This window comes from Neolamprologus brichardi, chromosome 7 (genome assembly GCF_056152115.1).
Source record: "Neolamprologus brichardi isolate AB-2024 chromosome 7, ASM5615211v1, whole genome shotgun sequence".
NCBI classification, from domain to species: Eukaryota; Metazoa; Chordata; class Actinopteri; order Cichliformes; family Cichlidae; genus Neolamprologus; species Neolamprologus brichardi.
The window spans coordinates 52,121,124-52,409,481 of NC_142110.1; the positions used below are offsets into that span (position 1 = coordinate 52,121,124).

The 288,358-nt window shown below is 39.2% G+C and overlaps 4 protein-coding genes across 4 annotated transcripts; all 4 read right to left on the minus strand.

The window, feature by feature from the left end:
- Positions 1-1,699: 1,699 nt before the first annotated feature.
- ttc33 (tetratricopeptide repeat domain 33) lies at positions 1,700-16,443 on the minus strand. The gene is made up of 5 exons (XM_006796806.3): positions 16,354-16,443; positions 15,660-15,887; positions 9,115-9,196; positions 5,378-5,509; positions 1,700-2,647 (listed from the first exon to the last, which is right to left on the minus strand). Coding segments are annotated over exons 1-5 (819 nt in total). The 5' UTR covers positions 16,356-16,443; the 3' UTR covers positions 1,700-2,272.
- A 443-nt stretch (positions 16,444-16,886) lies between these two features.
- Positions 16,887-32,183, minus strand: prkaa1 (protein kinase, AMP-activated, alpha 1 catalytic subunit). The gene is made up of 9 exons (XM_087843828.1): positions 31,984-32,183; positions 30,013-30,154; positions 28,312-28,405; positions 27,872-28,016; positions 25,123-25,210; positions 24,750-24,974; positions 24,052-24,565; positions 23,723-23,849; positions 16,887-19,732 (listed from the first exon to the last, which is right to left on the minus strand). The coding sequence occupies exons 1-9, from the start codon at positions 32,078-32,080 to the stop codon at positions 19,449-19,451; spliced, it is 1,716 nt and encodes a 571-aa protein (XP_087699954.1). The 5' UTR covers positions 32,081-32,183; the 3' UTR covers positions 16,887-19,448.
- Positions 32,184-39,214: 7,031 nt separating this feature from the next.
- aif1l (allograft inflammatory factor 1 like) lies at positions 39,215-53,662 on the minus strand. Its single transcript, XM_006796808.3, has 6 exons — positions 53,486-53,662; positions 53,230-53,291; positions 51,594-51,660; positions 46,078-46,119; positions 45,232-45,394; positions 39,215-40,733 (listed from the first exon to the last, which is right to left on the minus strand). The coding sequence occupies exons 1-6, from the start codon at positions 53,508-53,510 to the stop codon at positions 40,646-40,648; spliced, it is 447 nt and encodes a 148-aa protein (XP_006796871.1). The 5' UTR covers positions 53,511-53,662; the 3' UTR covers positions 39,215-40,645.
- Positions 53,663-87,536: 33,874 nt separating this feature from the next.
- Positions 87,537-222,057, minus strand: lamc3 (laminin, gamma 3). Its single transcript, XM_006796809.3, has 28 exons — positions 221,490-222,057; positions 214,330-214,634; positions 195,170-195,300; positions 190,768-190,934; positions 174,423-174,611; positions 173,436-173,553; positions 168,888-168,986; positions 167,952-168,088; positions 167,486-167,605; positions 148,022-148,220; positions 132,479-132,588; positions 130,021-130,248; positions 112,778-112,966; positions 112,290-112,535; positions 110,874-111,027; positions 110,623-110,765; positions 110,274-110,452; positions 106,048-106,228; positions 104,715-104,959; positions 99,180-99,256; positions 98,747-98,881; positions 94,592-94,814; positions 93,988-94,134; positions 93,103-93,205; positions 92,428-92,630; positions 91,149-91,289; positions 90,937-91,036; positions 87,537-90,491 (listed from the first exon to the last, which is right to left on the minus strand). The coding sequence occupies exons 1-28, from the start codon at positions 221,875-221,877 to the stop codon at positions 90,229-90,231; spliced, it is 4,920 nt and encodes a 1,639-aa protein (XP_006796872.2). The 5' UTR covers positions 221,878-222,057; the 3' UTR covers positions 87,537-90,228.
- Between the last annotated feature and the right edge of the window lie 66,301 nt (positions 222,058-288,358).

Below are 288,358 nucleotides of genomic sequence, written 5' to 3' on the forward strand. Positions count from 1 at the left end.
AAAAGAAATGTAAAAAACAATTACCAGAGATAATCAGGATAATAGTTCAAGAGATTATGCTTGTAATAGCTTCAAATAAACAAGTAAATCAAAAACAGAATGGATGAGGGGAGCCCAACCCCCCCACCAAAAAACAAAAACTCCCAAAACAAACATTTTTTGGAATGAACAAGTGAGAATCCTGACTTTAGCATGCTGGGATCCTGTGGTATCACATAAAGAAAATGGTTCACTTACAATAGGGCCAGCAACTCGCCAGCCGCGGTTCAGGATTAGGGTTAAAGCCTAACCCTCTTAATACATATACTATATGTATTAATTTATCCTCTGTCTGTCTGTACCTCTCACTTCACTCCCGTCACCTGCATTTACTGCTCTTTTTCAAAACTCCTGCCAAATCTTGAGGATTCACAAACATTTTCTTCCAACTTTATTTTCAACTTAGGCATATTTAGTCATATATGTTTATCACATGCACTACCAGTCAAATGTTTGGACACACCTTCTCATTTAATGTTTTTTTCTTTATTTTAATTACTATTTACATTGTAGATTCTCACTGAAGGCATCTAAACTATGAATCAACACATAAGGAGTAAACAAAAAAGTGTGAAATAACTCAAAACATGTTTTGTGTTTAAGATTCCTCAAAATAGCCACCCTTTGCTTTGATTACCTCTTTGCACACTCTTGGCATTCTCTCGATGAGCTTCATGAGGTCGTCACGCGAAATGGTTTTCTCAGAGATGCTGAGTACTTGTTGGCCCTTTTGCCTTCACTCTGCGGTCCATCTCATCCCAAACCATCTCGACTTGGTTTAGGTCAGGTGACTGTGGAGGCCAGACCATCTGTAGCAGCACTCCATTGATGCTCCTTCTTGGTCAAATAACCCTTACACAGACTGGAGATATGTTTGGGGTCAATGTCTTGTTAGAAAGATAAATGATGGTCCAACTAAATGCAAACTGGATGGGATGGCTGTGGGAGCCATGCTGGTTTATTATCCCCATCAGTGTCACCAGCAAAGCACCCCCACACCACCACAGCTCCACCTCCATGCTTTGTGGTGGAAACCATGCATATAGAGACCATCCGTTCACCTTTTCTGCATTGCACAAAGACAAGCAGGTGAAACCAAAGATCTCAAATTTGGACTCATCAGACCAAAGCGCAGATTTCTACTGGTCTAATGTCCATTCCTTGTGTTTCTTAATCCTAAACAAATCTCTTCTGCTTGCTGCTTTTCCTTAGCAGCTATTTGACCATAAAGGCTCGATTCTCCTCTGAACAGTTGATGTAGAGATATTTATATTGTACAGTAGATCGTACAATAATACATACAGAGAAAAACCCAACAATCATATGCTACTCATATGAGCAAGCACTTTGGCGACAGTGGGAAGGAAAAACTCCCTTTTAACAGGAAGAAACAAAGGGTGGCTACTTTGAGGAATGTAAAATATAACAGTTTTTATTTTGAGTTATTTATTGTTTTTTTCATTGCTACATAATTCCATATATCTTGCTTCATATAATTATTGTCTTCAGTATGTATCTACAATGTAGAAAGCAGTAAAAATAAAGAACCATTAAATGAGAAGGTGTGTCCAAATCTTTCACTGGTAGTGTACATAATAAATGTCTGCACAAGTCAATTCTTCTTCTCCGGTTAAAGTAAACTGCAGGAAACACAACTATGACGTTTTTTTTCATTGTTTATTTACTCACTGACAAGTTGCTGAGCATAAATCGTGTTTTAATCCACATCCTATTTCACAAACAATCATATTCACAGACACCTCAAGAGTAAAATGTAACCACAAGTCTCGTGAATTTTCTCTGTACTTTACAATCGCACATAAAGATTGTGGCTGTAGATTTTAACAAGCAAATGTTGTAATTTTCATGTAAATCAGGGAAGTTCAAGTCTCTCAATTCAAGTGTCCACATTATTTTGAAACACAACTAGAAGCAAATAAAGTTTATATTTCTACAAATATTAGGATGAATCCTCAGTAATTAATGAACGGACCTTCACAGATTGAAATCTGACCCTCAGCCTGTTTTTACTGTTGTCTGAAGCCACATTATGTTACAGCTTAATTATCACATGCACATTTACTACTATTTACATGAATGGGATTCAGACACACATGGGTAAAACTCAACTGTCTTAATTTGTATATATTAACATTCACAAGAATTGTGAATGTTAATATGTACAAAAAAGACAAAAACAAAAGCGGAACCTTGAAAGTCATTTATATTCTCTTCAAAGTCCTCTTGCTTTGACAAACTCTTCTTTTGATGGTGTGGCTGAGTCCGCTGATCCCTCCTCCCCTGTGAGTACATTTTTTACATTCCCCTCAGCATCTATGATTACAGCGGTCCTCTTTAGCTCCTCATACCGTGTCTGTCGCTCAGCGACGGCCACACAAGCAGCTAGCACTTCGTCAGACTCAAAATCATAGTCCTGATTGAGCTCAGGGGCATTAAGGATCTCTTTTTTAGTCTCCTCCTCTTGCCGAATCTTCTCCTTGGTTGCCGTTTGCTGCTTCTGTAACCTCCATGCCCAGGTAAGGTCTTCCTGCCACAGGGTGCGCTCTGATGGGCACTGGTGGATGGCAATCTGGAATGACCTCACAGCCTAGAGGGACAGTAATGACATGAGCTTAGGGACATATACAAGATTTCAGAAAATAGGACTACTGTCCTAAATGCCACAGGTGATTGCAGCATCAGCGTTGTAATGAGCACGACCACAAGCTTCATTGTGGACAGATCGTTCCATTAAAAGGAGCTCAATAACTTTTATATGACTGTGGGATGGGTTTGCACATTAGTTTGAATGTTAATAGTTATACTGAACAGAAAGATTCATGGTCTATAATTATCTATTTGACCACACATCACTCCTGAAATATGCTGCCTGGTTTCTTCTTCTTCTTGTTGCTCCCTTTAAGGGGTCGCCACAGCAGATAACCTGCCTCCAATCAATCTCTAGCATCTTCTTCTGTCACACCAACCTTCTGCATGTCCTCCTTCACTAATTCCATGATTCTTCTCTGTGGTCCTCCTCTTTTCAACATCCTTTGTCCTGTATACCCAATATCTGTTGTCTGCACATGTCCGAACCATCTCACCCTTGGCTCTCTAACTTTGTCTGCAAACAGCTCTGTATGAGCACTCTGATATACTCATTTCTAATCTTGTCCATCCTAATCTGTACCAATCCTGATCTCTGTCAGTGCCAGTGTCCCCACACAGTATACATCATAGCAAATGGGAAGGTTTACAATCATCTTGTAAACTTTACCTTTAACTCTTGCTCGTGTCACACCCGTCTCCACCCACACCACCTTGCCTCTACTCTTCTTCACCTCTCTTGTGCACTGTCGGTTGGCCCCAGGTGCTTAACTGTCACATCTATCTCTCCTTGCATTCCTCTTCTCTCCAGTGCATAACGCCACGTCTCCACGCTCTCTACCACCTGCTGCCTACTCTTACATTATTGCCTGGCAATGTCATAGTCCCCAGAGACTCCTGTCTGACCTCCCATTTTCCCATAAAAGTAAAAATTTGAAAAAAGAAAATCTGTTACTTGTTCATTAAAACACAATTCTTTAAAGGATAAGATAAATGGTGTTTCCTGTAATCTGAAGATTGCTTTCCATGCTTGAATTGCTAGCCTGCATTAATCTCCTGATGGGAATCTACCAAAACTACTTGATGTTAACGTTCCTCACCTGTAACATAAATAACATGCGCTGTCAAAGATGATGACAGGTTAATCATAATAAGACTTCTGAAAAAAAGTGCAACTGTCTGTGCCTAAAACAACACATCAAGTATAATCTTGAATCAACTAGAGCCAAATCAACCTTTTTAAATGAAAGTAATCCTTCAACTGCTACTGCAGAAAAAAATTTATCAGTCTTCTCTATAAAAGTCATGGCCAAACAAACTTTATGCTAAAATGCAAATCATGCATGGAGACTATGCATTTTTCTTGAATTGGATTGCAGGGGATAATAATTAAAGAAGGGAAGGACTAGAGCAGAGCCATGGAGAGGAAACATGGAAATCACTGTGTTCACATTTGCACAAACATGTGCTACTCAAACATGTCGGTGCATACAAAGCTTTGAAACTTGACTGAACAAGTCGAGCTAAAAATAGATGTGCCGTATTTTTCTTTTCCTTCCCAAAAGCTTCATTACACAGGGAGGTGTGTCTATATTTGGTTTAGTTTTAGCTGTAACTTTCAACACTTCCTATTGTTGTTGTTGGTACCATAGGACAGGTTTCCCGCTCTGGGGCGTGTAGGAGCAACATTAGCTGAAGGCGTTCTGAGTTCACCCCTGTTTGTTTGGCTTGAAAAGGGCTGAGCAGCAGAACTGTGATCTGCGAGTTTTTAACACCCACAGGTCCCGGCGTGTTCTGGGGCAATTTAAGCAATCGTCCAAGCCCCAGGCACCTGGGTGTGCTTTCATAGAGTCGCTTTGTCTCACAGAGTTCACAAAAAAAGTAATAGTAAACACAGTAAGTCATCCATCTTAACGGCGCTCCAAATTCGAGACAACTGACTTAGCATCTACATAAACAGGCGTAGTTTATTGCAAAATCAAATGCATAAATTAATCCTTTCAGTAAAGACCATTAGCGACTGCCTAAGAAAAAAAAAAGCCATCAACTGTTATGCAACACTACTGATACAGCATAACTACAGCATAACTAAACGTGGATTAAGGGTCACCTAATCCAGCCCTAACTGTAAACTTTATCAAAAAGGAAAGTTTTAATCCTAATCTTAAAAGTAGAGCAGGTGTCTTGTCTGTCTCCTGAATCCAAACTGGGAGCTGGTTCCTCAGAAGCAGGGACCTGAAAGCTGAAGGCTCGGACTATCATTCTACTTTTAAATACCCTAGAAACGCCTAGTGGCAGCAGAGAAGTATCACAAGGTATCACAGTTGTGTGGTGGGATCTGACAAAAGCATGAGGCCTTTCCATGCGAATTTGCATGTTAGTCGTCTCTTTGCACCTGTTCTTTCCAGGTACTCTGGCTTCCTCTCAGTCCAAAGATAAGGTTATTCGGTTGGGTGAAAGTAACCTAATAAAACTGCAAATAAGAGCCTGAATGATTGTCTGTCTTTCTGTGTTAGCCCTGTGATAGACTAGTGAACTGTTGAAGGTGTGCTCTGGCTCTCGTCCAATCAAAGCTGGGAGAGACTCCAGCCCCACCGTGACTCTGAATTGGATAAGCGGTTAAGGAGGTCAGTCTGCAGCAGTTGTGACTTAGAAATACCATTTATTATTTGCATTTTCTTGCAGCCCTGCCTTCACAGGACGTTTTTAACGCATTGCCAGATACACTCACTAGGTCCACCTCTCCCAAGTTGAGCTGTGCCCGACCCAAGGTCTGCCAGCCCTCCCACCACAATGGCCGGAACTTCACTGCCATCTCTGCTGCCTTCACAGCTGGAAAGACTTCCTGCAGAACGGTCAGCACCTGACAACAAAGAAGGTTAAAGATGATGTCGCAGTGCACCCACGCCATAAACAAAACAGCAACAAAATCACAGAGAGAGAAAAAGATAATCGAGATCAGAAAGTACACAGGCTTTAAACTGTCTTTGCTTACATTTTGTAGTGTGACTATTTATTTATTTATTGTTGCTTTATATATCTTTTCATATATCACACCATTTTATTTTCAGCTTGATACTGGTCAGTTACCATATTAAAAGTAAATAATTGATATCTCCTTCCCTGCAGACTGTTTTGTGGTGACTCACTGAACCACTAGTCCTGCAGTACAGTACAGTGCAGAGCACCTTCATGGTCACAAGATTTCTCTCTAAATCACTGACATTTTCTGTGATCGCATTTAACAGTGTAAAACTGAAGTTGTTAACATCTTTAACCTTGTAATAATAATAATAATAATAATAATAATGGATTGCATTTATATAGCGCTTTTCGAGAACCTCAAAGCGCTTTACAATACCACTATTCATTCACTCTCACATTCATACACTGGTGAAGGCAAGCTACAGTTGTAGCCACAGCTGCCCTGTATTATAAAGTCATCTATTATTCAGATGCTGGCCCTTTTTGATTTTGCTTTTGTCATGCCTGAAGTCAAGACCTGACAACTTTGTGCATGTATTTGCATAATAAACAAAAACTATTTTTGAAGAGGTTCTCTGACTTTTAGCAGTGGTGTTTCTGCATTTGCTGTGTAATGCTGTTAAAAATACCATTATTGTCTTTTATGATTTTTGTATATATGCAGAGCAAAGATAAGATAAGATAAAGATAAGAGCAAAAATAAAACTAAACTGAGTATTGTTGTTAGGACATTTATGCTCTTGCTATTGCTGGACACAGGTTTACTTTTACTTCCTCCTTTTTCAATCACATTTCAACATGAGACTTGAGAATAGCACCAGTGTACAGCAGGATGCACCAACACAACATGTTGAAGTCTAAAGACTGCTTTAATACCATAGCTTGATACCCACTGATACGCCAGGAATACCTACAATGTCTCTGTCAGAACACCGCAAACCAAAATGCCTTCAAAGCCATAACATTTTGAAGACATCTCATTATCAACAGGATCCACCATAGGTTGGAATCATTAATTTATAGCCAGTAAGACGCAGTAAAAGGTTTACAAACTGGACTGATTTCAGCCACACAGATATACAAGTGGCAGGACACAAGTGGCACAGATTAAATTAAACAGGAAGAAAGTGATGAGAGGAAGTAAAAGGCCAGCAGAGTCACTGTAACCAAACTCGTCATCTGGGCCAGTAATAGGCATTTGATGAGAACCAGCCCATTTTCAGTCTAACAACTGTGAACAACATCAGCAGTGCTAATGGATACTAATAGGTGAAGTGGGTGTACATGTGTGTCCAAACACATTGAAGCCCAATCCAAGTAGAAATGGTATAAGGCCAGTTTGAATTTATGCCATTGCTCATGTCATTCCTGGAATGAGGAAAAAAAATCATGCTGCGGTGTTTTCCCAATACCCTAATAAATGCTTCTCTAATGATTTCCTTCTCAAATTTCTTATAATGGATGATATTATATTAGGCTTGGAGTACTCTGTGAGATGTGAATGACTATGGAAATAATGGAGGAAATAATGGCGTTTGTGAGACTACACCCACGACTTCTTTACTTTTCTTGTGAAACAAGAAAAGAAGAACTGAGGCGCAGCCAAAATACCTAAAGAAAGAGTAACTATAAAAATAAAGAGGAAAAGAAAGTTGAGAAAAGTAAAAAAAAAAAAAAAAAAGATTAAAGATTATTTACATGGTATTGGAAATAAGCAACAGACGTTAATCTCAAAGTGGAAGCAGGAAAAATGGTCTATGTAGCCATGGCCACTGGCAGCTCTCATTAATTTATCAAAAAATATATTTTTTGAAATTTTATGCGACTAAACAAGAAAATTTTAACTATGGATTCCATGGACTGAATATAAAAGATTGATGTTTGTGGACTATTGCTTAAAGTCTCAAGATTAGCATTCGGTGAATTTTTTAAAAGGCAGAACTGGACCAGAAGGTGCAGTGTTAAGCTAGGTGTTAATAATAGAATTTAAATGCTACACTGGCAACACTGAAGGAGCTAGTTTAATGAGTCAGATTAAGGTAGGTAAGATAGGTAATGCCTGACATGCCCATCGTGATATGCAATTAACTGAATCAGTTGCTTGAAAAATATTGGCTATGGATTATATTATGAAAGCTAATGTTAACTGCGCATATTTACTTCTACTGCTGAGCTGGGCATTATAATGTAACGTTCTACAAGAACTGACCCACTTGTGGAGCTAGCCTCACGCAGTTACTGCCGTTTTTTTCGTAATTCTGCATTAGTTTTGTTTTCAGCTCTGACGTTGCAACCTGGTTTACTGGCATAACTGAATACAAAACTCCAAGTGTAAAACAGCATCTTTAAAGTTTTGAGGTTTCGCATCTCACAAAAATTCTACGGTGTATCAGGAAACAGCAGAACAAAATGCGGCGGTTGTTTCAACCATGTGGTTAAAGACAATGTTAACCACATATGCTTTTTAAAGTACATTTTCTCACAAATGAAATATGATACTGCACTCATGTCAGATTCGAGCCATACATACTGGAACCGTGATCCCTTTCAAATGCAATTTCAATGGAAGTGAAAATAAATTATCATTAAAATCGCACTAAGATCAAATTATTTTTTAGGGCTGCTACTAATAAGAATGAATTTTAAAAATCTATTATTTGATCACTAAGCAAAACTTGAGTAAGCACTTGGTGGAAAAACCCTTGTTGGCAAGCACAGCAGTAAGACATTTCTTGTAGTTGGTCACCACGTTTCACACATCTCAGGAAGGATTTTGGCCCACTGCTCTTTACAGAAACTCTCTAAATCCTTTAGGTTTCTTGACTACAGTTTGGCAACTTAAAGCTTTGGCTCCCTCCACATACTTTCTATCAGACTGAGGTCTGGAGACTGGCTAGGTCACTTAGCCACATGTGCTTCTTCTTTAGCCACTCCTTTGTTGCCTTGGTGGTTTGTTTTAGCTCATTGTCATGCTGGAAGATGCATCTGCGACCCATCTTCAGTGTTCTGGCTGAGGGAAGGAGGTTTTCATCCAAGATCTGACTGTGCATTGGCCTGTCCCCTTACATGAAGTCGCCCTGTAGTTGCCCTTTGCAGAAAAACAGTCCCAAAGCATAAGGTTTCTACCTGCGTGCTTGCCTGTAGGGATGTTGCTCTTTGGCTCATAATCAGCATTTTTCTTCCTCCAAACACGACGGGTCTGTTGGTCTGCTAGTATGTTACCAGTGGTACCAGTTGGTGACTGTGGTCCCAACTGTCTTCAGATCATTAACAAGCTCCTTTCATGCAGTTTTAGGGTGATCCAAAACTTTTCTCATGATCATCATCACCTCATAAGGCAAGATCTTGTTTACTTGCTATCATAAAATTTGAGATTGCTCACTTACAAAGATGTGAACAAACTTCAGTAGAGGATCGACTAATTATTTCCACCACTGTTTGTTGAGAAAATATGTCTGTTAGAGAATATAATTAATGATATACCTGGGACTTCATTTCATACAGTAGTGGGTTGTCTGGAGTCAACTGAATGGCCTCATCCCACTTCTTGATGGCCTCCCAGTGCCTGAAGAAAACACACACTGTGGTTCAAATCCAACTGAGAAAAGTGGGATTCAGGTATCTATAATCAGAGCTGTATAGGTAAAGCACATTCACTTCTTAATAGTCATGCATTTATGAACCACGAATGCTTGCTGTGTTCACTGTGAATTTACACAAAGCCAATCTAAACATTGCCAACCTACACAAAACCAAATATCCAGACGTGGCTCACAGCACCAAGTTAAACATTAAATTCTGCAGGTAATGCAGCACTGAAGCACAATCAATTCAAACAGTAAATAATATAAAGCAGTGAAATGAGACACCCAGTTTCCCCATCTCCACCCTGAGATTTGATATGTTATGCAAACTAACATGGGTCCATATGCTTGTGGACATCATAAAAGCACTTTCCCCTAATTATTTCTATTGTTGCGTGCTGTAGAAATGCCACCTAATTTGAAAGCTGCCTCTGCCCTACTTTTCTATTCTTTCAGGCAACTCCCTAAAAGATTAGAAAACTAGACTATTACTAACATGGCTGGATCATGTTTCATTTGTTTACTACAACCATAACCACATGGTTGGTTTTGTGCTTTTTTGTCTTGCCTGTTAAAAAACAAAGAAACCTAAAGTACATTTATTGTCTTTATAATAGAAAAAGTGGGGAAAAAAGGTTTCTAGAACAAAGAATTTCTTAAAACTATAAAGCTGCATGTGTACGCCACAACATCTGCCCACTTCCGGCAGCAGAGAGTGCACACAGGCTGCAGCAGGTTACATAAACAGAAAAAGGTTGGCTGAAGTGAACAGACAAACGGTAAACCAAAATCTCCCTTGGTGGTTTCTTAGCATGAGTTAATTACGTTGTCTACTTGTTCCTTCTCAGACATTAAAGCAGAACGATAGCAGAATTTGCATGAAGTCACATTAAGCTTCTCTAGAACCTCACTCCAAGCAGCTGTCACCACTATAGTTAACTACTTTGCATAGATTTGTATACCAGGATTCACAAGTCTTCAGGTATTTCACCACATATGCATACGCTCCAGGTGATTCTAGGAACTCTCTTCCTCTGGTCAATATTAACACAACACTGATTTCCTGATCAAGATAAAGACAAGAGGTGACGTTCTGGGTTTCACAATATATGTCAAATCTACACCTTTTATAGCTTTATGGAGATGGATATCCTGAGAAAATCAAAAGCAATTCAAATCACACAATGAGACAACTAGTGGTCATCACCTACAAAGTTCAGACTGCAGTCAGAAAACATGCCACTGCCATTCAAAAGGCAGAGAGAACAGTGAGGGAACGGAACTACAGGAGTGTGGAAATCTTTCCATTACATGAAGTAAAGAATACTGCAAAATCATATGAGGAAATTAAGCAATGAGCTATAAACCATGTGAAGCCTGCAAGCTAAAAATGGCTCTTCTAGTGGCATCATAACTGTTTATCAGTCAAATAAAAACTGCATGCACAGAATCATTATTCAAAACTATCTTTAAAAAACACACTTAAACAGTTTGCCAACTCTTATCCAATGGAAGTTATATTCCTCTGATTTTACTGTTGCAAAATTCTTCCACAGATTAAAACAAAGGTTTCCTTTAGTGTTTTATGTCTCTCTTATAATGCCTCTGCTCATAGCCTAATACCATTTGAATGATTTAAGTGCTTACTTGTTATTAGTTTAAAGAAAGAGTGGAAAATTATGAAATACAGTAGAGGATGGACCATTGAGATCATTTAACACGCTACTGTCCAAAAAAGGAGAAAAGCCCAGCATGCTCCTATCATAAGAAACCCTCATATCCTGACTACACAATAACATGTTGACCATTTCAAAGAGATTTCAAATATCATATTTGGCATTCTCTGCTTGTGAGAAAACACAACTTGCTGGACAAAATTTAAAAATAAAAAAAATAATAGACATACCTAAGATGAGCTATTACCTCGTATTTTACCTTATAAACGTCTTTAAACGTCACGTTTTGTTTGTTATGCAACCTCCTTGAAATGATGATTGTTTCACTGTGAGGCAGACATTTCGTTTTTTTTAAACACATATGCAGTTTGTGAATAAATGTGTCAGTGAGCCCAGTCATACATATACAACAACGACGAGGCAGCTAATCTCCTAAAGATGGCAACAACAGCCCAAATTACATAAAACTCTTTGGTAAGCATGACATTTAGTGTGTTAGTGGGAAGTTTATATTACTCTTAAATTAACTAATGTTTCAGTAACACTAGGGAAATCCATGGTGTTTCCCAAAATTAATCTGAGCGTGTGCAAAGAACTTGCAGCTGAGTTGGATTTGAAATGGTTGTTTCAAAAGCATTAAGCAGGTCTGCGATCACTGGCAGTTACTTGCTGCCTTCAAAGAAACTTTGGTGCATCAACATGATGATAAATAAGCAATAAGATGGAAGCTGCGGTCAGTTTGTGACAGAATAAGATATGCAACCGATTTGTGATAAAGCAGCAATTAACTGATATAAACCAGGAAAAACTGCAAATCCGTTACCATTAATTTTTACAATTCACATTAAAAACAAATTCATATTAACTATTTATGGAGTTAACCAATATTTAGAAATTGCTCAATAGAAATGTAGTTGCTGCAGAATGGCAACCTTGCTTTTATATAAGAATAGAGCCAAAATGCAACCAGTTGGATCGACTCCCCTACTGCAAAGAGTTGTACTCCAGATAAGGTGCTGCGCTCATCGGTGCACATGGACTCTAATTAATTCCAACATCATGGCAATCTGACTGCATTTATACAGCAGATGGTAATTATTTGTCTGCCACTTTATTTGTTACTCTGTGTGTGACTGAGCCATTGCTGAAGTATGGCAACACATTATGCACCATAGTATCACAATAGAGCAATTTTGATATTTACACTGCAAAGCTGTAAATTTTATATCAGTTCAGTGAATAAGCTCTGATGTAGTGATGGTAATGATGATGGTAAAGAAGTGTTTTAAGGCAGCTATGGAAGGGAATCCACTTAAAGCATCTTAATCATATATGGATATTTGGCAACAGGTAATAAAATTAGATAAATATCAAAACAAAATACATTTGTGGCAAATATAAATATTAACTGTGTACGGTAAAACCTTTAGGTAGCAAATAGATGTTAACATAAAGACATAATTGTAGAAAAACAGGCAAAACATAACCCCCCTAGTATTCTGCTCACAGAAAAAGCGGGTACTATAGGAGCTGTTCAGTTACATCACAAACATCTAAACCTTTGTAATATCAGGCCGACATCACAGGTCAATGTTATTAGAGGGAAAAGAAAAAAAAAAAAGACATGGCCGACATCCTCGACCAGACACCATTTCAAACCACTGAACTGCAATTATGGAGCAGTAAGACATAATTTCCTCAATAAAATCCACTTTCTTTTCACAAATATAATTACAGGCAGTCACTGTGGACAACAGCATTACGTCTTCTGGACTAGGAAGCTTTCACGATGTGATTGTTATTTGGTTAAAGAGGTTAAATTATCACAAAACAAACATAAAAACAGCTTCTGAAAGAGGCTTATTTTTTTGTAATGTCTGTATCTATTTAAAGAGAAAAAAAATAATGAGTTGAAATGGTGAGTATCCATTTAAAATAAAATAAAAAGCTCTCTTAAACTTACCACATTGCTTGTTATTAGTCAGTCTAACGTTAGTTCTAAAGTTTACTTCGGGAACTCTGACAGTAGAGCTTTGAGTAGATTTAAACCTTTAAATCCCTGCTCTGTTTGAAAAGCTTAAATAATGCTGCTGTGTTTTTATTTTCCCCTCCAATATTAAATAGAGATAATCTGACCAGATGATCTGAGAAGAACAAATGCTCTTTGACTTCTGAAACATGAGCTAGACCTTTCACAGAAAAGCCATTCAATTAAATACAAGGAAAACCTCAACCTTAGATGCCTTTCTAAGTTACACGTGCCCTTGGATTTAATATGTTTTTAATGTAAATCTTTATTAGAAAGCCAACAGAAGTATCTAAACTGTGTTCGATATGTCTTTATTGTCTGTACAATGCTGCCCTCCTCTGGAGAGGATCTGAAGTAACATGACTCTTACTAACAGCAAAGCTGAGGAGGGAAAAATGTTGAAACTGACAGTTCTCCCAGAACTTTTCACAAGGGAATCTAGCAGCACACTGACAGGATGCCCTTATTACCACAGAATACAAATATGATTCATGCTGTAATCCTACTTGGCAAACAGTGTGGAAAATTACTTTGAAAGAACGCGGCTTATGTATACAGCCTTTTTTTTTCACCACTGGCTGTTTTTGCCAAGGCAACAGCTGCACAAATATTGGATTTCTATTGTCTGATTTCATTAACAACTACAGCTTTATTGAATTGCAGTCCTGTGCAAAAGACTTGAGCCACCCCTCATTTCTTTATTATTTGCTTCCAGTGAATCAGGCTTTCTTGTAATTTTTTAAAGTGGTCTTGAAAAATAGTTGTCCCATCTTTCTGAGGGTCTTTCAAAGTTTTTCTCTGGACATTGGCAGCTTTTTCACTAATTTTCAGTCCAGTCCTTCTACCTGATTATTTTCAGAGGAATGATTTTTTTGTTTCTCAAACCTTTTAACACTGAAGTACAAATCATTCACACACTCAAAAGGCACCTAACTAAAGGGATTAACCAGTGTGTTTTGTCTACATATAACAGACAACTTAGCCAAGAACCAATTTTAAATTGTATCTTTAGAAACTTTGTTACTGGCAGCTTGTAACAAAAAACACAATTTGTATCCGTTTCTTTGTCTGAATCTATGAAAAGTGCCAAAGATAACACAGACTGACACGTATAAAATAATATATTTGTTCCAACAAGGTTGATTTCTAAAGAGATATTAACCTTCTATATCTTGGTATGGTGTGCAGTGCGTCCTTAAAAGAATTTGAGGAAAGTGGACAAGTGGAGGACAAATAAGAAGAGACAGGCCTAAGAAATATATATATAGCAGATGAATAGTATCTGGAAGTAATTTCCTTAAGAAACTGGAAAAAATTCCACCAGAAACCAGACACAGGACATCTGGCCCTTTAGTTTATCAATCTACTGTTCACTGAAGTCTCATCAAAAATAATCTCAGTAGAAGGCTGTCTTTCAAGTAGCCATTATTAAGGAAGGAAAATGAAGACAACACACTGAGGTATCCCAGACTACACAAGAACTGGACTGACAGTCAGTGACAATGGGCACTATCAGTTAGGGACTCGCCTCACCATAGCCCAGAGATGACAAACTAAATTTACATTGGAGGCCACATACAGTCCACTTTGATCTTCAGTGGGCCGGACAAGTGAAACGCCACATTCTGTCAGCGTAAAGACAGTTAACTGCACATTTAATGCCTGAGATATCTTAATATATAAAAGAAATGCAATTTCAGGAGCACAATTCAGAATTGTAGAATTGCAGAAAAGGTTCTGGTAGCTCATTTTCCCCTACTGTTCCATATTTATAAAACCTAAACGTTATAACAATAAGGTTAAGTCCAAAAATGTATCCCCTCCTACACATTTTCCAAAGCAATCAAGGGAGCTGGATTGGAGTCTTTGCTGGGCTGTGTTGAAAAATAAAGGCGATCATACCATATATTTACACTAATGATACAAACTGTTTCTGTCTATAATGCATTTCCATTTATGTTAGCACGTTCCAATAAATCGCCACAACCATTTCTAAGGCCACGTTCACACTGCAGGTCTTAATGCTCAATTCCAAATTTTTTTTTTTGATCAAATCCGATTTTTTTGTCTGCTTGTTCACACTACAAATAAAATGCGACACTCTCTAGTGTGAACGCTCAAAGCGGCCCGCATGCGCAAAAGAAGACGTCACACACAACGCTTCTCCGGCGCTGATAATTGGCATATGTCTTGTGTCAGTGACGTAAAAGACGGATTTAATGTGACATGACCATTCAAACAGCAGTCGCTTTCTAAAACATCCGATATGTATCGGATTCAGTAGCACATACAAATGTGACCCATATCGGATTTGTGCCGTTCACACTGTCATACCATGATCGGAATTGGTCGCATAGGGTCAAAAAAATCGGATTTGATGCGCTTTCGCCTGCAGTGTGAACGTAGCCTAATTTTCTAAGCTACGCGTAAGGAAATAATAAATGACAAAAAGTAAGAGGTGGATCAAAACATTTGCACAGTACTGTATGTTAGGGTGACTATATTTTGATTCCCAAAAAAGAGGACACTTGGCCCAGTCATGAAGAACTAATAATATTGTTTGCTTAAAGAAAACTTTACCATATTTAAAAGACACCTTCTCGGAGCAGTTAATGAATGGTGAAATAAAAAATGTCAACAAGTGCAAAAAACGAGGACGGTTAGTCACCCTACTGTATGTGTACTGTAATGAATGTTTCTGTGTGCCTGTCATAATGTGTTTGCGCCAAGCACTCTCACCTGCCATGCTCAGCCAACAGGGCACCCTCCTCCTCCAGTCTCTTGCTCTTGGCAGCACAGTCCTCCAGCAGGATCTCCCGCCGTCGTTTGATAGCGTGCAGCCAATCCACCTCGGGGTCCTGACTTGGCCCATCATCCACAGCTTTCTCCGCTTCTGCCTCAAACTGCTGCACCACTGACTTGGACACCTTCTCCCCAACTTTCCTCTTCCAGCCAAATGACGCCATCCTATATGGAAAAAAACGGAATACGACGCGTGGTGGCGGTGGTCACTTATCATATATATGCTCGATTTCAGCTTTAATTACGACTGAGAGTAGTACAAAAAATGTACATTATTATTAATACTATTATGAGCGCAAGTCAACAATACTGGCATGCTTTTGCCATCTAGATTCGTATACATGGCCGCTGAATGAGTTTCCAAAATACCGTAGCAGAAAGATTTATATTTTATTTTGGATATTTAACGTGGTATTATGGCACGTTATGGCAATAACATCCCCCAAAACTCGCTAGAAAAAAAAAATTTAACTTCGTCATACTGACGCCAGCTAACGTTAATTCGGGCAACTCAGCTATCAATTAAAACTTGACATGCCAGTAGGCTTGCCTACATGAAATTAACTTCTTTTAATTTTGAAGGTATGTTTTTATACTTCGTTATTTTAGAACAAAGTGGGGACATACGCACATTCATCCACGGCTTTCCACGAGCAACAGTGGATAAGCTGCAGTTAGCTAATCGTTAGCCACATTTGTTGACCTTCACGTTGCGTTCAGGTCTTATCGGTTTAAAGCCAACATCCCATCTTAAATACAGGAAAATTTGACAGCGGGGGGGGGGGATCAGCCCGTTTTTGCACAATTCATGCAGTTTCTTTTGGTAAGTAAATATCTCCAATTGAGACTACAGACGTGAGGGAACAAAAGTGTAAACTTTGCGTTAACACTGGTGAACTATTTCGGAATGAAACGTGTACGCCCCTTTTTCTTTTTTTCTTTTTTTTAAACTTTGCCTCGAACCAGTCCAAATCCCCTCCCATTCTGTGGAATGCGCGTGAATGCAGCATGACCCGGAAGTTGTGAGAATGTTTACAGTCTTTTAAAGAAACACGAACCGTGTTTTAAATCTATTAAAGCGCACGAAAATAAACGTGAAATCAAAATCTGTTAATGTAGATTTAATTTAAAGGACATATATTAAATTTTATTAAAATTACCGATGCCTGCGATCACATTCCAAAATACAAGTCCAATGCTATTGATTTAAACAGAAACGCTTAGTATGGTAGTGGTAGATTTAATGTTCTATATATATTCTTCACAGTATGTTTCAGGTAAAAAACAAACAAACAAAAACGTCAAACATAAATGTGCATTTTAGCAGTTTATTATGCAGTTGTGTATATAAATGATTCAATACTGTCCATTCAGATATACACTGATCAGTCTGGTTGGGTCCCCTTACACACCAAACAAAAACAGAACAATTATTCTTTGAAGCAGATGAAACGGATGCTGAACTCAGACCACTAGGACAATACTCCATCAGAGGCAAAAAGAAAAGAGAAAAAATGTTTTTTTGCGCACATTCTTTCAAAATGTATCAAGCAAGCCATGAAAAGTAGTTTATAACCAGAGGTTGCAACTCCTCCAAAAAACCAAAACAAAAAAAAAACAAACCATAGTGTGTGTGCCTTTACCATGATCCATATACTTTGTCTGTGAGACATGAAGGTCAAATGTGAATATGAACAACAGATAAAAGTTGGTCACAATTATCGTCACTCCTGAATTATCTCTGAAAAGTAAAATGCTCATACAACAGTTCAGATTGTTGACATTTGCTAATAAACATGTCAGATTATAAGATTCTGACTTTACAGCAAGGGCATACAAATACTTTAATTCAAATAAGAACCCCCCCCCCAAAAAATAAAAAATCTTAAAAGTTTGATTTAACTTGATCCTGTTGACATCGTTTTAAAGATGGCAGTAGTTACTGATGTCTATAAAACAAATGACGATCAGATCTTTTAGGTTTTTGCAGTTAGAATTTTTTCCCTTTTTGGTAATGCAAAACACCTAGAAAAATGAATAAACCAACCATAAAGATAGTGTAATTAGATTACTTTAATCCTCAAAACCGCAAAAACAGCACCAAGAATTCTGACCGGCACAATTTCCAACTTTTACTGACATAAAACTGATAAAACAGTACTGATAATGATAAGGCAGCCAAACAGGCATAACTTAAAACTTTAAGACCACGGAGAGGCAATGGATAATGAGATACATCACACTTATAATCAAAGACATATCTAACTCTACTTTGTGAGCTTGCAAGTCACCAGAAGTGCAATCTACCTCCCCGATCTATGTCATTCAAAGCTCGTAAGTCTGTTTCAGGTTTAAAAACATAAAACCTTTAACAAGGTCAAACTTCAAGGGAATGTATGGGAAATTAAAATATGTCCAAAAATGACATTGTGGATGTATTCACTTACCAACAGACATTGTCCACGCGCTGCATGTAATTGCTACTACTCACTGAGCCCTGAGGCCTATTCATGTGTGATGGCATTTACAAAACAAATGTAGGCAAAAGGCATTTCACTTAGTAATCATACTGAAATCGTATTCATTAATCTAAAACCAAAACCACTAAAGAAATAAGAGAAAATAAGTAAAAATCAACTTGTCATTCTAATGCGACATGGAAAGTTATAGTTCTAGATTTTGACTGTCGTGGCAAAAAGCTGTCTAAAGTTAAATACAAAGACAATCGTGTATCAGAATAACTGATTGAATGAAATAAAATTCATTATGATTACAAGCCAGACTGTAAAAAAAATATATACCATCCAGCAATAGATCTTATTGCAAGAAAGAAAAGAAAAAAATCAATTTCCTTTACAACCAACACTCCACCTACTTAATGCACTGATAAATATGTTTACGTCTTTATATATAAAAAGGTGGGGGACAGACAAATTCAAAAACACATTTTTACAACAGGACAAAACCATGAAATTTAGTCTGACAATTTCTTAAAAAGAATTAAAAAAATAATAATAACCCAACATAAATTTGATGAACGCATTCTTTAGTCCCTGACGCAAGACGGAAATACAGGAGTCACTGAACTTCTTCAGACTCCAATGAATGTGATGGGTATGCCCACCCTAGTTATATATAACGCTTCGGAACATGTGCACCAATTCTCAGATTCCTACTGAAAAGAACCAAACCCCCTCCCACAAAAAAAAAAACAAAACAAAAAAAAACAAAAAAAACAACAGCAGCAGGAAATAAAAGAAACTTGTGCAAAAGTGCTTCCTGCATCCCGTGACTGCCACCCAAACCCCCAACCTCCATGTGTGGCTTCCTTTTGTACAGGTAAGAATGTGATTTTGCTCTCTGTACTGAAAAGCAGTGCTCACCTGACTACAGTACAGAAAATTCAGTGTAATCACTTGCGCATATGTGTGTAGTTGGGATGTAGACGCTTGCTATTAAGTTGTTCAGGAAATTGTAAAACCCTCGTTCCTAAATGTTCTGTCCTAGCTAATTAATCAGCTAGTCATTTGTCTTTCCCCCAGTAACCCTTTGCATCCCCAGTCAGCTCAGTATACATTCCTTCAGCTTAGGGAACACCAACCTGCATCAGTGCCATGGAACAATCACTTCATCCTCAGCCGGGATGAACTGAGCCACGATTCAGTTGCATGCTTATTGCTATAAAGACACTCAGAGGGAGAAAAAGGCTAGCGATTGTTTTGCGAGCTATCGTGCAAGTAGTTTAATAAGATTTGCACACATCTCAAAGAACTCAATGGTGTGGCTTCCTGGTCGAGGGACAGATGCACTGTCCCCGCCTCCTGTGGAATCGATGGATGAGGTCAACGATGACGTCAAAGAGCCTTCTCCAGTCTTGGTGGGGTGCACGGTACTAGGTGTACCTGGAAGCTCTGCTCCATCTACATCGTTCTTAATAGCGGTCCGGTAGTTGCCCACAGAGCCAGAGCGCAGAGGGGTAGCACTTCCAGATTTTGTCTCCAACATATCATCTGAACAATAAGACAAACTGATTTTCAAACACAAGAAGTTCAATGGGTAACACTAGGGTATCTACAAGTCTTGGAAAATACTTAATTCAATTCCTGCCACAGAGACACTGCTGTAAACAGTGAAATTAATCACTAGTTTATACTTAGTCGATTGTTTAGGCTAGGTATAAAGTGTAAGATTTTTGTAGTCAAAAATAAAGATTCTTTTCTTCCTTTTAACCTAATAAACTGTAATATAGATATTGCACTGCGGACACCCAGATCATCCCGACACCCCGAGTTTGAACAATTTTGGGTTCAGTTCATGAAATATGCACAAGCCAAAGCAGTGTTCACCATTTCCTCTCAAAGCAGCTGTGGCTACATAGTCCATGGCTCTAACACCCACATACATCTCTGTTCACTGACTTCTTAGCCACCATTTACTGAGATAAAAAGCGTTTGGTTCATGAGGGGTTGACCAGTAAACAAATTTTAATATAAGCTATTCGGCTTTCTAAAATGAACCTATTCTAAATGTAGCTATATTTGCCGGTGCATGACCTGCCTCCTATGAATGTGGTTATGCATTTTGTTAATACCAGTTTTAATGCTGGAAACAGACTGCATACAACTGTATTTTAAATTTTCTTGATCAAAATAGTGCTGACCATGATAATTTTATGAGATTACTGCAGTCCCAATGTCCACTTTGCTTGGTCAAATTATTATAATCTGGGGCGTTAGACACACACTTGCAGTGACAGGAGGTGTCAAACAGTCAAGGTCTTGAGCCAGCCCTCATTTCTTTATAATTTGCCAGGAAAAATAGCTGGAGCTATTTGTTTATCTCTTGAGCTCGGTCCCTTTTCTGTGATTGAATGAGTCACAGGTTAGTGTTAAATGGCTTAACAAACAAAATGTTAAGACAGAGGGACTGGACTTCAAATGAGTAAAAAAGTAGCCAATGTCCAAAGAAAAACCCTCAGAAATCCTGGAGAACTATTGCTCAAGACCCCTTACAAAAAAAGCTCTCGCTGCTTGGAAGCAAAATATAAAGAAATGAGGTAAGTGCTGTATATATAGGTGAAAATCTTTCTTGTAATCCACATTCACACATCCCTTTACTTCCCATGCAGTGTCAGAGGATGCATCCAACTTTCCTGATCTGGTGCCCGATTTGTGCCCAATTTGGTTGTGCCTGAACTGCTGCTGCTACAGCAGTCAGCAGTCCTATTATGAACTTGGGCTAACAGCATTAGCACACAGGTTCCCAACAGGAGGCAGGACTGTTGCACTGATACAGCTGCTGATGGCTTATACTTTTTGCAACTTCTCTCATTGTCCTCCATGTTGTCCACCAGACGGACATTTAACAATGCCCAATCTTGCCTGATCAAACCATTTAATATGTATTAATATATTTGCAGTCTCTCAAACTTAGTTCCCAGATAATTTTGTTAAGACCTGCAACAAATATTACTGCAGGTAAATGATTAATTTAAGAAATGCTGCTGAAGTATCACGCAAAGAGTTTAAAACCTAAATTAACCTAAGCTATAAATTCATGCGATTCATTATGTGTAGTTATAGACAAATATTAACAATCAGCATAATATTTTCTATATTTCTGAGTCATCAGGTATAAGTTCAGATAAACATAAGCTTAATGATGGACTTTGCTGTAGCCCAAAGCCAAAGCTTCACATACTTTAAATGGAAAGCCTGTGATGTATCAGAAGCCCACAACAGCTCTTCAATCTCATGTTTTCCTTTGAGGTAATGCCAAACACCTACACAAACTTTCCAAACCATCATCCATGAGTTAATCATTTATAAATTCCACACTGAGGCAGCATACTAGAGGACAAAATCCAGATAAACACCGAAGATACAGAGAACTGAGTAAAGGGCTTACCTGACGATCTAGGTTAACTGGTCAAATGTTACAAAACTGAGTGTAAGTTGTATGAGACTAGTTTTAAAAATTAAATATATTACAATACAAGCAATCAAAACTTGATCCATCTGTAAAGTACAACGCATGCTGTACTGCTGCCATTGAGCTTCATGAGTCAAATAATTCCCAAACACTGACGTGTTATGACTGCCCTTTAACACACTTTCCTAATTTTGCACAGTACTGTGTTGAATCCCCACCTGTCCTTGTTTGCATTTGTTTTTGTATGCTGGTGTGCAATGTTCCCTCTAAGCTGCGCACGTGCACAATTGCGCACTGCTGGCATGGTCTCTGAAATTAAAATTAATACTTTAACAATTCTGTTTTGCAGTGTTAGTCAGTAAGTGACTGGCTGCTCCCATATGGGATTAGAACGATGCCACCTTATCCCATAGTCCAGCCAATAATGCAATTCACATTCGCACATACGCAGCTAATCAACGTCGTTGACAGGCTGTGACAGCGCCCTTATGTGCCGACACCGGTGTTTTAGCTAGCAAAGCGGCGTGGCTGATGTGGAGTGAAGCCACGTTAATGACGACGTGAACAACCATTGGAGCTGTGAGCAGGACAGACGGAACAATTGAGGGAAAAAGTGTTGACTTTATACCAGTTTTTAAATTGTGTTGATAGGCCACATAAAACCAGAGTTATGATAAAAATATCTGCAATGTTTGGTTTTCTTCCTGAATACTATCGTTGTTTATATTTACTGCAGGAAGAAACGGTAAAAACTGCGTTTTATAAGAAAAAAGGCTCAAAAGCACTCTCCGCCTAGGAGCAAAATCAAACCCTACCCCCTCTCACTTTCCTATTCGTCAAAAAAAAAAAAAAAAAAAAGTACCATGTCGACCAATCAAAAAATGATGGAATGGGAAGTTTTAGAAGTGACGGTGGTGTTTTGAGATGTGAGAGATTTGAGACATTTAGTGCAAATCCTGTGTAGTTAGTGTGTATATTAGTTTTATTGTGTGTGTCAGAACAATGAGGCGACTGCTGAATGTTACAGGTGTTACAGGAGTGATACATCTCCTGTTGTCAGGCCTGCAGGTATCAGGCTGTTGTTCTCCTTTATCTCATAGTGGACAGAAATTATTTTTTCGAGTGGCACAAATAATTTGTGTGGCATCAGATTTGATGCAGAACAGCTGATTGTTCTGTCAATAGTTTGAAATGTTTATTTAAAAAACGCCTTGGCTGCATTTAAAAAAAAAAAAAAAAGCTGCAAAAAACGTTGTTGTTTGCATAACTCAGTTACGTTTTTGAAGAAGTAACTATATAATTAATTGCCCAACATCGGTCATTATATACTATATTTTGCAGGCAGAGAGTTACAGGACTCTCTCCCAGACCACAGGCTCATACTCATAATAAGTCAGAGTTTTATAAAAAAATGTTAAAAACAAAACAAGCAAACAAAAAAAAACAAAAAAAAAAAAAAACACGTTTGCTGTTGCTCACAGTGGTCCAAGGGATCGCTTGGGAGTTCGCTCAGACACATGAAAAATTAGAGAGAACATTGCTGGTGTGTCTGCCATCATAACTGAAACCGAGCAGTTCATGGAACTAATAAATCTCGAACAACAGTTACTTTTATTGAAACACAGGAAGATAAGGGAAATTCACAACTGACCTTGAGTTTATGCACGTATCGCCAGAGCTAATAAAATGAGACACAAAGGCATCTACACTGGCAGAATATTAGCCTCTGCACAGAATGTAATTACATTCTATTACATCTTGTTTCCCTGTGGTATAATCCATGTGCTAATCAATAAACAGATATTGACATCTGCGTAATATGTAGTTACATTTCTGGGAATGTGCGGGTCAGGCTATGACACAGATTTAATGGAGCACTTTGAATCATAACAAATAACGGCCTCGTGTATGATCTTTCATGTGTTTTATTCTCTAATATTTGAGCCATACACGGGTTAGCTATGTAACCTTATCAGTGTATCCTGCCGGCTGCTTATGCAAATGAGTGGTGACCTAAATGCAGACTGTTTCCTCACCTACTGCTACAGACTAGTGAAGGTGAAACTTACCGTCTATGCTACGGAAGTCAAGGAGGTAGGTTCTGCTGTCCACTGTGTACAGTTGAAGGCTCATCTTGGCAAGCATCCCAGTAACAGGATTCTTCCTTCTCACACGCAGATAATATGGATTCACAACCTAGAAAATTATTGAAAAGATGAAAAATGTGTCTTTGTGATGCTTTAAAAGTACACCTGGAGCTTATTAAACTTTTAATGCAATCCAACTTCAATAACTAACTGAGATTATTTTTTACTACATTTTTTTTTTTTTTTTTTTTTTTTTTTTAATTGTAAATATTAAGCATTTCCACCTATATCGTGTCCCTCTTCTTCCTTACCTTCCACTCATAATCCAGCTGTTTCATTGCACGGCACACCTCGGTCATGATATCATTTGGTCTACTTTGACTGCGTATACCCAGGTGCCACTTGGCTCTCCTAACACCCTGGTGCTTGGACTTCTGAGGGTTCAGTTCATCCAGTGTGTGGCGGATACTCCTGGGAGGAGTCTCCGCCACGAGAAAAGGTACACGCTCAGGGTGAGGCTTCACTATCGCTGCACCTGATGAAGTCAGGTGTTGGTCATCTAGAAAAGAGTCAGGAGGGCTAGATGCCAAGTAGAAATCCTTGGCTTCGCTCATGATGCGACGATTGTCAATGATGAGATGGTAGGCAACAGCCAATGGATCCTGATGGTTGCGACTGTATATGCAGGCAAGCACCTCCTCCTCTGTGCACTCAAACTTCTCGCAAACCTCCTTCAGGGCCTCGTCGTCGATCATGTTGTTGCTGTAGGAGGGGTCCTCAGGGAACAAGTACTTTGGCAGATCTTTTTTGAACCACTCGTCCTCTCTGTGGCGAAGAATCATTTTGGTAGTTAAAAGATCATGAATGCAAACACCACCAACAGAACAAATTTTCTACGCAGACTGTCCCTTGCCATCATGAAATAATGTGATTTACAATCTAGACAACCAAAAACAAAACAAAAAAGACTATAGGATTTTTGACTTTGTAAATACTCCGCCAGGCTTACCGGATCTCTTTGATGGTGGCTCTTTTCATCGGGTCCACCTGCAACATGTGTTTCAGTAAGCTTATTACTGCAGGGTTCAGATACTGTGGGGTGAAGAAGATCCCATCACAGATCTTCTTAAAAAGTGTTGGCACATGATCATCATCAAAGGGAAGTGTTCCACACAACAAGGCGTAGAGAATCACCCCACTACTCCAAATATCCACCTCTGGTCCAGCATATAACCTGAGGAGGCGTAAAAAGAAAGAATCACAAAAACTATTTTTAACTAGGCTGTGTTTTCGAGTTGTGTTTCTGTCTCACTTTGAAATGTAAGTAAAGTATCATTAGAAGAAAAGAAAAAAACAAAACAGAATTTAAAATAAGCCATTACCTTCCTGAGATGACCTCAGGAGCAGCATAGTTTGGAGAACCACAACTTGTTCTGAGGAACTCTCCATCTGACATCATGTTTGACAAACCTGCAAAAGATTTTAACTATTATATAATATGCACACTTTTCAAAACATAACTTCAATTATTTACCTCATAAACATTTAATGTTTTTAATGCAGTTTCAAACCATTCTAGTTTGGTTTTAGCTTAAAGTGCTTTATTAAGTATATACCTAACGTGAAAAATACTAAAGCAGTAATGTTTCGTTTTCTGTCGACCCCCCAAAAAAGTTGATTTATAATTAGCTGTACCATTTATTTAAGATTCTCCACTTACTGCAGTTCATCCTCTCAGTAAGGAGACAATGTCTTTTTCACTGGTAGCAATGGTGAACATGAGTCATGAATTAACAGAAGAGTGACAAAAATACTTTACTAAAGATTCAAAATTATTTGGAATAACTGCAGGTTAAATAACAACCAATGCACACTAGAATAGTTTAATATTATCAAAGTCTTGAATGTAGTTCTGTATATTTGCTTAGACAAATTTAAGGAATGTATGAAGGATTTTCTGAAACATATTTTATGTTTCTGGCACACTACTGCCAGAAATGATTGATCGCTGAAATGACAAACTGTTATTAGAATATGTTTTCATGCTCACACTAAACAACCCTGGAATCTGCTCATGGATTATAAACCTATGTGGTGTGTGAGGTTTTGTAAAAATCTTTTGAGAAAGTAACTTATAACCAAGTTGTGAAATACTAGTTAATATATGATTTATTTGTCTGCCTTTCAAGTTAATGACTCTACAGAATCGGCACTTTTAACAGTGGTAAATGATGTGTTACTTGTGTTGGACTCTGACTCAACCTCTGTTCTCTTGTTATTAGACCTTAGCGCTGTAGTTGAAACAGTGGACCACAAAATACTTAAGAACAGGCTTATGAAACACTATGTCATCTCAGGTGTGTCAACAGTTGAGACCGTACTTTCCAGAAAGATCTCAATATATGCTTTAAATTATTTTCTGAGTCGTGCACTATTAAGTATGAAGTCTACAAGGGTCAGTCCCTGGCCCACTTTTATTTTCAATAATATGCAGCACCAGCGGGTTAAACTCAGCTAAAACTGAGATGTCAGTGACTGGAATGGCAAGAGTGAGTCATAAGTATGACCAGTTTTCTTTGTGTCTTGATGACTGTGTGAACCACTCTGAGGATTTGGTAAGCATCTTGTTGTTTTTTGATCAGAGCCTTTAATTTGACACTCATTAATTAGGTGAGAAAAATGGCTACAATCAGACATATGATGGCACTCAAGGACGCCAAGGTTCTAGTTCATGTCTTTGTGACATTGTGCATCATAGCAATGCTTTACTGTGAGGTTTGCCCAAGAAAATCTTTAGAGGTCTGCAGTTGGTTCATATTGCAGCACCATGGGTTTTGACTAGTTTATCTAATTATGATATTACTCCAGTGCTCAGCTCTCTTGAGGGGCTTCCTGTTCAGACAAGAGCAGATTTTAAAGTACTGCTTCTGTCTTATAAAATATTAACTAGCAGAGCACCAAGCTACCCGAGTGATCTTGTGAGACCATATGTACCTATAGGTCCGCTACACTCTCAGGGGAGTGGTCTTCTGAAGGTCCCAAAGGTTAAGAAAACAACATATTTTTATATCATGCCCTAACATTATGGAAAAGCCTTCTGTCTGACATTAGACTGTCAAGTTCAACTGAGGTCTTACCCACCTGTTTTCTATTGTATGTAGTTCTTGAGGTATTATTGTCTTTTTGTTCATTTATGCTTCAGTTTTCAGGATTATGGTGTTTTAATTATTTGTTACTGTGTTTGCTTTTAGCTTTGTTTATTCTTTGCTTTGGAAAGGACTTTCTATGAAAGTGCTCTACAAATAAATATTATCATTACTATTAGGGCTGTGCGATATGACACAAAATCTCATATCCCGATATAAGATACCTATCGTCCGAAACGATATAAATCACAAAAATATATATATATTAAAAAAAAGTAAATTCTGTGAATCTCGGGCAGCTCGACGTGTGTGAAGTGTTTCCAGCTGGGCGCCATGTAGCTGGAGTCAAGTGTTTTAACCGATGCATAAAACTATACCTTTTTAGACATAAGTTGTAACGGCCTCCGTTTTCTTTGTGAGTATTTATTACACGCTGTGCTGCGGGGAAAAGCCTGTCCTAACGTTTGAGTCTTAGGTTTATTTTTTAGCACCTGACTGCTCTTTTTTGCTTCTCATCCGAAAATACTCTGCATACTCTTTCACGTGATTCAGTTTATTTTGAAAAGTCTCAACAGGATCTTGAGCTTTATTGTGAAAGGTTTATGTGGAAAATAAACAAGCGGACACGTGACGCGATGGTTTTACCGTCATTGTTGCTAAAGACAACGCATAAAAACAGGCGCTTGTCCATCCGTAGTGTGGTTATATTAAATATAAGAGAAAGAGAGAACTTTAAGAAATTAATATAGCCACTACAGTGACCATCAAAACAATGAAAAAATATTGCCGTAAACAGTTTATTTTGCGACACCACGAAACAAATGATAGCGTAAAATTAAACAATAGACGTTTTTCTATATCGTCATCCGATATATATCGTTATATCGAACAGCCCTAATTACTATTACTACTGTGTGTATAATTAACAAATTAAAAACAGTGGTTCCTGCTGAGACTCCTCGATTTAAGTCCAAGAACTACTCACCAAAGTCTGCAATCTTAGCATTCATATGCGCATCAAGCAGCACATTTTCTGGCTTAAGGTCTCGATGTACCACCATGTGTCTGTGGCAGTAGTCTACTGCTGAAATGATCTGCTGGAACAGTCGTCGACTCTCCTTTTCATCCAACTGTCAAAGCAGAAATTATTCATTAGGTGCGATCTTTCCTTCCTCAGTCAGAACATCACTGATGACTAAGCAGCACCTCATGTTGTGTTTTGAATATCTTTTTCAGCCTTCACAGTTTACAAAGTTCAAAGATTACTTTATCTCCACTGTAGTCTGATGATGACAAGTGTATGATATTTATCTGTGTTATCTTTATCTCACTAATGATAAACTACACAACATCTGTGCAATATGAAATGATGGAAAGGGTTAAAGAAGTTTGGAATCAATATACAAGTTTCCTGTCCTAAAGTACCTTTCCATTTTTGCAGATGTAGTCAAAGAGCTCTCCCCCTGAGACATACTCCATCACCATGAAGATATCTGTAGGGGTGCTGATAACCTGATACCTACAGTCAAAACACAAGTCATGTGGGTTATTAGGAGTTGGAAGGTATTATACAAGAAAACATTTAGACATGTATGTTACCATTTGATAATTATTACAAAGAATAATTGGAATATGTGCTTAGTTTTGGACAGCTGACTCAAATAGACGTCTCTTATTTTTAGTTTTAATGTTACTTTATCAAAAGTCATCATAAATGGGCTAAAATAGACCATTGGCAAAGTAATTTAATCAACCAGCAGCTCAGTTCAACCCACAGGAGATTGTTAACACATCTAATTTTTGGTTTCCTGTAACAAAGAAAAACTATTCCTCACAAACAGGAAGAAACTTAGTTGCCATGGAAGAAGATTGGTGTGCTCAGTATTGAAAAAAAAAAGTGTATGAGAGCAGCAAATGTTGAATATTATAATATAATACAAAAACAATTGAGCATTTTTATGTTTCTGCTGCCAGACAGACAACAGACTGAGCTATGAGTTAGACTCCACTGCATACTTGCAGTCCATTAGTGGCATTCATCATACCTACATCTATTTGCATTAAAATGCTGTGTAGCTCTCTTTGCACATTAGCCACATCTGTTGCTGTTTTACATAACCATTACCAAGCTGTAGAATCAAACCAGGAGAAATTCTTGATAGCAAGTCCCAGAAACCACATTGTATGCAGCCTCTAAAGCTCAGATTTTACAAGTTTTAAATACAGACAACAACAAAAAATGCATTGACAATGTGACAGTGTTAAGATATTTTAAGAAAACATTCAGAGCTTTTGTAAATCCAATACTAACACGCACTACTATGCTGGATAAAACCAAAGGCAATAATGTCTGCCATGCAGTCTGTAGCTAAGCAGATGTTAGAGATGTTCACTAACTGTGAATCTGATGTGTTGCAATTGCAGAAAACATCCCATCAATAAAAATGAAGCAGTATTATGTTACATTACTCGATCTGTTATTATCCCCGCTAGACAGACAATGTTATGTGCTTTGCCCCAGTGGTGCGTGCACCCTGCCAAAGATGGAATCAGTCTCTCATGCGTAGACACACAGACATAGCTTACATTTTTTAACATGCTTGACATGGAACGGGTATTTCAGGCAATTCTACCCGCCCCCCCGTCAGTTTAATGACCCCGTAACTGTGGCCTTGAGTCTGTGAACATTCCCTTACCAAACAGGAAGTCCCCTGACAACTGTCAAATAGTAAGTTTAACTTAGAGCACCAGAACATTATGGCACAGTCAGCTCAGACTATGACGTTAAAAAATGACTCATTTGAAATGACACACTTATCTGCTTTAGCCTACCAGATGTTGACAATAATACCAGCAGAGCAAGCTACACAGCTACCCACAACAAAGGCAAAGCCAGGGCACTTTTGTACATTAAAATGAAAGACCAACTGAGGGAATAACTAAACAGTCAATACTGCACAATAGGGAGAGGTCAGAAGAGAGAGTGGACTGAGTCAGACGGATACTGTCCTAGATGGATGCATTCTAAAACAACACTATAAAAGCCTGAAAATAGCTCAATGGGTGGCATTGATGTGGTGGCAAGGGGATTAAGGAGCAGTGAGCAGGGTGTAATCTAGGACTTACAGTTTAATTATGTGAGGGTGCCTGAAAAGCTTGAGGTTCTGGATCTCCCGGCGAATCTTTCCCACCACGTCCAAACTGCGGATCTTCTGCCTGTTCAAGATCTTCACCGCCACTTGATGCTTGGTCAGCTCATGTTGGCCCACTGAAGGATAGAAAGAGAGTGGATGGAGCAATTCTATTACAACCAAGGCCATATAAAATAGGGAATGGTGAAGTATTATGCAAAACAAGGCATCTTCACGCAACTTAAGGAAAGGTGTAATTTGTTGTTTACACTATTAGGATAAAGGTTACCGGACATGCTACGAATCTTAGAGGTGAAACCTATTTTGGAAACAGAAGGCAGCATGGTGGATGAAGGACAGCAGCAATAGGACCAATATCCTGAAGTCAGTGTGAGGAATGGGAGATCTAAATCACCACCTCCTATCACAATTTTAAGAATATAAAAAAATAAAAACATTCAAATTAAAGAAAAAAAATGGAAGAAAGGAAAAAAAGTATTTTGTATTCAGTCAACCATATTCAATCACTCAAGCATATCAAAGCATAGCTTTGCCATTTGGTATTATGGAACGACTGTAAAACAATTCTCTTGTTTTTTGCTGAAACTGGCTGCCTACTGGGTGTGATAAATCTAATGCTGAAACAAAAGTCCTTCTAGAAGCAAATCTTGCCACGCACAATGTTGAAACACGTTCCAGCAACTATAGGGCACATACTTATGAAACATCAGTCAAAGCTAACCAAAACCTCTAACAAGTTTGCAAAATTTTACTTCTATCTGCTGTTTCAGCATTCTCTCAAATATATAAATTCAAGAGTCTTTGAACGCCACATCTCTACTTTATAAATTCTCCAGCTGAAAGTTATATTTAAAAAAAACAAAATAAAAAAATCCTAGCACATGCTAAATGATCTGTAAAGATGAGTGGGGATACACAGTCAATACATGAGCAAATAGGTCAAATACAGAGTCCTCATAACTGAAAGCGGTAAAAAGCCGCACAAGAAACAAAAAGATAACATCTCAATGGACGGTGGGAAGGCAGCGCATTTGTCCATGGGAGTTAGCAAACAGCTGGTTTTGATTTACCAGCTGTGTCGGTAGTAATCAAGACCATAATCACACAGCACCAACTCTAGCTCTTTTCCCTCAACATCAACAAATAGCTGAGAGCTGGGAGATGACTCATTGGGAATTAACCGATCACGCAGCTTGCGGTGGTTCCACTCCATTTCGATATATATTGTGGTTTCAGTGTTTCTACTGAACACAACAGCCTGTAAGGTAAACAAAACAAGTAACGCACAGACACGATCACTTTTAAGAAATAAAACAGGTTTTTAGTCCATTGCGTGTTGATACAACTCAAGTTGTATATTGACTTAAGCTTCTAAGCGTTCAGCCCTGTGCACTGACAAAGTGGGCGTAGATTCAGCAGAGTTTGTCCAACTCTCTCCATCTAAATTTCAGAAATAACATTGAATGCTTGAAACAGGCAACAAATACGACTCGTGGGGAAAGAAGTTGTGGATAAATGTAGTGCAGAGTTGGGTTTAAAGGCAAGAGAGAGGAAACCGTACTTTACCGATTAAAATGTACTCTTGCTTGCGGCAACATCAATGAAGAGGGCTGACTTCCCGGTGTATGTCTCAACAAGCGCTTCGCTAGCTAGCACGCAACGCAACCGACGCTAAATGGCAAACTATCTGACCAGCTACAGGCCAATTTCATAAAACTTGCAGTGTCTTCTTTATCTTAGAAACTACAACGACATGCTCTAAAACCTGCGTTTTGTCACACACAAAAAAGTTCGGAAAATAACGCGACAACAAGTGTGTTGCCTCCCCAGCACTGCGACAAGTTAGCTTTCCTAGTATGCTAGCTTAGCAGCTAAGCTAAAAGCTCCCTCTCCCACCGTCTCGCAGCTGGCAGGATGCACAAACGCCTGAGACAGTTATACATACCTTTAACCTTCCCAAACGTCCCCACTCCGAGAGTGTCTCCGAGAATATAATGTCCAATTTTAACTCTTCCTTCATGCTTCACTTTTTCCGTCGCCATCTTCCCGCAATGGCCTTGCTGCGGGGTTAGCTAGCTGCGGTAGAGATGGACCGGACTCCGCTATGTGTTTCTCCACTCTAGCGGCTCCGCTAAACACTGAGGGTGGGAGGCGTCCCGGCTCCTGTGCGATTCGTCAAACTCGTCAACGACGTAACATGTTGCATTTAAATGCTCTCAATAAACTCCGAAATTGTTAATCTGGGTGAAGTTCATGTTGTAAACTTGTTTTGGCCGGAAATTCTACCGTATAGGTTAATTCAGGGTCAGGAAGTGAAAGGAGAGAAAATGTGCTTTAGGAATATATGAGATAGATAAATTATGATGTGCCCAATCAAATACTATAGAAACTCTGGATAAAGTCAGCAGTTTTCTGCCTATATAAAAAGGATTTCTGGCTGCTCCCTTACTGGGGCCCTATTTTTATCTGTCTAAATACAACATAAAAAAAATATTTTAAAAACTGACAAAATACCATCAGGATTAAATACATTAGAAATACATGAATACAGTGAACTATGTTTCATAAGAATCCATTCTCATAATCGTCTCAAATATATTTCCAATGCCTTGTTAACTTCATAAAAAGTATATAAACAAAAGCTGCACTCCAGTCCAAACTATCCAAATTACATTAAATGCCGCTTCAGCACGGGAAAATTAGACAGGCTTATTGTATCCACAGATTTCTGTTGCCTGGTGACACAATCAGGTTTTGTGGGTTTATACTTAAGGCACACTGTACAAGTGAAGGAACAATTTAATGTAGATAGTGCACAGCACTGTTTGGAAGCAGAAAGCTCAATTTGGCGAATGAATCAGCAAACTCTGCTGAAATATGACTCCTGGTCCATAATTTATGCTGGAAAAATCACGTTGAAATGAGTCATAGCACGAAGATCAGTAAATATGGCTCGATTGTGTTGGAGGAAATATATAATGCACCACTCTTTCCCCTATACTATTCAGTTCTGCAACATGGCAAATCCAGTTCATAGTTGCGGTTTTAGGCTCTTGTTTATGAGGTGGATATATATTTTGCCATCATCCCACCCTGCAGTATTTGTTGCACTTATTGTTAACTGTTAAAAATATTGAAAAGTTTCAAAGGTAAACATGGTAGGTTACAAGAAGAAAGGACACTCAACTGTCTAGAAACAGAAAGATGTGCACAATATTTATGGGAACCAGATTTCACAACAATTGTAATTATTCATTTTATGGAGTAAAAAGTCTTTGAAATACTTGTTAAACTATGCTCCATTTAATATGCAAACATATCCAGCAAGAGAGGAAAAAAAGACAGTTTGACCTTGCTGTGTAGTCTGACTACAAAACTCCATAAACCTTGTAAAGAACCACTCCTACTGTATGTCAAGACCTGAAGCATGAAAAATCCTTACAGACATGCAGGGAATTTCAATGAACTGGTCAGGAGGAGAAAAACTCCTCACTGACAGTAATGCATGACCACACAGATTATGGTTCTAAGGAGTGTCAAGACTCATGTTTAAAGCATGGGACAATGAACCTGAAAGATCTTAAAAATCTTTCACTGCCCTTTTTTTAAATTATTATTATTTTTCTTAAGTACAAACTGAAAAATACAGGTTTTGTTCAGTCAGTGATTATTTAAAAAAAAAGAAAGGCTTGGTGAACAGTTACCATGACTCCCTTGAGAATTCTGGTAGGAATTAACAGTGAGTACCAAAAGTCCTGTCAGTGACACTTAGTGTATTTTTGCAAGTGTGAATGTTGTACTTTGTATGCAGTTTGAGTCTGAGTACGTAGGGATCTGGCTCACTGGAGTACACAAAACAGGTATTTGATTGAGCTTCTTAGCACACAGAGAACTCAGTATACATCCCAGAAGTACTGCACTCAAGATAATATTTATACCCAAAATGATGATTTAAGTAATTCAAGTAATTTGATTACATGTAAAAAAAAAAAAAAAAAAAAAAAAAAAAAAAAGAATTCAGTGTAATTTGGTTACATAATTACAAAGTAAAACATTATATTAAATGGATTATATTATATCTTTTTGATTGGTTCTTGCCGTAACATGAATGTTAACAGTTGTCAAATAGGGCTATGTACCAACACAACACAATTGATGATCCCAACCCCATTAAGAAGGCAAGAAATCCCACAAATGAACCCTGAGAAGGCACACCTGTGAAGTGAAATGTAATTCAGGTGACTGCATCATGAAGCTCATTGAGAGAAGGCTAAGGGTTTGCAGTGCTGTCAACAAGTGATAACATATCATATGATATATATGATATGTTATCACTTGAAGCTCACCAAAAATACAGAAGTATTTGAAGTTTTCTTTAAAAAAGTATCAAATATGTTATGGTGGCTGGTGTCAGCTATATAATCATGACAGCTATATACTACTGGTTGGCACTAAGAAGGGTAAACTGGCCACGTTTTGTTTGTTTGTTTTTTTAACCGTACAAATCTTTGCATGTGTGTGTCATCATATGAAAGTATGTTCTTGAAGACACCAACTGCAGGAACAGTATTGTATTGTTAGTACAATATTGTATTATAATACAATATTGTTGTCAGTTTTGTATATGTATTGCTTCATATCTTATTGCAGTATTTTTGTTTGTTTGCATCCACTAAGCAGGTCATGGGTTACAGTTAGAGCCTGACCCATATAAGATTTTTAAGACATCACTATTTGAGAATTTAAAAAAATATCCAATAGCTTGATATACCAGTCCATATTTGTTTTTCTTTCTGGCACATACATAAATAGATTGCCCAAATATTTGTTATGTCTAGGGATTTCTTTACTTCTTTAATCTAGGCCCACTCTACTCTGATCAGCTGGTTGTATCCAAAGGTAAGTTGTTAACAGAGAAGTTACAGAGTGGCCTCTGGTGGACAAAAAGTGTAAAACACCAACATCCATAACTTGGTTGAAGTGTTTCTCCCCTCTCTTCTTCACTTTTTTAATATTTCATTTTACAGTCATTATAAATACTAGATGATAATAGATAATATCGCCTGAAAATATCAGTCTGATGATAAATCGTTGGGGCTCTAGTTACATTTCACACCATAGCAAACTTAAATGTCATCCAGATGATTGTGGCAGCTTAATGAAAAAGACATATACACAATAAACACATTTAGTTGTATAGTTAGTTATGTCATATGCCAAAGTGGCTTACGTGTCCACGTGACAATTAAAGGCATCAACCAGAGACTGTAAGGATGCTAAGTGCAAAAAAAAGTTGTAAAGAGAAACAATGCATATTAAATTAATAATAATACTTGAACAACATGTCAGGTTTATAATGTGGTTCCAGCAGGAAAAGTACTAAGAAAGCAGAGCAGCTAGCCAAGTTTCCCCAAAGCTGAATGTTTCTATTTTCATAAGTGTATTTCTATGAATGTTTAACTGGTGACAGTCTATTGGTTAATTACAGCCTGTATGTGACTTTACTTTTATACCACCAGTTATCCCCTTTTTATTTTTCACGTTTCACTTTTACATTGCGTTTTTACCAACAAAGGATTGAAACCATGCCATAACTTGGACTGTCCAATAGATGGCGATGTCTGTGCAGGATCTGGTAAGGAGACAGATGATGAATATGCTGCTTTATGCTGCCCTGCAGTGCCCTAAATCTCATACACACATAGCTAAGGCAAAATGAATTATGGTGCGCAACAAAAAGTGGCAAAAAATAGTTTTGTTATTGAAGACCGAATACGGGCCTGCGGATCGGTGTCTTTAAAGAGAAACCCAGCAGTGCCAGCAAATTCATCTTCCTCCACTATGCTACCATAAGCTCCTGACAGTTTATTACATGCAACAGTGGTTATCATTTTAATTAGAGACAGGCTTATTATAATCCTACTGGGCCCGCCTGTTTGCATGCTTGTTAAAGTATTGCTCATTATCCTCTACTCTGTTCCACACACAGGCAGCTGCTCTCCCCCCTAACAAGGAAAGTGAATGGGCCTCGCATTTCATACAGAGAGCACAACACATTCAGACCAGTTTATGAGACTGTTAATGCTCACATTATTTTACCTGTTCGTGAAAACAAGCAAAACGAAAAGCTCGTGAGGACAAACAAGTAGCCTAATGTCCGAAAGTTGATTCTGTTCATCTGGACGTAGTGTTTTCTGTGGAGAAACGTTTCGTCACTCATCCAAGTGACTTCTTCAGTCTCAGCTGACTGCAGGTTTCCCCAATCTTATAAACAGTACATTTGCATAATGACTGAAACCAGCCCACTGAAGGAACAATGGGCTGTGAGGTCAGTTCCTTAATCATAATTATGCAAATTCTCATGACCATTGATCAACAACCACTGACCAAAACCCACTGATCAAAGACCACTGATCAATGGCCATGAGTACCATACACAGAGAGTTGGGGAATGGCTGCAATCACAGCATTGTAAGATGGTGAAAGATGTACCCTTAGGCCCCCTCCTCGATTCAGAGATGGTCTTTCCCTTTTCACGTAAATGGCCTCCTTGACTCCGCGCTCACACCAGCGTTCCTCCCTGTCCAGGATGTGTACATCCTCATCATTGAAAGAGTGTCCACTAGCATGTAGGTGTAAATAGACTGCAGAGTTCTGGCCTGACGAGGTAGCTCTTCTGTGTTGTGCCATCCGCTTCGCCAGAGGTTGTTTGGTTTCCCCGATGTATAAATCCTGGCAATCCTCCTGGCACTTAACAGCGTACAATATGTTACTCTGTTTGTGTCGGGGGACCTGATCCTTGGGGTGGACCAGTTTTTGGCGCAGCGTGTTTTGGGGTTTAAAAGCCACAGAGACCCGGTGTTTCGAAAAAATGCGTCTCAACTGTTCCGATACTCCTGACACATATGGGATCACTACAGGTTTTCGCTTGGGCAGCGGTTGTCCTTCTCTCCTGGATCGGCTGGAGCTTTCTTTGGGTGCCTTTTCAGCTTTGACAAAAGTCCAGCTGGGATGACCACATTTACTCAGGGCCTTTTTGATGTGCTGTTCTTCTGCCTCCTTGGCCGCTGTGTCAGTGGGGATGGTGTTCGCTCTGTGTTGTAGCGTGCTGATGACACTCAGTTTGTGCTCCAGTGGATGATGAGAGTCAAACCTTAGATACTGATCCGTATGTGTAGGTTTACGGTACACGTCAGCTTTTAGATGTCCCCCATTACTGATGGAAATCTCACAGTCTAAGAAGGCTAACCTGCCACTTTTCATATTCTCCCTGGTGAATTTGATGTGTCGGTCCACCGAGTTAATATTATCCGTGAATTGTGGTACGTCCTGAGATTTGATTTTCACCCAGGTGTCATCCACATATCTGTACCAATGGCTTGGTGGTGTTCCAGGGTAGGATAGCAAAGCCCTCTTTTCCACTTCTTCCATGTACAAATTGGCCACGAAACTGGGGAGCCCATGTACTCATGGCCATTGATCAGTGGTCTTTGGTCAGTGGTTGTTGATCAATGGTCATGAGAATTTGCATAATTATGATTAAGGAACTGACCTCCCAGCCCATTGTTCCTTCAGTGGGCTGGTTTCAGTCATTATGCAAATGTACTGTTTATAAGATTGGGGAAACCTGCAGTCAGCTGAGACTGAAGAAGTCACTTGGATGAGTGACGAAACGTTTCTCCACAGAAAACGCTACGTCCAGATGAACAGAATCAACTTTTGGAGATTTATTTTCCTGGATGATTGAGAATGCATCAAGAAGTAGCCTAATGCACTGAGACAATGACCCAACTTAGTGTGTACACCCAGATTCTCTTTTGGTAACACACATAACTTTTGTGTGTGTGTGTGTCCATGCAATACGGACACGGATGTCTCCAAATTAGATAATATATCACCTTTTTCTGCATTTGTCAGCACTAAGACAAAGGATGTGTTGTAATCTAGCATAAGGATTCCCACTTTAATGGTCTGCCGATCTTTATGACTGTGGTGCCATTCAAGGACACTCACCTTTGAATATACTGTAGCGAGATAAAATTACTATTTATCAAGTGAAATCTGTTGCTGTGTGGCTGCTGCTAGATTCCAATCCAAAGTGCAGACTTTTGTCTGTAATTCAAGCAGTTTCACAAAACTGTTTAGGAATTACAGCCATGTTTCTACATAGCATTCAATTTCCAGAGACTTAAAAGTAGTTGGACAATCTAAAATAATGTTTAATATTATAATAATGTCCCCATCCTCCCTCTGAATGCTGTTGAGGTGGGAGTTATGGGGATGGGGGCCTCTGCTACACCTTCCCAGCGCACAGCCAGGCTTCAACTTACAGGCAGCAAGCCAAAAGGATACAAGGACACCTTCCCCTGCCTGCCGCCTCTCACTGAGGGCAACTCCAGATTGGAGTCCAGCCTCTCTCCATAAGAGTCCAAGCCATGCATTGAGGTGAGGCGACTAGCAGGTGTCTCTCAACCTCATCCACTAGCTCAGATTCAGAAGACATGTCCCAAAAGCCAAACCTTGATAGCTGGAGAAAGTACTACCAGGGCCTCTGCCTGACTCACGTTTGCAGTCAATTATTGCTTATAGCCTTGCAACCACTGACATACTTAAATGATGGTTTCCTCTCTTGATATGTTACACCTTCAGTTTCTGCTCCTTTGGGGGTCTCCTCTGCCTTCCGTTTTATTTCAGTAAATGAAAAGCAAGCATATGTTGGGCTGACTTGACCCCTGAATATCTAATTTCATGGTGATGAGAAAGAAGCGTCGCTTTCTGATCTGCTTCGCAACATTAGGCTTAATCTGAGCAGATGTTATAGCCCAATACATTTCAGGTTTCAGCTTGCTGGTTTTATCAGCATTCACATCATTAGTAAACTCTAGTTACACCTACAGCCATACATGCATAACATTGCCTCCACTTTCTGACAAATGATGTGCTATGATTCAGATGTAAAAGTGGTTAATGCAGTACTTTTGAACCATTTTTATTAAAGCAAGAAGTCAGCACTTAAATCACTTTGTTTGATTTAAAAAGCCACTGGGCTCCTGTACAAAGGCCAAGTTACAAAAACTATATTACTGTTCAAATACTTAAACTAACCATCTGAAACTTGCTAACCCTAAAATCTTACCAGTTTAAGACAAGTTTTGCCACAGTGAACAACTCAACACTTGTGCCCAGTGTAAGAAGACTTTTAATTGCTTTGGTGTCGGCAAAACAATGTGTATCTTAACAACACTAAATATGTAAAATAACCACCAGACGAAAGACAAAGTATCCTAATGGTGTTAAAACATGTTATGTGTCAAAGTACCAATTTCACAGTAAATACTGTTTGTTAAAAGAACATTTATACTGGGGAGACAAACACAGTCATAAATTACTTAACATGTAGGAGAAGAAACCATGTTAGAGATAAATGGCTGGCTTATGGAACAATATGAGGAAGACAACTCGACAAAGACAAATAACCCAATATCAGGTTACATTTTTTCAGTGGCATACAAAATAATGGTTAAAAAAGGGGAAAAAATTAATCCACCATATGTGAACCTCACTCACTCAGAATATTGTGGAAACCAGTAACAAAAACTACAGACACTTCAACAAACATCATTAAAACTCTCACCAAACACTAAATGATAGCATCTCACGGTTTTCTTGAATTCATACACCATAAGGACTGCTTGAACTGAACACTAGTGTGCACTCCCTCCTCCAAACTGTGTAAGCTCTACAGTATCTGCATTTTGAGGCACTTGGAAATAATATGATTGTACGATGTGTAGTATAATATGTACATCTGTTCTGCTTGCGTGCCTGTATGTCAAACTTAGACTAGCGGTTCTAAATCGAGTCATATTTACTGCTTTTCAAGCCACATAAGGACACTGAAAGTCAACAACATGCCTTATCCTTTTACTAACATTGTGACTCACAAAGTACAGTAAGTACACACATGTACACCAGTGTTTTTTTTTTTTTATATCATAAAGTGGGAATGATAACTTGGTTACTCATTCCAGATCAGTACTTTGACTCAAAAGGGGCTTTAGACCCAGAGGAAGTGGGTAGGGCTTGAAATCTCTGGCATCTGATCTGAAGCGAAGATGTTGACCAAGATAAGCCTGGCAGGAATGCATGAAAGAATGCTAAGAAGAGTGCAAAAATGTGTTGGAATAAACTGTTCGTTTTCCTTGTGCTTTTCCAAAAGCATACTGCTCTAAATCATTAAAATCAATGTGTCAAAAAGAAAAAAGAAACAGACCGTGGAAGCAAAAGAGACCTCTGGAGAATTTTAAGTCTTCCCTTAAAATGCAACCATGAAACACACTACAAAATGTAATTTATCAAGTTGATTACAAGTTACCATTATCACTGCTACATTTTAATTAAAGGAGGGAAAAAAGAGGAATAAAATATTCACAGTCAAACAATTTTAGTGAGTTTTGGGCTCAGTCTTTCAAACAGAAAACTCACACATCATATATTCACAAAATGACGTTCTTGATCACTGGTCCCACATGAACACGACACTCCACATTATTCCACATAGCTATTGATGGTCCCTCAGTTCCTTTAGCAGCATGGAGGCCTGACACTTAAGGAAGGCTAGCGATGTCCCGCTTTGGAGGGGGTCCGGCCGGCTTGCAGGGAGAGCCACTGGCTTTGTCTTCAAAAACCAAAACTCTGTGGAGAGAGATGAGTCATGGGCGGTTAACACAAGATCTCCATTTAATGTTAATTTGAGCGTATCCCAGCAGGGAAGTTGCACCTTCTATAGGTCCATCACAGGACCAGCAGAGCAGTATTTACATCATTGTCACCATGCGTAATTGCAGCTCAATGCAATTATACATGTAAATATGATGAACATGGCTATCTGAAGTTCAAACCCAGCCTCAGAAGGGGAACAAAGGTGATTTGAGAGAGTGTGAACATGACAGGTTGTTGGTCCCAGATAGGCTGGTCTGGGTATTTCACTTTTAAAGGCTGATCTACTGGGATTTTCCCACACAACCAGTTGTAGGATTTACAAAGAAAGGTCTGAAAGAAAATATCCAATAAATGTTGATGAAAATCTGTTGTTAATATAAGAGGAATATGGCCAGATTGCATTAAGCTGATAGGAAGCCCAGAGCAACACGAATAACCACTTTAACAAAGAATAATAAAGAAGAACATCCCTGAATGCACAACAAGGCAAACCTTGAACCAGATGTGCTACAGCATCAGAAGACCACTCCTGTCAGCTAAGAACTGGAAAATGAGGCAACAATCGACACAGACTCACCAAAACCGGACAGAAGTTTGGATAAATGCTGCCTGGTCTGTTGGTTTCTGCAACATTTGCCCGTAAAAGCATAACTCTACCCTGTATCAACAGTTTAGGCTAGTGGTGACGCGAAGGTGTGGGAAAGGTGTTCATCACAACCTTTGGACCAATTAGCACCACATGAGCATCTTTTAAAACACCACAGTATTGTTGCTGACCAACTCCCTCCCTTTGTGACCACACATCTTCTGAAGACAAGATAATCTGTCATGTCAAAGCTCAAATCATATCAAACTGGGTTTTTGAACATGACAGCAAGTTCAATGTGACCACCAAAATCACCAGATCTCAATCCAATAGAGCACTGGAATGTGTTAAAATAAGAGTCACACCAAAGATGTGCAACTGGCAAATCTGCTGCAACTACGTGATGCTATCATGTCAATATGGAGCTAAATCTGAGGAATTATTTTGCACCTTGCTGAATCTGTGAAATGGAGAATTAGGACAATTCTCAAGGCAAAACAGTACTAGCAAGACCCTAATAAAGTGCCTTGGCATGTTCCCTTCAGCACCACGGAGAGAGGCATAAAGACTGTAAAATATTAATTTAGATGTAAATTTAAAAGACTGACAGTAGACACAGGATGTAGCAGTCAGGCAAGAAGCAGCTGAGCAATAAGTGAAAGGAATGGAATGAAAGGAAACCACAAAAGGACCAAGGGCAACAGTGGTTTAGACTGGACACAGCACAGTGAGTGATCTGACAAGAGCTATTCAGAGCAAATGCCTGCCTTTAACTTCCTTTTTTGGAAAACTCTGCAAAGCTCCAGTAAGCTCATAAGGAGTAATGATCCCAGTGACGAAACAGGCACTCAGCAACTCAAACTCTGGCACATTCCCCTGACCACTACTCTCACTCATTTTTCTTCACACTTAGGACTTGTCTGCCATTCTACCCGTCACCACTAATATTCATCAATGTAATGTTTGAACTGAAGAGTTTTCATGACCATTGTGACCATGTTCTGTCAGCATAAGGATTTGTGATTTTTACAGAGATGAGCACACATCTGTATTTTTTCCCAAAGTGCAAGCATAATTTAAAGGGGGTTGCGGTGGGAATTCTGGCATCTTAATAGCAGATGGTCAATAGTTTCAAAGGGAGCGACTCACGTGGACTTGGATGCCTGTGCATCCAGACCAGCTGCAATAACATTGAACAGACTCTGTTTAATGTTATGGCATCTATGTGTGTTGTTTAATCAATGTGACTTTATTATCTGATAAAGACTCCATTACACTTATCTCTTCAAAGAGCAAGGTCTCCTTTGCTGCTCTCCTGCAAGACCTTTAACAAATCCCTACACGGCTCATTTGTCAATCAAAATCTTGGTCTAAGAAATTATGACTTTTGTCTTTTGTACTTGTGGACTGCACTAACACTAACTGAGCCCAGTTGCGGAGCTTGGTGTCATTCATTGCCCTCTAATTACAAAAATCATTTGTTGTCCTGCCAAATGCTTTGAATAACACCATTCTAAAGCTGTTCTGTGGCCAGCTTCTCCCTCTCATATCCTCTCGAGACAAAAAAAAAAACAAAAAAAAACAAAAAAAAAAAAAAAAAAAAAAAAAAAGTAGGTTGCCATTTGAAGTTTGGAAAACAAAACAAAACAAAAAAAAAACAGTAGTAGGGGTGCAACGATACACAAAATTCACGGTTTGGTTCGGTTTGATACTTTGGTGTCACGGTTCGATATTTTTTCAATACAAAAAAAAATGTTCATGCCTTTTTAATTTGTCATTTATTAAAACGATAATATATATTTTAACACAAAAGTACAGTTTTTAAATTTAATGTTGCTGAAACAAGAACATAATTAAAAAAAAATAAATCTGATTGAGGAATCACTCATCTTTGGAAAAGAGAGTTTATTACAGAGAAATGGCTCTTTCCAAACTAAAAGCTATACTATACGCTTCTTCTGGGCTATATTCTCAGCAGCATATTAAACATATCAGGTCCCCATAAGGACAATCATGTGTTAACGGCTGTCTAAATGACTCGGGTAAAGTTTGTAGCATGCGTGCTTGTTGTTTTTGTCTGCTTCCACTTGTCTTTGCACAAGGATGATGTCGGCGTAAATGTGCAGTCATATTCATTGTGTTCCCACTAGTGCTGTCAGCGTAAATCTCGTTAAAATGACATTAACGCCATAACGCGGCAAATCTCCGTTAACAAGTTACCGCGGTTCGCCCCGTGCGTGGGGCTGGACGGCGTTAACAAGCTAACTGCGCTAACGCACTAGTTCCCACCAATTGAGCATTGCGTGGCACATCAGACATACTGTTACCATCAGGGTCATGCTTCACATGAAAACCAAGATAGTTCCAAATGCCAGATCTGAATGAGGGTGGGGGAGGCTCAGTTTCGGGTAGCGTTGCCGTTGAGAAAGTTGCCATGTTGCAACGAGCTTAGCTTCTGTCTTGCTAGCTTGCGCTGCGCTCAGTGGATCTGCACTCGACAGTGCAGCCTAGGCTGAGTAGTCAAACGCAGATCCACTGAGCGCTCAACACAGACAGCATCGTCAGAACAAAAGTTGATAAAATAAATAAAACATTTTGTATTGTTCGATACATATGCGCATGGAACCGAAAGCACTGTATCGAACGAACGGTTCAATATCGATATGAGTATTGTTGCACCCCTAGTTAGTAGTTAACCATACAGATAATTATTTCATTTTTCTGTAGAACAAGAAATATGATATGCATGTATTACATATATTAGTGATAAACGTTATTTCTGGATGCAACAACAGTCTTACTAGAATACCAGCAAGCAGACAAGAGAAGCAGGAAGGGATTTAAATCTTTATAAATAGCAGCTGTGGGATTATGGGATACACTTTTGAACAACATTTGAGTGTTGTTCAAAAGTGAGGAGGAAATGCTATGCAAATTCTCTGCTTGCTGTTTTTCAGGATTATAAGATTTGTCTGCTAAAGGGTCCAGCCAGCTTAGTCCAGCAGAGCTGACACGCAGCAGCCATTACAGGCTCTAGCTCCTGTAGGTTGACCTAGTGCAAGGCTGCTTTAAAAGGCTTACACTGGCTACATTAACACATTTAAAAACAGGTGCACCACTTTATCCACTGGGGAGCATGAAAAAATTATAATTACATATTCTATAGACACCATTTCTATTGTAAAGGGTACATTTTAATGACACAGTATGGTAAATTTTGGTGGCTTTGTCAGGCCTATGCAACCATAAGTGGTTAATCAGCCTATTCTCAGTACCCTAAGACCCACTACAGAGAGGGATGAGCTGACTATGGATAGGCTACAGAGATGGGTTTTGTTATCATGCTGATTAGCAGCCAATGCAGCATGTGGGCTGTGACATCATCCCTTGTCATCCCTGAACCCCCTGCTGTTTAAGGAAGCAATTGGCTGACACAGCACACAATACATATCCTCCCTATTAGACATGTGAACACAAGCAATGAACCAGCACACAGTCGTACATTAAACAAAATATCACTGTTAAAAAACAAACAAAAAACCCCCCAAGTTTATTGTGATGGTGCTGTATTTATTATGTTGCTCTTTTGTTTGCTTTCTCTTTCTCTCTGTTTTTCTTTCTCTCCCTCTCTTTCATTCTTTCTCCCTGTCCTATCCCCCAGTCATGTCCCGTTTGTAGCATCCGAAAATAAAATAAATACATAATTATAATAAAGGTCAATCAAATGGACCAATATGGCAAGGCCATGATGATCCACTTGGTAAAATAAATCCGCTTGGCATCTTTCTTGGCCTTAAGACAACAATTCTGATGGCTAAAGATCCAAACGAGACACAAAAAAAAAAAAAAAAAAAAAAAAAAAAAAAAAAAAAAGGGTTTACTTACAATTTGAGCACAGCTGAGCGCTTGCCAAGCATCATCTTGACAAAGTCCCTGTAGTTAATGGTGTTGCTACTGCCGCCTGTCACCTCCACGATCATTTTTTTCAACTCCAAGTGGGTCTTGGGCACTCCCAGTTTCTCCATCATCCGCTTGAGACCCATCAGATCTGAGACAAAGGGGAGTTGACAAATGGATCCACGATTAGCAGGAAAAGGTGAATTGCTTTCCTATTTATGTACAAGTCTTTCTTTTCCACAATAATATGAAGAAAAGAAAAAAAACTTTCAAAAACGCTAAATTACATCAACACCTACAATAGATTTTTGACTAATTTTACGCAGAAAGTTTCAAGTATTTATCACACAGAGATCGTTTCTGTCTAACAGTTTTATAATGTCTGCTTCTGACAGAAATACCATTTATTTCAGCTGTAATGAGTTTAAAATACATTTTAATGATTTGGTAAAAGTGCTTCTGAATCACAAAGATATCTGTGCAAAATTATGGAAATCCAATATTAATTGTGCAGAGACCAGAAAACTGAATAGGGGCTAATATTCAGAGATATTTTGCTGACTGGGGAAGTTTTATAGGACATACAGGAGCTTGTTTTAGGAACTGCAAACAGATCCTGACACTACAGTTGGCCCCACACCTGTTCAAAACCTTCCACAACAATGGACAGAACAGTCTCACTTCACATGCAGCGCACAGCAAAGTAACATGAGCCTGTTTAAATCCTGTGCCCACTGGGGGCAGACAACACACACACAGTATTAATTACTGTTGCCTCATGTCAACATGGGCTTGAGCGACAGTTGTTATCTGGGTTGTTTTTTTATTACTCACCAATCTCTCCTTGGTCGTTCAGGTCAAACTCAGCATATTTATCTGCAAAACAAGCACAGGAGATTATTACCGACAGTGGTAGTTCATTCACCATCCCCCACACACATACACACCTCGCAGTACAACACTAACAAGCACCAACCTCCAGAGAGCATATTACATGTCAGCAAAACAGTTAGCACACTCTGCCTAGTGATCTCAACATCTTACACTGTGCTGACAGCTGACCTAGCAAAGACACAAACAGCTGATAAGGACAGGTGGGTTTGTGTGTTTGTTTTCCCACATCTGAGCAGGAAGCAAGCAATCTGGCAGCTGCAGGGAGCCGTGGCAGCCAGATTAAGAGTCAGAAGGTCAGGAAGTTAAAACAGTACTTCAAGTTTAAACAGAGTGAAAAGAAAGATGTTTGGACCCTAAATCACCAAGCACAGCAGCATACAGAAAGTTCATGGGCTGTGAACAAACAGACTCTATACCAGGGGTGTGCAATCTCAGTCCACGAGGGCCGGTGTCCTGCAGGTTTTAGATCTCACCCTGGGTCAACACACCTGAATCACATGATTAGTTCGCTACCAGGCCTCTGGAGAACTTCAGGACATGTTGAGGAGCTAATTTAGCCATTTAAATCAGCTGTGTTGGTTCGAGGACACATCTAAAACCTGCAGGGACACCGGCCCTCGTGGACTGAGATTGCCCACCCCTGCTCTATACTCATTTCACTATAAGGAAACAAAAGTTGTAATTACTGAACGTTCGAGACACTAACACATTGTCATTGTTGAAAACACTCCCTTAACAACTCCTCATTAATTAGTGTTTTCAGCTAAAGGAGAAAAAACAACTTGTTATTTATGCGATAGAATAACTTGGATGTAGGAGACCAAATGTTAAATTTTTTTTTAAATTAGCATAGAACAACATTTACCATTAATACTTGGAGGGAAACTCTTATAATAGATGCAGTGAAAACTTTAGGAGAAATAAATCTAGTATCATCAATTTAGCATCCTTCTAAATGTCAGTTAGGGACACAATCTCTGCAGCTATGATGGTGAATAATGATCTGAAGAGTTGATGGTTTTGGCAACATTGTGACATCACGAGGTAGAGACCTGTGACCTCCTTGAATATAAAATGTTGAATTGAAATTTAATTGGTTTTTCTCAAGTCTAAGTAAACTATTGGGTCAAATCTGAAATCCCTGAGGAGATATCACAATTGTGAGAATGGGACAGATGGAGGGATAGCCTGAAAACATAACGCCTCCAGCCGCAGCTCTAACGGGAGCATGAAAATCTCATCTAGGACTAAAACAAGTCATGACTTTCATTACTGATAAATCAGACATTTCTTTTCTTCTTTTTTTCCTATTGAAAAAAAAAAAATCACTTTGCTGTATCACACCAAAAGAAAACAATTCACACATTTTAAAACATGGAATTGAAAAAGATTGCTTTTTTAAAGCTTTCATTTCTAAACTGGGATGGAATGAAATGGAATTGGCCTAAAGATTACTTTTGGTATATCGTCTAATCTAAGTGGTTTTAACCACAGACAGGCTTAAGAATAAATAGTAATTATTAACCATTGGATTTGCATTCACTTATAAAAGCACAACAGAAACATGTCAATGAACTGACTGCTTCTTTGGAAGTGGACATTTTTCCGCTTCTGCCTAAATTTTTCTGTTCCCTTTTCCCTGGAAGAGCACTTTAGTCAGATTACACTTGCTATTTCTGTACCACAATGGGAGCTCTGTGTGTGTGTGTGTGTGTGTGTGTGTGTGTGTTGGGAGGGACAGAGAGAGGGTACTGTGTTAACTGAGCGAACCCGTGGGGAGTGGGATGGGACAATGCCGACCCTGTTCGTAAACTCTGAGGAGTGGGCCTCCGCACACACATGCGCACACACACAGCAGTTTTTGAGTGGCCCACTTGTCGTAGTGCAGCCTGTTGATCATCTGCAGCCACAGAAAACGGCTCAACTGCACAAAACTCAAGTCTTCAGTTGCTCCTCCTGACCCAAATTCTTTTGGCAAGTGATGCTAGAAAATAAATGGCATCAAATTCTCAAGAAAGCCTTAAATATACTTTCTTTTTTACTTTTCTCTGACATTCATAAAGAGGTCTGAAGTGTAAGTTTGATTTAGACAAAGTTGTTTGTCTACCATCCACTTAGTCAGCTCATCCAAAGGGATTTTCCATTTTTAAAAAAGGAGGGTGACTTGCTGATAAAATAGCTGCAATGGACGGTGACCGCACTGACTTCCTCTGCCACTTTGGCCAACAGATAAACACAAAGATTTCCCATCACTTTAAAAGACCCTAACCCCCAGGGTGTGTGTGTGTGTGTGTGTTGGGAGGGACAGAGACATATATATATATATATATATATATATTTTTTTTTTCAGAATTAGTTTAGAAAGGGGAACTGCTAATGGCTAATTCTGAGCAAATGCAGGCTACATACTTTAGCTCAATCGGTAGTTGATTATTAGCACCATCTTTTCATTTTAGTCCCAGATTAGTCTGTGTTTACTTTGCCAAGTGGCCGCAATTACCGGGCAAGCTAACAGAATTTGTGGTTGCAGAAGTTTGTTTTATTTAAACTTTTTAACTGTAATCAAGTGAGTTAATGGGACTGAAAAACTCAGACACAGGTTGACGCGTTCTGTCCTCTTTGGGCTTCATTATGGGAAGCAGTGGTTCAGGGGGTAGAGATGGTATGACTGATGGGCTGATTCCCTAGCTACTCCAGTCTTCAAGATACTGAACTCCGAGTTTCCCTGGACACTTCTCCACAGCAGTGTGCTCACAAATGTTAGACAGGGTGCTTAGGTATGAATGTGTGTACTGATGATTCAACACTGATACTGGTATGTATTGGACATGGCAGGAGTTGCATCGGTAAATCCCTTGGGCTGAAGTAGCTAGGGCTGTACTCTCCAGGTTGATTAGTGGACTGGTGGACAGTCTCATTTGACCCAATACTCATTTGTTGGATAACTGCTGCTGTTAGAAGGAGAAAAGATCTGTACCGATGAGTACAATTTATGTATGTACAATGCTTGAGACTAAGGCTACGTTCACACTGCAGGTCTTAATGCTCAATTCCGATTTTTTGATCAAATCCGATTTTTGTCTGGTTGTTCACACTACAAATAAAATGTGACAGCAAACGCGCTCTAATGTGAACCGTTCACGGCCCTAAAGCGGCCCGCATGCGCAAAAGAAGACATCACACACAACACGCTCTGTTTAGACCCAGACCAAACAGTATTGTTTGACTGATGGCCCTTAATATAAAGACCTGTTTCGGACTTTACATTTTCCAATTTTGCTTGAAGTTTTTTTGTTATTTAAATATGGCCTAATAATTATCCTTATTGCTGTTTTAGAGAGGAGTAGTGCTTCAAAGGATAGTTGCAGATTTCTGTCAGAATCTGCAGATTAAACAGTACAAATAAAATGTTCACGTTTCTCCAACGTTGTCTTCCAAACAGTTTCACTAACATCTACACTGGATGGCCAGGAAGCGTTCACGATGTCGTCGGGCGCTTCTCCGGCGCTGATAATTGGCGTCTGTCTTGTGTCAGTGACGAAAAAGACATATTTAATGTGACATGACCATTCACACAACAGTCGCTTTGTAAAACATCAGATATGTATCGGATTCAGTACCACATACAAAAGTGACCCAGATCAGATTTGAAAGTATCGGATTTGTGCTGTTCACACTGTCATACCATGATCGGATATGGTCGCATAGTGTCCAAAAAGTCAGATTTGATGCGCTTTTGACTGCAGTGTGAACGTAGCCATAGAGCAGGGGTGTCAAACTCAAATACACAGTGGGCCAAAATTCAAAACTGGAACAAAGTCGCGGGCTAACATTAATATTTATTGGGGAAAAAAAAAAAAAAAAAAATCTTCCTCCAGATATAAGAATGAATCTTTTCTTATGGACTCAAACAAGTTTTGCTAAAGAACTGAATATGGAACAAGCAAAGCTTAATACTAAACAATATATATATTAGCTTTTTAATACCAGAAGGTCAGCTCTAATAGTAATTTGGTATGGCTTCGTGGGCCAAATATAATTAGGCTGCGGGCCAAATTTGGCCCGCGGGCCAGAGTTTGACACCTATGCCTTAGAGTGTGAGAATAATAGAATCAACACCTTTTGATATATTTGGTCTAAAAATGGTCCCCATCCAAAATCTGGGTGTAAAACTTAATTTTCCATTAAAACTGAAAGAAAATTCACAGTTGTAATTGCACAGAGCATGAGGCTTATTAGTGTTATTGCTCATTAGTTAGAGTGCTGAAATCACCAGCTGAAACAGCTCTATTTTAAGAAATCATATTAATATAGGAAAGCACACATTGGTCAGCTCCAAAACTTATTTCTGTAAAGTAACTTTGTTAATGTGATTTAATATGTTTCACACACTATATTGTCATGTTTTTGATATTTCATTTATGTTAATAAGGCCAGCAGCCTGAGTACCCTGTGGCTGGTTAATTTAATCTAGTGACTAACTGATAGGAATAACTACATTCAGCCATGAAAGTAGTAACAAGTGTCCAAAAACCAAACAAATCAAGGAAAACATCAATATAGTCATCTGAATATCCAAAATTAATTAAAAAAAACAAACAAACCTGCATTGGGTTTTTATGTAAATGTTAAAATAAAATATGACTACATTTTATCTTGTTTTTTTGTTCCATGTGCTGGGTTGGAATGAGTCGATCTGACTGGTAATTAAAAGCAGTGTGACCTTTAAGCCTCTGGGACAATGTGGAAAAGACGGGAGGGGGGGGGAGGGAAAAAAAACCCAGCAAACCTCCCAGGACCCTGGTGCTTGGTCCCATTTCTGTTTATATATTACTGCTCCATTTCCTCCAGCAAGCATGCAAAGTAAGTAGGACACTGGAGCATTTTTTCTTCTTCATTTCAATACTTACGCTGTTTTTTTTTTTTTTTTACAACAAACTGCTTTTTTTGATCTGATGTAAAACTGATTAAAACTCACACCGACTGTAAAAAGAAAAGAAAATCTACATGCCTTAAATGTAAAGGCAATATCTGTGGAATGGGGAAGGAGTTCTTTTCTAAATTGTGCAACCCTTATTCTTGTATTCAGCAAGTATCAATGTTTTTACTCCTGTTCCCAGGAGCTAGGAGTTTACCCAGGAAAGCTCCAAATATTGCAACAACAAGCAGTCACGCCCCGGCACATTCCTACCAGGCCACTAAGGACTTGGCCTTACAAATGTTTTAGAAATAACAGCATTCTGTCTTTCCCACAGAGAAAAACAAAATGCTGAAGATTAAAGGATTGTGTGTGTGTGTGTGTGTGTGTGTGTGTGTGTGTGTGTGTGTGTGTGTATGCATATATATATATCGCCTGCCAAATAAACAAATATTTAGGCTAAGACAAAAGCCAGGAAAAGCCCCAGCCACACCACCGCAGATAGCCATCAGCTAAAGGAAGGGCTGGATTTTCTTACTTTTGAAACCTTCCAACTTTTCAGCCAGGTCTTCTTCATCACTGTATTTCTGGTCTTCCAGGTACTCCTGAGAAAGAGGAAGGGGGTAAACCAAAAGTGAAGCTGGTCATAAAATACAGGTTTTACAAGTTTAATGAAACTGGGACTACTTTTTCATCTTCCTTGTTAGATTCCAGCGAATTCCCCACACATGAACAGAGAACTTTCAGCACACCAAATCTGACTGTGTCCTGTCCAAATTTTGAACTGGAGACCAATGACTCCCTTTACTGTCGTTACTTATCACTGCGTTCATTAAGTGGAACACCTCGCAAGGGTATAAAGCTGCCAGAAGGGAGCTAATGTAACAAAATTATAATGATGCAACATGGCGTGTGGGAGTCATCCACAATCCTTGCAGGACAGAGCGAGAGCCAGAATGACAGAGCGTGCCATTGTTCTTCGCGCTGACCTCTGTGTATTTATCGAACTTGCAATTACGTGTAAAGAGGATAAACACCACGACTGGACCTTTATCAGGGATGCCTGACTCAGCTGTGCTGAATCACACAGCAATTTCCCACACAGAAGTGTCCTGCTAGTCATTTTCATTATGTAAACAAAGGGAGTGCCAGTTTTATGAGTCGTGAAAATCTATAAGGAACGGTTAAACCGAAATACAGATATATGGATTACACTTTACATCTATGAGCAAATTATAGTCATTTTATATCGTTTTCGGTCATGAAAAACAAGAAGAATAGTGCCAAAATTTACTTGTCACGTTTACATGTCTTGCACATGTTATTAGTTCCTTATTATTGGAGCCTTAATAAGAAAAAAAAAATAGACTAGTGATGCCAGAATACAGAACACAGAAGCTGAGATTTGAGATCCGAAACTACAAGATGCAGTCATGATAATACAGCGGAATTAAATGGATGTCACTGTACAAAAGAAAATCCTGGATTTAATCACAAAATAACTGATATTTTTAGACAGAGCCGCTTAGGAACCAGGGGTCATTTCTCTAATGAACAAATAAATACAAGCAGTGCGTAGTGGCAACTGGGACTGCTGTGCAAATACATTACTGTCACTGGCTCCTTTCCAAGTGGCCTGCCTTTTTTAAAAAAAATTCATATATGTGTACATTTTGCCGCAGCAGTGAGCTGATGACATCCAAAGCAGAGGAGGAAAACAGAGATTATACAGATATCTCGTCAAACTACGGTTGACGAAGCGTGTTAAACAAAGAGCTCATTGTAACACCTGTTTCCCGTCGGCACGAAACGCGTTTTAAACGTTTCCCACATTGATATAATCGGGACAGAGGGAGACGTTCACGGTCCTTTAGCACGGAGCTGTGTGACAGCATGCAACCATTCAACAAGTGCACCCCAGACCCTGCAGTTGGTGACGGGGGGAAATCAATAAAAATGCATCATCAACAGCATGGTCACGGCCAGCTTCAAAACACGAGACAGTGGCGTTTTGATTTCTAATTCACCGCACTCCTGAGACAGTTACCCGGGAATGCACCGAATCCTCAAAAACGAGGCCAAGGCCAAGTCAAGTGTGCGCGAGCTCATTAAAATTCAAATTACCGTGGAGTGCCGTTAGAGAAGCTCGTGGCAAATAAAGAGAACACGCGTACCTGGTTTATTTCTTCCAGTTTTTGCCTTTGCTGGTCCTTTAACAGCCCGAAGGCTTTTCCACCTGCAAAACAAAAGAAAGTGAGGTTATTTTTATTAAATAGCTGGTTAATACTAACACAGGCTTAGCCTGGACGGTAGCCGGTCGGCCTAAGATGCTCTATTGTAAAGACTAACGTTAAGCTGTAGCTAGCTACAGACATAAGCAGATGCCCGCTAAAGGGGGGCATGGCAGTCCGTAACCATTTTATTTATTACCTTGGAGATTTTTACTTGAAGGCATCCCGGAATTTATCTGTGATGTAAAAATCCAGAAAATGAAAAAAAAAATTCCGAGCCAGAAGGCTGCCGCAACTGTCCGCCTGGGAGATACTCCTATTTAGAGAATGGGCTCAATAGGCCACTCACTGCACCGGTGTCAAAACATACACTATTATCAACGGAACATCCGATCAGTCCTTTCAAAACAAAACGTTGAAATCCCAGAAAGTTGATTCTGTTCTTCTGGAAGTAGTGTTTTCAGTGGGAGAAACGTCACGCACGCACTGAACTGGAGAGCGACTCCTTCAGTCTCAGCTGACTTTATAAACAGCACATTAGCATAATGACCGAAACTAGCACCAGTGACTAACAATGATGTCAGTTTCATGACTGACCGTGAGGTCAGTTTCATGATCAATTTGCCATGACTGCAATCGCACATTGTAAGATGGTAAAAGAGTTACCCTTATGCCCCCATCAGCGATTCAGAGATGGTCTTTCCCTTTTCACCTAAATTGCCTCCTTGACTCCCTGCACAAACCAGCATTCCTTCCTGTCCAGGATGTGTACATCTTCATCACTGAAAGGGTGACCACTGGCCTGTAAGTGTGACTGCAGAGCTCTTCTGTGTTGTTTCAGAGTTCTAGCGTGCGGTATGTTGATGTTCGGATGTTGATTACTTAATCGGTTGTTAAAATAATGAAACAGATATTAATCAATGACTTCCAGCTTTCCAAAGCCCAATGTGAGGTCGTGAAATACCTTACTTTGTATTATTTTGCCAAACGCAAACGCTTCCCACTGGGCACAATCTGCATCAATGTTACGAGTCTATTTAAAACTCCACGCATATTACATGGGACAGCCACATTTCTTCTACTTTATTAACAATCTGCTCTTATTTTGAAAGGTGAAATATCCACATTCCGGTATCACGACGCTCCTCTCGTCAATAAGTGATGCGCTGAGTAAACTGGAACGCCTTCGCCATCACGTGGCCTCTGAGGAATCTGCTCACAATAAATCAGTGACCAAGACAATACACGGGCAGTGAAGGGTAAATATCCATATCTGAGCAAACAAGCTGACTGGGATGAATTAAAAGGTGAAATAAATGTGCAGAAATATATTTGAGGTAAGGTATCTATACAAACATCTTTTTGAAACAATCGCTCTATAGTAAATAAAAAATTGCATTAACATATTATTCCGCAAAACTGGATTTTAGCACATCCAGTAAAATGTTAATTTACTCCCCTGATTTAATCTGACTCGCCGTCCTTTCATCAGATGAGGCTTTACACTCTTAGGCAGGATGTGTTAAAAACGATGCTGTGTTTTTGTTCCACGTGTAACACATTTTGTGTGAATTTTAACACGTTTAAAAAAAAAACCAAAAACCAAAAAAATTCTTTCAAAACCACACGTGTTGTGTTAGATCTGACACACCATGTTATTCAGGCACCAAATGTGCTAAAATCTAACACATAATACAATATTGAGGAAACACAACTTATGTTATATATGAAAGTACATGATGTACAGCATCAGTGTGGAGGAATTTTAAGGTCATGCCAAAGAATCTCAACCTGATTGAAGTCTAGATGTTAACTACGCCACTCCAACACCTTTATTTTATTTTATTTTATTTTAATATTATTTTGAGTCATTCAGAGGTGGACTTGCTGCTGTGTATTGTATCATTGTCCTGGTACATAACTCAGGTGCTCTTGAGCTTCAGGGTGTGAACTGATGGCCACACATTCTCCTTCAGGATTTTCTGGTAGAGAGCAGAATTCATGGTTCTATCAATCACAGGACTGACAATAAACTGGACTGGGCTAAAACACCACTGCAATCTACAGGAAGGGCCAGAGCTGTTTCTATTTTCTGAGGTGGCTGAAGTCTTTTAATACCTGTCAGATAATGCAGAGGCTCTTTTGCTAGTCTGTTGTGGCCAGTGCTACCCTCATGCTGTTGAATGCTGGGGCACACTGCATAGTGCACACCCTTAATATCAAATCCTCAATAGAGATAATCATTATGATAAGGACAATATGTGTAATATCCTGGATTATTTATAATGAGAGCTGTGTATTTATTAAAGCTTTTGTTATACTTTGTAATTTTGTAATTATTTTATTATTTAATTCAGTTAGTTACTGTTCTTACCGTCTTGGTAGTCATCAGTGCCCTTTTGATAGGTTCCTCAAAAGATTCTCAACTGTTCCCAGCTGTAGAAATGGCTTTGTGACGCTTTCCAGACCGATAGATGGCAATGACTTTGACCATCCTCTGTTTTTTAATTAATTAATTAATTGTTTCTTCACTTTGTCAGACAGGTTCGATTTAAGTAATTTTTTTATTCAACATGTTTGGCAGTGGTCAGGCCAGGGTGTGGCTAGTGAAACAGAACTGAGATTATCAGCAAATTATATTTACCTTCATCCAAATAGCCTTGATAAATGAGATCGTCATTTCTTTTTAATTTTTTTTTTAAACTGCATTGTCTTTAGTCAGGTTATTGCTAGCTAATATTCAGATTTGTATGATTAACACACTTAAGTGTGACAGATATAAAAAAACAAAAAAAATCAGGAAGGGGGCAAAATGTTTTTCACAGATCTGTATTCTCCGTCAATACTAATGCAATGCCATTATAATTTAATTAGATAACAGCCACATTAAAATGTCTGGTACATACATGGCATTAGGCCAGAAAATCAATAATCTTTACCAAGCTCAAAAACATTCAATAGCCCACGCTGACCTTATGCCAAATTTCATATTGCTTCCCAGGAGATATCCAAACTTAAAGAGTGATTGGTTGTGTTTTTATTGAGCTGTTCAAACAAAATGCTTTCCAGTTACACCGGTTCATGCCGATCAATTCAAATAAAACTCCATCGTCAGTAATATGGAAATTAATCTCTACTTTCAAATTCCTCCTCGAATTTTCGGTGTTGCTACTGAAACATTGGCCAGAGAAAATATAGTCGTTGCAATTTGTCGTCCCCTTGTGGTCAATTTCGCAAAGCCCTACAAATGAAATGTATGGGGTTTTTTTTTTTTCAGGTTACAGGTTCTTTTTTTTTTTTTTTTTCTTTTGGTTAGCTTTGGGTTGCATATGGTTAGAAACACTGTAGATATATGACAATGCCATAGCCATGTTATTTGTTTGTTTCGGTGTTATTCATGCATTTATGTATTCCCACTGAACATTATTTATGATATCAAGCCACTGAGGCATGCTTGATATACAGAGTATATGGAGAGCTATATAAATCACTTGCTCTGTAGCACATTTTCCATGCTCATGTGCTCTATTTCTGTTCTTGTAGGCCTGTCAGTACTATTTATTTAAAACCGACCGCTGCCTGTCATTGCAATGACTGAAACTAGACAACTAGATACAATTAATTATTGCGAACGATTATGGTGCAATTACTGTCCATCAAATGCTGACAAATTTGCATAAAAGTTGTAATATTAGTATGGTAATTTTATTTCAAGGTATAACACAAATGTCACCATAATCAGAAAAAAATCCCCCCATTAGCAATTAGAACAGTTCTTGTAACATATGATCAACAGCTGAACTGAAAAGAATCAATCTGCATTTAGATCATTTAGATAATTAGTGGTTATTTGTAGAAACAGAACAAGAGCAAGATATACTTCTATGGTGTTTTTTCATTTAAAGTAAAACATAAAAATAAACATAAATAAATAAAAGCAAATATAAGCTAATAAAAACCCAGTGTATTATTCAAAACAGCTGGTTTTGGATTGTGGTTGAAGAAACATGAAATTTTTTATGACGCTTCAGAAGTCCCTTTTTATAATGTTTTATTGTCTAAATGATTGATCAAAATTAAAATGACTGCTACAGGATTATATGATTTCATCAGATAATCAGCTTATAAATCTTGTTTTGTTTTTTTTTGTTGTCTTCTTGATTTAATGTGTTTTGATAATGTCAGAAGTGGTTTTGCCAAACATCATGATTTCACAGTAAGCTGACCTTTTTGGAGTGAAAGTGAATTTCATATCATTGCATTTGTTTCCTATTAGACCAGGTGTCAATCTCATTTGAGTTTATGAACCACAAACTATCCAAAATTCTCTCAAGTGGACCGGACCAGTAAAATCACTGCAAAATAAAAATAATATTTCTCTTTCTTTCATGTTAAGAGTTACATTTTGAAAGCATTCACTTGGGTCAGAACAACAATATTTACAGTCATATGCCAAAGTAATAAGAACCTTTTATACCATTACATTAAAACTTTGCCAGACAACAGAAACCATTATATCATTATATCTTGTTAAATTACTTTACTTACCTAATGAGATTTAGCAACCTGACATTGCCAGAATAACTGATAATAATAATCAGAATGCATGTTATTGAAAAATTAATTGCAATTAATTGCAATTTTCTCACATTGCCTTTGTGATCTAGTGGACCGAATTTGACTCTTTGCAAGACAGTTGCAAACATATTTGACACCACTGTACTAGTTAAGTATGGAACATTTTCGGCAAAGGTAACTTATGAAGCTTTGGGTTATGTCCAACAGTGTTTATGAGGTCAAAAAGACATTAAGTTTGATCACCAAATTCTAATAACTTCCAGTTCACGTTCACAAGACATTCCTGAGATATATTGCCTTCAAAGGAATGCAATCCAGAGACAATCCAGGAACATAATACCTTCAACCACAGCTGTTGCTGGCGCAGGGAGAGAAACATAACTCCCAGACTACTGACTGATAATGAAAATAAATGTTAGGTGCAACCCAAAATCAAAGTGTGACCACAAAGTTGCAACATGTAATGTAAAGCCTCACTAAACCAGTGGTGTCAAACATAAGGCTCAGGGGCCAGAATCAACCCAACAAAGACTCCAATGTGACCCGCTGAACTGCTTTGGAAAATGTAAAGGAGAGCATAAATTTTGGACTTTTCACTAAGTGTGACATCTTTTCCTACTAATAAAGACCTCTCTGGGCTATTCAGACTACACCAAAGTAAATAAATAATAGAGTAACAATGAAATGACAGAAGAGTTCCTGTTTTTCTTACATTTCTTTCTTCTGTTTTTCTAATTTTGACATCCCTGCACTAGACAAACAAACAGTCAGCTGATGTGGTGAGAGCACATGGAGGAAATAAAGTCAGATCACATCAGTTTTGCTTAGAAACCTGAGTAGCACAGATTTGCCTCAGTCAGCTTTGTAGTCTGTTTATTTTTTACTTTTATATTTTATATCAAAAATATAGATGTCAGTGTGGACAATCAGGGAAAGGAGACTGCAAAGAAGTTTTAATTGGCTAAGCTCCGTCAGTGGTGGCACCGGACGTTTGAAGAGTCTGGTAGTGTCAGTCCTTTTGTCTTAAGGGGTGTCATTTTCATTAACTGTGATATAGACATTGTTAAAACTTCTTAGAGTGTAACTGCGGGCCTTATTTTGCCCGATTAGCCCTTTTGATAAACTTGAATGTGTATGTGTTGCTTTTATTTTTTTCTTCTGCAAAACATTTTGAAGTGTCTCACTTAATTGATTGGATGGCACTTATTTGCACATGGAAATTCAGGGGTGATATTTGAAATCACATCACTACTTCTGTTAAGGGCCTTGCTGCAGTGAATACAAACACAGAACAAAAAGGCAGTTGTGGGCAAAGCCTTTATCAGAAGTTGGAGCATTTTGAAATGTATTTCTTTTGTCATTAAACAAAAAAAGGCTACACGGGAACACGACAGACCTGTTTAGCTAACAGAAAAAAATGTATATGTGTGCTTGTACATATATTCACACAAGTTTGCATTTTATAGGCTGTAAGAAAACAGGCATTGTATTATGTTTGGTTATGTGACTGTACACCGAGAACAACCTTCAGGAATTTATGGGCGCATGCTTTAAAATTCACGTTGTTCGGTTCACCACAGTGGTTTTAGTTTTATTAAAGGAGACGCTGTTAATACTCACCAAAAAAGCTTGATTGGTCTTCAGCTGGAAAGCCTAGACTGCATCGTATTAATCAGCAAGACTACACTGGGACCCCTTTTTTTTAAACATTCATTAATTCAGTGTTACATCACAGGGCTGCTTGGTTTTAAATAAATTATGGCCTTGGCAAGACCACAGTCTGGTACTAAATTGCACTTGCGATGCACTTTCATATCATAATGGGTTGCCCTCCCAGTGGTTTCCTAGCGCTCTCATATTTTTGTTGATGTTCAGAGATGGGAACCCTGCAGAAACGTAGCCTGTAGACGAGCCATTGAGATTCAGTCTTGATTCAAAGGTGACATTTTATGCTTTTCATAGCAAGGGCATAGCTTCAAATAATGAGGTCAGTGTATGTAAAAGTAATCTCTGTGAGGCAAAACCTCAGTCTAAACACTCGCTATTCGACATCTATTCTTGTGCCTCACTTTCTTTAATATAATGAAGGATTTTCTTTTACCTGTGAATCATGCAAAGGTACCCTAGAGGACTCCCAGAAAAAAAAGGAAAAAAAAAGAAATATGGAGGTGGAAATGAGCATAATCGGCCCCCCTTTGAGAACTGCTTTAATAGTTTTCTTTCCACCTCTGTGCAATAGATCTGCACAGCTGCCTGACTAGAATGAAATTTCATCCTACTGCAGAAATTTTAATCAGGTTTTGTAGTGTCTTTGTACTTCACTCACAATGTGACAAGATTAAGAATATCAGAAATTATGAATTCTAAATATGGTCTTTACCTGTTCCATTTCCTGTAAGTACACAAAAATATACTATAAATGCAGTTGGACAGAACTTCCATGCTGATGTTTGGTAACAGTATCCTCTGGGTTAACATCTTCAGATGGAACGGTTGTGCTTAGAGTAAGAGCAGTTAAGAGTCATACATAATACATTAAGAGTAGAGAATGAAGAAAAATAGGCATTAGTCTTACGTTTTAATATAGAATAAACATTTACTGGCCACTTCGTTAGCTAGAATTAAGTTTATCAACTTAATTCTTGTTGACAAACCCCTTCATCACCAGCATCAGCCTCAATGGTTATGGGATAGTTTCAAATTGTTTACGCCAAATTCTGACTCACATGTGACTGTATCACAAATGAAGACTCATCAGACCAGGCAACGTTTTTTTGGTGAGCCTTTTGTGACACGTAGCCTGAGTTTAATGTTCTTAGCTGACAGGAGAGTCACATAGTGCGGTCTTCTGCTGCTGTAGCCCATCTGCTGCAAGTGTCTTGATGCATGGTCATTCATCCAGGTAATGAAATTCCAGACAGTTGATTGCGTTCATCTGGATGTTGTGATTTCAGAGGGAGAAACATTTTATCACTCATCCAAGTGACTTCTTAGTTACAGCTAGAGAGTACAGGTGTCCTCAGCCTAATATCTTACAAACTCTTAATTGCAGCAATACCCCAAGTATACCTCCTGGGCGTCTCCTGAGTGAGGTGTTCTGAGCATGTCCCGCCGGGAGGAGGCCCCGGGGCAGACACAGGACACACTGGAGAGATTATCTCTCGCTGCTGGCCTGGGAATGCCTTGGTGTTTTCCCAGACAAGCTGGAGGAGGAGGCTGGGGAGAGGGAGGTCTGGGCTTCTCTGCTTAGGCTGCTGCCCCCTTGAACCGATAAGCAGAAGAAGATGGATGGATGGATGTTTTATTAAATTTCTTCTGTAATTTAGATCCAACAACTTAAGTGCTGAAACCGTACATGCGTACATTTCTGTGTATTCCATTTTCAATAAAGCAGCCAGCAGTTCCAAATTCACAGTGGGCTGTGGTCTGTTACTTCAGGTTACCAGTATAAACTGCTCTGGTCCTAGCTATCTGTAAATGTCTACAGTGCTACAATATGTAAACGTTTTTCTTTTTTTTAAAGAATATTTTTCAATTGTTCCTTCATCTATTTATTTTTTAAAATTTTTTTTAACCCAAATGTGAATAAAATCTGTGCTTTTCACCAGTCTAAATAGTGCATATTACACATGTGTTTCTCTTATGTTAAACATCTGCTGAAAATTTGTCCTCTTACATAAGAGAAACATAACTCCTTTGATTTCATCTTCAGCATTCTACTTCCATTCATTCTGTTGAAGTTGTATTGGTAACTCATTAAAGAGTATGCATAACCAGCCACTTTGTACGTACAATGAGTGAAAGAGTTGGGTGAACTAAATAAGGTTGAATTAAATTGAGCTATTAGTACTGAGTCAACTCATATTGATCAGAGTTAAAACAACAAGTAAAAGAAACTTAGATTAACCTGAAAGGAACGAATGAGGGTTATTTGGTTGTTGGTTTTTTCGTCTTCTTGTTTTATTTAAGCCAGGGCTGCTATTTCTCACCAATTCTGTTCATAATTTTTATGGACACATTTTCTAGGTATAGCCAAGTGGTGGAAGGCTTTTGGGTGGTCTCAGAATCTCATCTCTGCTTTTCGCGGATGATGTGGTTCTGTTGGCTTCATCGGGTGATGGCCTCCAGCTCGCACTGGAACGGTTCTCAGCCGAATGTGAAGCAGTGGGAATGAACATCAGCACCTCCAAATCGGAGGCCATGGTCCTCAACTGGAAAAGGGTGAAGTGCCCACTCTGGGTCAGGGACGAGTTCCTGCCCCAAGTGGAGCAGTTTAAGTATCTCGGAGTCTTGTTCACGAGTGATGGGAGAAGGGAGCGGGAGATCGACAGGATTGGTGCTGCGGCTGCAATGATGCGGATGCTGTACCGATCCGTCGTGGTGAAGAGAGGGCTGTGAGTAAAAGCAAAGTTCTCAATTTACCGGTTGATCTACGTCCCTACCGTCACCTATGGTCACGGGCTGTGGGTTGTGACGGAAAGAACAAGATCGCGGTTACACTGGCCTCTCCCTTAGAGATAGGGTGAGAAGTTCACCCATCAGGGAGGGGCTTAGAGTAGAGTCGCTGCTCCTCCACATCGGAAGGAGCCAGTTTAGGTGGTTTGAGCATCAAGGTTTGTAAACAGTACTCATAGCTATTGATCAATGGTCATGACAATGTGTATATTATTGATGAAAGTAAGCTCACAGTCCATTAATTAGTCAGCGGTGCTAATTTTGGCTTGTATGTATCAGTGATGAGGTTGGCAAAACCTGCAGCTGAGACTGAAGAAGTCAATTGGATGAGTGATGAAAAGTTTTTCCTGCTGGAAGCGCAGCATCTAGATAAACATAATGAAGTTTCTGCTACATGTCAAACCTTGAAGTTTCTCCTTCAAGGTTTGACATGTTGTGCATTCAGAGATGTGCTTCTTCATACCATGGCTGTTGGTTTGTTTGAATTACTATCTGGTCATTCTCCTCTGATGTCTGGCATCAACTGAGAACTGCACCTGAATCTATGTTTTCTCTTTTCAGGAAAGTTCCCCTAAAACCCTATAGATGGCTGTGTGGAAAAATGCCAGCAGATCAGCATTTTATGAGATACTCAGACCAGCCTCAGACCAGCCCCAACGAACATAATGCGCTCAAAGTCACTTAAATCACCTTTCTTCCCGATTCTGATGGGTAAAGAAAGGTGATTTAAACAGTTTGTCTTGTCTGCATGCCTACATGCATAGAGTTGTTGCCTCGTGACTAGATGATTATTAGAGATACACAAGTATCTCTAATAAAGTCGCCACCATGTGTAGGTTATGTTGCACTTATAGTGCACTTCTACAACTAGCAACTTTCACACGCCCCTTGTTGTTATTCTTTCCCTCGAGATCGATAGGTCCACAGTGAACATCTGGCAGGTCAAAGGTCAAAGGAGGTTGAAGCCAGTGCAGAATGAGAGAACTCCTGCAGCGTGAACACACAAAACATTCATGTGCGGCAGACATACTGAATCTGGAATGTATGTGTGTCAGGGGTGATGACAGAGTTGCAGTGTTGCATTCAAAGATGGAAAAGAAGCAGAAATGTAGCAAGGCCTCTGCAGTTTGATGTAGAACTGAGACGGATGTTATGACCTGACCGCAGGGTGAGCAGGAGGGAGAGAGTTAAAAGGTCAGGCAGCAGATATCACTTTGGAAATGAGTTTTTGGGCTCTTGTACAGAGAAATGGTAATTCAGAATCACTAGTCATACAGGAGGCAGTGAGAAAATTAGGTTAAGGTTTAAAGGTTAATTGTATCCTTGCAGGGCGTCCTTTTCTTTCTCTCCCCTTCTTTTTTTTTTTTTTAAATTCAGGAGGGAAAAAAAAGAGCAGTGAACCAAATATAACGGAGTGAGAAAATACAGACAGGTGCAACTATTTCAACAGTTTCTTCTCGGAAAGCTGTCGGATAACCCATCGCTGCTGACACCTTTTGTAAAAACTATATTTTGCTATGAACGACAGAAAAAAAAAACATGACCTGTACTTCACATATAACACAAAACATCCTACCCAACAGATGGAAACAATCTGAAACAAGGTAAAGAAGGTTTCGCTTTGCTTTTCTTTTTCTTGGGCGTACTCAACATCAAACCCACCACACGGGGGCAGCATTGATTCATGCTGGCATTGCCTCTAAACATGGCCGTCATTATTACTGCAGGCAGTATATAATTTCAAACACAGAAGGTGTGGGAAATCTGTAACAAAACATTCTAAAGAAATACTAACAATGAACTCAAACCCGATCCTTAAACTCATCACCGGGGAGAACCGGACGGATCGATGTGTAGTTATGCTGAATGCTGAATCGGAAGGAGGTCAGTGATACCGCTGGAAAAACTGATAAATCATCACAAAACATAAATGCTGCAGAGTGGTCAGTAAATATTCTTAGAAGAATATGTGCTTCACTGAATATCAGATTTTGTTTCATGCTGAGCTGTTGAGCTTCCAAAGACCAATGTGTATCAAAAAAAGGGAATTGATTGAAAACAGGAGTGAACATGGACTTAAATAGTGTGTTGTGTTAGTGTAAGCAGCCATGAAGACCCGACAGTAGATCCTGTATTTATTTAAACTATAAGTATTACATTCTTATAAAGATCTATTAATATTTGGGGTGAGTGAAACTGTTAACTGAAGCAAAACTAACAAAAACAGACAAGTGGGCAAAATGACTTGCATTAATGCCATAATGTTCATTAAATCATCTAATTTCTGTAAATAACTTTGGGAAAATATGTTGTGATTTGTTGTTATGTTGCAATTAGCTTCTAAATAATGACTAATGCACTGCTTTAAAATATTCATTAGTGTTACTGATATTCATTACCTTTATCTTTGATTACACCATGCAGTCGCATTAGAGCATGAATGGTGATCATCCATAATTACTCCTTACAGGAAGCTCATAAATGTAAGATCATGTTTGTAATATCCTTCCATCCATTCATCAAACCGTCTGTCCTGTTGCTCAAGTTAAAGCAACAATGGCAGCAGCAGACCAGCCCCGTGTGAGCTGGTAAATAATAATTGTTTATTCTGGTTCAGAATCATTTATTACGTCTCCATCTCCGCCTCGGAGAACCGATTTTTCTGCCTCTCTGACAGGATTTCCCATGTGGGAAATGTCTTTGCGGGTGTTTTCTGCACACCGGTGTGATGGAAACATCATCAAATATTTGACAAATATGAAGCTATTATCACTGCACCAGATTACACTTACACATTCATTATGCACGTTTATGAATGCATGGACAGATGAGGGCCAATCTGAAGAAGTGGCAGCTGGAGCCCAGGTTGAGGAGGGAAATTAGCCTTCATCTGGAACAATCTCATTGTTTTCCCCCGCCAAAGCTTGTTGCTAGTGTAGGTGAGTGTCGGAACTATAGCTGACCTCTAAATTAGGCGTTGTGCCTCAGTTCCAGGTGCAGCCAGGTCCAGTACAGTGCCTATATTTCTGCAAGCAACTAATGTCAACTAATGTCAGCCTTCTTCTCCTGTTTAGGAATAAACAGCCTTTTTTTTGTTGTGTTGCCGTCTTGAATTGCCTTTTTATTATGAAGTAGGTGTGTGTGTGTGTGCTGGTGATACTTGGAGGAACATGAGCTTCTTTTAGGGACATTTGAAGGAAAGCAGTCTGCACAGAGAATCGTGCCCAGACTAAACAAACCAAAAGCCAGGCATGGTTCATGGTGTTCTTACCCTAGGTAATAACCCCTGATCACGATGGACCACGTGAGCTAAATGAGCTTAAAAAGATTAAAGTGTTTGTCAAATTTGCCAACTTAAATATTGACTCTTTCCTGAGGTTACCACTGTAGCGGTCAATTCAGGACTGGTTTGGAAAAATTTAGCGTAATATGCAAGTGAAGTTAACCTTGTGTGTGTGTGTTTGTTTGAATTTGTTCTCATGGAAACTGCAGCATGTGATGCAGGGAATGCAGTGACAGTCTCACACTTGATAAAGAGAGAAAAGCAGACGATGAAAGGAAAGCCCGTGGCTTGTTTTCATTGCAGTTCTTTGGAGGATTGTACATGTGTAAATGTCTGTGTGTACGAGTACCGCACTTTGAAATGTCATTGTAGCAAGATCAACAAGCGCTGCATAAAAGGTCTGAATATGGATCTCTAGTGAGCTTCACTTTTGCTCTCTCCTGCGCCAGTATTTATTTATTCTTGAAGGAAAACTGCATTTATCTTTTTTTTTTCCATTATGTAGTTCTCTTGTCAACCAAATACATCTTAAACTAGCCATCTGTGAAACAAATAAGAAATAACTTTGAATGTTTCCCTGAGAGGTCTGAATTTGTCTCATCAATACTTCAATCTGCCAGCACATCTTCAATCTTTATTTCTTCACACTATCCCTTTGCATATTTGCAGATACACTGTATTGCCATAAGTATTCGCTCATCTGGCTTCACATGCATTTGAATTGGAGTGACATCCCATTCTTCAGGCATAGGGTTTAAAATGAGTGTGGCTAATCCTTTGCCGCTAAAACAGCTTCAACTATTTTTTTGTGAAGGCTTTCCACAAGGTTTAGGAGTGTTTATGGGAAATTTTGACAATACTTTATGAAGCACATTTGTGAGGTCAGACACAGATGCTGGATTAGAAGGTCTCCGCTCTCAGTCTCTGCTCTAATTCATCACAAAGGTGTTCTGTCGGGTTGAGGTCAGGACCTCCGTGCAGGCCAGTCAAGTTCTTTCACACCAAACTCACTCATTCATGTCTCTATGGACATTACTTTGCGCACTGGTGCACATTCATGTTGAATCATTAAGACTTCCTTTCACTGGAACATTACACTTGATGCAATGCCAAACACAGATTCATCCATTGGATTGTCCGGCGGAGACCCGTCATTCATCACTCTAGAGAACACGTCCATTACTCTAGAGTCCAGTGGTGGTATGCTTCACCCCAACTCCATCCAATGGTTTCCATTGTGCTTGGTGATGCAAGGCTTGGATACAGCTACTCGGTCATGGAAACCCATCCCAGGAAGCTCTATGCAGTGTTCTTGAGCTGAACTGAAGGTCACATGATGTTTGGAGGTCTGCAGCATTTGAAGCTGCAGAAAGTTGACAAGATCTGCGTGCACTAAGAGCCTCAGCATCCGCTGACCCCACTCTGAGATTTAATGCGACCTACCACTTTGTGGCTGAGTTGCTGTCATTTCCAATCACCTCCACTTTGTTGTAATACCACTACAATTTGACTGTTGAATATTTACTAGTGAACAAAATTCTCTGCCTGGACTTGTTGCACCGGTGTCTTCCTATCACAGTGCCATGCTGGAGATCCTGAGAGTGACCCATTCTGTCACAAATGTTTGCAGAAGCAGTCTGCATGCCTAGGTGATTTTACACACCTGTGGCCATGGAAGTGATTGGAACACATGAATTCAATGATTTAGATGGGTGAGTGAATAGTTTTTGCCTGATTCATCTCCTATTCCTGGCCAAAGATTTGTTATTCTGTTTCTGCCCATCCTCACTGTGCATGTTAGTTTACTTTTATATTTTTTTTAAATGATATTTTAAAGCTGAAAGACCAACTAGCAGTTTACTGGCAACACATTTAATATTTTATGAAGCATTTAAACAATCTTTATAGCAACATATCAAATATTCCATCTTATCAAATGTGAATATTGGCTAATATTCAATAACATTTGGCTCTCTTCCACACTGTGTCTTTTGTCCTGCCATCCTCCACTCACCTACAACTGGTCGTGGAAGATGGCTGCCCCTCCCTGAGCCTGGTTCTGATAAAGTCATGTTCTTGCTAAAAGGGAGTTTTTCCTTCCTGCTGTCACCAAGCATTTGTTCAAAGGGGGTTGTTTAATCGGTGAAGGTTTCTCTCTATCATTGTAGAGTCTTTACCTTACAACACAATGCACCTTGAAGTTACCTTTGTTGTGATTTGGCAATATATAAAATATAAATACTGAACATTTAAACTAAATTGAAATAATATTTGCTTTCTATGATGGTAAACTCTAAACATTTTTGAAAAAAAAATACAGTTTTCACCTAGAATTTAGTTTAGTTAGTTAATTTAGTTTAGGTACATTTTAAATGTTTCTGACCGTTTGGGTAACTGTATAAGATGAGAGACAGAGAGAGAGAGAGAGAGAGAGAGAGAGATTTAAATACAGTATGTTCAAATTACAACTACATATGTAACACGTGAGACAGATGAGAAGATGGATAATAAAAGCTCTCCTTTAGTAGTGGATACGTCAAACAAATCTACCCTTAATCAATTTAAGTAGACCAAAAAATATACTGTAAACCCGGAGCTATTAAACCTTCTTTGTCCAGTTGGTCTTGGATAAAATCCTATCAGAATCTGAAGGATACTAAAAAAAAAAGAGATTACTTTTTACTGGGAAAGCAGAAAAGGGTGGGTGGGGTGGGTTGTACAAGGCTGAATCTTTGTGTAGCTCATATTCAGCCGCTGATTACAGCAGGAAATGATGCTGTCCAATTGGATGGGAGCCTGATTGTTTGCCGCACTTGTATCTGCAGAGAGGGATATATGCTTTGCAAAAGGGCAGGCAGATTCTGTGTGTTTTCTTTTTTTTCCTTTTTTTTTCCTGAGTTTTCCTCTCTTTCCAGTCCCTTGCTACTCCTCGGAAGAGAAGTCTGTTCCGGAAAGGCTGGCTGAGTGGGTAGTGTCAGTATCCAGGTGTCAGCGGTATACTTTCGCTGTGTGAAGGTTGAGAGCATGTAGGGATTAGTGGGAAGTGGTGTTTGAAGTGGGTATTACCTTTTTTATTCACCTCGTGTGTATCTTTTCTTTATTTGCTGGTGTGCCCAAGCAGCTGGAGAGAGTGTCTTGTCAGGGCGCAGCGGAGGGGGAGAGAGGGGGAGGCCGAGCCAAACGTATTCATTCTGGTACCTTTGGCTGCATAAAGGGATGCACAAACAGGTCTGCTTGCATGATGTAGATGCACATGTTGTGGTATGTATGTAATTTGTAAATGCATTTGTAAGCCCGAATGACTTAAATTACTGACAATTCAAACTGTTTTATTTGCTTTCATCTGCAATTAAAGGTTTTAAGTTTATGGCAAATTTAAACGGAGGATGCCGCTCGGGAGCAATAGGAACGAGCTGTAAACACAGCAATATTACATTCGCACATTTAAGGATGACAAATTTGTTAGCAAACAGACGCTAGCATCCGGCAGATGCAGGGAGATGTTAGATGTTAACAGTTTAAAACCAGGAATAAAAAAGTCCACTCTCTGTTTTCATTTTTCCTCACCTGAGGTTTGCATCACCTGCCTCGGGAGATATATGGCACTTCATCTACTAAATGCTCAACAGGTTCACTTGGCGGCCACTAATATTTGCTTGCCTTTTGTTCCAGTGACAGGCAGCCAGTGCGCAATTGTTTTTTAGAGCCGTTCCTGCTGAAACAGCTACCCGCTGAGTCCATTACGTGCCCTTTAGCACCTTTCAATGAAAAATCATTCTCTGTATTGTGCTTGTCACATCAACAAAAGCTGTTGAGAGATTTGTTTCTGCTCTTATCCAAATGTTGAATGTTAAGCTTTCTCAGTATTTACAGAATCAAAATAAAGAAGGTTAAAAAGTCTTTAGTCACAAAACACCAGCAAAACATACCCATTTCCTTTGTAAAACATATAATTAACCAGCTTGGCTTTGCTCTTCTTAAGGCTCAGGCTTTCGGTGCTCTGCAGTAGGCTGTGTTTTTCAAGAGTGGAGTTGTTCAGGTCCTAGACGTTCCCCTGGCAGCAATAGTCCAGCTAATACATGCTGGATAATATAAACTGTACTTACCTGTCTAAGAGAAAAACAACTCTGCTTTAGTTTTTATTCCTCTCGTCTCTTTCACTTCCCTTCCTCTTCCAATAGAAATTCCAGTCGATTGTTGTCTATGAGCTAACTCTGTCGTTGCCAAATTGCAAGCCATGCTATATTTTTTGTTTTTTTGCAACTCGGGATTGAATGACCCCTCTATCATCTTTTGCATTACACACCTGTCATCGTGATGGTTTCTGAGTCCATGGAAGGAAGTGGAAATTTTACGACCTGAGGAAAGATGTTAAGCACAATATAGAAATCAAGCCATTGCTTCCGAGGGAAGAAGCAGTTGCAGTGAAGGCTGGTCAAGGTGAGGTCAGCGGATTATTCTTGCTTTCTTGAAGCCCAGAAAAATTCCCTTCATCTTTAGATAGAAAACTTTAGATAGATACCACGAAGAAAAGGTTAAAACAACAACAACAACAACAAGAAAAATAGATTATGGATACATTCCTGTCATGGCTCACCCTGCAGTGCATTGAGTCGGCTCTCCTCAGGGTGTCTAATGACCCTCAGATGGCTGTGGGTTCTGGTAATTGTGCAATGTTGTTTTGACTGACCTCTCTTGGCAGTTTTGACACACAGCAATATTTGTTTCTTGTGCATCGCCACTGGTATCTTCCACGAGTTTCACCTTAAGACGAATGATATTTCATTCTAAAGTCTTCTCACTCCTCCCTCTTCACGTCCCATGAAGCAACACTTCGTTTTTATGGCAGTGTTAATTATTTAAATGCTTGGTTTTATTCTCCAAAAACAAGAACTAAACAAGACAGATGCCCTTAATGAAGCCTCTCCATCTACATACTCATTGTCATAGTTTATCATTATTGTATTCGTTTGTATTATTGCTTTATTTAAAACATGAAAACTGTAAAATGCTGCTGTTTCTACTGGAAATGTATTACCTATAATAAACTATTTGCCCTGGTTAGAGGTCTCAAGGCTGTTCTGGAAGCTTCCATTTCTCCTGTTTTCAATTTGTGCAAATCTCTTTACACAGAAGTCCGTTTTTTTTTTTTTTTTTTGGGGGGGGGGGGGGGGGGTGTCAGCTCTGTTTCTTCCACTGTCAAATCAGACCTTCAGGCTCCTGACTGGGAAGGGAGCTCATGTCTGATACAGGTTTCCCTTCCCTACACCCGCTAACATATTTGACATCCCAATTAATTGCCCCCCCCATTTATTCAAAATAGAAAAAATGTATAAAATATACAAATTTCACAAAAGTATTGACTCATTTTTAATTTGATGGCAGCGGCTTGTCTCAAACAATATGGGACAAGGCCATATTTACCACCATGTAACTTCCCCTCTTTTAACAATAGTCTGTAAATGTCTGGAAAATGAGGCTGGGCTTTTGGGAGAGGAATCTTGTCCCATTCTTATCTTTTATAGGATTCCAGCTTCTCAACAGTTCTGGGCTCTTATTGGTTGTATATTTTATTTCACAATGTCCCAAATATTCTCACATGGTAAAAGGTCTGGACTGAAGGCAGGCCATTTCATTACCTTTACTCTTCTTCTACAAAATCATGATGTTTGCTAGATGTCTTTGTACCTTGTTTAAATCTCTGTACCATCAGAGATGTAGGCGATTGAATTAAATACTGGTAACATATAGAGGTTACAGTGTCAGTGTTTTTCAAATAAAATGTTCAAATTTTGATTTGTCTGCCCACACAGCACTTTGACACTTGCCTCAGCCCATTTTAAACGAGCTTTGACTCTGAGAAGGCAGTGACGATTGTGGACCATGTACACATGTGGCTTCTTCTTCGCATGATAGAGCTTTAACCTGTATTTGTGAATGATTTTGGAAGGTGCTGGCAGGTTGACGAGCAGATGAGCAACAGGTGTGCAGGGTGAAGCACAGGTGCTGGAAACTCCACCAAATAGACAAGGCTAGGTGGGGGCTGCCCTTCAGAAAGCAACAGGTGACTGAAAAAAATGCACTAAAAACATAGAAACCTTCAAACCAGCCCAGGAGCCATGACATTCTGAGAAACTCTGGCGCTCTAAGATGCTCTTTTTATACTCAATCATGTATTGGACCTGTTGCAAAATGTTCCCTATTTCTTTCCGGTAACACTTACTTTTCCAGCCCTTTCTTTTATCCCTGTCAAAGCCTTTTTGAGATATACTGCTGCCTACTTCAAAAGGAGCTCCTATTTTTTATGAAATGCTAAAATGTTGCAGTTTAAAAATTTGATATGTTTTCTCTGTCAAAAAAAAATAGGGTAGCTGTTTTGCTAGAATACTGGATATTTCCTCTTATTCAGAATATTCTTCCTAAACCCCAGAGTTGCTTGGTTATTATATATAAATTATATATATATATATATATGTATATATATATATATATATATATATATGTATATATGTGTGTGTGTGTGTATATATATATATGTATATATATATATATATATATATATATATATATATATATATATATATCTTCCAGACTGTGTCCACTGACTGTTTTGACAGGGTTGGCTACGTTCAGTCAAACAGAAGAACTCACCAAAACACATTTTGCTGAAGGAGAAAAAAGAGCCCTTTCAAGAGCAGACAGAGTGCTGGTAGTGCTATTAGTGAAAATTATTTTGTTGACCTGGAAATTCTACACACAAAAGCTTGGCAGGATAACATAAAAACCAATCAACGACACTTAGGATACAAATCTGAGCCTTTCTGTTGTAAAAAAAAAAGTACTTATTTTGACACGGGGCATTGCCTGGTGGGTTTACTTTGCAGCTATTTTGTAGTTCCTGTTTATAACCTTGTCCGTTCATTGTACTGGACTGGACCACTTCCATGCATTTTTGTCCTTATTGATTTTCTGAGAGATTTTGACAAAAGCAAACAACATGGATGTCCCGTTAGCAGCAATGATGAGCATTATTCACCTTGTGAGTTTGTCTCTGTGTGTTTGTGTGTCATCATGGAGATATATGGCCCTGAAGACAATTTACTAGCACGAAAATACTGCTCTGAGTACTTTGGCATCTGTTTATGCACTTCCCAGCTACGAGATTATAACCACTGACAGGTGAAGTTAATAACACTTGTCGTCTTCATACAATGTAATGTTTCGCTTGGAAACCTTGAGCCCTTGTGTGTGCATTTACGTTTTAATTTGACACATAACACTTCTCTTAACATTGTTGCTGATTGAGCACCCCTTTCTTTGCTCCCTGGTGGTACAGTGTGACAATGTGACGCACCAACCCACAAAATCTTCTCAAGAACTGCTCAGAGAACATCACACAGAGGCCTTGACCTTGCCTCCATCTCCAAAGTCCTAATCCGATTGAGCATTTACAAAAATATCTCTCCTGGATTCCAATTTACAGAAACCCTCCCAATCTTGCAGCTCGCATGTCCCAATCCCAGACTCCACGGGACATCCTCCAGAGGTCCCCTGTCCTTGCTCCAATTTGTCAGTTGTTTTGGGGTTTCAAAGGGGACTGTCACAATAATAAGACTGTAATATTTTATGATCAATATATAAATATTTCTCTGTTTGTGGACAAAACTTTTTTACTATCACAACTGTGCAAGAGACATTCACTAAACTTTACAAGTGTTTTAACACACTTGTAAAGTTTACTGGGTCTAGTCCGATCCAGGAGAACTGGAGTCTCATTTATCATGTGGTAATGATTATACTGACTGGTCACAACATGGTGAACTGTAACATCCAAACAAAAATAATCTCCACAAAAATGCTAAAATAAATTCAGTATCCTATATGTTTTAGTAAGCAACTTGTAGTGTTTTGTGGCGTTTGAGTGTATTTTGTTTGGCTGGAGACTATTAGCACAGCTGGAATGTCCAGCTGCAGACGGGAACCTGTTATCATGAGCTGTACAGTGATGTGAGTGTCCACAACTTGTAAACAGAAAGAACATTTTCCATCATTAGCTTCCCTCCATAATACTAAGACAGCATCATTTAAACTGGATCGTATGATCTGCTCAGGTGCTTCCACTTTGCTCTCCAGTGTGTGCTTCTCTGTTTTGTGCCTTTCTCTAGTTTGTATATATTTTTTCTTGACTGTATACATTTCTTCCATTTGCTATTTATTCCTGATGACTTTACTATTTATATCTTTTTTTTTTTTTACTTCTGCACAGTTGGGGTGAAACACTCATAATTTTGTTGTACATGTACAATGACAATAAAGGGTTATTCTGTTCTACTCTAAGCAGAGGGTGAGCTAAACAGATGTATGATTTTGCTGAATACACAAAATACAGCAAAGCAAAACATTGACTTCTGACGCAGACTAACTGATATAAACTGATATGACGTGCATACAACAGAGTGGCATCTAACCCGGATGTTTTACACTTTCTCCATCATCTGACAGAAGACAGTCATTGTCGTCTGTTATTTACCAGCCTGTTAAATTTGGTGATATAACGGACTGATACATTTACTAAAGCGCTGATTTGTCATCAAAATGACATCAAAAAGTATCGAACAACAATATAATGATTAACATCTGGGCAGTCGGGGAACACTTTCTAAATTAAAACTTAAAATCTCTGAGTTAGAAATCTAAATTAAGATTATTGTGTATGTGATGTGATATTAGGTTTCTGCAACAGGTGCTTTGAATTTATTTTATGGGTTGGGTTGAACCATCACTAAGAAAGCTGTGAGGTTTTTCTTCAAGACACTGTCACACGTTGCTCTTTCAATGCTGTTAGGAAACACATTACATAGCTTTTTAAGCATGACTAAACCATTTAAAAACATGTTTGTAAATGCCATACTAAGGAAGAGGATATAAGTATTAGCTAATACCTTACTAATACTTACTAATAAGTCTTACCAGCACTTTTTTTTTGACTGATTCTATAAAAAAGTAAAAGATGTTTTCTTTTTTTCCGGGCACCTTGCACACAGCCTATCAAGCTAAAAATAAAACGTGCTTGCATTGATTAAAAGTTCATGGTAAAATATCATCTTTTATATCCTATAAAAGCAATAAGGCACAATGATGATAATTATGTAATATAGGAAGGCACAGTTATGTCTATAATGGCTTTGCTCTACCACCTGCTTTTAAACCTAACTCTTCAGAGCGTGTCGTAATCAGAGATGGGCAGTAACGCGTTACTTGTAACATGTTACTGTAATCTGATTACTTTTTTTCATGTAACGAGTAAAGTAAGGGATTACTATTGCAAAAACGGTAATTAGATTACCGTTACTTTCCCGTAGGAACGCTGCGTTATTGCGTTACTAAAACCGTGATTTTTTTGCGAGAATGTCTCATGACAGTGACGTAAGCAAGTGTGACGTTCGTGGGAACAGCTGTGTGAAGATCAACAGTGGATCATATATCGAGTGCAGGAGACAGTATGAGCGTGCAGCGTTTAAAGCGTGGAAGTACTGACCTTACTTTGAGTTTGATTCCATAAAAAGTGACAAAAACATTAGCGTCCGCTGTTCACTGCGTGGGAAGAAAACTTCTTTTTACAGCAAAAAAACCCTAAACGTCCAAGCAAGCACCGAGTGCGCTACCACGTAATGTGAAATTCACAGAGAAACTCGCGGATTCTTCAACTTTCAATTCAATTCAATTTTATTTATATAGCGCCAAATCACAACAAATGTCGCCTCAAGGCGCTTCATAGATACAGAGAAAAGCCCAACAATCATATGACCCCCTATGAGCAAGCACTTTGGCGACAGTGGGAAGGAAAAACTCCCTTTTAACAGGAAGAAACCTCCGGCAGAACCAGGCTCAGGGAGGGGCGGCCATCTGCTGCGACCGGTTGGGGTGAGAGAAGGAAGACAGGATAAAAGACATGCTGTGGAAGAGAGACAGAGATTAATAACAGATATGATTCAATACAGAGAGGTCTATTAACACATAGTGAGTGAGAAAGGTGACTGGAAAGGAAAAACTCAATGCATCATGGGAATCCCCCGGCAGCCTACATCTATTGCAGCATAACTAAGGGAGGATTCAGGGTCACCTGGTCCAGCCCTAACTATATGCTTTAGCAAAAAGGAAAGTTTTAAGCCTAATCTTAAAAGTAGAGATAGTGTCTGTCTCCCGAATCCAAACTGGAAGCTGGTTCCACAGAAGAGGGGCCTGAAAACTGAAGGCTCTCCCTCCCATTCTACTTTTAAATACTCTAGGAACAACAAGTAGGCCTGCAGAGTGGGAGCGAAGTGCTGTAATAGGGTAATATGGTACTACAAGGTCATTAAGATAAGATGGGGCCTGATTATTTAAGACCTTGTATGTGAGGAGCAGGATTTTGAATTCAATTCTGGATTTAACAGGAAGCCAATGAAGGGAAGCCAAAACAGGAGAAATATGCTCTCTCTTTCTAGTCCCTGTCAGTACTCTTGCTGCAGCATTTTGGATTAACTGAAGGCTTTTCAGTGAGTTTTTTGGACATCCTGATAATAATGAATTGCAGTAGTCCAGCCTGGAAGTAATAAATGCATGAACTAGTTTTTCAGCATCACTCTGAGACAGGATATTTCTAATTTTAGAGATGTTGCGCAAATGGAAGAACGCAGTCTTACATATTTGTTTAATATGTGCGTTGAAGGACATATCCTGGTCAAAAATGACTCCAAGGTTCCTCACAGTGTTACTGGAGGCCAAGGTAATGCCATCCAGAGTAAGAATCTGGTTAGATACCATATTTCTAAGCTTTTCAGCGCCGAGTACAATGACCTCAGTTTTATCTGAGTTAAGAAGCAGAAAGTTAGTGGCCATCCAAGTCTTTATGTCTTTAAGACATTCCTGCAGTTTAACTAATTGGTGTGTGTTATCTGGCTTCATGGACAGATAGAGCTGGGTGTCATCTGCATAGCAGTGAAAATGTATGCTATGTCTTCTAATGATGCTGCCTAGGGGAAGCATGTATAATGTAAACAGAATTGGTCCTAGCACTGAACCCTGTGGAACTCCATAATTAACCTCAGTGTGTGAAGAGGACTCTCCATTTACGTGCACAAATTGGAGTCTATTAGATAGATATGATACAAACCACTGCAGTGCAATACCTGTAATACCTACAGCATGTTCTAATCGCTCTAACAGGATATTATGGTCAACAGTATCGAACGCTGCACTAAGGTCAAGAAGGACAAGCACAGAGATGAGTCCACTGTCAGAGGCCATAAGAAGATCATTTGTAACCTTCACTAAAGCTGTTTCTGTGCTGTGATGAGCTCTGAAACCTGACTGAAACTCTTCAAATAAACCATTCCTCTGCAGATGATCTGTTAGCTGTTTGACAACTACTCTTTCAAGGATTTTTGATATGAAAGGAAGGTTGGAGATTGGCCTATAATTAGCTAAGACTGCTGGGTCTAGAGATGGCTTTTTGAGTAAAGGTTTAACTGCAGCCACCTTGAAGGCCTGTGGTACATAGCCGATTATTAGAGATAGGTTGATCATATATAAGATCGAAGAATTAATCAATGGCAGGACTTCTTTGAGCAGTTTTGTAGGAATGGGGTCTAAAAGACACGTTGATGGTTTGGAGGAAGTAATTATTGAAGTTAACTCAGAAAGATCGATTGGAGAAAAAGAGTCTAACTTAACATCAATGGAACTAAGAGTAGCTGTAGATAATATTACATCTGTGGGATGATTATTGGTAATTTTTTCTCTAATGATAAAAATTTTATTTGTGAAGAAGTTCATGAAGTCATCACTAGTTAACGTTAAAGGGATGGTTGGCTCAAAAGAGCTCTGACTTTTTGTCAGCCTGGCTACAGTGCTGAAGAGAAACCTGGGGTTGTTCTTATTTTCTTCAATCAGTGATGAGTAGTAAGCTGTTCTGGCTTTGCGGAGGGCTTTCTTATAAAGCAACAAACTATTTCTCCAGGCTAAATGATGATCCTCTAAATTTGTGACACGCCATTTCCTCTCCAGATTACGAGTCATCTGCTTTAGGGTACGTGTTTGAGAATTATACCACGGGGTCAGGTACTTCTGATTAGAGACCTTAGTTTTCACCGGAGCTACAGTATCCAGAGTCGTACGTAGTGAGGAGGTGAAATTATTAACAAGATAATCGACCTCTGTTGGGGTAGCGTTCAGATAGCTGCTCTGCTCTGTGTTGGTACAGGGCATTGACGATGATAACAGTGGCTGGATTATATTCTTAAACTTAGTTACAGCGCTTTCAGAAAGACATCTACTTTGATAAAGTCCACTCTCCACTGCTGCGTAATCAATTATTGTAAATGTAAATGTTATCAAGAAATGATCAGACAGGAGAGGGTTTTCAGGAAACACTGTTAAATGTTCAGTTTCTATGCCATATGTTAAAACAAGATCTAGAGTGTGATTAAAGTGGTGGGTGGGTTCTTTTACATTTTGAGAGAAACCAATTGAGTCTAACAACAGATTAAATGCCATGTTGAGGCTGTCATTTTTAGCATCAACATGGATGTTAAAATCACCCACAATAATTATTTTATCTGAGCTCAGAACTAAATTAGATATAAAGTCTGAGAAATCAGACAGAAACTCTGTGTAAGGCCCAGGTGGACGATAGATGATAACAAGTAAGACTGGTTTCTGAGTTTCACAGCTGGGGTGGACAATGTTAAGCATCAGGCTTTCAAATGAATTAAAAGTCTGTCTTGGTCTTTCATTAATTAATAGACTGGTGTGAAAAATTGCTGCCAAACCGCCCCCTCGACCTGTGCTTCGAGATTTCTGGTAGTTAGAATGACTCGGGGGTGTTGATTCATTTAAACTAACATAATCATCCTGCTGCAACCAGGTTTCTGTAAGGCAGAGTAAATCAATTTGTTGATCAATTATTAAGTCATGTACTAACAGAGACTTGGAGGAGAGAGACCTAATATTTAATAATCCACATTTCACTGTTTTACTCTTTGGTTCAGATGTGGATACTGTATTGTTCTTTCTTTGTAAATGTTTAAGTTGTTTGTTGCTGGTTTTTAGTTTGTTTTTTGTCTTTTTGGAAGCAGACACAGTCTCTATGGAGATGGGTTTTTGGGGGGGTAGCAGGAGGAGAGAAGCTGCAGAGAGGCGTGTAAGACTGCAACTCTGCTTCCTGGTCCCAACTCTGGATAGTCATGTTTTGAGGGGTTTAATAAATTTGTCGATATTTCTAGAAATGAGAGCTGCTCCATCCAAAGTGGGATGGATGCCATCTCTCCTAACAAGACCAGGTTTCCTCCAGAAGGTTTGCCAATTATCTATGAAGCCCACATCATTTCTGGGACACCACTCAGACAGCCAGCAATTTAAGGAGAACATGCGGCTAAACATGTCACTCCTGGTCTGATTGGGGAGGGGACCAGAGAAAACTACAGAGTCCGACATTGTTTTGGCAAAGTTACACACCGATTCAATATTGATTTTAGTGACCTCCGATTGGCGTAACCGGGTGTCATTACTGTCGACGTGAATTATGATTTTACTGAATTTATGTTTACCCTTAGCCAGCAGTTTTAAATTTCCTTCAATGTCGCCTGCTCTGGCCCCTGGAAGACAATTGACTATGGTTGCCGGTGTCTCTAGCTTCACATGTCTGAGAACAGAATCACCAATTACCAGAGTTTGACCCCCAGCGGGTGTGTCGCAGAGTGGGGAAAAACGGTTAGACACATGAACGGGTTGGTGGTGTACCTGGGGCTTCTGTTTAGGACTACGCTTCCTCCTCACCGTTACCCAGCCGTCTTTCCCCAGCTGCTTGGGATTTGCCGGGGAACAGCTAGCGGGGCCTACGCTATCTTCGGCTGCACCAGCTACAAGGGCCTGGCTAGCTAAGGGTGAGAGAAGGGTGCAAAGCCGAGTCTCCAGATCAGTAATCCTGGCCTCCAGAGCTGCAAATATGCTACATTTGTTACAGATATCATTACTGCTAAAGGAGGCCGAGGAGTAACTAAACATCTGACACAATGAGCAAGAAAGTGTAGAAGGGACAGGTGAAGTAGCCATGGTGCTAACGGGTCGGCTACGAGCTAAGCTAGCGAAACAGTACAGAGACAGTGAGTGAATACTTTGGCTATAAATTAGGTAGTGAGTACACAGAAAGTGTGCTTCGGATGAAGCACGTGAAGATTATACTGTGGAAGAAAAAAAGCATGTATTTAAAAGTTGTTAATTAAACTGCTAAGCGAATAAGCTACTCAGAAACACCACTGTGTTTGAGCAGGAACAGGAAGCGATACTATACCACAGAGCGAGCGAACACCAAGTGACAGCGCCACCGACCAATCAATTATTGGACAGAAATCAATTATTATCAATTATTTAGGTGTGCCACAGCGGTCAACTGACCGCTGTGGCACACCTGCACCAGGGTAAACCTCCGCCTATGCCACTCCTGCTGTACAGGTAAAAATAGAGCAACAGGACCACTAGTCTTTGATGTTATTTATTTTCTGTTGTGTTTTACTTGCATCTATTTGAAAGAGTGAGTGTAAACACAAATATATATATATATTTTATGTGCTGGATTGTGCAGAAAATAAGTTTAAATGTTAAACAAATTTCTACCAGTCAGAGAATGTTGCATATAATTACATTTTTGCTTGATGCATAAAGTTAAAAGATTAAAACTAATAAAACAAGTTTTAAAAAGAGACTTTCCATTTGATTACATTTTGTATGATGGATTATGCAGAAAAAGTAGAATTGGGCTGAAAGATCCATCGCTTTATCACCTATTCAGGTTGTAAATCATGTTTTTAAAAAGTAACTAAGTAATTAATTACTTTTGAAAATAAGTAATCAGTAAAGTAATGGGATTACTTTTGGGGGGAAGTAATCGGTAATTAGTTACTGATTACTTTTTTCAAGTAACTTGACCAACACTGGTCGTGATGTTGCGCAATTAGACCATAAGTTGAACCCACTGGCACGTAGAGGTGGCTTGCAAGGAATTCAAAGGTGAGCCTCACACACAATATGTGTGTTCTTTCCACAATCACCATTTTGCTCTCAAACTGTGTTGTGGCTCTCAGAAGGCACCAAGGCAGAACCAGCTCCACACTATCACAGGCAGCAGCACTATTAGCACATAAAAAGGCAAGTAGAGAGAATTTACTGTAGGCGCACTGATTATTCATTCATCACCGCATAGATACACATTTTTATTCTCTCCAGTGCTTCATATTCAGGCTATTTTCTTATGGAAAAGCCTGAATCTGGAAGTTAGCAATGTTATTAGATTTTTTTTTCTTAAAATGACGTCTTCTTAAACATGCCTGGAATGCTATTATGAGCAGGTGAACATAATGGGGCATTTATGGGCTTTAGGGCCCAATCTTTCTTAAGGAAGTGATTCAGAGAGCAAAAACAAGTGTGCAGGATGAGCATGAATTTGCCATGAGGCCTGAAATGCAAGTCCACATGAATGATTAATGATTAATTAGCATGTCTTCTTGATGTGCAAACAGGTAACTGTATACCAGCAGGATTATATTTTTTATTGGGCCAGTTTTCATCTTGTTTCATCAGTGCACGAGATAAAGCAGACAATTGTTTTTGTATCCTATAGAAAGCGATTCCAAACCAACTTCTTCATTAGTCATTCTTGTGCACTTTAATTTTGTTTTCTGAATTTCCCTGTAGAGTCATTTGGGCAACATATGTAGCTTGTTTACCACAAAAAAAGCCTTTTAAAAAAAAATTTGCTTATTTTTTTTAATCAACCCACATAAGTTTGTTATTTCTATTATTCTCATATAATCTGTCAACAACGCTGTGGCGTTTATAATTTGCCTGGGAAGTTGTTACAGCTTAACAATTCCCTAAAGGAGCCACAGTATGCTTCAACAAGAAGAGCAGGATAAGTGCGAGAAGTGTGGTGATTTTAAATGAGGTTACAATTATTTCATCATGCAAATCCCCCTTCTTTACTGTTTTAACCTGAATGATATCACTTGTTGCAATGCAAGGAGCGGATCAGTTTTCAGTCTTGTCATGCTGCGGGCTGACTTCTTCCTTATTATAATGAGATGGGATTGCTTTAATACACAGAATTATTATATTAATAGCTTCTTAAAGATAGTCATATTTATGTCAACCTTTGGGTCAGTCAGCACGCTGAATACGAATGATTCACTGCAGGATGTGTGGATTGTAAGTGCGCTGCTGTGTAACAGAAAATTAGTGTTTTTTAGAGTATTTAGTAATTTTATAAAAGATACTTGACACTATGTTGAAATTTGTTGCATTTATATACAAATCACAACAGACAGCTGAAAAGCACGTATTTGCATATATTCACTTAATTTCAAAAGGTGTATCACAGATACAGCAAACAATCCCTCTTTATTTTTTATTTGTGCCTGTTTTTTGTGGTGTTGAGCCTGTGGCATTTGACATATCTGACATTTATTCTTCTCTTTGTTACGAGCCTGTTTAATCTATACACCCTACTTACAGCGCGCTCGCACTCAAAGCCATTGTGTGATCGCTTGACACCAAAGCAAATAAAAAGGGATGAGCAAAACGGTTCTTGGAATCTATTTTTCTGATATTACAAGCGCAGCAGGGTTCATGGTTTAAAAGTGAAGATGTTTTGGGTGGTGGCAGGGTGCACAAGCATATCAAGTGTCCTTGAAGCGACACAGTAGGGGGGGCGTGTCATGTCTATCTTTGATGTTAAGGATTTGCAGTTGTGTTGCCTACTCAGACCATGTCAGGCATGTTCTGCGCTTTTTTTTTTGTGATGTGGATTTACATTTTTGAATTTAAAACAGTTAATTTGACAGTGTGTGTTTTGTGTGTGGAGAGGGGGTATGTGTGTTTAAAAAAAAACACAAAAAAAACTACATTGTTTTCATTTTAGTAATCTATCCCCTGCACATGGTTGCTGTGTGAATGACATCCAAGATATGAGAGTAGGCATCTTGACACACAAAGAGAAACGTGTGGAGGTAGATGGATCCTATACGCATATGTCAAGGAGTGGCTGGCAATTACCAACTCACGAGTAGCTGAACATGGCCACTTTCTGTTTGGCTCTTAGCCTATTATGTTTGAACCAACTCCCACACTGAACACCACTCCTTTTGGATGAGAACTTTTTAATGACATGCATTACATCCTCTCCAACCAATTTAACATCGTCTACCTCCAGCACCTGCTCACGGTGAGTCCATTTTCATCGACATGGCTTGAATATATATATATATATATATATATATATATATATATATATATATATTGTAGCTTGTTTACAATAGAAGTATCAAGTGAAAAAGGAAAATAGCCACATGCTCACACTCTAAAACTCACGCTCATCAATGTTACCAATGTTAAGGCACAGAACTAAGAGATAAGAACTAAGAGATACAAACAACATGTGAAAGAAGCTTTGGGGTTAGTCATTAAGTGTGTGTGGAGAAAAAATGAGAGATTGGACTAAAGGGAATTAATTTTGTTCCTCTCATCCCTAAGAAAATACATCTAGGGAGCAATCTTAAAATATCTGGGGCACTGGAAGGGCCACAGAGATCCACAAAATGATGATCTTGAAAGAGATAACCACCAGCCCACTCAGCACAGCTTTTATTGCATAAGCTAATTTGCAGTGCTTAACCTTTGACGGGGTTTTAAAGAGACAAAACTGAGCAACATGCACACAAGCCATGATTAGACATAGAATCTACACAATAAATACATTAAACACAAAGCTCAGAACAAATTATGGACAGACAGAGGAGTGCAGAGTAGTGGAAGGAGCGGTAGATTGTTCATGACAGTATGCAAAAACTCATTCAAGTTCAAAATCACCCCAATTATTGTCCAGTTTGAGAAAAGAAGCTTTTTGTCCAAATGAGGATTCATAAATTGCCACTTTACAGCTCCCACTAGATGATGCACATGTTGCTGACTCAAGAGAGAGTGATTATGTAAGCATTTACAATCTGTTTAGGATTAGCAAATTTAATAAATTGTTTTTCTTGCAAACATGGCAGTGGTGTGATCTTATCGGCTCTCCTATCCAAAATTTAATTGCTCGATTAATCCTTTGTGAAATTATCCCCGGGGCCACTCCTGTGCAGCAGTATGTGGGATCATAAACAAAACTCTTTCAGAATCAAAAGTGTTTTTTTTGACATTTGATTCCTAAATAGATCTCCAGCCTGCACTCACTGCAGCTAATATCAACTGATACACAATATTTCCTACAATATGAATAATTGTATGAATATTGTAATGACTGTAATGACTCAGTGATATTCTTCGTCTCCCTGCTACCTCTCAGCAGTCATGAAATTTGTTTTCATTTTCATATGATAATGATAATCATCGCTGCTTAGCTGCTAAACTGAGTGGAATTGACTACCCTTAATTCCTAATCCAGAGCTGTGATCATCCCTATGATGGAGTTTTTGAGTCATATTCTTTTTAAAACTCGGATATTGATCTATAGTTTCACTGTTCTTCTCGTAATCCTAATTACAAAACTGATTGACTGTAGAGTGTTAAACACAAACACAGTTTTTGGAACTTTGACCTTGTAAACTAAAAAAAAAAGAAGCGTTACTTTAAAAACAAATTACATGACGATATACAGGATCTGCACTTTTCATTGCTGGTGTGCTGGGACCAAATTGCTGACTAGAATAGACTCTCCATTAGACTCTGTAATCTGTGGGCGACCCATTATCTTGCATTGCATAATGTTGAATTTAAAGTACTTAGATGTTCTACTGCAATTTTCCTGTCATGAAAGACATTACACATTACATCACCTTACATACTTACCTTACATAAAGACAATGGTGGCTTGACAACTGCACTGAGCACTTAAACCATACTTTTTGGAAGACCCTTTACTTTCCTGTTTATTCAGATGAAAACAATGAAACTATATATTATAAATTAGATTTTTTATTTTATTTTTTGCATCTGTAAACCACCACAGTGGATATACATATAGAGTTAATTCCAAGATTTGAAAATGGAGATGAGATGAGAGCATGAGGGTGGGGATGGATGTTTGTATCTGTGTGTGCCTGTATGTCTGTGTCTATATGTCAGGTTGAGTATCAGACGCCACCTCTCTGAGGACATCTCAGGCCCTCCAAGGTTTGGAGGCCTATCTCCCCCCACCACTTCCCCTGCCGGGGGCGAACTCCCTCAGACATCGGTGCGTTGGTGGTTCTTTGTGTCCGGGGATGGGCGTCCAGGTACACACCGGCTCACTCCTTGGCGACTGCTTGTCTGGGCCTGGAGCCTGGGGCTCGCTCGGGCCACTTCGGAGGTGGGGTGCCCCCGGCCTCTCGGCCTGGGGCTCGGTCACTCAGGTGCAGCTGGCTGCCGGCGAAGCTCACGGGCACGTCACTGCAACCCCCCCTGGCTTCTGCTCCGCGGCTGCTGGGTGAGCCCTCATCTGGGACTCTCCTCAGCTCTTTCTGGGATAGTGGCGCAGCTGCCCCTCTGTTGGTCTTCCTTGGTCTCTTGTGTTCTGAGGGCCTCTGGATGTCTGGAGTTTTGATCTCCTCCATACCTGCTTCATGCCCTGGAGGACGGGGCTGTGGCTCCCCACACCCTCTAGCAGATCATTACATGAAGGAACCTTTTAAAAAACAAGCACGTTCATGCTCACAGGTGTACACACGGGTGATCACACACACAAACTACACCCTTTTTGGCTCCTACCTCAAAGCACACTGTGTGCTGTCGATCTTACGTGCTGCACAATAATGTTTAATATTTAGTATTTACTGTCATATTCCCATAGATCATTGTGATGTTGTTTATTCTATTACTCTCGTTTTCTTCTGCTTGTTTTCTTTTTTCTTTCTCAACAGGTGATCCAGGTGATCGATAGATGTATTTTTTTTTCTCTGCTTATTCTGTTGGTTTTTGTTTTTTGCCCTTTATCCCCGTCCCTCTTCTCAGCTGTTTTTCTTTCCCTCTTTCTTTCTCCCTTTTCTTTCCCCCAGTCAAGTCTGTCCCGTATTCAGCAAGTGAAAATAAAATAAACAATAAAAGGTGAATCAAATGGACCATTACGGCAAAGCTGGGATGGTCAATTTGGTAAAGTAAATCCGTTGGGCATCTTTCTTCGCCTTTAGACAATAATTCTGATGGCAAAAGAGCCAAACGGGACAGGTAAAAAAAAAGAAAAAAAAAAAAAAAGATTTGAAAATGGATTGTGTAGAAATCGACCCCACGAGAATATGGTTTTATTACTGGGAAGCATTTATTGATGTGACGCTCATGTCTGTTCACATCATGCTCCTCGACTTTTCAGCCGGTCGACAGTTCCCTCTGGTCTCTGGCTTCACTGTATATAAAGGGAGAAGCCTCATTAGACCGATTGCTGCCACCTGTCCCTCCAGCCTCCTTGGTACTGCCCCCTTGAACTCACTGGCCCACTCCTCCCCTGCAGCTGAGCCAGGGACCACGCCTCCTGCACAGTAGCTTTCACTCTAACTTTAAATATGAGGTCCAAAGAAAAAGTTAAGGAGGTAAACATTAGGCTGAAAATCCCAAAGGAACGTTTTTCTTCAAAAGAAGGAGTGCACTGACCAGCTCAGCAGAGCCAAAAGGCACAGAAGACCACAGGAGACAACTAAAGTAGATGGCAGCAAAATTCCTTCCCCTTCAAGAAAACATGCCTTGATCGCTAATCTAGCCACATCAAGAACACTCTCGTCAAAGTGTAAATTCAAGAAAGGAATTGATGATTTGAATACTGCTTGGAATAGCAGGATGAAGTGTACAAGGCTACACTCTCTGCTCACATTCAGCCAAATGCTGCAAAAATGATCAGGCAGCCCTTCACGGTGCAAATGGATAATGACCCAAAACATTCTGAAAAACAACCCAAGAGTTTCTCAAGGCAAAGAAATGGGATATTCTTCAGTGACAAAGTCATTCACCTAATCTCTATTCAATAGAGCGTGTTTTTCAGTTAGAAAAGACAAAACTGAGAAGGACCCACAAATACACAATAACTGAGGATTGTCATACAAGATTTAAAAACAAGTCCATATGTTTAAATGAAATGAAATGAAATTTTAGTTATATAGCTCCAAATCACAACATGTGTAACCTCAAGGAGCTTTAAGGTAAAGACCCCACAATAATACAGAGAAAACCCCAACAATGAAATGACCTCCTTTGAGCAAGTACTTGGCAACAGTGAGAAGGAAAAACTCCCTTTTAACAGGAAAAAACCTCTTCAATTAACACTTCAGTTGGGCCTTGATTGTTTAAAATCTACTGTGGTGATGTAAGGAGTCATAATTAACAAAAATACTTGAGTGTCTATAAATGTGTAAACCTAACTGTAAATGTTTATTTTATTCAAGACAAAAGCTGATCTGTTGTTGGGGAAAAAACAAGCAAACAACAAGTAAAGAGTTGTAGATAGGTGAGGGTTAGTGTGGACTGGCAGGTGATTCCTCTCCCCTTGTGAAGAGTCAGACTAGGTAAGCTAAGCTAATCGACCACTGGCCTTTATGTTTAGTCCTGACACCCGAGAGTGATAGACTTTTTTGCTCACAAACAAAAACAGTAACACAACTTTGTACTAAGTGAAAATGCGTTTGTTTAAAGGGCTAAAGTTATCGTGTCATATATGAGTTTGTCTTTGATCCACTTTCTGCTGAACCTTTGGGCTTGTGGTAAATGGTTCTGGTTAAGGGAGCTAAGAACTTCAGCACTTTCATTGTTTTTCAGAAACCTTCTTCCTTCCAAGGCTGCTGGATTAGTGACTTCTCTTTGTTCACTTCTAGAGATCACACAAAACTCAGACAAAGGAAAGGAAGGAAGGAAAGTAAATTCACAAATAAAACAAACCCATTTTTATAATTTTATTGTGTTTATCAATATGTTACTCACCCATTTCCAGATATCCGCATCTACTCAGCTTTGAGCAGCCCTTTCATTTCCATTATGCTTTGTTGTACAATATTACACAAAAATGTCCACTAAGAATTCGATACATTATGCAAGACGGATGTATCATGTATATTTTATTGCATTATGGTTCAGGCCTTATACACTCGGGCATTGTTACAATTATTACAAGCAGACATGTGACTGGGGCACTTGCATGAAAAACAGGTATAACTTTTGATTAGATTAGACTGAGCATTCATAAAAGCAGAACAATGTAATTTTTAAATAATATCTTCGCTTCATCATTATCATCGCTTTACAAGTCTTGCACAGGGTTCCTGCACCATTTTAAAAAAATCCAAACCTGTATCTTTTGGGACTCTTTTAAGACCTCAATGTCCAAATTATGTGTCACAGTCAGGCTGTAAACAGGCCATAACCTGTAGCTGGGTATACAACTATGAAGGAGTACAATAATCCTTACACAGTGATATTTTTACGTGCCACAAATGAGAGTAAAGTGAATCTGTTTTTAATGATATCTTAGACAGAATCTACATATGTACCTTAGCTATCATACTTGTATGTAAAAGATGTTAACAGCTTTATTGCTTTAATCTCATTATATTTTTCAGTAACACACTAATATATGCATGATGCAAGATTCAGTGATTGCATTACAGTTACTATTGTCTTGTTAGGTTCTTCAGTTTTCTGCCTGGCAGATAGAAAGGAAAAGAAAAAATCAACATGCTACAATCAGCTGATTTCAGTTTCTGGTGCTGGGAGGTGAAAAATGGTGTAGTCTTCATTTTTGCAGATAACTGTTGTTTTTACTGCATGAAAGGACAAGCGATAATGAAACGCAAACTGAGTCCAGAATAGAAACACAACTTTGGCTCCTTGCAGCCATCTGCACAGACAGCAAGCTAACACAAAGCTAGCGAAGAACCCAGAGTGATGTTAAAGCTGAGTCAGCCCCAGCCCCGCAGCCAGACACTTCAAAAGTGTCTGGCTGCAAGACACTTTTGAAGTGTCTTGCAGCCAGACATTGTAGCCAAATGCATTGTAGCATTTGGCTACAATGCTACAAACTCAGGCTTGTAGCATTGTAGCCAACGTTTCTATCTTTCATTTCTATCGTTATGGCCATCACTTTAAAGTTTCTTTGGTCGGATTTTAAACTTTGCTTTGCGTTGTTGGTTTTGTGTTTATATTGTAAAAAGTAAAAGAAAGATTGCTCGTGTTTCTGTATTCAAATAGGGATTTATATTGGTGTGTGGGACTGTAGCCTCAGGCTTATATTTTTAACGAGTAATTATGTGACGATGCATTTCAGGTTATTTTATAGAGTAGCTCTATAATGAGTAGTGTACTTTCTCAATCAAGTAATTAGCTAACATAGTGCATTTCTTTTAAGTAAAGTAATGCGTAATGACCCAAGCATTGGCTGCGACTCTCTTGCAAAAGAGATTTTAAATCTCATCTCGAGTTATTGTAGTTAAATAAAAAGAAAAAAAATCTGAAATACTAAAAGCACAGTTCTCAACTGTTTTGTTAAATTATAAATGTCATGTGCAGCTACAGCTGGTACCAGTAGTGGCATTATTGAGCACTTCCATGAGTCAATCTGTAAAAGTGTGTGTTTAGACTCAGGCTCGAGTATGACAGTGCAATTTACAGTTTTCTTTCTTATTTTTGTCTGTACTCTGAAATGACACTTGAAGCTGTGAAAACATCTGAAATTGTTAATGAAATTAACCAACACTGGTTAACAGTAATTTGGTGATTATCGCTGCAAATGACATGAAAATTGCGATGTTACTAAAAAACTTGAAAAAACATGATGTATAATCTATGTTTTAAGACCAACAGCAAAACTATTATTACGTTTTCTAATGAACTTGCTGGAACCCTGTTGTAAGACTTGCGCAAAGACCCTTTGCTTTTATGTTTTAGTCATCAGGAGCCACGCAGTGTGACGAAGCGCGACTCCAAGCCAAGCAAAGTTTGTCCATTTGACAGAGGCACAGAAAGACAGAAATATTGAGAAACTGCAAAAACTGAGAGAGGCACTGTAATAATCCTGAAAACAGGTTCTGTGCTGTCGAAGCCTGACCTGAACTCCACTGAGGCCAAGGGGACTAATTGTTAATTAAGCAATGGTGATGAAAAAGAGCTCAAGTGTAAATGAATGTGTCAGTCTGAAGGAGCACTCAGACACACCTTTTAGCCCCACAAAGGAAAATCAGCATTATTTTAAACTTGACAGTGCACTCCAGCAGTTCAGAATGGCTGCTTATTATTCATGGTGAAATTGAAGTTCGGATGTTGTTACTCAAAGAGAGTTGAGTAAAAAAAAAAAGAAAACGATAAAAACAAGAAGGAGAAGGAAGATTGGTTATAAATCATGGGAGGCAGTGGAGAAGTCTTGGGCTTTTGGCTGTTGTGTGTGTGTGTGTGTGTGTGTGTGTGTGTGTGTGTCGGTCTGCTGTGGAGGTAAAATGAATTGCACCTTGGGGCAAAAAAGGAAAAATCTAAAAAGACTTTTTCTGAAGTTGAACACAAAATCACTGCAACTCCTTCTCTTAACAATATCATCCCAGACTTTTCTGATGTTCAGCTATCAATGATGTAATGCTCGTCATCTATAGCATCTATCCTTTGCCTGCTCCGGTTGCCTTGGGGCAGGACTGGGGCAGGTTTAAGGCAATGTCTCTGAGACTGTCTCTCTCCTCCGTGATCTCCTGTATGTCCTGTTCAATGAGGGACAGACGGCTCTGCTGCTCTTTAGCGGCCGATTGCAGCTTCTGGATCTTTGAGCCTAGCGTTGGGCTCTCTACACTCCCGCGAAGCATGCTCAGACGGCGCGCTGTCTCGTTCAAGATCCGGTGAAATTGCTCCAGTGGCACATCCCCATCTGGAGGGAGGACAGAAAAAGAAAACGCTGCATAACAGACTTGAAAAAGATCAGTTTTTTTAGACTGTGGTTTATTAATGGCTGTCCTACTTCACTTATTCAAACAGCACATAACCCAGCATCGTGACCTAATTGCAGTGATTGGATGATTATTCTCTCAAGCACAGTAGAACTGACCACAAAGTGCAAAACCTCACCTTTCTAATGAATTATACAAATGATTTGACCAAAGAGGACATACAGTAGGTCAGATATATATGTCAGACCTAAAGGAAATGCTGCTCGGACTTGTGCACAGCAGTTATTCGTGTTTTACGGTCTGAGGAGTATTTCCATGTTTAATGAGGCATTAAAAAGCACCGAGCTCTTTAGTGGGCTGATATTTAAGGTATAATGAAAATTTATGGGTTTTATAGACACAGAAGAGCAAAAAGTAGTGACTTACCAATCTTGCTGATTAGCTCAGTTAGTGTAACAGAATAGGCCTCTAGCTGGAGCTTGGCTGCTTCCATATCTTCCTTTACGCTGGCCAGAGACACCCCAGGCTGAGAATTATAAGACATGCTCTAGAAACAGTCTTTTAAGCTGCACACAGGATGAACAGATCGATATGCATAGATTTTTTCCTTCAAATATGTGTATGGCTGTGTTAAATACCTCTGAGGTAATCTGGGTGTTAGCTCTATCAGTCAGCAACTCCTGCACTGACAGTTGCTCTAAGGCAGAGTCTATATTAGAGCTAAGGTGAGCAGATGCAGTCCTGGTATGCTTAGCCTGGGTCAGAATGGTTTTGGATTCCTAAACACAAAAATGAGGGAAAGGTTAGCAAATGAGTACCGGAAATATTCTGGAATGTTTATGGAAAACCACTAAGAGATCTATGGATCTGTGGATTGTGAGTGCTACTTTAATGTTTGCTTAGCTTTTTATTTTGTATGTTAGCATGCTAACAATTGCCTAATCAGCATTTAAGTACTGCTGTGATCGGCAATATGTGACAGCATCACATATGGCCTTTTTTGATAGTGAGTAAAATTAAACGTCAAAACTGAGTGAAAACATAACAGTCAAACTCCCATCAGTAAAATGAACCTGGTGCCCTCGTAGACAAACTTAAGATTTATACCAGCACGGACTTGGCTAATCAAAAGAGCACCATTAGATGTTAGCCTTAAGGCACAGACACTTAGTATCAGCACTTGACAGAACAGCAGTATCATGTGATGAGAACTTGTAGTAGAGAGATGTGGCACTCAAGGAATCCTGATGAGATATTTTCTGGGGAATTCTGTAATGTCAGAGATGGCGATCGTTACATTTCTTCCTCCAAAGAATCAATAATCTGCAACTGATGCATGCACACAGCTTGGGCTTGGGTTTGTGTAGTGGCTGTAAAGTGCATTGGTGGTTGATCTTGGCTGTGTGTTTATCATGTGAATTAGCACAGTAGCTGGTCGGGTGTTGAAAGGAGCCAAATATGCTGATTGTACTAACACTTCGTATTGAGCTTAAATTAATCCTTGGTGTAAAACGTTGCACAAAAGAAGGAAAAAAACTTATTTCATAGTTTTTTTTTTTCATATTTGACTTGTGATATTATACATGCAGTTTTTATGCCTCAGTGACTATTGAAGTTAAGCTACGGCTCTCTATTAATTCATAGAGTGGGACTTTTAAAGTCAAAATAACTTCCCAGAGTTGTTACTCTAGAAGGCCTTTGGGTGAGATTAACTGGAACATTATTATTTGTGACATCATCTAATCAGAAGCTATACTTTTGAACAAATTAGGAATTTTGTTTTGTGTATCACACAAAAAATGATTGACTTACTGCAAAATTTTTGTCAATTCCACAAATTAGCAATTCTCCAATTAACATGCATCATTTATAATCCCATTTGTTCAGTGTTATGGTTGGAAAAACAAGTATTCACACCTTTACCACAGCATGCGCTTTTTGTTCGGCGTCCTTTGCCGTGCTACTTGAGATGTTGGAGTGTTCCAGAGCTGGTTTAAGCATCTTCTCGGTCTCTGCGACTTTCTTCCTGACATCAGGCAGGATCTTTTCCTCCAAGGGTCTTGCCTTCTTGATTGCAGCCTTGGTCTGCGCTTGTTGACGGGGCCACTGTGTAACCATGCCTGAATGGAGATTCAAGAGGATGGATGTTATTAGGATTAAGGCATAATCAAAGTTGTATTAGATTAAAAAAAATATTTGACTAAAAAGGTCACCGTGTACTGGGTGAATTTAATTTTTTATCCACTCTGTATTACTCTCTACTATTACTGACTGTCCGAGCAGACAAAATAACCTAAGACTCTCTTTATGTTTCATAAATGTCAATATTTAATTAATGAAGTTTAAGCTAGAACGACTCAAAACATTCTGGCTCTTTCTGTTTTTCTACAGAAGCCGCTATTGTGCTCAATACATGACAAATGGGTCAAGGCGTTACAACCGTGATGACATATCTATTATATTAATACACGACTCTCTGGGTCATACAGTGTTTTTTTTTCATCTCAGTACTTGACATTTCAATTTAAGCAAAATAATTTAGTTGTACATTCAACAAAAGCAATAATGTATGTCAAAAAGATAGAGGCTTACGTTCTAGTTGTCTGTGAAGAGAGATTGCTTCTGATTCCACCTCTTTGCCTGTCACAACTGATGACAAAGTCACAACTTTTGCTCCGTGAGCTTGAGTTAGCAGCTTTAGTACAAGAGAAGGAGGATAAAGCAAGAAGTCAGTAAAGTCAAGTGTAGTTTATTAAATCTTTGCAATAATGTTTATTGTGTTTCATGTTATATTTTGTTCAAATATTGTGTTTGTAACAAAATATTCTTCTGTAATTATCTATCCATCCATCCATCTATCCATCTCTTCCTCCCATAGATAGGTTAATTGGAAACACTAAATTGCCCATGTGAGTGCAAATGGTTGTCTGTGTCTATGTGTTAGCCCTGTGACAGACTGGTGACCTGTCCAGGGTGTACCCTGCCCCTCGCCCTAAGACAGCTGGGATAAGTTCCAGCAACCCTGAAAAGGATAAGCGGAAGAGAATGATGGATTGGTATTAGCTGATCTCAAAACGAACAGTGACGACGAACATTACGCATACGTTGTTGACATTGCACGTACCTTACGTCTACGTGCACATTGTTTCTTGTAAATACTTTTCGCTAAACTCTGGGGTCTGTGGAATGTGTTGTCATGCATATCTATAATTGATTACTTTGCCTTGTACAATGAAAATGTAGCTTGCAAAGAAGAAGAACAAAAAATATGTTTATATGACTCTTTTCTTTGGTGTTTAAGGTTTTGCTGTATCACTATACGTAGTGATAGAATGAACATAGAAAGAATAACAATAAATTAACATACATGTCTGTGTTTTAATAATTCACAGAACTGTGCTGTTAACATGGCTAATAACCATTGTTAAAATAAAAACATTCTGAAAATCAATACTAGCAAACACTTAGTGTAGTTACCTTGCTGACGTTGTTCACGCTTTCCATGCTGTTGTTGACTGTCTGTAGTAAAGGCTCCACCACTTCTCTGACCTTAGCAATGAGACCGTCTTGAGTCTGAACTTGCTGGTCCAGTTCTTTTGTCTGTTTTACCAGGGTCTCACCCCACTACACAAGAAAGGGGATAACAAGAAGCAACAGTTCTATTAGAATAAAGATCCTTTTTTTAAATTGCTTTCTCTACTTTTGTTAAACTACCACGTACACAAAGGGCACCTTAGCATATTTCTGGGTCATTTAACAGTGTATTCTGCTCAGACATGCTGCTGTGGTAATCACCCCCCCCCCTCCAGAACAACATGTGCCCTGTGAGCAACAGAAGCTGCCAGAATCTTCTCTCCTGTGCCTCAGTGTGCGTCTTTCCTTGCCAAATATTAAATGAGAAAAAAATGAAGTGACATTAACTTCCAATTCCCCATACCTCTGTCTCTATATGAGCCGAGTTAAACAAACCAGAGTGGTTTCTTATATAAGCAGCACCCACACTAATTAGAATAAAATGATTGATTTATTGGTTCAAAATGCAACAGAATATGCTTGAAATCACAGTGAAGATTAAACTGACCTCTGTTGTAAAGTTGGTTAGATGTTTGGTTTGGTTGAACTGAGTGTGATTAGCCTCCGGATATGGGCTGGCATCTGTCAGAGCCAGCTGATGTAAGGATGATGTGATGTTACCCAAGGCAAGCTTTAAACCAGCAGCTTCTTCCTCCAGGGCCAGCTGTTTGGCTACAGTATCGTTCACCTGCACCGTCAGGTTCTCCTTCTGCTGCTGCATCTGTGTGATTCTAAAATGAAAGAAGTACAGTAAGAATGTATCAAAACATATAATATATTCCCGATAGGTGGGAAACATATAGAAAAGTTTTTTTAAAAGTTCTTGTCTCTGTTCTACACAACCACCTACGTGCACATGCATGCTAAAATGTGCTAGTGCTAACTTCTAGCTTCACATTGGCTTTTAACCACACTTTCCAAGGTGAAAGTCCTCTTCTAAAGCCACTGCACATTCTGTCTCTTTCTTCATTCTCCTCTTACAAGTCTCATGTCATAAACTAGATTTTTCTACAGCCTGCAAACGGTTCCCAGATGCAGTACAGGAGTTCCCTCACTGAACATTTACATAAAAATATGGTGATACTGATATCAAAACATGATTGACTTACTGACTGACTGACTGAAGTCCAAAACATGTAGTCTATTTCAGCTTTAATGTAAAATATGCTGGGTCATTTATAAGTGTTCATATAGTGAGATACTATACTACAGGATCATTCGAATGTCACATATACTGTAAATCATTTTCCAAATAATAAGATGATCACAGCGTGCAATACTGAATGCAATAACAATCTTCAAACTAATTTAAAAAGTGCTTTTTTAATTAGTATGTGAGACAAATGTTTTTCTTTTGAATCGTGTGGACACAAAAGCTCATACAGCAAAATGTCAGCCTTCTGTATTATCCTGTTTAATAAAAAGCCAACTTAAAAAGACAAAAAGACAAAATAAAAAAATGGGTTCCTTATATACAACAGCAACTTTATACTGCTGAGGGATAGCTCAGTAGGTAAAGTGATCACCCCCATGATTGGAAGGGTTGGGGGTTCAAATCCACTGAACGGCTACCATGAGGTACCCCTGAGGAAGGTACCGTCCCTACACACTGCTCCCCAGGTGCTAGATTGGTGGCAGCCCACTGAGTTGATGGGTTAAATGCAGAGAGAAACATACATTATTATTTATTTTGCAACCTATCTGACCCAGACACATTATCATATAATGCTGTATATTATGATGTATCAGTTGCAGAAACTGATGCACCAGTGAAATTAGTGTTAAAGAGTTTCCTTGTGTTTTAGACTTTATTTGCAAGAATGTACAGGACGTATACAGAGGTCCTCGTTTCTAAATTTAAAAGAAAGACGACCCACGCAACAACTTGATGTCTCTCCCCTTCTCTCTGCTGTCTCAGAAACCCCCCTACTTCCTGTAGAGCTGACTTCACTTTGCACTCAGCAGTAGGAGGTACTTGGCAGAGGGAGAGGAAATGGTAGGTGACATCAGTGTTAAAGAGGTGTGTTTGACTTTGTGACTTATACTCTTTCTTTGACCAGCATGCAGGTTTGCTGCTTGCTGTGGCTCAGTCACACTAGAGCAAAAATAGGACTTCAATTGAGAATAAGAGAATAAGCAAACATTTGCTGTTTAATTTATAAAACTGGACAGTTTTCCAACAAATGTCAGTCAGTGTGAAGCAGTCTGGAGTTCGTTTTACTTGTCTCTTTGCAATAGAGGACTGAACTCAGTCGGTTACCAGCCAGTTGTATTCTGGTTATATTTCTGTTTATAGAGAGGTGTGCCTATGTCATTTTGCATTAAAGTATCTGTCCTGAAGCATCTATTTGTGGAGGAACTTCTGCTTCTGTCCATGAGGTTCTGACGGCAGTCCGAGTACATTTTAAATGTTAATTTCTGTGTCTGTAGATCGATTGATTCCCCTATTATTGCAAACAAATTGGAACTGATTACCAATGACTACATTCAACTGCAAACTCACAGTTGATGCGTGCAAGTCGTTTTAAAAAGTGCAAATAACTGCAGATGGTCACAGATCTAATCCCCATCTTCCAGGAAAACATTTCAGAGTGGTCTTAAGTTAAATGCAATAGTTTTGGTTGTGTCCAGTCTCCAACCATTGTTTATCCTGATGTGACTGTAGCATTAGAAATGGTTTGAGATGGTTCGAGCATCTCTGTAAAGCTGTTCATAAAATTCTTCCTTTGCTCATGGTTTCGCATCCCGTCCATGTTTATTGTTATTTCCCCAACATTAGAGAAAAGAGCTTGTATTGTTTACAGAGCTTTCACTCCCTTGCAGCACTGTGCACAATATCTTGAGAGTGACATGAACACATGAATTGCTTGTATGTAGTATAGTACATACAGCAATAGTATGAATGCGCTGTGTTATCAGAGCAGAGCTTTCAGAATGGCTTTATATATGTGTGTGTCACTACACTTTTATTCTCCTCAGTCAAGCCTTTTAGTGTGTGTGTGTGTGTGTGTGTGTGTGTGTGTGTGTGTGTGTGTGTGTGTGTGTGTAAGACATCTGAGTCTCCTGAAGTTCTCCATGAAAGAATAAACCTGGCCGCATAAGATATCCCCAACAACAAATACATTTGTACCACTGTAATTGGTCACTACGTTAAATACAGCAAGGCTCAAAGAGCCCCAACCTAATGCACAAATTTAATTTTTGTCCCTTCTGCCTTATCTCTTTCCCCACTCAGTGATTAATTTCATACTTTTATGTCTTCATTCAAAGATCCTCAAAGGCATGTTTTAAACCTATAGGGAGCCTTTCTCCATCAGAACAAGAAAACAGCCTGCTAGTGTGAAACTATGCAAATATATCACTCTGTGTTGTGAGAAAAAGAAAAGAAAAGGGAGGGGCAAAAAATGACTGCAGAATAAAAACTGCAACAGTAACTGTAACTGCTTTTATTAACAGATCTGAAACATGACTGGGGTTTCAACTAGACACTACATGTCTGCACAGATTTTACAAGAAAGCTGTGGTTTAAGCTTTCAACGGTGACCTAGCATTGGCTAAAAATCTTTTTTTGCTTATTTTCAGTGATTTAACTTTTCACTTTGCAATAAGGATGTACAAAATTGCCCCGAGACCTGGTGACATTTCTACTGGATGGTTCTGACTATGGTCAGAAGAGGCACAATGTTCAAAAAACCAGAGAGGGCAGCGAACTGTTCAGTTTGTTATTTAAATTATTCTTCAACATTCTTCTTTATGTAAAAGCTCAATCAGAAAGTAATAATATCTCCAAAAAACATGCAGGAAGGTAAAAACAAGTACGCAGTTTCCCACTAAAATGTAAAGTCCATTAATGTAGCTCAAAGTTGTGCTGAACAAGTGCTACTACCCCTTTGCTGTTGCTGATTACAAACACTGAGGTGAATTGTTTCTAACAGTTGCAGTGCTGCTGAGTACTAGTGATACAGACCTTTTGTTGGAGACAGGTTGAATACCTTTGTCATTTTCTGATTGGGTAGCTTCCTGCCTATAAAATGCCTCTGATCTGCTTAAGTGCCACCACATGGGGAAATATGTGTGGGAAATGCAATTTTATGCTGCCCATCTGTGCGTAAACTGCTCACTTTGCATCCTATAAAGCGACACACAAACGCACGCAGACACACACGCGCGAGCACGCACACAGACATACGGCAGTGCTCCGAAGATGAACACAACTCCTCTGAATCAAGCTGACTACTGGTAGAAGGGAGTAATCAATTTGGAGCTCCTCACTTCTTGCTCTCATCATGGCCACCGGAGGGCTTTTTGCATCATTCTGTCTAGCATCCAGGATAATCCTCAGAGCAATCACACGCTAGGAGATGCAGCAAGCGTGTGGCAAATCCAAGAAAGCAATAGGCTTACAGTAGAGAGAAGCTGTCTCCCTGTGGCTAAATGTCTTACTCCTTAACTCTAGTGTGCTTTAAGAGGCAGCAGCAAAGAAGAGGACCTTGAGCTATAATACAGTGATAGGTGCACTTTGTTATATACACACACACACACACACTGCAAAAGCGCAATAATCCAGGGAGTTGTAGAATGCTTTATGTGAATGTGAATTCATACAAAGCATTGTTTCTGCCTGTGCATGTCTACAAGAACATATGTTTGTCTTTGTGCTCACTGCTCCGTTAGGTTCCTGATGTACTCCTCTGTAGAGTTGTCCTGCAGTAGATCCATCAGTGAGCTATAGGTTTGCTTTGAGGCTCTTACTGCCCTGTCGGCTATAGCCTCGATGTGGTCCGCTGTTTCCCTGTGACTACCAGAAGAAGAAGAAGAAATAAAAAAAAGGTAAATAATGTAAAAGAGGAATAAAACGAGCATTACAGAATAGTAGAGTACTGCAGCTGCTGCAAGGAAAGAGAAAAATGGATTTCCACTCTGGATATTTTTAACTAGAACAAAGGTGTGACTCTGAAGCGCTGAGAGCATCGATTCACAGTAACCTAACCACAATGTATTTGACAAGCTAAAAGCCGGGAGTGATGAAGCTCCGTAAATTACTATTGCGGTCTTTGCTTTTAACTGACAACTCAAAGTCCATTGACCTAACTTACCTTTTCATTAGCACCTGTGAGTCATTGACCATAATGTTCCATTTGTTGGGTCGTGACACTGCCTCAAAAGGAATGAGCTGTGAAAAAGGTAGTGAGAGAAAGCGACATACTGAGCAAATGACAAAAAAAGTACAGCTCTGGTCTTGGAATGGGTCTAAGCTGTTTGGACGTGTTTAATTAAATCATATGAGGTCACGTAATTAAAGGATTTTTCACACTTCAGCTGATTATTTTTAAAAATGTTTTCGACACAGTGCTGTTTGCAGTCAGAGAAATTTTCATTTGTGTGAAAACTCTGTGTTTCTGAGAGTTATTCAGAAAAATACAGCATTGTGCTAAAATCTTGAACTACCTCTCATTTCTTTATATTTTGCTAGAAAACTAAAAATAGCTGCATTGATTTATTCAAATAGGGAAATCGTGGAAAAACAGCACATGAGGAAAAACCTGAGTTTGAATGAGTTTGAAAGTCAATATTTGGCATGGACACAAAACACAGCCTGAACTCTCTCTGGCAGCTTTCTTTAAGTCAGGGGTGTCCAACTCCAGGCCTCGAGGGCCGGTGTCCTGCAGCTTTAAATGTGTCCTTGATCCAACGCAGCTGATTTAAATGGCTAAATGACCTCCTCAACATGTCTTGAAGCTCTTCAGAGGCCTGGTAATGAATTAATCATTTGATTCAGGTGTGTTGACCCAGGGTGAGATCTAAAACCTGCAGGACACCGGCCCTCGAGGCCTGGAGTTGGACACCCTTGTAGTCTTCAGGAAAACTTCTCCAGGCTTCCCGAAGGACATTTCAAAGCTCTTCACTGGATGTGAGCTACCTTTTGTTCTGTTCTTTGTCTACCAGTTGCTTTCCACATTGTATTGCATGATGGCTCAAAATCCACACTTGTCCTCGTTCAAAGGTTTATCATTTCTGATAAGATCTGAACCACCTCTGAATTAAATGTAGCCATAAACCATGACAGTACCTCCGCCGTGTTTTACAGATGAAAACAGATGCTCTGTGGTGTACCTCCCCCTGAACCTGTCTGTATATATTGACTGTTAGATAATGATTTGAGCAAAAAGTTTTAATTTGGGTTCTCATATGAACATTAAAAAATTTAAAAGACTGTCTTGAAAATACAAATCCCAAAGTAGAAACTCAGTACATCAAAAATAAATGAACTTCTAATTATTGACATGTATAGTTCTGTCCTGTTTTTTTATTATTTTGCAATATTTGTCATATTTGACAAAGATTTAAATACAAAATGCAGATTTATTAGATCTACTTTTAAATACATTAATTCCTTTTTCACAGAGGATTAGATATGGTTGGATAGTTTAGACCTTTGTCTAATATTACATTATGTCTGATGATCTTAAACATGTAAGTGTAACAAATATTGCAAAAAGAAAAATGACAAAAGAAAGAAATCAAAAAGGGGGCATAAACTATTTTACAGCACTGCACGTTAGAAAAGTTGTGATCAGCGAAACAAACCAGAGATTTTCTGGGATTTTGAATGAGCCTAAATACACGATCAGCGTTACAAAATGACCTGTGAACATAAGAGCTTTGTCAGTTTGGGCTGTGACTGTCTGCATTCTTGCTCCACGTGGAAAAGAATTGCTGGTGAAGTTGAGAAATGTGATTGTGAGACTTCACAACACTGGAAACGAATACAGCAAGATTTATGGCCAACTTAAAAATCAGTCGAAACAGTTTCAACAGTAATCAGAGGTACAGTACATGCCCTAGTACTACAAATCAGGATCCTTCTAAATGAGGTAGTACTTACACAATCTAAAAAAAAAAACAGACAAATGAAACCTTCAGACTTGGCACATGGGTTATCAGTAAAAATGTGACTTTCTGTGACAGCTCAGAGAGCAATCAACTGTCTTGCTTTCTCTCTGGCACAACACCGCAAGATCAAATTTGACTTAATTAACAATAAACAGGGAAAAGAAAAAAAGTTTAATGAACATGGGGAGTGATGGTCAGATAAGACCAGGATCAATTTGTACAATGTATTTGGTAAGAACATGGCCAGGACTACCAAAATGAACACACAGAAGTAAACACATGATGATGATGATGATATGATTATATGAGTCCAAAAAGGTGTTGGGGGGGATTTGTTTTATAGCTGGAACCCCAAATGCCCATGGATATGCAAGATTATTAATAAAATAGCAGTAAAAAGTGTAATTATGGCCTCATTTGAGTCCAAAGATGGTCTTTTTAAAGATGTGGGTGGACACAGAAAGCATTATAAATAAGGCTTGAAGCTCAGTAATGGAATACTTAGAGCTTTGTTGCATTGAGTGCCTACTGTGTGGGATATATTTACAATGTAACGCCTGTAAGGTAATACAATTACGAATCAGCTGACATGAAAGTTATATTGCACTGGAGAGTACTCAATACTTTTGCATGTTTATATAATGAACCGCCTTCTCTAAATGTATGTAATCAAGCAGGTTCAAAGCAGGGGCATATTGTGGGGGGGGGGGGGGGGGGGGTGTCCTAAAAAGGTCTGAAATTGCCTGAAGTTTTGTCTTAATAAATGCAGTGTTTATACGGTTGAAACCAGAGTCCTTCCCAGAGTGGCATTTAATTTGACAAAATGCAAATAAAAAGGGCAAACTGAATCAACAATTGACACACTAGCATTTTTCTTTCTTCATTTTAGTGGAAGGGAGGTGGCCGCTGTGAAATATGTAATATGAAATTACATTGCTGTTGCTTCAGGCATACCCAAGTGATAAGCACAATGGACACACGCGCACGCACGCACGCACATGCACGCACACGCAATCAGAGCTATATATTGGCAAAACAAGCTCACTCATCTCTCCAAACCTAAATAACATGGCAGGAGTATCTATAATAAATTCCTGCAAGCGTCATGAAGAGACCGTAAAAAGCCTTGAGGCGGGTGAAGAACAAGTTGTTAATTTTAGCGTCCATCAACATCTTTGGTTTTTTGTTTCAGAGGGAGGAGTGTGCCACTCATACGGAGAAGGGTGAGGGTATGAGGGGGTGGAGTCATGGTTTTGCCTGGGGGGAGTCTTTGTGGATCTACACAAAAGAGCAGCATCTAGCAAGGTAAACTGCAACCTCCCACAGTAAAGACAATAAAAAAAACATGCTCAGCATGCTAGCACACAGTATATAATGCAATGGCATAAAAGACTGATTATTGCTTACAGTAATATTTATAGTACTTGATTTAATATAAGCATATGCTTGAGCTCCAAAGAGGTTAGTTTGATGTTAGGACTGCTTGTTTTTGTCAATCTTCCCTCCAAAAAGTTCTAAGGAGGGCTACTTTTGATCAATTTCAAATTCCCACTACTAAACTTTGCTACACATTTGATACACTGCAGTATTATTCTTGGTCTAGCTCGCCTTGTTAAATCATTGGTTATCTAACTGGGAGTGGGTTTTCACTGTGAGGCACAGAGGCACTCTACAGGGGTCGTGTATAACCGGTGGAAAACGTGCCGTGAGACTGAGTAGAACGAGTATGAATTATGCAAAGACAGTAAACAAGCAGGACTTTGCTGATGCTACTGTGTTGACCTTTGGTGAATCTGTTATTGTTAATATGTCATTCATGTAAGCTCGCATTTGGATTCACTGGCAAAGGGGACTTTCTTTTTCTCCCAATCATTCACTCATACTATTGATTTTGACATTTTTTCCTCCTTTGTGGTGTGAAGGCCACTACCGGTGCTGTGAAACCACTCAGCTTAGCAGTACCTTAACTAAATCTTGTTTAACTAATTTTGTTAAGTTTCTGCAATGCTGGTCTGCTGCTTGTGCTAAAGTTTCCACACAGAGTGCTATGAAGTACCCCTTTAAAACCAGTGGTATATCTATGATTTGGCACTAAGAAAGCCTAAGTCTTTACTTAACATATACCAATTTAAAATTTGACAATAGTGCATAGTTATGCTTAGGTCTGCTGTTCTGCTGGAAACCTGGGGCACGGCAATATTCATCACAGCTGAACAATGGCTGCAGGTTGATTTACTTCATGAAGTCTGTGATGGATAGCTCAGATCCACATGTCATCAGTTTTCTTCAGTGAAACTGTACAGAAACAACCGAAGGAAATTTGTACTGCCGAGTTAGCATAGTCAGTGCTACGAGCGGTTCCCACTTGAATACAAACCTTAGACATGATGGAGCACCATAAGCACCCCTTCACTTGTCAGAACCTGTGTTTTTTGTTAATGTTTCTAAATCTACAAACTCTATTTTTATCCTGGAAATAATCTGACTTTTGGAAGTCATGACACACTCACAGCCCACTCACAGGCCACTTTATTAGGTACAGGTGCAGATCTAATCAGCCAATCACATGGCTCACATGGTGCATTTAGACATATTGTCATAGTCAACACAATATCAAATGAAACATCAGAATGGGAAGAAAGGTGATTTAAGAGACTTTGAATGTGGTGTGGTTGTTGGTGCCAGATCAGCTGGTGTGAGTATTTTACAAACTCCTGATGTACTGGGATTTTTTCCTGAGCAATTGCCTCAAGGGTTTACAGAGAATACTCCAGTAAGACACAGCTCTCTGGTTTGAAAATGCCTTATTCATGCCAGAGGTCAGAGGCGAATGGTCACGCTGCTTCAAGGCAACAGAAAATCTAATAGCCTCTTATTACAAAAAGGTATGTAGCAGTGCTAATTCTGACAGCAAATGTTGGTTTAGTTTTTTAGTCAATCTTTGGACTACAATTTCATTTAGTTTCAGTCATAATTAAGGCATCTAAATTCTATTAGCTTTAGTCGACTAAAGATTAAGATTTTAGTAGACAAAATCTTAAGTTAGTTTCCTCCATGACTTCTATTCTTCTCTCTAACCTTACTGCACAAGGAGATTACTTCAGTTTAGATCACTTCCAAAACCCATTCTACCTTCCTACACAATTTAATTAGTTCTGATTGGATCTTGTCTCTCCAGAATCCTTTCAGGAAAATTGTCATCATCATCATTGTCATCATCGTTTTCTTCCTTGTGTGTTCGTTTTTATTTATTTATTGTCTTGTTTTTGTCAGGAAAAACAGGTCGGTGACAAAAATGAAATTATTTTATTAACACACAACATGCCAAGACTGGAAGCAGATGAGCTGCAGCAGCAGAAGACCACACTGGGTGAACTCTCTTCAATTAAAAAACAGGAAAACTGAGGCTACAGTTCACACAGGCTTGTCAGGCAGGAACTATATTTCCTGATCTGATGAGTCTCAATTTCTGCTGCAGCAACTGGATGGTGGGCTCAGAATTTGGAGTAGCCCACATAAAAGGATGGATCCATCCTGCCTCATACCAACAGAGGCTGGAGATTCACTTCATGGAACAAAATCCAAGGAACGTTTCCAGCACCTTGTTGAATCTATGCTATAAAGAAGGCAGTTTGGAAACCCAAAGGGTGTCCAAAGTGGTGCTAGCAAGTCATAACTAATAAAGTGTTTGAGGTGGCTACAATACTGAGGACAAAGTGTACATTTAGGTCACCTACCATATTGTCCAGGTCTTGTGTTGCCTGCTTCAGTTGTTTCTGAGACACTCTGATCATGTGTAGAGTGTCTGTGAAGGTCTGACACACAGCCCTGCTGCTTTCATCCTTCCTCCTCTCCTTCCCCTCTTCCTCTGTCATGCTGATGCTGCAGTTCAAAGAAGATGTAATGCCATGCAGCTGGGCTAAAAGTGTGCCTGTAGAAGCTTCCAGCAAGGAAAATTGTTTTATTAAGGCCTCCCGTGCCTCTGTAAGAACAAAGCAAATAAAACCACGTTAAGTCTTTCACGGATTGCTTCACCAAGAATACCATTCTTCCAACTCTTTGTAGCTGGAAAGCCGTATTTTGACACATCTCTCATTCTCGGCTCCCTCATTTACTGTGTTAATTCATGTGAGGACTCTCATCCATTCCGCATATCGGTAGTCAGAATAAGCAGAACCATATGGAAATTTATCCAGATGCTCGTATTTTTTTTTTTGGCAATTTCACTTTGTTTGCTGTCGTGTTTCTAATTTAACTGGCCGCAAAGGCATTTTACAGAACAATTAGTACAATCTGTCCGCTTTGTTGCTTCATTTTGGGACATGCTTTACTTGTCGCTTTGACTCCGTGTCTGATAAAATGAGAAGCAAGGAGCTTGTGTGTGCCCACACAGCGAGTCCGTTGATTCCACATACTCATTAAATCATTACCGGGCCATCCAGTGCCTTAAAGAGCACGACTGGTAACAATGTGTGTGTGTGTATATATAGTGTGGGTGATGGGAGGGCGATTGTTGGGCAACTGTTATCATGATTGCAACTATAATCATAATAAGCAGGGATTAGCGATGCCCTGGCTGTCATATAAACAGGGATTAAGTTGGTCACACGGCACCCTGTTCTATATTGTTATGATTTGTCTCCATTTGGCTTGTGCAGCTGAGCCTGTAAGCCTTTCCCCCTCCAAAGATAATGAGGATATATCAACATTGTGTTAAAGTAATTGGGAGAGGTTTGCATTGTCGCCTTGCTTCCTGATTTAATCGCTTTGTTGCGTTGTATATGTAGCCCAGTCACACTGGAGGAGACACAGACACAGAGCAACAGCAGCAGATTTTCGAAACGCCGGGAGCGGTTTCACATCACGTTTCTGCAGCTGGTCTTGTATGTACTGATATGGCATGTTATCATCTCATAGCCAAAGCGTGACACAGCGGTTACAATGGCACATTAAGCGAGCATCGTGTTTCACAAGGCAAAGGCTGCCAAGTGCCTCGCAAGATGTCACGACCACGGAGGAAACATTAAAAGGAGTGACAGCGGAATTATCTCGGCTCCTGGCTGCTGATACCTTGGAAGGCCAGAAAATCCTCCAGAGCATTGGGCAGAGTATCCTCCCTTTGGTGCTCATGCTCATAAAGCCTGGCCATGTGATACTTCAGCAGGTGGTGCCGCTTCCCGTATCTACCTCTGCAATCAAAGTGAGCCAGGAGCTTTTCCAAATCCTGCAGCCGAGTCCTGAGCTTTTCCGCCTGTAATAGCATCGAGATTTTTCACCGAAGGTGTGAATGAGAATACGGGTTTAAAAAAAACAACAAAAAAAGCAAGAAAAACCAAACAAAACACTTGAAAAAAACAAAACAAAACACCACAACAGAATATCTATGTACCTCCATCTGTATTTATTTATTCAGATGCAGGGATTGAGATAGGACTCAGATTCTTGGTACACCAAAACATCAAAATGTAGTATTTCACCAAAAGCAATGAATAAATGAATACCAAAAACAGGATAAGCACAGAACACGGTTTTCATATCCGCATCCACTCACTATTCCCTGCATAGCGTGCGGCCGAGGAAAGCATTTCTGCAGATAGCTAGATTAGACTTCTTAGAGAATGGAAGTCCAGGTCTGAAAATGGAATAAAAGTGCTGTGATTGGCAACAGTTTGCTGACCCCGGCAGTTAAAAAATAGTCCAGAGCTATATAAATAGAGCCTGCGATCTGGCTGTGATTACACCTTTTGTTAAGCTGGTAGCCGTAGGTTGTGCACGTGTGTTCTGTGTTAGCAGGAATTTCTTGCCGATCACTTTAGAGAGCAATCATCGGTGTATTAATAAGGCCTAGTCAGCTTAACACCACTCAGATAAAACAGTGAGTGCTTTTTCTGAGTTATTCATTCTTGCAGTTAATCAAGTCCCGTCCATTTAAAAAATATATAAAAAATAAAATAAAATTCTCTTCTAAATTCTGCTTTCATCCACGGGCTTTTTCACACCGTTCTTGATCATCCCTCGCACGTCTGTGTCTTTTCTCAACCTCTCTCTCTCTGTGCTCGTTAGTCTTTTTTCCCCCCCTTTCTATGTTTGAACCACAGGAAAAGTAGCAGCGGAAAGACAGAGAGCGCGAGCAGCAGAAAGGGAGAGCTGGGGGAGACTCAGGACAGTGAGAGTAATTGCAGGTGTTCGCAGCAGACAAGGGTTGGGATGTTCACTGAATCGCTAACACTGTGGAAATCACAGAATGCATTCACACAGGTACAAGCCGGCCCGGTGAGAACATGCAGCCACTTTAGCCGGAACAAGAAAATGCACAGAGAACAGACAGAACACATCAGCGCTATTGGATTGTCCTCAGAAGGCAAATCCAGAGACACGGCACCTTAGCATACAGACGTGGGCTGCTACAAATCTAAAGGGACAGAGAGGAGCAGTGCAGGAGATCATTTTTCTGTTTCACTGCACAGCCACTGTTTACTTGCAATCTACAAATACAAAGGAGCCATATGGCTGCCATGAGGGTCTACAGAGGCAGGATGTACTATGGGGACTGTGTTATTTCAGGATCAAATTGCCCCTCACGCATTAAAAGTGTGCCAAAAACACCTTGCGTAGGTGTGCAAAACAATAATATGGACTAGTGCACGGACCTGCAAGGAACATAGTCAGAATGTGGGAAGGTGCAGAAAATAAAGACCCAATGCAAGGTCAAGAAAGCTATAGTGTGAGACACTGACAGCTAAACTGAAGCGGTATTTTGTACAATGCTACACTTCACTTTTATTAGAGTGTTTTAAGACTGAATTGTAGGCTCCGGTCGGCACAGCAGTTACAGTGATTAGTAATATCGCTTCAGAGTAAGCCTGTGTGTGGCCTTTGCATGATCTCTTTTTGCCTGTGTAGCTTTTGCCCTGCTTCCACCTAAAGTCTGAAGACATGCATGTTAGGTTAATTGAACGTGAAGGAGATAAAGTGTTTTAGGTTTATAGAGCAAAGCGCTGCATGTATATAAGGTTAAGTGCTATAGAAATGCACACAAGTACATTCAATCTGATCAGAATTATCTCACATTTTGTAGAAGAAATTACTAATTGAATAGTTGCAGAGTTGACATAGATAAAAAGTTCCATTCCTAAACAAAAAAGAATTCATATTCAATTCATGATGTCTACTGCTTCCTAAGTAGGAAAAGCAGGACAGCGAGGACCAACTGCAGCTGGTTTTAATTTGTACTTCTTTATTAACCTTGCAATATATTAACACTCAACATTATTGTTTTTCATTAGGTCATTATTGCCAGATACTTTTAATAAAAAGTTAAAAATCTATCCAATAACCTGCCAAAGATCAAATTACACAGTTAAACCAACTATCTAGCATTAAATAGCAAGACATTTTCTTTTGTAGAGACCACAGAGAAATGAATATTGATGGACAAAAACACTATTGTGAGAAAGGACTCTGTGCTGTCCTTCGTACAGTCCAGATCCACCTTTAGCAGTAATAAATTGATGTGATTTTTTTTCTGTATGATTTTATCAGCCTCTCACATCCTTGTGGAGGAATTTTGGCTTGTCATTTGCAGGCATATGCACAGTTCTCTTAAGACAAATTGTACTATTTTGAACTTTAACATTTAACATACTAACTGAGATGTAGCTCTGGGGTTTTTTTGAAATTTCTCAGCACTGCACAGCTTGACCTTGGGTTGAATTTGCTGGGATGCTCTGAATGCTCCAGTAAACTCTCAAAACTCCTCCTTTTATAGAGGGGTTCACACCTGCTGATGATGTCTATCAAATGCATTTTATTAGCAGCACCTAGCTGCATGCAATCCTGTGAAAAATGTCTTCATAATGTAGCTTATTCATATATTAGGCCAGTGTTTCCCAACCACTGTGCCGCGGCACATAGGTCTGCCGTGAGAATTGATCAGGTGTGGAAGATTATCTGGTTCCACCTGACTAGCACTAGCATTCTCTTCCACTAGAGGGCAGTACAACTACCTGCTCTAATTAAATGGGTTGCCAACTGCCAGTAAAACAAAAAAAGACGATGAAGAAATTACATAATAGTCATGCTGTGAGAAGATGCAGGGCTTAATATCAATATATAAATATTTGAAAAGAAAAAGTAGTCAATCTGACCAGGGTCCTGCAGAAAATTCCGCCCCAGATGAAGGCCCAGCATGAGTAGTCGTCAGAGGAAACCAAAAAAGGTATACTTGGGACAAACTGAGACAATTACGCTATACCTGGTGCATGGGAGAAAATTATTAATATGCATTTTGTGACATGTTTCTTTGTGCCGTCTAATGTGAAATATGTGCCGTGGCGCCGAAAGGTTGGGAAACACTGTATTAGGCCATCCTAGCTGTCATGCTAACATTAGATACTTTCAGAGACATTATCTTGGCAGTTGAAGTGTATGTAAACGTGGGTTGCCAAAGGTCCCGTTTTAACCGGGACATCCCATATAATTTCTTCCTTATTCTAACTTGAATGTCTTGTATGGCGATCTTTACCTGCAATGATGCTTCCTGACCAACAGATGGCACTCTTACAAATACCAAGTGCTTGTGTCCAGTTACAGCCATCAGTGATGGCCAGCCACGCAAAGCAGATTTAAGAAGGAATACGTTTTGGTCTGCGTAGCATGATAATAACCTGGGTAATGTAAGCCCCTATTTACAGTATTTTATTTGAATATTTTTTTCTTTTCATGTGATTTCTGTCATTTTTTACTGTATTTTTCTTTATTGCTTTAGATGAGTAATTGAGTAAATACCAACATTACTGCATTTTTAATGTAAGAATATAAACACACATTGCATATTTACACTATACCCTGCTGGCTGTGCATTGTGCTTCTGGCACGCCAGAGTGGCCCTTGATAGTTAAAACGTTGGCAACCCTAAAGAAACCCCAGTAAATACCTAAAGCTAGGCTGGTTAAAACACAGTGTGACACTTTAAAACATTGCATTTTTTTTAAGTGGTAAGAAAATCCTCTAAATATGCTAAATTTGATCTTGGTTAATTAGAAGTGTTACTATGATTAATTGCTACGAGTGAGTGGTAATGTATAAATGATTACATTACAGGGTAAATTCCCAACAAAGTCAACTTGTGCAACTTTTTTGCTATCAAGTTTGCCATTTGACTGCAAAAGCTTATTTTTATATGCTGTGCCCTAATTTGCCATTCGAAGCAGTAAAAATGAAAAAAATCCCAATTTTTTTTTCTTCCAAATGCAAATATTAACGAACATAAACAATTTAACGAAACATAGACCCACCTGTTTCTTGACAAGGCCATAGCAAACTGGGCATTCCTCGCACTGGTGTGTGGCTCTGTTGTGGAAATAGTTTAACTCACATTTGTCACACTTGTAACCCACAAAGCCCTGGCGGCAGTGGCAGGTGCCGTTACTGCGACACTGCATAGAAACGGAGCCCATCGGGTCACAGTTACAGGCTTGATGAGGCAAGATGGGACCACAAGGGGATGGCAGAGCCAAGGAGCAACAGAGATAAACATTTATAGAGTTAGAAATGCCTTCATGTGTGATCTGTATTAGAGGAAGTATTAGAGGATTAGAGGATGGCACATAGTGCAGTTGTGATGCCTCGAGTAAAGTACTGTACCTCTGCAACCTCGTGATGAGAATCCAAAGAAGCCCAAACGGCAAGTATCACACAGTCTCCCCTCCACTCCTGTGCGACACACACACTGCCCTGTGATTGGATGGCATGCCAGTGACGATGAGCCAATTGGATTACATTTGCATCTGAGGAAGGCAGGAAAATGACACATTAATGATAGAGTCTTCTTCTAAGAATAGTTATTACTGCTTTTCATACAAATCAACTCTGAAGCGCACAGGAGATCTGTTTACATTTCACATCCAATGCCCGGTTGGAGGTTGAAGAAGCCAACTTCGCAATAACTGCAATCCCGTCCAGTCACATGACTGAGGCAATGACAATTTCCTGTCTGAGGATGGCATTCATTTACATGCCCAGATGTTCCAGCAGAGCTGCAGCTGCATGCTAAAGGAAATAAACACAAAACTTGAAACAAAAAAATCTGTTTGCAGCTTGCAAACAGCTTGCGGTACAAGATACGCCTACTTTGTATAATTTCAACTGGCACACTGGATTTCTTGTATTTGTCATCTATTTAAATAGGCTAGTATGACGAACAAAGATAAATAAAGTTTTGATTTTAAGAACAAGCCACAATGATCTAGGAGAAACATCTAGGGATGTGCATCTTTGTGTAGACCAATTTTAGTGCAGAGTTTGATACCTTTACATCGATCAAAAACGTGTGTTTTGGAATCTTTATTGTCTCAATAGGAGATGTAGGTTACTTGTTCATCGTGTTCCAAACACATGTTGCTAACAGGGAAGCTGCAGAGTGCCACTGGTGGCCAACCTGTGCAACAATCATAACATAACAGGGTTGAAGTGTTTTTTTTGTTTTTTTTTATTTTCATTTCTCATCCTTTATAAATGATTATAGTAATATATCAGCAAATAGCTAACACAACATCTTGTTTTCACATCTGCAGTTATGAGTGATTTGTTTATGTTATACAGCTTGATTTCAGTCACCAGCCAAACCAAATATTACATTTCCCAGTTTATCAATTCATTATGAAAACAATAAGAAAAGACAAAGAATAGAATAATAGATGTCCTATATCCCTCTGTGGTGTTGTTCTGTTCTGTAGAGGCTCAACTGTGGTAGAATGAAGCATAAGAAAAGGATAAGAAAATCAAAGGACAAACACGTCACAGCTATTACTGTTTCTGCTTTTGTAACTTCAGTTAGTTTTTTTTCCCGCTTTCCATTCTCCCAGCCCAGCGAGTCTCTTCTTTTTTTGTGTTATCTTTCTGACCCACAGCCATTTGTTCAAACCATTTTCAGCTTTTGCCTTTCATGACTCAAGAAAGCTATACCTGTCAAAATAGAACTCTTGAATTGAAGGCAATTTGAATGGACTATTTTTTCCTCTTTTTAAAAGTCCAACTCGAAGGTCAAGTAGCCTTTAGCAGAATATGTCCATTACTTTATTGTAGCTTTCTGGTTGTAAACAACAATATGACAGTATGAATTGTATGCTGATACAGTTTAAATGCAACACTGCCGGAAAAAAGGTTGAATGCAGTGGATGTTTCCAAGGGAAGTAAGCCAAACACATCTATAAGTGCAGGGGAACTCTTTCAGGAGACCCATCTTTCATTGCTCATCTTGCACTGACATCTTAGCATCATAATAAATTACCGGCACACTCTCGGTTACTCACACTTGCACTTCTGGCCCACTGTCTGGTCCAGGGCGTTGCCGTAAAAACCCTGCTGGCAGCGTTCACAGTGATCTCCCTCCGTGTGTCCCAGGCACTTCAGACAGCGCCCAGTGACGTGGTCACATATTCCCACCGCGTTGAAGTCCACATTACCATTGCAGTTGCATCTCACACATGGCTGAGCTGCCCCTGAGAGCCCTAGGGGGTCACCATAGTAGCCATCTTCACACCTCTGACAGCGCATTCCTACACAGGGAATGAGGTGAGAGAGAGACGGGCAGGCAATAGATGAATAAGTGAGAAAGAACACTGCTGGAGGTCACCGTCACCCGACCTTAGCTCAAATTAAGGTGGGGTGCGCTACAGCCACCTTCTTTTCAGTATCACGCTGTCGTGTGGAGACGCTCTGACTGCTCTGGTCTTGACATAAAGCTCGTTACTCAGTGTGCTTCCCATCCATATGAATTTGTTTAAATTGTTCACGTCACCTGTCTGTCCTGCAGGGCAGTTGGTACAGACCACCTGTCCTGTCTCTGCAATTTGGACACAGCTGGTCTGGCCTGGGCAAGGGCAAGGCTGACAATCACCAGGTGTGCCAATCAAAGAGTTGCCATAGTAACCATCCAGGCAGCGCTCACAGGTCGTCCCAGTGGTGAAGTCCGAGCATTCACATACACCTGAAAAACACACAAAAAAGACACAATGGTAATGCACATGCACACCTGCTTAGACAGTGTTGTTTATCTCACAAACAGGGGACAGAAAACAATGTTTCCCTCATCACCAGCAGAGGACGCTGTGTCTCTGACCATCACTGCACCTACTCCCCATAGATACTCCAGCTCTGTTAATAAAAGGGGAAAAAAAGAAAAAAAAAACATAGCGCTCTCCACAGCCCACCGTGGAGAGCGCAAGACAACTAAATTCACCCAGTCTATAATTGCTTTGGGAAAAATATAAGCCAAATGCGGTCCGAAAGACCTTCAAGAAGTAAAGCAATTCCCCCTCCAAGTGGGAGAGATTACCAATTCTATGATGTCCTAAAAAAAACAAAAAAAACAAACTGTTGTTTTGAAACCTCTTTTGAAGAACAACTTGCACCTTTAAGCCACTCTAAAGGATTTACTCACGTGCAAAATGTGTTGATATACATGCGCGTTCATAAAATCCCCGATGAATTCTGCTCGATTTACCGAGCTGCTTTTTCTGCCCTCGTGTCACATTTCAAATCCATTAAGCTACGGGTAGTGCTGACTGATATGACATGATAATCGTAGAAAATACCCACAGCAGTGGAGGCACTGATATAATTTATGGGTATATGGAGTGAATGTAAAGCAGCTTTCGGTGACCCGCCGTGGCTCTGAAGTCGCACGCTGAATCGAAGAGACCTACGTAGGCCTTTGAAACTCGTAGCGTTAAATCTGACATGATTTAAAGTGGCACATTAGTGTACCACAAAATAATAAGTGCTATTATTCTTGGAAGACATTAATAATAGGGTATAAAAATAGTATCTGCATTTGGGTTTCTGTGTGTGACTGCGCATATTTTTTTTTGGTGCACTCCAAGATTTTTTTTGTGTTTTAGTATTCATCAAATATTATATATATAATAATTAATTATATATATTATTTATATATTCGACAGAAAACCAGTAACATGGATCACAAATAATCTGCAGGCATGTAATTTTTTTTTTTACTGAGTCCTCATTAAAATTTCCCATCACTCCCCTCATAGCCTACGGTGTAATTCAGTGAAAAGCTCTCTGCTGTGCATTTTTAAATCAGCTCACACCACTGAATATTGGAGTATGGAGTAAAGAAATTCTTGCCTCTAGTTATTGGGGGGGGGGGGGGGGGGGGGGGATCACCGCAACCAGCGTCCCCCCCCCCCCCCCCCATCGTGAACCTGTGAGTATATGAGATGGAATAAAAGCTGCAAAGTCATTAGCGGTAACAATTATGCTGTTGCCTCATGAAGTGTAGACTTCTGGGGGAAAAAAAATAATTATTAGTTCTTCGATGATGTGAGGTGAATGATAGTAACTTTCAAGCATGTAATGCCAGTCATTTAAACAGAGCATTTAGCAATAATGATTGTTTCCAGCATGAAGAAGTGAGTCTTTCTTGAATTTCACAAGGCATTCCAATGACACTGATGTTGTGCAGTGTCAATCCCCAATGAGCCATAGTAAATTTAATGGCAGCAGAAATGTGCTGACTTTACTGAGTGTGAAGATGACTGAGCGTGATATGAGGCAGCGGAGCCACCGAGGGCCTCCTCGACGCTATTATCATTTTATCGGCTCCTCGGAAAAGCTAACGGCACGGATCGCAAAGTGGCGCTGAATGGCAGGAACACGTGACGCTCCTCATCGCCATGCCGACCGCATCCCTGGAGAATTATTTTATCAATGAATCAATGACCGCTCACTCGGCCTGTTAATGAACTGGGATTTCTGTGAGGCTAATGTTTGGAGCAGTGTGTTTTGAATCCTTTGACAAATCCACACAATCCTCCTATTCTGCTTTCACCTTCTCGCGCTCCTCCCCTTTCAGCTAAGGAGCCCTGCACTTCAGTGCTCTGCTCTCCTTGTCTCTTTTGTGATGGCAGAGCAATATTTCTCCTTGGTTTTTTTTCTTTTTCTTAAAGACGAGTCCTCCATCATATATATACATCACCCTCCAAAGAGCTCTTTTCTACCAGTGCTTATTCTACCTGCGCCCCATCCCTGCACTCATTCTCTCTGCAGGAGCGCATTCACACCCAGGACTAATGCGCTTCATTAATGGAGCCACTTGTGGCCAATAGAAATACAGTGGAATGCATCACTGAGAGATAGCTGCAGGGGCGCAGGCGGCCACTGTGGAACAAATGAAAGACAGGCGGCTTCACTCATTTCTCTCGTTCACATCTGAGCATCATTCACTGCTCCTCTCTCATACGGAGTCGTTCTTCCAAAGATAGTGGTTATCGCTGCTCGTGGTAGCTTGTAATAACTTTAGCACCAGATGGAGACAGAAAAGGAGGAAAGATATTCCAAGGAGAGATGGTTCTTAAATATTTTTGTGTGTGTTTGTTTTGAAAGAGATCGTAGACCAACTCTCCTCTGTTATTACATTTGCCTCTTAAGTCTCAAGATTTATTTTCTGACTAAATTGAGATTCTTAAGATCACTGCGTGTCACTCTGCACCATCTTGGGAGGTCTTTCTGAGAATGAAGGGCGACGTGTGGGGCCCTTGATGACGTGTGAAGCCAGACACACAAGGAAAACAAGCAACTCAGCTGTGCCACTTAAGTGTTTAGGCTACTCGTCACTTCACGACTCAGCACAAACACGCATGAAAATAATCGTGGACTATAACAGATTCCTACATTTTCTGCCCCCCCCCTCCCATGCACATTAAACAATAGTGCAGCACGGATGTGATTTCACAAACATGAGTTTTTCAAGAGCTCCACATTTTCCAGGAGGCTTGTCTCCTTAGCCCACTGGAACATTAAAATGCTTCTGGCCAAGGAAATTTATTTACTAATGCATGTGAACACACTGCTTTAATGAAGGGAAGGAGGAAATAAAAGCAGAAAGGCAGAGACAGAGAGAGAACTTTTTGGCCTGCCACTTTAAGGCCTCAAGGGTGGAAGCCGGGTTAAATCTGCTGCGCGACTGTTATGGCGATGTTGTTCTCTAATTTAACACAGATATGCTGCTAGTGACTGCTGCTGCAGATGTGGCTTGTCATGGGCTCTGAATAAGTGGACTGCTGCAGAGGAGAGAGGGAGGGGCAGTATATTGTGTCCAGCGCCATACATAATGTGTGCAGTACGGATGACTGGGGAAATACGTTCTGTCGTGCTGTGACTGTGGAAAATAAATGCATCAATTGCTGTTTTGTGTATAGACGCTGTCAGCCAAATTGTTACGGCCAAGGCCCCCTGGGTATCCCGGGGATGGAAACTCTAACAGCGGTGGCTGTAGCTCATGTTGTCTCACTCTGGCTCTGGGTTACCTAGATGTTAGGGAGGAGCTGAATAAGAGATTTATGATGTCTTATCAAATGCTAATTCCATAAAACTGCTTAAAAAAGCCAATCAATAATAATCTTAAACTGCTTATTCTTTTTTCATGTAATTAAAAGGTGAGACTGTTATCTGAGACTTAACTGTAAGATCCCCAGTGAGCCGTGTTATATGGCATGAAGAGACAAACTCAGGATTTTTGACTACTTCAGCCGTCCCCTAGACTAAAGTACCTCAACAACTAAACATTTATGTTTATAGGTTTGGAAGTTTATCCTTTTTTTTTTTCATCTTTGCACCTGTTAGATGGATTCCCATGCATTAAATTTGAAGCGCAGCACTCACACTGTATAGATGTTAACCTCAGGATGAACTGTAACAATGTTGGCAGTTGCGTATATAAAGTTTTATCATCAGGTTAAAGGTGTTTAGTCTTTGAGCAAATAGCCATCAAACTAATGACAAACAAGCTCAAGTGAAAAGGGGGACCTACTAAACATTATAAACCCAGACTGCATATAAATGATTGATGTAGCAACCAGGATATCACACGTGCTTTGAGATGAGCACTTTGACCTCCACCATCTTGGTTTTTTTGAAAGTGGACCTGCCGACCGAGCAGTGCACGCTCACACTTGGCAATCAGAAAGTGCTTGCTTTGGGTCAAATCATCAGTAAACACGATATCTCCTTTCACTGCTTTGCTGATGATATTCAACTATATTGTGTCCTCAATCCCAGGATGGATAAAATCATCATACGCTTTGAGGGCATCCAATTCTTAACAGAATTTCCTTAAGCTGTTGACAATAAAACAGTTTTTTTTCTGAGACATTGCAAAATTGAGATTCATTTGCTTAGACTAGTGCATTTCACTTTACTCTGGTCTCAGTCAGTCCTCTCTGTCCCGTCTACAGCCTGTCCATAATGCTGCTGCTGGGGTCCTCATAGACACACGAAAAAAGAGATCATATTGCACCTCTGGTAGCTTCTCTCCACTGGTTGCCAGTGAGGTTTGGAATCAATTTCAAGAGCTTCCTGCTTGTTTACAAAGCCTCTCATGGCTCGACTCCTTCTTACATCGCTGACCCCTACAACCCTATTCAGTTTCCAGGTCCCTCCGGTCAGATGCTTCTGGCTTTCCCCCACTTTAGATTTAAACTCAGAGGAGACCGTGTCCTCTCTGTGTTTACCCCCAAACTGTGCAACAGCATTCCCTTCAAAGTCAAATTTTCTCCTTTCCTTTGAGTCTTTTAAAATTATGCCCATGCCGCATTCCAGATACCTTGGAGCGCATTCCAGAAAAGGCGAGAAAAAAATTTTGGTTCATAGCATCACTAGCAAAACAGCACAAGACTGCATAAGACTTTGCACTTAAAAAACACATTAATGGACAGAGTCTGGTCAGTGCTCTACATATGGCTCATTTAGTGAGTCAATAATACATAAAAGTGGCAGTACAAATGAAATGTTTACAGTTTTACTACTGTTTATGTTCAGTGCTGCCATCTTGGATTGCTAACTGGACTACCACCTCAGGGTGTTATGGTAAGACTTTCCGAGAGGAAAATTGAAGTTAAGGGGGCATTCCACAAAAAGTTCTGACTGGGACTACCAACTTCTTCAGGAATGCACCATTAAACATATTTTTACTTACTAGCATTTGAGTCTGTCTGTACCTTTTTTGTCCATGACTGTGTATGTTTAGCACCTACTAAGGTATATTTCACTTATTTCTTATCTATTCTTTTTTTTCTAATCCTCCTTTTGTACAACACTCTGGTCTTCCTGAGAAGATACACTACATAGACAAAAGTAGTGGGCAACCTACAGATTACACCTACAGGAGCTACTTAGTCTTAGAAGCCCACTCAATGAAGTTCCTTGTGCTCATGTTAATACCAAAAATGGTTTGGAACTCAGCAGTCAGTGAATCAGTACAGCGTTGGTGACTGAGGACTAGACGACGCTGCCCTGTAACTTCACATGCTCTGTACCAATGAAGTTGATTGTGGAATATGTAGGAGAGAAGACATTTATGACTTGTTGCAGTGGCATCCTATTACAGTAGCATTGGTGATTTACCCATTCTCTCATAAATGTTTGTAAAGGCAGACTGAATGGCAAAAAACTTGATTTTATGGACCTGTGACAACGTGACTGAAAACACCAGAATTTGAAGATTACAAGGTACAGCCCAATACTTTTGTCCATACAGTGACGGTTCACCTATCATATCAGGACATATACACACCAATAAAGTCTTGGAAGAGGCCATAGAAAATTATAATTGAAAGGCTATTTTCTCACATAAGACTATACAATCTGATTTGCAACCAGAGGAGTTGGCTCTTGCTGGCTTTTACAAAATATGCATATAATTGGCTTCACTCAGAAGCTGCTTCATCTTTTGAATACAATCTGTGATTAATCTTAAAGAGTTAATTCATTTATTAGAACTAGGGATGGGTATCGAAAACCGGTTCTTGTTGAGAACCAGTTCCCACTGTTTCAATTCCTTGGAATTGTTTGCAATTTTTGCAAACGATTCCCTTATCGATTCCAGTCGCCCCGAATGACGTCACCACGTTGCGGAGCGTCATTTACCTGGCAGGAAACATGGCGCGTAAGCGGCTCAAACGCTCAAAACTTTGGTTATACTTTACGAGAACGGATGACAACAGGGCAACTTGCAATACTTGCAAAGTAGATATTTCATTTAAGGAAGGAAACACTACGAATATGCAAAAGCATTTGCTCACAAAACACGCGATAACCTTAAATGAATGTCGTGTTTTTAATTCCGCTCCGGACTCGTGAATCTCAACCCAGCAGCAGCGGTAACGTTTGCACGTCCTCTCCCATTAATGCGGCAGGTAAATAATCAACTAACAGTGCATATTATGGTAGCGCGATCTGCCTTATTACAAAACCTGCCATTACTGTGCGTTTAGGTGACCATGATGAGAGAGACAGACAGAGTCTGGCTCAGATGCTGGCAGTTCTCGCTGCAGTCTACCGGTAGCGTCTCCTTTCAGGCCAGGATAGACGAATGTCACCGAGCAGTGACTAAGTTTGTGGTCAAAGGTTTGCACCCATTTGCCACAGCAGATGATTTTCAGTAAGTGAATGTGTTTAATTGTAGGCAGGGACATTACTGGATATTCTTGTGTAATTGCTACAAAATAATTTATGTTATACTTTGTTATTGCTACAGAAGAATATTTATTTTATTATTTTACATTTACAATTTTTTTTTCCTGGGGACCCTGTGACACCCCATTGAAGAGCTGTAGGCTGTGGATCTCTTAAGATCTCACTGTTGGGTTTGTAAGGCCATGTTACTCCTAAATTTCTATCTTGTTCAAAGGGAAGATATAAAACAAAGTTCTAAGCTAATCGAACTTAATGTTCTCCCTTTTTAAAAAAAAAGAATCGATAAGAGAATCGATAAAGAATCGAATCGTTAAACAGAATCGAAAATGGAATCGGAATCGTGAAAATCTTATCAATACCCATCCCTAATTAGAACTGACATTAGCAATTAGTGCAAAGTCCAAAGCACCATCATGGCGGTAGATTTTTTCCCCTCTTGTTTTTATTCTTTAAATCTGTGGCCATCTGTAAGTGGTCAACCATTCTGAATCCAATTAGTACCTAATGTAAGGAGCGGTTTTAATGTTCAGATCCTCAGTATGATCCTTCTCAGGGCTTTTCCAATTGTTTCCAGCCGAAAGCATATTGCCACATCATTTTCATTATAAAATAATTAACATAAACAACGCAATAATGGGTTCATGTGGCACAAAGCTGCAATTTAATATTGTTATTTTAAAAGTCAGGCATGATTAAAAACAACACTGGGTCTGTTTTATTCAGTCATTTAATTATTCTCTCTTTCTTTGCACAAATAGAATATTATAAATGGGAAATCGCACACGAGGTAGGTATTTGTGCATTTTTATTAATGTGAAGTGATGGGTTTAAGTATTTAGTTTATAGGGATTTGAAGAGGAAGCTCAGTTTGATCTGAGCGATCGTTAGCTGTGTTTGTAAGTCCACGCTGTGCATCCACAAACTGGGATCATTGGGCCAGTTTATAAATGCAGACAAATCACGTGTTTTCAGCACTTGGCTTTAATATTCAGGGGATAAAGACGGCCAGCTTCATTCAGTCTATCACACGCACCTGAATACAGCATGTGCATCTCCTCCAAAGCCGCTGAATAAAAAGGTCTTTCTTTTCCTTGTTCTGTTTCATAACAGCATATGCTTGTTTCTCACTTTGACATTTGTGCAGGGCCAAATTTTTGAATAATGTGCACTGGTTTTGCATAACTAAATGTCACGCCCACTGCAGTCTAGTGGAGGAGGTCAGGGAACTGAAGCGATTTTTTTCTCCTGGTCTGGGCTTTTGAGCAGCAAAATACATTGAAATCAGGCTAATAAAGGCCATCACCCAGAGTACCTGTCTCCTTGCATCAATTAAGGTACAGATGAAGAAATGACCAAGTGTGCTGCTTACTGCATGCTCATTAGAATGCCAAGTTAAACTGGAGAATGCTGTGAGTCAGTGTTTACCAACAAAGGGGCACTTTAGAAGGAGATAGAGGAAGTCAGGGCGCGCATTTCCCAAATGCCTCCTTAAATGCCATCGTCAGCCTCTCTAAGGTCATTAGTTGGAAAAATCTTTCAGAGAAAGTTGAGGCAGAAGAACTGATACAGAGGGAAGCTCGCTCTAGTGGTGGTTTATTCAGCCCCTTAATCTCTCTGGTGGGTTGCATTTGTTGCAGGCTAAGCCCTGAAATGCCTGGCCTGTATCAGCATGATGGGATATGAGGAGCGACAGTGAGGGGAAAAGGAAGTGAAAAAGTGCAAAATAAGACAGATGTAGTCCGTTACAAAGCATCTTTCCATGTAATTTCTACTGCTGATCCTATTTGGCACGCTTTACTTATCTCCTCACGACCAGCACATTTATTCTACACAAAAATAAACAGAAAGATAAACAATGTGCACACTCTGTCTGCCTGTCTTAGCTTCTAGTCACACTGTCAGTGATTGCAGATTTGAAAAGGTTTCGACCTTTCCCCTGATGAAATCAGTTCAGACAAGGAAAACTCAGTGCAACGAACTAGATACATCCATAAAATTACACAGAAAAAAGGAATTTTACCGACCTGAACACAAACAAAAAATTTAAAAAAAGAAAAGAAAATTGAAGCAATGTCCTCAGAAACCCCCCACAAGTATTTATACTGGTTACTGAATTTGTAGGTTTGCACTCACTTTAAAAAAAATCCAGAAAACAACAGATTAGTAAAATGTAATAAATCAATTTGCATGTCACTGAATGAATTAAGTATTTGGTCCTCTACATCCCTGCCAGAATTCTGGCTCCCACAGACTGGCTGTGTGTCCATGAGGTACACAGATTACAAGCAAACAATCAATCAATCAATACACATTGTACACATAACACACTTGTTATGTGTACAAAGTACACCTGTCTGCATAAACAATTTCTTTAATTCCGACCTCTCCACCACCATGGGCAAGACCAAAGAGCAGCCAAATGATGTCAGGGACAAGATTGTAGACCTGCACAACACTGGCATGGGCTACAAGACAATCAGCAAGAGGCTTGGCGAGAAGTTGACAGCTATTGTTTGATTATTCAGAAATGGAAGAAGAAATGTAAAATGACCATCAGTTGCCATCTGTCTGTGTCTACATGCAAGAGCTTATCTCTTGGGGTAAGGATGATCATAAGAAAGGTCTATTGAACATGAAATTGCGACCCAAAACTAGAAAGGTGGAACTTGTTCATGATCTGAAGGCAGTTGGGAACACAGTCAGCAAGATCATTGGTAACACACTGCACTAGATTGAATTGAAATCTTGCAGCGCCAACAAGGTTCCCCTGCTTAAAGAAGCACATGTACAGACCTGTCTTAAAAAGTTTGCCAGTGAACATCTAAATGAGTCAGAGAAGGTTTGGGAGAAGGCGCTGTGGTCAGATGAAACCAAATCAAGCTCTTTGGCATCAACCCGACCCACCATGTTTGGGGGAAGAAAATGATGAGTATGACCCAAAGACACCATCCACACAATCAAGATGGAAACATTATGCTTTGTTCTAAGGGTTCAGGACGACTTCATTGCACTGAGGGCCAATGAAAGGGGTCTTGTATTGCAAAATCTTGGACCAGAACCTCCTTCCCTCAGTCAGAACACAGAAGATGGGTTTGAGTAGGTCTTCCGGCATGACAGTAACCCAAAACTTACCACCAAGGCAACAAAGGAGTGGCTAAAGAAGAAGCACATTAATGTCATGGAATGACCTAGCCAGTCTCCAGACCAAAGTCTGATAGAAAATCTGTGGAGGAAGCTGAAGCTTCAAGTTTCCAAGCAGCAGCCAAGAAACCTAAAGGATTTAAAGAGTTTCTGTAAAGAGGCTGACAAGGGTTCCTCCACCAAGTACTAAGTCAAGTTTTGCTGGAGGATCAAACACTTATTTCACTCAATGCCATGCAAATCAATGTATAACTTGAAAAAACAAGTCTTTTGCACAATGCTGTACATGAGGTGGATGTTGCAGCTTTTATATATGCCAACCACCTCCCAGTGATGGTAGCGTTTTCTTAAGACGTAAGTATAAATGTAATGCACCCTGTAAGAGAACACAGGTCTATTAGAAAGAGGCGCTAACAGGGGAACTCAGATAAAGCTCCCTAACACTCACTAACCAGCACAGTGTTGAGAGCATCGTGTGTTTCAGTTGTTTCTTTGATTAATGAGCGCTCTCCTGCAATATGGGGTGCATAGAAAATTGAGTGTTCCCATTTTATCTATACATTATAATTATGCCTCCATATCCCCCTTGAGATCATAAATTAGGGCCTCTGCCCAGTTTTATGGATGGTGTATATGCAATTACCACAGCCAACATGCTATAAAGAAATGCGTCCGGTCCTGTGGTGTAGTAAAGTAAAGGTCTGTGAAACTGTGGAAACCTATAGTGTACACATATGTTCTTTTTTTTTTTTTTTTTTGCATTCTAACAACATGTCTGACTTCATTGGCCCTGCAGCACAAGAGCTCGGCAGAGAGCGCAATTTGCTTGTTCCACCACAAATATTAACATTTCCAATCTGTTGTGCTGCTCTACAGCAAATAGGACCGACACGACTCAGGGAGTGTTAATAAATCATGATTATGAAGCACCATTGGCTGCAGCTTCCCTCGGCAGCCAGCGAATAAATTCCATCCCAGTTTTGTCTGTGGGCACACCCCGCATGATGATACAAGTCGTTAGGTAATTATACAGCAATTAAGATTCTGATAGAAGAAACAGCAGGTTGGTCCGCCCTCCTGGTGACACACGATGAACAGGATGTCTCTAATCAACTTACTTTGATAGTTCCCCTTGACCAGAACTTATAGATTCATGGAGCGCCTCTCTTGCCTGTTTGCTTGCTGTTATATAAAGGAAGCCGGCTTGTGTTCACAAGGCGACAAGCCATCATCATTCATTTCCAAAAAAAAGAAGAGGATAATTTTAACTAGCTTCCTTTTCTAATAAACAGCCAGCGCTATTGAAGTGTCAGTCCAGGGGACACATCATAAGAAACATTTATAATACATGACTCAGAGGACACATTGCTTTCCTCTCATTCATCATTTGCATAGTGTCTGAGCCAGGTATGTATTTTTAACGCATCCTGAAAAGCATGTGTGTGGGTGTGTATGTGTATGTGTGCGTGGGTGTGTATGTGTGTTTGTTCAGTGAAAGTTGTTCATAAATTGAGGAGACCTGACAGGGGAAAATGATAAAGATACGATTACGACACTCCAAAGTATCGCTTGCTGTGTATAAACCACTTTGATGCCAAAACGGTTAAGCACGTTCATGATTGAGTTAATAAAAATTGCATGGATTGTGTTCAAATGATGCTGAAAACACAAAACTGATTACCTCCCCACTTTCCCTCTTTCTGGTCCAAGTTGAAGTACTAATGCTACTACCTCCTGTTTAAAATAAAAGCATTTGTGCGCCTTGGTAAAAGCATAAAAGAACAGCATGGACTACTATGCCAATATAAAGGAAATACAACAATGAAAGACAGAAGGCCACATAGGGAGTAGAAACTGGAGAACGCTCCCCACAGAGGGGAGTAAAGGACGTAAAAAGGAGAAGAAAAAAAACATAACAAAGCCAAGGTGACTGGTGAGAGCAGGTGGAGTTTTTAGCTGACAGGAAGAAGGAAGCGGGAGAGAGCAAGAGACTGACAAGGGAGTCTGCCGAAAAAGAAGAGGCAGAGAGGGAGAGAGAAAGAGCGTGTGACAGAGAAGGAGACAACCAGATTGAGAAGAGACATAAGAGACAGGAAATCTGCAAGCAAATTAGACATCATTAGCCAAGAGGCGGTTAACAAGTCTAATTAGGGGAGAGGCAGGCAGGCAGTGATACTAGACTTGCTTCCGGACCTCAGTCATATGCACACAGAGTCAGTGTTATAACCCACACACACTCACACACACAAACATAATGCGCACTCTCAGCCAAAGCTCCAGGCATCTCTTAACTAGGTCATATCTCTGAGTCTTCAAGTTGTAGGGTAGGAAAGAAGACGGGTGAGGAGAGGAAGAGAGAGATTGAGGGAAGATAAAGGATGGAGGGTGGGACCTTGGATGGGATAGTTGTCTGCTCTTGGTGAGATGGAGTCGTTTAAAAGCTGTGCGAACGAGATAGCGTGGAAAAGGCTCAGGGAGGAAAATAAAGAGCGCACGCTGACAGACACGTAAGCATATCTAAATAAGCGCACACAGGTTGACTTGTTTACACACCCAACAGCTGCCGTTTTACTTCTGTCATTTATAGAACGTTACATTTGGGATGCGAATGTGAAAGCGTGCTCCGACTGCTGTTATTGTCGCCCACAAGAAAAAAAAGTCTGGTACTTTTATTACAGACTCTTAAATTAGCTGTTATTATAAAGATTAGTTGAAATGAGGATACTGCTGTATTAGTAGAGCCACCCAGTTTTTAAGTTTTGAGTGATAGCTTGCCAATGCTCCTGAGGGATGGCTGAGCTACATTCCCTTGAAGTGATGATGACTGAATGTCAGTTCTAGAAAGACTAAAAAAAAAAAAGAAATGTTTCAGTCAAAGAGCCTCCATCTTTCTGTTCTTCCCCTCTCTCACGGGCCCAGTGATAGAAAAATATTGTCTCAAGAACCCGTGATGATCCCTCATGTCATGTAACACTGGTTGAATACTTCAGACTTCATTTTATAACTAGAGACTTGAATCTGTATTTTATTGAATGGCATCATATTGAAATGCCCTTTTCCCAAATTCATTTGGAAAAAGGGCATTGCAGCTCCCTCCTCGCGGAATCAGATGCAACATCTCTTAAAACTTTAAGAGCTGGTCTCGCTAAATGGATTTAAGGTGTTTTTAGGTAACCTTGAGGCAGTTACTTCAGGCTACAAATGTTTTTCATGAATACTACGACTCCTGTTTTTTCACCCAAGACTATGCCTTTTACTCATGTTTTGGGCTTTATTTGGTGGTTTTTGCTTTTTTACTACTTGTACTACTTTTTTTATCACTTGTAGTAGATTTGCATACTTGCTTGTTCTGTGTGTATTTACTACTGTTGATTGTACTGGACATCATTTTGGGGTTGGAATACTAAATTTTGCTCTACAAGGGCCTGATATCCTCCTCTTAGAAACTATATCAGGTAAAAATAAAATTCTTTGTTTTTACATTCATCAGGTCACAATGAGCCCAAATAGCAAAGAGAAATGTAAAAATGCATGCCATGAAAGAGTTTGGGTCTTAGGAGGTTAATTTTAAATCCCATTACATTTTTCAGTAACACAGTAATGTAATGCATTACTGGGCTAAATACAGTAATGACATTATAGTTAGAATTATGATGTTACTTGCGTTACAAAGCTCCTTCAATTATCTGAGGAAGATTGAGCAAATAAACAAATAAATAAAACAAAAGAAAAAGCAAAAAAAAACAACCATGCTTTTTTTCATCCTGTGCCTTTGCGGTCTAATCAGCTGATTTCAGTTTGCGTGCAGGAAGGAAGAAAATAATGATCTATGTCTTTAACTGTGGAGATTATTTTTGTTTTTATTGCAAAAAAAGACAAGAGTTAGTGTGGTACTGTAAATATTGGTATCAATACAATACAAAGTAAATATAGGGTCAGTACTCCGGATACCAATACTGATACTTTAACCTAACCTAAGAGCAGTGTGTCATGATTTGTGAGATGAATCATCATCAATTTTGACATTCAGAACACATTTTAAATTGCAGCTAAATTGCTGTGATTTTTACTTTCCACAATAGCTAACGTAGCAAAACACACATTACAGTTTTTCATATATTTGGAAAATGGTTTTTGTAGAACCTAGAATGTCTCTAAAGCACTTTTGTTGTTTAAATGTGTTATAGGACACAAAAAAGTTTAGACATCTTTCGTCATGCATATTTGTGGTGTATTTTTTCATTTCCAAAAACAATTATTTATTTAACACCATTCAGAGGGCTGCATACAGTATGGAATAGAAACACAGTATTAACCTTTTGATGCTAGTGTCGATCCAATAGTAATGCCAGCATTGGCATCTATATCATTGATATTTGGATCAAGGAGTGAAATGGTATGTCCTGGACAGAAACAGCACACCTTTGACTCTTTGCAAGCATCTGCACAATCCCTGTGGTGACTACTTTGAAGTCTCTTTGGGCTGGCTTTTAACTCTTTGTGTTCTTGGTTTTGTGTTCATGTGCAAACACTAAAAGAAAGATCCTATTTGTCGTCATCAGGACAGGGATTTGTGTCAGTGTGTGGGACTGTAGCCTCAGGTTTATACTGTTAAGTGGCTTGGTAATGCGTAACTAATGTAGCAAACAGCGTAACTGATTACTTTATCTGGCAAGCAATTAAGTAATCTACTACATCACTTTTAAGGAAAGTAATGAGTAATGTGCAAAACTTTTTTTTAGTAATGCCTCCGACATTGAAAAAGAGACTCTATAAACAATAAACACTAATAGAAACTAATAGTGGCATTATTGAGCACTTCCACATGAGACTAACGGTAAAACTGTACTCGAATATGACACAATGAAATTGACACTTTTCTACGTTTTTTTTGTCTTGATTCTGAATTGACACTTGAAGCTGTCAAAACAATATGTGAAATTATTCACAGTGGTTTGTTACTCTTATTTATCAGAAAGAGCATTTCTCATTCTTTGTTTGCAAATAATGTTTTAGCACATTTAGGCAAATGACCAGACACAGCTGCTGGGAATTACGACAAATGTCAGTTGGATTTGTTTTTGTCAGCACAATGCATTTTACTGTTTTTCTATAAGATGAGTTTAACTCTCCAAAGTTATTTTTTTCAACGTGCAGGTCATCAAATGTAGAATAGTACAGAAATTTCATAAATTTTCATAAACTCTTGTTATGGAGTGGCTGATGTGATCAACCAGTAAATTTGTTTTCAGGTGAAACGCAAAGCTTCAAGGAAGGCATATATTGCCCAGCTAGCTTCGCTCCTTCAAGTCACACTACATAGAGACTGTTGCTGACTGGATGTTTGGTAAACTTAGTATTATTTAACTGATTTTGAGTGGTTGCTGGAAGTTTCTGGGTTTGCTGGCAAATTGCTGGCAAGATATGTAGTCCCGGACTAGTTAATTAACGGTTCTGGTAGCTTGCTTGCTATCGCTAGCTTAAATTGGACACAAAGAGATATACGGTGGTGCACCAAAAAACACCTTGCGGTTACTTTGGTTGCTAAGAGATTGCCGCGGTTATTACTTTACAGGTTTAAGTCATAAGTATTTTTTTTTTTTTACAGTTTTATGACACTTGAGAGACACAGAGTTACAATCATTTCTGATTCTGCTCAGAGAAAAACATTGAAGCTAAAGCGTGCCCTTGGAGAAGAAACAGGAGTAATAATGTGTGATATTACAGTATATGAAGGGGGAGACGACACAAAATAGGAAGATGTATTTTGATTTGTTTACCTTTTTGTCTCCTGTTACACTGCAATCGAAAGCATTTAGCATCAGTAGTTTACATGTATTTTTTTCTTTCCTATCCAGTGCTGTGTTATTGTTTTCCATTCTCAATTACATTACTATCCCTGCAAATTTACATGCAAATGAGAGTGCTCTTTTGCCTGACAATGTAAAACGTTGTGCTCCTGAAATCAGCATCTAAACAGTATTCAATTAGCAGTCAGTTATCATAATAATATTCTGGTACAGTGGGCATTCAGCAAGAGGACAAAAAAAAGCAAGACAAGAATTAGGACAAAAGGAGATGAGAAACACACTTCTAGGTTTTTCCAGGCTCATCCTGTTTCCTCCCACAGCCCAAATTCAGTATTTTTGGTTAATTAGTGATTCACAATTGGCTGTAGGTGTGGATGTGTGTGTTTCTCCATTATCCCTGTGATGGACTAGCATGGTGTACTCAACATTTCTCCACTGTATGCTGGGAAAGAATCCAGACCCCCCTGGCAACTCTAAGCTGGATAAGGCCCCAATCTCACAGGCTTAGAGACCAGTCGGTGACCCCCTTGCTACTGCTGATGATTTGGAAAAAATGTGGAAGGGTTGCTGGCTGGGTGAAATCAATTGCAAGAATACTTGCTGAATACTAGAATCCTGAGCCTCCTAGTAGATGCACCTATGATATCAATTTCAAAATCCTACGTTGCCTCGTTCTCAACTTATTGCATTCACAAGAGTTTCAGAAAGCCTGGCCTTTGACCTGAACCTTGAGATCGAGGTCACTGAGATTTGACCTCGCCCGGGATTTTTAGTAGAGACACTTGTGGTATCAATTTGAAATTCCTATGTCTCTTCATTCTTGAGATATTGGATTCACAAACATTACCAGATGCAATAAATAAGGAATCTGGAATACTGCATTATGCGAACCATTACTACTCCTTTATTGCATTTTTTCAGCTCTACACCTGCCCCCTAGGATGAGGAGGATGTGCGTGGACTCTTTTTTGCACTACTAAACCGGACGCCATTACCTCCCTGCCTGCTGCCATCGGCATAGCCCGCATTGGCTCTACATAGATTCACCACAGACCTCCAGTAAATGGACTCTGTGACGATGGACAGATGAACAAATAGATAGCCAGCTATAGGCTATTTACAGAAATCCACCTCTATTAAAAAGGATTATTCTGATATTATTTAGATCACTCTTGACTTCTGAATTCCATGTGAAGTTTGCCATATGTGTTTTCTTTTTTAAATTTATACTCTCCAAACTTTAGTTTACATTTCTGACCGATACTCACGATGTTTTCTCGTATACAACCGAGGCCCCCCAAAGACACAGAGAGATTAAAAAAAGCTGTTTTGACAGACTGTGGCACACTCTCTATAAGTAGTACGTTGACTGTGAAACTAGTGAAGTGCACCTTTAAAAATGAAATGCGCTTGATTTATGAATTCAACATTTTCATGCTTTTTTTTTCCCTACTTCAGCTGGAGTCGCTGAAACAGAAATACTGCTGACTGGCTGTCAGTGAAGTGACACCAAATTCATTATGAATTCCTGACATTTTTCTAATTTATCACATGAACACAGCTGTGTACAACGCAATGTCAATGTTTCACTTATTACCTGTCTCTGGATGGCACGTTCCATGCTGGTGGCAGTTGCATGGAACGCATGCCGAGAGAGGCCCTCTAGCAGGCTCTTCCCGGGTAAATCCGGGGGCACACTGTTCACAAAACTGGCCCGCAAAGCCCGGGGGACAGGAACAGGATTCCACCCACAGAGCAGGAGGAAAGGCTGGGTCAGCGGAGACGACTGCTGAGGTCATGGTTACTCCTGCGAGCTGTGATGTGTCTGGCAAGGAAGGAAAAGGAGGAATGTCAAAGATGTTAATACAAATCTTTCTCTGGAATAAGCGACAGGTGCAAGTATGTGTGTGTGTGTGGTGGTGACAGTGGGAGGTCTCTGCATCTTGTTAAGCAGTAGGTTATTAGCATTTGTTGCAGTGCCGTCCCTCTCTCCCTGTCTCATTATAGGTTTTGGCCCGTGTTTACATTTTACAGTCAGATACACACATGCACCCACACATACACACTAACACAATAACCGATTCATCCACCCACACGGCCATAAATGGCGCACTTAATGCTTGCTTACACACATGTGCCTGCACGTGCCCACACACGTACACTTGTGATCCAGGGACTCTTTGATATAGCAAATGAATAAATCACTGCAGCAGAGCAAGACAAGAAAAAAAAAAAACAGACAGGAGACTCTGTGGAGGTATGTCAAACGTGCAGTTCCTGTGGGGTTTTCAAGATCCCGCTCTCCTCTCATGAATAGTGATGGGGGCAGGCCATGCTGAACTGTATCCCTCTCACCCTTTACTGCCTGAGCCACAGCCGCAGAACACAAAATTACTTTTGGTGTACATTACCGTGTCCATTTTCAATAGCCAGACAGACGGACAGATTCTTTGCACGTATGACTATGTAGCAGTTGTCAGATAAGGAATAAACCAAGTGTGGATGAGCGACTGCATAATGACCTGAGTGGCAGAAACTGCGAGGGGCGAGACAGTGGAAGAACCAGAGGAGAGGATGGACCTTGACATCTAACAAGCCATGATTCAGAGATTCCTTGAGCGGTGATGAAAGACGGTTCATTTACACCTCTGAGGGATAATCAGTAGGCAAGCCGGTCCTCTTCCCTTTCCGCGACTTGCCTTAGCCTCTACCCTTTACTCTCCAGTAGCTCCTGAATTCTATTAGCTCGTTCAACGGGTGGAAATGTGCAATTAAAAGAGTTTTCAGATACTGAAGCCTATATTTCGGTTAATTAAAAGCCTTCCATTTTAAGTCGTGCTGTGCAAGTTCTCTCCATCAATCCTTTTTCTGCAGGAAACCTTGTCAGAGCAGTCGAGATTTTACTTGCAACGAATGACTTTACTGCAGCCTGGCAGACTCTGACAATTTAGGTCCCCTTAGGCGCCTGTACATTTAACCATTAAGCCATTGATTTCCCATAAACTTTAAATATGGCCACACTTGCTTTTCAAACCTAATTTTTTTTGTGGCGGGGAAAATAAAAGCTCTTTACTGCGACTGCCATCGCAGCCTTGCCTTAACAACCTAAAGACAATACTGTCACTTAAGTAATACAGTTCTGTTAATAACAGACTCTCTGTGGTGCAGGGAGAATTTTAAAGAATGAAGGAAAATGTGAGAGGCAGAGATGAGAATGATGAGAGGACAGCTTTATGGGGTTTGGATATTAAAGTTTGTTGCACTGCCTGCAGCGATAAAGCACTTCTAACACTGTTTGAGAATGAGTTTGAGACCTAACACAAGTCATTAACAGTTTCTCCCCCATAATGTGCAAAAGATGCGGTGTAAACTGTGTGCTTGACTTTGATACCACGTTCATGTGGGTAGGTAGGTGGGTGGGTACAGAAAACAGTTTGATGGAATATGCATGAGTGTGCCTGTGTGTGTGGGGTTTTTTTTCTTTTTTGTGCCTAAACGCCATGCATGTGGAACTACATAAGAGTCTGTGTGGTGACGCCTGCACCAAGCAGCTAATTAAAATGGTGTAAGTAAGTGTGAGGAAGCTGGTGATTTTGTCCAGCTGTTCTGTCTCCTCCACGCTTTAATCCACCGTAATGCCTCTCAGATCCCGCTGGTTCATTACAATACAAACTATCAAATTTCAAGAACTCATCCAAAACATCTGGGAATAAATGTCCCGTTCTGTTGCAGAGCCAGATAGGGGACAGTTGAACGATTCCTCGAGCACAAACACCAACACCAATTTACTAGCAAGTTCTGCTGCAGCTTGAATAATGTTTTCCTGTCTGGTTACAGAAAACGGTCATAAAAAATAATGATTTTAGTAATTTTGTAGGCCTCTAAATGTTGGCATTATTTGTAAATAGTGCTTTCAGAAAAATAGATTTGATAGATTTTATTTGCTCCTACAGCACATACACATGACCACCCATTTAAGGCTCCAGTGTAAGTCATGTAAAAATGCATTGGATATGCTTATTGGGACAAGTTCATAAACAATAACCAACACTTACAGTTGTGTCCCCCAGCATTGCTGATCTTGAGAGCCGTCAGGTTGTAAAGGAGGAGTTGGAAGTCAAAGGCCGAAAGCGCAGGTTTAAATCTCTTCTCGTTTTCATCAAGCCTGTCAAGAAGAAAAACAGCAAACGTGTCATTTATTTAATATTTGCTAAAAGGCCTGCAGGGCTTTATCAAGATTTTAATTTCGAATGTAGTAACCTGTCGAACTAATTTTAAAGACTGTTGGGTCAACATGACACATGAAACACATGCAAATGGAGAACATTGCATGGCATTTTTAGGGGGGAGATAATATTAACCTATTATATATGAAAATCCAAAGAATTGGGATTTATAATAAATGATTTCTAAAAACATATAGATGTTAAGATTTGCTGACAATGTTCATTCATTCAATCATACTGGCTCACCCAGACATATATACACAGAGACATATGTTACAAGTAAAAAGAGATTTGTGTCCTACACATACAAAATATGATTAATCTAAACAATTCGATCAACTGTCTTATTGCCTCTTGTGATAGATCATATCATCCTTGCATATGTCTTGACCGTCTATGTCAGTTTACATCATGGCAACCAACTCTTTCTTGAGGGTTTTCTTTCTCCAGAGATGCTGGTTTTTTTGCACAAGCTCTTCAGGTTTCTTACACTTGTTTTCACATTGTTTATGTGCTAAAAGAGAAATGATTTAAACCAGTTTTGAAATGTGATTTTACTAATTCATGAGCTCAAGGCACTTTGTCAAGATAGCCATGCAGTAGAGGTTACACTTTGACTTGGATTGTCAGCTTTGTTCTTCATATTTCAACTTGTAATCTTTTAAAAATATTACAACCTCAATCTTAATACTTTTAGCTCATTTTCCACATTTAACTTTGTTCCCTATGTTTCCCATAATGCGCCCCTAAAAGTTGGTATGAAACACAGAAAACAATTCAAAAAAGAAAACAACCGAATGTAAATATGCTGACTTCAACATATATTCAGGGTCTTCATCACAGAGATTTGCCATCTGTTGGAGGATGTTCTGCTAAGGCAGTCAGCACAGCTGACATCTGCCTGTTTTACTTCTGGCATCACGCGTACTTTCCATCTTGATGACAGGTGCTGTGTCAGCTCTGCGCCGTGTTGTTGTGTTGAAAATTTTTCACCCACTATTTCAAGGTCCCAAAGGTAAGGAACAGATGGATTAAGTGATATATTCATATACTCTCCATTAAGGAATGACTTACAGGTAACATTGTCTAATATGTGGGACTCAGCACTGCATCATTACCAAATGGTGTTTCCCATTAATAAAAAATATGCTCTATTAGTCAAGCTATCGAGTCTGCGGTTACCAATACATGGAATTTAATCCACTAAACATTTTTATAGTACAGAAAATACCAAGGATGAAATAGCAAGAATTACACCTATTTTAAAGCTATTGCTTTAAAATTTAATTTGAATGTCCAAAACTGATATTAGCTTTAAAACCATTAGATACCTGTTTTAGAATACGAGGGTTGCTTAATTCATCCAACACCATCACCAACCCTAAAAAGTTTAACTTGTCCAACACTTTAACTTATTCTGAAAATATCACCTTTGTATTAGCCTCAGCTTTAATTTGTGTACCAACCTAGGACTAAAGAATATAGTACACATTGAAGTGCCAAGAAGCGTAGTTCCTCAAATGGACAAATGAACAAATATGCAGTCTGTGGCCAAACAAGCTTGCTAGCATTAAGTGAAAACTTAGCTTTAACCATGTCCTAATATGGTCATTTCCAGCTCCAAAAATTAAACAGACAAATAAACAGGAAACATACATGGAAATACTGTGTTTAAAGCAAAAACAAAGTTTGTACAATTCTAATAAGCTTGTGAGTTAATATTTGGAATACTGAAATATAAGTAAAATAAAAGCCGACACACTGAATTTAATATTGTTTATTTTATGTTTGTTTATTTAATTGTAATTCTGAGCATTTTGTGGCTTTTGGTGTTTTGTGAAACTAAAAATAATAATCAAAATTCAATAATAATGATGATAATAATAGCCCTAAGGCCTTATGATTTCTTTCTAGCGACTCTTCCACTGAGAGCATTTGGGATGAAGCTTCACAAACAGTAGATGAATAATTTGAAGGACCAGGTGCATCTCTCAGGTTTTTTGCCAGGTCATTACTGAGTTGAAAATTGTTTCCCTTGTTAGCTAAATATAAAGAAATGGGGACTGATTCAAGACCTTTGCACAATACTCAATAAATAATTAAATAAATGAAAGAGCAATTGCAATAAAGCTAAAATATGGGCTTCATATTTGGAGTGAACAAACTAGTGGATGGCTTTTATCTTTTACAGTATGTGTTCAATGTTAAAAACAGCGCCATGCCTTTTCAAAGCTAGTGTCATTGTTCACGCTTGTTTTAAAAAAGAATAAACACGATGGTTGTGCCCCTTTCTGTCTTTTTTATTTGAAATTGGTAATACATTATAAAATCAAAACCTTGTCATCACAGACAAGAACCTTAAAAGAATGAGTTGCCAAACCTTTGGTTTGTTAACCATATCAGGCTAAGTCAGGCCTTTTATGTGCAAGTGTTTGAGGGCCTCTATTTTATTAGGTCAATTGTTCTCAGCATGACACTAGCTCACTTTGAAAATGCTTTGTTTTCTGCCTGGCCTGGGTTGTAGCATTCAGATTCACACTGTGCATGTTTATGCGTGTGTATGTGTGTGCGTGCGTGCATTCCTGGCTTGCCACACACTCTCGCCGGATGCGGCGGGTCCTTGTTCCCTGGCCTGACATGTAGGCACAGTAATAAAGAGAGGCAATTACAAACTGGGCCTCAAAGCCATGGTAATGGAGCTGGTCAGACAGCGATAAGCAGAGTGTGCATGAAAGTGAACAAACTCCCAGTCATGCTTTCCCCATGGAGCGTCAGTGTCCTTTTTAATCAGCACCAAGCAGAGCGCGAAGAGCCACACTGTAATTAAGGCTGCTCCATGGAGGATGAGAGGAGATCATCAGGAGAGAAAAGCCCAAAAGAATAGCGGGCACACACAAACACACACGAGCACACACAAATGCCCTTAGAGAGGACAGATAGAGATACAAGGTGAGCAAGATAGCAAGACACAAGCAGTGTATAAAAAACAGAGGAATGATGAAGTACATGACTGCAATGTAGATACCAAAAGATACAGGCATACATGTGGGAACATGTTATGAGCTATCCAATTGTGCCAATTTCTCGTTGTCTAATTAAAGTAACTAACTATGAGGTTCATTTTAATTACTAGGAATACAAATACATGACCCAAAAACTGGCATATTAAACCCAAGTTACTTGGAGTAAATGATGGTTTCAGACCAAGCTATGTTCTGCAAACACTCAAAGATATTTACAATATATGCTTGTAATGGAATAAAATAAAATATTTATGTATTTTGGAAGAGAGTGAGAGTGATGTTATAGACTATAAAAAATAGATGTAGCCATCATTTAGTTGCAAATTGGTTTGTGGACTTGCAGTTCTGATTTGAGCATTTAGGCCACTGAGGGCACTCAACTCTAACAACAGCGATCCCCTTGTTGCCATTAGAAAGGATGCCTGGAGGCTAACACCGTGTATATACTCAGTGTGGGTCTGTGACGCAGATTTGTTCTTTAATATTTCTTCTACGCCTTCTGCACACCAGAAACATTTCAGAAACACAGCATTTCGTTTACACAAGGTCTTTTATTTTGAAAATTTCCTGACCCATATGCCTTTCCAAACTATACGGTTGGTGCTGTGAGGTAGAGAGAGCCATGGATTTACAAGCATTGAAATATGATGCAGCTGGCCCCAGTGGAAATCACATATACGCCCATCTTTTATATACAGTCTATATGAAGTTTCTCAAACAGGACTGAAGAGGGTCATTGTATCATAAATAAGCCAAAACTACTTTTCACAAGCATTCATCTATGTAGTTTGTTGAAAGACTACTTTTAGCATTTAAAATGGGGAAGAGCTGATACTTTATGTTATGAATTGCAAGGGCTTGGCATCTTATCACATGAATATTAAGCTTACATGGTGAAGATGTACACAAAGCGCTACAGGCAAGTCAATAAAACCTCTCCGCCTACTAATTTCAAAGGAACAAAAAGTGAACATGGAGAACATCAGAGAGAAGAGTGAAAGCTACCTCATATAAGCCATTCACCCCCCTCCTCTCATCAATCCCCTCCGCTTGAATCCCTGAGCTTCCATATATTTCTTCTTCATCTGATTCCGAAATGATCTCTGCTATCAAGTGGGAACACAAAGCCACTTAACAGGTTAAGATATTTATCATTTCTGAATGCAGATGCTGTCACTCAGGAGAGATTTGGCGCGTGTGTTTATGCTCATGTTTATTTATGCTTTCGCCGAGCTTTGGCAAAAACACTTAGAAGCACATATATTTCCACTTTCTGAGCGCAATTATTTTTAATGCTTGTATTGCATCTAATTGTTGCACATAAAAAAATAAAAAGCTAAACTATTTGTGTATGTATGTGCGAAGAGAAATCGAGGGAATGATACAGCGAAGTGCAGTGAAGTGCATCTAAGCATGTACCTGACAAGAGTAATAAGTTCTGTGGAGAACTGTGGAGAAGAACATTTAATCACTGGCTCTTTCCCCAAGCTCCACTGCATTTCAGAGAGAGGATCAACAAGTCCCTTTAGCCAGGGCTTTTGGTGGTAAGAGAAGAGTCATTACTGGTGCACAGACACCAGTGATAGGCAGGGAAGAATTGGACAGAGAGTCACAAGCAGTGTGCCAGACGAAGGGCTGAATCCTTTTTTGATGGACTGGGCAAAGAAGACATGCTCTTCTCAGCTTAAAAAACAAGGGTAAACCTAAGCCACTGTTCCATAATAAGATTACACACAAGAACCAGAGTACAGATAAGAGCTCCCTTTCAAACCAAACAGATCTTAGATGTACCAATATTGTAGATCACTGTCAACTTATAAAGTCAAATGTTTGCAAGTTTATCATGTAACTGTAACTGCACTGTGAGTCAAAAAGAAGTCAAGAAAGAATAAAAACTGGAGCATCATGATTAGTAGAAACTGTAACTTTAATTCTGATTATTATTTTTGATCAAAAAGTACTGAGTGTTTCAGTTTTAGCTAAAAACGATTTCCCCCCTCCTATGAATTTAAAGTGAACCAAACAAAGAGCTAAAGGGAGGGCAGAATTGGACTTGGTATTCATGCACCAATCCATTTTCTTCCACTTATCCCATTCAGGGTGAAGGTTCAGAGTCAAAGAGCTGCTCCCAGTTGTCATGGAGTGAGAGGCAGTGTACCAATGGACAGGTTCCCAATCTGTAACAGGACTAACACATATAAACACACAATTCACATCTATGGACGATTTAGAGTCACCAATTAATCAGCTCTGCAAAACCTTCGGGGAGGAAGCAGAAATATCCAGAGAGAGCTGATGAAGATGTGGGGAGATGAATGCAAGCTGTAGTGGATTCAAACCCTGGACCATGTGGTGCTAACTACCACACCAATGCGCCATCATGTAGATCTCAGTCTTTTATGATGAGTTGAAGGGGCTCACTACAGGATACATTTCAAATTAAAAGCACAATTTTTAAGAAAAGTTAATATAGTGGCAGTTTACAGGTAGAAAAAAAGCGGCCTTCATTATTTAAAATATTATATTATACATATTATTGTTTACTGTGGTGTTACATTCTATAAACTGATTTTTATCCATCTGTGCTGTGTAGCTCACTCTGAAAATAAGCATATTAAAGCTGTGTCCACACTGGAAGCGATTTGCTCAGCGTGCACCATTTTGAAACTGACTACTAGTCGCTTGTGGACATTTCAGTCTCCGGTTCCCTGATATGTCAATCAGCGGTTTCCTGCACTGACACTGGTAGTCGCTTCAGTTGGTTGCCTAGAAGCTGAATTTGAAATTTGTCTCGCTTACCCACTTCATGTCGCCAGCAGTTATTTTGCCTGCAGTCGCTTGAAGTCGCCAAATGTTATTGGTGTATTATGGTCTCTGATGGCCACATCACTTCCAGTGTGGATGCAGCTTTAGAAGCTACTGCTGTAACAGCTCTGTGAGGCTGTAATTAAAGCAGTGCTTTGAGCTCAATGCTATTGCCAATAAGTTCACATGCTCTCAGAGGCGAGGCTGTTATTTAGATGTTAAGCAGTTTGACCACAGCAGCTTAACATGTTAGCATTTTAGCGAGTGATAAATAACAGTAAACACAAAGCACAGACACTAAATAATGCTGCTAAATGTAGTTATGCAAACTGACCGGAGGAAAAAATGAATGACCTACTTTGTAGAGCAGTGCTTCCAAAAGTGTGGGGTGGGACTTAGAGGTGAGCGGATCGATCAAATCATCAATAGTATTGATATTTGCTGGTGTTGGTATTGGATCGATACTAGCGTGGTAGGATTGATACTTTATGTGTATCCTCCAAGTTCAGTATAAAGCACACCGAACTGTGTCAAATTAAATATTTATTTGGAAATGAAAAAGTATACCTCAAACATGCACTATGAAAAATATCTGAAGCTTTTTGTGTTGACTGTCACGTCCTTTTATTCATAGCCTACAGCACATTTAAGCAACTGAAGCCGACCACAGTGCTTTAGAGACGGGCACATTTACATTCTAGGTCTCCAAAAACCCAGTTTCAAAAGACACGAAAATCTGAAAAAAGTGTTTTATTTTGTTAAAAAGTATTGTGGAAAGTAAAACTCTCAGTGATTTAGTGGTCATAAGTCACACTAATGCTCTCCCCTACATAAGCTGCCTGTATAAGATAAAAGTATCGGTATTACTATCAGCAATACCTACCCTATATGTACCCAGTATCGGATTGATACCAAAATTTGTATATGAATTATATGAATGTATTTATTTATATAAAAAGTGAAATAAAACTGGTAATAGGAGATGGTAAGTTTATGATAATAGTCATTACTCTGATCTAAATGTACTGCTCTTGTATTGATGTTTGTGTCAATGGCAGTGGCAGGTGGGTTTCATAGTTTGCATATGAATGGGAAGCTTTAACATTGGATGTTGTTTTTGAATACATTTTTGGAGGAAATAAATCGCTTTCTTTTGTATTTTGTATTCAAAAGTGAAACGCACCTAATTACCATCCTTACCAGCCTAACAACATAGAAATTAGAGTGGATACAGATTTTAGATGAAGCAAACAGCTGCAGAAACTATGTAATGAATGTAAATATGCAGTCAAAGCGACATGATTATACACACAGTACACTAATACAGATACCTGTTTTTCCTTTTATACTACCGTTGCCTTAGCAGAAATACATTCTCTCTGCTTTCCCCCTTACCTAAAACTTCAGTCTCTCTGTAATGGGTATCTCTACTTTTACCCACCACACCAATGCCAACAACACTGTTCTGTCCTTTGTCAGATTCAGTTTTCCACCATCACAGAGAACACTGCACAAGTACTGACTCCTGCGTAGACTGTCAACATCCATAGTGAGATTCTAGACAAGCACAAGCAACGTCTGCGCACAGCCTCAAATGCAACCACAGCCTAATACTCCAGGTTAACACTGCACAATATCCATCAAATCAGCCTTTTCCTCTCTGAGGATTCTGGACAGCTCTTTGCTCATGCTCTAATCATCTCCAATTTGAACCACTGCAACTTCCCTTCTAGCAAAGTACAGCTTACTCAGAATGTTGTAACCTACTGTAGCTTATTTCAGGTTCTTCAAAATGAAACCTTGCCTCTTTTGTATGTTTTTTTTCAATGGGTGTCAATACACAACTTAATATTGCTATTGATACTGTAAGAGTGTGATCCCGGTGGAGGCACTGCAGGACCGTTTTGAGCTAACAGAATAGAACATGGTCTGTGGAGTACAAACAGAGGACAAAGCAGAGTCCCCCGGGTACATAACATTGTATTTTTTTATGCAGACCCTTCAATTTCATTAAACGGTTAGCTGTTTTCTTTGCTTCACTTTAAACAAGCACTGGGAAACAAAGGAGATGAAATCCCGTCTTAGGGTAGAAAAGGGGTTTGAGGGCTGACAATAGGGAGGAAGTTAAGCTGGTCTGTTAGTGCTGAGAAGGAGAATAAAAGATTGATACAAAAGGACATAATTGAAGACAAACTACAACAAAACAGTGTGCAGGAGGTGTGGAGTGGGATGAGGATTACTTGGTACAAGATGGCAGGCCAAATGGGGAAAGTGAATAAAAATAGAGTGAATAACTTAAGCCCAGTATTGAAGAGGTTCATTGTGGAGACCAGGCTGCTTACACCTACTACCCCAGGTTGACAGGCCTAATTAGTACAACAATGTGACTGATTACAACGCTGCTTCCCTGCCAGGGTTCACCTTTACAGCCTCCGGTCATTCAGACTCCAGAGTTGCAGCTTTACTGTGAAGGGTAAGAATGAATCCGGGTAGAACTGCAGGAAGTCTAATGTTAGATAAAAGATCAGATTAAGGATTTCAGCCTGTGAATATATAGCTGAGGGTCAGTGTCATCAAAAAATGGGTTTTTTGGATGATACTAGAAGATGGAAAGGCAGCTCATGAGCGGTGACACGAGGCTGCTTTTTTAGGATGGAGTGACATATACTTTAAGAGTCTGCCTTTTTAGTATGCTGGACAGGCAGACACTGAACAGCCAGAGAATCCAGAGAATAGAGTTCAGGATATGTTCATATTTCTTTGTCTGCCTCATCATATAATATGCTATAATACTCATATACCCATAGTTTAAAAAACCCCAACAACATTTGTTCCTGCCCCTTGTTCCTGTCTGCAGTGGCTGTATCGAGGCCACTCCTTAACTTGATTTCAAGCTAAGTGATGAAGGACAAAATCTGCCGTCAGCTTCAAAGTGATGGCAGTGGTTTCTTGTGGATGTTTCGGGCTTTGGTTACCTTGATAAGCCTCTAATGTATTTATGTCAGTAAACAGTGTCCTGCACTCTCATTGGTTGTCTATTGAATCACATGCCTGCAAATTAAGAACATTTTTCCTGTCCAGCGTTTATTTTGCCCATAGCAGCTTGAATCAACAAATGTCATTCAGTTTGTCTGGTCTCTGATTGCACAGCGAATCACTTCCAGTGTGAACACAGCTGAATTATAAAGTTAATTCACTTTAATTAAATTTAAGAGTGCATTATTGCACAGAAAATGGACTTTATTAATTTATAGTGCATGGAAATTCTCTTATTGAGGGATCTGATCTTTTCTTCCAGTAGGTACAGGAGGAAAGATAGAGCAGGAGTATAACTTCTAATATATATTTATACTGACATAAACATACTGGACTCATTTAGAAGAAAGAAAAACCCTAAAAAGAAATCCTCTCATTATCATCATCGGGACTTGTTTACAAAAACAAAAACAGCTGAGGGTCTTAATGCAGTAAAGAGAAACTGCAGGCTGGCACAAGACAACTCAATCAGCGCGTAGTCTCAGTTTCCAAACAGAGATGCTAATCAACAACACAAATGATTACAACTGACATACACACAGAATATTATAATCTATTAGAGCAACACCAAGAAAACAAAACAGCAGACTGCTGCAATGTAAACACCATCAGCTCTGTGCGGCAGGAACTGCGAAGCAGCTTGATTTTGATTGCCGCCATCTTCATCACAACATCCAACCTGTGATTCCTGCAGTGTTCAAAAAGTTGCTGCTTCCCTCAAATTGCAATATGAATCACCTGCCTGCAAGATCTACACATCACAAAGATTTACCATAAGACGCATCAATGCATAAAACCGCTCTGTAAGTTTATGTTTATTTCTATATTTCTCTGCATGTAAATGTGATCTGATTGCTACAAGACATAATGTGGCTCCACATGTAGTTGTGGGAGGCTACAGTATGAATTATAGAGTAGCTTATTAAGTGAAACTACTCAAACATTAAAACTGCAGCTGTTAACAGCAAAGGGTTGCAGTGGGTCAGAGATGCATTAACTCACACAGTCATAGCGTCATGAAAAATATGGGAAAAGTATTTCATTCAAACCTAACTTTGCCATTAACTAAACTCTCTGCGCATGCAAACTCACACTTTCATTTCCCTCAGTAAACTGTCCAACCATCAAATCTTTACACTTCCGAATGATGAGAATAGAACTGTGACTTCACACTTGTCTGTACCTACACAGCACATTCTGGGCATGTTATCTACAGTTAAATTTAGCTCCATTTTGAGTTGATATACCAAGCATCCTCTAGTTTCACCAACAGCTTCAATATTTTTGTTAATCTGTATGACCTGCTGTGATTCTTTTCTGATTTTCTGTCACATTAGCTGTCACAATAGCGGCTGCTCGTATTAAACAAGATTTAATAATGAGGTCTGCATATGTGCATGAAATCTACGTGAGCCGAAAGCTTAGGCGTTACCCTGCTTTTAGTGCTCGATTTTTCCTTCTCTTTGGTTTGATTGATGTCAAATGGAGAGGAATGGATTTTCTTGCATGGTAAACACAGACACAGAAAGAGCTTTGGGTCTGAGAGCTTGAAACTTGAAAAATATTTTCCACTGCTGTGCTCTGGAGTACACTGCAAATAGGATTTCCACTTGTTTTGGTTGTTTAGAATAGCTATATTTGTTTGACTTTTTCAAAGAAAGTACTACAGAAATGACCAACAACAGCCAAAAGCCAACAGTTTTGTTTCTTCCACTTCACAGAGGACTCTTTCATCAACAGAGCCCATAATGAAGCTGTAGCTTTTTTTTTCTTTCTTTTTTTTTGTTTGAAATTTAAATGAGACATTTTAATCACAATACAGACAGTAAGAAAAGCTTAGTGTTACATTATGGTCTTGTGAATTTTTCCATAGTTTTCAGCTTCAAACACATGTGTGAGTGTGAGCATACTGTATGTTGACCTCACAGACCTGTTTATATTGCAGTGTGTGTGTATGTTGTTATATGGTTCTTGGAATCAGTGCTTTGTCAGTAAAGGGCTTTTGTATCTTTTAACAAAATATTAATATTCATTCATATTAAAAATTAATATTAACACTTGAAAAACAAACAAAATGAAGTTTTGGAAGACTGCCTGTGCCCATACACCCATTCCACTTCACACCTCTTCCTGGTCTCTGTCATCCAGCCGATATTGCAATTTGTTTGGCTATAACTGATAGGATACGTTACATCTTCACTCTCCCGCGGTCTTCTGTTCATCTGTAGATAGAATTTAGTGCTGGAATCATGTCTGGAGTAGAAGGTAAGACCCCCTGTAAACCAATCCTTTCCTGTCCCTTCTCAGGAGCCTGCCTGACCCAGACCATAGCGTAGCTGCTGAATGTGAATCCAGAGCCTATACAGTTTAATCTGTGTTCATGCCCACATGTCTTTGAATTGTGAGACAATTTTTTTTGTTTGCTGTCTGTATAGGCATTGAAACTAGTAAAGAAGAAAATGAAAATGAAGAGATTTTTATTTATTTTTTGTGCGTTTGTTTGTCTGTTGTGTCTCCTGCTAATTCACAATCAGATTGTTATGTCACTGCAAATGTACAATCAATTAATGTGTTAACTGATGTGTTTTATTTTTATTGTTATTAGGAAAGTCCACTGTCAGTTTTCACATCTGTCTTGAGCTGACAAAGTGCAGTATTTGGTAGTAATTGGCATGAATATTTTTGGTATTATGTGTAGTATTGCTAAAACAAATTTGTGGAACTATCAGTTTATTTTCCTTCTTTTTTTTTTTGCCTGTCCCGTTTGGATCTTTAGCCATCAGAATTGTTGTCTGAAGGCCAAGAAAGATGCCAAGCAGATTTACTTTACCAAGTGGATCATCATGGTCTTGCCATATTGGTGCATATGATTGACCTTTATTATAATTATGTATTTATTTGATTTGATCCCAGACCCCAGCACCTCCTCCCAGCCCCAACGGTTAACAGAACGGGGGTGAGTGAAGACCCCAAACCTCCCTCTGCCTGCTCATATGTAGTGTTACTGCCTGCTGTTCTAAAGTGCATTTAAAACACTTTAAAACACAGGAGGTGCTTCCTGCCAGAGAGCAGCACAGCCCCTCCTGAAAAAGCTGTAGCTTTAGATAGGCTCGTGCTAAAAGACAAAGCTGTTCCATCTATAAAGGGAAATGTTAAAGAGTTGGAACTGCAAGCTGCAAGTAACATTTCACTGAAATCTTTGTACTTCATTGGACAAAATGGTTTTCTGTGAAGGGAATGCTTGTAATGTGTTCTTTATAATTCTTTTAAGTATTTAAATTAGTTTATGTTTTTTACAAGACTATTTTAGAAGTCTGAAATTGATTAATGGTTGCAAGTAACCTCTGGTGGATGAGATCTTCCTTGACTTCATTAAGGCTTAACATGCTTTGGAGCTGAAAAAAAAGGAACCAGAGGATAGATTCCAGCTTCAGGAACATCGCACTCCTCAGCCACTCCTCAGAACATCACATGCTGGAAAGTCTATGCCAGCGTACTGGAGATAAGAGTGCTTCCAATAGTCAAACTTTGGATCCAGGAAAAACAATGCAATTTTCATTCTGGTCCTGGAATGCTGGACCAGCTCATTATCCCTTTAAGAATATTCAAGGATTTGTGATAGCTTGCCAGCTAGTCTACATGTGATTTATGGACCTGGAGTATGTTCCTTTGGGTGTGGTTGTGATTCTTTGGGTTCATTGAGCAATAACCTCCAGTTTGCACTGGATATATGCAACACTCCAGTGGCTGGGATGAGAATTAACATCTCTGAGTCCTGTTTTTCAGCTTGGAAAAAAGTGGAGTGCTCACTTTGGGTTGTGAACAATTTGCTGCTACAGGTGTTGGAGGTTAGGCATAGCACCTGAAGTCATGGGGATTCTGTACAAGTCTGCTGTGATGAAGAGACAGCTAAGTGTGAAAGCAAAGCTGCCAGTTTACCAGTAAGTAGTGGTGCAACAAAATCTCACGGTTCGGATAGGATCACGGTTTTAAGTCACGGATCGGATCAACTTTCGGATCAGCAAAAGACGAAAGAATTTTAACATTTACTTATTAACTTATTTAAGTATTTTTTGCCTATTAAAGACATTCAAGTCAAGACTCATTCCACGCAATTAAATAAAAAGAAATTAAGGGCAATATAGGGCAGTACAGGGCTTTGTATCTAACACTCCGCTGTGATATAATGAGCGGTCACGGTCACGTAGCTTTCCGTTGCCCTGGAGGTCCACCCATTTGTAGTTGGGCAACAGAAGATGCCTGGGACAGTTCAGCCACAACTTTTCCTGCTCATACATGCTTGGAACGATCTTGTCACTGAAGTGGACGTGCAACGGGATATCATAGCGTGGCTCAAGCACGTTCATCATAGTTTAAACCCCTTGTTTTGCACAACGGAATACGGCCTCCCGTCTGCAGCTAAACACCCCAGTAGCTTTTGTAATAGCTTTAGCCCGGTCGGACTGGGCAGCAAAGGGCTGCTTAAATGCCGCAAACTCCTCTGCTCCTCCACTTGGACCGCCAGCGCCAGCCATAACTATTGCTTGACAGACTGACCGCGCGCATCATACACATACTTTTTTCCTTCTTTTTCGAATCTTCGGATCACGTGCGTGCCAAACCGTGGAGTAGAATCGGTTCAGATTACGGATCAACCGTGAGCCGTTGCACCACTACCAGTAAGTCTACACTCTGACCCTCATCAAAGCCAGTTTAGCTGGTTCTGCATTTTACTGGGATGCCCCCTGAAAGGCAAAGTTTTCCAAGTACATTCTACCAAGAGGAGGCCACAGGACAATCCAGAGCACACTGGAGAGTCTACATCTCCGGCTGACTTGCAAACACCTTGGAGGTCTAGGTGTCTCTGCTGACCCATACCCAGATAAGTGATGGATGGATGGATGGATGGATGGATGGATGGATAAAAGTGACTAATAGTGATGTGAAATTTACTTCATTGGTGAAGTTTCAAGTGGAAAGAAGTGGAGTCCCAGGATAAATGTATATAGCTGGAAGAAAGCATAAGAGGCTCCCTTCAAAAAGGAGTCAAGACAGTACAATATAAATGCATGTATGAGTGGAGATAAATGCTTTAAACTACTTCCACACAATTTCAAGATGGTTTCTTACTTCAGTTTATGAGATTTACTTCTACTGTTAAGTCATTACGGTGGCAGGCTTCAGTATCATGACTCAAGCCTTACTTTACAGCTTGTGAAAATATACGTTTTTTCTGTTCTTGGATCATCACTTGCTCATATCCAAATACTGTGGAAATTGTAAATCATCTGATGCTTATATAATGCTTTTCTACTCAATTTGAGCACTCAAACTGCCTTCCATCACAAGTCTTTTTCATCCAATCGCACACATTCATACAGCACTTCTATTTTCTATTCAAACAGTATCAATATGTGGCAAAAAAAGGAAAAAAAGAAGGATGTATACCAGTATACCAGTCCTTCACATGAACGGAGGACTCAGGGATCAATCCAAGCACCTGAGCTACAGTGTTTAGGTTTCACTTAGGTTTACGTCTCTGATATTTATGTGACCATTTTCATATACTGTTTTTATTTGCTCTTTCAACAGACCAATTTTCTTCATGGAAATCAATAATGTTTTTCATCCACTAGCTGTGTGTGGAAGCCTGTATCTAATTTCAAGCCTTGGTGTTGGCACGTGAGGCTGCAAAGGGACCACTACTGTCTGCATACACGCTCTACCTCCAGGCTATAGACACACCCTACACTCCATCCAGTGCTCTGCAAGCTGTCGCTATAATCCACTTAGCTCTCCTTTCCATGCTACGACCTGGTCATCCTTCCAGCCCGACCCCCCTTCTCTGCCTCGTCGAGCTTAATAGTGGAGTGACCTCCCTACTCCAGCCAGAACATCCGACTTTTACAAGTTTCTTCTATTAAAGAAATACCTCATATGCCCTCTCTTTCCACTCGATAAATTCTCAAGGCTTTTCTATTTTTGTGGACTAACGTCCCCTTTTTCCACAAGATTCTGCCTTACTTTATAGTTTTTAATTGTTTAACTCTTTGATCTATTTCCAATGATTTTAGACCAAAATAACACTTTTGACCCCAATAGAATTACTATCAGTATCACTTTTGTGTATTTTGGATGCATTTTCTCTGCTCCACATATTACATGTCACTGCAGGTAAGACCATCTGCTATATGTATAAAATGTAAAAATGGAAATGCAACGTGTGCCAGATCTACATGACAGCCAGCGCATGAGGGAGCTGGCTCATCACTGCGTTCATATCCTGACACTCTGCTGGGACGGTGACAGCAAAGTCAACGTGGGTGAGCTGTAATCGGTACTGAATAGGATATACTCTTGTGACTCAGGCGACAGGGAGATGCACAGATTCAAAGCAAAACAAACATATCAACATATAAGCTAAGACTTTGATATTTTCTAGAGGGACAAAAACTAGAACACATTCAAACACTCAAAAATTATGAAACCTCTCAGTGCTGTCTTGTACCTGATGGTGAAAGAGTGCCGTGGTGTGAGGCCAGGGTGATAACCAAGCACTGGTTGGGATGAAAGGTCAGCAGACAGAGTGATTCCAGAGCCCTCGAGGACCAGGACGATGTGGTCGGGCAGCAGCTCGGGGGTCTCAGAGGCAAAGGTGATGAAGAGAAGCTGGCCATAGCTGTAGACTTTGTGACCCAGGAATTTCACTAGAGTGGTAAGGGCAGAAACTGGATGTTAGAAAGATGCATGGATGGAGTTTTATTACTGGAGTCTGAGTCAGCTCTGTGCCATCACTGTAGTAAATACAGAGCTAAACTTTTGTGTATAAGCATGGTGTTTTTGGAAGTAGGATTAATTGTTTTTGTGCTTTTCAAAGAATCTGCCAGTTCCTTTCACTTTGAGTTGATGTGTGTGTTCATGAGGGCAGTGGAGTACAAGCTTTTTGAGATCACGTGGAGCACTGCAGGAATCTGTGTGTAATTACCCACCCTCTAGGCTTTGGCTCCTCATATAACAGGACTTCAAAGCTTTTTAGCTACCACAAGATACCCCCCACTACCGCTACCACCCCAAACTGGCCAAAAGAACATCACACAAGAGTTATACGCTTCTGATGTATAAAAATAGGCAAAAATCTTCCACTTCCTCATTATGCAGATTTGAAAAATGTAAAAAGCCCAAGCCATTGTATAGATCCTGTACAGTTTTGCTCTAAAAATGCACAAATTATAACAATTTCTATTTAAAGAAATAAAAAAACAGAAATAAAGCAAGCTGCCGTTTTCTACAATACCTGGATGAGTGAGTGGGCAAAATTGACAGGTTGCACGCTTGGTTGCCATCTTGTTTTTGAGCGTAATGGTGTGTGAAGTACATCCTGAACTCTTTTGGGGGTTGAGAGGGCTGTGGACTTGAAAGAATTGTTTTGCTTGCGAGGGGCCTCTGGCGTCACTCAGAACAATTCACCTGTCTTATCATCTAATATCTGCTCAACCAGGAGCTGGCTTTTATTATCTGGGCTGTGCCCTTACATGTGCAGCTTACCCTCGCTGTGATGTCCACAAGCGTGTTAATCGATGGTTTTTACTTGACCTCTCTCTCACCTGCCTTTTTGCACTGTGACTTGAAGTGTTGCTTTTCACCAGTGCTGCTCGCAATTACCTGACGATTTGTTAAAGTGCCTTGGTTAAGTACTGTTATACACTATTGCTTTAATAAAATGAAGCTTAATTGTTATTTTGATTTGGTCTGGACCGTGCTTCTTCTTTTATCACAGTATGCAAATTATGATCAAGTAAATGATGTTTAATAAATGTATAACACAACAGAGACTTATATAGGTAGTCATGCTGTAGCTTCAGCAACTTTTCTAGTGAGACTTTTGTAACTCTAATCTAAGGATTATTTTTTTTCCAAGATGAAGTGACAGACTGTTATGTCTAAAAAGCTGCAAGCTTTCACACATAAGAAACCAAGCTCAAAAACCAAGCCAATGCATCACACTTCCATCACAGTTGCTAACATTTTTTTTTTCTTTTTTGCAACAATGCATGAACAAGGGATGGGCACTGTGTTATTGATATGTATTAATCCCTATCAGTAGGATTAGTATTTGTGGGAAATGAAAAACAGGCAGTATTAAAAGGGAGAAGGCTTCAATTGCACGACCAATCAATACCACTCGTCTAAGTCTAATAAGGCATCATTCATGTAAATGCAAGATCAAAATCAATTGAAACAGGCACAGCGAATCAGAACAAGGATAAGTGGTTTCACAAGCAGCTGCTGAGGACGAAACATTTGCTCATTTTGAAATGAGCTGTCGCAAGTCTTAGTGTAATTTCACAATCAATCGATGTTCCTAACTGTTAAAAAAACCCAAAATCAGTCAGGAAAGAAAAGAGGCTAAGCTAACTCATTGACCAATTAAAGACTAATTCCTTCATAGAGCACCTTCTAAACATCTAACCCATTAGAAAAAATGACCAATATTGCAAGGCCAAGATGTTTAACTAAAGTTTCTGAGCCTGACCACCATTTAAATCTGTCTAATTTAGACCCAAAGACTGAAACACCTCCACATGATGCGGTGATGCAAGGTAAATAATTCAAGTCTGCATTTCACAGCAGTTGATAAACACAATTCTGTTTAAAGCTTTAACACTGATTTATGGATCACATGGGGTAATAGCTAGTTTTATTAGTATTAGTTTGCTGCAGGCTAAAATGCTCCAGCTCTCATTTGGCAGATCATAAGACAACAAACGACTCCAAATTCAGGACTGTCTATGTGGACTGGAGGTTTGGCAGCAATAAAAATATAGATAGTCAAGCAAGATGTGTAGCTGTCTGGCTTGTCATAATGTGCTCTATATCATGGTGTTGCATTTACTTGGTTAGAACTTCTCTGCTGGTATAAATTAATATAGTTTTCTTTTCTAAATGTATTTTATTAAAGATGTAAACACAAAAGATTTTAGTAGAAAACACAAAGGTCATAAACGAAAGAAAGAAATTATCATCTACTAATACACAAAGAATGTATCCTAAGACATGCGGCCAAAGAAAGGAAACATTATTTTGTGTATTTGTTTGTATATGTTCAGATGTACAGTCAGTAATGTCTTACCTTTCTATAGGCTTCATGTTTTCAGCTATATTTCTAGTAAACGTTTGCTCATTTATATTTTTAATTAAATACAATAAAAAAAAAACTTCTACAGATTAAATCAGCATGGACGTGGGTGGGTTAGGACTAAATAAATAAATATATATATATAAATATATATTTAGTTACACATAAATCTGTAACAAAGCATTGTTTAATAGACAGAGGATGTTTATGCATTCAGTGTTGCTCATGTTATGCGGGCACCAAAGTTCAAAGTTACAATTTCCCTGTAGCTTATATTTTTTCTCATACAGGATGACATTTTCTACTATCTGAGCTGTTAGTAAAACTAAACAGAAAAAATGATCACAGCATAAACTAAAACTTTCAAAACTTGTTTTACTGTTTTAACAATTGCTTTGGCACTTTTTGTCTGACCACTTTTGTTAACCAGTGATGGGTTGTACCTCACCGAAAGCCTCTAATTCATGTGTCAAAATCAAGCTTTTATTTTGTGGAATAAATGGTGGCAATTACCAAAATGACAAGTTTTTTGACATTGTGTAAACCAGGGTGGGTGACTTTTTTTTATATTAACAATTTGACTAAATGAGAGTGTCTCTAACGCTGTAGTCCTATTAGTTTTCTACCAAGGAACCTTCTGCTATTGTACATCACTGTAAGGGAAAGGGTAAAAGAAAAAAAGGGAGACAGTTACACAAGGACTCTCAGTAAAAACAAATGACGTTGTTGTGTCAAAGTTGTGTCAGTTGTATACAGTTTGAACATTCTTGGTCATGTATATCCTCTTAGTCAAAATTAATTGCGTTTCTACAAATTAATTAATTAATGTTTTTACCTATCTGATCATTATTTCATTGTGTGAGTCATCACTTGCATAATAATTCATCTGTCAAAATCTGAGGAGATTGTAAAACATGCTTATAGAACATAGTGGTAACAGAGCTCTGACAATTTCTGAACATGGAGCAGACAAATTTGTCTATTATAGATTTTATTTGTAAAGCCTGTTCATAGAGGAGAGAGAAGTGTAACAATTGGATGGGACGGATGTCCCATTCACACCATTTTGACCCTTTTGCAGTGCAAAGGAGAGCATTGGGTGTGGGGTTGATGATAATCTAAGGACAAACTGAGTGGTAAGATTTTCTGTCATTCCTGACACTGTTTTGTTCTAACAGCAGTTTTATTTTTAGCTGTAACCATGACTGATGTTTTACAAATCTTTGACTTAGCTTCATGTGTTTTTGAACAATACCTGTGGATGCATTTCAATAAAATGGAACTTTATGTATTATCTCTGCCATCTTCTCTTTGAGATGACATAGATGAACTCTTTTATAAGGTATTGCCTCGACTGTCAGTCTCTCAAACACTACACAACAAGGACTCAAAAATGTATCACCACCAGCACCAGATCACTGTTGCACTGTAAAAACAGTCCAGGTAGAGCTAATATATTTTGGAATCAGACAAGTGTTTATTACCAACATTTGGCTAGTGATGCACTGTAATGAGTAATGTAAGAAACTTGTGCTCACCGAACTATTACTTTTGAAATGATTAATAGGAAATACATACTGAACATCCCTTGCATAACTGTGGTTAATGAGCCCAGTAATACTATTGTGTGACTAAGCTAATATTCTCTCCTAAAGTGCTCCCTTATGGTGGTGAGGGCTTCGTTTTCAGATGTAGCTTGTTGGCTATTATTCTGCTGGGGGTTTGATTTACGTCATGTGGTTCCCGGGAGTTCTCTCTCTGTCTGTAAGAAACTGAGGAACCAAGGGATAATTACTCACAATCCTAATAGACCATCGAAGAATAGCCCCACTTACAGGCCAATCTCCAAAGTAATGAATCACTATAGAAAAAACAATGAAAGGATTATTCATGCGTAAGTGTGATTTGCAGTCTGTGTATTTCCAAGGATTTATATTCATTCATCATCTCACATGAGAAATTGGGGAGGATTTAAAAATGTAACAAATAAGTAAATAGTGCAGCGTGCTGTATTCATGTGCAACTTGCTTTTCTACTTCATGAAAAATTGATTACTCAATCAACTTCAGTCCCAAATAAATCAGCAAGTTACCACTAAAAAAATAGGTAACAAAGTAAAAAGTTACTTCAGAAATAGATGGATAGATAGATAGATAGAAAATGGGACATGTAATTTCAAAAACCTAAGATAAGGATTGTAAAGTAATCAGTTTGTGGATTTGCCATCACAAATAACTGGATGATGTTGTGCTATTCTTTAGGTCAGGGGTCCCCAATCCCAGTCCACAAGGGCTGGTGTCCCTGCAGGTTTTAGATGTGTCCTTGATCCATCACAGCTGATTTAAATGGATAAATTATCTTCTCAACATGTCTTTAAGGGTTGTGTCCCAATTCAGGGTCTGCACGCTTGAAGTGCGCGCACTACGCGTACTACGTACGGTGCGTACTATAAGTATGAGAAGTGCGGAAGTGATAGGCTTATGAAATGGAACGGTCGTGCGCTGTTCAGGTTGCCTTGCAACCATGATACTAACCGCGAGAAACGTCTCATAAAGCATTGTGTGACATAAATGAAGGAGAAAAATGTTTTGTTGGTCATTCATTTTTGTCATGACATCACTTTGATTAGTTGAGTATCTGAGGTTGAGACCACAGGACTGTAAAACATGATTGTTGGGCTTCATTTCTGTACTGAACAGTCATTTCAAGATTAGTTAGTAAATAACAATTAGCTGATGTTGTTCATGAGACTAAAGTCATCTCACTGTGGTAATGTAATTATAATATGGCCAATATTATAGTATTGTCAGATTATTATGATATATATATAAAACACCCAGCACGCCTTTGCGGGCGGTTTATCCTTAAAGCTCGGGTCCTCTACCAGAGGCCAGGGAGCTTGAGGGTCCTGCGCAGTATCTTATCTGTTCCCAGAACTGCGCTCTTCTGGACAGAGATCTCCGATGTTATTCCCAGGATCTGCTGGAGCCACTCGCCTAGCTTGGGAGTCACCGCACCTAGTGCTCCGATTGCCACGGGGACCACCGTTACCTTCACCCTCCACATCCTCTCAAGCTCTTCTCTGAGCCCTTGGTATTTCTCCAGCTTCTCGTGTTCCTTCTTCCTGATATTGCTGTCATTCAGAACCGCTACATCGATCACTACGGCCGTCTTATTCTGTTTGTCTACCACCACTATGTCCGGTTGGTTAGCCACCACCATTTTGTCCGTCTGTATCTGGAAGTCCCACAGGATCTTAGCTCGGTCATTCTCCACCACCCTTGGGGGCATTTCCCATTTTGACCTCGGGACTTCCAGGTTATACTCGGCACAGATGTTCCTGTACACTATGCCGGCCACTTGGTTATGGCGTTCCATGTATGCCTTGCCTGCTAGCATCTTGCACCCTGCTGTTATGTGCTGGATTGTCTCTGGGGCATCTTTACACAGCCTGCACCTGGGGTCTTGCCTGGTGTGATAGACCCCAGCCTCTATGGATCTTGTACTCAGAGCTTGTTCTTGTGCTGCCATGATTAGTGCCTCTGTGCTATCTTTCAGTCCAGCTTTGTCCAGCCACTGGTAGGATTTCTGGATATCAGCCACCTCCTCTATCTGCCGGTGGTACATACCGTGCAGGGGCCTGTCCTTCCATGATGGTTCCTCGTCTCCCTCCTCTTTCTTGGGTTTCTGCTGCCTGAGGTATTCACTGAGCACGCTGTCAGTTGGGGCCATCTTCGTGATGTATTCTTGGATGTTCGTTGTCTCATCCTGGACTGTGGTGCTGACACTCACCAGTCCCCGGCCCCCTTCCTTCCGCTTAGCGTACAGCCTCAGGGTGCTGGACTTGGGGTGAAACCCTCCATGCATGGTAAGGAGCTTTCTTGTCTTTATGTCAGTGGCTTCTATCTCCTCCTTTGGCCAGCCTATTACCCCAGCAGGGTACCTGATCACGGGCAGGGCGTACGTGTTGATGGCCCGGATCTTGTTCTTACTGTTCAACTGACTCCTCAGGACTTGCCTGACCCTCTGCAGGTACTTGGTGGTTGCAGCTTTTCTAGCGGCCTCTTCATGGTTCCCATTCGCCTGCGGGATCCCCAGGTACTTGTAACTGTCCTCTATGTCTGCAATGTTGCCTTCTGGTAGTTCAATCCCCTCAGTTCTGACTACTTTCCCTCTGTTTGTTACCATCCGACTACACTTCTCCAGCCCGAACGACATTCCAATGTCATTGCTGTATAGCCTGGTAGTGTGGATCAGTGAATCGATGTCTCGTTCACTCTTGGCATACAGCTTGATGTCATCCATGTATAGGAGGTGGCTGACAACTGCTCCGTTCCGTAGTCGGTATCCGTAGCCAGTCTTGTTAATGATCTCACTGAGGGGGTACAGGCCTATGCAGAACAGCAGTGGGGACAGAGCATCTCCTTGGTAGATCCCGCACTTGATGGTGACTTGTGCTATGGGCTTGGAGTTGGCCTCTAGTGTTGTACGCCACATCCCCATTGAGTTTCTGATGAAGGCTCTTAGGGTCTCATTGATCTTGTACAATTCTAGGCATTCCAGTATCCAGCTGTGGGGCATTGAGTCATATGCCTTCTTGTAATCAATCCAGGCAGTGCACAGGTTGGTCAGTCTGGTCTTGCAGTCTCGGCTGACTGTTCTGTCTACCAGTAGCTGGTGTTTTGCGCCTCTGGTATTCTTGCCAATTCCTTTCTGTGTCCCGCTCATGTATTGACCCTTGTGCCTGTTCATCTTAGCCGATATGATGCCTGACAGGAGCTTCCATGTAGTACTGAGGCAGGTTATTGGTCGGTAGTTGGAGGGGACTGGTCCCTTCTTGGGGTCCTTGGGGATCAGGACCGTCTGACCTTCGGTTAGCCATTCTGGGTGTCCCTCGTTAACTAGCAGCTGGTTCATTTGTGCTGCCAGACGCTCGTGGAGTGCAGTCAGCTTCTTTAGCCAGTAGGCGTGAACCATGTCGGGCCCTGGTGCTGTCCAACTCTTCATACTGGAGACCGTTTCTGCCACTGTGATGGTTACTGGACCCTGTTCAGGGAGGTCGCTATGGTCTGCCCTCAGATTCACTAGCCACTGAGCATTGTCTCCAGCTTTGTCTCCGTCTCCAGCCTTGGTGGTGCTGTTCTCTTATTATTGTTCTCTTGCCACTGAGAGTACACCTTTGCTGGTTCTGTGGAGAACAGCTGGTTTATTCTCCTGCCTTCTATCTCTCTGGTGTACCTCCTCAAGCGGCTGGCCAAGGCTGTGAGTCTTTGCTTGGCAGTTTCCAAGCCCTCAGGTATGGACAGCTTGCTGTATTTCTTATGCACCTTCTTTGTCGCACCTTTCTGCAACTCCGTTAGTTGGCTAACCTCCCTCCGTGCTACTTTGATCTTGCCCTCTAGCCTCCTTCTCCATGGAGGGTACTGCCCCTTGTGGCTGTTCAACTTGTAGCCAAGCATCTCACTGATCACTGCTGCCGTATTGTAAATCAGCTTGTTTGTGTCGGTAATCGTGGTTGTAGGTATTGTCCGTAGTGCTGCATTAACATCCTCTAGCAGACCTTCTGAGGGTACTTCACGTAATCTTGGTAACCGGCTTCAGGGGATCCAGGTTTCAAGCTTGGCCATGATCCTATATTTCAGGTCAGTTCCTCTCGCACTCAACGATCCTTCTCCTGTCGCACTTGGCTATGTACCCAATCTCGGGTGGGGGTGATGATATCTCCCCCCTGACCTGGCGTCCTGACTCCTCCTTGCCGTAGCATTTATGTTGTACCTCGTCAATCTCTAGCTGTGAAAGCAGTCCCTTCTTTCGAATGTTGGAACACTGAGCTACTAGTTGTTTCGCCGTCATTGTGGATGTTGGGTATCAAAGAATCCATAGGTCCCTCATCCTATTCATGTAGCCCCTTCCGCCGGGGTTACTTGCGTAGTAGCATTCCAACAACGCCCTGTTTTCGTCTCTTGCCCACCGATGCCTTCTTGTTCCAGTAGCCCACTTCTCGTCAGTGTGCCCTGGTTCCTCAAAACCTGACACGGACCTTGTTGATCCGGGCGACGTCCGAGCCGGCATGCCTTCATATTTATCTGTCTTGCTCATGTCTGCGGTAGGCTCGCTTAGCATAGGGGGTCTAGCCTTAGGACCCTTACTAGATACAGACGCCCCAGGCAGCAACTCTTCGGTTGCTCCCTTCTGCCGTATTTTGCGGCAAAATTATCCACACCGCGGCGGTGGGTGTGGATAATTTCACACCCACGCTTGATATTCACGCTTGATATTCACGCTTGATATTCACGCTTGATATTCACGCTTGATATTCACGCTTGATATTCACGCTTGATATTCACGCTTGATATTTGGGGAAATTGACGGCGCATTTGGAGTATGCATTTGAAGTACACTTCGAATTGGGACAGCCGTCGTCGTGTGGCGGTGACGTAATCACACTTAAAATGCGTACTTCAAGCATGCAGACCCTGAATTGGGACACAGCCAAGATCTCCAGAGGCCTGGTAATGAACTAATCATATGATTCAGGTGTGTTGACCCAGGGTGAGATCTAAAACCTGCAGGGACACCGGCCCTCGTGGACTGGGATTGGGGACCCCTGCTTTAGGTACAGTTCATGATACAAAACATTACTGTATATACAAAAATAGATTTTACCCACTAGTTAGTGAAATCCAGTTTTAAAGCTTTAATTTAGCATTTTAGCTGCTGACATTTTGGGATGCTTTCAACAAATAAGTTATTAAGTAAAATAAGAATTTTAAGGCATAAGAAACTCAAGCAAGTTCAATTTTGTGTTCTGTAGCATAGGAGACCTTTTAGCTGCTCCCACAGAGACCATTAAGTCACCACATGGTTCCACCTACTGTTCGCATTTCATCCTTGTCATTCTCTCATAAAAATGTCAGTAAAGTTGTGATTGCAGTATTTCAGCATCTAGCAAGCTCTACTTATGAAGAGCTTTGAAAACAAATTAAATGATAGTAATTTTACATTCTTCAAAGGTCAGAAAGAGAAGGCTAATAATTTACAGTGATGGATTATGTTGCACTGGTACACAACAGACTGTTACATCCATGGTCACTGCTCAGTTTGGTACATATAAAAGTGAGAGATGCCATTCAAAGAATTAAAAACGTATTTTATGGGAACAATCAGCAAATTGAAGAAATTTCTATCAGATTACACCGGATACTCTATACATATAGAGTACATTATGTCTCACTGAAACTAAAGCTAATGTAGAGTATTTTTCTAAAAAACTGCCAAGGTTTCCAGTTATGCTAGGAATTTCTTCTAGAAAAACTCTGGCATTATATCTTTAGTAAAACTTGCCAAATTCCACCTTTACATTCGTTTTACATTGTCTGGAGTTCAGAAAGCAGCCACGATGTCTCATGTAACATCTGCCTGTATTGTAGAATGTATTTGGTTAAAAGACCAGAAAACCTCAAGGTGGCATCAGTACAGGTCAGCTGACAACAGCTGGTTTTCAAAGAATAAAAAATATAAATATACAGTCCACCACATAAATTATTAGTCTTTTATACCTCTTCCCAAATCCGACGTTCATCCTGGTGCTAAGTTATTAGCAAAAGCCAGCTTGATTAGCATGCTGCATAGTATATATTATAGTATTTTTTATATCACAAAAACAGATAGTTAGTGCAATGCAATGTAAAATGAAATATTATTATTTAACTCACTAAAACCAGGTAAAAGATTTCTTGGATGGGTTGCTAGTATAACTAACCATATGACTAGTTATAAAATTTTCTGGATAAGTGATAATTAGAAAAATAATAGAGGTCCAATTTAGTGGCCTAATAGCTGCTGGTATCCCACTATGCACCCACCTGACACTCAGCAGCAAATCTCTAATATCTTTATTAGTGATTTTCATACCTTTAAGTCTTATACAGCAGTGATTACAGAAATCACAGAAGTTCCCAACTGATAGAGGTGACCTGGAAGTATCCAAATACTAAGTAAAAGAAGCTTCAATGCTTCTTTTACTGCTTCCTTTAGCAGAGAAGACACTGGGACCATGCTTTATTAAAGGGGAGGAGAAAAGGCAGTTCCATAATTCATAACAAAGGACCACCTGACAATTCATGAAAACAATCAACATAATAAACAAAGTGTATGTAAATGTTAACTGTAACTACCTTTTCCATTTCATGCCATTACCTGCAGATATATTTTGAAGTTTTAACAACAGCCTCTTAACCTCCCAGCAGACGATTATGAGCTCTATTAAGTGATTAAAGTGTGTTTAAGGTTCTGTATAATCAGTTTGCATGAATGTCCTTTGCTGTACTGCAGCCTTTAGGATTATCATAATTTCGTTTTTATTTGAGGTCAGCTGCGATAAGTGATGGATAGAGAGAATTTTAATGCAGTCACAGAAATCCTAAACAGGGCGGTGAAAAAGAGTTACACTGGATAACAGCAGGCAAATATTAGAAAATGTATTGAATGTTATAGGCTATTGGACAGACGTACTAATCAGAGGAAATTACTGTGAGACAAATGAAGGTCGTTCACATTCTCAGTGCACCTCTCTTCTGTTTTGCTAATTTTTACCAGTTCTACTCACCTTTCCTTCACCTCAATGTTGTTTTCATCGAGGTCAAGGAAAAGAGGTTAGGAAAAAGAAAAGGAGGGACTTTTCAAGCACCCACACTTTACTTATGCACACATGATATTAGTTAACAGATTGTAGACGATAGACCTGCCCTTAAGTTATTTTTTAAAATAAAACTGCTTCATGACCATGGTATTTTTTCAACATTTGCTCATAAACATTAATGTACTGATACGTGTAGTAGCTTCTTTTTTTGTTTAAAGCAAAAAAGACGGTGAGTGAACCTCAAAGTCTCTTACACTAATGACTCACTCTAAATTAAAATAACTTATATCTTACTTGTTTTACTTTCAGATATAATGAGGTGTAAAAGCGAGTAGATTTAATTTGGTTTGTGTCAGAAAAACCAGGTGAATTCAGGAAAAAAAACAGTTTCAGGGCATGGGGACTTCCACATTAAACAAACAAAATATGCTATCTTAACTCATCGGTTTTCAAGGTGCAATTTTCATAACCTCTGAAGAGATGCCTGGTTGGAGTGAGACTCCCAGTGGTCCTTTTGTTAAGTTGAACCACTGACCGTCTATGAGCTGTTGGTGGCTTTGTAAAGACAAAACAATAGTACCATCAAATTTCTCATTCAAATCTTGGCAAGAAAATGATTAAATGCATTTCCTAAAATGTCAAAAAGTACTGCTCTAGGCAAAAAAAATACCAAGCATTCACTGAGCTTCTCCAATTGGTTAGTGTTCTCTGTTTATCATTGTGCAGCAAATATCACTGTGTTTCGGACTGTTAGTCAGACAAAACAAGATATTTTAAGATGTCATCTTGGACTCTGGAAGCTGAAGGACAAAACTATCAACAGTGAAATATATCAACAGAGAAATTGCTAATAAAAATAATAGCTGCAGCCCTGGGTCATTGCAAATAAATGATGCGTGCATTTGAATGAACAACAGCAAAAGCAGCAAAAAGAAACCAGAGCTGCAGTTTGAGCCACTTGATTTCCATTTTGTTTCAATGAGTCTGTCAGAATGATCTGAAGTCCGCTCACTGTGCCACCTTTGACACTGTGCCAGAAACACATAAAGCTGCCATCACAACAAGTGATAGATGCCCGTATAACTTTTGGGGAATGGAGAAGCAGCTCCCAATCAATCAGAGGGTTTAGACTTTGCTCCAACCAAATTAAATCAGCTCCCTTTCAATTAAATCACTGCTGCCTCACACAAACCGGAGTCCCACTGAGGCTCTAACATCGACCACCATGCAGGCAATCTGAGGGCAAAGGCTGGATGGACAAACCTTAAACTTTTAAACAGGTTCAATACTCTCAGGACTCTAAAAGTCTGACACTAAACTGCACCGCCTACAGGCACTCTATGGCCCCATGGTAGCTGCAGTATAAATGTGATTCCAGGAAAGGAAGCAAGATTTTATTCATATCCAAGCTGACTGATAAAGCAAAACACATCACAGAAAGTAAGCACATGCAGACTAGTGTACTACACATGAAATACAGAAGCACAAAGAGCAATTGTATATAAGAGAAATATACTAGGGCAGCGGTCCCCAACCCCTGGGCCACGGACCGATAGTCGTTTGATACCGGGCAGCGAGACCCATATGGAAAAGATATATATAAATCTTATAAAGTTTGTATCTGTCTTGTGTGAAACTTGTATGAAAAGCATACAAGAGTGAAAACAGATATAAGATCCCTTGAAAAATTATATAAATGAAACTTGTATGTTTTGGATACTTACTAAAACAATATATGAAAGTAATGAGAAAGTGGCCACTTTCATGAGTAAATCATGCAAGTTTTTACTATTTCTTTTCCATATGGGGAGTTAAGGCTCGGATGTGAAATATATGGTTTTCAGGGTTTTTATTGGTTTTTATCGTTATTTTTTTATCATTAACTTGGTTTCCCTGGGTCTTTTCTCGTGTGTTATGAATACATTTTCCTTTTTTTGTACCGGTACTGGTTTTATTTTGTTGTATTTATCTGCGAGACCTTAAAGGCCAGTCCGTGAAAATATTGTTGGTCATAAACTGGTCCGTGGTGCAAAAAAAAGGTTGGGGACTGCTGTACTAGGGGACTGTGGCTCAGGTGGTAGAGAGAGGTTTTGCAGTTTGGTTCTTGGTCTGCTATGTGGACCCACATAATCCCCACTTTGAAAAAACATTGACTGGTCTGCTAACTTTTTGGTGGGTTTCTATTGTATCCAGCGGATACCTCGCCTAAAAGTTCCTATTATGTCTTTTGGTCATTGTTAAAAAAAATTTTAGATTCATTCCTGCTATCCACATTGAGATATTTAACAACATGCAACCAAAGATGGCTTCCAGAACCAAAAGTCCCATGCCTAGAGATGATGTATATTCTAGAGATGGACCGAGCCGATATTACTGGATCGGATATCGGAGAGAAATAAAAAAAATGTAATCCGATCCATTAAATATCAAAAAAAGCACCTCACAAAACTTGCGACATGGCGTAACTCGGCTCATAACCGTAGCACGTCGGAGCAGTGTGCTCACGTGATAGAGCAGCTGTGTGTATTTGTAGCCTCCCTACCAATCTGGCATTTCATCTCGGAGGAAGTTATCCCAGAGAGAAGTAAAGCAAGTGTGTAAGTTCATCTCTGAATGTTTGTAAAGCATTCCCACGTTAAGCTTAACAACCGATATATTGAGCGACTGTCTATCTCTCTCCCTCCCTCTCCTGCTGCTACTTCAATCCTGAAACTGATTAATGATCAGCTGATCGGCTTTTCTGTTGCGAGTCCATCTCTCTTCTTTGTTTTTGGCCCACTTCACGCCAGAAAGAGGAAGCCAGCAGCTGAACAAAAGCAGCACGTTTAAGCTTGATAAGCTGTTGTTAGAATTTATTTAATATTACTTTCTACACCAGGATCCTTTTCTACGTAGCTGACGGCTGGTAACTGTGCAGGGGCAGATCTAGCAAAGTTTAGCCATGTCACGGCGAGTGAGATGAGCCGTGTGGAAAATAAAGGAGGATCCAAACGCAGGCACTTGTAAAGGTGTGATGGTGGTTTATTAAACACAAAATAAAAATGGACAAAAGGCGAACCGAACAAAGACTAAACTATACTGGGAACAAACTGAGTACAGAACACGAACCTGAACATGAACGAGAGCGAGCAGAAACAGATTGACAGCAGGGAAACACACAGATGAAGCAGGGTGGATACACAGACGGACCAGCAACTACAAACACAGAAGACACGACTTAAATACACTCAGAAAATCACAGGGAGATTACACACTGGTGGGAGACACAGCTGGGAGTCATTAACGAGACGAGAGGTAAAACTGAACACACTCACATGAGACGCAGATCTTCACAATAAAACAGGAACAAGAAACCATCACACTAAGACGCAGACTCGACATTGAGAGACAGACAGAAAATGACACATGGAACTAGACATATACTAAGCAGACACAACTGAAGAACAAATCCTAAACACAAATAAACAGAAACATGAAACTCTAATAATAAACATCATAATCATCATCATCAACACAACAAGAGAACAAGAAAACAATCCCTGATGGAAAATTAAACCAAAACATTATAAACTCAAAATACTGGGTAGAAACTGACCCAGAACCGTGACAAGCCAGGGGGGCCAATGGGGCATTAACAGGGAAAAGGGGGGCACAAAGACATACTTTTCTTTCTTATTGTCATTTCAAATAGCTAGCTTTTAATAAATAATTATCTGAATCTTACACCCAAAGTTTTAATCTGATGTAAAATGTATAGAAGTCCATTACTGTATATAGTAACTGTTAAGTATAATATATCCTAGTAAGCTATACTACTTTTTCCTTTGGGAAGGTACCATCTGTGCAGTCTGCAATTCTGTAGAAGAAAGATGATGAATCTATTTAATTATTCTTGAAAAATAATTGATTTCTGTGCATTTTTTTCACACTGCATCAAATTAAAGTTGATTACGTCGATTAAGCATCACGAGGTGGAGAGTGGGGGGTGGTTCCCTATTTTTTTTTTGCTGGGAGTTTGCAACCCTATTAGTTAGGTTGCTTAATATTTCTGCTTAGTACTCTTTAAAATACCAGAATAGGAAGGATGGAGTAGGTTTAAGTTTATTAGATTGATCAGTATTGCTGAACTATGAAATATTTTGGGTGCAGTGTATTTTTTACATACAGGTATAACAGAATAGCTTTAGTGTTGTTTATTTAAACTTGAGTATGAACTTATACAAAATGCAGCAAGATATTAAAAAAACAGTTTTATTGATTAAAAAACACACTATATCGGATTCATATCGTATCGGCAGATATCCAAATTTATGATATCGGTGTCGGACATAAAAAAGTGGTATCGTGCCATCTCTAGTATATTCATATGCAGATGTCCGTGTGTAATTAATGGCAGCTCTGCTGCCATTAGTGTGCATGTGAGTAAATGCAAAACACATGCAATACACTTTGTAAAAGTGATGAGGTTTAAAGATGCTATAAAGGCTAAGAGCAGACTATTTTCTGTTTTACAGTTTTTAAGAATTACAGCTGCTTCATATACTTCAGAGAAGAGGACACAGTGGAGTCTGAAGCAGCGTGAACCTGTGATCTACTCAGATTACTTGTGTTAGCTCTGAGGGCTCTTGTGAAACCCACACAGAACTTTTCTAAGAGGAATTCTGACATGCTGTTCTTTTATTAGAGTGTTTACACCAAAAGTATAACTGCAAGGCAATGTGTTTGTGTGGGCAGAACATTACAGGTACACTGCAAGTGAGAAGATCCAGGAAGTCCACAGTGAATGATATATGAGGTTTATGGGGAAAGCTTTGGAAAGTTATCAATGGTGTGTTAAAACCAATAAGAAGAGACTCACTTGTAATAATATTTTTCCCAAGATCAATCTCCAATTTTAAAGTGATGCCAACACCAAGTGCCAAAAACTGCAGTTGCTCAAATGGCCACTTGAGGCCGGCTGCAAAAGTGATTCAATTCCTGGCAGAAATACAGCAGAAATAAACACGTTTACAGCCTGGTATAAAAAACAGCTTGGGTCTTTATAGCTCTTTCCCTCCTTCATGACTGCACGGGGAAGTGACTTTCTAAAGAAATTGTCCATTTAAGGCATAAAGTTAGGAAAGGTAACCAGTCTGAGTGACAGATGGCTGTCATTTTGTGTAAGGAGCTGGCTGGTTAGTTTTCCCAGCAAGTACTTTTTATAAGCAGTTCTGATTTCTTCACGCCACAATTAGCATGGGATTTATTATCAGTGAATTAAGAATGTGCCCTACTAACAAAAGTACCTACCAGCACTAGCAAAGCTCAGCAGTGGTCATATCTGCTAGATTAAAACTAACCCCCCCCCCCCCCCCCCCCCCCCCCCCCCCCCCCACACACACACACACACACACCTAAAACCCCCCAGAAAACAACAAAAAACATTAAACCACCAGGTGATTGCTCAATGCTTACAACCGTCTTTTATTTACTGCCTGTGGTCAAGGCTAAAGGAACTCCAAGAGGGCACAGATTTTTTTGCAGAGCCTGAAATATTGCCTGTCAGGATGTCTTTAGACGTTATCAGTTTATTTCAAGCATATTGAACTGTCTCACTCAATCACCCAGTCTAAATTGGCTGACTTTTGCTTCTGCTCTGTTTTTCTTCACCTCAGTTTTATTTTTATTCTCATTCCTCCCTCTTCCATGTTTCCACTGCACTGCCCGATTTACATTTGCTGCATCTCCCTTCTGTTTTTGTATACCCTTCCAGATGATGAGGCCACTAGACTGAATTACATGCAGACTTAGTTGCAGGTAGTGCTCAGGCTGTGTGAGGCCCTTAGCTGCCACATGCAGCTTCAGTCAGACTGACAGGTAGCCTGGGGCTGATATCACGGATCTTCTTTCTCTCCCTTTCACTCCTCAACTATATGCTGCTCGCCTCCCTTCTGCTAGACATTATTGCATTAAAATTCACTCCCCCCCCCTTTCTCCCCTGCTTAAGGCTTAGCAGGTTGGCATGTGGTGCATATACTCAAATCCACACTGCAAGCTTCTCCAACTCATGGCTGCAAGGACTTATGTTAGATGATGTCCCCTTCAGCATGAAACAGTGCTCAGCCAAGAGAACCGCCGTTACTGTCCAGCAGATTCAAGTGGTGACCACAGTTGCTGGAGGCAGGTCAAAGCAACTGTTTAGGGTGGTACTTCATGTTTGTCTGTGATAGTTCCTGGCAGCCACACTCGAGCGTTCCGTCTGTTGAGTCACCGCGGGGACTTGAACTCAGCCTGTGTCAACTGTCAAGCAGATGTCCAGGATCGGAAGGAGGGGAAGTGGCAATGCTTCAGAGAAACAGCGTCCTCAAGTGCATACACAAATACTCGTTCGTAAATGCCCACGTATATTAATTTACTACTTGACAGACTAGCGCTGAAAGGAAAATAGAAGGGAGGACAATTTGAGATGCGAGCAAAAATGAAAAAGAAAAAAAAAATAGATCTTCACACAGCGCAGAAGAAGGAACAATTCTGACAGAAGAAGGAACAATTCTGACAGCCCGGCTGGTGTAAGTGATTGTTTGATTGTCATGGGGAATTCAGGAAACTCGAGGTTTTTTTTCGTTTCACATAGTGTCTAAAAAGGCTGCCTGCCTGGCCAGCAACTCCTTGTTAAACACTATTAAGGAAATATCTGTGACGCCTTGTCCTTCTCCTAGCTGTGGCTGATATTTCTGGAGCAGAATGAGCCATGAAGATCCCCCAAAACGTGCCACTCCCTTGCATTACCAGTTCAATAAAATAACAGATGATTGAATCCCGTCCCTCAAGTGACAGCTCAAGGCGAAAGCAAACTACGGTGACAAATACATTTGCGGCAATCACAGAAATTGTGTTTTGCATGATGTTCGAGGAGGAGTTGTCACTCAGAATTATCTCTTTCTTTGGTGACGAACACTGGAGAGGGATTTCAGCACAAAATACAAATTAAAAAAAATAAAAGAAGAGGAGAGACAGTGTGAGAGAAAATTCCTCAGTGTGTGAGAAAAAAAAAGCTGCTTCCGAAGCTGCTGCTCTGGTCTAATCTTAAAAAAAAAAAAAAAAAACTGTACACATGCACAAATATGAAAAAAAGAGGGGAGAAATTAGATCATTAATGGGGATGGTAAAGCAATAGATGTGTGCATTTATTATGTGGAGAGACAACATAAACAAGTACTGCACAAAGTAGATAAGCAGGCTGTCACAAAGCTGCTGTTGGCCAGTCGGGGCCACTAATCTGAGTGCTGTGGACTACAGAGGCGTCAATATAGAGTGTGTGAACAAGAAATGAACTTTTCAAAACATTATTAACTATGTTAATTTCTAATTACACACACACACACATATATATATGCATATGCTTGGGCATATAAGCAATCATAATGCATGTGTCAGGACATGTCACCACACGTGCGCACATTTGAGCATCCATAACTTACTAATGCATTTATAATGACATTATATAAATTATGCCCGACCACTAGGCCTTGTCACATCCTCTTTCAGCTGTGAGTTTTTCATCTTCCTAAAAAAAGACGCCTCCAAATGGAGTCGTTCCCTGTGATCGCCCGTTTTGGGCATTAAACCTCCAGGATGCAGAGTTAATGGGATTGCTCCTGTTTTGCCTCGGGCTGCGGACGGCACAGTGGCTAGAGGCTGGTGGGGATGGGGGGGTGGGGGGGTGAGTTGATGCTTAGAAGCGACTTAGTGGAGACAAGAAGAAACCAAGCCAATTTTCACTTTGTTGCTTCTCCAGCATGGCCAAGACATCCAATTCCATCAGGCCTTTGCTCCTGGCGCGGCTGATAGAAATGGGCCCTAAGTCCTGTGGCAGGGCCAGCTTATTCCCTTATCTTCTAATGGCTCTGATAAGGGATTGGAAAAAGCGGTGACAGAATAACCACCGCGTGACCCGCTGCCAAAAAAATCCTGATTAATCTCACTTACGAACAATAGGAACAAGCTATGGATATTACAGATGCTTTACTAATATCATTTACATATTTGTTTTGAAGAACAACAGCTGGGGCTGTTTTATCACTAATAACGAATAAAATCTATTTCAGCAAAGCGTAAATATCTCCCTGGGGGATGCAGCCCACCTGTTGAGACTGCGGTAACAATCTGACCTTGTGGATTCATTCAAATCTCTATTATTTTTCTTGCCGACTCACCGGGGGCTTTGTAGAAGCCAGTGTCCTCTTCTGTAAGAGGCAGCAGGTAGACTTCACCTTCCTTCCACAGCAGGGGGTAGTCCAGCCCTCCAGAAAACTCTCCCAACCAGCCTTCTTGATCTGGAGGTGAAAGACATCGCATCTGCTAAATATTCATGTTCACAAAGAGTTTGTATGTTTATTTTCTTACAGGGGTTATCTGTCCAAACAGCTTTGTGTAGGTTGCAATGTATGTTTATGTATGTTTTCTGTCTTTCTTTCATTTTTTGTTATCTAAAAAATAAAAGAGGAGAAAAAAAACAGCTTTGTTCCTGAGCTCTCAGCACAGAGCCAAATGCTGAAAATGGAGTGAGGACAGAGGGTCAGAGAGAACAAAGTAAACATCGCTGGTCTCGTTAATTTTGGCTCAGTAATAAAGCTCCCAAGGCAACAAGGGAAACCTCATTAATGGCTGGGAAGACAATACCTTCAACGAAGTCAGAAGTGATGTTGACAGCAGCATAGTGATTGGACGAGGAGCAGGCCAGCGAGTGGCCAAAGCAGAAGCACGGTTGGCAGCCTGCTGGGTTTACTTGCTGGAGATTGAAAAATCCTGGCTTGCATCTGCAGGTACACAAACGCACACACACACATCCTTGTGCATAAAAAAAGTCATTAACATGCAGAAGCTTTACTCCCGCCTGATTACAGCTATTTACCACATCCATGCTGCACCGTTATATTCACTATCTATTTAAGCTTTTTTTCAGTTCAGCAGTTTGGGCGCAAGTCGCCGCACACATTGCGGCGTTTTAAGAAGAAAAATGGAGCTCAGCTGCTAGCACCCTGACCTGCAGGCACTTGCTGCCATGTGGGTGGGACAGGAACACCGCTAAAAATCAGCCACTACACTAGTCACATTACACAGGAGAGGAGCTTGCTCAACCACCCGTGAAATCAGCCAAAAAGTCAACAAACAGGGAGTACAGAATTATTCAATAGTTGGAGACCTGGGGCTGTGTGTATTGCTAATGTCATAGTGAGGTTATCTGTTTGATCCTCTATCCCACAGGAGCAAGATAGAAGCAGAAAGGGAGAAGCAGAGACTATTGACATAGTTTAACGGTCGCTTGCACTGCTTTAGTTGTTAAAATGACAGATAGCTTAAAAATGTTCAAGCAAGTCTGAATCACATTGTTCTTAAGCCCTCCGTTTCTGCTGCACCAGCCGACTGGGAATGAAATTTGCAAAGTTATTTTCCCCTTAGGAGCGATAATGAAAATGATTTATTTTCAAAAGCGATGCTAAAAAGAGACCAAACATAGGTATATTACATAATGTTTGGAGGTTTTTTTGTAAAAGACCTTTACAGTTGGCTTGTTTGTTCTTTATCTGGGAAACAAACAACAGCATGATAACCAACCTGTTGCAGTTCTGTCCCTCCACATTTTGCTTACAGTAACAGCGTCCATCCAGAGGGGAGCAGTCACCCACACTGCCACTGAGGTCACATTCACATGGCCTGCAGAAAAATAGGAAATAGTTTAATCTACTGCATTTAGCACGCATGTATAAAAGAGAAGCAGAAAAAGAAAATGGGCAGGAAACTCTGAGATGAGGACAATTTGATGTCAAGACATCCCTGATGTCTGTTTCCTCACTTTCAAGACAGCAGATGTTCAGCTCTGAAAAACCACAGGGTGTCACGCTCAAGTAGATTTTAACAACATGGGTTCTTATCTTAAAACTTGAACCTGGGCCTTCCTAATTACTGATTCACAGTGTTGCTGCCATCACCACAAAGTCATTTTCAAAAGTACAAAATGTTCTTCATAGCAAATCATCAACACCCAAATCTGAAATTTGAAGGCTGTGTAAAACGACCTCAATTAAAAAGCACGTAAGTGTACGTGTATGGATCAGCAGCGTGTTGGATTTTTGTCAAATTTTGTTTGATCACATTTATTGACTGGTTACTTTTTGTTTGAGATTGAAACCCAGGATCTATTTTTAATGAGGTGCAATTACAATAACTCAATTATCCCAAGGCAAGCAGCCTCTAGTTGTTTCTGCTCTAGTGGTCTGGGTAATTTACGCATCAACTCAATAGCCTGAGTTTTCAGCACGAATGAGAGAAAGTGTTGTGTGTTTGTTTGTGTGAGTGTGTGTGTTTGTGTTTGTGCATGTCAATATCATCTATGGGAAACAATTGCAGATATTAATGTACCGTTTTGGTATGTAATCTTTAGAAAGGGAGATTTAATATTCTCTTGATCAAGCCTACTTTTAAACCTGCATTTACAGACTTTTTGTTAACTGAGATACAACATACACAAATGGCTATCTGGCTCATTTGCTTTACGCTCTAGTTTGGTCTCCACCAGCTCTTGAGGAAAATATCTATTCCTTTAAATTTCCCTTTAATTTAGCTGATATTTGCACTGCTTTTTGTTTTACAGTGGCTTTATCAGTTCTTGTTTGTATTAGCTTTATCGGTTACAGATAACCAAAACAAATAGCTGAATGGTGTTAAAAAGTTCTGTAGAACTGGGGAAGCTATTCTGTTTAAATTTGTCATTTTGAGGCATAGCTTAATTTTTCATTTTCAATGCTTACTGTAGAAGCTATAAAGTCAAATGAATGAGACTAAAGCTCAATATCTGTTCTTTTGCTTAACAGTCATCCCACAGCCTGTTGTCATAGTATCCAGGTAGAAGAAATAATATTAACACCAAACATTCATTGATATGCCTTTCAACACTATCGCAACTTAGCATTCCCCCGGCAGATAGAAGCGGGTCAGGGAGAGCTCGGATAGACTTCTTATGAATATGAATTTTACAACATACAACACACACACACACACAGATGCACCTACACACACAAACACACAGATGTGCACACACACACATAGATACACCTTCCTATAAATTTACATGCAGGCTCATGTGCACTCATACTTAGTATGAGGCTCTCAGTTCAGACAAAGTTGAAATGCGCTTTTCATCATAAAAATGTATGCAGTTGGTCAGTGCATCTTCACGTTCCAATAAAGGTTGGGAAAAAAGTCTGACTGAACCCACTCCCAGGTAAAACAGGTTGAAAGCAAGTCTGCATCTTAAACTCGGTCTGACCCAATGAGCTCATTCATCTAGTATACTGAAACTTAAAGTCAGAGCTTAGTAAAACACATTAGAATAATATTTTACTTAACGCATTAGTAATGCATACAGTTAACACAATAAAGCTAAAAAAAATCATGATCAATAAAGAGTAAAAGTGTAATTATTAAATTATTTATTTATCATGAACAACTCTTCATTGTCAACTAGTTGCTGGCAGTTAAAAAAAAAGAAGAAATGTTTAAGTCAATCATGAATTGATGAATTTGGATAAAACCAGATCAAATCTACCAACTACATATAAAGACACTCAACTACCTTTGGAGAAAAGTAGAAAGTTTTACAGGCTAAGTTTCTCCTTGGCTTTAGCTGCAGCTCAAGCTGTTCTCTGAAGATTTTGAAGGCAGCAAGACTGGATTTAGTCACCATGGCAACATGAAGAAGACTGCATGATCTCTTGCTCGGTTCTAAGGGGACTTCAAACACCAGATCTTTCTTTCTGCTATTCAGGACTGCTGGCTCACCAATCTGAACAACGACCATATGCGGTAGGAGGGAATTCATGCAAAAAGTTTGCAATGAATTGGCAAGACATTAGGTCAGCCTTTTTCTTTTCCCTTTTAAAGTTGATGATACTGGTAAAACTTCTTTGGAAATGTATTATTTAAAGTTGAGTATGAGAAAATGGAGTTAAAAAAAAATTTCAGCTGTAATGTGTTTTCATGTTCTAAGCAGATAAAATAAGGAATTGATTCAAACTTATTTTAACCTCCTAGGACCTGGCGTCCACATATGTGGACATCACATTTTGGGTTATTTAGACAAAAATACTTAATTTTGATCTTCAAGGGCCTGATATCTACTTACGAGGACATTATACTGCTACTGTTCTATCGAAATTTTAAACGAATATCCTCATATGTGGCTCTCATTTTTCTTTGAAACAAAAATTAGGTAAAAAAAAAAAATCTGGTAATTCTTTGTTTTTACATTCATCTGGTCCCAATCAGCCCAAATATCAAAGAGAAATTAAAAATGCATGCTGTGGAAGAGTTTGGGTCTTAGGAGGTTAAGAAAGGGTGAGCATAAACAGTAGATTTGGCATTCTAAGTCACTTAGCAAACTGAGCGGAATGACTTAGGACTTTGTGTTTCTACTAGTTATATTTACTGTATACTAAACATGGAAAAATGTTTTGTTTCATTTAACTAAAAATCTTACAAATTTCTTCAGTGAGTTCTTTGTTCTCCATCAGTTCTAAAAGAAAATCTGTTTCTTAAATGCAGTTGTGTCCACCACCTACTCACTAACTGTGTGTCCAACTGAGTCTAACTCCTTATTCGCCACAGAGTGATGCTTGGACTTGTTGTCTTTATATTGTGAAAACATCCCTTTAGCATTTTTTAGTTGTGGTGCTAATATATTTGGTATCTAAAATAAATAAAATTAAAGTAATTTAATACCTAAACTTTAATGAAGTTTCTTATTGTTTCTATGCCGATGACATTCAGCTGTATATATCTTTTAAGCCTCATCATCTGAATAGGCTGTCCACTCTAGTCCAGTGTTTAATCCAGGTTAGTGATTGGCTCTCTGATAATGAACTTACTTTAAATATCAACAAGACTGATAGATGATTATAGCTCCTCCTGAACTATTTCCTAAAATCAGTCAGGCTCTTACTTTTCTTTGGTCAAGTCCAGCATTTGAAATCATGGTGTAATATTTGATTCTTTGACTTGCATATAAAATCTTTGCTTCTTTCCTGATTCTTTCATTTAAGTAACATTTCTAATTTGCGACATAGGGTCTACTCAACTGAACTATAAAAAATTTCTTTCAAGCATTTGTGTCATTGCATTTATCATGTGTGTTGACCAGCTTGGACAAACCATGTCTTTTGTGCTTCCAAGCTATACAGTACAAAATTCTGCAGCCAGACTATTAACACATTCTAGCAAGCATGCTAAGATAGTCTTTACACTGGCTTTCAGTAGATTTTAGGATTTACATACAGGGCACTAAATGGCCAGGCACCACATTATATATCTCAGCTTCTTACAAAATACACTGATGCTTGCTGTCTTCTGATAAACGTGAAAAAGATTTTCTGACTTGTGCTACTATGTGATGAGTTGGGGTTTAGAACATGTTGATTTGTTCACTGTTTGGTATTTAGTAGGTTGTGTGCCATGGATTTATCTGAGCTTCTGTGCTGGATATAACTGCTTGTGGTGGCTGAATAGGGCACTAATGGGAAGAGTGAAACTGAACAAAAATAATAAAAGATACTTTGAAAACAAAAACTTTAAAATATAGCTAGACAAGAAACGATGCATTTGTGTAATGCAGACAAAAAGGTTTTCTTGATAGAAGTCAGACAACTTCTGCACACTTCCATAAAAGGGGATAACCATGAAGTAATCCAGTGGACTCCAAACATATATAAAGCAAAAAAATCACATTGGCGTAACTAATATTGTGCATGATGAATATACGTGACACCCTGAAATAAAAAGCTTAATAAAACTGAAATGAATTTTATCCATGTGGAAAATAACACTGCACTTGGTGGCTTGCTTGTTACAATGCTTGTTAGCAGTTTGACATTGTGTTTGGCACATCCTGGTACTTGCTGATAAGGTCACTAATTCACAGTAGTGTCACGTCGAGAAATTTGAATCCTTTTGTCCTGCTTTGCAGTTTGATAAATTCAGGCTTTGGGAAGTTAGGTGTCACATCTATAAAACAGGAAAGCTGTATGAAATGTAATGTCAGTGAGCCTTGTGTTCACTAGCATAAAATGAATGCATGTATGCTGTATATATTACTATATGTATGTTGCTCACCTGCAGCCACCGGGGCCTATCGAGTGAAAGCCAGCCTGGCATGTGTTACACTTCTCTCCTGTCACACCTTCCCGACAAGCACACCTTCCTTCTACATCACATTGTAGACTCACAGATCCTGGCAGGGTTCAAATAAAGAAAAATGTAATCATAGTGTAGGACAAGAATGATGAGCATTTTCTATAAATATCTATCTATCTATCTATAATGAACATTTGTTTTGAATTTCTGTTCCTGGAAGAGGAGTATATAACCTTGCTTCTACACTGTAGCCGATATAGTGAAGCTTTAGTTAATGGAGAAAAAAGGCCATCTGGGGCAGAAAGAAGAGAAAAAGGGAAGCCTGATGGAGTCTGCTATAACCTTTGATCAATATAATGGACTCCAACAGCTCTGTGCCTTCACCGCACACTATTTATATGAAGAGGAAAAGATAGTTAATGTTTTTGGTTCACTTTTCTCTCTCATTCTCTGATGATGGGTGACCACCACCATTAATGCTCCTCCACCTAAAGTTAGGCCTTGCTTAATGAGCAATGAGTCTTTTTATTGATAATGTTCAGTGAGTCAACTGGATCAATTTACACCCGCATGGGTGAGTAAATCCATGGATTTCCTTAATGATCATCGTGGAAGCTAAGGCAATGATAACTAAGATGAGATTGAATGAATTATACATTGAAAAAGATTCTACTCCTAGGCAAGTTTGGTGAGCTGATGGGACGTAGAAAATATTAATGCAGTGCCATTAATTTTTTAAAAACATTGGCCATAAAATTTGTAAAATTAATCCTATGAGTCCAATTCATTTGTAGCTAAAGCTTGCATATGGTGCTTTTTTGTGCCAGTAGGGCATTCCAATTTTAACATAATTACATTTTCTCATGCAGGATAAAACAAAAGTAGCAAGTAATGACATTGGCATGGATCATAATTAGGGCTTCAGTTATTATCAAAACAATTGAGATTTTTGTGTCTGCAGTTTACCTTTGACATTGCAGTTGCAGGGTAGGCAGGGATCTTCTGTAGATTTCCGGTAGTAGCCATCTCTGCAGCGCTCACAGTGGGGCCCATCAGTGTTGTCTCTGCAGCTCACACATCGCCCCCCACTGCCAGTGCTCCGGTACTGTTCCATGTCAAACACACATTGGTCTGATCTCCCACTGCAGTTACACTCTGAGAGTGAGGTCGGTGGGGCAGAAAAAAAAAGAGAGAAGAGGTAAGAGGTCAAGAGAGGAGAGATGCTAAGACGAGGAACGAGCAGCCGCAGGGGAAGATACAGAAAGCAATGAAGTTAAAAAAAAAGGATGGCAGAAATAGATGGAGTGGAGAGACTCACAAAGGGTATATGCATGTGAGAGATTATGTGTTCTGGGATTGGATCATAATTTAGAGTCTCGTTGCTAATCTCATTTCACACAGGCCTAATGAGGAGCCAATCGGCTGTCAGGGGGCACTTAGATAACAGTAATTCATGTTTATACAAGAGCAAATTACTCAGCTGATAACACACCATCACAGCTCTCATACCCCTCACATCAAATCCCTCTTTAGTTTACAAGTTACCCTGAGGGGGGACTTAGGTGAAATTGCCCATTTTATTATGAACCAAGCTCCCAGTTGAGCTAGAAATAACCATATGATTACCCTTTCTTTTTAATAAGAAGTCTCATTAGTATTTAACTTTTTTCACCAGTTGCTTTTAAAACCTAACATGTGATGAACTTGGGCTCGGTGGTTAAGGACTTTAATGTGCAGAGCCTTCATTTGTTTGGCTGTAACTTATACAGTTACTAGCCACAAATCAAGGCTTCGCAGGGTTAAAAAACCTACCACTACTGTGACTGCTCTCATTTCCATATATATTTAGAATTTTTAAAGTAATGAGTTCATAATTATTGTTGATTTAGCACATATTAATCCATTCCTTGGCCGTGGCTTAGCTCTTCTTCTTTGAGCAGCACGTGGGTACAAATCCACCACCCTTCTGTGTGGATGTTGCAGTTGTTTCGGAGGTGCTAACATCCAAATAAACGCAGGCGTGAATCTGAGAATGAATTTCTTTTGGTTTTAATCTTCGGCTTAGACTAGCAACCTCTCACCATATGATAGCTTGTATCCGGCCCTCCTATTATCCAGAATTGGAGAAAGAAAAAGCATATAGGAACCCAACAGCAATCATTCCCAGCAGTTGTTTCCAGCCCTCTGACCACTAAAAGCCCAATTCTTTTTGTCCTATTTTGGTCTGTACTGCATCATTAAGGGAAACTCAGGCACTTTAGCTCCTAAATGCTCATTAGTTTTTCCATTTGGCTTGTGGCTGCATGTATTACCTACAATCATACTTACTATGATCTTGCATCGACAATGTGATAAGCTACATACAGTTTGATTACTGATACCGTGTTAATTTGTACACTACGTTAGTAAAAGGTTTACTTCAGTGGTCTCTGTAGTTCATGTAAATGAGGTAAGAACAGCAACTACTAAGTTTTCTCATTTCTTATGCATTGATTATGTGAGTCCGCTGAGGTGCGAGTGACGTTAATTTCATCATCAAACACTGAGCACAGGGGTCTATGCTGACATCCAGGTGCCTAGCAATATTTTTGTGACCACACACGCTCATCTGCGAAGAATTTACATTTCAATGCATCAACTACGCACGCACCCCAGGTGGCGGACTTCAAGTGGACTTCAAAGAAGTATAACAGGAATGACTACTTGGCCGCTGTGTCTCCAGCTGTCCGTGTCCATGTCAGTAACATAATAAAGGCTTTGCTGGTAAGAGCTTATGGAGTCATGTGGGTTTTGAGTGGGTCGGTGTGTGAATGCACGTCTTCACACTAAGGATGGGACTTCTTAATTGCTTTGTGCAGTCACTGGATCTAAGGAATTTGTGTTTAGTAAACATTCGGAATCCAGACTGTACAGACTGCTTATTAAAACCAAAATACCTTGTTTTCTTTTCCTTCAAGTGTTAAATACAGAAGATGAGGCAAGTGGGTGTGAAGTCTTTGAAGTTGTTTAAGGGCACCTTTGATGAAGTTGTTCTGAGTCAAACATGTAATGTAACAAATCACTTCTGCTGCTGAATCATTAGTGAGGGAATGTGATTACATTTATTATGAGAAATCTACATAAGGAGTAAATGACGACTGCTGCCTGCTGTATCTGAAAATTCAATTAAAGAGAATGGGAACTAAAACTAAAAGTTGTGGCTTTAAATCCCCAATGAATTTAAAAGTAAATCAAACATGAACTGAAGAATCAAGTCATTATCTGTAGATTCATCAATGTGAGTTACCTGTTTGCTTTTAATAAATTAGGTTTATTCATTTCTGCAGCTCTAAAACGCCATCCTTGAGTTGCACTTCAGATTATTGTAAAAGATACAGCAGGAACCAGCAACCTTTGCTAGGAGAAGACTTACAGATGCAACATGGCTGCTGAGGTTGTTGAAAGAATTAGATTAGAGTATGGAGAATTATTGCACATGGGTAAACTGAGAGTTATAAACAGCAGTACCAGTGGCCGATTAAATTCTACTGTTACATATTGTACTGCAGTAATGCACCAATGCATGACCAAGGTTGCAGTTGAGGAGTCTCATGGCTTGATAATAAAAACTGTTCTTTAATCTAGTGTTTGGTGTAGCCATACTCCAGCCTGGGGGTAACAAGGAGAACAGCTGGTTTTCTGGATGGCTATGATCCTTGATAATTCTGTCGGCCTTACACAGACATCAGGCAGATCTTTTTAATGGCTCTTGGCAGTGACGATCTCTGATGGCTGCCCCAATCTCTGTCGTGATTTCCAGCTTTTAGCAAGCAACTTCCATTCCAAAACTGTCATACAGCCTGTCACCAAGCTGTTGATCATGCTTATGTGGAAGCTTCAGGAGATAGTGTCTTATAAAACTAAGTGTCCTCAGAAAGTATGAGCACTGACGGGCCTTTCTGTCCATGATGTCCATGTGAAGGGTCCAGGATAGATTCTCAGTAATGTTCACACTGAGTAAGTTGAAAGTGCCTACCATTTCAATGTTAGCATAGCTAATATGGATGAGCCAGTGTTCTCCTCTGGATGATAGTTCACTATCACCTCCATTGTTCTGCTGATGTGAGAGAAAGGTTGTTGGCCTGTTTAGCTCTGTCGGCTGTCTCATCATTGTCTGCAATAAGGCCTACAACAGTCCTATTGCCTGCAAACTTAATGATAATGTTCTTGGAAGTGAAAAAGGAGCACAAGAGTACAGTAAGAAATCGCTCACTGTGTTTTCAGTGAGCGAGGAGGAAGGGTGTTCCCGTTTTCCAGATGGGTGAGGGCAGTGTGTGTTGCCAAGGCGACTGTGTCGTCCATGGCTCTGCTCCTTCTGTGGGCAAATTGAAGAGGGTCCAGGATGTTGGGGAGCAGCAGATGTGTTTTCTGACCAGCTGCTCAAGGCACTTCATGAATGTCTATCCCTTTATATTTTTATATACATTGGCATAAGTATTTGTTCCATTTCTTAGTGCAAATACTAACATTAGACAAATATAACCAGTCCAGTTTGTTTCTCAAGTGGAAACAAGTCCACCTAGCCCGTCTAGGCCAATGATATTTATGGCCTGAACTGCAGTTCTCATCCTTCAAAACACATCTGCTATCCCCAGTTCAACAAAATCTGACAACCACCCCACCTACAAAAATAAAAAGTTTCTGCATGACTCACTTCTGATTGGCGCCAGCGGGTAGCTAGGGCACAAATACAACTGGTTGTCTCAACTTGTCACCTCCCATTCACTCTATCTTTATCATGTCAGGTAGTGGTAGTGTGACTGCTGCACAGGCTAGCTAATAGCCAAGTAGAAATACTGTCAGAAACACTGTGAGACAGTCACATTTCAGCTAGTGCTACAAATACACATTGATATTTCAAACAATATTTACTCATTCATAAAGACAACGTATTACAGTGCAGTGCCAGATAATAATCTGGAAACCAGGCTTTACTCATTTACCTGTAAATGTGGTTCTCTATAGTGAAACAAGCTACAGGGCAATCACAACATGATACTTCTGATCATTCGAACTTCAGCATTGTTATGAATCTGTTTTTACTATAAAGCTCTATTTTAGGTGTTCTCTTTTTTTCTTTACTATTACATTTTGTAATTTTTTTAGTGCTATGACTTTTTTTTAGTGTATGTGACTATCATGGTTTCGGCTACCTGACTGTACTTTATATTACTCTACACTTTTTTTTAACATTAACTGCCTTTGATGTTGGCCGTGTTAGCCTCCTTTCTTGTGAGACATCAAACTGCTGAGCACATTATCATAAGCATGTTACAGTACAGCATCTTCGCCATCTTAGTAACGGGGTGTAAAATAACTGTAGCTGAGCAGTTAAGGTTTTATACGTATGTGGGACGAAGATTGCTACCAGCAGAAAGGGAGAGGGGAGCTGAGGCAGAACAAATCATTTGAGGCTGTCTCTCAACAAGTTTAACATGAAGACTCCCCCATACAGCTCTCCATAACTTGTGTTAGGTTATCTTGTCCACATTTTTATGTTTGCCCACCCACTGCTGTCTCTTTAACATGCTGTTACAACAGTCCTGTCCTGGGGAGCACACAGCTTGTGCGTCACTGTGGAGGCTTTATGCAAGTAAGTAGGCGCTGTTAGCTCCTTGCTGAGTCTGATGATATAGTTCACAAAGCACTTTAAACCTCCCAGAATGCTACGGCTCATACATTCTTGAGTGGCCTTTAGGGTTGAAACCTACAGGATTACAACAGGAATACAGACTGTATTGCACTCTTGATTGTTTCCATCTATCAAATGGGTTTTTGTCAGTTTAACAGTGGCACTAGTTGCGCTTCTTGCTGGACCAACAATGAACAGTGCATTATGACAATCACAACTAATGGTGTGACCATAAGGAGCAAATAAAATAACAACCATAAACCTTACCATTTATGTCTTGTTTAATCGGTGCAATTAGGGTAACTCAGAACCTTATGTTTAAGAGTGGAAAATCTATCGACCATAAAGCAAGAAAGTTCAATATATATATCAAATAAATAAATAAATAAACAAACACAACTTTTATTACAAATACTGGTTGTAATTTAGTTTTAAAAATGATCTAAACCTACCAAACCTGATCTTTATCTGACTGTGCTGCTCACATAACGGGAGGGACAGTTTTATTGGAATACAAAAACTAATAAATGTTTATGGATAATTAGATTTAAAAAACAACAACAACAAAAAAAACAAAAAACAAACAAAACTATAGAAAACTGCCAAATCTGGAAATATGGTTTCATTTCTGTCTTCTCAAATTGATTGATTGTGTAACAGATATGAAACAGGAAAGTCTGTAGTTTTTAGTTGCTTCTAAGCCTCCCTGTATTTTATATTCCAGTCCATGTTGTTGTTTGTTGTTTTCTTATGTGCTCAATAAATCCTCCGTATTTAAAGTTCGACTTGTTCTTTGTCATTTTGCCTCTTAATAAACCCCTACTCACCTCTCCCTGCTTATCTCTTTTTCGTTCTTTACGTTTGGGTTTTATTTTCTGTGTTAGTTTATCTTTCTTTTTGGACTTTTGTTGGATTGGCTCTGTGACAAGGCTACAGCATCCTGTTTTTTGTTAATGTATTCATAAATTCATTAAAGTCACTTTGTTTTTTGTGCAAATTGATAGCCTGTGCCCTTTGTAAGAACTTTTTGAACCACCATACGGCACAATAATCTTTGGAGAGCACCACAATCCCGCATTTATGTTTATTCAATAAACGAGGCACCAAAAAAATCAAAAGTGACTAGAAGCACAAGATGTAACTTCTACTCTGTATTTACATACATACATTTATAATTAAGATTTGCTAGTTAGGACAGTCACCTCACAGGAAGAAGGTTCTGTGTGTTCTCCCTAAGCGTCCAGAGGCATTCATATTAGGAAAATTGTTGACTTTAAATTGGTTGAAACTGTGGATGTATTTGTCATGGTTGTTTGCCTCTCAGTGAAGAACAGATTTATCCTACATCTAAACCAAAGGTCATCTGGAAAAGTCTCCAGCAACCCCTGAACTGGATGATGGCTCAGTCACACTAGAGAAAGAAAAAAAATCAGATGGCAACTTCTTTACAATAAAGAAAAATCAGTGGTTTTCCTGGAATCGCACCAAATGTTTTTGCACTCAGTGAATCAACTTCAGTCTTGAAACCCATACCTCTGGGCAACCATTTTTTTGATCACAAGGTGATTGCACAGGTTACCTGCTGAGAGACAGCCTGTCTCCAAACCACTGGAGGCTGATAAAGTTGCAAAGGTTTGTAAATATCATGTATAGACACTGTCTAAATCAGTCTGCACCAGTAAGCACAACTTATTAGCAGCCAATCTCTTTGCAATATGTGACTTGTCGTACCTAGTGTCATGTTTCGGCTATGTGCAGGCAAGAGAAGGACCCAAACGCAAAACTCACCACGCAGGAATAAAACTCAAAAAGCTGCTTTATTGCAGAATGGCACAAAAATATAACAAAACTAAACTGGGGCGTGGATAAACTGACACACAGGGAAACACAGCCATGAGGGAGACTACGACACTGACAAAGAGAAACACAGGGCTTAAATACACAGAGGGGTAACGAGGGAATGAGACACAGAAGGAGAGCACAGCTGGGAGTAATCAGGCTGGACGAGACAAGGGAAGCAAAGCTAGAAACACTCACATGAGACATGGACCTTCAAAGTAAAACAGGAAACACACTGACTGAACTCTAAACATGCAAACTTAACAGCAACTGAGAAGACAGAATATAGGGACCAGAAACATGGTACAAAAAGGTCACAGTAGACACAACATTGAACACAGGGAAGCCATATTACAAAGCCAAAGAACTAAACCTATGATAATCATAACTGAAATCTAGGGGAAAAAGAAACAGTACAACAAAGGACTCAAAACATAATCCATAATATAAAAACACGAGATCTCTTCAAAATAAAACAGGAAACATGAGAGGCAGACATGACAACATAAGACACACAGACATGAAACACACGAAGGGCAAGGGAGACTTCACACGGGTTGAAAACACAAGGGGGAGTTAATAAGCAAATGAACATAGGAAACCTAATAAGCTTAAACATACACTATAAACATCAAAAGAACTAAAACTCAAAACACTGGGTCATAAGACCCAGGATCGTGACACCTAGTTGCCAACTGGTTATATTCTGGTTAAGTAAGGTTGTCAGCAGCTATGTCGTTTTGCAGTTAAATAACTGTCCAGTAACTATTGGTGGTGGAATTTCTGTTTTAGATGAATGAGGTTCTGGATGTACTGTGAATGTAAGTGGACTAAATGAATTTATGTGTATGTAGATTGCAACAGATAGTAATTTTTGCCAATATTATCATTTAATTGTCATATTTTCATAAAAGAATTGCACAGACCTCGTTTCACTGACTAAGTTCGCTGAACACTGTCCCAGTAATTTTGGAAATTTATGCATTTAAATGCTACCTGAAGCTCCTGCATATTGTATATCCAATGATCACATTCCTCCGTTGCTCATGCAGCACAGAAAGTGTTGCAGGTGACCAGACAGGTCAATAAGTCAACAAACAAAGGTCCAAGCTCTTCTGATAACATATTTGAATTCCTCTTCTGTGTGCATCTTTACTGTATATTAAGTGGATGTTTCATTACATTCTGCACTGTCCCTGTGAGAAACATGGACGGTACTGTGCCCTCAGTAAGACTATGAGCCAGTGACACTAACTTTTAGTGAGTGGCCAGTCCTGCAGCATTCAGACTCCTACTGAGGGCTTTCAAGGACTCTTTAATTTGCAGATTATGCCTATACAAGCGTGGACGATGCCCTCTTATTGCTCCTTGGGGCGTTGTCTCAGAGAAATTAATCTGGACATGCAGTAAAATCGAAGTTCTTCTTTATCTCCTGTGGTTTTAAGAGCACATGACCCCTCATAGCCCAGAATCACCACTTATTTCTGTGTGGCATGGCAAAGCATAAATAATCAAAGCTAAATAAAAAGATGTGATACTGTGATATGAAGGCTGTCCCATCGTTTTGATTATTTTGATTATAACTCCTGCCAGCATCAGTCTGGGAGTTTGATGTTTGATCAAAGATCAAAAAGACAAAAATCACACGTGAGGTTGTATTTTATTTTGATTAATTTTACAGGGGCAGCCAAAATGTTCATGCTGATCTTTTGTTTGACGAGCTGTGTGATTTTAGGATGTGAGTGTTCAAAGATGTTGATTTTAGAAACAATTTCTTCTTCTTTGTCCATTATTATTATTATCATTATTATTATTATCTTATCTTGTAAGCAATAAATACCCAAAGTGTCTGAGCGTATGCATAGTAAACATTAATATCAGTGCTGTGACAATATTTTGTGGCCAGTTTACCCAGCACTAGTCTTTATTTTTCCTTCTTTTAGCAGCGAGGAATGATTTTGGGAGTGTAAAGGAGGTTGCCACCCTGCATCATCTGCAGGGGAGGTAATGTAAACCACTCTTACTGTCTTCTGCCCTTTATATGAATAATTTCTTAGTGCTGTTGCAGAACACACTGCAGAGAGGGACCGAAATCCCTGCAGGCACAATGATTTCTCATTTTTACATTTAATTTGCTGGATGAATGAGATGTCCTGCCAAGAGAATATAGAAAAGCAGCAGTGATAAAGCAGCCGAGGCGGAGTCATGCTTCACATACTGTATATGTATAAGACTTTTAGCGTACTACATGGGACCTGGCCCACACGTGGTGATGGTCATCATGTCATGACCACCACCATCATCTCAGCTTATCCAAAGTAGTGATGGTGATTATTATTTTTGTTATTAAGTCTGTATTTCTTTACAGGAGTCCTCCAAAGTCTCATCTCTAACATAATAATGCCATAATTCTCACTATCTACTTTCCTTCTTGCCAAAAGAATGTGTAATGACACACTCTACAGTAATACATACAAAACTGGGACAGGCAATTTCATACATGTTTTAATCTTTAATGTGTTTTGAGGTTCAATGCAGCAAGGCCTCATAAATGTGTTTTATATTGCATTTACTTTCAGGAAATATGCTTATTTGTTCTCTTGGCAAGAGTTAGACATTAAGGAGCCATCAATTTTTCATCTAAGCTTAAATATGAGACTAGAGCTCACTACACCCAACTTCAACATGACATTAAACCACAAACTGATGTTTTTTGGGTTTGTTTTTTTCAGATAGATTTGTGCCACTGATCAGACAAATTAAGTGAATTGCTGTTTGTGTTTGGACAAAGTCAGTCTGGCTTTTTCCCCCTGCTTCCTGTCTTGGTTGGATTGTATATTTATCCCAAGGTTGATTGATTTTGATTTTTCAAGTGAAAAATTGCACTCTTTCCTATCTAACTCAGCAAGAAAGCAAACAAACATATTCCCGGAAACAGTGCCTTTAAGAGTATGCTAAACCAGTGTGATGGTTTGGTGTATAAAATGATATAAAATATAAAAATTTCAACTTAGAAGCCATCATGTTTCGCTGCTGTGAGTTATACTGCTATGATACTAATGTTTGCTTAGTAGCTAAACATTCTATAAATCATTTTAAACCTTTTAAATATGTTGAAGGTCTTTGGGACGTTGATTTCTCTCTTCCCCTTAGAGTCATTTACTTATATTATAAAACCACCGTTTAGCATAATGATGAGCCATGCTGAATAACATAAAAGGCTCGCTCACCCCTGGTTTTCAGCCGGGTTTTAGGGACAGCAGGAGCAGCTGGTCCATGGACCTTAGCGATCTTGAGGGAACATATGGAGTTAAGTGATCAGTATGGTGGCAGTGATCCATTAAAAGTTTAAAAAACAAATAATAAAATCTTAGAATGGATCCAGAACTGAACTGGGAGCTAGTGGAAAGATGCCAGGACGGGGGAAATGTTGTCTCGTTTGTAGGTTCCGGCTAAAAGACGAGCTGAAGCACTTTGGTCTGGGCGTTAAGGGAAGCTTTGCTAAGGCCAATATAGAGCGCAGTGCAATCGTCCAAGGGGCATTATGACAGAAGTTGAATAAGACGTTCAAAGATTTTACAGGATAAAGTGGATTTGATTCTTTATGAAAGTCTCAAATGATAAAAACTAGCTTTAATAACAGAATTCATCTGCTTATCTAGTATAAAATCACAGTCCAGTTTGATACCAAGGTTAGTCACATATGACTGCAGGGGGACCAGGTCCAAGAGACGAGGAATCACAAACACCACTGGGTCTGAAAACAACGATCTCAGTCTTACTTTCATTAAAATTCCAAAAAATTAGGCCATCCATGCTTTGATATCTTTCAGACACTTCAGTAGTAATGTAGGACAGCTGACATTTCTTTATATATGATTTGTTTATTTTTAATGATTTGCTCTTTTAATTTCTCTGTCCTTTTATTATGTCTATAGGGAAGGACCACCATTACTTATCTCTACCATCCAAAATATATTAAATTTAAATTATCTCAACATATTAGCACAGCTGTGGCACAGGGTTTCATTTCAGCTGCTGAAAAATAGGAATAAAGCTTGTTCTGCTGTGGTCAGTGCTGTTCTGACTTGTTGTGGCCTGTAGGTAGTTAAGTTTACTTATGATGTAATGGAAAATAACTGTGATGTGTCCTCAATCATGTGCCAGTTGAGGTGAAAAAGTCTCAACGTAAATAAACTGGACAGAGTTTTAGAGGGAAAAAGTTTTCAAATTTATCTGACACTGGTCACAGAGTCATTGGGATGTAATGGGTTGTAGTGTGAAATAAGTATAGTACCATTCTGTACTGGTTGATGGTTTGGTGTTGATTGGACTGAGTTGGAAGTCTTGTCAGATAATGCAATACCTATTTTGAACTCAAAAAGCTCACACAAGAACTCCTTAGGTGTAGATATTTTTTTTTACTTTTGGTGCACACAAAGAGGAAACTGCATTGACTGAATTTGATGGGATATTTTTCTTCCACTGTACAAATCCCAAATGTTATAAATTTCTACAAAACCATATGAACAATATGAGATCTGATTGTGTTACTGTATGTGTAATAAATATTATAACTATTTCTCAGACTCTTCACATTGTTTCGTATGTCTGTATCAAAGAGTGAACATTTTCCAGTTAATAAATGACTAGACTACTTATTTAAAGAAATTACCAAAAGAAAAAATTTTGACATGTGACCATACATTTAATATAACAGGATTATATAGCTGTATGCAAAAGAAGTAATATAATCAAAGCAGCAAACACACATTTACTTTTTCCTTTTATCATTTATTTAAACTTTATCATACTTGTACTTTATTTAACTTCATGAGCTTGGGATGAAGAGAAGGTAAATGTCAAATTCAAAGGTTTTTATATGCTAACAAAGAATTTATTGAAATATTTCTATTAAAGTCTTTTTGGGATTCTTTTCCTTTAATGTTTCACATGCTAACTGAGACCTAGCACTTGCGATTTGTCTGAGCATCATACAGTCTGACCTATGAGTGAACTTGCTGTGACACCCACTCCTGGGTAGATTGTGACACTATATTGACACACATCTAAATGCTCCTGAAAGCAATTTGACAAAACCTTTTACACAGTTGCACAAACTTACTGATGATCAGTTAATCAACTGCATTTGATTATTAACAGCTGGGTACTGCTTACTCTCTTAATTCTTATGGAACTGTAGATGCTTTCTAGAATTTTGCATGTTCTAAGAAACTGCAGACTAAGTAAGTGTCTTGGTATTGAATATTCTACACCAGCTTATCATCATTTTCAGCTTAGTGTGAAATTAATGTTAGAAACATTTCTCAACCTGCAACTGCTGATGATGATCTTGACCTGGCTACTTTAAAGCAAGCTAATTTCATGAACATTTAGCAGCTGGGTTTTCAATATTAAATGTTGATATTTATGTAGGTTTTACGCTAACGTTGTTGATGCTAATACCGTAATAAAACCTTATTAATGCTAAATAGCATGATTATTACTGGGTGCTACCCAACCATCTTTTTTCACAGCAGGAGTTTAGGGGGCAGAAATAAAATGTTAAGTATGTGATGTATCTACCTTGTTATGAACCTCACAATAGGTATGCAACAAAATGATCACAGTATACAAGCTACAACGGGATCAGCAATAAATCAGTGGTTTAAAAAAAGGGATTTAAAGCATGTACCTACTGGAACAGCCTCAGGCTAAGCCACTTCCAACATCAAGCAAACAACAAAAAATGGTGAAGGCCCAAAGCAACCTGCCCAGGCTATAAATGATTTCAGTCTCAGAGGGGCAGAATCTTGATGAGAATGACGTTCCATTGCACTCCAGATACACACAGACACACACACACACACACACACACACACACACACACAGAGCAAACTGTAGCAAAAGGGTTTGTGTTATTTCTCCACACCTATAGATCAAAAAAAAAACCGCCAGATGAGAGAAAAACTAAACAAAATACAGTCTGAATTCAAGTTTGTATAAAAAACCAAACTAATGTTAAAATTACTCAAAAACACACAGAGTCACGTTCGCATAATATTGAAAAAACTCCAGCCACCTAAAGCTTCCATTTACCACCTGCTATTGCTGTTCAGATAAGAACAACAGCAAAGACAGCGGTAATAATCGCAAGATTGTCACACTTTTCTTCCTTTTCTTCTTTTAAATGAGGCTCTAAATCTGAAACTCCCCAAACATTGTGCCCTGTAAAGATCATAAATTACGACTGATGGAACTGTGACAGTTTTTTTTATGTTTTTATGGCTGAAATAAAGCTAAGAAGATAAAACAGATGCTTTTCTGTTAATCTGCAAAACAGAAACTAGTCATCTTATTAACAAACCATTTATTTTAATCAGCCTGCTGATATTACTGCGAGCCGTAATTCTATGTCAACCATGATCATCGTCACATGGTATTACAAAAAAAAAAAGGGTAACCATACTCTATCTTTAAAACACGATGGGTAATGTGTCAAGTGTCATTTTATGTGGGAAGATTATGCAAATTTTCCCGATTGACCAAAGCATTGTGCTGACACAATCCATCCAGGGTCAGCACTGGGTTATTTGGAATGACTGTACTTGTGCTTATTCGTGTTGTTTTAAGCATTCTGGTAAATGTGGGTAATCATTTACTTAACACTGCAGTGCTTGTGCTGAAATGGAAAGCCTTTGAGGAATCTGATCCTTCATTCAAACCCATTGCGTGTGCTCACAAACAAACACTGCAATGATTAAGAGACAAATTTAATAAATTGGATTTTCTGGGATGATCATATATGATATGAAGCTACAAGTTAATTATTGAAAAGTGAGCAGTAGCTTAAGTTTTAAATCTCTGTAATATGATTTATTATATGCAGCAAAAGACGTGACTGCAGAAAATAGGAAGTTAATTAACTGGGTGTCACTTGGTGTTTGTTTTACAAAATTCATGTTTTGTCTTTATTATTGCCGTATTGTTAGCTTTCAAGAGTTAAAAAATCTTTAAAGGTCTCATCTGGTGCAGTTTATTTTCAGTTCTAAAAGAATATCTGTGTAAAAATATCAATTAAAAGAGATGCTTGACTCACCAGAGTCTTCTGGATGTTTTTTTGTTCATTTTTTCTTAAACTGATGTTGTATAATCTGGGTAGCTAATTTTTAAATGGGCCACAAACATAACTTTAATATCTTTGTGTTACTATGTTTTTGCTCTGTTAGTAGCAGCAGCTGTTGTGTGCTAATCAATTTATATTAAGATAATGAAAACCTTTTACATTAAAGTCTATTGAGGAACAAATTTCTGTTGTTATCATTTTAGCTTTTCTACCTGCTGAATTAGAAAAAGTTGGAAAACTGGCTTACTACCAGTACCACTAGAAAAAACTAATAATCATTTAAAAATCATTTTTGAATAGCAGTCTTTAAACAATGACCACATCAATCACCATCATCATCAATAAAATGATGTGGCACTCTTTCTGCCTGTATGGGTTCCCTCTGCATGCTACAGTTTCCTCTCACTGTCCACACGCGAGACATGCAAGTTAGCTTTACAACTTTTAGGTGTGAATAGGGGTGTAAATGGTTGCCTGCCTCTATAGTATGTGTCAGGTCTTTGGCTGAATGCTGACCCGCAGGGTGTGCCCTATTTCTTGTCCAGTGTCAGCAGGGATAGATTTCAATCCATGGACAGATGGATGGACACATTATACATCCACAATAAATGCAGAAACACGTGTTTAACAAGAATACATCTAAATTCTCTGAAATGATCCATATTGTCAACACATGCCAGTCTACATGTCGCTATGAATGTTTGCAAATCCAAACACTGCCCTTGCTAAGATAATGGGTTGCATGGCTAATAAATTACTAAATATATAGAACACCCAATGCCTGCCAGTGAATCATATCAAAACTTACAGTGTTTTATGTAAAATTATCATAATTGAGGAAAGGACGTTTTTATGTAGTCATAAAACTGGAGATAAAACACTAAATCTTAAACTTTGTACTGCAGCCTATATTATTTTATAGCTCGTATAATAAGGCATGTTTTTTAGTTTATGGGGTAATATATTTTAAAGGAAACTTACCCTGTAAGTCCTTCATTTACAGACTCTAACAAGATTTTGCATCGATGGCCGCATACAACCCACTTTGATCTTAAGTGGGCCGGACAAGTTTAATCCATGAGATATCTCAAAATAAGAAAAAGAAGAGTTATTTCAATAGACTGTCTCAGTTTTTCTACATGATAAAGAAACACTATAGTAAATGAAAGACTCAGCATGAAGCTTTGGGCTTAAACTGTAAGAAATTCATGTGTAAAATTACTGAAACTTCTGATACCTCATTGCCAAGACTGCCCTGTAATCATAAAGTGGCAAGTTTCTGTTCATTCAAAGAAAATTTCCTATTCTTATTATTGATTTAACTGTGTACACACTGTAAAACAAACAGACGTTTCTATAGTACATTGTGAAAAATCAGGAATTTTTCTGTCATTTAATTGTTTATCTATTACTTTATTAATGTAGTATGAATGGCTGTGGGTGAGGTCTTTGTCAGTACAATAAGTTGTTTATGAAAATGCTGTTAACAGTCCAAAATTTATGTCCTCCTTCACATTTTCCACAGCTGTCCAGTGGGCCAGGTTGGAGTCTTTTTTGGGCTGATTCTGGTCCACAGACCTTATGTTTGAACCTCTTCTATTCGACATATGTTTATGTAGACTGTCCAGCCTTTTGATGATGAAGTTTAATAAAATAATATTTTGTCAGAAATTTAGTTTAAACACCAAAAAGCCTGTTTTTTATTGTTTACATGACTCTGTGTATTTAGTGTATGTTGATTTTGATTTGCTGATTGTAATCACAAGTAGTTAAAAGCAGTGATTACTGTTTCGGCATTGGCTGGGGCAAACTCAGTCAAAATGAATCTTTTGCCAGACAGAGATGAACAATTACAATGAGCATTTGGTTTTTTGCACTTTCACATTTTCTGGTGCTTTTATAAGGTGTCTATATTAATGCACAGAATTGATTAAGTTGGGTGCAGAAGTCTATTTAAGATGCCATCTGCTTGGAAGCAAGTGCAAGAGTAATTAGAGCAAGTCTGCTGCTTAATAGAATTCAGGGGGAAAAAAAGAAGGGTTAATCGTCAGCAGGATTCAGCTGGAATGCATGGTCTGACGAGCCAAACCCGATAACACTCAGCTAAATCACATATACAAAAGCAACGGTGGGAGAATTCCTGCAAACATTTGTGCATATGAGCCAAAACTCAAATATACACAAATCTTCCAGGGATCTCTCAGCTGTTTGGCTCTGCAATCAGGCAATTTTAAATACATCAAATTATTTCCTTTACTGGCAACTTTTGCACACAAAAAAAGAAAAAAAGGTCATCTGCGGTGGCAGACGTATTGTTAAATTATGTGTAAAGCTGAGTTCAGCATAATAAAAAATCATTCAGCCTAGAGCGTAATGAAGATCAGTAAAGTTCAGTGATTTCCACGAGGACTTCATGTCAGACTACGAGCTTTTTATCCTCCCCAACAGTGATGAATGGTTGTATTTACTAACTCCCACAATAAAAGACAAAAGGTGCATGTGAAGATATCGAGATTTAAGAAATACTGGGGATTGATGTGAGGTAGCACACTGATGGATTAAATGGGATCTCTGACAGCCTAAGACTGTCATTTGAATTTAACACTGGCCCGTGTATTTTCCAGATGGCTGCACCCAGTGGGTTCACGGTGTCACCCCGGGATCAAGCTACTCACTCAAACACTCATTGGCAGAGTCCCCAGTGGCCCTGGCCCAGGGTCTATCCTGGTAAAAGGGGTGACATCTCTGGCAGTCGGCTCCCACTGTGTGATGCTGGCAGGCGCAGACCAGGTTACCATGTTCTCGCTCAATGCACTCGCTGGCATGGCCGTTACACTTACATCTGGGGGAAACATCGATAGTTAGGTAAAGTCTGCATGTACAAGCTTTCGTTTGTCTCTGTTTTTCCTCCCCTTTTTACTCACACAAATTTGGACACAGTTATGCACACAGTGAATGGATTTGAAGGCGGAAGGAAAGCGGGAAGGTAGTTCCACCGTAAGAAGTTGTCACTTTCTATTATCCTTCACCGATGAAAACGTGGTCTGGAGTGAGGCAGGGCTTTTATTCCCCTTCAGCAACTACACTTTTCAACTGTGTTAATATGCCACTAATAATACACTCACACTCACCCAGTGTATCAGAAACAGCAACAAGTGAGTGCAGTATCTCTAATATTGGTAACGAGTGTTGGTCAAGTTACTTATAAAAAGTAATCAGTAACTAATTACTGATTACTTCCCCCAAAAAGTAATCTCGTTACTTTACTGATTACTTATTTTCAAAAGTAATTAATTACTTAGTTACTTTTTAAAAACACGATTTACAACCTGAATAGGTGATAAAGCGATAGATCTTTCAGCCCAATTCTACTTTTTCTGCATAATCCATCATACAAAATGTAATCAAATGGAAAGTCTCTTTTTAAAACTTGTTTTATTAGTTTTATTCTTTTAACTTTATGCATCAAGAAAAAATGTAATTATATGCAACATTTTCTGACCGGAAGAAATTTGTTTAACATTTAAACCTATTTTCTGTACATTCCAGCACATAAAATAATTTTTTTTGTGTGTGTTTACATTCACTCTTTCAAATACATGCAAGTGAAACACAGCAGAAAATAAATAAAGTCAAAGACTCAGTGGTCCTGTTGCTCTATTTTCACTTGTAAAGCAGGAGTGGCGTAGGCGGAGGTTTACCCTGGTGCAGGTGTGCCGCAGCGGTCAGTTGAAGACTCTGCGAGTTTCTCTGTGAATTTCCCATTACGTTGTAGCGCACTCGCACTGTAGCGCTTGCTTGGAAGTTTAGGGGTTTTTTCGCTGTAAAAAGAAGTTTTCTTCCCACGCACAACGGACACTGATGTTTTTGTCACTTTTTATGGAATCAAACTCAAAATAAGGTCAGTACTTCCACGCTTTAAACGCTGCACCTCATACTCTCTCCCGCACTCGATATATTATACATTGTTGATCAGCACACAACTGTTGTCACGAACGTGGAACTCGTTTACGTCACTGTCATGAGACATTCTCGCAAAAACGGTTTAAGTAAGGCAGTAACGCAGCGTTCCTACGGGAAAGTAATGGTAATCTAACTACCGTTTTTGCAATAGTAATCCCTTACTTTACTCGTTACTTGAAAAAAGTAATCGATTACAGTAACGCTCTGTTGGTAACTGTGTTAGTATGTGCAAAAGCATTAACTCTATGCATATCTTTTTTTAATTTATAAATGAAATTTTGCGTCTCCAGTAATTTTAATAACTTCCAAAATTAAAAGTCAATATTTGTGAGCTAAACGTGATTGTTTAGTTCAGTTTTCATAAGACTGTTATCTGCTAATTTCCTTCCCCTCTGCCTGTGGATTATTTCCTCTGAAGCATGATGACAGCTATGCCTTCCTGTGTGCACTATTTCCTGGCAGTGTCACTGGGTTTGTCAAGTGGTTGTGACAGGGGTACAGGCACTTGTCGCTGAGTGGTAAGCTGTGTCAAATTTAGCCAGCTGTCCCAGAACTAGATGTATGCTTGCCTGAGGCTCACACCCATTCCTTTCCGTTATCTCTGAGGTGCTTCCGATCTACATATTAGACAGCTAGAAGTGAGGTGTGAATATGAGAGTGTTGATCTGAAATATACTGGCAGCATATAATGTGTGCACTTTAAATTTTCTCATAGATATTTAGACATCTGTCTCATGAGTGGGTTGTTTCCAAAATTACTTTATTTTGCTATACTCAAAATATATTCGCTAAATTCTGTCTTCACATTGACAAAGTTAGACCCCAAAGCTTCCTTATATAACTTAAGCATACCCTGCTGACCACTGAGCACCTCCGCTGGAGCAACTGAGGTTAAGGGCCTTTCTTTGATGAGACAGAGGAAAGTGCTGTTTTCTCACTTTCCCGTCCAGGGTCCAAGGTTTTAACTAGCGACCTTCTGGTCGTAAGCTTGTTTTTCTTACCTTGAAGCCACCACAGCTCTTTTTGCACTATTGATATATTGTGGAAAACCTGGAGGACTTTTTAATAGCATCTGGTTTGCTGACTTGACCTGTAGCATGTGGTGTAAAAACACGTGTACTTAAGCAGAAAGCACCAGTATATGGCTAATGGCCATGTGGCTCTCTTACCCACGTGCTGTGACATTGGTGGGTAATTTGTCATCCAGCTGAAAGACCCTAAGTGTTTATGACAGATGTCAGATCAACTTTGCTTTTTTTGTGAGGGCTTCATCTCAGCTGCTTAATCGTTCAGTTCTATCTGCACTGCCAAGGTGCAGCCTGGTCTTTGGTACCATGTCCCCTTTCATTACTATGAGTTATAAACCCAAGGATGTGGAAGGAGAAGTGAGAATTATCCTGGTTTACTTTCATTTGATGGCAACTTGACAGGCAGAAAGCAGGACAGAATATAGGTTCAGCATGTTATCTTGCCATGGTCACACAGAGTCATGGTACAGTAAAAAGAAAGTTCTAAGGTTTCATATATCAGGGCATAGTAAAAATCTTGTTGTTCTTAGTAAACTTTTAGATTTGGCAAATTCAAGCTCAGATGAATAAATACACTGTAAAATGATTTAATTAACAACATTTAAGAATGCAGAAGCAGTGTATGAAAAGTTAAGCACACCCTTACTGCTTTCATAGAAATTAAGAAGGTAAGTAGCAGCCAGTTGTTGCTAATCAAAGGCATTTGATGAATTGATCATCAGCAAAAGCAGAAATTTTGGCAGTTTGTGGGTCCGGAGCATTCAGGTGTGTGTTAACACAACGCTAAGGAGGAAAGACATCAGCTGTGATCTTACAGAAGCAATTGTTGTTGCCCATTAATCTAGGAAGCGTTCAAAGACTATTTCCAAACAATCTTAAGTTCACCATTTTTCAGTGAGAAAGATTTCTACAAGCCCACAACATTCAAAACAGTTGCCAGTCTCCCCAGTAGCAGATGCCCCAACAAATTCACCTCAAGGTCAGACTGTGAAAAGCTTATCTCAGACTCTACAAGCCTCAGTTAGCATGTTAAATGCTAAAGTTCGTGACAAGAAAAAGACTGATGGCTTGATTGGAAAGAGTTGCTAGGAGAAAAGGAACAACACAGCATGGCTTAGGTTTGCAAAGTTGCATCCGAGAAAACCACAGCACCTCTGGAAGACTTCTCATCTAGTCTGTACCAAAAGTGGAGATCTTTGGCCATGATGCACAACACCACATTTAATGAAAACCAAATACAGCATATCTGCACAAACATCTCATTGAAACAGCTGCAGTGTTCCAGGTGGTGGAGGGGTGATGATTTGGGTTTGTTGTGTAGCCATAGGACCTGGACAACTAGCATTCATTGAGTCAACCATGAACTCCTCTGTATACCACGAGTGTTCTAGTGTTAAATGCGACATCTGACAACTTTAGCTTGGCCCGAATTGGATCATACAACAAAACATTAGTACTGACCCTAACAGCAAATCTACATCAGAATGGCTGAAAAAGAAAAAAAATCAAGGTGCAATCAAACTTCAACCCGATTAACTGCTTTGGCAGCAGCTACAGGGAGCTGTGAATAAATGACTACCTAGAAACCTCAGTGAACTGAAACAACATTGTTAAGATGAGTGGACCACAGAAAAGGGTTACTGAATCATGGCATAGATCTAGTTTTTCAAACAGTGCTTCTGCATTTGGTCTAAATTTTGTTAAATGAATAGTGACACGGGATAATAAGTTAGGTGCACTTGTTCATCTGAGGTCGTATTTATTTAATTTGAAGACCTACTAAGAACCAAATGCATTTTATCATGTCCTGATACATAAAACCTTAAAACTGATCAACTTATGATATACTGGGTAAAATCTGTGCTTTGCATGTCCAGCCACCAAACCCATAACACCTCAGCCAGGGAATTAGTTTACTTTAAAACACATTTGGCCATTCGGTACTATATAACTCCCTTAAAAACAGCTACTAGTGAAGTCGAAAATCAAAATTGCTTAAGCAACACTAGTTCCCAACATTTATTATTTCAGAAAGTATCAAGCATGGTGACATTGCTTTGGCACCGCATTTTCTGGTGTCTCTTACCTGCCACCCACAGAGAAATCAGAGATGGCATAGAAGTACGAGCGCAGCACTTTAGCGTCCTTGAAAAACTCATCTCCAAAGGTGTTAAGCCTGTCCAAAGAGATGAGCAGGTCAGTGGCTGTTACCCATTCCTGGAAAAGAAAAAAAAAGAGGAAATGATACGGGAAGAAGAAAAGATATACAGGGTTAGCCAAAAGGAAAAGAAAAAAAAATAATGTAAGAGAACCATCGTCAGGAAGTCTGCTGGCTGCTGCCACTCTTGGTGACACAAGAAAGCAGACAAGAAGGTTGGCAAGAGAAAAAAAACACACTGGGCTTCAGTTGAAAGGGGTAAAAGAGTGAGATATATAAAACAGCAAATGTTGACAGCAAAGAAAAGAGAGGAAGTTGGAAAGAAGATATGGTCAAGAAAACTACAGTGTAACATCAGAGGGAGCGCAGATATGATGGGGAGATAATGAGTATGGTGTAAGAAATTGAGTTAATGTCACAAAGAGGGCTGAAGAAAAAGGGGATTAATGGAGAATAAAGCTGAAATATGAAAAAAAACATGAGAAAAGAGACAACATTGCAGCACTGCTTCAGTATAATGGATGGCACTTGGCAAAGCTCCCACCACTGATATGATTTAAGCTCTTCTGTTTGAGACTACTGCAAAGGTACAGGCAGGATGAAGCAAGAGTGGGAAAAGAAGGTAAAGAGGGATAACACAAACAGTGGAAAAGCTAACGGGAAGTACAATAGAGGGTGCAAGATAAAAGCGAGGCCAGGTAAAGAGAGAGCAAATGACGTTTTCTTTTTCTTTTTTTAACAGAACAACTTTAAAACAAATAGCTGGAGAGAAACTTTCTTTTTGTTTCTTGGCTACTTTGGGACTCTGTGGGATCCCTGAGAAAGCCTGTCATGCTTAATGTTTTGAAGCTTCTCCCCAGAGATGTCTTTGAAGTCTGGCAATGGGAGACAAGGAGATTGGAGCGGATGAGCCTCAGACTAAAAACATGTGTGAAGAGTTCATTCATTCATTTTTTTTAATCTCATGTACCATGCATTTTACCATGCATGCACCCCTTACCACATAGTACATTACTCTGACAATTTTAGACAATTAAACATAAAACTGTGTCATTTACAAATGCCTTGTTATCAAATTCTGAAGTGAACGTTATACTTTCATGACTAAATTACGGAAAATCTTTACAGACATGTATGCTTTACTGTGGATGTATCATTCAAATTTTCTGTAGTGCTGGAGCAGGTTTAACATATGATTGACATGTGCACCAACAACAGCTAAAGGTATGTTCTAGGGGTGCAACAATACTCGTGTCGATATTGAACCGTTCGATACAGTGCTTTTGGTTTGGTACGCATATGTATCTAACAATACAAAATTTTTTATTTATTTTTTCAACTTTTCTTCTGACGATGCTGTCTGTGTTGAGAGCTCAGTGGATCTGCGTTCGACTACTCCGCCTAGGCTGCACTGAGCACAGCGCAAGCTAGCAAGACAGAAGCTAAGCTCATTGCAACATGGCAAATTGAACCTCCCCCACCCTCATTCAGATCTGGCCTTTGGAACTATTTTGGTCTTCATGTGAAGTATGACCCTGAAGGTAAGCGTGTCATGGACAAAAGTAAAACAGTATGTCGGATGTGCCACGCAATGCTCAATTACATGGGTGGGAACTACTGCGTTAGCACAGTTTGCTCGTTAACGTGTTGACGCCGTCCAGCCCCACGCACGGGGCGATCCGCGGTATCTCGTTAACGGAGATTTGCCATGTTGTGGCGTTAACGTCATTTCAGATTTACGCTGACAGCACTAGTGGGAACACAATGAATATGACTGCACATTTACGCCGACATCATCCTAGTGCAAAGACAAGTGGAAGCAGACAAAAACAACAAGCATGCATGCTACAAACTTTAGCCGAGTCATTTAGACAGCCGTTAGCACATGATTCTCCTTATGGGGACCTGATATGTTTAATATGCTGCTGAGAATATAGCCCAGAAGAAGCATATAGTATAGCTTTTATTTTGGAAAGAGCCATTTCTCTGTAATAAACTCTCTTTTCCAAAGATGAGTGATTTCTCGATCAGATAGATTTTTTTTTTATTACTTTGCAAAACTGTACTTTTGAGTTAAAATATATATATTTATAATTTTAATAAATGACAAATTAAAAAAGCATGAACATTTTTTTTGTATCGAAAAAATATCAAACCGTGACACCAAAGTACCGAACCGAACCGTGAATTTTGTGTATCATTGCACCCCTAGTATGTTCCTAACTGTAGGTTGCTTTTTAGTGTTAATTTGCATATGCTGCCAACAACAGTACTTTTTATTCTTTGAGTCTGTGTGGAATCATGGTTTTGGGGAGACCTAGTAAGTAGCAAGACTTACTACTAAGCTCTTTTGACCATTTTTGGCTTCTTCTGGCAACATGATAGCGTCATGTATACTATAGTCACAAATCTTTACACATGTGCACCGATTATGCACAGAACATGGGTGTGGCTTGAGGTTTTCCATGGTGTACCAAATGGCACATATACACATTGGTTGATCAGAAAAGTAGCCATGCTGTTGACTGACTGAATATGGAAAAGAATGAAATATTAATATTGTAATTTTATAAATTGTACCTTTCTGTTGCTTTTTCCTCAACTGTTTCATAAATGGATGGCTCAATATATTTTCAGTAGGTTGTTCTCTTATAATTTTGGTGATCTGGCCAGCCCTGACTACACTGGTTTTAAAATGAGTTTTGCATTCTCTGTATTAAAAGATCTGCGGACTGAAGAGTCTCTACGAGTATAAAAAAATGGCTCCAAAAACACTTGATTGGAATCAATATAGTATCAGTGCACATTGAGAAAATTTCTATTCCTCTGCCTCTTCATAGTTAGCATGTAAAAAAACCAGAGTAAGGTATTAGTCATGGTTCAGCAGAAGAAAATGGTTAATTGGGAGATAGTGAGAAATGGAAAAAAAAAGGTGACATGCCTGAACCCTCTAAGGCTCTCTTCACAGGTACCTTCTCTGATGTTTCTTAGCTTAAAATAGCCTGAGCAGCACTGCAGTAAAAGTTTAGAACTAAATTATCTTTAGAGGAGCTGCTTCTGGGGGGCTTTCGTATGCTGTCAGCAGGTCCAGCATCCTCCTATTTCAAAGGAGACAATCTTGGGATTTAAACCACCTGCGTGGTTAGTGCCTCCAGATCCAAGAGACATACTGCTGTGGCATCAAGTGGTCACAGTCCACATTTTGAAGCATCTGGTGTGAATGCATTGCACATGCTCCTGATTGATTTTGCAATAAATGGTCTCAGTATGACTACCATACGTGGGTCAGCTGTGTCAGTAAACGCTATAAAGAGGACTATTTCAACTGGGGTCAGCAAAGTGCAACTTTTGGTAAAGAATGTAAAAACCTGTAATTAACATTTCCTTTTTTAATATTCTTTTTTTTTATTTTCTTCTAATTAGAGCAACCAACTGAAGGTTGTAACTGACAACTCAGAATTGCATCTGTCACCAGGCGAGGACAAACTCATTCGCCTCTTGCCTGAAACGTCTCTTCATGTCTCTATATCTTGTCTTCATATGCTCCTTTCCGCCAGTATTATCGTTCTAGTACACTTCAGATTTTCCATAGGGTTCTGTGCTTTTGCAACCTATTGAGGATATTTGGTAGTAAGAGTAACTAAAATGTAGCAGAACTGCGTGTATGCTATTGTTCTGAGACTTGCTTTATCGATTTTTGCCCCTGCTTGACTCGGCTCTACAGGCTAATGTGCTTTGGGATGACGCTTTATGACCTTGATGCATTGAGAACACAGATGCTCATTCTTCACTTTGCAGTACGCTCCCTGAATATGACTATATTTTCATCCATGGCTTCTGAGAGGAGCTGGGAGCACAAAGGATCAGATATGACAGAATATCACACATCCTCTGCAATATGCTTACAAAATGTCTTTGAATTGTCATCTTTTTCTACTTTGTCATCCATGCTACGCTTGTCTAGAGTTGGCTTATCTCATGGGTGTGATGCCTTCATAATGTCCTTGTAATGGAAAAAAAACCCCTCCCTGATGCACAGCTGACGAAAAAAATGTAAAAAAGGCCACATACATAAATGAAAAGTCTTTGAGTCTGTTGTTCGAAACACTATTTATAGCATCTTGCACATTTTCTGTCACAAGGAAAAGATTTATTTTTCTTGACTTACACTCAAAATAGTTGAAGGCTTCCTTAATGAAAACTGATGCTGAGAGTTTTCAAGCATGCTATTGTTTGTTTAAGGCTGCGGGGATAGCAATGCTAAACCCCACAGCAGAAAGAGAAACTGGTCATCTGCTGCTAATTTATCCACAAATAGGATCTATAGTTTGTTGTTTTAATGCTTTAGGTCTGTTTTTGTCAAGTGGCAACCTCTAGGCTGAAAAACATTTACAATAAAAATGCACACATTAAAAGAAAAAAGAAAAAAAGCTTTTGCCACTAGCTTTCATTTCCCCCATTGCTGGAGCAGAGCTGGGTTCAGCTGAGAATTAGCTACTAGTTCTGTGCTTGGCGTCACCTGAGCTAATTTGAGATATGCAAGTGAAATGTTAGTGGTGCTGGTGCCTGTTGTTGCATTTGAATGCAATTATCTGTCAAATAATATAGCTTTCTATGGGGTTAACTGTACTAAAAGGCCATCCAAGAAGCCTGTGCTTCAGCTATTTGTTTGTTATTTAGCTGTAATTAGGATTAGTCAGTATCTTTGTGACGCTCCTACTTTACATAGTCTATAGATGCACTCTGTTTCGCAATCTTGCTAGCATTATCTGATAACTTAGATAAATATGACTCCAAAAAAAGAAAAATGAAAGACAAAAAAACAGCATCCATAAAGGCAAAGTTAAGGCTTCACAATGACAGGTATCAAAACTGAATGGTGACAGCACAGGACATACTGCCATATTTTATATACAGTCTACTGTGGGGAAACATTTTTATGTGATCAAGACTTTAGGGGCTACTGGACCAGCCGCTTTGTTAAATTAATAAGTAAATGATTAACACTACTTAACAGTCATTTATACTGAAACACATGCCTTTGCTACAGAAGGGCCAGGCTGGTATTTCAGTGATTTTAAATCCCAGCCTCCAACTCAACACACTCATAAATGATCAAATGCTTAAATTAATTCTTAGCATTTTAAAATTCTAACACACATTAAAAGCAAATACGCTTCCATTTATCAGAGTACACGACCATTATTATACGGAAGAGTAATTAGTAATGCTCGGTAGAACAGTGTTAATTGTGTAAGAAAAAAAAAAAGCAGATATAGTTCTAAATATCACTTAGTCTACTGAAAGGAAGCGGTTTCTCAGGGTTAATTAGTAGTCAGCCCAAAACTTATTATTTGTGCAAAGCACAGCAAAAGCTTAATTAACTTTGATTCTCACTCCCTTGAAATTTTAGTCCACAATGCTACAATGATGCTGACTTAGGCTCTGGCGTGTGAGTGGCAAAGAGCCAGTCCTTTGTCTAAGACAATAAGCGTGTAATGATCAAATGGGCAGGTTCACAGAGATGCATTTGACCGCACATAGCAAAGTTGTTTTTCATTATTATTATCATTCCACACACAGCTTTAAAATGCATCTTTGCTCAGGGGCTTACAACCTTCACCCTCACCTCTAAAATCTCTCTGGTCTTTTCTCCCTCCTTTTTTCCTCCACTTGTCTTCCTCTCTCCCTTCTCCCGTCTTCTTTCCCTGTTTCCTTGAACTCTGAAGCCTCTGGCTGCAGGCAGTGACAGGAAAGGGAGCAGTGTCCCTCATTCCAAAGTTAATAACTTTTTAATTTAATTGCTTAAGTTCACTGTGCCCTCAATATGTATTTTTCCCCTTTTACTCATTGGCATTCAATGCCGGAGCTCCAATTTGCCACACAGCTTTCTAGAGTGTAAGAGAGAGAGAGACAGCGAGACACTGAAGGAGAGGGGATGGACTGGTGGCAGGGGAGACAGACAAACCGTTTTAATGGATGACTGAACAAATTAAATTTGAATTCATACAGCAGCTTTCATCTTCTGCATGATTATTGAAAAAAAAAGAGCTTTACAAACTTGACAACAAGGCTCTCTTTGAAGTAAGCCGTTACTTTAGGAGGTGAGTGTTATTTATTTCAAATAAAAATCTAAACTAGCAGTGAAAACACAGTCCATTAGATCAATGGTGTTGCAAAGAATGCTGTGTGTTTATATGTGGCATGTACACAAGTAAGACAAAAACACCTGCGCATTTAAACGCCGTCTTAGTTTTTATTTCATTTTGCTTTGACCACTCAAAATTGCAAGAGACACTTTCTAAAAGCAGCAGATGAGGCATGTGAAGTCTCTATATCAAGACCGCACACGCCTCAAAAACCGAGGCACAAGTAGCAATAGTGAAAAAGGATTAAGATGCTAATAAAACAGACAGGATGCAATTTCTGTTTTAAGCCTCATGAAAAATGCATAGCTCTGTACAGCCAATGTGCAGAGGAAATGGCACACTGACATGGCGCATAGAAGAAGAGGAATCATTTAATGCTCTGTTGACAGTCTCTTTGTAAAGAGTTTGTTTTCAACCCCTGACACAAGTGCCCAGCCTTTATGAACCTTCCAGGCAAAAGTTTCCTGAGGCCCCCCACTCCCCTTGTCCGGGGACAATTTCCAAGAAAAAAGATACATTATATTTACAATGTATCCCTTTTCTTGAAAACTGTCCTCGGTTGAGATGTCTTCATGGTCCGGTGGTAAAAACAGTGTCAATAAGATAGACATTGTATGGTAGACTATGGCCTATTTTGCACCTCCAGGGTATGCTTTTACTCCATTAGCTGGATCACTGCACATGTTTATAGAAATGCAATGTTGCTACAAACAATTCCGAAAATAACCGGGCAGTATTTGCTCGAGGCATTTACTCTGATTACATCAATGTTATGAAAAACACATTCTGTCTGAGCAATGGCATTAACAAAAGGTACTGAGGCTTGTTTTATAGATATGGTTTTACAGAGGCTAATCACTGATTACATTCATGATTAAATTTTTTTTCTTCTACTTTGCCTGAAGAATGCTCTTACGAGTTTGATTTTCTGGGGGCAGGGGGTAGAAAATAAAGCAAGGTAAAGCCAAGTGGTAAGCTTACTGAAATGCTTATTTTAGATGTATTGCATGCTCCATAAGATTCTGTCACCTACTATATTTTTGATTGAATAAAGTCTGTCCTGCATTTTTCTGTACAGCACCTATCAGGGTTTCAGAGAGACTATAGCCTATCTCAGCTGCCATATGGTGAGAAGACAAGTCGCCACTCTGTCCCAGACATACAGACAACCATTCACTCTCAAGTTAGCGTAACCCAACTCCATGCGTGTTTTTGGACTGTAAAAGCCAGAGTACCCAAAGAGAACCCATGCAATCGGATTTGAACCCAGGACTTTCTTTTTAAACATGCTTTCAGAAGTTTGTAGCGCATGGACAAATTCAAAGTGCAAGCTTTTATTATTTGCCCCATTGAAACCCATTTTAATACACTTTTGAGTATTTTTTAATTTTTTGCTTATGTGGATATACATGTGTATAGCATGTATTTAAGTATTTAGTAAGTTAGTTTAAATGTTTAGCAATAATTACCAAATGAAAAAATTACATAAAGTTTATTTGGTTTTCCAAAAGAAACAGTTGTGATAACAGTAATTCAGGAACATAGTATCCCCATTCAAATTGTAATGCATTTAAGTGGTTATAACCAATATTTAAGTCATAAAAATATAAAGGGCTATTTCTGAATCCCCATCTATCATCCTCTATATGCCTATATGTTGTCAATACATACAATGGCAGTAAGAAACAGTTTTTTAGTAGTTCAATATAGTATTAACATTACGTTCGCCTTCGGATCATTTCATTGACCTTGAAGGAGAGGTCAGAGGTCAGATGTGACATGATTTTAAACCTTTATATGGTACTTTCCATATGCTGACAATACACACCACACTTGTAAGAATCCTAGTTTCTAAATTACAAGGCTTCATGTCGATTTTCAACCAATAAATAATTAAGTTGACCTTAAAGACCTTTGTGCATTTGAGGCTAATTTTAATGGATTACTAACATGTCTCCAAAAGTTGATTCTGTTCATCTGGGCGTAGCATTTTGTGGGAGAAACGTTTCTCCCACAAAACGCTATGTCCAGATGAACAGAATCAACTTTTGGAGATTTACTTTCCTGGATGATTGAGAATGCATCAAGACATTACTAACATGTGCCCACTCTACACCCCTGCAATGTTTTATCAGAATTCATTCTAAACTTTTTGAGCTATCATGTTTACAGATGCACATGTAATCATAGTGTTTACCATGGAAACTTCAATTTTGTCTGAACTAAGAAGTAATAAATACCAGGCCACCCTTTCCTTACTGTTTTTAAGTTATACCTGTAGTTTAGCCGCTTGATTTTTTTAATCACCTACCTCTAACAACTGCATAGCAATTAAAATGTGTGTAGTTTTTTTCTACTACAAATTCCATGAAGAATGTATAATTCTAAGTCTTAACCCTGTGCAGCTCTACAGATGACTTTTGTGTCTAGGGAGACTCTACGCTTTCTTAAACAAGTTGGAATCTTTCAGATGCGAACAATTCTAACCAAGTTGGTGCAACTTCCTTAATCCCAATGCTGTATTCTAAACGTAGCACTGCAATCAAGCAGGACAAGCACAGAGAGTCCATGACAAGATCTTTAGCCTTTACTGGTCCTGTTTTTGTGCTATAATAAAATCTAAAGCCTGTCTGAAATACTTTAAGTAAATCCTTCCCTCTCACATAGTTGATCTTGAAGGATTTTAGAAGTAAAACAAAGGCTGGAAATCTGTACATAACAGGTAAAATGCCTGGTCAGTTAAAGGCTTTTCAATTAATGATTTTATTACTGTCACCTTAAAAACTTGTGGTACATAGTCTATTAATAATCATTTTTCAATTGGCAGATTTTATTTGCTAGTTCAATGGTAAGCCTTAATAGACATGTCTAATAGATATGTTGATGGTTTGGATTAAGTATTTATTGATTTTAGCTCAGAGTGATCAATAGGAGAGAAGCAATCAAAATATCAGATCAGCATTTTCTAAAGCAGCTGTAGTTAATGACACGTCTGTGACATTTGTGGGATGCCTTGGATTTTTTCCCCCTTCCAGTAGTTAACATTGTCACTTTAAAAATGGCTTTTACCTCTGTGCATCAGAAAAAAAGCAGCTTGTAAGCATTCACACCTGTGCTAAAATGTGAATGTTTGAAATTTGTATCCACATATTAATCATAGTCACACAAAGTGTGGTTTAATGAAGAGGCTTTAGGAGATGAAGGACTTCTTTAGAGTGTATGATTTCTTGAGATAGTATTTTGCAAGGCTGCCAGATTCATAGACAACAACAGATGTGCTGTTTATACCGGGTGCATAAAAACAGGATTTCTAATAATACAAGCCCTGCGAGTAGCTGTGAGTTTAGTCTTCTGGCTAATATTTGCTAATATTGATCAAAACAGCTAAAGCTGGTGGGTCATTAATCATCAGTATTACAAGTATTTGTTTAAAATCTGGACACACTCCTTGTCTGGGAAATGTTAACATATGTTAAAAAAGTGTTATAGAGCAAGAAGCAGGGTACACACCTGGAATCGCTAAAGGAGAGCAAAACGTGAGAAGACCATTTTAAAAAGGAAAATCTACTACTAGACTTTAATTTATTTCTGTTTAGTTTGTATACAAATGAATAATGAGTCCCAAAACAAAACTCAGAGACAAAATGCTACCAGACAAAACAAATCGTAAAACGAAACTATGCATTTCCTGATAGTAGTCTTGATTCTGAAAGACAGCTATACAATATTTGTGTTAAATGATGAGAAACTTTAAGGGATTCTTTACAGTGGACATTTCAAATAACATACCTACGTGCATATACGCGCTTCCCTTCCTTGTTCCTGTCTCCTTGCTTTTTACGGCTCTTAATCCTATACTCAATTAAGGCATATTATGGGTTTGTAACTCTAACCACCAACGGTTTTAATGGCTTGTTTTCTTCCTGTTATAATAGTATTAGTAGCTCAAGCGGGAAGTATCATGGCAGCAATAAAGAAACCTGTGCCCCACCATCTTTGTTTTGCTGATTCACTGTGTTGGAAAAAAAGCACTCCTTTGCATTCCACCAGCTTTGATTTAGCATCAAAGAGGATGGCTGATGTGTTTTTGTCTCTGCTCACTGCACCCATCTGTCCCATCACCCTTAAAATAGAGAAGGAATGAGAGATTGAATGAAAGAAATGGTGCAATTGATCTGTCTTTTATTCTAATGGGAGAACAGATCACAGTCAATTATGGGTCTTCTCATCTTGTTGTTTAAAACATGGCGGAGAGTGGATGGGGGGAGGTGGAATGAAGGAGAGCGGGTGTTTGGCAGGTCTGTTGAGAGATTTGCCACCCAATCTATGTATTCTTAGCTTATATTGATCCCGCGCAGCTCTATAATCAGTGGGTCGATGTCCTCCAAAGCATACTGAAATACAGCCAGCAAAACCATTAGTAGTCAGGTTTTAATGTAAGTAACACCTGTATACCGAATACCTAACCCCCCCCCCCCCCAAAAAAAAAAGATCTACATGGCTTTACAGTTTAAATAAAATCATCTTAAGGTTCAAGAGGCTAATGAGAAATGCCAGTAATCCACGTTGTTTGAAAAGGTAATTAAGCCCTTTTTCCAAACAGTGACTGGTATGGTTAAAAAAAAAATAAAAAAAAAAAAATATATATATATATATATATATATATATATATTTATATATTATATATATATATATATATTTATATATTATATATATATATATAATATGCATATAATATATAAATAATATATATAAAGACCTATATATATATATATATATATATATGTATAAAACTGGGTCTTATATATAAGACCCAGTATAGTAAAGCTTGTGTACTTTTGAAATTAATTACAATCAACACAAGTAATTAGAGGCTTAAGTTGTCGAAATGAGAGTTGCACACCTGCAGCGATGACAACTCATTAAACGGTAAATAAATAAACGATTGATTTATTTAACTGGTGAAACATTGTGTAATAATCTTATTTTGCATTACTGCAATTTTCCACAGCAGTGGTCATTAATTGAATTAATTGAATCATAATGTGCATGCAGTAATAAGAACAAAGGTATTGCGCTCTACTTCACTAAGCACGGAGTAGGCATATCAGAGGAGGGGGTGGGGGAACCAGGCAGGCAAGTCGAGCTACACGGCATCACACCGTACACACGAAACATACCCCACTCTTCTGCTCACATCATATACCAAGCACACCCTCTGAATTTAAGCAGAATCTTTTTTCCCCTCTGACATGTCAGTGGCACTGTTGCCTTGCTTTGCTGCCTGCTGTTTTAATCAATCCATCGCCCCAGCATACACCTGTAGGCTCTGGTGGATATTTACTTATCACTCCCCAGGTTTTCTGTGTAGTATATTTGTGAGCTTGGAGCCTAGATGCAGAACTCTAAATGTATTCCGCTGCTGATATGAATCAATCATTTTAAATGGGAGCTGCCTGACTGCATTGATTGTGTGGAATCTTACTGGGAGATTTGGCCCAAATTAGTTTGTACACATAAAATTAATCATTAAATAAAGTGGATCATATTTTGCATACTTCCCTAGTTAAGATTTAATGCTCTGAGATACAGTAGATAACATTACAGGCTACATGAGAAAAACGGGATACTGTTAAATACAATAAACTAGTATATAAGCCGGTGCTGACATACCCATGCAAACCTAACCTGTTTTTCTTTTTACGGATGGAATCCTGTTAAGCCTTTTTACACACTAATACAATAATTGATTGATTTTTCTATTCAGCTGGTCGCAGTGGTTCCACATACACAGCACTCTGGGAATTATCACATAGATGTTGACTGAGGAAGAGACACCAGAATCAAAAGTTGCTTTTTACTGAGGCTGTTCCTCTGAGACAAGCTGTAACTGTGGACACACCTGTGAGTCAAACTTTGCAAGACAGACAGATACAAGAGTTTGTGTGTGAATGAAAACAAAACCAGTTCAATCAATAGATTTAATATACTGTATACTCATAGGCCAGCTGTTTCCCTGCACAACACAAATCTGATCAGCCAATCAGATGCTGGCAGCTCAGTATATTTAGCCATGCGGACATGATGTCAAGATGTCCTGCTGATCTTCAAACGAGCATGAAAATATGGAAGAAGTGTGATTTGAGTGACTTTGAACATGGTGGGGTTGTTTGCCCTTTAGTGTAAGCTGAGCATCATTAAATGCCACATGCATGAGTATTGTTACTGTGTCCATCCTTTTATGAACACAGTGTACCGATCTTCTGATGGCTGTTTCCAACAGGATAATGCACCATGTCACAAAGCAACAACCTGAAACTAACAAGGTGTGCCTAATAAAATGTCCAATTTCCTGAAGTCTACACATCTATATGCATCTGTGTTGGATCACACATATGGTTTGCATTCATGCTTTATAGCACATACTGTGTTATTGAAAAGTTAGGCTGTTGTTAGGTTGTGCACCTGTGCATGAAATGGATTTGAATCGGTGCATCCCATTTCATAACAATACTTTTCAAAACCACAAATGTGACCTTGTACACATGTATATCTGTTTTTAATCTTGTTTGGCATCGCAACTGAATTTTAGCATTCCTGTAGAGTTAGTTGTTGAAATTCTTCAAGATGAAACATACGATGGACCCAACAACATGCACACATTATGAGGTTGGCAAAGGATTCATTAGCTTTGCTAATGATTTCTATTTTTCCTTTTTTTATGCTTTTAACTTTCCCTCACACAACTTCTAACTGAACTCTAGTGGTCATAAAAGAAAAAAGTGTCCGCAAAAGCCTGTCTTTCTTTCACACTAGTTATAACTCTTGGACTACCTGCTTCCCATTCGTCCTTTATATAATCCTTAGTCCCTTAATTACTTAATCCCACATAATCCTTTCATGGCGAGAAAGGCATTTCTTTCTGTGTTAATTCATGAAGCTGAAAAAGTGAACTGAAAAAGTAATGCTCTTTTCACAATACCTCTTGAAAGCAGCCTGTCCTTCCAGCCTAGAGTTTAGCCTGCTATTGTCCCAGCTGCCGTAGTCAGAGTTTTATAAGAGACAGATACAGAGGCCAAAATAGCAGCACAGCGGTGAATGGCTAGTGTGAAGGGATTAATCAGTAAAAGACAGTTTAATAATTTCTAAACTAGAAAACTGGGGTGCAGCTGTGTTTTCTAGCAAGCATTGAACTTCTCTTATGCAAATAAATAAATAAATATATATAAATAAATGGTGGATCCACTGCCATAAGAAGTGAAACAAAGTAATACACACCAGGGAGGAAAGAGAGAGCGAGAGATGCAACAATGAAGCGGGAGAATAATGGGAGTATGGAGAGAAGATTCTTGTGCTTGTAGAAATATCCAGAGTGGTCTTTTTTTGACAGTGGGTTAAGAGGCTATTGCTAAGCCACAGACATATTTATTTTTTCATTCACTCTCCTTCCATTGTTGTCCTAGCGGGACAGATGGAGTGGAGTCTTTTGGAGTCCAATCCAGTTCTGTCGTCCTTTTCCTCTTTCATGCAGCTGTTTGTCATCTTACTGACAGTTGCCTGCCACACAATGTGCCGAACCTCTAACAACACTAAAGCTAATCCAATAGTGCATTTCATTTCTATTTTCACTGCAGCTAGATGCAAGGGAACCTTACATAGCAGAGATGTGGCGAGAATGTCCTTATCCTTCTCAGCGCGGCTTAGCTCGTGCTTGAGAGATGATGTGGCTTCAGTCGCTGCCTTCTACCCTCCGTCTTTTCCCAGTTTAAAATGTGATCACTCTTGAAGAAAGCAGCCTCTTTCTGCTCTGCAGGAGGTGGAACAAACATCACCCATTTAAAGAGTCTTAGTTGAGAACTGGATTTTTTTTTTTCTTTTATGGAGACAGCGCGTGGCAGAGGAAGCATGTGTGTGCTGTTGTGGAAAGAGGTGGGCACCATAATTGGATCTGAGGTGTGGTCAAACAGTTTTACAAATAGGCAGGTTTTAACAAAAAGTTTGTAACACCAACAAATGACTATGTGATTTCACAAAGATCTGCATATTTTTCACTGAGGCGGTTTTGTTTTTTTTATTTTAAAATCCAATTTGTATATATTCAAATATTCAAATCAAATGTTCCTGAAACGAGCAAGCGTGGGGGGATGAAAGCCTGCAGAAAACCATGAACTTCAACAGTGAGCTAGAAAGAAAAAAAGACCTGGATTTAGTCATGTTATGAATAAATCACCTTAAATGTCATTTGTAATGGTTGTATACTGTGAACACAACATATTGGCAGGATGAGCAACACAAATCACCCCCCACCATTCTCATGTTTAGTGTAGGTTAGGCAAGGTTAAATTGCATATCCCCCAGATATCCACACTAACTCTTCTTATTTAATGATGCGGAGGAGGACGGCTTACTTTACAGAAGTGCTAGTTTGGCTCTGTCAGGTGTATTTTCACACTAAATTTTAGGAGGAAGGTCAGATATAAGAATGTGTTATTATTATTTTCTGGAACACGTTGCACAGGACAGGAGGAGATCTGACTGCGGACTGATCTCAAGAAGCCAGACTTTTGTTGTAATGTTTTAAATGAGTAGAAGTTCCCCTTTTTCAAGGTCTTGGATATTGTGTCCTTTTTTAAAGCCCTTTTACACTGACCAGCGAATCATTCAAGTATTAAGTAAAAGGTCCTAACTTATTAATGATATGCGATACTGCAAATTTTTGTATTGATTGAATACCAAGTAAATTGAAGGCCAGTATTACCAATACAAATACTAATAGTTTTAACTTATAAAGTCAATTTATGTAGCAGAGGGCAGTGTCATGATTTCTGAGATGAATCATCATCAATTTTCTGAATTCTAATCACATTTTATTGACCACTGAATCACTGCGATTTTTACTTTCCATAGGAATCAGTTAACACCATAAAACAAGCCTTTCAGCTTTTTCTGTATTTGAAACTGGGTTTTTTTGGAGACGTGGAATGTAAATGTGTCTGTCGCTAAAGCGCTTTGGACCAACTTCAGTTGTTTAAATGGCCTGTGTATGTAATAATGAAAGAGACCTCACAGTCAACACAAAAAGGTTATTATATTCAAACATTTTTCATAGCTCGTGTTTAATTTCCAATAAAATAATGTATGAATTGTACCACATTTCAGTGGGCAGAATATATTATCTGAATGTCTGAATATAGTCTAAAGATAATTGGTCTGCTAATGTAGCAAGTATGATGACCAATAACACTTTAACATTAACTAATGCTGAAGCTCCAACATCAGTCATGATTGAAGCATTACTTTCACCAATATATAGGCTATCTGGTTATTCTCTCTGAAAGACTGTGACAGCAGGCTCTGGGTCCGTCTGAGGGATTTACTTCCTCCTCTCTTCAATTCTTTCAGTGCTTGTTCTCTTTCTAGTGGTCCTTTATGTCTTTTTATAAGTTGGTGGTGTTGAATTTCCTTCCAACACACATTGCAGTTTGCAGTTATTTAATGTATTGGTGTAAAGTGCTTCAACACGATGCTTGCATTCAAAGAAGAACTTTGAACATCCCTCAAGAAGCCTGGAGAACTATTCATTAAGACTACTGTGAAGAAAAGTGTGACTGTTTATCTTTTAGAACTGTTCCTTCTTAAGTCAGTAAAATAAAGACTTGCTTTTATTCTGTTAATGTTGTGAATCTTTGAGTAAAGAAGGGAAAGTACAGTTCCTTCTGATTAAAATCTACTATCTATACTAATTTATGTTTCCTGCTTACTTGTAAGGCCAATAGAAATAGAAAATAATGGCCTCTGAATTATTGTGGGGCTAAGTAAAATTTTGATAAGCTTGATTTAAAAAAATGCAATGTAATTTCCGTCTACATGTATGCAAATGAGTATTAAATGCAAATCCTAGTTGATATAATTAAAGGAAAAGGTTAATTTTAGCATTGCTCAGTAGAATTTGTTCACTGGAACCAGTTGTAAATGCCAAATAGCCAATGTACAACTAGCCAATATACTCTAGTATTGGGTACTGTGGATTTATTGGCCCACGTGGCACCACAATTTCTTTCCATGGCAGAAGGATGTGGTTCTTGCCATACGTGTGTCATGTGAGTATCTGCAACTCACAACTGTATTGATTTAAAGGTCGCAGAGGCCTGGAGCCTACCCTAGCTGCAATAGTTTAAGAGGTGGGGGACAGCCTGGACAGGTCGCCAGTCTGTAAAGAGCGTTAGTTTGAAGCTGAAATTCTTAATGTGTATAATAACCCAAGTTAAGGAAGGGACGGAGAAGGTGCCAGTGTTGTGAAAAACTATAAACTGGAAATGACAATCCACATATTCTCAGGTTGCTTTCGTGTTTTACACCGGTGTGTGCACGACAACAAGTGTACACAACCCATCTGTACACGAGGCCTCTCGTTCTCCATCACTGCATATTTGTGGAGGAAGGTGAACGAGCCCCACCTACAGTGAAAGTCAGGAGCATCGAAGCAGTGGGACAAGAAATTACAGCAGGATGACTTCCATCTTATAAAACTGAAGCTTTCTACACAGCAGACACAACTCCTCTCTTGGTTAGTAGTTATTTTAGTGCATCTCGGGTCTGTCTTTTCATCCTCCATTTCTCTTTACTGTTCTTGAATGTTGCGATGGAGCATCTCCCAGCTGTTAACTGTTATCTTACCTGCACTTTTGATTAAAACCGCAAGTAAGCGGGATCACATTTAATAGAGGTCCATTCTCCTCATCATTGCTCCCAGTGGTCGTTGATAAATCAATATGCAGGACATTTTTACTGGTATAGCACCCAGCTCTGTCTACAAAGTTATGAATATAAATATACATTTGTCTTTACGTGTGCTTTTGCATTAAATTTAAAATGTAAAAGTTGTATAACTTTCAGCTCACAGCTCACATTGCTTTGCATGTATATATGATTTATGTCATTTCGAGTGACTTTATGGCTTTGAGTATTTAAGGTCCAGCTAAAAAATAATAATAATAATAATAACAGTAATAATAACTCTCTCAGAATTACAGAAATAACTCACAAATTCAATGTTTTGTCATCACAGGATGCCAGGACATAAATTACTGCCTGTCAGAAAACACTGGCAACGGCAATATTAGACTCTGAGAGATAACGGTCCTCTTCTAAAAAGGGAACAAGGTCCACATTTGGTAGCTGGAGGGCTGTTGGTGAAATAAGTCACCAGTTAGTCAGCCAAGAGCCATTGATTTGTGTCCAGTTTGGGAGCATTGTGCTTTCCCCTTTACGTTTCACTTGCTTTTTGCTCTGGATTTCACTCACTGGTCTTATTAAGTACAAAACAAAAACAAAAAGAGAACTACTTGGTTACAATTAGGACAAGTTTGTGGTGAAATGCTCCATTTAACAACATTATCCCTGCAAATTAAATAACGACACTAACCCAGTATGTTAAATTTGACGCCACAGGGTCTTTCATATTTGTAACATACACGTCACCAGTGCCAATATCCAGTGTGTATCAGTGTGTGTTTGTAAGTTGGCAGTGGCTTTAGAATAAAACAAAAAACAGCTGCATACGAGTCCCCGGAAATGTTTTGCTTGAAATTTCTTTGGTTAATTTATAGGATCCACTGCTTGCCCACAGCTTACTTTCTTTCCACTATTTTCAACCACACACACATATGTTTCTTTCATATGTTCATAAATAGTATTAGTAATGTATGAAGCATATGGTTCCTTCAGTCTTGTAGGATCTCTCTGTCCTAATTAGACAGCTTAATTTATTTTGACATGATTACTTTTGTCTATTTAGAACATACAGTAATTATCAAGGCTTTCTGGTGGTCGATACTTAATAATAAAGGAATTCACCCAATGTTTTCCAACTTAAGTTGCAATATAGGAAGCATGTGAACAGATGCATGTATGAATGCATACTCATAGCACCATCAAAGCAAAAGGAGTGGCTGCATAAAGTACTTTATTTTCTCATTTTTAGATACGCTTTACTGTGCCCACCCCTCCCAGACTCGCCCACAAGAGACTTCCATTAATTCAGCACAACCCTCTCAAGGCTTCATCAATGTTAATCAGAGCTAAACATAACATTAGATTCACTTCAGCTGCTTTGAAAAAGGCTCAAAGGCATGCATATACATGCATGGCTACAGGATGTTTGTTTGTGTGAAAGTGTGTGGAGTCGAGAGGCTTTGATAAAATCAGTGCTTGAAGGGGGGGCAAGAACATTACATGCACTTATAAACTTTACATCAAGTTATGCGGTGCTGTTAACACTGTTATCACGCGAGCAGCTGTTACGTCCAGAGAAGCCTGCTGCTACTGCTTATTCTCACATTTAGATATATTCATTTCCTCTAAGAAAATTAATATGAGCAGAAGCTAGCACCCATTGTGGATTATCATCAATGTAATGTATCAAATATTTCTTTTCATGTTATATCTACGTGAATATTTGCCATTTATGATAAATATGTATTTTTGAATGCATTTTGGATTTTTATTTGTTAAAAAGTTTTTTTTCTATCACTTTGCTACAGTTTATGATTATATTAAGTAAAGAAAACAGCTGGCAATGGGTCTGATGGAGTGGTAGATTCCAGTTTTTAAATTGTGATTCAAATTGTCATAAATACATACAGAGGAGAGGCATAAGTGAGTGTCTACAGCCTCCTTAAAAGCACAGAGGCTCTGTCATGGTTTGGGTCTACAGTTGAGCAACTGGTGTTGGATATCACGTCAAAATTGATTAAATTATTTACACAGAGAAGTATAGATATTGATCCAGCATGGGATGCTATCTGATTGGCAAAAGTGACATTTTAGCATAACAATCATCCGAAACACACTGCCAATGCAGTAACAGCATATCTGGAGAACACACAATGAAACACTATCAGTCATGAATACATGTCACCCAACAAAATGCATCCTCACCTGCAACACCAAGCTTTGGTCAAAGTTGTAGGCACTGGGCCGACCTTCCAGTGTGGAGAAAGCCACGTTTCCTCCAGTGAGGGGCGAGATATCGCTGAACTCGTCTGTACATAAAGCAGTCCTTTCATCATCCCCTGGGCGAATGTAACCTTTAGCGTCTCTCTCGTAGGTCTTTCGACAAGAAGCGCTGTAATACTGGTAAGGTAACCAGGGCCCATCGTTTTCTGTACGCTTGTAGATGGCAAAGCTCTCTGGCCGACTGGTGTAGAATTTCAGTCGTATGTAGGTTATCTCAAAGGATTTCCCTGTGGAAAACAAATAAAACATGAATCAAAAGGTCTAAATGAGTACAGACGATTTCAGATTTAATTTGTGAAAAAGAAAAAAGCAATCACTGCAACTAATAGCTCGAACACAATTGAGGAGATGCAACCAGATTTTTCGTTTGACTTGCTGTTGAGGATTTAGCAAATCTGCCTGTCTTGTGCTGTATTTGTTGCATCGTAAATGAAGAAATACAAAGTGTTGGTTCAAAATACATCAACTAGATCAGCGGTCCCCAACCTTTTTTGCTCCACGGACCGGTTTAATGTCAGACAATATTTTCACGGACAGGCCTTTAAGGTGTTGCAGATAAATACAACAAAATAAAATGATTCAAGCAAGACAAAAACTGGTATATTGTAAAAATAATAATAAACATGAATTCACTGTCTAATTGTGTAACTTTATTAGCAGTGTCCTCCCGAAACGCCCTTTAATGCTCTCTGGTTGCTATGGTAACGCATAAATATTTCTTTCAAAATAAGACACACAACTACAACACGGGAAAAGACCAAGGCAAACTGAGTTAACGATAAAAACCCTGAAAGCCATAAATTTTACACCCAAGCCTCAACTCTCGCACCTCCGTACCAAACAACTCACAGACTGGTACCGGTCCATGGCCCGGGGGCTGTGTACCGCTGACCTAGATACATTTGTGATGGTATGAGAGGAAGAGGTTATAAAAGGATGCCACTAACATTTGCCCACCGGTTTGCATGCCAGAGTCAGGAGGGGATATTTTTCTTTACAGCACTTCCTGTTTAGACAACTGCAGTAGGGAGGTCAGTGATTAATGCTATAGCTCTGTCCTAATATAGAAAGCTGACATCTTCTTCCTGAATCAATGCTTCTTTTTGATTGAGGGGTGTTATTACCCCCACTGTTTACTCACTGTTGACAGTTCAAACAATAACCTTGGAGCCATATCGTGGGGGATTAACTGAGTAGACACAAAATGAAGTCATATTGAGACCAGAATGAGAAGAAGCATGTAGAAACTCTCTTAACAGTCTTCTTCAGTGCACTCTGGGGTATTTTTTCTACATCATTAGATACTAAGTCTCAATCGCTCTGCACATTCGTGGAGGGGTTCTATCCGCTGGTACAGCCGTAATGACATCTGTTGCTATTTTTCTGCCAAGTCAGAGCTAGGCATCTTTGTCTCTTGTCTCTGCAGAAATCTCTAATGGTATCATTCCTTTGGGATCTCTAAGATCATTTAGCTTTCATTTACTCACTGCGTGAGGTGAGCTCAGCCCTGCTGGGACTCGGGCAAGAGACATAAAATATGCACAATATGAAGCAATTGTTGGATATCCCCTGTGATGAAATGTAGACTAATTGCAAATGATATTTGTATGTTTTTATGCTTAATGTTTAATGATTCATGATCCATATTCACTCGGGAGTGCATTAAAATATTCATTAGTTTATGTGGGCACAGCAAAGGGATTTTTTAGTTGTTGAACTTAATTTAGCAAAGTAATATATAACAAAAGAATACCTGTCCACTGTGTACAATGCTGAAATGCATCCAAATAAGTAGCATTCTTACACTTCAGGGATGTAAAATGATCCTTTTTGTGAATAATGTGCAATTATATTTTACTCTCATGAAAAACTCTAAAAGTTATACAATATTAAGTGGTCAAAGAAGTGTATTAAAAATCATACTCCCTGAAAGTAGTGTTGTAGATATGTACTACTTGTAACTTAATACCAAGAGGGACGCTATTGAGCACTGAAAACATCAACTAGATCAGCGGTCCCCAACCTTTTTTGCGCCACGGACCGGTTTAATGTCAGACAATATTTTCACGGACAGGCCTTTAAGGTGTCGCAGCTAAATACAACAAAATAAAATGATTCAACCGAAAACTAAGTTTGCAGGGCCGGTAAAACAGCTTTGTTTGACTTTACAGAGCAGATCTAGAATCATGTGCATTAAAGATCCAGCCCAAGCTTTCAATGTTTTCTCCAGATACACAAACGCACCGTGGATATTTTGACAATGTTTACTGAGAGTAAGCGTCGTATGCTGGAGAAGTTCAATGTCTGACTTGTTCTGACTCATCCATGTCAACTTGACACAGCTACTCTCATCTGCCCAGACTAAACCCAACACAAGCACTGTAGACTGTTTACATTCTGTTTACTCTCCGAGCGGAGATTTTTGAAATCAACAATCAAACGTGGGAGTGGATTTGTCCTCTGATCACGCTATATCTCAGAGTTTGAGACCAATTCTTACTCTGTGACAGGATTACGTGTCCTATGTGAGCCGATGCTCAGGCTGTGAAGGCGTCACGCCGAACGAGGCAGACTTTTATCGTTGTTTTACATCAGAAACAGGATGTTGCTTTTCTTTCACTGCGCTGAATGAGAACCAGCTGCAGACATCAGTGGGTGCTGTTAGAATGTGTGTGTGTGTGTGTGTGTTTGTGTGGCTCATCCAGTCTTTGTGGGAAAAAACCTGACCCCAATTCCTTACCAGCAAACTGCCTGGCATTTTTTTTCTTTTCCACCCCTTCTTCCTCATTATGTTTTGTTTACTCCCCTTGAAGCAGCCCGACTCCCCCTTTCCTCTTAACTCTTCCACAGACCCGGTCTGACCTGGCTGCAGTGTGTGTCCCTGCGTCCTACTGCTGTGTTTATCATTGCCGCATTTGCCTGCGTTCCCTTCAGAGAGCGCTTGTTTTGTTTGGAGAGGCAGAGGGAAACAGTGATGTCTAAAGAACCCCCCGCCAACAACCCAGATGGATCACACAGTTTTCATGTGAACCAAAAGTATGCCACGCATACAAAATTTAGGGATGTTCAGTTACATAAAAGTGTGTGATGTGAAAACTTAGTCATCATTCACTTAGGAATACAGTGTCAGGATGGAAGCATCAAAGCCGCCGGGTATAGGAAAACAAAGTTGGCAGATAGGGCAGTGGGAGCAAAGGTCAGTTCGGTCTCAGGGAGACAGACTTGTAGGTGCTGGAATAGTTAGAAGAATAACAAACTCTCCAATAACAAAGAAAATACCTTTGCAGCAGCAGGAGCACTGCCACCTTTTTCCAGGAAAAGAACTAGCCAGAAAATATAAACAACAAAGCCTCAAAGCACAGTCAGACATCTGCTTGCTATTGGAAATCAATACTCTCCATTTGATTGAGGTACTTCCTGTTTTCAGAGCACGTGATGTAACCGCTCATCTGTGCGCTGACATTTTCAACTTCTCTCATCATTTTTGTCCTTGTCTCTTTTTTCTTTGAAACACAACTTTCTGACAGGGATCACTCATCTTCCCTCTCCTGCATAGGTAGGGGAAGATTGGGGGATAAAGAAAATGTATGTGTGAACAAGTAAAAGCCTTCCCTGAATGCTATCAGCCCAAATAAACCTCTGCTACAAACATACTATAGATACATGTTACAGACTATACACACTGAGAATATAGTTGGATAGATTTTACTCAAGTTCAGAAAACAATCCGTGCATTCCTCTTTTTACCAAGTGAACCAAAGCCCTCACTCCCAGGCAGGCTAGGGCAGGCAAGTGGACACTGGCAGGCACTTCTCCAATAAACTTGTAGCCCCAAACTGAGAATTTAGTCAAGCTATCTCCATTATAAAATATTTGATCTGCTGCTCGACCTCTGTATTTATTCTATTTGTTTATTGATAATATAGATAGCCTTCCAGTAGCTGTACATTAAAGCAATACATTATAAAATAGTAGGGCACAAACCAGAAGGTGAGGGCTTAGGGAATGTTTTAATAAGGTATTGTGTCAGAGTGAACTAACTCTGTTATGTATACATATTTCTGGGAATACGTCTCTCAAGGTTATTGAGAAGAATATTTAGAATATTTAAATCAAACATGAAAACTGATTTATTAACATTTGCAACAATCAAATTACATGTTTAACACAAAACAGAGCATGTCTACGAGAGGCCAAACGGAGTGCAACTTAAGAAAACGCCAGCAATAAGAAAAACGGTGCAAAAGCACACAAAACACAACGGAAATAGGAAAAACGACAACGGAAATAGGAAAAAACACAAGGGAAGTGTTTCTGGGGAGACAATAACCCGATGGACCAGTTGCAGGAACCCCAAACATGGTAGGCATGATTTATCATGATTCATCTAATACTGATGATGGTATTTTTAGGCTAAAAGTTAGGCTAACACGCTTGCCTTTCATCTTTTCTTTCCTCACAATTGCAATTCTTAGCATATTTTGGTTCCTGCAACTGGTCCGTCAGGTTATTGTCTCCCCAGAAACACTTCCCTTGTGCTTTTGGAAATCTGTTTTTTCCTATTTCTGTTTTTGTTTTTCCTATTTCTGTTTTCTTTTTTCCTATTTCTGTTTTCTTTTTCCCTATTTCCATTGTCGTTTTTCTTACTTCTGTTGTGTTTTGTGTGCTTTTGCAGCGTTTTTCTTATTGCTAGTGTTTTCTTAGGTTGCAGTCCGTGTGGCCTCTCAGGGCCACCGTACATGCAGTGTTGCCAACTTAGCGACTGCATGTCGCTATATTTAGTGAGTTTTCAGACCCCCTTAGCGACTTTTTTCTAAAAAGCGACTAGCAACAAATCTGGAAACATTTTCTGGTGTTATTGGAGACTTATTTATCTTTTGCATTGTTATTAATAAACAGAGAAATTCAAATCTACAAACCCAATGTCGGACATAACAGAAAAAAGCAAAAAGCACTTGCTTGTCATTTTGTTGGAACAAAAAAGGCATTTGAATAAATTCCACCATTTGCTTCTTTGAATGACGTTTGTTTTATAAAAATAAAACCCAGAGGAGATTTCTAGCAATGCCATTCTACTGAAATTGGCAACAATGTAATTAGAGTGTTTTTGTGAGATAGTTCCCATTTAATTTGAGTGAACTGAGTGGAACTGCAAAAATAATCATTTACACCTGCTTTTAACTCCAAAATGGCATAGAAAAAATCAACAAAGACGTGAAAAAAACCAATTGTATTTTTTTTCCTACTTTTAGCATCTAAAAAGTATCAACTTTTCCTAAAGTTGACTTTGTGAAGTATGAGTTTCAGTTGCTAGGTATAGCTTAACTGGAATACAGACAGATCTCATTTTAGTATTCAGGACCATTGTCATTTTCAGGACTATTGTTAGCTGTGTAGGCTGATTTGTTGTGGGTGTGCTGTCTTGTTAACAACCTGCCTATGGCATAATATAGGAAGAAGACACTGCTGACTTCTCTTCATTTGGGAAAAAACAATTTTGTGTGTTTGGACTGTTTCTGTATTTTTTGCAGGCAGAATAAAGCCAAAAGAGGGGAGATCAGGAAATCTCTCTGTTCAGACTTTGAATCAAATGTTCTTAATATAATGCTCTGCATAAAAAGTAATTAAAAATCAGTGTTAAAATCGACATTATAAGAAATAAGCTAAATATTTTTCCTGGGTATGTCAAATACATATACGAACCATCTTGGTGATAAGAGACCTTTAATTGCAGAAAGGCACACAAGCCCAGCTCAAAAAAATAAATGGAACGGGGAAAATAATTGCATAAAAAGATTTGTATTAATGCGTTTTAACTGTAATCGCCACATTTTAATTCAGTTATAGTGACAAATGTGCTGTGCTGCTTATTTCAGCAGTTTTGCACAGCATGGTAATGGGATAATGATGTTAATGGCTGGAGTGAGAAATGTCAAATGTGTTCACAGTGCACAAAATGTGCGTCAGAAGCATTTTTTCAGGGGGAAAGAGGACACAAAGAAGGCAATTTAAAACAAAAACAGAACAAAAAAAATATGATTTAACTTGTGTGTCTGATTTGCTGAAAAAGTCCCAGGTAATGCAAATTAATTTACCTTCCTGACAAATATCTTTTGCCTTCCAAATATGATTCATTGAATGCCTCGCTAACTTCCCGTGTCCCTCTTCTTGTTATTCTTATTATTATAAGCTACTTATTGCCTACAGTTTCTCTAAAAAACACATGATGGCTTCAGTTTCATTCATAGTCAGTTCTATATTTGCTGCAAAACTGCGAATTTAACCTGTAGCAGAAGATTAATGCTAATTTGTAATGACACCATGTGAAAGTGTGGATGTCAAGTTAAAAAAAAAAGGTTATATAACAGCCCGATTTGTTTTTAATACTATCTATGAAGGCTGCGTGATGTGGTGCTATCAAAGTTTGATTCTGGGCCAAATCATATTCTTAAAATAAGTTCAGTGGCAGCCAGAATTGAATGGGTTCATACTCCATGACAGCATGTGGACTAAATTAACGATACTGTGAGCCTGAAGACCATTACTTGGTGCCTGTTTATGCATGTCAGATGCAACTGTAGGTTATCTTCATGTAAAATCTCACCAAATTCTCAGACACGCTCTTGTGAAAGTGTCCTCACTGAAATACCAGAAGTCTAAGCTATGTCTGGGCCAAAGTGTTAACCTCCGACTCAAGGCGGCCTAACAAAAATCATGTGTTCTGCAGCACATCTGTGTTGGATTAAAGATTTCTCCATCAAAGGCCTTGCAATACACAGAATAATGCATGAAGATATGGGTGTCCAGAAACCTAAAAAGCTGATGGTATCAAATTTCAGTGTGCAAAAAAAAAAATCCCTAACATGTACTGTATTTCTGTGAAATTCACACCAGACTGGAGTCTATCTGCAGTCTGTAGAGGCTCAGATCATCAAAACAACAAATGCGGTGCCGTATTATATACATATTTATACACAACATTAGTATAACAGAGACTATAAGTGAACTCTAGACATAGCTATTAGACCAAAGTAACGTAAAGACAGATACTTAAATTAAGTGTTCAGGATGTGTGCTCTTACCGAGGTGAAGGGTGAGGTTCACGGAGTTGGGATATTGGATACGAAAGTACATGGACTGACTTTGCCACCACGTGGGCTCCTCATTCCGGTGGAAGTCTGTCAGGAGGCTGGTATTGTGGCTCAGGTATGGATCTGAGGCATCACAGATGTGGCATGAATGAGTTGACCCCGTCTGCATGCAGTAGTCCTCAGGTGGAGAACCACACACATTGGAAGCCACCACCGTGCGACTGAAGGCAATATTCTCAAACTTGGGCATACAGCTGCTTGGCACACCCTCCTCATCATAACAGGAGTCCATAGCAGCCCAAACAAAAAGGTGTAAGTGCAGATGAAGGGAGAGCAGAAGGGCAAAGACAAAAGGTCTCACAGTAAATGATGTATCCATGTCTACAGCAGTTACATTTACATTCCACAATCAAACATCCACACTATGTTTTGACAAAGTGATCCATACACATGAAGACCCTGATTTGAGAAAACAATCCAAGAATAGGAAATAGGTCCAGCTCAAAAGTTTCTTTGTCTGCTCTTTGTGGTGTGCCTCTGTTAGATCTCCCACATATGTTCTCCCTCTGTGGAGTGGAAGTTTATGCAGGAACTTCTCACATCGGGAGCAGCGTGAGGCAGAGGAGGGACAGGGGTGGGGGCTTGAGGATCAAACGGTTCATATAACTTCTCCACCTGCTGGTCGATAGACACATTACACCGTGACCAGCTTTAGATTCTGAGTGGATATGAGTGAAAAAATATCATCTGAAAGGAAGACACATTCAACATCCATTTAAATATTGCAGCACCGAGGTTTTTCCACCACCGAGTAAAAAATGTACCTGGCAGTTGGCCCCACAGCGGGGCATTGTGATAAATGCTGACTGTAGTGATTCACAGTGGAAGACTGAAGGTGCTGAAACTGTCTGGAAAATTTCAGCCGGCACGGGTCATCTTCATAAAGGGATGTTGCTCAGGGGAGTTCTGCGACCTAAAGGGGCAATTTATTTTAAAAAAAGAAGAGTGAAAGAGCTACATTGCTTTTTCTGCGGGATCCTCTCGAGACCCAGCCATTATGAAGAGTGAAAAGTGGTTTGCGTATCTTTGTAATTCACGCTGACTGCTCAGGCTACTATAAAACATCCATCAGCGTTTGATGTCACTCAACCAGCAACCTCGAGGCCGATAGCTAATAACTCAACAACTCTGTTGTCTTGTCCGAATACAATCACATGAACCACAAGAGCTAAAATACAAAACTTTAGTCATCACACCAGTGGGTGACATCACCCACTTTTGCATACATCAAAGCCTTGTATTAACAGTCTACATCCTATGAAGTTGCCTAGATAGCTATAAGATGATAATGCATGATATCTTTGCTCTTAACACTAACTTGAATCATCAATGTTCAATTTTCCGAAGGGATTGCAATTGAGGTACAACATAAGTACCCAGCAAAGAAATGTTTGTTTTAGTTATTATTATTATTATTATTATTAGAAACCTACAGAGAAGGACGTGGTAGATTTTCAACACTTTCTTTGCTGTTACTAATTGGATCATTTGCTGAGGTTTGTACATACTTGACCTGTGGGAAGATCTGTGAGAACCTGTAAAAAGGGCGTAGAATAGCCAAGGCCAGAGATGACCCACACAGACACTTGAGAGGCATATTCATCTCCAAGATCGCAATGTGCAGATTTCAAGCTGGTGTTGTTGGTGAGTCAGACATAAACATGTGACTAGTGTGTTTCCACTGTATGGCTGATATTGCTCTCAAACCTCTACAGACACCTATGTGTAAACTGTGATTCCAGTCAGTGGTTGTACTCAAACTATCTAACCAACAGTTCTGCACCGTTACTCAGTTTTGTCTAACCTAGATTTCTATATGTATGCAGTCTTTGTTTATGTACAGAATAGAATAGTTACATCGGACATAGACCAGTTAGTGGACATCAACAGGAGATTTCATTGCATTGATTCACCATCAAACTAACAACATAATTAAATCTAAAGTCATAAAATCTAAAATTCATCTGAGATATAAACATGAAAGAATAGAACTAATTTATAACAGTCCATGAGCAGGTACAGAAATGTGTATATATGGAGAAAGAGGAGAGGGGGAGTGGTTGCTGCGGGTTACTGAGAGTTAGTTTTATGAATGTCATTAAATTATTATTTGTAATTTCAGTTTAAAATATATACCTTATACAATACAAACTGTATATACTATAGTACACAGTACATAAAACTATCAGGGATACAAAAATGTCATGGATGGTTCCATTATGGCAACATTTTTCAATTTTATTTTCAAGAGAAGCTGTCAATGTGTGTGAAAATTTCAAAACAAACTCTGCAGGATCCTCAGGTTTATTGAAATGCTCAGAATGATGCTCTACAGGCTGTCATCTCGCTAACCAGAGCCTCAAATGGGAATGGCCAAGACCCACGACTGACAAGTGCAACAAGTGTTTGTGGAGAGACGCAACCAAATAATGCATAATGGCATATCCTCTGCTCTAATCCTCTTTCTGTCAATGACTTTACTAATTCTGAATTCCATTTGAAGTGTGCAACAATCATCTGGAAGCCGGTGAAGGATTAAAGTGACACAACTGTTAAAATCATGAAAGGATAAATGTTGACATGGGAGTCTTTGAAATCAAGAAGAAGATGGATAAAAAGACAACAAAAGGAAAGTGCCATTAGCATGAAACAGAGCGAGACAGGTAGCGTCTACAGATGTGCTAAGATTCTGTACATTTATGGAATTTATGGCAATGTCTTCTCCTATCTTGTTGTGATTGCCTTGATTTATCGAGGCTCTGTCAGTACCCAGGCGAGGACGTTGTAAAAGGGACCGCATCAATTTGCAGTGAAATCCTCGGCAGGATTTGGAAGAAAGTAAGCCCGACTTCAAATCTGCTCGAATTCACGTGGATCAGCCATGTAATGAAGAAACTAGCACCTCTGCACACAGACAATAAATTCATCCAGGCACAGTAGTTCACCATCGCTGATGAGTATGAGAAAAGACAACTTTTTCAGGGGATACAAGTATATCTAAATTAACTTACAATATGCACCAAGAGGAGTGTTTGAGCCAAACAAGAAAGGCAGATGTGTAAAACTGTTGTGCTACAGCAGAAACCCATGCGGTAGCGCAGAGATACAAATGAGTTTGCATGTGTAGTTCTGTTGAATCTGGATGATACTTCACACTCATCTGCAGAGAACAATCTTTTAAAACAATCAGCCAACCGAGTCTTATTCTTGACTTCAAAATTGTGGCGACAATTTCAGATGGCTGAACAAACTCAGCGTGTGGCCCGCGCAAACTTGGCAGAAACTCTGCAAAGCACCTGAGGGAATACTATTGCCTGGGACCCCCTGCTGCTTTGCAACCATTCAGACAAGTCTACCTCAAGCTTTCCTGTGACACAGAGGGAAAAAAAAAGAAAAGACAGACCGCGCTTGCAGCATACGGTATTCTACTTGTCAAAATCACTCAGCTGAGTTCATTCAAACAATTTCGATTTGAAAGTTCCACGTCAATTACAAGCGGGAGGATGCAAATACAGGCATGTACATTGTGTACACAGCCTTTATGACTTTCTTTTTCTCTGTGTCAGTGTGACAGCTGCATCGCCAAGGAACTGCTTTAGAAAACACTCTCTTGTCACTTCCATTCCGGGTCCCGAAAAGCCAGATATCACAAAGATATGATGTAAGCTGACACATCTGGATGGCTTGGATAAGTTTTAGCTGTCATCTGTCATATTAGAGTCCCTTTGAATCCATGGCTAAGCTGCTGATTGGACAAAACGTTTGAATGTCATCAGATAGGCGACGCCTTTTCTGAGAGTGAATTTGGACAGACTGTGAATTTCAAACAGAATATGTATTAAATGACATTATTGCCAATCTGTTCAAACAACTGACAGATTTTCTTCTCATCTTTTTTTGCCGTGTCTGCTTTAACTCCTTCTGTTTTTGCCAGTGCTTTCCCTCATCCCATGTAATACAGTACTTCAAACTCCACTTTGCCCTCCTACATTATCTACTCCTCCTATTCTCTGTGCATCATTCTCACCTCCCCCTCTCTCAGTGCCACAGATCCTTTAGCCCCCACCTGCCACCCACCTCTTTCATGCTGCAGATTGGTGCAGCTGGCTGTCATGATGTGAGGCTTGCTGCACCGACACTAGCAGGTATGGCCTCCTTTTTATGATGACACAATGTTGTAGTGATGAGTTACGCTTTCAAACAGTGATTTGATGTCACAGCTGTCAGCGCTTCACTTAGCAATGCAGGAGCTGGCTGCCATATCCCCGCAGGGAATGCGTTATCTGAAAAACTAATGAGCGCTGCACATCATCACAAAAAATTTCCTGACATTACACGCATTTAAGAAAGTCCTTTCCCAGCCTCACAAAAATATATTACCTTTGCGGTATGCATAACAGGGCTGTTTATATGGCACGATGTTTGGTTAACAGTACTGTGACCCAAACAGATAAATCTGGGAAGTTGAACTTAATGTATTGTTTTGCAATTTTTACCATATTTTTCTTTCAACATGATTAATTATCTTTCCTGTGGCACAGGAATACAAACAGTAGCAGCAACATAAACTGTCTCATCTGTGCAATGTGCTGCGTGCAACTATAACATTTAACATTTGACAACTTAGCTTGTAACACAAAGGCGGGAACCCTGCATAGGGAAAAGCAGGAGTACCTGGAGAGAATCCACACAAACACGGGGGAAACATGCAAACTCCACACACAAAGGCCCTGGTAAGGTGGTGGAGTTGAACTCAGGACCTTCTTGCTGCAAGGCAACAATGCTAACCACCAATATTAAATTAACTAAGATCTGAACATCGAAAATGGTTTTCTTCATGTGTGCTCTACAGGATAAAACTCTGGACTGGAGAGTGTAGTATATATAAAAGATGGAGGCAGCTGTGAAACTGTTTCCATTGGTTTTGTAAAACCCAGCATTGTCAACATAAGATCATATTTATTTTTGTTGATGCTCTTAATGATGTAGAGTCATTATAGATTTCCGCTAATTCTAGCAAGCTAGTTAGCTAGTTTAGGCACAGTGAGCCATATTGTTACAACAACATGGAGATGAAAAGTGTAGGTCAGGGAGTTGGTCTAATGACGTGACACTCAGCTGACAGCTACCAGTTAGACTGTGCTGGCATAATGTAACTCGATGTGGCAACACCCCTAAATTTAATAGGTTGGTTAGTACATATTAATTTTAAAGATATTAACTGCTTGGTTGGTGCTGCATGGCATTGCTTCCCGTCATGGCATGGGAGTACTTGCTCATTAATAAAACACATCCTACAGCCTGCACATGATGCATGTTGCATGATACATTTCAAGCAGAAAGTCAGAATTTATGAGTTCCCAGTCGAAAATCCAACTTGGAATGTCCCCTTTAGTCAGAATTCTAACTCTGAAAATTGGAGTAGCCCCATCAAACCTTACTTAACAATCCAAGATAGTGGCACTTCAAGTAACTACTAGTAAAACTGTAACTTGCAATTCATACTACATAGTACATGCAGTGTTGTCTTGAAGTTACAGAAATGCTCTTCGTGTTAGACTGGTACAGCGCCGACATGGCGTCCGTGGCCTGTGTGAAGACACATCAAATGTAGCAGACTTTAATTTATACTTAAGGTGATGGAGTGGATTGCATTCAGTCTTCAAAAGAATTTAAATTGATAAGTTGTGAAAAAAAATATTCCACAGAGTGACTAATCGACATAGACCATTTCCTTTAACGGCCTGTAAACATGTTTATGTCTGTTTTAAATTTGGAAGTCTGTGGGGACTAACTTGCCAGAGTCAACTTAAAGTAACTAATAGTAAGTAAGTCTTGGCGTTATGTTTCACTTGTGCAGCATGCTGCCTGTTCACACTTGTGGTGCTTAGAAATCTGTTGAGATTTAAATGTCAGAATTTCCACAAACCGATAACACAAAATCAGGAAATAAGTCATGATTTGGAAAACGTCTTCTAGCTGATTCATGGAGGGGTGGGATGAGTTGTTAAACACTGCAATCATTTTCAGACAGTCTTTAATGAGAAGCATTTGTAGTGCTGCACTCAGTTGTTTACATAAAAAGTGACAGAAAGAGACCTGCAGGGAGAAGTTCGAACCCTGGCTCCTTTTCACGTCTGCACAGGTGGCCATTCACAATGTGAAGCCGAACTGTCAGATCCTGACAGTGGAGGGTTGAGGGGTTTCTAAAGCTGTTCAACCATCTGACAAGCAGTTCTGATGGAGCATAAATTTTCACATTAATACACCAACACAAAAGGGATTTTGACATGTGAAAGAAGGTAAAACATGGGTGTAAATAATAAAATAAATGGTGATTGAATGTTTTGTGGCTGATGTTGTTTCCAGGTTGTGATATTGCTAATGGTGCTTAATGCTGGCAAAGCTGGCTGTTGGTGAGAAGGTGACAAACAGGAAGGTCATTAATAATGGGATATTAATAATACATGTTAGTAAAAGTACTGTTAAAATAATATTAATAATTATCTCTGTCTTTAAGTCCACTGGTTTTATTGACTCTATATTGTCATTACTCTCTCATGTGGTTCAAAAAACAAAGACTCAACATAAATATACCATAAATACAAAAATAGTATTTAAACACAATTTATCTGGTTAACATCGTCTCTCTAAGTAGTGTTGATCAACTTTGTTGTGTACTTTAGGGGCAATTTGTGGACTTCAAAGTCTTATATAACGTTTATTTGGCTTTACAGCATGGGGACACAGGGCAGAACAAGGAGAAAGGATTTTGAAATTGTGCTCCAAAATTGCTATAAACTTTAATAAGCTCTGTAAGCCTTATAATATGACACTTTGGAACAGTGTTGCTGCTGACAGGAGGACATTTTTCTGTGATTTAAGGGGCCCAGAGCTAAATAGAGGCCGTGTAACAAACCAGGGATTGTAGATCTTTGTTGTGTATGAGCTGTTGTTAAGCTGTTGTCAGAGGCCACGAATTTACACCTCTGTACCTGTTACTGCATTCCACAGAGATTCCCTCAGTTATTGTAATATCGAAAGCAAGAAGGCCACTTTTCTTATCTGGCTGTCCACTCGTCTTCTTGAAGCCAACAGCTTTTTATTCAGAACAACCCTGGCTTTAGTAATTAGTTGACTGTTGATTAAAAGGGGTTTTGGAGAGAAAGAAGAGATCTGGCAATTACCCAGCATATTAATCCCCTTCAATGGCTTCATTAGAATGCTCCACGCACCCTGGCTTCAAGTTTTACATTTAAATTTGACTCTTAAATTTTTACACTGCAATTTGCACTTTTAATTTGCTCCTCCCATAATTGGACAGAGCTGTTTTGTGCTTGAGTTGCTTTGTAAGTGGAACCAATGTTCTGCCCTCCCATTTTCCTCACTGACTATGGGGCCCTAAAGGTTTGGAAAAGAAGAAGAGGCCAATAAGTTCTGTTTTTTTCATGTTTTTAGCTTTATTCACTCCCTCACTTCCACTGCACTACAGGTGTAAACAGTAGCCCCTCGTGAAATGATTAAGGGAGACAAGGTGATGCAGCGCATTTGCTTCACATACTTGCTGCACGTATTTCTCTATACGTACTTGAAATAATTTGTGCTTGATATGACTTTTTTTTATGCAGTGAGGATAATGGCAAATTTTGTACCCCTGCACAAGGGAACAATAGAATGCAGTTTATATGGAGGAGGGGAACTTTAAAATAGATATTAGCTGTACTTATATTAGGCATCATATGTAGAATATATAGCATAGATGCACAATCAATCAAATTCTGATCGGGATCATGTTTTTGAGCATGATAAATGAACATTTACTGAGCGATAATAAAATGTGCTCTGCCAAAAGACAGCAAAGCAAAACGCAAATGAAGCGCTCCCTAAATCATCGCCCAAACACGTGTCTGCACTGTTCCCTGGACTGCACAACTTGAAGTTTCCTGGACTAGTCCGAACGAATATCACTATGTTAAAAGACAGATGAAAACACAAATCAAATGTCTGGCACACCAGAAGGTGTAGCGTTTGTCCCTCAAAGGAGATCATCATCCGTTGCCTGGAAATGACTCAGCTTTAACACCAGTGACGGTAACCAAGAATAAATTGTGTGCAAAGAGTACTGCATACAGCAAAGAGTTTTGTCTGTGCTGCAAAGCAATACAACTGGCTGAAAAAAAGCCCACAATCTTCAGCATAATGAACGTGTGAATGAAGGCCAAGAAAAAAACAAAACAATGCAGTGGTTGCTAACGTGAATCATCCACAAATCAGCTAAGTTGTCTATAAAAAACAAGACTGTACAGCGTGCCTTTGTATACATTCAGCTCACAAAGCTGCACTGAAATCACAGAAGCCATCACAGAAGATATGTGTGAGGAACAAAGTCTTCGGGAAAATGGTCAACATACAGGACAAAAGATATCTTATCTCCTTGCGCAGTTATTTCAAGTTGGAAAACGTGCCGTGTGCAAAACCTTGAGTACAGAATGGAGTGAAAGACTTTATATTTCACTTCAAGGAAATGCACTTAGGCGAGGTGAATAAAAACCTTTTTTTTTGTCTGCAAGGAAGTTAAACAGGAATAAAGAATAATGTCATGCAAGTGTTCTCAATTATTTCACTTTGTGCTGAGGGTGTCTTTGGGTATCTTTAAAAAAAAATAATTCTGTATATATTACTCTACTGAATTTACAGATGTGCAAATGTGAAAGCAGTTTAGAGTTTCAGTAACAGTGCAATGAAATTTTTTGTCACTAAAATCAATGAATAAATGTGACAAATAATCGACCAAAATGATTGTGATAATAGTGATTTTTAGCACCCTTGCTACTGTATCAACAAAAATAAAACAGCATTTTGTGTGTAAAGAGGAAAGGAAGAGTTTTCTTCATGCAGTAAGCTTTCAGATGCCAGGCAATCTTTTTTTTTTGCAATGTGAGAGTGTGTCGTGCATAGGTCAAACACCTATTTTTTACCACAAGGAGCTAATTCCAACATCCATTCAAGAGTTTGTTTGTAGCATTTCCGATGCCACAAAAGATCACTGGCTCACTGACCTGTGAGGCTAAAAGGGGCAAAAGCTGAAAGTTACACGGTCTTTTGGTTTTTGCCCGCAGCCACTCGATTTCAAAAATGCAAAGTGGGGCACAAGGTGCAGTTTAGGGCAAGTGTGATGTTACGGCCAGTTGCAGGGAAATTCCTAAAGTTGGAATGTCTAATGAATGCCTTTAGTAGGGACTTCCTGCGACTTCTGTTTTCTTACATTTCTCATTGTTTATAAATGGAAATCCAGCCACCCATCCCATCAGTCACTTGGGTGCTGAAGCCTGTTGTTATTTATTTTTAACATTTTTTAAAAAAAGTTACTTTATGGATTTATATTTTATTATCAATTGATTCAATATCATTTCGAGATTGCATTTCACCTTTCCTCTTCACGTTGTTTATCTGCATGCAGCTAAAGCCTGCTCAAATATGATTGATCAGCATGACTGCAAATACAAGCAGAAAGCTTCAAGTGTAAATTAATGCCTTGAGTATTATATTGTGTCTGCAGAAGGGCCAAATATTTCTCACGTTATCTCCTTTTTTGGATGAATGAAAGGCTAGAGCTAGAAGTATTTTGTCTTGTGTTGGAAATAATAGACTTGATTCCAACTAATATAACGCTTCCTCAATATACCTTCTTACCCGGAGGTTACTCCATCATTGAAATAACAAGTTTGCTTGTGCCGCTTTTATTGATGTGTGCATGCCTGCATGCATAGAATGATAGAGGTGTAAATAGTGAGACCACCTTGTTATAATAAATCCAATATATTTTGACTTCTTGATGAAACTGACAGCATATGCACAAAGATTTCCCAAGAGACGGAACAAAAACGTGAAACCTATTATCATCCAGTCCCGTACCTTAACTAATGGGGTGTGTATGTGGTGACAGATAAACAAGATTCATTCATGCTTAAACAGATAGATCCAGGGCTGTTTTGAAGTGTTTCACGCACCGTATATTGGATATTTTTAAAAGTGCCATTACTTTTGTCTCTCTTTCTTATAATCATGCTCATCATTCATTTTTACATTATGCAAGGTTCTTGTTTCAGCTTCTAACTACCCACATGCTGTATTTATACACACACTTTATACACACACATGCAGGCAGAGAGAGCAGGCCATTAATTTAATGGCTATTCCACCTTAGATGAATGGAAAAGGGGAATGTGTGTGCTTATGTTCAGTCTTTGCAAATCTGACCTCTGTGCTATGTGACTGTAGCCCGCCCACACATGCATCTACGCACACACACACACACACACACACACACCACTGCACATGTCTTACCTTCCATGTTTTTGCCCATTTTCTCCTTTCTCCTTCTCTTATTACAATATATCTCCATACCACAAATCCATGTAACCAAGCATGCATGCGTACACACGCGCGCACACACACACACACACACACAAAGTTATACAACAGACTGCACCTTAAGGCCAACAGTTACTGCATAATGGAGTTAGTGATACATCCATTGGCTCTGCTCATTTAAAAGTCAAGGGAGGAGAGGGAAGAGTTTGGGAGGAGATGGGGTTACTGAAAGGCCAGAGACTACAGAGTGAAAACTGCAACACAAGGGGATAGGAAGAGACAGTCCTATCTCAAGAAAGGACACCACTTCTTTTTTTTTTTTTTTTTGAAAGTAAAGCGGCCTCTAGAGGCTGTGTTAAGAAAAAAAAGTAACCTGTCACATATTGTCGTTGCCTTTAAAGTTCAGCAGCCCAGTAGTAAACAAAAAACAACAAAATTTTACATGTGCTTGCTGTTGTAAAAATTGTATTTTAAGCCAAACTATAATCTTTGCATAACCCTCACCATGTACCTCGCCATAGTAAAGTGTTTGTGTCATCACACTCTACCTGCATCTTAAAGGTTTTTCTTACATGGCTTGCAGGTGCATTCGAAAGCATTAATCCATGGAATCACTTTAAGGGGGAGAATGCATGTGTAAACAAGGCCAGTGAGGTGCACTGAATAATGTGAAGACTTTCCTGGGTCTATCCAGGCCAAAGTTGTTTTTCAGTATTTTATTTTTAGCACCGCTGCTGTTATTATGACACAAAATGCAGAAAATGAGTGGAGAAACTATATTTCGATACTGGCTTTATTCAAATGGCCGACCTTCCAGTTAGACTGTATGAGCTATCAGCCTAAATAGTGTAGTGGACTGGAACTCAGAGGCATAAATTAAAGCACTAAAAATGACTTAATTGCTTATTTATATCAGAGTATTGCAACATAATTATCATTTCAAAGCAAAGAAGCAAGGGATTATCGTCGGGTAGTATTAGTTTTAATGTCCAGGCTGTTGTTATTCTTTTTCATGTGCTGACATGCATCCTCTGATTCCTACAGGCATAGCTTATAATAGCATTACAGCAGTGGTCATTTGTCAGCTAATGGTTTTCCTTATTGACCTCTCTAAGCCTTATCTCAGTGTGGTGGCTGTGATCACTCCCGAGGCTAAGGACTGTGACGTCCACTTGCTAATTTTCTTCTTTTGCTCAGATAGCTGGCCCATTTTTCTTATCCCTTCTTCCTGAAATTTTGCTCTGCATGGTTAACCTGACAGGATTTAGTCTGCACCAATCTCTAGTTTCTCCTTCCCTCTCTCGATGCTTAGTCAAAAAATATGTATGTTTAGCCATGTATGGAGCGTGTCTGTGTGTGTGCATGGGTTGTGCTGCACAAATACAGTGCATTTCCGAGGTGCTCTGCGTGTGTGTTTGTGTGTGTGAGTGTGATGAATAACTGCAAGGTGATAATGCATGCAGATGTTCCTGCTTGCTGGTGTAATTACAATACATGTGTCTGCTCTTTCTTTCTGCAGTTGAACTAATGTGCATTTATAGGAATGGGCAGGTGAGCACTCGGTGTATATTCATTATTTGCATGTGTCTGCGATAACTATATTCAGTTCTGTGACCAAACCACCCCACGCAGCTCTAAACATTTGTTTGAACACAATCCCACCTTTCACATTTAATGTACTGCACACAACTCCAGTGCTTTTTGACAGAAATAAGAAATGGTAACCGCAAAGCCACTACATGTATACAAATCATGACATCATTTCCTAAGAGGGTTTGATGTCACAGTTAAAGCTACACTGATGTGGTTTTGTTGTTCTTTCTTTGTGCTTATTTGCAATTTGTTTTCATTCTACCTGGGAACCCCTATAAGCACAAATATCATTCCAGTTCTATTATTCATTTGGCATTGCAGGAAGTTACATGTTATCCCTTTAATAAACACAGATTTACCCTGCAGTCCATGGGTGGGTTGATGGTGAAAAAACACTAAAAATGTCTAGTGTTAAATAAAATGACCGTGTTGCATTCATTAAATAGTAAATCGTTTGAGAAAAATCTGCCTCAATGCCCATGTTCCACTTGAAGAGAGCTTTTAGTGTCTAGTATCTCACTTGTACTTGTATGCACAGTACTTTATATGTCATAGGAATGGTAAAGAAGGTGTACTGATTTATGCATTACCGCATGTCTACTTAACTCCTCTGTGGTGGATAATCAGTGGATTATATGCTCTCTATGCAGCATTGACCCTTTCCTCACTATTCCACCTTGTGAAGAAGATTAGGACATTAGGATCAATGCCAATGCGCCTGACTTTCTTATTTTCATTGATAACAAAACAAAGATTGACTCTCCCGGGGTGGATGTAGCAGGAGGTAGAGCTGGTCGCCTACTGATCGAAAGGTTGGTGGTTCAATCCCTGGCTCCTCCAGTCTGCATGTCAAGTATCCTTGGGCAAGATACTAACCCCAACTTGCTCTCCGATGCATCCATCAGAGTATGAATGTGTGTGAATGTACTTAGAAAGCACTACGTATAGATAAAGTGCTTGTGAGAATGGGTGTGATTGGGTGAATGAGGCATGTTGTATAGAGCGCTTTGAGTACTCCGGGGGAGTAGAAAAGCGCTATATAAGAATCAGTCCATTTACCATTTACCATTTACTCTACTTGTACACTATTGGAGTAAAAGGCCAAATGTCATGGTAAAAGAATAAACAGTATTGAGCAAGCAAGTGCTTGTTAAATTTAATTAATTACCTAAAAAATCTCTGAATAGCTTTTTCATATAAATGTAAATATAAATTGATATCTTAAGAACTTCAGCTGCTGCATGATGTAGCAAAGCATACCACATTATGATGTTCCCTACACTGTGCTTGACTGTTGGTGAGGTTTTTTTAGTTAATGTGCAATGTGTTAATGTGTTAATGTGTTCTTAATGTGTGTTTTTTCAAACAAGCATAATAAAGGGTTAGGACTCATTCATTATTTCCTTCCATTCATACCACGGTCATCCTGTTTTTTTTTTCTTATAGTAAGCATGAGACAACACATTTTAGCAAGCTGTGAAGATACCTGCAGGTGTTTTGCTGTTATCTCCATTTTATTTTTCACTCTCAGTGTCATCTTTGCAGGAAGTTCACCCCTAGGGAGAGAAACTATGGTCCTGTTGACGATTTGTCTTTTTATGAACTGACGAAGGCGCTGCTCTAAAAATGCTTAAGTCGCCTTTCTCTTTGAGTCACACATACCAATTTTTCTTGAGAGGAGCAGAGTCTAAGGAAGTCAGGTACTTTCCTAGCATGCAGAGTGTTTAATTAGTGAGTTTGTTCATCACAGAGATGTAAAGCACATCTGGTTTTGTGTCATAATTTTGTTTAACTTGTGTTTTATCTATAAAAACGACTTCTGTTAAGATTAAACGACATTCATTGCATGTTTTTATGCCTGGATTTATTTATTCTTTAAAGTAAGGATCCTTAACCAAGCTGCTGCAAGAGAAGAATCACAGATAAAATGACACAAGCTAAATGCATTTTGTTTTGTTTTGTCCTTTAGAGAGATCTACAGGAAAATAATTTGACTATTTTGTTGTAAGATTCTCCATTTTCTATCCTCACATTTCATGGCTTAGGCTCAAATGGATCTTTTCAAACCTGTATGTCAGTTTTGTGTCGACTCATGTAAGTCTGTGGGTGTTGTAGGTGTTGCTAGCTGGTGTAAAACTTTGGATGAGTGCGTTGTGTAAAAGCACACTTGTGATGATCTAAGCACTTCTGTTGTTTGAATCATTAGGGATGCTGCAGTGTACCATAAGAAAAAGTCATCCTGGACTAAACTGGAGGACAGTACATGCCTCAGCATATATCAGTGTGCACCCTTATTCTTGGCCATCCAGCTCATTATTATTTCACCCCTCAATGCTTCATTCCTTCACCCCATCAGTCTCTATCTAACTAATCAGGTTGTATTCCCTCACCTTGTGTTTCATTCAGGATTTAACCTCTTATGCAAATTATGTACAGACTTTTGTACATTATACAGATTCAGATATTGCATACCAAGTGCTCTAACCTGAAAATACATCCCAGCATTTTAGTTGCAAGCTGGTATTGACTCAATAGGTTTTTCAAGTGATTTAAGTAAATGCCAGTCACTGTAATTGGAATATTTATCTAGGTATTTTTCATGGCTTTCTTTGTAATAATAATGGTAAAAAAAAAAGATTAAAGATCTATGAATGGTGGATTTAAGCCAGTGAAGTGACATGTAATTCACCGCTCCCTTCAACAACAATGCCCCCACATGTCACCGCCACTATTAAAGCACTGACATTTCCTTCATCTGTGACTCCACATCTCTTTTGGACAGTGATTCCTCCAGTTTTCTGTCATCAATTGAAATCAAGTAAGTTTTATATAGCTCGGGATCACAAATTTGCCTCTAGAGGCTTCACGAGCTGTGCAGTATGCTGTATGACAATGCCTCTTCTTAGACATTCCATTTAGATGAGACGATAAAAGCCATTTAAAAGGTAATAAATGCAAGAAACCTTTCAGAATGGATGAAAATGCTATAGATGAAGTGTGTACAGAATAGATGAGAAAAAAAAAAGGCAAAATTACAACATGAGTCACCAAATCACAATCCTGCCCTCCTCATAAGCAGGAGTAGTGCTAATATGTCACACATCTCTACCAAAAAGCTCCGGAGTATCATGGGAGTATCATAAAAACAACCGTCATCATTGAAATAGTCATACTCACTCTTAATATGGCCATGGTGAATCAGCCGGTTACTAGGCACAACATTCTCTGGAGGAGGAACAGGAACAAAGACACTTCATGTAAGGTGAATCAAAGCAGATACAGCATGTTTGACAATGAAGGTTAAATAGTCATCGCAAACAGGATGAGAATTTTAAACTTATCTAATACTGATGTCATGCTTGATGATGAACATAAGCAGTAGTCAACCTCCTACCTTACAATACCTATTTTTACTTTACGTAGTAATATACAGTAATCTGAATCCCCTTTGGAATTGCATCAGGAAATTCATCTGGGGTAAAACTTTGCCAACTCGACATGCGGAGCAACCGGCTGTGGCAAGTGTAATTTCAACAGTACTTCTCAATTTTTATACAAAATAAAAAAAATGTTGCTAAAGTAAATGAAAGAAACCTGGCAGCACAACTCTTTGGGCTGAAAATTGTCAGAAAATGTGTAAAACATTTGCTACATTAAGAACCATCTGAAGGTCTACTAGAAGATGTGAATGCAGCATTATGATCAATACTGGGAGAGTGTTTGAGAGAGAAGGATAAAAATCCAAAAGAAATGCGTTCAAGGTGACGCCAAGGTCAAGTTTATTCATATAGCACATTTCCAACAGCTGCACAAAGTGCTTTACAAACTAAAGTGCAACTAAAATAAGTAAAAAACACAACAATGTTCCTTCACATTCTCTAAAGCAGTCCAGTAGGCCAGATTGGAGTCTTTGCAAGACTGTCTCTGGTTGCCCAGGCCTTATGTTTGACACCCCTGATCTACATTATAAAAAGAGAGGTGAGCCTATATTAAATCTAAGAGATTTACTCTGACAAAATCATGCATATGAAAAAGAAAAGTGGGTTATTGTCTGTTATGTATTCATTCGTGCAAAGCTACAAATATGCATATTATTTTTAAGGTCAAAGGTGGGCACCTGTATGACTGCATGCATATAAGTCTGCAGAAAATTCACATATTGTACTCGAAAATGAAAATTCCTAGTGGCAGAGTGGTGCAGTGGTTAGCACTGTCACCTCACAGTGAAAAAGTCCAGTTCTAGCTGACTGTGGCCTTTCTTTGTGCATACCCTCCCTGTGCCTGTGTGGGATTTCTCTGGGTACTCTGGCTTCCTCCCACAGTCCATGTGCCTGTTAGGTTAGTGAGCTGTAGCTCTGTTTTCCCGTGTTAGCCTTGTCGCAGACTAGTGACCTGTCCAGCGTGTGTCCCACCTCTCACCTCAAGGATGGGATGGATTCCTTGTAGTCCCGCAGCTCTTAAAAGCCTTAAATTTCCCTTAACATGCAAACCACGAGAATGTGCATCGTTTTTCACATGGTCTGCATTCCAATTGCTGCCCAGGTGTTCTGTGTTTAAATGCAGACCATGCACTGTATCGACATCATCGCGATTAGAATTCAGAGCACACGGCTATAACAGTAGTGCAGAAACAGTGCAATGTAAATTATTTGAACATTACGGCTTTAAAATGTAGTGCACTATTATAGCGCTGAATATTTCAACTGTTGTAAAGTTCAAGTGAGGCAATTAAGCACCATATTTTCCTGGATGATATATTGCTGGATAGAGATAATATATTCATCATACACCCCCCACCCCCCACCCCCCCCCCACCCCCCTTTTTTTCCTGCTGAGTGTGAGGGGCCAAAGTAGTGGAAGGACAGACCACTTACCCAGGATTAAAGAAGCTCTGTGTGTCTTTACTGATATTGCTCTCTTTCACACACTAAGGCTTTATAGCATATTTTCACTCTTGCCCCACTCTCACTCTAATGATTCCAATCCTATCATCTTTCTCTCTCCGCTCCACCAAGGCCTTATACTGTCTCAGCTCAACAGTCTCTGCCTTCCTTTCAGTACACAATCTCCCTTTATCATCCTTAATGTTTTCCTTTCCTTGCCTTTCCTCCTTTTTCTTTACTTCCTTTCTTCCTCCCCTCTTAATTTCTCTCCTCTCATCTCCCACCGTAGTCCCCTACTGCTCCCTTGCTTCCAGCTTGTCAGATAAAGGTGAAGATCTCCTTTAGAGTGCTTGCCTCTGCTTTTTTCCTTTTGGGGGATTTTTTTCTCATTTTTTCATCCCATCTCCTTACTATAGGCTTTTCTTTTTGAGCTCTAGTGGTGGCATTTCTGATTGCGCTGGAGTATGGAGGGGGATCTTTACAGTGAGTGACCTTTGTGGATTTCTAAAGCTCATTATTCCTCATTGGGCTCGGTTGTGGCGCTGTGGGGAGTGGCATAAGTCTAGTGACAGCTGCTGCTGAGCCAATGCACATCCTGGTGAATCGTTTTTCTTTCTTGTTTTTTCTCTCTCATCCTTTCTTCTCCACATTCCCTTTGCTTCTGCCTCTGACCTTTTTTTCAGGCATTTCACCAACATTTTCTCTGTTTCTTTTAACTTAACCCTTTCTGCATACTGACTTTGATCTTTTTTTTTTTGTAAGCACACCTGTAAGTGCATGAATGAACTGAATTGTTGAATTCTTTTTTTTAACTTTTTAGTTTTGCAGGTGGAATTTTGAAAATGTGGATTTTTTTTTTAATGAATTTACAGAAACAGTTGTTGCAAGGCAAAGTTTTAGCTTCTTTCATAGTTTTTTATTCTCCCTATAGATTCCATGTGTGGATGAGGCCTGCAAATCCCACAATATAGAGGAATGCATATTTCAGAGACATCAATGTTATGATTCTGCAACAGGCACAATAAACTTCAGCTAACATTTTCGTATCTGTGTTTCACTTTGGCAACAGTACTGATAAATTCCTTCTCAAAGTTACCGTTATGTGATAGCTGAAAGATGGAGCTATTAAATTGTATTTTATTGTTACAAAAGACGAGGGTTATGAAAGAGGGAATTGGTTAGAGGACAATGCCGCGCACTGTACCTAGTATGTTTCATCAGAACTAATTCATTTCTGTCACAGCCTTGACAATATATCATGCAGATGACAAAATTTCATTGGCGGAAGAAATCTAGTTCTGCTGGCAGGTAGAGTGTCAACAAGGAATATATGATGAATAACTAAATAACGAAATGGGAAATTGGTCCCCCAATTCCAACCAAGGAAGCAAATGATTTGTTAAGTTGCCAAATGTTTGTATGTATGTTTATGTGTGATATTTGATTGATCACGTAAAGTAAATGTGCATCACAGCTGTGATCAGCATATTTATCCTTCTTAACAGTACTGAATCATTGGTAGCCTTAAGAGGAAGATGTTATTCTCTGGAGAAAATATGCATACTATTATTATCCAGACACACATGCAATCAATACAAATGTCTTGAGCTGTCCTTCATGTCTTGTTTTTAATAGGTGCATCGATTTATTGAAACATGCACACATCAATGGAAATGGAGTAGATAAGGCAAAAACAGGGAATGCTAGGGAGTCATTATACTTTGCTATGAAAAATGGGAAATAGGTACAGTGAATTACTGAAACATGTGTAAGCATGTTTCAGTAAATCACATATAATGGCTGTCCAGGTTTGCTTTTACTGCATTGGCAGTGTGTTTGGGATAATTGTCCTGATAAAAAAAACAAAAGAAGCCACTGCCAGTCAGACACTTTCCCTGGTTCATTAAAATGACATAGCTTCCACTGTCTTTTTTAGATGGCTGTAGACACTCATGATTGCACGGACCTCCTGACGTCTTCCATATTTACTGACAATGATTTTAACAAAAATTTCAGATTTGAATCCATCACTTCATAAGTCTTGCTGCCACTAATTTTCAATCCAGTTCTTGTGTAATATGGCATACCTCAGCCTTTTCTCCCTGATTCTCTTCCTTAAGAATGGCTTCTTGACAGCCATCCTTCCACTGAGACCATTTTTCAACCAATTTCTTAAGGACATGACTTTCACATACTATTCATCTGCTGTTGTTGCATTTTTTTTTTATGTCTGCCAGTTTCCTGAAATTTTTTTAAAGACAGACTGCATACAATGCCAAGATATGTCAAGTTTTAGCTCTTTGAGAAAGAAAAAACAAAAAAAACAAAACTATTTTATGCCTGTCAAACTGTGTTATCCCTTTCACTTATCCTGAAGAAATGGGAACAAATTATGTGTTTTTGACAGGGTGCTAGCAAAGTACCCAAAGATACTATGTGCCACATGAAAATGGTCCGGTACAAGAACTGGACTGAAAATGAATGAGCAAAAAAGACCAGTGTCCAAAGAAAGACTTTGAAGACCTTCAGAAGAAGTATTGCTTAATGCCTCATTAAACAATTATTTTTGAAAGAAAAATATAAAAAAACGAGGGGTGGCTTAAGAGTTTTGTACACTACCGCACATTTTCTTAACTGTTTTCTTAACTGCTTATCTAATTCAATATTATAAGGGGGCTGGAGCTTATCACAGATGTCATTCCCACAAATGTTAAAACATTTTAATTACCATTACGTCTTGATATTGTCACAATGTGCTGTGCGGCAGGCAGGGTGAAGAAACAGAATAACCTATAGGCACTATAGAATAATTCCCCTTGATCACAAAGATTAACAAAAAAAGCCATCACTTGCAATACATAGGACAGCCAAGAAACTCACCAGTGCAGTATAGTCCACAGCAAGTCCACTCAATTTATAACAATTTGTTCATTTTTAGTATTTAAATACTGTTCATACACATTGGTTTATATACACATTTCCTAATACCAAAGTTATTACTATTTGAAGACAAAAAACAACAAGTGAACTAAATTGCGGGCGGCACGGTGACACGGTGGTTAGCACTGTTGCCTCATGAGTTAATTTCCACCATCAGGCCAGGGTCTTTATATGTGGAGTTTGCATGTTCTCCCCGTGTTTGCGTGGGTTCTCACCGGGTACTCTGGCTTCCTCCCACAGTCCAAAGACATGCAGTTAGTGGGGTTAGGTTAACTGAAAACACTAAATTGCCCATAGGTGTGAATACGAGAGTCAATGTGAGCGCGATTGGTTGTTTCTGTCTATGTGTTAGCCCTACTACAGACTGACGACCTGTCAAGGGTGTATCCTGCCCTCACCTTAAGGCAGCTGGGATAGGCTCCAGCGCCCCCCGCAACCCTGAAAAGGATAAGCAGATGCAGATGGATGGATGGATGGATGAACCAAATTGCATCTGAAATGAAATGCAAGTTTTGAGTTTCTCCAATCATTTAAGTAAGTTATTAAGAATTCATTTCAAAGAGAAAAAAAAACATTAAAATGCTTCATATTGCTTGTACTTTCATATGGCTGAAATATTCATGCCAGGCCCAAGGCATAGCTCAGGGCCATTTTAGTAGAAAAAAAGATGTAGTTTGACATTCATTCACTAAATAAGTTTAATGGGCAATTAAAAAAAAAAAAACTTCTATTGTGTGTTTTACTGTGTACTAGTTAGGGTATATCTTAACGATGAAATAAATTATGTGATTGTGCAACAATATACTAAACTACTCACAATCTTAATGAAATGATTTGTTTCTGGGCCCATTACTTAAATAGGCTGGGTTAGGCACTTTGACATGAGACATTGTGCGATACTTGAGCGTGTGTCACGAGCAGTGACAACACAGAAAGCTAGTAAGTCAAGGTAACGTATAGTGTAACTGTTTAACTATATGTCTATAGTAGTATACATGAAACCCTTTCAAGCTTGGAGATTGTTAAATCAGAATGCAGATGGGCCAGCCGCAACACATGTAGGTGTTGAATGAATTAAAGCTACGTGCCAGTTTCATTTCTTTTGGCGGCAAACGACCTTGGTAAACATCCTATATATATTCAGTAATAAAAGTTCAAGAGAATTGTGTGAAGGCAAATCATATTTTCATTGTCAGCTGGGTATACTTAAATGAAATGATCAAGAGGCTAGTAATTCAAAGATCAGCTGGATGGCCGTGGAAGTGCATACATGAATAAATAATGCATGTTGTATTCAAAGGGTAAGTGCAGTCACTTTAGACAGACACATGCTGCTGATTAAATTTTCACAGAGTTTGTACAGATACCGCTAAGATCCTTATTCCAGATGGTACGCACACAAGCTGATTTTGGTAACACCCTCTTCACACAACACAGCACCTTTGCAGAAACAGCAACTCGCCTCTCTTGACATGCTTAGCAATTTCAGGCGTGTAACTACAGAAGCTGTAATTGCACGTCACTGAAGTTCATTAGCTAGTTTCCTTGCACACCAGCACAAAATCCATAGAGAAGTGCCCTTTTGGTGAGTATGCCTTCCTCCAGAGAATTACTTTAATGGATGAATACGTGGATAGAGTTCACACAAAATGCCCATGCATATCTCGTCCTGTTGAAGTAAAATGACAGCTTATTGTCAGTGATCACTGCAATGAAGCTTCACCAGAGGACTAGATAAGATTGACATTCATAATAGTTTAACTCTTCTCCGAGCAAAAAAACAGGCACTTAACCTGTATCAAAATGTGGTGAAGTTAAAACACTCATTCATAGGTGTGATCAATATGCTGTAGAACCTGGGCGCAAAACGAAAGTAGGAATCTGATTGATTTAAAATTGTTAAAAGCTTCCTGTATAGCTTTATAAATACAATCGAAGCTTTGTGTTATTTATTGCATGTCAGTATCAACAGAACAGCAAACCAACAATCTCTGTTACAATCCTGAGATCACATTTCTCTACTTGATTTAAATTATTAACAGCAGGCAGCCTGTCATCCTGCTTCTTTACATGTAGTGTCATGAATATTATACCAATTACTATATCGATTTACTTCTGGCAAATCCAATTTGTTTCTCAAATTTGACCTTTAGTGCTGACTGTCTGTACAGTAATTTGCAATTAATCAAGCTGGTTTGTGTGTCAAAGCATTTGTTGCCTTGGTAACAACAAAGACATATGTATGTAGGGTGTGTCCAAAGGAAATAAAGTCAGGCTGCCAGCTACTGTAAAAGAACAGAAGCATCCTTTAAAATATTCATCAGACCAACAGAGGAGATGCAGCCAGGTTTCATGGCATCGTCATAGACAGCTGCACTCTTCATGTGACAACCAACGTAAGAATTTGAGTAGCCAAGCTGAGATTCATATGTAAAACTCAAAGGGAATTAGATTTTGTCTGCATGTGCCAGAATTTATATTATGGTTACCTGTCTGTCGCCACATGAAAAAAAAAAAAACCCTCCCCTGGGTTGTGAAATGAGATCTCAGTGGATCAGCCTTGCTCTGGCGTATCCAGCAGATGCTCAATCGAACTCAGACTGGGGAGTTTGGGGGCCAGGTCAGCAGCCTGACAGATTTTGTCACATTTCTCATACCATTCCTGAGTAGTTATTGCAGTGTAGCAGGACACATTATTCTGGTAGGGAGTGCCATTGACAAAGGATGGTTGCACTGATCTGCAACACTGTGTACATGAGAGGTGCAGCACTGTCCAACACTCTTGATTTTGCTGCCAAAGATTTGCTTTTTTTAATTTATCAGATCAGAGAAATGTTAACACTGACCATTAGAGAGCTGAACAAAAGGCATACAAAGTACTTTGGAATGTCCTTCAAGAAGCCTGGAGATCTATTTCCAAAGACCTGCCTAAGAGAGTTCAGACTGAATTCAGGTTGTCAAGGTTGTCATAGCAAATATTGACACTCAAGCTCAAAACTTATACAGACTGTATGCTGTATTTCCATTCATGTTTTCACATCTTTTGATAAACTAAGCCTATTTCCAAGGTTGCTATTAATGGCTCAAGACTTTGGCACAGTACTGTACATGTTATAGTAACATTTACATGCTTTTCATTATCCCAGCAGAACATCAGATTGTTAAATATTCAGAACTGATCCGGAATTAAAACAGGACTACAACAGTTCAAAATCAGGACTACTTTAGGACTTAACCAAGACAGAACCAGAATCAAAACACTGAAAATCATCATACACCTGCACTACACTTGTTTTTTAATTCTACCAAAGTACACTATTCAGATTCAGAAAAGTTTATATAACTATTTAGTCTTGTTGTGCAAACAAGCCTTCATAACTTAATAAATATAGAATTTGAACAATAACAAACCTAAAAAGATACACTAGGTACAAAATACATGTTCTGATGAGTTTTGGCAAACAAATATTTGACTAACATGTGTGTCTCGCCTGCTCTTGTTCCATCTCTGTTCTGTCCTCGTTCTCCTCTCTCTCTCTGTTCCTCTCTCTCCCTCTTTGTACTGACAATCAAGCCAAACACCAACATCATCAAATATACAGTTGAAACCAGATATTTACATACTCATCAGATAAAAACACAAACACGTTTTTAAATTGTAACATCAAATCAGACTAAATGTTTATTTTTTTTAAGATTGATAAATATAAAAAAAATATTTGTTAAATTTAGGAGTAAAGAGAGAAATTGTCTGTATTTCTTAGACCCAAATTGTATTCAAAATTGAGCCACACTTATGGAGCTCCACAATTCTTTTCCTGGTGTTTTGGTTGATATCTCTTGATGTTCCCATGTCAAAGAAACAGACTCTGTGTTTTGGGGGTGCCTTATATGCATCCACAGGGGTGCCACCAATTCACTCAAATGGACTCTTCTAACCTATCAGAAGCTTCTTAAGCTCAGAATGGAATCGTCTCGAGTTTAGTGTATATAAACTCCTAAATTTGATGAAAGTGATAAAAAATAGACAGCTCTCTCTACCCGGGCTTAAGCCCAGTAAGCCACTCCCCCCGTTACTACCGATGACTGGGGTTATATTTCAGTAGTTGCTTGGATAATTAAGATAACATCTGACTTACATAAGATAAGTACATAAATACATGAGAACACATTGATGCTTGTTTTGTAGACTTTGATAAAGAAATCATACATACAACTCTCTGTGTCACCTCTTTGTCATAATTTTTAATAATGAAGTTCTTTTCCTTTATACCATGCGCCTAAAGTTCACTAATTTTCAAGCATTTTTAAGTTGTTTGCTAGGTAGAGTCTTTAGTTCATAATTTTAATTAATAGTTCTGGTGAAGAGTTTTAGTTTTGCGAGTGTTTTTGTTCATATTTATCATTCTAGGAACTGACTTTTTGGAGTTATGGTTACAATTTTTGGATTTCCCAGTATTTATGTGTCCATTATCTCTGTAAAGTTTGGTGTGAGTTTTCTTTTCTCTATATTTGGTATCTTGTCTTTGCATTGTTTCCTTAATTACTCTAACAGTTAATTTTTCTTGGTGTTGTGTTTTGGTTTTGGCCAGAGATGGCACGATACCATATCATATCATAAATTTGGATATCTGCCGATACCGATATGAATCCGATATAGTGTGTTTTTTAATCAATAAAACTGTTTTTTTAATATATTGCTGCCTTTTGTATAAGTTCATACTCAAGTTTAAATAAACAACAACACTAAAGCTATTCTGTTATACCTGTATGTAAAAAATACACTGCACCCAAAATATTTCATAGTTCAGCAACACTGATCAATCTAATAAACTTAAACCTACTCAATCCTTCCTATTCTGGTATTTTAAAGAGTACTTAGCAAAAATATTAAGCAACCTAACTAATAGGGTTGCCAACTCCCAGCAAAAAAAAAAAAAAATTGCCAGTGTGGGAAACAAAATGCACAGAAATAAATTATTTTTTCAAGAATAATTAAATAGATTCAACATCTTTCTTCAACAGAATTGCAGACTGCACAGATGGTATCTTCCCAAAGGAAATTATTAGACTTAACAGTTACTATATACAGTAATAGACTTCTATACATTTTACATCAGATTAAAACTTTCGGTGTAAGATTCAGATAATTATTTATTAAAAGCTAGACATTTTAAATGAGAATAAGAAAGAAAAGTATGTCTTTGTGCCCCCTTTTCCCTGTTCATGCCCTATCGGCCCCCCTGGCTAACCTTTGCTAGATCCGCCCCTGCACAGTTACCAGCCGTCAGCTGCGTAGAAAAAGGATTCTGGTCTAGAAAGTAATATTAAATAAATTCTAACAATAGCTTATCAAGCTTAAACGTGCTGCTGTTGTTCAGCTGCTGGTTTCCTCTTTCTGGCGCAAAGTGGGCAATAAACAAGTGTTGTGGAAGTTTTCCATTAAATAAAGCCTGCAGACAAGCGGTGAGCGGTAGCTGACATTCTTTAATCAAAACACACAAAGAACAGACAACCAAGCTTGTGGAGAGCCTACATGACCGCGGGGCAGATGGTCAGCAGAGTCTCCCTGAGTCTAACATGGCTCTCAGTTAAATACCTTCTTCAGGAACAAAAGGTAGTACACAGCTGTTTCACACCTTAAGGTTCTCACTTCCTTGCTACCTCCTCAAAGAGACAAAAGACTCTTCCTGTGGAGTTGTCTGCTTTCTCCAACTTCCTTACTAGAACCCCACCATTTGCCTTACTGTATGAGTGTAAGACATGTTAAAATCCAGTGGCACCAAGGCATCATACAATAAAATAATGTGATTAATACATAAATAAAAGAAATTCCTATACACAAGCAAGAGAGACGGACTCGCGGCAGAAAAGCCAATCAGCTGATCATTAATCAGTTTCACGATTGAAGTAGCAGCAAGAAGAGGCAGTCGCTCCATATATCGGTTGTTAAGCTTAACGTGGGAATGCTTTACAAACATTCAGAGATGAACTTACACACTTGCTTTACTTCTCTCTAGGATCACTTCCTCTGAGATGAAATGCCGGTTTGGTAGCGAGGCTACAAATACACACAGCCGCTCTATCACGTGAGCACACTGCTCTGACATGCTACGGTTATGAGCCGAGTTACGCCGTGTCGCAAGTTTTGTGAGGTGCTTTTTTGATATTTAATGGATCGGATTACATTTTTTTTAAAAAATATCGGATCGGTCCATCTCTAGTTTCGGCTTCCTCTCATGGTCTTGATTACCTTCACCTGTGTCTTATTCCTTTCCTCTTTTTTCCCTTTATCCCCTTATTAGTGCAGTAATCCTGCTGAGGTAATCCCCTCTTCCTCCTTGTCTTTGTGTCATGTGTTATGCTCCATCTTATGCTTCTTCCTTGTTCTCCAGGCATTGAGATCTTAGTTTAATCCCTTTGACTTAGTTTGTATTAGAGCTTTTTGTCAGGAATTAAAGGACCTCATCTGTACTCAGCATGTTTTATGACACTTTGTCTTCCAGCCCTTCAAATATTCCAAGCTTATTTGCATTCTTAACAAAAACAGCCAAATAATCTATATAGTGTCATTAACCATAGAATGATTAGCCTTTTAACCTACCCTAGAGAATTTAGGTTAAAAGTCTCATACCCCCCCCCTCCCCCCCCCCCCCCCCCCACACACACACACACACACACACACACATACACACAAAACAGGTCACTTTGTTTATATTTCTTGCTTATGTTTTCAAGAGATGGAGAACATGGAAACATTTCACATACGGTATACACTGGAGATTTAGAATCTTTAGGCTACTTGTGTTTTCTTTGGGCATACTAGTGTCTTTGTGTTCTGTGAACTGGCAGCACAGGCTGTGGATGAGAGAAAAATAAAGATTAGAAGGATTGGGACTTAGAAGGAAAACGGAAAAGGGTTTTGGAGTAAGGGCAAGGGAAGTAAACAAAGGAACACAGGAAACTGAAGAGAGAAAGAAGAAGCAAGTGTGATGGAAAGAAGCAGGCGACAAGAGACGCGAAGAAAGAAACAAAGACCACTTGCATTTAAACACACGTGTCAGCAGGTCTTTACATGCATACCTCTACAAATATCTATAATAAGGAGTCATTTTGAGATGCAGTATAATAAACAAAAATCACATGTTGTTATTGCTGATTACATACAGTAGTTAGGTCCATTCAAGGGGCTGTTTGGGTTGTACTCTCTGTGCCTCTCTCTTGTATGTCTCTAACTCTGACAAATTGCCCTGTTTGGGATTTTTTTCTGTGCAGCATATCTTATTTTATGCTGCACAGTGTACAAGGAAAAAGAGAAACAGCCAAACAGTAAAAGGTAAGCCTCAGAGGAATCTATTGTATGAGAAGAAGTCTTGATTTAGTCTAAGCTTACTTGGATATTACCCTTATTTAAGGCAGATACAAACATTTAGTAAGCAGTTTTTTCTTATAGTTTTTTTAAATTTGCTAATAAAACTTACCTTTAGTGTTTCCCTTGAGCTCCAAAGAAATGTTTAGTTGAGTGACAGGACCTTTGATACCAGACAGGCAGGAAACGGAAGAAACCAACCGTGGACTGAAAGCAGGGGGCAAAAGATTGTGTTTTCTGGAAATGTGATTATATGAAAAATTAAAAAAACATCAATATTGATAAAATAATTGTGGCTTGTAAAATATATATTTGTTTATTATTATAACATATTTATTTTTATATTTATTTATTATATTATATTAGAGTTTTCTAGGTTTCTTCACTGTTGTTGTTGCTGCATTTATTTAAAATACAAAAAAATCAACTTTACCTTATTGTGCCTGTGCCTTACTTGTTGCTGATATCGAGTATTAAATATGTGTTGTGTTTTGGCAGTGGCTTCCATTGACTTTAATTTGCAAGATGGTTTCATTTGGTATGGGATGAGAGAAGCACATCTGCTGCAATTTATGATCGCCAGTAAAACCTTCTAATTTATGTTCCTTTCAATGCATCTATCAATTACGTTTTTATTAGCAAACAAAATAAATTAGTTTCTTTACTTGTGCTGGTAAAATATGGCATGGCACGTGTAGAAAAAGACATTTCTTATAAAAAAAACAAAACAATCTTGAGCATTGCTTGAAAGCTCAGCCTCATTCACGGCTGTTTGATGCTAACAGTATCGCAGATGTTGGCTCGTGAACTTTATCTGTCATGTTAGCTAATTTGTTTGAAAACAGACTGTGCCCAAATACACAGATGCAAGGACATGTCTGCGCGTTCTATATATGAAAACATTTCATAAGGAAGAGGATGAGTAAAAAGACGTTTTCCGGGATTTAACTTCCTTCCTAATTTCCTCTGATTTTCTGTTTTTTTTTCCATCACTTAAATCTGTCATTCTATTTCTCAAGCATAACTCAGGCAAGCTGAGCAGTCACTGCCAGCATGGCTGCAGGCTCAACAATTTCACTCTTGTCTTTTCAGTGTCTGAATAGAAAACAGATAGAATTGACTGTATCGGCTATAAACAAAGAGAATATTCAGTCAAATCTCCAGCCCCCTAATGCTTGATAAAAGCAGAATTTGACGGGGTATTTGTTGAAGATAGCTGGATGGGAGCAGAATGAGAAGCAGTCGGAGAGGGGAAGAAACTAACAATGTAATTCAGATAGTTCAGGGAGGAACTACGAGATAAGGCAAGTTTAGGAGTGCAAAGAGACGGAGAGAAAGGGAAAGAAAGAGCGGGAGAGATGCAAATGTCCTGCGTCGATAAGCAGGGAGACAATCTCAAGCGACATATGGAGCAGTGTGGAGAAGGAGCTCCTTCGGCATGGGCCTTATCTGCAAAAATACTCCTCTTCAGCCTGATTGAATGACTAATCTTCAGTTCTGACAGCATAACAAGACTAAAAGTACACAAAGACACAGAGCCTGAGGAGGTGGAAGAAGCTGGTCAGACTGGGAATACTGCAGGGCATTTATCTGATGGACAAAGGAAAAAATTGTGTATATATTTATATATACATGTGTGTGTGTGTGTGTGTACTGCAAACTGAAGAATTGTATAAATTACTTGCCACACATGCCGTTTAACAAAAAAAAAAAAAAGGGGGGGGGGGGGGGGGGGCAGAAAACTCTGTGGATATAAACACACACACAAGAAAATGAATAAAAAACATAAAACAATGGTACATGGCTGGTTGTGCATTTTCCTGAACATGGATAAGTGAACGTGACACTTGAGTCATTTGTCATGCAAATTTCCCCAAGGAGCCTCACCTGCAGCATGCCTGAACTCTCCCTTACCCACCACTGCCCGCCACTGATTTTCTCATTTAGACCTCCACAAGTAATTAGAGTTCATTACGAGCATTCCTGATGCAATTATTTGGCTAATGGAACCTCATTAAAAACCTGCAGTCAACTTCCCCCATTGTTTTTTCCTCCTGAAACGTCGTTCATACCTGTTATTTAGCAAGACCTTTACGACCACTGATGGAAGAACAGAAAAGAAAAATGTAATAGCCCGATGGAAAGAAAACAAGATGTCACAACAGTCAAGTGATGGAAGCTTTGAACTACAGTATACAATAACTAAGATCTGCTGTTTTGATTCCCTGACGACAACTTTCTGAAAAGCCCCCAGAGTGATATCTCCATATTATTCATAAAAGGAAGAAAAATCATCGTCTCACTGCTCTCACTTGAAATATTTATATTTAAAGGGATAACTTGGGCAGTCTGTCTTACACATAAAGTTGAGTTGTCTGTAAAAACAAACTAAACATTTACAACACATTTCCCTTTGAAATGTGTTGGCTATAGCCAACACATTTCAAAGGGCATGGCTTTTACTTTATAGGTGACTCTCATTTAAAGGTTTCCCAAGGTTTTATTTACTTAGGAGTTACATTTCATAGAGTTTACTTTGTAAATTTACTCATACATAAAACTTTTTATTTATTGTTTATTGTAGACTGTACCATTTTTTATTCTTTATCTTGCTGCTGTAATACAACAATATCCCTGGGATCAACAAAGACCAACTTACCTGCCTACAGACTAGAGGGTGCCAATCTGCAAGCGACCAAATCAGTTGCAAGAGATTTTGGTACAGCATCATATACCTCTTTGCAACCACTTTTAACTTTCCTTAATCACTCGAATACAAATTTTGCCCTAGCTAGTAGTGGTTGCCATCGGATCACTGAGTGTGGACTGTGCACACTTTTCACCCTCCATGGCTGATACCTTGGCCAGGGGCAGAAATTACAGGCAGGATAATGAGGTTAAGCTCCAATTATTCTGCATTCTATGAAAAATAGCAGTGTCATCTCCAGTGTGTCACTGTAAATACATTTGTAATATTAAAAAATATTATTTATAGAAGGAAAACAATATGTTTGCAAGTTTTGAAAAAAGGGTCATCTTTTCACATAATCCAGAGTGGATTTACTAATACCTATTTTACTTCAAGCGAGTATAAACAATGGATGTGTTACATATTCCAAAGTCTTGCATACGTGTAACAGACTGCAGCTCGTGTCACATGAGTTCTTCGATTATCTGCAGGATGAACAAAGCTGCTGACTTCTGTTTGTGTACGATGATGAGAAATGTATTGGTCTATAGCATTTGAGGATCAGCAATATGGACCATGGGTCCCGTTAACAGAATAGTTTGTCACTAATGGAATTTTAACAATGATGGAAAACTTTCCAGACTGCCCATCTTTATGACAGATTATTATGTAATTCATATGCAACATTGTTAAGAACAGTACTAGCAGCCCACAGTATGGACTGTCTCTCACATAGCATAGCGTAGAACATGGTTTGTCAGGCAAAAGAATAACAAATGATATGGAAACGGGTTCCCAGAGGGTTAAAATCAGAGCTAAAGATGTTCTGATGCATTTTAATGCATTGATTTTTACCATAAAGATGGGGCTCATATGCTCTAAAAACTGATGGAGTATTATAAAATCAATGCTGAGTTAAATGAGAATCTGTGAGAATAATTTGAACATCATGTGAATCAACCAGTGATGTTCCTAATTTAGGTTGACTTTTACTTTTCTTTCTTCAACATGTAAATCAGCATTTTTAAAGGTGGGAGGTTCTTTGGGAACTTCATTTTTCATTGTGACAGTAGAGCAACGGTAATCAAATCAGACTGGATATGAATATTTTCCATCCATCTTCATCCGCTTTGTCCGGGGCCGGGTCGCGGGGGCAGCAGCCTAAGCAAAGAGGCCCAGACCTCCCTCTCCCCAGCCACCTCCTCCAGCTCATCCGGGGGAACACCAAGGCGTTCCCAGGCCAGCCGAGAGATATAATCTCTCCAGCGTGTCCTGGGTCTGCCCCGGGGCCTCCTCCCGGTGGGACATGCCTGGAACACCTCACCCAGGAGGCGCCCAGGGGGCATCCTTACCAGATGCCCAAACCACCTCAGCTGGCTCCTTTCGAATATGAATATTTTCTCTTTAGAAAAATCTCTGAATCACTGAAAAAGTTTAATGTGATCTTAAATATGGACATTAGTTTAGGTTTTATAAAAAGAAGGTTGTGGCTCAGTGTAAACTTCCTCTGGGGCAGGAAAATCTATCTGTTGTCTTTGGAAGTGACTGCTAAAACAGAAGGCAAACACAAAGCAATGAACAAATAACCGCAGACCCAGAATAATGTTAAAGCTAAGCCTATCACAGCCAAAGAGTCAAAAATTGGCTTTCAACAAAAGCAGTGAGCAACAGTTCAGGCTTGTGTTGTAAGTAATGTGTCATCCATTATGTGACAATGCATCCTGGCAATGCAAAAGTAATGTAAGAAGGTGTGTAGCAAATTACCTTCTACAGGTAACAATAAATAATGACTAATATCTTAGACATTACTTTCATTTTAATACGGACCCCAGCACTTCTAAGGAATGCATTGCAAGTGCAGATGGTGATGGTAAAGACACCAACCCAGCTTGCACTGGCAGGTTTTTAGCAGCCATTTGTTAGCCATATTTTGTCTGCTGTACCATATTCTGGCATTAATGTGTTGTAAGATGTCGTCTTCAATGTGAAGGAGTTTAGAATGATCTGTAATGCGAGGTTCAACGAGCAAATACAGCAAAGGAGCCTGAAAATCGCACACAAGTGCTGCAAATCTCAAAACAATTTCAACAAATTTGTGTTTGATTTGTTGAAATCTGTTGAAATTCAAGCACTATGAAAGCGTGATAACCTAAATATCCCACTTGAGACACAGTAATATGTTGCATTGTGACTCTATGAAACAAGCACAACCTAATGAGAATATTACTGAAGTTAAACCAGGTCAGAAAACAGGCTTGTTTGTAGAAACTAAATGTGAGTGATGCACAAGCTGGTACATGAGTATGATAAGAGAGTTTATTACTTTTTGAAAACATTGCCCATGGCGTGTTACTGAGACCGCTGAATACGAAATAAACCAAGTTCTTTAAACTATATAATTCAACTATAAAAACCAAGATGAGTGACATAAAGTTGTAAAGGACTGTGACTATGCGCTTACATCATGCTGCTCCCAGATCCCTGTGCACATGGGCAATGTTTCATCTGAGGCTTAAGCTATTCCCTGTTGAAAGATAAGGAGCAATGTGTTGATGCATGTTTATAAGCTTTGATTTAAGCATTTTCTCATTCAGGAGCATTGCTACAAAGCCAGCAATGCAAGACACGCTGGCTTGCTTTGATATGACCAGACATGAATCATGAAATGACTATTGATCTTTTTTGGAAAGGAGCGATGTTAAAAGAAGGCTTATTATGCAATCCATTAAGAGATGAAGGAAGCAAATATGTTTTAATCATTTTCTGCTACCATTGTCTTAAATGTATTTCAAGCAAATGCATGATAAATCTGATTGGTGAGGCAACCAAATCATCTAAATGCCCTATTGTCGTGTGTGTGTGTGTGTGTGTGCATGTGTGTGCATGTGCGTGCATTTAGTAAGGTTTTAGGCAAATTAAATTATGAGTCACTGTATGTATGTAGTGTTTGTAGACACTGTGTACAAACATAGCTCTGGATGAATACTGTACTTCCAATTTAATAACAGTTATCTTCTCTGCAGAAAAGAGCTGCAGAGACATACAGCAATTGGTTCTCTATGCAAAAGAAAGAACACAAACACATGCTAATTGTTTTTGGTAGTGTAATATGGTGGTTAGTTACATGAAGGGTCTAAAGGGCCTAGAATTGTTTTCATTTATAAACTAAATCAGTTTTAATCTTAACATCTTGATGCTAGGACTGTGGTTCGCTGATGGTATCACATCCTATGAGTTTGACTAGTGCTGTTAGTTTTTAAATTGGATTTTAAAACTCTCTTGTAAGCAGTGTGCTACCTTATTTCTGTCTCATTTCTGTGATGCTGTTATTGTTAATGTGACATAAACTTAACCAAAAGAAACTGAATTAATTTCTTTGTACTATGGCAGAAAGTCTGTGGCCCAATTAAAGCTAATTTCCTGTATATAAATACCAGCAACTGATCTGACAGGTAATTTTTTGTAACTTTAAAAAAAATATATATGTTCACAAGTCACAGTAGCATTTTAATCCACTTCCCAGGACATCTTGAAGAAAGAGATTACTAAACTAATGGACTCACTCAGTCACTGTATCAACAGCTTGTTCACAAGTTAAAGAAATTGGTCGTGCTTGCCGCTTGCCTCTATAACAGAGCTGTGAACAAACAACTTGTGTGCCACAGTAAGTCCTGACAGCGCTGGTAAACAAGTTTGGGGAATTCGTATGAATGTATTTAGAGTGTTGACATTTTGAGTAAAGAATGAAAAAAATAAAATCCTCAATAAAGCTATAAAGCTGTCTGCCTTTTCTTTTGCTTCCAGAAGCTGGCCATTCAAAAACAGAGTGGACTCGTAGGGAGGAATGCCTCGAGGAGACTGTAAGTAAAATGGCCTCTTATCATTTAAAGATATGCCAGTTGATCCCCAGGATAAAATTAAAGGTATGGAAAAGTACACAATATGTCATGTTTAAACAAACAAGACCTTCTGGAAAATGTGACCTTTTTAGCATAAATCCCAAAATAGCACTTGTACATATTCAAGCGGCGTTCAGACTTCTAGTGGCCGTACAAATCATGACTCATGTCCTCTTGGAGCAAAGGAGAAAGTCTGATAGTGAGCAACAAGGAGTGATCATAACATGCACAAAGTACATCAAAGAGAGAATAAAGGAAATCAGAAAGACGGTGTACACTACAATACAGTAATCAGGCAACTGTTTACTTAATTCTGTTATCTTTACCTGTGTTTCCTCTTTGTGTCTCTATCCATGGTGCTGAAACAGTGCCCTTATTAGTCCATGAATATTTTCACCATGAGCTTAAAATAGATTAGCTGAGGAATGGTGCACAATTAATTTCGTCTCTAATGTTGTACATACCTTTAAAAAAAAAAAAATGCATCTGTATTCTGTCCATTTGCAGTGATATCTTAGTAATGTGTGCACCATAGTTTAACTGGAAAACAGGGTTTGAGCCATATGAACATATAAAAATATGTTCCTCCCTGATAACAGGAGGATAGAGCCTGCTGTGAGATGAATACATTGACAGTAGCAATAGAGAGGGGGTGCACTTGATAATGAGGCATCGCATTAGACAGCTAAAGGCACGGCGCACTTTAAAATGAGTGAGAGAAGTGTGAGAAGAAGAGGGTAGAGGAGTATAAGATAGAACATGACAAGACTGTTGGATCTACACTTATTCTCTCCAGCTGAGCTGTAGCTTGATCGCAGCACTGGGACTAATTTCTTGGCAGTTTTAAAGGAGTCTGCCTTTGTAGGCGGGCGAAGGTTTAGATGGAATAACTTGAACATATTTCCCACAAGTCCCTGAGTTTGAGAATTGGGACAGTGTGGATTGCTAATTGAGTCAATTATAATGGTATGTGTGAAGGACAGCTAAAAGCTCGTGTTTTACATGTCTGTTCGCAACACATCAGAGAGGCAACTTTCTTATGTGTGTATGTCCACAGAAGAACTATGTGGGTGCAAAACTGTAAAGTTACCACTTCCTAAACCCCAGAAACCATTTACATACAATACACTAAACCCCATGCTTGTAAATCTTGTCATCCTTTTATACAAGCTTTTCAGTAGTTGATGCTTTTTGCAATGTAGCACATGCTGCTCCTATAGCTTCAGCAGCAATTTCAGAAAATATCAGCCTTTCTAAAATTTCTGAGGGCTACCAGCCTCTCACAGAGGTTTGAGATGAGAGATGCTTTCCTTGTGCCTACAGGGAACCCTAAAACACACACTAATGGATTATAATGAGCTTAATTTGCTCTAGGATGAGTGATAAGGCTGTGAGAGCACCGAGGCATATCTTAAGCTTCCATTTTCCCCATATTTAATACGGGGGAAGTGAAGACAGAGGAAAGAGGCATTACAATAAAGTCAAGTAGGAAGAAGAGATAACAAACATGATTACATTATGAAAATCCACTTGTGCTTTCATATCACCTGAAAAAAGCACGCTATATATAGCCAGTCTGTGTTAGGACTGAGCAGCCGGTGAAGTTACAATTTCTAATAAGAAAAATGAGGGCCAGTCGTTTGTTTTGATGCATGCAGGCTATTATAGTGTTATTATACATCACTAGAGAAGGCACTCTGGCTGAATCACAAAACCTCTTTTCATAGCAAGACCCTGCGCTGGAGTTTTTACATGGGAAATTAAACTCACTTGTTAAAAGGTAAATAGACATTTTTGTTGTCACTGTGCAGCATGATAGTGAGTGTGCAACCAGCTGGTTTTACCTGGCGCTTTTGTGGGGTTTTTTCTCTTTTTTTTTTATCATCTGGCTCCAAGTAAGAACGAACTGTTATCTCTGTGGGTTCACGGACCATAATCCCCTTTTCAGTATTCTGTTTGAGCTTTTGGAGCATGATTAGATATGGCAAACGTGTTGATCTGCGAATGCCGAACAACTCAAATGGAATTGAATGATAAAATACGGTTGGTTTGCCTTTGTAATGGCTTACTAAAGTACAGAACAGATACAAGGAAATGGGCTCAGAGTGGCTCACGCATAATTTGAGCGAGTCACCTGTAGCTGGTTGGGAACATGCGGATCAGACCTTGGCATCGCCGTCCTCTCAACCCCCTTGAAGATATCATTTTTCTCAGTCTTCGTCTTCATATTTATATGCAGAGACATACCTACAATCACAAGATGCTTCAACAGTGTCAGCTTTGAAGTGGGCAAACACAATGTGCTTTTCTGATCTAATTAATGCACCAATTAAGAAAAAGGAAAACTGGCTTCCCAAGGGCAGCTTTGCCCATGCTTTACTAATTAAATCTGGGAAACATGAGTGATATGCTTCCTGATCAGATGTGACACCTTGTTTCTTGGTGCAGATAGCTACACTAGGTACACCCACCCACCCCACTGCACAGAGACACACACACACTCACACACACACAAAAACAGGGACTGCGATGTTTAGCATTTTGTAGTTTGCACTATTGAAAATGAAGCAAATTGCTACACGGGACCAAACAAAAGTCATTATTTAAGTTGGAAGCAGATAATATAATTCACATAATACATTCTCTGTGAATTTGACAGTGCACAGAGACCAACTCTGAAAAGTTTTGATGGACACTACATGCAACAGAAAATGTGAGGTCGGTCAAATTTGGTTTTCCAATACTTTAAGCACAAACAAAATTCGATTCTCCTCAAGTAGCAGCAAAAGTCTGAGAAGTTACTATTTCAAGCACTGCTAGGGAAGAATTTCTGTGCTTTGACTGACACGTTATTCATTATTTCATACCAAGAACTGACATGAACTAAAATAAACTTTTATTCAATTTACTTTAGAGTCTTGCCTCTATTTATTACTATATGCATAACTTCCCTTTTAAACTACAAGTGTAAAATAAGCTTGAGGTAAGCCGGCACCTGTTATTGTTGTATTCACTTTACACAAACATTAAGAAGTAAATGATAAACTTATTGTGCTGTTGTGTCAGTTGAAGCAAAAAAAGAAAAGAAAGAAAGAAATTAAAAAGTTATTGTCACAGGAGGGCAAGTAAGGCCAGCTTTTCAGAGTAAAGACAATCTGATTTAAATGCTAAAGTTAACTCATTGATCACAATTTAAATGCAGCTCACTATAAACATGTTCTGGATTTCTTGTATATATCCGGCAGCCTGAAATGTAACCTCTATTAGGCATGCCTGAGCTTTACTGGGTGGAAATAAACTCCAAAGAAGCATTAAAAAGTGTGAAAGCATTAAATAACATTCATTCTACAATTGCGATGAAGTGCTGTTGGAATTTTTAGTAGCTAAAGTTTATTTTATACTTACTTGAAATTAGTTGCCAAAAAGAAAAAGAAAGAGCAAGGCTACCATGGCAGGACCCTGCAGTTGTCTGTGCCCTATTTAAATCGAATCCTCCTTATTGCAATTTATTTCAATCTATAGCTTTTACATTGTATCAGAGATTAAAAGAAATGCAATTTTGATCTTTTGTTATAAATTACTTGGCTGAATTCTTTATCGCCTGGTCGTTATTTTCCAATGCGTTGACAAAAAGAACGACAACTAAACTTCGACAAGCGTAACAAAGAGATAATTTCAGAGGTTATCTGTCAGAAACTTGATCGAGGTGCTGCAGATGTGATTCATTTTGCATTCAACAAACCTGAAGCTGACAAATAGAATTAATTGCTTATTGACAAGTTTTGCCCTTCCTTTCCTTTTCCTGGTTTCCATCTCTCTCTCTTTTACGAGCTTCTTTATTTCATTCCTTATTATTCTCTCTTGGCAAGAAAATTAACAAATCTTTTTAGAGTGTCAGTGGCAACCTGGTGTATTTATAAATGCAGCTCTGTGGAAGTATAGGAAGAACAATGAATATTTAATGGCTTTGTTCTTGTCCTCACCTTTCCTCCTGTTCATCCATCCTCTCCCAGCTCAAAAAACCCTACACAAAGCCAGCAGTTTGTTTATTCTAGGTCTTCAGCAACTGACCGCAAACAATATTGAGTATCACTGGCCCATGACTATCATATTGCTCATTTTAAACAGTTGCTTTTTAGTGATGACATTTTTACTTTTACTTTTTCACCTGGTTCCACCTGTGCAACGAGGTCATACCACTGTATCACGTGATCAGTTTTGTTTATTTGCATTACATTTGCATTTGAACACATACATTTCTCCAGTGCACCAGAAAAGTCAAAGCCACAGTCTCCAAACCACACATTGTAGCCGGTCTCCCTTCACTTTCACTCTTGCTGCTGTCCTTTGGTCACAAATAACCCCTGGCACTTGTCTCCACCCACTTCACTCTCCCTTTGCTCTCATCTTCTCCTCTCTTGTGCACTCTGTGTTGCTTTGGATGGCAGACCCCAGGAATTTAAACTCATCCATCCGCACTATCTCTGCTCCTTGCAGCTTCACTGTTACACCTGTCTCCCTCTCATTTACACATATATTCTGTCGTGCTTCTACTTACTTTTATTCCTCTTCTTTCCAGGGTGTACCTACACCTCTACAGGATCTCCTCCACCTGCTCCGAATTCACTAAAGATCATAATGTCATCTGCAAACATTACAGTCCATGGAGATTCCTCCCTGACCTCATCTGTCAACCTGCTCATCTGATCTCATCCCCTGATCTAATACCAACCCCACCTTGAAACTACATAGCCACAAATGAAAAATAATTCTGCAGATCAGAATTGCCCTTGTATGTTAGTGTTTTGCAGCTACATATTCGTAATTGTAAATTGGAGCATGGAAACTTTTCAAAGAATAACAGTTTTCTCAGAAGTCTGCCTCAACCTTGCTCAACCTTTTATTTCAAGACTGTGTCACTCTGCACTAGGTCTGTGCTTTTGATTGTTAAGAAAATAATTAATTTCTTCAACACAAGGTCTAGACTGGAGAGTCTAATTACAGGAATTGGCAACATTCGGTACGCTGAAATCATCTGTTAGGTGAATAGAATATCCACATTTATTGGATTTGACTGCTGGAACAAAAATAATCATCATCCGTCTCTTATATCGTAGCAAATTTTGATGAACAGCAAGCCTCCTTTTGTTGTTATTCTTGTGGATTAAATATGGCACACTTAAAGAATTTCCTTTGCCAAATATTTGATTGCTCCTTAAAAGAAAAATGTTTTGTTGTTATCTTCAAATGCTGCCTATTTTGCAGGAAGGTGTCCTTTCATGTATCACATTCTTATCCTGACATTAACTTCCCAATGTGAGGCCCTTTTGATTTGTTATCCTGCATTTTAAATTTGGATTTGAGTGTTAACTCCAATTAACACTTCACTTCAGTCCTGAAATATTTATATTTCATCTATAAAGCAAAAGCAGAATAATAATAAGACACCATTAACATTACTACACTATTACACATTATACTGATACTAACTACTTGATGAAGTAAGCAGCAGGTTGGGTCTGATGAAGTCATGTCTTACAAATGTGCAGATGAAGAGCTGGTTCAGAAAAAATACAGACAGTGAGTCCAAGGGCTGTTTATGTAGTCAGCCTTCACAGCTCAGTTAGTCACTGTGAAGGGCAGTCTCACCCCCAACTCCTGAAAGATTTGCACTTGATTAGCACTCGATAATACTTCAGCATCCTGTTTGAGCACAATAAGCAGCCCAGTAGTTTCTGTTTGGGATAGATACCACAACAGTGTAGCTAATTGTTCCCTACTGGGGTTGTTGGGACTTTTCATCATGGTAGAAATTATAATACAAGCTTGTTGCAGCTTAGCAGGTGGGAGACATTTTCCCTCTTACATATGGTTGACACTTTATAACTACACTGTCTCTGCATGTGGACCTTAATTGACTCAAGTACAGGAGCTTTAAGGTTATTGTGTACTGTGACATTTGGTATAATCAATCACATGAGGCCTTACAGTGTAATCAGTAGGCACTTTTAACCACCAAATCAATTTGCACAAGATACACATAGAGTCTGCTGCTTCAGATCATTCTGATTGCCATTATTGTATTTACGTGATAGTGTAACATTTGATGTTCATAGTAAAATCTTCCATTAATTTAAAGAGCTAACAATTGACAGTAGTGTTAACTCTATACTGAGAATAAACTTTCAGCCAGGCAGGCATACAAAAAGGTGAATATATTGTCTTCTCAGCTGAAGCAATGCCCAGCAGTCTGCAGATCTCTTTGGGTTGTCTGTTTTTCTGTTATCTTCATGTTTTTTGTAAGTGTACGGCAAGGCGCTCAGCGAGAAAGCTGACTATAAAAGAAGCAGTCGAAATTTTGAAAATAAATGTATGAAGGTGCCGCCGCTAAAATGTATTTGCCTCTGTCCCCACTGTACCGATAGCTGCTGTTTATATTTACTCTGTGTTCTCAGTCTCGTGTTTTCTTTCCTGCCTTATGCACATCTGAGCCCGGACTCCTATAGTATACACATGTGATGAAGAGCCCTAAGCCAGAGGATGCTCCTTTTGAGGGTTAGCATTTCAAACTACTTCATTCCTTACTAAAAACAACTCAGTTGTGTCAGGACTTACTTTTTTTTTGCCTGCAATATTGTTTTTCCTGTAGGATAATAGTGACAAAAAGGGAATTTGGTTCTATGCTAGAGTGCGCCCCTTATAGCTGTTTGTGCTCACATCAGTTACGCTCACATGGCTCCATCTACCTTTGGTTGGTTTGCCATGTGTATGAATTTGAAAAAGGTTTTAGCCCGCAGAGAGTCTGAGCCCATAATGTGTCTATAATCCTGAAATGTTGCTTCTAGAAGTGTTCTTTCAGCATCGAGATGGAAAATATGCTCTCCTTGGTCCAGTAATTGCAGTTATAGACTGTGTCCCCTATCGTCTTTGGGAGAAAGACTTTCTTTTCCCTATCCCTGTGAGATGGAAAGCATGAGGTGAGTTTAAGCAACAGTCACAGTCGCTTTCATAGATAGATAGATAGATAGATAGATAGATAGATAGATAGATAGATAGATAGATAGATAGATAGATAGATAGATAGATAGATAGCATTTATGAATCCACAAAAACAGAGAATTTCATTCTTCAGCAAAGACTTTAAATTCTTTAAACGGTGTTGTGGGGTTTAGAGTGTAGTTAAGAGTGAAAGCAGTGACCCTGGGCTTTGTCTGAACCTACATAGGATGAATTTTTAAAAAATAATACTGTGTCACTACATCAATTCTAGTGACTGTTCAGAGTCTCAGCAGCCTGGCTCATTCCCTTGCAGCAATTTATCCTTGTCACATCTGCCTGTGAGTTCTTCATCATATAGACTCTTGATCATCTTCCTCTGCGTTTATTGTAGTATATAATATCTGACAATTTATGGTAACAATATAGTATTAATTAGCTTGCCAGAAAGGTTAGGGTATTTTCTATAGAAATCATGTGTGGATTATAGCTATATTTCTAGTCTCGTGGAGAAGAGAAACATCCTTTGTCAGTAACATTTAAATTTCTGCATGAAAGAAATATTATAAAGAATAGATAGTAATAATAATAATGTATGTTTATCGGATAGAAAGTTCATTATATCACAGTATCGATCTCGTGGTCATCCTTTGGTATGGTCCTCCTGAAAAATCTTCTGGCTGTCTTCTGAAGCAGCTGAGATCTCCTGGCTGCCCTTTAGACTACTTCTGCCTGAGGCACGAAGTCTCCTGCTCTGCTGCTCTCCAGTCCCTAGGCTGCCTGCTCGAGGTCTCCTGCTCACCTCACCTTCAGTCCTAGAGTTTTGCAGTGCGCCTCAGTGCTCCTGCACTGCTAGTTTTCATTACTCATTTCAGCAGCATGGTGTGTTTCCTGACTCCCTAATAGATCCCTCAGTAATCATTACTAACCAGCTGTTTCCACCTGCTCCCTGCCCGTTGATCGAGTGTGCCATGTTGTCTTTGTACTTTTGGACTTGTTATAGACATGTTCATGTTCGTGCCTGTTTTGTTCATTTTCTTTCACATATCCAAACCTGCACCTGTCTGCAAACCTGACAGTCAATCTCTAAGCTTTTGTCATAGTCATCATTTTCACAATTCATGTCATTTCACTGCACCTACTTACCTGTTTGTCACCGTCTGAGACCATGACTCTGAGGCCTTCACCCATACCTAAACACTTACAGCTCTACACAGCAGCTTTATTATTCTATTCCCTTTGTTATTCGTGTACAAAACCAGAGTGGAACACATTTAACTCATAAAAATAAAATGAAACTAAAATATAAAGAGGCAGCATGTACCGAAGCATATGATTAGTCTGATAATCTTTATAGCTCAAGATATAAACAGCAACAAGCAGAGAACAGTATGTCATTAGTGTAGCTCTAAACAAAAAATCAAAAAGGGAGGACTATGGAAATATGTTTGTTTGTGATAAGAATGTGATTTGTGTAATCCCCATGACTGGACAATTACAAAATATAGTAAATAAACTCAGCCAGGAAGCCAGGAAGGTGAATTGATAAAAATAATAATCAGGTTGATTGAATTAATAGAAACAATATTGCTAGCCCATTGTTAACACATCAGGAGAGAGGACTATAATCACAAGTTATTTGTACCCTGTTCTTTTGGTGTTTTAGCTCTATTCTTTTAGTTAGAATTGCAATAGTGTTAGGTAAAGAACAAATATAGACTCGCTTAAAATCCTTAAAATCAAAATTCTCCCTTAATTAAAAAAAATGTGGGAGGTGAATTAGAGATTTTAAATGGACCATGAATATGAGGTAGATAAAATGTATAGAGCAAAGGATAAGGTTAAATATGGATTAGTGTTTTAAGTGGTTAGCGACTAGAATAGAAACGCACTAAATAATTATGAATGCACTTAAAATCTGTTTCCATCTTCTATTAATTCTGACACTGTTTTCCAACAGGTTGGTTTTTAGGATGTATTTTTTTTCTTTTTTTTACATTTCCATCTCTTATCGCAGACATTACATATTCCAGAGCAGACACGACACCACGTCAGTGTAGGAACTGAACCCCTTTTGTGACACAGAAAACATAATTTTAAGCCTAAATTAACTTTGCTTTTCGCTACGGGCTCATACTATTATCAGAGCTGCACTGAAAACAGTCGACTTTTGAAGTAGATGCAGTGTCTGTCTGCTGTGTGATTGGAAAATAAGACTGTGCAAGATGTGGAACAAGCAGTGACACCAGATGTGGACAGGGACTTGCTCACACTAATTAGCATGCAAAACAAAAGAGATGCAACTCAGCAACTATGGCACCAATAATCTATGAGAAGACAACAAACAATGTGGTGCAAGCTAAAGAGTATCTTTGCTGGAACATACACATGAAAAAGGCATGTTAGTTTGTATATTTGAATGATTATTTATGGCTGTTGACATTATTTTTTGCTGGAGATGCCCCCCCAGAAAACAGTATGGTATTTAATGGTCTGGAAAAATGACTATCAGCAATTTAATGTTTTTCCAATCAAAGGAACTGATTTTATTGGAAACCCAAATTTGCAAATCTAACAATGAGTATCTGAGGAAGTAATGCATGAGAAGAGAAAACTAGAGTTTATCATGTTAATTGTAACTAGCTCATCTGTGATATTAGCATCTGCTGAGAAGAAAGGACTGATGTATGTAAGACAGCTATATCTTTGCTGTCATGGAAACAAATACATTTTTCAACGGACAGTGGTGGTGAATGGTTAAGAACAAAGGCTGACAGTGTTCCCACATGGCATACTAATATATTCTGGGTAAAAGTGTGGTTCTCGCCTCGTTAATAGCCTCCTGGTCTGACAGATGTGTTGGGGTGGCTGCCATTCACCCTGCGTAATAATCCAAAGTGTGCATTTAAGCAACCCATTTTCAACCAGACTGCCTGCAAAAAATACACAAAAACAAAGTACATTTTTTAAAGACTAATGCACTTTGATACAGCCACAGAAAACATGCTTGATGTCTTTTTCACAGAGCAAAATTACCGTGTTAGGGCATTTATTTTTGTCGTATGAACAGAATACAACTTTCAAATGTCTGTGGCTGTTATGTTTCATTTTTGGTGATATGTAATGATTCAGATATAGAAGTTGAAATGATGAAAATGAAACAGTTTTCGGACATGCATCATAAAAAATCTAAATTCTTGGTTTATATTATGATTATTTTTTCAAAATGTCAGGGTAATCTAACCATTAGCTACTGCAATATATTTATTCTGGACCGCCATCCCATAGCTGACACAAACACTCTCCTCTCTAGTACCGCACATCTGTCCTGCAAGGTTCAAATTCCAATGTTAAACAAGTAATTTGGTATGTGTGCATGTCTTACCCAGAAAAAGATGACAACTGTTGTTTCACTGTCACAAAGGCAGCTGTTTAGTACCTTGTCAGTATATACAAAATACAGTATTTGCATCTGCTAGCTAACTAGCATTCCTCAAGTATGTTTTAGTGGTGAGGGTGTCTATAATAGTAGTTAATACTAAGGAGGACAATAAAAAGGAGCATAATAATATTCATTAATTTAGTATTACCCTATTGTATTAGAAATGTGACGTTACATAAATGCCATTGCAGTACTGAGCGTTCAGTGATTTCTTTCCACTACTTCAGTACCACTTCACAAAGACCTTAAGAATCTAGTTCACAAGCCCACAAACCCCATTTCTTCTGAGGTTCTGAAATCAATACAGTATCAAAATTGTACATACTTTTTGTTTAAACAAAAAAGTATGTACAACATCTTATAGGTCCCTTGCTGACCATGTGCATGTGAGCTCTGTGATTTCATAGCTGATTTCTAAGTAGCACAGAGGTGCTTTGCTGTTTTCAGAGCCCCAACGCATTACAGTGGAATAACCTTTGCAGACCACCTGAATTGTGAAGAGAAAATAGGCAGTAGAGCTAAAGAATAGGAGTGCTTCTATGAGTCAGTTGTTGGATAAATGTAACAGTTACAGTACATATAGCTGGAGTCAAAGTAGTGTCAAAAATTAAAGACAACAAAATTGCAGCCAGTAAGCAGCACTTCCAACCAGATTTGAGAAAAAAACCCAAACACTTATATACAGTTTTCCATATGTTTAAAAGTGTCCTTTTAAGTAAGGTATCTCCTAAGTCTAAAAGTCGTTGCGACACCAGTGCCTTAATCTTTTTAGCAGGATAAGTCAAACATGACATAAGTTCCCCCAGAATAACAGGAAGTAACAAAATAACAGAAACCAGCTTTATATAAGAGGATCACGGCTGACTCTGAGAATGACCAAAAATAAAAAAATTTATATACGGTCGGAGGAAAGGCAAATATGTTTGGATACAGCGCAGAGGTCAGAATGATGATCATTTCATCTACTGTGGAAAACAGTAATCTTTCTAAATAAATTGCTGATTTGCCTTTGAAGCATTTTTAGCAATTTTGTAAATGTTTTAGATATTGGTGTGTGTGTGTGTGTGTGTGTGTGTGTGTGTGTGTGTCTATGTGTGTCTATGTGTGTATGTAGTACAGTATGTAAGTACATACTGCTAACTGGTTTGAGCACTTTGATAGGCAAAAAGATGCACTTTGCTACTCCACTGAATTCTTTGTTGTTTCTTTGAGATTTGTAAAATAAACTAACTAGGGGCCTAAGGTCAGAGCTTCTACTAGAGGGGTATGAGGAATTTATTGATGATTCACACTAAAAGCAGTAAGATCCAGAAGGTTTCCAGCGCAAAAAGAGACAGATAAATCAAGCAAGTAAACAAGGTTATGATAAAAGAGTGAGTACTGCTCTTGCCTTCTAAAACGCTCTTATTACCAATGCCCTCTTTATAATCATGTCCTCCCACAAGAATGGTGCGGCACATTTGGAAGGAACCATTTTAAGCATAATATTTAATCGGATACAAGAGATGGAAATGAGTTTTGAGGGTAAATGGCCTGTAGTTGTATAGCGCTTTTACTAGTCCCACCTAGGGACCCCAAAGCACTTTACACACCAAGTCATCCACACACACACAGTTGGCTACAACTGAGGCAAGCTACAGTGTCCTGGGACAGACTGACAGAAGCAAGGCTGCCAACGACCGAGCCGGGGCTCGAACCGGCAACCTTCCGTTTAGAAGGCGAACTCCCAACTCTTGAGCCACAATCGCCACGAGGGTGAGGGTGGCTGGCCTCCCTTGGAGATAGTGTGAGGAGTTCAGCCATCGGTAGGGGCTAAGACTAGAGCTGCTACTCCTCCAGATCAAAAAGAGCCAGCAGAGGTGGTTTGGGCATCCTGCAAAGATGCCTCCTGGGTGTCTCCTGGGTCAGGTTTTCCAGGAATGTCTAACTGGGGGGGAGGTCCCGGGGCAGACCCAGGACACACTGGAGAGATTATATCTCTCAGCTGGCCTGGGTGCTTTGGTGTTCCCCCGGACAAGCTGGAGAAGGTGACTGGGAAGAGTCAGGTTTGGGCTTCTCTGCCTAGGATACTGCCCTCACATCGGACATTTAACCGACCTATTACCATGAAGTATTGATCTTAGTATTATGTTTGAATATGAAATTGCGACTGATCATCAGCCCATGCCTGAGCCTGGTTCTGCCAGAGGTTTCTTCCTGTCAGAAGAGAGTTTTTTATTCCCACTGTCTGCAGAGATGGACATAAAGTGAATAGTTTTTCTGTTCTCCATTTAAAGTGAGACCATATATGATTTGTTGAAAAGCACCCACACTCAAATAAATAACTCTTTGAATGAACATAAAAAAATCATGGAAAGAATTTCCACGTAATTAAATTGCTTTATTTTAGCATTATGCAATTCTGGTATTCCAACTTAATGTACTTGAGTTGGACTAACTTGATTAATTAATGATGAATCAACTGTTTTACTACAGTTGAGTCCAACTTAATTTAATTGATTTGATCCAACCCATGCAAATTACGTTAGTGCAACAAAACATGCTTATTCGTAATAGAAATCAATTTATTAATCCATTTATTTTAAGTTCATTTAAAGAGTTATTTTTTTGGAGTGTTCAACAAATTCTAGAGTCTGGTTACCATAAAATGTTAATGGATTTATAATAACTTGCACTCCATCCATCCTCTTATCTTTACCAGGGTTGCAGTGAGGCTGGGACCTATTCCAGATGTGATAGGGTGGGAGTCAGAATACTGGACAGGTCACCAGTCTATCACAGAGAGACAGACAACCATTTGCCCTCATGTTCACAGATATTTTAGAAACACCAATTAACTTAACCCTAATTACTGCGGCAATAGAATTTTAAAAAAACACAATAAATAGCTGAGACATATACGTAGTGTGTGTATGGTTGTCTGTCTCTTCTAACCTCAGTGATTTTCCTGTGGTTTGAACGCTTGTGTGATCTTGTGAATTTTTTGAATCCAGGCAACTAACCACTCTTACTAGATTGTATCATGTCATATCAACAAGAATAAATTAAGTTGCTGGATTTCATGCAGATCCTACATGATTTAATTACGTTCACCACAGAAACATGAAATTATTTTGTTCACATTACAAGTTTGAATTTTGTAAATTTAACAACCACCCAATTTCATTTGTTTGAGTGCACTGCTATTACAAGGTATAACTGTCAGCTGTTAGTTATTTTAAAGGCATTTTTCTGTGGAGGTCAGCAAACATGCTCATTATTGTCAGTTTGTCCACATCTCTCTAAAGTTTGCTAACAGCAGCCACATTGCTACTGGCCTTACCAAGAAAGGCTGCAATGTTACAATATTTTGAGTGCACTTATATGAGCTAGGGTGCGTTTTTAAAACTCATGAATTCAACTGTTCATCTGTGGGAGGAGGGCCGTTTTATTTGAAAATTCTTTTGAGTTGTAAAACTGCTCAAACAAGGCCAGTGGTGGGAAATTGGTAAATTGTAGTGAATGGAACAAAACTGTTCATTGTGGAGACACACAAAGATAATAGATTCATGGTTGAAGGATATGCTGTCATAAGTGAAAGCGTTTCATCTAGTCAAAAGGAGAGAAAGGATTAAATAAGTTGTGTTGAGTGAGTGAAAAAGTGAGAGGAATTGTACATATAACGTTTCATTGTTACTAATTCACTGGATTGATAGCTCTTAACAAGTAAGCACAACTGTTGATAACATTAAATTGTGTCATCAGGTGAGATTATGTTTTTTTTTTTTTTTGGTATTGCACAGATGGCTTATTCTTTATTGTGCTGAAAACCTCCTTAATGGACTTTTTATGTTTTTGTTTGTATGAGCGATGATTAAAGTAGCTCTTGCGTGGACCCATTTCAATGATGTTCTGTTGATCAGCATTTATCAGAATAATTAAAAGCCTGAAACATAATAAAACTTTTTTTTGAGGATCCAAAGTCTGTCATCTGCTACTGATAGTGATGTGGTTTTCTTTCTAAAGGAAGAAAACCAAACATATTCAGTTATTGCTACAGTCACAATAGAGAAAACAGTGATTGGAGACAACAGCATAACCAAAACAAGAGCACTCAGAGCGCACAACTCCCACCGAAGGGCAAGGGCTGTACTAAAACTTTAATGTTTTATGTTGATGTCAGCATTGGTAAGATGGAAGATGTAGTAGATTCATCTTTTTTGTCATTGTGAAGTCATAAACGTACATAAACATAAATATGTATTTATGTTGTAATAAAATAAATGCTTATGTTGCCCAATGACCAATGCATTGCTTTTTTAAAGATGTTCCAGTGGAAACGAAACCCTTTTCCTAATTTGTACGATGCTGACCGATGACCTATGACCTTGAAGCATTACATGTTCTTAATTTTGTTGCAAGCATGACATGTAAAAAAATTGTGTATTTTATCGTCTTTACCAATATGGTTGAGGCAGAACTGGCTAAAATCTGGCTTCTGTGAGCTGTAAAAATGTAAGATTTTAAGATATATTCATGCAGCGTGTGATCTTTATGGCATAGGGTGATGTCATAGGGCATCATATTGAAAAAACAAAAGAATGTTCTACATGCGTTTCATATGATATATTACTCTATATGGTCTCTTAAAATTTTCTTAAAATGTGTTTTAATGGTCAATACTGACCATGTGTGCTGACAATGTAAGTCAAGATCCAGAGATTCGTGTTCCCAGGATGGCAATTTTACTACAAAATGACATGTACACTTGAGAACTTTGGTGTTATATTGGAATATAACTAGAATACAGTCAGATAGCTGCCAGATGAGTGAAATCCTCTAATGCAAAGAGACACGTCATAGATGATGCAGAGTGACTGACTGTAATATTTCTATCTTTAGAAATTAGATGGTTTTTATTTGGGAATCTTGGCCAATCTGCACGTGACAGTCAGTCCCAGTTGGACTACTATTGTTTGGACACAGGATCCCTCTCACAGGGTGGCCTTTGTAATCAGTATGGAATTGAAAATGGCAGCTTAGAGATCAAGGTGCACACTCAGCCTCCTGGCAACCAGCTCATGACTATTTGCAACTGAATGTGAAAAAATACAGTTAAACCACTTTTTCTAGTCACAAGAAGGTTGTCCTTTTATTTCAATCTAGCGTGACCGAGCCATAAGGAAAGAACTAAAGTCAAAGCACACAGGTTTCCTGAAAAAAAAAAGTGTCATTACATAGACCACTGCAGCAAGAAGGGACAGAAATAAAGAGGATGACAGTGACAGGTTAGACAAATATTGTATGTGTGTGCAGGAGAGGAGAAAGAGTGCCAGAGGTGACACTACAGGCAGTTTGTGTGTGAAGTGCACTTGATGAGGTGTGATCGGCCTTAATTCAAACCTCATCAAGCTGCTGGATGTCCATCCAACCACCTTCAGACACTATTTGACTTCTACTCATTTCATCACCCTGTTTCAACTCAATTCAAGCGAACAGAGTGCTGTGACAGGCTGTATTTAAGAACAATCCTTTTAATATTTTCACTAAGCTGCTGAATTTTTTCAGTGTTTCATGTTTCATAAAGCGGACCACGTTGGGTTATTTCACAGAGGAAAGTAAGTCTAATTTAGGGCCAAATAAGGAAGTGAAGAGAAGTGCACTTTTTATGTTTCATTAGTGTGAAATGGAAATGCGGATAATACCTGACAGAAAAACAGATGTGGGTAACATCACACCTGAGCAAAAAGAGCTTAAAGTTTAATCAAGCCAGTGCAGTGTACTGGTGCAGAACATCACACCTCTGTCTTTTACCCGACTGAACAGAATGAGGGAAATGAAATCAGCAGGCTGGGATGTGGGCTGTCTGTAATCAGGTTTCACCGCCCTTCCCTATCGACTGCTGGGTCAAGATCATATAAGCATGCTGCTGTGTCTGCCCACCATCCTGTCTGTCTGTCTCACATGCCCTCTACCTCGATTCCAGTTTCACTGTTTCTCTCTCTGTAATGTTGCTGTGCTATGAAAAATGCCAGTCAAGGAATCAAAGAATAAGTGTGATACAATTTTAGTTGTTATTGGATTAGGATCAATTATAAATTAAAGCTCCTGATTCTTGCATTGTGACATTAACAAATAGTCCGATTAGTCTGAATTCATTCTTAATGAATGGCTCCTTAAAAAGAATTTATGCACAGTTGCAATAAGCATAATAGAGGCCAGACCCCAAGAGTCTATTGTGATAGGCACTCAGTAACAACAACAGCAAACAAGTGTGATCACGCAGAGTTCTTATGGTGGTATTCTATGTTTGCAGGGAGGGATTTTACAGTGCACAGGAGATGACACAGAGTCAGCATGTAATGAGCCTTGATGAAACTTAATAGCAGTATTGTGAGATGGGGTGCGCTCCATTTCACTGTGATGGAAGAGCCTGTCTCTTAAAGATCCATTTGTGTCTTACCAAGGTCAGCATTTTGTCTTTAATGAGAGTAATCTCATGGAGGTGCAGTAAATACTGGAGCTGCCACCCTTACTTGAATATATATGAACATTAATAAAAGATTAGTGACACACAGAAACAAACAAATGGCAGCTCCGTCTCATGTTTCTTGCCTGAAGCCCCAAGTCACATGAACACAAACCAACAAAGCCCAACAATTTTGTGGTCCACATAAACAGTGGTGTGATCCAAAAAGCAGAGTTAATTAACCCTGTAAATGAATGACATCACTTGAACCACTTCTGTTTAGTTAGCATTACGATTACATGCAGTATATGTGCGACATTGTTCTTTCATGTTATGATTCTGAAAGTTGCCCAGTTCATTTATTTGAAATGGTTGCGCCAACATAGCTGAAAAAAATGTCATTCTCCAGCTGACCAGTTTATCAAATATGTTAAATATTTAGTATCCCGGTGAGGGTGTTGTGATTGAGCAAGTGAACAAGCTGTCATCAATAAACAGAGCTATCTCTGGAGTTTTGTTTATGCCACCATCTTCCAGACAGAAACTAATCAGCTTAGGCAAACAAGGCCTGGAATAAACCTCAATGATCCCTCACCTCTGAAAATCACTGTCAATCAGTCTAGCTCACTCAATCATGCTTTATTTATCCTATAAGCTCACAAAATTTTCTTCAAAATTTATGTTTTTTTTCCTTCTTGCCCAAAGAAATCTTAATCCTACAGCAAAGAGTGAGATAACAGTTTTTAGAAAACATCTGGCATTAAATCTGCTTGTTTGCCATCATTTCCAAACAGAATTATCCTTGGAAATGCCTCACACTCTAACAATGTATCCATCCAATATCCAGTCCATCCGATTGTACGAGATCTAAGGTCAGAGCTCAAGAATATTAATCCTGTAAAAAAGAAAAGCAATTATTGTTTATTTAAATTTAACCTTGACCCAGTTTTTACCAAAGCCAGCTCCAACTGTTATTGTTATCTGTCATCAGACAAAATTTGAATATTATAACTTGAAAACTGTGGACACTAGACTCCAAACAATCATACAGACAGAAAGACAAACAAATGGAAGCAATTACATAGTCCCTCCCTGCAGGTAGAGAATTATTGTGACTGTGTGTCCCCTTGTTGCCTTTGAAATGGTAGCTTCAAAGATGGGGATCAAGCCTTCAATCATTCACAGTCAGCCATCATCAGCCACCATCAGAGTGACTTCAGTGCATCAAGGTGGTGATAAAACAGCAATAAAACAGCAGTGAGACAGAGTCAGTCTGCAATCAGTCTGCCATTCACTGGGGTCAAGTTGGTAATTACATGCAATCTGTTTCCATCAACATACACAGAACATTCACATTAAACATAAATCCACATTAACAACTTGCATTTGAAAAATAAATATCTCCACAATAGGTGATGTACTTGCTGCAGGATGGCAATTTAGATACAAAATGACATATACACAGTGTTGGGAAGGTTACTTTTAAAATGTATTCCATTACAGAATACAGAATACATGCCCCAAAATGTATTCTGTAACGTATTCCGTTACGTTACTCAATGAGAGTAACGTATTCTGAATACTTTGGATTACTTAATATATTATCATGCTGTTTACAACTACATGAATGTACTATTGCTGTGATTTATTACTGTTACTGAAAGTCCGCGGCTCCGAACCGTAGTAAAGGGACCTCTGGGTAATACGGTGGGTTCGTGTCGGGCTCGTAGCCGAAAACTAGCTTTACTTTGTTGTCTGGGTCAACCTTGCTAGCGAGAGACAGAGAGAGGCGTTGAAAGGCTGCTGCAACGGGACTTATTGTTTCAGAGGAAAACACGAACACGGTGTACAGTCGAGTCTTAATAGCTTACTTACAACTGGGCTCGTCAGGCACTCTTCTTGGCTGCAGTGGTTATTATTATATTTACATGCTTCCAGCTCCCGTTTTTGCTCGATGACAGCTCGTACTTTTCCTTTCTCTCCCTCCCTCGCTCACAGACACATAACGTGTAAGGCAGTCCATTCTCCCTGCAGCACGGACTACACTGCCTATGATGCTACATTCTTTAGAGCTATGCCTGTAGCATTCTGCCTATTAGCTTAGCACAACAACAACAGGCGCTCTCTCACCCAGGAAACACGCAGAGCGAGAGCGTCACCCTGTAACCATGGCAACCGTAACGCTGCCACCTGGAACAACAGAACGTAGCTGTCAAACAAAACCCAAACAGTCCTGACCCGCCACAATATGAAACAGGGAAGTACCGCCGTGTAATCCATTTATTTCAACAAAGTAACTGTATTCTAAATACCACCTTTTTAAACGGTACCTGTAATGGAATACAGTTACTCATATTTTGTATTTTAAATACGTAACGGCGGTACATGTATTCCGTTACTCCCCAACACTGCATATACACTTTAGAACTTATATAATCACAATACAATCAGTTGGTTACCAGATTAATAAAGTCTGCTATTGCAATGAGACGTGGTATAGATGACGCAGACTGATTGATTGTAATGTGTCTGACAGCTATTATTTAGACATTTGCCTCTCACCAGGTGACCTTTGTAATCAGGAGTCAATCAAAAATGGACACTCAGAGATCAAGGGTGGTACACACTCAACCTCTGGGCAACCAGCTGATCACAGCAACTATTTATTATCACTACCTGTAACTGAATGTGAAAAAATACAGTTAAACCACTTTTACCTAGTCACAAGAAGGTTGTCCTTTAATTCCAATCTAGTGCAATCGAGCCATAAGGAAAGAACTAAAGTCAAAGCACACAGGTTTCCTGAATAAAAGTGTCATTACATTGACCACTACAGCAAGTAGGGAAAGAAATAAAGAGGATGCCAGTGACAGGCTAGACAAATAATCAGTAAGATGAATAATCATGTAAAAGACAGAAGTTATTGTTGATTTAAATTTAACCAATCTCGACTTCAAGATCATCTTCTAATGCATCTCTGGACTGCTTTGAGCAATGCTGCCACTGTATTATCATTCCCTGGAGGTCTTAGTCTTAGTTCTTGTCTATGTGCACTTGCAGTTTCATTAAAGGTCTAAAACTTGCATCAACAATACTTACATTAGTCAGAATAATTAAAAAAAAGAAAGAATATACAATCACAAAAAACTCCAATACAATAAAAAGATACTGACTAACAAGAGGGGTCTAAAGAGGGTCTATAGTTCTCCTCTTGGCAATGTAAATGAGTTTGGCACACCAAGGAGGTTGGGTTATGAAAAGAAAAAAAAACACTTGCATCATGATGTAGAGGTGGGACGTGCAAGGGGACAAACTGGGATTTCCAGTGAGTGATCTGAAAGTAGCACGTAAGCATAATAAAATAAGCTTGATTGGTAGATAGAAATCTAAATGAGATGTAATTAGTCTCCCTAAGTTCTTCCATTTTTTCACATCTTGCATGAGCAGTTGCAACATGCTGTAGAAAGTTTTATGTGAGTTACCCTAGGAATTATATCATATCAACGCCATGCCTAATTTTTTGAATAAAATCTACTGTACCGTATATTTAAATGTTCACTAGACTAATGAATACCTAGAGTTTGCAAAGGTTAGAGCATAAGAAGTGTAAAGATTTGAAACTATAAGCTCCTAGTGTCACCATGACTGCCAAACCACTTTAAAAGAGGCAGTTGTCACTCCTCCCAGACTACCTACCTGTCACCTGAAGCGCCATCAAACCTGCTGTGACAAACTGACATGAGAGGCGTCTGCAAGCTGTCTTCCAACCAGACAGCCATGTCATCTTATCCAGCTCCGGGATAGCATTTGGAAAACCAGGGGATTAAACTGAACTTTCATTTAATAAGCAGACAGCATTCCAAAGACCGCTTGCACGTTGACACAATCTTGTGAAAAGTGGTATTTGTTTATATATTGATGGGGAGAGCAGTGTCAGTGACAAAACCATCAAAACCATCACACTTGTCAGTAAACCAGCGGGCATCCAGTAAGCCTTTGACAAGATTTTAAGTGGCCAAAGGATAAATGGCAACTTACCATCATCATAAATCTGTGTGATTAGCACTTAAAAACACAAGATTAAATAATACAGAACTGTTGATCATCCTATTTAACCATTCATACCATTCTTCTGTGTGTTTGAGTCTGTGCAGTGTTATATAGGAAAAGGTTTTGTGATTCTGAATAGAAAATCAAAGTGCATATGAGAACTTAATTGCTTTTCTGTCTGCTTGTCCCTTGATGTCTCTGCAGCTCTATAAACTCAGAAAACTCCCCTATGCTGGAACTTGACTATTTCCACAGACCTTTACACAGGACGACGGCACAACAGCAACCGCAGCTCTCTCCTCAACTTCACTCTCAAAACTAATCTCATGGCTCCCCAATCAGTGACATCTCTAATCTCTTTATATTTACTCCATCTACACGGCTGAATAACCTCAATGAATCCCGTCCCTTGTGTTTGAAGATGCCCATTATGCCATACTATGATTAGGGAGTTCTTTAATATGAATAATATAGATGCTCCAGTGGGATCATGCTTTTTTCTTCCATTTGTAGACTATTTATATTCTCAGTGACATCTCTGCTGTAACTCAAACCCAGACATCCAGGACTGTTTAATCTCAAACGCCCCAAATTTGTACACTTAGTATAGCAGGACATCCCCCAAAGGGATAGTGGACACCTTCTGGCACAATGTTCAGCTTCTTGTCATCTCCCATCTGTGCTTCCTCTTGCTTAGCCTTTCAAATTTTAGCTTTAACCTAAAAAAAATATTTCAGGTTTTCCTCTCTCATTTCCTCCACAGGTTGCCTCGAGCTGGTTATATCAAATTCAAAAACCTGGCGTTTGAATCTAGCACCCCTATAGCCTTTGGCCTAAGTTTGCTATCACAGGACGGTTACAGATCTCATCTTCAAGCTATCGTCATGAGCCTCCTCATGTTATTCCTTCCAAACCGTAACCTAGTCAGTCTCAGTGAGTGCAGTTATAAAAAAAGAAATAAAAGACAAACAAACAAACAACTTGAATAAAAGCTGCAGCCTTTGTGAGTTTAATTATCTGGGTTGATGTTAAAAACACGTCTTTTGTTTCAGTACCTTATTATCATATGGGTGACCCGTTTAACTAATAGCCAAACAATATAGATCTATTATATATATATATATATATATATATATATATAAAATTAGCGATGTTTGACTCAGCTCAGTTAAATTAAGTTGATTCATCATTAATTAATCCAATTCAAGTACATTAAGTTGGAATAACAATGCATCAATGCTAAAATAAAGCAATTTAATGATGTGGAAATCCTTTCCATATTTTTTAATGTTCATTTACATAGTTTTTTTTTTTTTTTAAATTAGCGTGGCTAAAAATCTGTGCAAGGTATGGGAAAAATATTCTCCATGGGGTGCTGCATGCAAATACACATTTAAGTAATGAGTCCCAGTGCAATCTTTATATCCAAGAAAACATTTGTCACTGAGTATTATGTATTTTGACTGCAAAGTGTGGATGAGGCTAATTTCTAAAATGCCTATATACTTTGGGTCAACTCTCAGCCTTTTGATCTGAGAGTTTGATGTTTTTTTCATTCTCTTTGTTGCATCAGTCATATGCTAATGAAAAAATAAATAACTTGGGACCTTCCTCCTGTGTTATTCCTTCCATTGACTGAGCGCTCTATTTTTGTCCATAACCTACTGGAATTGTAGTTCAGTTTTCCCCCACCATCCTTTATACATGTATGCATCGACTCGTCTTTCAGACCTGCTTTAAAGTCCTTTTGTTGTTTTCCAAATCCTGTAGTAACAGTGGAGCCAGAATAATTCATATGGCAGCTGGGATGCATTTGGGTGTAACACCTCAGGCCGTTTACAATTCACTATTCTACCATTGTGTTCTAAAGATTTTCCTGAGCTTCCAGATAGAGAATGAGAAAGCATCCAGCTCGCTGCCTAATATCCTTTTCTTGTGCTTCCCCTTAGGTTTGTCCGTGGTGCTCCAATTCCTGATCACATCATCTTGTTGCTCACCCCCTCCCCCAAAAAGCTTTCCATTTATTACTTAAGAGCCGAGAGACATCAAGCAGTAGTTTGTCTTGTAAAGTGCAAATTAGCCCAGGATCAATAACTAGTTTTAACTTGGCCTCATTGTGGTTACCTCAAGACACCATGGCAGTGTGTGTTCATACTTGATTTGGCTCAGTGTACTCTAGCTGTAGCCGCTCCAATCACACACAAGCATTAAATCAGAAAAGCCAATATGAATAGAAGTCCCTTGTTATTAGACCATAAATTAAAGACACGATTCCTGAGATTTCACAGAGGACCTTGTATTTGATGAATCATGCATGTGACACAACCAGTAAATCAGTTTATAATTTGGAGGTCTTTTGCATGATGGACAGATGGAGCTAATTTATTCATATGGATTCTTGTCTATACATATAACACAACATACAAGAGGACATACATTAGCATTACATTTCTTTTTGAAATCCTTATTAATCTCAAAATAGCTTTTTTTTTTTAATGTGGTTTGTGTGCTCATGAATAATAGAAAAGGTTTTTTTTATTATATTTTGGATCTTTGAAACTCATTAACATGTAACTGGTGAGAAGCACTGAAATTGTTTCTTCCAACTGCGGACCTTGGTCCTCTGTTTTACTTTAATAATGTATCACAGTCAAGCAGGAGCCACAGGGTGCATATAACTAAATAAAGCATCTCAGGAATGAAAATTTATGTGCCTAGGCAATTTTATCTGTGCTGCTATTATATCACGATGTGGGCAGCAAGCGCTGTCATATGGAACAATTAGATAGGACTTGTACAATTTACTGGTCAACTGACATCTGTTCCCGAGCTTTGATTTTCCTTGGCGTATCATTCCATTTAATAAGGATTTCCTCTTTCTTCACTATTTTGACATAACATGTCTCTGAAAGGTCACATATGCAAAGAGGAAAAAGGTCCATGGAAAATTGTCTTGCATGCACTGTGTGATAGTGATGTTTGAAGCACTGAAATTAGGATCTTCCTTGTAAAAGGACGACAGATTTCTCATCCAATCAAAATGCCTCTCCAAAGAGATTTCTGTTTTAGTTCTGAGCAGGTTTGAATTGGAGTGCAATCATACTGTCTATTGAAGGTAAACTAAAGGTCTGGTCGTATTAGGAAGTATTAATAAAATGTTAACATTTTGTCCTTGCAAATGAAGTAGCATTAGATGATTGGTCACAAGCTGATCACTAACAAGCTTAGCAATGCAGAAAATGCTTTCAGCATAACCCCAGCTCAGAAGTACTCTGATGATTCTGCATTGGATATAAAGTGATGGGCAAGAGGATGAGTACAGAGCAGTAGTGCAGTCTGAGAGAAATCCTCCTGAATGTGAAGAAAATCAGGCAGATGGTGACCGATTTCAGAAGGAAGATGACAACTACATGACCTGTGTCTATCATGGGATGCGATGTTCATCTGGTTCACCTGGGTATCCTCATAAGCAACATGCAGGAAGATCAACACAGCAGTTAGCAGCTATATGGTAAATAGACTGGTTCTTATATAGCGCTTTTCTACTCTGTCCGAGCACTCAAAGCGCTTTATACAGCTAATTCATTCACCCAATCACACAAGCACTTCTAAGCTTAAGTGCTAAGTATCTAACATTCATACACATTCACACTCCGATGGATGCATCGGAGAGCAACATGGGGTTAGTATCTTGCCCAAGGATATTTGGCATGCAGACTGGAGCAGCCTGGGATTGAACCACCGACCTTCTGGTTAGTGGCTGATCCGCTCTGCCACCTGAGCTACAGCCACCCCGCCATATGCAAGAAGGGGATGAGCACACTCTAAAGAAGCTGAGACCCTTCAACATGAATAGCAAAATGTTGGAGATCCGTGTGCTGTGGCAAGTGCAGTGTATTTGGTCTGCTGGGGAAACAGCACTAGAGCTGGTAACACCAACAGAATAGATAAACTGAACAGGAACACTGGTTCTGTGGCAAACTGGACAATTGAAGCTGTGGTGGAGAGGAGGTCATTGAACAAAGTGCTATTCATCATGGGTAATCCTGCTCAGGAAGTGGAGCACCTTCTCTAATAGACTGATTCAGCTCCACTGCCACAAGGACAGAGCCAGGAAATCTTTTATACTATATGCAATAGCTCTTTATAATGCATCTTTGTTCAGGGAAGACACATCATTTCAATGAATAAAGAGTTTGAAGAAGAAGCAAAACACAAATTAATCACAGACACAGAGCAAAACATTTTATCTGAATGTTTTATTTCAAAAAACAATAACACTGGCACTCACCTGTCATATTTTAGTTTTCACAGTTGGTCACCGTGTTTCCATCTTTTTTTTTTTTACAAGCCTTCTGACTGAAACACTTTCACAAAATTTTCTTATCTCAATATTCCTTGCAAGAGTGATTAATCTTGGATGATAGTCTTAAATCCCCTCTTTGACTGTCAGCGTTGTTTTTGAGTGAGTTGATATTGAAATAAATGAGGCGCTGATGTTCTGCTTTGTTTGCTGAAGAAAAATATAATGATTAATGCGTAATTCACGTGAATATGTAGGCCTGCTGATTTTGGCCAGCTGCAGTGCATCCAAGTTATTTTTTAATTTGATAAATAGCACTTTAATTTATAAAACACATACATTTGCTTAAAAAATAGCATTAACCACTTAATATTATCCATCCATCCATCCATCTTCTTCCGCTTTATCCGGGGCCGGGTTGCGGGGGCAGCAGCCTAAGCAGAGAAGCCCAGACCTCCCTCTCCCCAGCCACCTCCTCTAGCTCATCCGGGGGAACACCAAGGGGTTCCCAGGCCAGCCGAGAGATATAATCTCTCCAGCGTGTCCTGGGTCTGCCCGGGGCCTCCTCCCGGTGGGACACGCCCAGAACACCTCACCCAGGAGGCGCCCAGGAGGCATCCTTGTCAGATGCCCGAACCACCTCAGCTGGCTCCTTTCGATGTGGAGGAGCAGCAGCTCTACTCTGAGCCCCTCTCGATGGCTGAACTTCTCACCCTATCTCTAAGGGAGAGGCCAGCCACCCTTCGGAGGAAGCTCATTTCTGCCGCTTGTATCCGCGATCTCGTTCTTTCGGTCACTACCCACAGCTCATGGCCATAGGTGAGGGTAGGGCTTTTACACTCTCTTCACAACGACGGACCAGTGCAGCGTCCACATCACTGCGGCTGCAGCACCAATCCGTCTGTCGATCTCCGGCTCCCTTCTCCCATCACTCGCGAACAAGACCCAGAGATACTTGAACTCCTCCACTTGGGGCGGAAACTCATCCCCGACCCGAGTGGGCACTCCACCCTTTTCCGGCTGAGAACCATGGCCTCAGAACTGGAGGTGCTGATCCTCATTTCCGTTGCTTCAACCTCGGCTGTGAACCGTTCCAGTGTGAGCTGGAGACCATCACCTGATGAAGCCAACAGAACCACATCATCCGCGAAAATCAGAGATGAGATTCTGAGGCCACCAAAGCGAAAGCCCTCCACCACTTGCGCCTAGAAATCCTGTCCATAAAAATTATGAACAGAATCTGTGACAAAACAAAACCGCATTGTTCCTCCTGTATCTGAGGTTCACTGTAGTTGGAACACACCCTCTGGTCCCCCTTCTTAAAGATGGGGACCACCACCCCGGTCTGCCAGTCCAGGGGTACTGCCCGTGATCTCCACGCAACATTGTAGAGGCGTGTCAACCAGGACAGCCCTACAACGTCCAGAGCCTTCAGGAACTCGGGGCGGACCTCATCCACACCAGGGGCTCTGCCACCAAGGAATTGTTTAACTGCCTCAGTGACCTCGCCTCCGGAAATTGGCAGGTCATCCCCAGACTCTGCTTCCTCCTCAGAAGACGTGTCAGTGGGATTAAGGAGGTTCTCGAAGTATTCCTTCCACCGCCTGACAATTTTCTCAGTCGAAGTCAGCAGCGCTCCACCAGCACTATACACAGTGCAGGTAGAGCACCGCTTTCCCCTCCTGAGATGCCTGACGGTTTGCCAGAATCTCTTCGAGGCAGTGCGAAAGTCTTTTTCCATGGCCTCTCCGAACTTCTCCCACACCCGAGTTTTTGCTTTAGCCACTGCCCGAGCCGCATTCCGCTTGGCCTGTCGGTACCTGTCAGCTGCCTCCGAAGTCCCACAGGCTAACCAAGCCTGATAGGACTCCTTCTTCAGCCTGGTGGCTCCCTTCCCCTCTGGTGTCCACCATTTGGTTCGGGGATTACCACCACGACAGGCACCAACCACCTTGCGGCTGCAGCACAATGCAGCAGCTCCAGCAATGAAGATGCTGAACATGGTCCATTCGGACTCAATGTCCCCAGTCTCCCTCGGAATGCTGTTGAAGCTCTGCCGGAGGTGTGCGTTGAAGATCTCGCGGACTGGGGCCTCTGTTAGGCGTTCCCAGCACACCCTCACTACATGTTTAGGTGCACCAGGTCTGTCCAGCGTCCTCCCCCGCCACCTGATCCAGCTCACCGCCAGGTGGTTATCAGTTGACAGCTCAGCCCCTCTCTTTACCCGAGTGTCCAGAACATATGGTCGCAAGTCTGGTGATACGATTACAAAATCAATCATCGACCTCCGGCCTATAGCGTCCTGGCTGCAGTATCACTTAATATCATGAACCGTTTAATTTCTTAATTATAAAAGTCGGTCCAGACTTGTTTTAAAGGCCTACTCTGTTATATCACTGTTCTTAGATTCAAATCTTTTTCCCTTCTAAAATAGAAAAACATCCACACAAAATATTCATCATCATCTTCATCTATCTTCCAACAGGACTAACACGCACAATATTATTTATATGTTTTAGCGAAGAAAAACAGCCAAATGTGTTTTTAGTTTGCAGTAGGCGGTATTAAAACGCCTTCCTGTGCCAGGCTCTTTGTAGGAGAGGCTGAGCAATTATTGTATGCTCCAAAGCAAAGCACTGGGTATTGGCCGCCCCTCTCCGTGTTGCCCTGGCAGTGCTGCACTGTTATTGATAAAGTTGATAAAGAAATGCTTGGGCATGCACCTGACAGATTAGACTTGAAATCCCTGGGGTGCAGAACAGCTGCAGCCAGACAGCATACACTAAGTCCCCCGACAATCAGCAGCTCACAGAAAATATCTGGCTCAAGTGTGGGAACTGGGAGGAATGTAATTTTTGGTAGATTAGTTTGCTTTGGTTTGTCTTGTTGCTTTGAGTTTAAGGTGGATCCAGAAGCTGTCAGCTGAAAAATTAAAGCTTTTTTTTAAATAGCTAAAACAGGACTGATAGGACATAAACAAGTGTTGACTGTCATTCAAGAAACTGGCTAGTTCTCAACACTCCAAAGACTTAAAAAAGTGAAGACTAAACAAAATTCCCATCACATTCCAGTCTATGATGAAGGCTCTCACATGCAAATAGATTAAAGCCATTTGAATAGTCCTGTAAGTACACATATCTACACACCTGTGCGGGATCTGTTGAAGCTTTGCTTTAAGCTCCACAGTTAGTGGATTGATCCAGCTCTGTCAGCTTATGTTCAGGGAAAAAAGTTGTCAAAAAGTTGGAATTCTGAGTTCATGTGTAGATCATAAATACAAAGTAAATATGAACATTATCATCAAAATATAAACTGCAGCAGTCAAGTAAACAGTGGCACAGATTTTAAGGTCATTACAAATTTTTGTATTTCACATCCCATTAGGATTTACGTCAATGTGTTGTAATGGCGTAAAACTGCAGTTCGTGCATTTAACACATTTTACAGTCCACACAACAAGTTAAAAACAGTCTGTGTTGAAAAGCAGCTGCCTTCAGATGTTTGTGCGCTAAATCTATTTAACTTCACAAACTTGAACCTCTACAGAGCATCAAGTAAAAATGATTCAATTTCACTTGTGGGTAGAAATCCAATTAATCTACACCGGTCTATATATTTGATAGCTATTTCACCTCATCCAAAGTGTCAGTTTAATGACATGGTTATGTAACTATTATAATGCCCTCACCGACCAGTCGGATTAAGCTACAGTATACTGGGCCAAAGTACAGGCTCAAGAGACAAATGCTAAAATGTGTGAGATTAGTAAATAGCTGGAAGGTTGCAACACAAAGTTAAGGAAAACACAAATGAACAGCTTAAAAGATTCCATTTACCAAACACTGAAATAAAATAAAATAAAATATTGCCATTCTACCGTAGCACTCTTACACTGGCATATGTGTTAAATCTGAAAAATGAACAATGCAACAAAATGGCCACAATTTCATAAGAATAATAAAATTTGATAACACTAAAATTCTCTTTCAGTTTAATCGAGTTCTTAATTTCATTAAATTCTGTACAAGTCAGTAATTATATACTCTGGCAACTGAGCAAATATTAGTTATTACTGTATCACTGCCTGTTTCTCCAGATAAAAAAGTATTTAGTCAGGTGTTAAGTGAGTTTGCTCTCTGTGGGTGTACCCAGTAATAACAGTCATCAATAGAATGCGGGATCTGTTAATCTTATCACATCCAAGTGTTTCACCAGGGGGAAAGATGGAATGGGTGTGTTCCTTCTCCGGTGAATGGAATGATCAGACCGTTGGGCAGTTCGCCACATCCTTCAGAAGGTATCAAAGAAAACCCACGACAATAAAATACTAGTATGTGCATTGGTTCATTTATTTTTAATTACATGAAGCCAATTAACCTTTTCATCTAATAAGGACTGTTTTAGTGATTTTACCTTAGATATGAACTATCCCATGGAGGTTTTACAGCATTAGCTTTTTTTTGTTTTTTAGCACTTTTCAAACCATGAATGATAATTTAATGACCATGAAATCCACTTGTTTTTGTATGTTAAATCATCTACTGAAATTTATTTCAATATAACAAACTCCCTTTCTCTCCCCAGATATCTTACTTAATACATTTTGAGGGCTTTCTGTGCACATTTTTACCTCTCACAAAAAACTGAACATATTTTTAAGAAATACGTTTTACAGAACACATCTTGGTACTACAATAGCCTTTTACTTACAACAAAACAGAGCTTTAGCTAGCATTCAACATGAAATTCTCCTATAGACCCCAAAAAAAAAAAATATCCTCCATGCTGTTTTGCAATGCAATTTGCACAACACAAGGAAAAATATACCCACTTAGATATTAGATAGACATGCCAACGCCATAACGTAGCGGTAAATTCACTCTGACAGACAGCTTCCCCACCTCTCAGTCACTTATACTGTTACTCCAGAACACTTCAAGAAAAAGAGGACTTATTTTCACTCAGATTATTTTTCTTAGTTACTTCTCTGCTTCTTTTTGTTCCGTGTGCTGCAGTGCATCTCTGCTTCTGGCTACCCTGGCTCCTGCTACATGCTAGGAGAGAGGATGCAACCTTCACTCCAGTAGGATTTACCAAGAGGTTAAAGTGGGCCAGCATGGTGTTCTGACATATTCAATTAATGAGCAATTAAATATGATAGGCAGGTTAATACACAATGTCAAAGACGTTACTTGTAATTTTTCATGTACTTCCAGCAGACAACACCCATACACTCGCTCAGTAATAAGAACATAATGACATCACATGACTTTTAATGTATGGATTTTTCCTCCTCATGCTCAAGGTGCAGATATAACATTGCCAGCATGGCACTTCAGCTTCTAGGCAGCCCTACAGCAGAGGGGTGAGTGAAATGGAGTAACTATTTTTAATTGGCAGAGAGAAAAAAACATACATTTGTGGCACAGGGATATGAAAAAACATATAAGAAAGACACAGCAGGAGAGGAAGATGAGACATTGTTGTCAAAGGTAGGGATTGCTAAGCAAGTGACATTTTGGAAACTGGAAATTAAAATCTTACTCATCACATCCTAATCATCATTTGTCTATATTATATAAGGTTTTTTGTGAAGCATCTTATTATAATTATGTGCTATTCAAAGATTGCATAAAATGATGTACCAGGAGGTTTACTGCAAGCTAAACTGTACTCACACGAATGTTTAGGGTCAGGACAAAAATGTAAGTTACAAAACAAACAACGGCCCAGAAAAGTCAGGGGCTAATATATTTGGGTTCTTTATTTCATGAAAACTAATTCCCAGTGACATAATGAGAAATTAATGTAAAGTTTCTGTGCTCCATTTAGCATTCAGAGTTATCCAGGAGCTATTTATTAAGAAAGTACCTGCAAGTTCACAGTTCATGTAGAAACTCTGCTGAGACAGCTGGTACACTTTTTCAGATTCAGTATGATTCAGTATCCCGCAGTCTGCTCTTAGTTTTCTCAGCTTTCTTAGGGATTTAGATATTTGTTCCCACCTACCACTGAGCTTTTTCATATGGTTTGAACACCAGAGGAGGTAAAATATAACAAATAGGACACACCAATCCATCATGCTTAGCTAATGAAAGATGAAAAATGATTTCTTTTAATGCAACCCTCCACTGGTTACAACGCGGCTCATGAATACAATGCACTTACTTTGTGTTTGCAGTATGTGTTTGACCTATAAGTGAGCAGTGATATCCACAGTCCCAAAAATCAAGCAGTGTAAGACGCTCGATGCTGGGTTCCCAATAGTGTTAGGGCATGTAGCCCAAGAATCCAGGTGAAGGTTGGGCTTTTGTGGCCAAGCAATTAGGTGGCAGGTGTTGTGTGGTCTAGCAGGAGGAGCCTGGGCTGTGTGCCTGTGGGCACTGATTGACAGATGGGTAAAAGAGTGAACCCTGTCTGGAGAATCTCCTGCCGTTTGATGGATGGGGATGTGACTGAGGAGCACCAGCGCATATTTGGATGCAGCCTATTAAGAAAAGAGGCGAAACTTGTGCCATACAAATAGCGTTTATGCACAACCACTTTTTAACCTTGTACATGCAGTATGTTTCATCTGTGATCCCCTTCTATCACTGAGCTAATACAGAACAAGAAGATTTCTTCTTTCAATCCTCTTAATGTGTAAAACTGGTGCTAGAATTAGGTTGGGTGGTTAATCTACTGTAAACTGGGCTTCAGACTTGTAGCCTTGTTTGAACTAGGATTTACTAGTCTGGGGAAAGATTTTACCCGAGAAACACTTCTGGCAACATCGTGTTTTCTGTCAACCATAAGAGACTTTCTCTCATCCATTCATCCAGATGTTCAATCATATTCGTCATAATAATGCGTGTACAAAAACACTCAAGTGCACTAAATTTGGGTCACCCAAGGGTTACTGCCTGATAAAACAGAAAAGTCAACATTTTCTGCAGCAGTGGAGTGGAGCTGCTACTTGGACAGCTATGAGACAGAGCAGTGTCTCCAGGGACGGGATAAGTATTCCTCAGCACTGACACTGCCATTTAGCTATAATAAATAGTTCTTTGAAGTAACATGGTTTTGTTTACACATTTGAGGGGTTACCTGTATTACTTTCAGCCTGATATTTAAAAAATGTAATTATGTAAGTCCTCCAACCGAAACAACCATACAAGAAGTTTGTCACTACCTTTTAATAAAGACCCATAAGAGATGGAAGCAGCACATGATAACTGCCACTGCTGAACATGACTATCCCTTTATAATATTCTGATATATGTTAAATGCAGGTTAGGTTTAGGCAGAAAAACAACCTGTAAATAAATATGTGTTACATTTTTTTGTCTTTGTGGCTGATTTGACACTCATCACAACAATTACACAGTTGTGATCTTGTCAGTCCCAGACAGAAGGTCTCTCAGCAGGTTTCCAGCAGTTCACCTGTCTCCTGACTTGAGTAGCGGCACCTTGATCAGGAAACCCAACAGATGGGGATTCCCCAGGTGCACCTGAAAGGATATAGAGCAGATGAGTCAGTATTATTAATTTACCCTTACTTCATGAGCAGTCTAACCATGTGAAAGCACTATTTCATTGCACTCTCTTATATGCTACCACACAGAGCGCCCAGCTGAAATAAGTCTAACCTGTACTCTTGATGAAGTGGCTTGTAAGCACAGTGGCTATTTTACCTTTCCTAGCATTCTGGGGTCCCTGTGCAGGACATTTTCTGCAAAATCTCCACATTTTTTAAAATAGAGAAATCACAATTTTCCTCCATCTTCTCCTATCTGAATTGTGGGCTCAGCTGACTGAAACGTGTGCTTTCCCCA

What these genes read in the sequence shown, in the direction of transcription:
- ttc33 (XM_006796806.3), bottom strand. An exon ending in CTGTTGGCTGAGCATGGCAG is followed by an intron (nt 9,197 to 15,659) that starts GTGAGAGTGCTT and finishes TGTTTTCTTCAG; the next exon opens with GCACTGGGAGGCCATCAAGA. An exon ending in ACTTGGGAGAGGTGGACCTA is followed by an intron (nt 2,648 to 5,377) that starts GTGAGTGTATCT and finishes CTGTCCCTCTAG; the next exon opens with GCTGTGAGGTCATTCCAGAT.
- aif1l (XM_006796808.3), bottom strand. Translation starts at nt 53,510, where the DNA reads ATGCCTTCAAGTAAAAATCTCCAAG. An exon ending in TTCAAGTAAAAATCTCCAAG is followed by an intron (nt 53,292 to 53,485) that starts GTAATAAATAAA and finishes TTTGTTTTGCAG; the next exon opens with GTGGAAAAGCCTTCGGGCTG. An exon ending in GAACGACCAAGGAGAGATTG is followed by an intron (nt 45,395 to 46,077) that starts GTGAGTAATAAA and finishes CCTTTGTCTCAG; the next exon opens with ATCTGATGGGTCTCAAGCGG.
- lamc3 (XM_006796809.3), bottom strand. Translation starts at nt 221,877, where the DNA reads ATGGATACATCATTTACTGTGAGACCTTTTGTCTTTGCCCTTCTGCTC. An exon ending in GATTTCTCTGTGGGTGGCAG is followed by an intron (nt 190,935 to 195,169) that starts GTAAGAGACACC and finishes TGTTTCCCCCAG; the next exon opens with ATGTAAGTGTAACGGCCATG. An exon ending in GGATTTTCTGGCCTTCCAAG is followed by an intron (nt 104,960 to 106,047) that starts GTATCAGCAGCC and finishes TTGTTCTTACAG; the next exon opens with AGGCACGGGAGGCCTTAATA.
- prkaa1 (XM_087843828.1), bottom strand. Translation starts at nt 32,080, where the DNA reads ATGGCGACGGAAAAAGTGAAGCATGAAGGAAGAGTTAAAATTGGACAT. An exon ending in GACGTTTGGGAAGGTTAAAG is followed by an intron (nt 30,155 to 31,983) that starts GTATGTATAACT and finishes TCTATCCTTCAG; the next exon opens with TGGGCCAACATGAGCTGACC. An exon ending in ACATCTGCAAAAATGGAAAG is followed by an intron (nt 28,017 to 28,311) that starts GTACTTTAGGAC and finishes CTGCTTTGACAG; the next exon opens with TTGGATGAAAAGGAGAGTCG.